The sequence below is a fragment of the Danio rerio genome, chromosome 15 (genome assembly GCF_049306965.1).
Source record: "Danio rerio strain Tuebingen ecotype United States chromosome 15, GRCz12tu, whole genome shotgun sequence".
NCBI classification, from domain to species: Eukaryota; Metazoa; Chordata; class Actinopteri; order Cypriniformes; family Danionidae; genus Danio; species Danio rerio.
The window spans coordinates 38,402,501-38,627,500 of NC_133190.1; the positions used below are offsets into that span (position 1 = coordinate 38,402,501).

General features: G+C 36.4%; 4 protein-coding genes and 4 long non-coding RNA genes across 13 annotated transcripts in view; 3 read left to right on the top strand and 5 right to left on the bottom strand.

Annotated features, from left to right (window-relative positions):
• nyap2a (neuronal tyrosine-phosphorylated phosphoinositide-3-kinase adaptor 2a) overlaps positions 1 to 61,537 on the top strand; it is an 83,164-nt gene extending 21,627 nt beyond the window's left edge. Inside the window, exons 3-7 of the mRNA XM_001340889.8 lie at positions 6,548 to 6,855; positions 29,716 to 30,888; positions 47,563 to 47,721; positions 49,358 to 49,479; positions 56,283 to 61,537. Coding sequence (XP_001340925.3) covers positions 6,548 to 6,855; positions 29,716 to 30,888; positions 47,563 to 47,721; positions 49,358 to 49,479; positions 56,283 to 56,513 — 1,993 coding nt within the window. The 3' untranslated portion in view covers positions 56,514 to 61,537. The remainder of the gene's footprint in view (positions 1 to 6,547; positions 6,856 to 29,715; positions 30,889 to 47,562; positions 47,722 to 49,357; positions 49,480 to 56,282) is intronic.
• Positions 32,955 to 38,968, top strand: LOC141377897 (uncharacterized). The gene is made up of 3 exons (XR_012391005.1): positions 32,955 to 34,940; positions 34,980 to 35,793; positions 36,207 to 38,968. It is a non-coding gene; the product is annotated as an uncharacterized lncRNA (long non-coding RNA).
• Positions 61,538 to 67,850: 6,313 nt separating the features above from the next.
• Positions 67,851 to 156,025, bottom strand: LOC141377891 (uncharacterized). 4 transcript variants are annotated; one of them, XR_012390996.1, is made up of 6 exons: positions 155,689 to 156,025; positions 155,298 to 155,404; positions 153,232 to 153,477; positions 144,289 to 144,380; positions 68,818 to 68,940; positions 67,851 to 68,710 (listed from the first exon to the last, which is right to left on the bottom strand). It is a non-coding gene; the product is annotated as an uncharacterized lncRNA (long non-coding RNA). The 4 variants fall into 4 exon arrangements; XR_012390998.1 differs by lacking the exon at positions 155,298 to 155,404 and having other exon boundaries at positions 155,970 to 156,025; XR_012390995.1 differs by lacking the exon at positions 155,298 to 155,404 and having other exon boundaries at positions 155,580 to 156,025.
• On the bottom strand, positions 105,244 to 118,089 carry LOC101884696 (uncharacterized). Of its 2 annotated transcripts, XR_011006495.1 has the most exons (5): positions 118,040 to 118,089; positions 117,188 to 117,329; positions 114,100 to 114,166; positions 113,089 to 113,239; positions 105,244 to 105,943 (listed from the first exon to the last, which is right to left on the bottom strand). It is a non-coding gene; the product is annotated as an uncharacterized lncRNA (long non-coding RNA). The 2 variants fall into 2 exon arrangements; XR_012390994.1 differs by lacking the exon at positions 114,100 to 114,166.
• A 1,956-nt stretch (positions 156,026 to 157,981) lies between the features above and the next one.
• On the bottom strand, positions 157,982 to 199,541 carry irs1 (insulin receptor substrate 1). The gene is made up of 2 exons (XM_682610.11): positions 195,609 to 199,541; positions 157,982 to 162,360 (listed from the first exon to the last, which is right to left on the bottom strand). The coding sequence occupies exons 1-2, from the start codon at positions 198,901 to 198,903 to the stop codon at positions 162,356 to 162,358; spliced, it is 3,300 nt and encodes a 1,099-aa protein (XP_687702.4). The 5' UTR covers positions 198,904 to 199,541; the 3' UTR covers positions 157,982 to 162,355.
• Positions 199,542 to 202,480: 2,939 nt separating this feature from the next.
• Positions 202,481 to 214,333, top strand: rhbdd1 (rhomboid domain containing 1). Of its 2 annotated transcripts, NM_001017614.1 has the most exon segments (8): positions 202,525 to 202,682; positions 204,823 to 204,975; positions 205,501 to 205,780; positions 207,461 to 207,593; positions 207,701 to 207,789; positions 209,470 to 209,526; positions 210,786 to 210,980; positions 213,758 to 214,333. In NM_001017614.1, coding segments are annotated over 7 exon segments (1,008 nt in total). In that variant the 5' UTR covers positions 202,525 to 202,682; the 3' UTR covers positions 213,859 to 214,333.
• Positions 204,269 to 204,969, bottom strand: LOC141377894 (uncharacterized). Its single transcript, XR_012391001.1, has 3 exons — positions 204,850 to 204,969; positions 204,558 to 204,614; positions 204,269 to 204,355 (listed from the first exon to the last, which is right to left on the bottom strand). It is a non-coding gene; the product is annotated as an uncharacterized lncRNA (long non-coding RNA).
• A 7,761-nt stretch (positions 214,334 to 222,094) lies between the features above and the next one.
• The window catches only part of col4a4 (collagen, type IV, alpha 4), a 103,240-nt gene continuing 100,334 nt past the window's right edge, over positions 222,095 to 225,000 (bottom strand). The window contains exon 48 of the mRNA XM_009291835.5: positions 222,095 to 225,000. This exon is cut by the window's right edge and continues 1,539 nt beyond it. The gene's annotated coding sequence lies outside the window, so the exon portion shown is untranslated.

Sequence of the window (225,000 nt, forward strand, 5' to 3'; positions counted from 1 at the left end):
GCAGTGAGTAGTGCTGTTGCCTCACAGCAAGGCGGTCGTTGGTTCGATGTATAAAATGATTCAATCTTACTACAAAAACATTTTTAAATGGCAGTATTTAAATAAATGACAACAGTTTTATTATTATGAACATTATAATAGTTTCTTAGTGTTCCATTATTATTATTATTATTATTATTATTATTATTATTATTATTATTATATAGTGCCCTAGTGTCCCACCAGTGACCACAATATCGTACTGTTACTCATGTGATATTGGTTTTATTCAACAGTTCGACAGCATAATTGTGTATATAACAACAACAACAACGAAAAAAATCCAACACGGAGAGTCTCAAAAATCCTTTTGTATGAGGAACTACTTTCTTCTGTCATTCATTTACTTTTGCTCTGCTCAGTATGACAGGCTGAATCTCCGAAATTATATTTATTTAAAATAGGCACTATCCTTATAAATAAACTGCATAATTGCAGTCTAAACAGTTACATTCTCCACTAAAAAAAGCCTCAAAAGTACATTATGTTGTCCAACAGCTTCAATATTTGTCAAACTGTACTGAGTCTGTATGTTGTCACTGTATGTGGACTCTTGTTATTACTGCTGTTATTACAGGAATATTGCATGGCTATCAGCTAATTAGATTTGAGAATTTAGTTCACTATATTAATTTTGTTTTTGTGTTTTTAATCAAATAAATGCAGCCTTGCTTAACATAAGAGACCCTTTAAAAAAATTTAATTATTCCAAACTTCAAACCACCAGTGTACAGTGTGTCATATTTCATGTTTGCTAGAACACTAAATCAATAGAACACAAGTACACAGCCAAACACATGCTGATCACTGCTCACTCTTTCCATTAATACCATTAGCTTTCTAAATCCAAGCTGTGTCCTACTAACCGCTATTGTCAAGACCTTTAACCCCGTTATTCTATCTTTCCATGCAAATCCATCTATTGATTTATACCGTCCAGATGATATTTTACATCCTCAAACCAACCCTTAAGCCCTCACACAAACCCTTCAGCGTTTTCATTAAGGCATTATTTATTATGTTTATTAATCTATTGTACAAATGGGGGCCATTAGCTGCTCCCCATAATAAAAATGCTTTCTGGTTTTACTACCTTTTGGGGACAATAGCTACCCACAACGTAAGCAAAACCCACACATACACAGAACTGCACAGTGTAAGCTAGCTTGCATGGACAAACACTGTAGAAGATGATGCTGGTGTAAGCTGGTCTTTCTGGCACGAATAGCAAGCGCTACACTTCTCTGCTAATGTGAACATCCATCAGTGCGGTGATGGAGTCACAATGATGATACAATCACTTCCCAAAATCATGTCACATTATTTTTATGACAATAAGTCAGCGGGGTTGGGACTTAAAAGAAAGAGAGTTTGAATTACAACATACACTGTAAAAATGCTGGGTTCCAAACAATCAACTTGTGCTGGGACAACATGAAGAAATCAAGATACAGTAACTTAATAGTTTTTACAAATTTAAGTAGATTGAACATAAATTAATTAAGTTGTCCCTAAAAAAAAAAAAAACTCAAGAATTGTGTTGTTTCAGCTCATTTTAATTAAGTAGTTTGAACAAACAGCAAACATATTTTTGAGTGTGTTATTATTATTATATTTTAATATTTATTAATATTATTATTATTATTATTATTACTATTATTAGGGGCCAAAGTTATTAAATTCATGTCAACAGGTGAAACATTTTTTATTTACAATTGACCATTGTGTTGCCATGATGCCAAACGGCATTGAGGCTGTATTCAATTCAGCTTTATTTGTATAGTGCTTTTACAATGTAGATTGTGTCAAAGCAGCGTCACATAAATGGTCATAGTAACTGGATCAGGGTAGTTCAGTTTTTAGTGTTTAAGTTCAGTTCAGTTCAGTTTAGCTCAGTTCAGTGTGATTTAAAATCATTACTGAGAGTTCAAACACTGAAGAGCAAATTCATCGATGTGTAGCTCTACCAATCCTGAACCATGCGAGCCAGTGGCAATAGCGGAGAGAGAAAAAAAACTTCACCTGAGAGTGAAGAAAAAAAACTTTGAGAGAACCAGACTCAGTTGGGCACAACCATTTTAATTTCTCCGTTGGCCAAAAGTCATGTGCAGAGCTTCAGTCATGTGCAGAGCTTCAGTCACCGTGGTATCTCTGCAATGTTTATACATACTGACACCAAAATGTAGGGCATTTTGGGCCAACACCACACAGCCAGCGCTGAGAAAACAAACTGTGTTGCTGGCTCGTGTTGGCTTGTGTCTGGTCTTGTCTGGACAAAAAAGGCTGCGTATGAACACACCAAACGGACAGCTGCCGACTAAAAAGGAAGTGCAAGTTCTGAGCCTACACTGTAACAAATTGCTGTAAAATCTATTCTATTACAGGTAAATTTGATTGCCAGTAATACTGTAAAATTTACAAATGGACTTTACCAATTACAGTTGTGCTTTAAAGGGCACCTATGATGAAAATCATCTTTTGTAAGCTGTTTGGACAGAACTGTGTGCAGGTATAGTGTGTTCACAGTCATATGGTGATACAGTGCTATAAACACAATAAGTCTATTTAAAAAAAAAAATCCTGGCGTTAAAATAGGATCCAAATCCCTCCTATTTTGAGGCTGACCGCAATATGATGTAAGAGTTCGGAAATTCCCACCCATCCAATTGATTGACAGTCACGTACTAACATGTCTCTGTAGTAACGCGTATAATCATAACAACAAGACAGGACGTGTGCAAAGCTACCGGGAATAAAAGATCTGTTCAGCGGTCTGTGATCATCAATCATCATCAAATGTGCTCATGTATGAGTTTACGTTTACGTTTTAAACGTTTAAATGTTTTTAAAACAGTGCATGTTGGTAATGAATTACACCGATTTTACCGTCTTCATCACCACAGCCGCATGCCAGTACAATTATAACAGAAGACGCTTTAATCCCACTTTGTGGACGTTAAATCAGGTTTATTTTGTAAATTAACATAACGGATATCTATACAGCAGTGGATATTAACATGTATCCTGTCACATTTAACAAGCAAAAACAGAGCAAAGACAAAGTAAAATGAGAGACCAAATCAACTGACCAAAAGCCATCACTATATAACCAAAATGAAACGAAAACGGTGGTGTGAAGAACGATGCGACTAAAAATGAATGTCCACTCAAGACGGTGTGAAGTGTGACCTGCTGAGAGGGAGGAAAAAGTGCAGACCATACAAGAAAGACAAGACGGATGACAAAACACACACACGGATGAAGGGATGGAGAGGAAGGAGAGATGAGGGCCGCTGGTGCAGTGAGGCTGGCAGACAGACTCTCAATCAGTCTTTATGAACCACAACAGCACCACACCCTTCTGCGCATGTGTGTGTGTGCGTGTGTGTGTGAGTGAATGGTTACTTAAAGCCAACGCGAGTAAATCCTGTCTGCCCTTTAGTATGATTAGTTTTCCTCTGACAGAGAGAGAGAGAGAATTTGAGAGACAGCAATTGAACTGACTGCCCTCTTCTCTCGCTCTCTGTCTCTCCCTCTCTCTGTCTCTCACTAACAGACAGATGAAAGTAACTCAATTTTTATGGAATATTCGGTGCAGAAATCATCTTCAAATCCTGCCAAATTGCTCTGAATTGGATTATGCAGAAATGTCTTTTAGGCTAGATGGATTCATGAAGTTACGAGGGAGCCTATAGTATAGATGGATGATGGGAATTCTCTTTTCCTCTATATAACATTCTTATATTTCAAAAGGGGAATATTTTAGCATATTTATATTGCATATGAAGCAAAATATGAAACATTCCAACCCAAGCTCATTCTGGAAACGTAGCCCCGCGGACGTTTCTGGAGGCCGCGATTTACGTGGCTGGAGGTACGTAAAGGCCGCGTTTGGTTTTTTTCGAGCGAACGCTGCGGGGCAGTGTGGCGCCGCTCCGCTCCTCCTCTTCGCGCTCGCCGGCCGACGGCTCGCCTCCGAGTGGAGGGCTTTCCCGATGCAATCAGTTTGTCTGCTTAGCTCACAGCGTTGCGTCGGCGGAGCGGAGGCCCCGGAGGAGGAGCCGGAGCCGGCCGCAGTGGACGACGACCGGGATCGAGTCCGGGGAACAGCATGTTCCGGAAATCAGGTAAGACAAAAAACGGAATCCGAAATATAAGGGCGAGAACGCGGCGGGATCCGAAAACGTGGTCGAAATCGAAGACGAGGGCTTTTGCTTTTTTTTTTTCGATCCGGCGACTTTTCGCGCGAGAACGGAGCGGGCGCGCTGCGCGCTCCCGAGAGGCGCCCGAAACGCGAAAAAGCGCGCACAGCGGCCTCTCGCGGATCCGCGAAAACAAAAAAACGCTCGAATACGTACCTTCCGGGACGTAAATCGCGGTCCGCAGAAACGTCCGCGGGGCTACGTTTCCACAATGAGCCCGGGTTGAAACATTCACATGAAACTGTAATTATAAAATACCTACACACTGTAAAAATGAATATTTGTATGATGTTGAACTATTATTCTTGAATGGGATTAGTTTAAACGACTTAATATTATGTTAAATTTGCGCATATTTGTGTTAAAAACGTTAACAAAATTATTATCTTGAATGTTGATTGGATGTAATATTGTTTTAAAGCTGAAGAAACATAGAAACTTAGCAGACCTCAAATTAAATTTACAATAAAAAAAGTTTCGACCAATTATCCCCCCTCCACCCCTTTCAGCAGGGTATTTTCACACCTCTAGTTAGAAAAATGTCAGGAAAGTGGGTGAGTGCAGCTGTTGGTTGGAGTGTCGAGTGGTGAAAGAGGGAAGGGTTTGCATGAAAAAGGGAGTTTCAGTACATGCGCTACAGCTGATTTTCACACCAGCAACACAAACACAAATGCAGGGTAGAGAGTAGCTGAGTTTTCATCCAAAGATGCTAATTAAATTCATGCGCAAAACTGGAATATCGCATGTAATGCCGAGTTTAGACTGCATGATTTTCAAAGTAGTCGTGTCACAGATGTTTTCACACTGCATGACTATCTGGGCTAGCGTTTCGTCGCTGCTTTGTTTACACTGCAAGATGGATTGGTGACAGCGACATTCACACTGCATGACTTTACTATAGGAAGAATCGCCGACAACTTCATCCAAACTACGTCTCACAGCCAAAAACACGTAGTATATCTTTTGTTATTAACTACATAATGAGAAAGAAGCCTTTAATGGGGTAGAACATGTACATGTTTGCTCACCTGGGTTTAAAGGGAATTAGTCATTTCTCCTCAACGTTGATAATAAACCAATTTCTTTCTGTATGAAACGTCAAACAGACACGGTTGCTCCTGAGTCCTGTCAAACCTCCACTAGTTTTTCCTCCATTTCGTGGGTCCAAATAAACCGAAAAAGAGTGCTTTTAACTTCTCCCCCAGCCTCCCGCTGGCCTGCAGCAGGTATACACACACGCACACGCAAGTGAAAGCTGCTCTCTCATTGGCTGTAGGTGATGGCTGATGTTATTTTCAGTCAAAACTCAATTCACACGGCATGATTTGAATCGCCGACAGCTCCAGATATTTAGCATGCCAAATATCTCACAGGCATCGGCGACTCATCAGCGATTCTCTCAGATCGCGTCTTTGATCGTTCATACTGTGTGATTGTCACTCACGTGCACGAGCAGCGATTTGCCTGTGATTTCAGGCATTTGTCGGCGATTTCTCAAAACCTGTCGGCGAGCCAAAATCGGGGCTAAAATCACGCAGTCTGAACTAGGCATAAGACATGCGAATAAAGCAGCGTTTCCAGTAGTAAAAGTGAACAAAATTGTCACTTTCTGATTAACTAATGCCACATCAAAAGTAAATATGGATTTTGCTGTGGTAGGAGAGGCTGAGTCAATCTTTTCTTTATTCTGTACTGCTTGATAATGTTTTGTTCAGGATTCCTCTCAGGACCCCACCGAATCAAATATTTCAAACATATTTTCAAGAATACTACAAGGTTATTCACATGCAATTAATTTGAAAGAGGACCTATCAGGTCATAAATCTCCACAAATGTCCTCTGATCTGTCATCAGAATAAAATTCAATTTAGCAAATGAAATAATTCCGCTCTATTCTGGATTGTCGTTTGTTTCTGAAATGCATCCATTATTTATAAGGGGTTAAATGTTTGGTCACACTTTACAATAAGCTTTCATTAGTTAATGTATTTACTGACATGAACTACTAATGAACAACACATATACAGCATTTATTAATCATTGTTCATCACTTACTAATGCATTATTAAAACCCAAATTCATGCTTGTTAACATTAATGACCAGAAGTGAACAGGAACTAACAATCAACAACTGTATTTTGATTAATGTTAATAAACATGAATAAATAGTAAAATAAATGTATTGTTCATTGTTTGGTCATGTTAATAAGTACATTAACAAATACAACCTTATTGTACAGTGTTACCAAAAGTAGGTAAAGTGCAAATATAAAAAGCTGAAGTGAAGTGTGTTCGGATTGTTTCAGGATTGGTGAGGACGTGGCCCGTGTGACAGAGGGAGGAGGATATGCAGGTAAACACTTCCGCATGGGTTTCATGACTATGCCGGCGCCTCAGGACCGCGTTCCTCCTCCCTGCGGCCCGGGCTTCACTGTCCGCTCACAGTCTTTGCACTCAGTGGGAGGAGGAGAAGAGGAGGGCAGTCCCACCTCACGAAAACAACCTCCACCCAAACCCAGACGAGACCCCAACACCAAACTCAGCACCTCCTCAGAGACCGTCAATGCCGGCCTCAGCACCGGCAAAAGTGCCAAGGACAGTGAGAAATTTGACGGTAAGAACTCTTCTAGTTGCAAATATTCATTAGGGGTACCAAAGGGTCCTTATAAAGTATTCAATAAGATTTTTTTTTACATTTAAGGTCATAAAAAGTCTTAAAAGGTCTTATTATTACTTGCGAGAGGTCTTCTCATGAGTAATCACAAGAGGAATTTTTGGTGATGGAATTTTACATGATAGTGTGACTTTGATCTATTATTTTCCTTCGGCTTAGTCCTTTTATTTATCACGGGACACCACAATGGAATGAACCGCCAACTATTACAGCTTATGTTTTATGCAGCGGATGCCCTTCCAGCTGCAACCCAGTACTGGAAAACATCGATACACTCTTGCATTCACACACATATACCATGACCAATTTGGGAAACCCAGTCCAACACAGGGAGAACATGCAAACTCCACACAGAAACGCCAACTGACCCAGCCGGGACCCGAACCAGTGACCTTCTTGCTGTGAGGCAACATGCATTTTTTAATTAGTTTGTTTTACCTGATTCATTTAATGTTGAACTGGTTAGCCTCTTAACTTAGGTAATTAATTTGAGTGTAAAAGATTAATAAAAAAATGTTAATATATATATATATATATATATATATATATATATATATAAATATATATATATATATATATATATATATATATATATATATATATATATATATATATATATATATATATATATATATTTATTTATTTATAATTTTTTATTTGTGGACATTATGTAGAGTATTTTTTTTTTCATCTGGTCTTAAAATAGTCTTAATTTGATTTAATACATTTTTTTATAGTATAATTTGGTTCCATAAAAAAATAAATATGTTTTAACATATATTATATTTATTTATATGTGGGTTTAATTTATGTGAAATATTATAATAATTGAAAATATATTTTATTTTATTTTTGGCAAGGCTATACTTTAAAATAATTTACCATTTCAATAATATTCATGACATTTAATAATGCTAATTTTATTTTGTTTAATTATCATTTTATAGTACAAAACTATTCAGAAATAATTCTAACGTGCTGATTAAATGATAAAGAAACATTTTTATTTTTAATAAACTGTTGTGCTGCTCATTATTTTTGTGGGAACTAGGATACATTTTTATAGAGTTATAATTAATTATAATTAAAAAACTATATTAGCACATCAATTGTGTGTAAAATGACAGCAATGTCTTTAAATAATGAAAACAATTTTAAAATAAGTGCTTTCTAACTTAATATATTTCAGAATTATTGTTTGTGAAGTAGTATTAACATAAATAAACTGTTTTCTTTTAGGGTGGTTCATTCCGCTGTGGCGACCCCTGATAAATAAAAGACTAAGCCGAAGAAAAAGGAAAGAATTAATAACTATTGTCCATTAGAATATATTTTAGAGATGTTTTGTTTCTTGTAATGCCAAGATTAATTTTCAGCTGTCATTACCCCAATCTTTAGTCACATGATCCTTCAGAAATTATATAACATCATATTCTCATTTGTCGCTCAAGCAAAATGTAGTATTTTCCATGTTGAAAAGCATTATGCAGCTTCTATATTTTATAGCATATGCACATCAACCATCAACTCTTATAAAATATGATCGCAACCAGCAAGCATTCCCTCCCTCCACAAACAAATACACACACACGCGCATCACAAGACATCTCTTATTTTTTCCCTCCACTTCACTGTTGTATGCAAATATCCTCTCTTCTGCCATCTCTGTCATGCATGCCTTGTTCTCATGGATCATTACACACACACACACACACACACACACACACACACACACACACACACACACACACACACACACATCAAACACTCTTCTGTGCAATGCACATCACAAAGCAAGAAATTCTATAAACTATAAACATACGCACAAGCACCAAGAAAAGGGAAAAAAACAAATTCAAGCAAACTCCACACACACAAAAAAATTTGTAAAAAGCATTCAGTGGTAAATCAATTAATTGATTATTGCTTTGAACAAGGATCTGAATTTGTGGAAACTGACATCTCTAATACACACCATACATATCCATCAAAAATAGAAAGAAAAATGAAATAAACACCATACAGTGTGAAAAAATCTGTTTTCTATGGTTAAAAAAACAGAATCCCAAGATTGTTGTCAGAATTTTTCAGTTAAAAACACAATAGAAACAGCTAAATAAATGTCAACATTTTACAGTAAACTGACACATTTCATTATTTTATAGTGTTAATACACCAATGCTTTAAAGTACTTACATCTACAGCAGGCGGCATGGTGGCTCAGTAGTTAGCACGTTGTTAACGTTGTTGCCAGCCAGAAGGTTACTAGTTCGAGTCCTGACTGGGCCAGCTGGCATTTCTGTATGCAGTTTGCATGTTTTCCCATGTTCGCGTGGGTTTCCTCCAGGTTTCCCGCACAGTTTAAAGACATTCTTTATTTTGATGGTCCATCTGAGTATCAGTAGACTATCTGCTAAATATCTGCTCTTGATACTGCTCCTTTAACAGACATTATACTGACTATAAGAAACTTTGCAAGTACACTAACCCTAACCCCAACCTAACAGTCTACTTACAATCTAATAAGAATTAGTTGGCATGTAGATGCAATGTTACTTAAATTCAACAAATGGACCATGAAAATAAAGTGTGTTATTAATAAACTAAATTTGCCATAGTGTATGAGTGTGTGTGTGTGTTTGTGTTTGTGTGTGTGTGTGTGTGTGTGTGTGTGTGTGTGTGTGTGTGTGTGTGAATGAGAGTTTATGGGTGTTTCCCGGTATTAGGTTGCAGCTGTTTTATGCGTAAAACATATTCCGGAATAGTTGGCGGTTCATTCCACTGTGGCGACCCCTGATTAATCAGGGACTAAGCCGAAGGAAAATGAATGACTGAACATCTACACATCGTGAAGTTTATTCATAAACTAATTTCGAGAGGATCATGTGCTTAATTGACACAGCTGGCCCCGAGTCAAGCTAATTTACAAACCACCAATCAGACGATTCCTAACTCAGTATAAATAACCAAAGCATCTTACCTTTGGTCATCTTTGTCTTGAAGAATCCCCCTTCCACCCCCTGTCCTCCTCTTTTTCCTCTATAGGGCAGCACGGCGGCCCAGTGGCTAGCAATGTGGCCTCACAGAAACTATGCCTCGGGTTCGTGTCTCTACCCGGCATTTCTGTGTGGAGTTCATGTTCTCCCCGTGTTCGTGTGGGTTTTCCCCGGGTCCTCCTTCTTTGCTGGCACCAGTGCTAACCAATCCGCCAATCCGCACAAATCAATGCTCATGTCAAACTATTTTTCTTACAAACAGAGAAACATGCTAATATCTAGAATATGCTCAGTGTCATTCACACGACTACTAACACACATGGCACTAAACAATGCAATGAGCATTATTTATCAACATCAGATGTAACATAAATGCTAATGTATTTCACTTATTAGGAAAAAAGCTAAAATAACCATAGTAATGTTGACAAAAAACATAAAAAGTGAAATGTGTAACGCAGGGAATTTACGCTTATTTGCCATACAGTGGGCGGCATGTTGCCTCAGTGGTTACCATTGTAGCATTTCTGTGTGGAGTTTGCATGGTTTCCCCATTTGCGTGGGTTTTCTGCAGGTGCTCCGGATTGTCCCACAGTCTAGAGACATGCGCTATAGGTAAATTGAGTACACTAAATTGGTCATAGTGTATGTGAGTGTGTGTATGGCTGTTTCCCAGAAGAAGATAATTTGAAGAATGCTAAAAATCAATAAGTGGTAAACCTGTAACCATTGACTTCCATAGTAGGAAAAACAGATGGTTACAGGTTTTCAGCATTCTTCAAAATATCTGAAAATGTTATTCTTTTTAACTTTTTTAAATATGTATATAAATAATGTTTCTTTCATCTGTCGGATAGTTTTAGGAGATTGTTTGTTTCAAAGAACAGTGTTTATTTAAATTAGATTTCATTTTGTTTGTACTAAAATAAATATTTTTATTCTTAATTCTGACTAGTTTAAAGGGATAGTTTACCCAAAAATGACAATTTACTCACTCACTATTTACTCTAGCCGTGTGTGGTTTCTTTTTTCAGTCGAACATAAAAGAAGATATTTTGAAGAATGCTGAAAACCTGTAGCCATTCACTTTCATAGTAGGAAAAACAAATGAAAGCCAATGGTTACAGGTTTCCATCTTTCGTCAAAACATCTTCTTTTTCTCTTCTTCAGTTTTATGGGATTGTTTGTTTCAAAGAACAGTGTTTAATTGAATTTATTTAAACATTTTGTTCATAATGAAATAAATATTTTTATTCTTAAATCTGACTAGTTTAAGTCAGAGATAACTCACTATTTACTCAGGCCTGTGTGGTTTATTTTTTCTGTGAAGCACAAAATAAATTTTAAAAAATGCTGAAAACTTTCATAGTAGGAAAAACAAATGGTTACAGATTTTCAGCATTCTTCAAAATATCTTCTTTTGCAAAATTTTCATTCTTTTTAACATTTTTCCAATAAGTAATGTTCCTTTAATCTCAAGCATAAAAGAAGATATTTTGAAGAATGCTGAAAACCGATAACCGTTGACTTCCATGGTCAAAAAAACAAATAGTTACAGGTTTTCAACATTCTTCAAAATATCTTCTTTTGCAAAATTTTTATTCTTTTTAACATTTTTTTCACAGTAAGTGATGTTTCTTTCATCTGTCAAGCACAAAATAAGATATTTTAAAGAATGCTAAAAACTGGTAACCACTGACCTCCATAGTAGGAAAAACAGATAGAAGTCAATGGCTACATGCATTCAGCATTCTTTAAAATAGACTGGGTTGCAGCTCGAAGGGCACCCGCTGCATAAAACATATGCTGGAATAGTTGGCGGTTCATTCTGCTGTGACGACCTCTGACAAATGAGAGACTAAGCCAAAGGAAAATAAAAAGGGAAACTTATTTTTAACCAGGTTACAGATTTCTACTTGCGAGTCACTGCAATGGTAAATAGCTTTACAAGCCGGCCATTGATTTGCTTTGAGAAGCACTTGATACACACTTAACTGCGGCGCTGCACACACTTGTACCTTGCAATGAGTCAGTGTGCTCTTTTTACATAACAGACAAGAGGTCAACACACAAACACACACATTCACTTTCATAGACACCTGTAAACACACTCCAGGATCTTTCTAGGAACAAGTGACATCAGCTTGTGTCCTGCTCTGATTGGTCACCTTGAGCCAGGAAAGCGTCCGGATTGGTCGCCTGCTGGCTGCAGTGTCATTATGAACGGGGGCAACCGTTGCTATGGGCAACATTCGGGCCTATAAGTGTTTTACCGGCAGTGACTCTTCAGACTGAATCAAGCAAAACACAAATGATGCCTCTCAGAAACAAGCACACTGCGACAAGGTCAACACACACACACCCACACACCCACATACACAAAGATGATAACTTATTTTACTGCACACATCCTGCAATGTGCTGGTCTGGCAGTTTTATATTATACAACTGTTCTACTTTACTATTCCACACACACACACACACACACTCATTTCCACACACATTAGCCTTGCTTTAACCCTTAACTTGATCTTTTTACTGAGCTGGGCTTATTTCAAGTGCTTTCCTTTTTAATTCAGAGCAGAAGCGCACATTACAGCACACCTAACCCCACTCCAGCACTTGACCCTGTTTTACAATGTTCGCAACCTCATTTAGACTACATTAACCCTCAAAACATCAGACGGCTCTTTGCGGTGAAATTTGAAACGCAGCCAATTTTGCCTGTACTATATAGAGCACATCAACCTGTTAGTAGATTCAACCTCAGACATATTTTGGCAGAAACTGTGATACAGTTTCAGGGGATTGTTTGTTTTATAAAACAGTGTTTATTTATTTCATTTTTCTTCTGAATAAAATAAATGTTTGTATTCTTAATTTGGACTAGTTAAAAGGGATAATTCAACCAAAAAATTTTGTTTGCTCACTCAATATTTACTCAACCCCGTGTGGTTTATTTTTTTCTGTCGAACATACAAGAAGATATTTTAAAGAAAGCTGGAAACCTATAACTATTGACTTCCATAGTAGGCAAAACAAATGAGAGTCAATGGTTACAGGTTTCCAGCTTTCTTCAAAATATCTTCTTTTTATCTTCTTGGTTTATTTTTTTCTGTTGAACACAAAAGAAGATTTTTTTGAAGAATGTTGAAAACCTGTAACCATTGACTTCAATAGTAGGAAAAACAAATGGAAGTCTCGAAGAATGCTGAAAACCTGCAACCATTGACTTCCATAGTGTAAAAAACAAGTGGAAGACAATGGTTACAGGTTTCCAACTTTCTTCAAAGTATCTACTTTTTATCTTCCTGATTTAAATTTGTTTCTGTTGAACACAAAAGATATTTTGAAGAATGCTGAAAACCGGTAATCACTGACTTCCATAGTAGAAAAAAACAAAAGCAAGTTAAAGTCAATGAATTCAGGTTTCCAGCTTTCTTCAAAACATCTTCTTGGTTCCTTTTTTTCTGTTTAACACAAAGGAAGATATTTGGAAAAAAGCTTTTAACTGGTAACCATTGATTTCCATAATAGGACAAACAAACACAAGTCAATGGTTACAGGTTTCCAACTTTCTTCAAAGTATGTTCTTTTTATCTTCTTGGTTTCTTTTTTCTGTTGAACACAAAATCAATTTTGGGAAAAAAATAAACCTGTAACTGCTGACTTCCATAATAAGAAAAACAAATGAAAGTCAATGGTTACAGATTTAGAGCTTTCTTCAAAATATCTTCTTTTTATCTTCTTGGTTTCATTTTCTGTTGAACACACAAAAAAAGATATTTTGAAGAATGATGAAAACCAGGAACCATTGACTTCCATAGTAGGAAAAACAAATTGATATCAATGGCTACAGGTTTCAAGCATTCTTCAAAATATCTTCTTTTGTGTTTGACAGAAGAAACATCACTTATTGCAAAAATTTTAAAAATAATTCAATTTTCGCTAATATTCTGCCATTTGTAAACATTTGTAAGCTATAGAAAATGAAACACTACCACTTCAAAAAAAAATCTTTTTTTCATACATGTGTTTTCTGCTTTTCTAACCAAGAGAATATTTATAATTCAACAATCTGTAGTGCTGTAATGTCTCTTCTATGTCCGAGTAATGATCTGTAGACAGAGACAGAGATATTGGGGGGTTTTGTGTGTTTTACTCACTTTAGCTTCAGGCTCTTTGGCATTTCCACCACACCAAGGATTATTCCTCTAGAGAAGCCTCAAAGAGCTCAACATCTCTCCTCCTTCTTTTCTCCTCTCTTCTTTCTCTCCCTCGAGCTCCATGAGCTCTACACTTCCCCCATCTCCATCCATCCTTCACTGTTAAGCCTTCTTTTCCCACCCTACTTTGGCACCCTATTTGTTTTCCTCATCGCTGTCCTCTTTTATCTCACTCATTTATATATTCTCAAAGACCCGCCCACTTTTCCTTCATCCAAATGTAGACTATAATATGATATAACTTCCAAATACATGAAATAGAAAAGTCTTTCAACATCTGTCTTCCCTTTTTCCTCATTTTGAGGCACAACTGATGTATAACGTTCATCATTTCATTTTCTTTTCGGCTCAGTCCCTTTATTGATCAGGGGTCGCAACAGAGGAATGAACCGCCAACTTATCCAACATATGTTTTGCGTAGCGGCAGTGTTGGGAAGGTTACTTTGGAAATGTAATAGATTACAGATTACAAATTACCCTATTTAAAATGTAATAAGTTACTGTAATTTTCGATTACTTTATAAAAGTAAAGTAACTAATTACATTTGATTACTTTTTGATTACTTTTAATTTTCTAATAAACATTTTTAACTAAATAATTTTCAAGCATTTATACAGAGCAGGAGTGAGCTTACAGTAGCTCTGTTTACTGTTAGAATCTCAAAAGCTTTCATCACTTAAATAAAATTTATTTAATTTATTTAAATTTAAAGTAGAGCCACCACAAAACCAGACCTTATCACAAAAACATGTTTACTGTTGTTTCAAAATCACAATGTTAGTTAGTTGTGCAGGTGATTTATGGGGCATTTGCAATAAAAAAATACATCTAATTTTTGAAATTTTCATTTTTAAATCGAATCCACTTAAATCCAAATCAATCTTAGTGATCAATAAAACTGCCAATGAAACATATGAGGCAGAACTGTTCATTTCAATTATTTACTGTAAATAATATGCTGTACCAAACAGGAATAAATCATAGTACATAACAGCAAAAACAAAACAATCCAATAACACCAGGTGTTACACATTTTAAACAGTATTGATCCGCGATGTGTAAATGTAGCTTGTGTGGTAACTACTGCGCTACTTCACTAATAAAATAGCTTCGCTACTGTGAAAAGCAATTTGATTTTTTAGCGACGCTACCGTCACGCTACTGAGAAATGTAGTTAAGCTAGCTACACTGGTAATGTGATAACATCACTTTGGCCAGAGGAGTCTGCTGGTGCCCTGAAATTCCCAAATCGATAACTTTATAAATCATAATATATCATTAGAAATGAAAGGGTCTGTTTTTATTTCTGTACACTCACGATAACGACAAAAACATTTGCTTTTATAAAACAAAGAAACGCTAGCTTACATACCTGCAGATGCTTCCTCATGCTTTTCAATGGCAAAGAGGATTAGACATGGCTATTAATTTGATTTAACAGTAGGGGGGACAATAAATATAACATTTCTTATGAGCAATTTTTAAAGGATTTTTTTAAGGGGACAGAAATAATACAGCCGAATTGTACTTGTATGTCTCCGCAGTTAAAAATGGTTTTATTGTTCATATTACAGCATGGAGACTACATCATTATGGTTATTTTCAAAGTTTTTCTCAGGTTCAATGACAAAGCAAATTTTTTTTTGAAAACTATTTATTGCATTGTTTGTTGTGTTGTTTACAGTCAACAGACTGACTCCTGAAGCCGAATAAATGCAGGAAAAGACATTTTCCATACTCATAATAACTAACTGGTTTACATTAAACTTGTTAAATTGAGAGATCATATTGTAAATTGGTGAGCCTGTGAGGTTCATCTGCTAAACAGCCACAACTCAGAAAACATAAAAAAAAATGTTCACCCCTAAAAGAATTGTCATTATCCTTTCAATAAAGCACAACACCCTTACCTGACACTGTACATCTGACTGACCCTGCTCTGCCTGTTCCTCAATCAGTTCTTTCTCCTCTGCCTGTGATTGATAATGTGACATTAGTATTTTCATAAGCACTCATTCTGAAAGCCAAATTGCTTAATATGTGAACTTTTTGTACTTGGAGTTTTGCTGCACTGAAAAATTATCTTATGTCCATTTTCCTTTTCTCTGTCATTTTATCATTGAGGTAAAGTTGGTTTTATATTTGCACATTCAGTCTCTCATAATATAACCTCAGAAGAGTATTCATTGGAAATTCTAAATAGTAAAATTATATTAGCAGCCAACAACCATCAAAGTACAGCATTGTTTACAGTTAGTGTTAATATTATATTGGTTTACCTAAAGGTTCTATAAAGACATTGCAACTGATACAAAATACAGCAGCCAGAGTTTTATTGAAATTGAAGACACAAGAACATATCACAGCAGCATTAATAGAATACATTTTAGGATTCTTTTATTAGTTTATAAGGCACTACACAACATGACACCTTTCATACTTTTCTGACTGCTTAACAAAATATAATCCAAACCATTTGCTACGCTCTTCTAGCACTCGACTTTTAGAATTTCACTTTGTAAATCTGATGCGATCTGGCGGCACTTCTTTTAGTCACTATGCTGCAAAATCTTGGAATTATCTCCCAAATTAAGTAATAGAATCCCCCAGAATTTATTTTTTAAAAGCTTGTTAAGAAGCACCTTTTTAAAATTGCGTATGAATATAAGTTTGTGAAGTTTATGCAATTTATCTATATCGTGTAGGTTTATGTACATATGCATGTACGGTGTGTGTGCATGTATGTAAAGAATATTGTGTGTGGTTGTGTAGATGTATGCATATATGCGTGTACATGTATGCTTTTATCTGAGTATATATTTTGCTTTAATTGTCTAATATACATTATTTTGTATTTGGTTTATTTTACAATGCCTGTTTGTTGTTTGTGAAGTGCCTTGAGTTCCATGTATGTAGGAAAAGTGCTATACAAATAAAATGTATTATTATCATTATTATTAATGTTGTTTTGAAGTCAAACTTACATGAGATTTCAGTTCAAATACTCAAAGTACCATGGTAAACAATGTATGGAGCTGTCACTGAATGAATGTGCGAATATAAAACCAACTTTACCTCAATCATTTTATCTAGTCCATGACACTGCAATGCAAGTTTATTCTGTAGCACATTTTATATACAATGCTAATTCAAAGTGCTTTACATAAAGAATGAAAAACTATCATAAAAATCATCACAACAATAAAAACAAGGACATTTTGTATTTTAAATTAATTTAGTCACCTAAGAACAGAACTGAAATTGATTATACAAAAAATAAAGTGGGGCTAGTTTGGACGTACTGTAGCACAGTGCTCATTTAGCAAATCCACAGATAAACAATATGCTAATTGTGGCCGTTAATGTAAAGTTAACATTATGCCAAGTCGTCAAAAATGAAACAATGCACTTTGGCGTATTATTTTGCAGTGCGCCACTAACGTATGCAACAAGCTAAACAAGCATACGTTAACTACATAAGTCATTTTAACCGCTAATAGCCTAATACAGCAGATTCATGGATATCGGTAATCTGCATTTTTGCCGCAAATAATTTATAAATGATTCTGCATTAACTTTGAATAGAATCGATTTATTTAATGTGATTAATACACCATACTTACTCAAATTCAACACTGACCTGTAGCCACACACCTAACTTCTGCGTCTGTCTGTCTGTGACTGTGTTGACAGGCTGCGTGTACGTGAGGAGTAGGTGGATCAAACCACTATGAAGAAGCGGGGGTGAACTCTTTCTAAATGCATTTTAAATAATAAATGCGTTTTTTTTCTACTTAGACAATTATTTTAGGTGTACACACATATATTTTTCAAAATAGAGAGTGCGTTTATATATAAATATATATTTATATATTTTATTTGGTGAGGAGGACAATGAACATGGTCCCCCCTGATTTACGCCCGTGGTTGAGCCGCAAATCAAAAGCATCAGCTTGAATAAATGGCCTTAGCAGAAGCCATCGTGCATATCAAAAACGGGCAAAGCAATAGATTAATATTATTCAACATATCACAAAGATTTATAGAAAAATATTATATGTAACCCCATTTGTAATTTTTAACATTTTCAAAAGTAACTGTAATTTAATTACATATTTTTCTTAGTAACTGTAACTAATTACTGTTACTTTTATTTTGTAATTAAATTACGTAACGGCGTTACATGTAACTAGTTACTCCCCAACACTGCGTAGCGGATGCCCTTCCAGATGCAACCCATCACTGCAAAGCATCCATACACACTCATTTACATACATACACTACAGACAATTTAGCTTACCCAATTTACCTATACCACATGTCTTTGGACTTGAAACCAGAGCACCCGGAGGAAACCCACGCGAACATGGGCAGAACTCTGACTCAGCTGAGTCTCGAACCAGCTATCTTCTTGCTGTGAGGCCATCATGCTACCCACTGCGCCACCGTGATGCCATGTATTACTTTGTATACTTTGATTTTCATAGTACTGAAAGAGAATGATTCTAAGACACTGTACTATTTATTTAACTTTTTGATATTACATGTACATCTTATACCGAATTTTCCATTCATTCATTTTCTTTGCGGCTTTTTATTCATTAGGGGTTGCCACAGCGGAATGAACCGCCAATTTTTCCATTCAATCATTGCCAAAAGCGAAATAATATTATTGTTTTATAGAAAGTGTTCTTTGCATCTTTCTTTGCTTTATGGTACCATGGTACAAGCATATAAGGAAACAATGGTACGTTGATATATTACATGCTGACTGACTGATCTTATTCATTAGTTTTCTTTTTGGCTTAGTTAGTCTCTTTATTAATTTGGGGTCTCCACAGCGGAATAAACCGCCAACTTATCCAGCACATGTTTTACACACCGATGCCCTTACACACCCATACCATACACACATACACTACGGACCATTTTAGCTTACCCAATTCTCCTATACCACATGTCTTTGGACTGTGGGGGAAACCGGAGCACCCGGAGGAAACCCAGGTGAACATGGAGAGAACATGCAAACTCTGCACAGAAACGGCAACTGACCCAGCCGGGGCTTGAACCAGCGAACTTCTTGCTGTTAGGCAACAGCACTACCTACTGCACCACCGCGTCACCCTGACAGATCTCCAGTGTTGGGCAGTAGCGTCGCTACAAGTAGTAACTTACTTAACTACATTTCTCAGTATTTTGGCGGTAGCATCACTACTTTCTAAATCAAATAGCTTTTCTGTAGCGAAGCTATTATTTTAGGCAAGAAGCGCAGTAGCGTCCGCACAATATATATATTTACCGATCGCGGACCAATAAGTGATATATATATATATATATATATATATATAACTATATATATAGTTTAATGTAGTAACGGCTAAAATATACTATGGTAATTACCATAGTATATTAAATATTATTGACTTGGATTTAAGTTGCTTTGATTTAAAAATGAAAATTGCAAAAATAGCTTAGATGTGGCTAAGCTACTTTTGCCAAGTAGCTTTTAGCTTAGCTTGTTACATTTCCAAGAAGGTAGCTTTCAGTGTAGTTAAGCTACATTTTAAGTAGAGCAGCTAATATCTTAGCTCACTACATTTTTCAAGTAGCTTGCCCAACACTGCTGATCTCATATACCATGATATTTACTAGAAAATAGTAGTTCACATACACTATGGAACTTCCACATAAATGTCCAGAAGAACAAACACTCTGGTATGAATCTGATTGTATCCTCTTTTCTTCTATATGAACTCTCCCACAAAAATACTCTACAGTTATGGCTTTAGATCAGGGGTGCCCAAACTTTTTTTTGTATGAAGGGCCAAAAAAACAAATATCATTGAGAGATACATTGAGAACTACAGTGCATCCGGAAAGTATTCATAGCACTTCACTTTTTCCACCTTTATTTTTATGTTACAGCCTTATTCCAAAATGAATTAAATTCATTTATTTCCCTAAAATCCTACACAAGATACCCCAATAATGACAATGTGATTTTTTTTTAATTGTTGCAAATTTATTAAAAATAAAACACCTGAAAAATCACACGTTTATAACCTATCACAAACCAAACCACTTACTTAACGTACAGTCATAGGTATAGAGTATATGACCAGGAAATTATATAAAAAGTGGCTAACAACATTCTGAAGAACAATGTAAAACTCAAATGCAAAACCAAAAAATCCCACACTGAATCTTGGCAAGACACAACTACTCGCTAGAGACACAAGAGCCAATGCCACCTCACAATCAAAGCTGATGTAACGAAATTCCCATGCCCATAGCGCCTGCTTATTGACGTCAAAGTTTTCCCATTGAGAGCAATGGAGTATGCAAATTGAAAAACAAAACTAAAATGTCAAGTACCCTCTATACTGTGTGCGTCAAGGGGTTATGACCAGCCATCAATATGTGACGATTTTGAGTGAGAATGTGTAGCAGTATGTGCAGAGAAACAAATACAACATTAAATAAAATATTAAGCAATAAATTGGTCAAATATGGTTCTCTAATAAATATTACTTTAATCTTTTCTATTAGCTTTCTGTAGTAGCTTTTCTTTTTTTTCTCTAGTAGTTTGTTTCAGCTAGCATGTGTATGTGCAAGTGTGTTATTTGTTGAGCTACTACATGTCTTTAGTGTGTGTTATGTGTGCACCTACTAGCAAGGGAGCATGTTGCATTATATGAGGAGAAATAAATTCTTCCTCAATTGTTTGTCTATTAGCTTTCTAGTAGTTTGGAGCAACAATCCAGTACCATATTAAAAAAACATGGATGTGGTTCTCTACCTAAATTCTTCCTCAAGCTAAGCTTTCTGGTTGTTTGTGTCAGCTAGCATGTGTATGATAGTTTGTGTTATGTGTTGACCTCCTGGAAAGGGAATATGTTGATATGCAGAGAAACTAAGCAGTACCATGCTAAAAAAAAAACTAAAAAAAAAAACATGGTAAAATGTGGTGCTCTACTTAAATTCTTCCTCAATCTTACTTCTGTGAGCTTTTCTGGCTGTTTGTGTTTGCTAGCATGTGTATGTTAGCGTGTGTTATGTGTATGCCTATTAGTAAGGGAACATGTAGCAGTTCGTGCGGAGAAACAAAGCAGTACTATAAAAAAATATGGTAAAATGTGATTCTCTACTTAAATTCTTGCTCCATCTTAAATCTATTGGCTTTCTGGTTGATTGTGTCAGCTAGCATGTGTATATTAGTGTGTGTAATGTGTATACCCATTATCAAGGGAACATGATACATTATATGCAGAGGAACAAAGCAGTACCATATAAAAAAACTTAGTAAAATGTGGTTCTCTACTTAATTCTTTGTCAAGCTAAGCTTTCTGGTTGTTTGTGCCAGCTAGCATGTGTATATTAGTGTGTGTTATGTGTATACCCACTAGCAAGGGAACGTGGTGCATTATATGCAGAGAAACAAAGCAGTACCATATAAAAAACTTGGTAAAGCGTGGTTCTCCAATTAAATTCTTTGTCAAGCTAAGCTTTCTGGTTGTTTGTGTCAGCTAGCTTGTGTATGTTAGTGTGTGTTATGTGTATGCCTACTAGCAAGGGAACATGCAGCAGTTCATGCAGAGAAACAAACCAGTGCCATATAAAAAACATGGTAAAATGTGGTGGTCTACTTAAATTCTTTTCCAAGCTTTGCTTTCTGGTTGTTTGTGTCGTAGCATGTGTATGTTAGTGTGTGTTATGTGTATAACCACTAGCAAGGGAACATGATGCATTATATGCAGAAGAACAAGGCAGTACCATATAAAAACATGGTAAAATGCAGTGCTCTACTTAAATTCTTCCTCAATCTCAAATCTATTAGCATTCTGGTTGTTTGTGTCAGCTAGCATGTGTATGTTAGTGTATGGTATGTGTTGACCTACTAGCAAGGGAACATGCAGCAGTTCATGCAGAGAAACAAAGCAATACCATGTTAAAAAACATGGTAAAATGTGTCTCTCTACTAAAATTATTTGTCAAGTTTAGCTTTCTGGTTGCTTGTGCCAGCTGGCATGTGTATATTAGTGTGTGTTATGTGCATACCCACTAGCAAGGGGACAATTTGCATTATATGCAGAGAAACAAAGCAGTACCATATTTAAAAAACATGGTAAAATGTGGTTCTCTACTTAAATTGTTCCTCAATCTTATATTTATTAGCGTTCAAGTTGTTTGTGTCAGTAAGCATGTGCATGTTAATGTGTGTTATGTGGTGACCTACTATCAAGGGAACATGTTGCATTATATGAAGAGAAACAAAGCATATTTTACAGGCATTTTTACCATATTTAAAAAACATGGTAAAATGTGACGCTCTACTTAAATTCTTCCTCAATTTTATGTCTGTAAAATGACTGGTTGTGTCAGCTAGCATGTGTACGTTAGTGTGTGTTGCCTACTAGCAAGGGAGCATGTACAGTAGCAGTATATGCAGAGATACCATGCAGTACCACATAAAAAGACATGTGGTGCTCTTAAATTCTTTCTCAATCGTATGTCTGTTAGCTTTCTAGCTGTTTATGTCAGCTAGCATGTGTGTGTTACGTGTTGACCGACCGGCAAGGGAACATGTATGTCCTATATATAGCTAGCGACACACATGGAAAACTTGAATAAGTCATGACGAGTGTTCTTTAAACAGAATCGAATTAAACTTAATGACATGTGGCATGTGGCGTCCCCGTAGGGCGTATATCTGTGCCATATATCTCCTCGGCAGAGACGATTTCACTTCTAATTTAGAGAGAAATCAAAATAAATGCATTATCGCACTCGTACAAACACAGATAAGCATCTATATTAAATCAGCAGCGTAATACTAGATAAGAGATCCAGCGTTCGCTGCATCCTCTGATGATGGGAAACAACATCACAAGGCAATTTCTGCTTTAAAGAGAAAGGGAGGGGAGAGAAAGAGAGATGGATGTGCTGTGAGAGGAAGGTACATCATGCACCTGCTGTCCTCTGGAACACAGTGCCCTATATTTCCCAGTGTCACAGTGATCAAAATCACTTACAACACACAACACACACACATGCATCAACACACATCTACAGGCATATGCACACACTATTGCTTCTGCTTCTGGAGCAGGGGGCATCAACACCAACCATAAAACTTCATTTACTAAACAAAAGCAGTACTATTTTTCCAAACATTTTAGGAATTTGAAACTCTGGGCCCTATCATACACCCAGTGCAATAAGGTGCTGGATGTGTTTGGCGCAATTTGTTGCTATTTTCAGACCAGCACAACTGTAATTTTCACATTTTGCGCTATGTTGTTTAAACAGCAAATCCATTTGTGCTACTTTGTGTCCTACTTTGTCCTAGGAGTCCTATATATATATATACAGTTAAAGTCAGAATTATTAGCCTCCCTTTACATTTATTTATTTATTTATTTTTATTCATTTTTAAATATTTCCCAATTGATGTTTAACAGAGCAAGGACATTTTCACAGTATGTCTGATAATATTTTTTCTAGAGGAGAAAGTCTTATTTGTTTTATTTCAGCTAGAATAAAAGCAGTTTTAATTTTTTTAAAAACATTTTAAGGTTAAAATTATTCACCCCTTTAAGCTATATTTTTTTGTTAGTGTACAGATCAAATCATCTTTACACAATAACTTGCCTAATTACCTCAACCTGCCTAGTTTACCTAATTAACCTAGTTTAAGCCTTTAAATGTCACTTTAAGCTGTATTAAAGTGTCTTTAAAATATCTAGTCAAATATTATTTTCTGTCATCATGGCAAAGATAAAATAAATCAGTTATTAGAAATGAGTTATTAAAACTATTATGATTAATAATGTGTTGAAAAAAAATTTGCTCTCTAAAAAAACACAGGGGGGCTAATAATTCTCACTTCAACTGTATGTATATGTTGTTTTGCTTTAATCTTAACAAATTTTTAATATGTTGTTATTTTGACCACATTTTTAGTTTGGCCCAGTGCTTCATAGGGGTAAGAAATGGCATATAAACAAATCAACATTCATGTATTTATTGGTGCAAGAGATGTGACATGTCAATCACATCAGGTTGACCAATAGCAACCCAAAAACAAAATAACAATCCAACCTATTCAAAACTATGAAATGTTTATGTAATTCTTATATGAAGTCAACTACATTTCTTATTCACGAAGCTGTTATGCATTTTTAATGAATAATTTTTAGGCGGCATGGTGGCTCAGTGGTTAGCACTGTCGCCTGACAGCAGGAAGGTAGCTTGTTCAAGTCCCAGCTGGGCCAGTTGGCATCTCTGTGTGGAGTTTACATCGTCTCCCGTGTTGGTGTGGGTTTCCCCCGGGTGCTCCGGTTTCCCCCACAGTCCAAAGACATGCTCTATAGGTGAACTGAATAAACAAAATAGGCCGTAGTGTATGAGTGTGTGTGAATGAATGTGTATGGGTGTTTTCCAGTACTGGGTTGCGGCTGTAAGGGCATCTGCTGAGTAAAACATATGCCAGAATAGTTGACGGTTCATTCCACTGTAGCGACCTCTCATTAATAAGCCGAAGGAAAATGAATGAAGGAATAAGATTTAAATTTAGCGAGTTCTAGATTTGTGCTCCGCTCTTAATAACAGATTTCTGGTGTGAATTTCGACTTACAATGCAGTAATAGCTAAAGGTATAAATAATATAAGTATGAAACATGCTCTCTTAAGGCATACAAGCTTGTGTGTAAATTTGCTGAGGGAACACAAGGCACCCTGTCCTCTATCTGTCACTCAGCTCAGACACTGTGATCTCTGAGTCTTTCACTGAACGAGAAGTGAAATCATTTTGTCATTCCTGCTGACTTTTTCATCTGCGTGTCACAGGGTTCCACCACAATGCTGAAATAAACCCCAGTCATGTCCTTTACATAACATAAAGCCACTCACACACACTCACACACAGGCATCCAGAGTCTCTAGAGAGTGACGTAATTATAGCTTCAGCCAGCTTTACGCAAGATTAAAAATTAGCATACATCCCATGCTGCCCCATTAACTACTACTTGCGCTTGCTGTTGGCAATAGGCACACTAACAGAAATACACACACACACACACACACACACACACACACACACACACACACACGGCCACTGCTGGAAGAAACGGGTCACTCAAGTTACCCTTTGCTGATGTGGGGAGAACTGACAGAAAGATGGAGTATGAGCGAGTGAGTAAACAAGAGGGGGAGGACGGAGGAGAAACTGAAACAGCCGCTATCCACTGAGATGATTAGTCAGGATGAAATTCATTCATGAAGTTAAAATGACCTAGTTTCTGCCTCACTCACTCACTGTGTGTCTGTGTGTGTGTGTGTGTGTGTGTGTGTGTGTGTGTGTGGCTGTTTGATTATTCCATGCACTCCTCTCGTCAGTCACAAAGCAAAGCCTAGTAGCTCTACAGGCTGACATCAACAGTACTGGCAGTAATGTGCTCAGGCTGTGTTTCAGTTGCCCCTAACTGCCCTCCTCAGTGATCTTAATAAGGAATTCAGCAGTGGAAATAAATGTCCATGACCATATAAAAGCTACACAAAGACTTTTCTTTTGGTTTTAACAAAAATGTATTGATTATATTTAAATTATACTGTATGTAAACTAAACAAATAATCATATTACTATAATCACTTGTTCGTTTTTATGTTTTATCCTGTTGTTATAGATGTGTTTGAATAAAATAGGTTTTTGGTTTTATTCTGTAAACTGATGATATCTTCCAAATATGACACAGTCATGAAGACATTTGTTTGCATAAAATAACAAAAAAGTGCCATGTTTCCAGACGTTTATTTATATATTCTAAAATATAGTATATATATACTCACCGGCCACTTTATTAGGTACACCGTACTAGTACTGGGTTGCACTCACTTTCACCCTCAGAGCTGCCTTAATCCTTTGTGGCATGAGATTCAACAAGGTACTGGAAAAATTCCTGAGATTTTGGTCCATATTGACATGATAGCATTCCGCAGTTGCTGCGGATTTGTCAGCTGCACATCCATGATGCGAATCTCCCGTTCCACCACATCCCAAAGGTGCTCTATTGGATTGAGTTCAGGTGACTGTGGAGGCCATTTGAGTACAGTGAACTTATTGTCATGTTCAAGAAACCAGTCTGAGATGATTCTTGCTTTATGACATGGTGTGTTACCCTGTTGGAAGTAGCCATCAGAAGATGGGTACACTGTGGTTATAAAGGTATGGACATGGTCAGCAACAATACTGAGGTAGGCTGTGGCGTTGACACGATGCACAATTGGTACTAATGGGCCCAAAGTGTGCCAAGAAAATATCCCCCACACCATTACACAACCACCACCAGCTTGAACTATTAATACAAGGCAGGATTGATCCATGCTTCCATGTTGTTGACGCCAAATTCAGACCCGACCATCTGAATGTCGCTGTAGAAATCGAGACTCATCACAGCAGGCAACGTTTTTCCAATCTTCTATTGTCATATTTAGGTAAACCTGTGCGAACTGTAGCCTCAGTTTCCGGTTCTTAGCTGACAGGAGTGGTGCTCTCTGGATATTTTCTCTTTTTGGACCATTCTCTATAAACCCTAGACATGGTTGTGCGTGAAAGTCCCAATAGATCAACAGTTTCTGAAATACTCAGACCAGTCCGTCTGGCACCAACAACCATGCCATGCTAAAAGTCACTTATATCACCTTTCTTCATCATTCTGATGCTCGATTTTAACTGCAGCAGATCGTCTTTCCATGTCTACATAATTAGAAATTTGTGTTAACGAGCAGTTAGACAGGTGTTCCTAATAATGTGGCCGGCGAGTGTGTGTATATAAATTACTAATAAAATATCTTTTTAAATCTCTTATAAATCGCATTTATTTTGATTCCTTTATTTACAATACAACTACTATAATACAACTACTACTAACTATAACAATACAAATTTGTATGACATTATTAATAACTGATGTTTTCTGCACCTTTAATTACACATTTATAATATTTGTTTATTTTAAATGTATATATTATATTGTGTATTTATATGTACTACTAATATAAATGTTATTGTTATTTTTATTATTAACAGTAGCAGTAGCAGTGTTAAAATACATTTATCAGTATTTACAAGATGTCATAAAAAGTGAATTCATATACAGATACCCCCTACTCAGTGTACAGGAGGTAGTGAACACTTCATATAAGCCATTTGAATCTTAATACAGCGGCACACATATTGACCATCACCTGCTTCCTTCAGTCCTCAGCACTGGTAGCTCAACTGTATATAATTAATCCTGTCTCAAGCAGAGTGTTAAACTCCATTCTCACTAAAAGTCCTGGGAGAAGTCTATTAACTCACTTCATAACCGCACACATTCAGGATTAGTGACTGTGCCAGCCTAGTGGTGAGATGTGATGCGAGCAAAATGAATAAAATGTGATGCATAAAAGACGATCATATGAACAATAGAGCAGTAATGGCCCTGTGCAGCCCAAAATATTACTTCGTGGCTCAGCACTGACATTATCATTTACACAAGCTGACTTGGCTAACCACTAGTGCTAGAACTTTGTTTAAACACGCCATGACTACAATGACCTTCTTACTAACCTCACAATATGTTCCTTGCAATTTCACAGTGTCACCTAGTGGTCAGAAAATCTCTTGGAAATGGCTAATTTTGATCATAACTTCACAGTTTGGTCAAAAACCACAAGACTGGTCAGTGAAGATTCAGAGCAGCAGTTGAATGACACCCAATTTTCCTGTACATGAACTGTTTCGGATTTTGCCATAAATGTAATATTGTACAATTGCAATAGTGTACTATTGTGAAAATTAATCGTTCTTTAGAATCTTCTATTGAAAGTTCAAGAAAATTATCAAAACATTGCCATCTGGTCGGTGCCAGTAGCCTAGTGGTTAGCGCTTCGCAACACATAGCACCAAGGTGCTCACAGCAACCCGAGTTCCATTCCTGCCGCGAGGTCCTTTACCGATCCTTCCCCTACCTCTGCTCCCCACACTTTCATTTCTGTAAAATCTCCATTAGCCCCTTTCACACATACAGACCTTTCCGGAAAATTACCGGCAATTTTCCGGAAAGGTTGTATGTGTGAACAGGTCCTTTTTGAAAATACCGGTAAATTCGTTCTGGCTATTTTCCGGAAAAGAAGTTGTAACATTACCGGTAATTTGCCGGAATGCTGCGCTGTGTGAATGCAGAAGGAAGATTGGCGGAAAGAGCGCGTCCACGTCTAGAACGTGCTGACGTGAAACACCTGCTTTAGCCAATCAGAACTGTCAGACGCATTCACGTGCGCGCGGTTTATGAGAATAAAAGCCTTTGAATATTTTTCCACACACCTTTAGCTGCTAGATGTTAGTCAGATAACGTTTCTATGTTCCTTCTTAATGCTAACTGTGTAAATAATCATCGATAAAATGTTTAAGATAAGCCGTTGTTTGTTTACCTTCAAGCTTTGCGTGTGCCCGTGAGCGCCCATAGCGCCAGCACACACACATATCATGAACATCTCGACATGCGAAAGTGATCCTCTATATGTTTTCATTTGAGTTGTACTCAATACTGATCCATCCGAAGAGTTTGTAATGTAGTCAAATGTTTATAAACACAAGCGCAGCCGTTTACAGCTCATTTCTGGTTAATGATGTCAGAATTTACCGGCATTTTGCGATGGATGTGTGAATACTCTTTTCCGGAAAAATTCCGTAACGTCTTAGCCTGTGTGAACAGCGCTTTTTTTAATATACCGGTAAAGTCGTTCCGGAAATTTTCCGGATATTTACCGGTATCACTGTGTGAAAGGGGCTATTGTCCTATCCCAATAAAAGGTGATATATATATATATATATATATATATATATATATATATATATATATATATATATATATATATATATATATATATATATATATATAACAGTGCTATCTGAAGCAAAACAGAATCATTTGTTTTGTTTTTGATTTTGCCATAAATGTTAATGTTAATATATGATGATGTAGGCAGGTATTGCCCCCATTTCTTAGGGGTACATTTGAAGCCCTTCCCCTTCACACTTTGTTTCGAGGGCCTAGGGAAATTGGTAGGGGTACAAAAATAGAACTGGAATTGGGCCTTAATTTATTCAAAGTTCTAAACTTAGTGTAATGTGTCTTTAGCCTGGTTTCAAATATAGATTTACGCAGATTTAACTTTGGCTGAACTTTTCCTGCTTCTTTGGAATCTTGAACTGATGTGCAAAAAATATAGAAACAGCGCCACCTGTGTGGAAAAAGTATAATTTGTTTTTGATTAGATTTAGTATCGTCTCATTTCTTTTCTCATTTCATTTCTACTTTATAGAAATACTAAATCGTTAGTCCAGATTTCACCAAATTTGATTCCGATCATCTTTAAACCATGCATTAGTCTGGTTTTAATTACAGATTTACGCAGATTTAATGTTTGCTGAACTTTTTTCCTTCATTCTTTGCTCAACAGACAGTTGTGTTGGTCTCCTAAAATGCTGTGGCTACATTTAACTAAAACATTTTCTTTCTCTCACCCACAGCATCCAAATCCCGCCCCTGCAGTGAGGAGTACCGACGCATGCCTCCACCCAAACCCAAGCGCAACCCCAACACCCAGCTCAGCACATCTTTTGATGAGTCTTACATTCAACACCACAGCAGCAAAGGTAAATCTGCCTCTCTGCCGCGAGTGAGCAAAAAGAAGTCGGCATCTCAGAATCAAAGCCCCGCCCCTGACACTGACGATGAGGTGGAGCCTGTTTATATAGAGATGGTGGGGAACATCCTACGAGACTTCAGTCGGATTGCTGGAGCAAATGGAGACGAAGAGGACGACCAAGGGGAAAGTGTGTATGAGGAGATGAAATACCCTGCCTATGATGACCTACCTTCATCTTTAGACCATGGACAGTCACGATGGGAGCAGTGTCCCACACCTGGGGTGCCAGAAGTAGAACTTACTCGACCTACCACGCCACGTGGTTCACTCTGTGATATTCCAGCCCCGTTCCCAAATCTGCTTTCCCATCGTCCACCTCTACTTGTATTCCCACCTGCGCCAGCCCAATGTTCCCCTAATTCTGACGAATCTCCTCTTACTCCATTGGATGTCACCAAACTGCCCATGTTTGATAACGTGGGAATTGTGAAACCCGGTGCATCCCCAACTGGCACTGAACCACAGCCAGAAGCCCAGCAGCAGGTGTCTGGTAAACACCACCACCACCACCACCATCATCACCATAAGAAGTCAGCCGAGACTAAGGAACAACAAACGATTACAGCATCGGGACGGTCGTCTGCTCCACCTCTAACATCTGCGCTGTATAAAAGCGGTGGGTCTTCCGCAGCGCACGGTTATCCGCGGAGCCACTCTGCTTGTCCGTCACCTGTCAGTATGGGTCGTGCTTTAACGCCACTCACCCTGAAGCGTCCCCCGCCGTACGACGCTCTCATGACCGGGACGATTCCTCGCAGCGCATCTGGAGTTCCTCACGGATCCCGTGAAAGCGGGCGGCTGTCAAATTCTTCAAGTGTGCACGGGGGCTCCATGCAAAATGTCTCCACTGCTTCGGGTTCAAGCTCAGGGTCAGGAGGTCGAGGATGTCGTACGCCAACCAGTCCTTTGGATGAGCTCAGCAACTTGTTCTCTTCGGGACGTAGCATGTTGAAGAAAGGCTCTGGAAGCCGCAAGAGCAAAGAATCAGCAGATGGTGAGTGAAAATTTTAAAATCCTTCTTTTTTGTTTTGTTTTTTTCAAATTGAGTGACAATAATAAATATTGCCCACCCCTAACTACCAATAAAAATAGTGCTAAACGCTTTAATTAGTAACATCCCCACATATCTAAGCCAGTGTCTACAGGAGCAGTCAGGGTTAATGTTGGGCTATCTGGGGGCGATTGGTAGCGTCTCAGTTACAACTTCAAAGCAAGGGATGTTGTCTCATACAGCAAAGCCTGATTGGGTTTAAAGAGCGTGTGTAATTGTCTTGAGAGCTGCAGCTATGGACTCTTTCACACTGTTATTTTTTCCCCTGTGTGGAGGAGAGACGGCTTTTATGTCCTATTTCCACGGTCCACTTCCATCACCCCAGGTGTGTCTGTGTGCAAATTTGTGTGTGTGTTTGAGCTCGCAGATTAAAAATTGAGCGATCAACCTACGCACGGACTGTTCAACATGCTTATAGTGTGCAGAACAGAGAGCGAGAAAATGACCCAGATTCTCCCTCCCCAAACAGAGTCTTTCAGATCAAACTCACTGTTGAATGTGAAGGTTGCCGGATTGTTGAGCTTTTCAAATCACGATTACAGCCGTAATGAATGCATTCTGATAAACACTTCAGATTAAAGATTCAAGGCTATCATTTTTGAACCCTCAACACTTCTGAAAATTATTTTCCATTGAGCGCTGGAGTAGATTTTACAGAACTATTTCAGTCTTTCTACTTTAAAATGTCATGTTTAATTCAACGTTAGTTCTTTGTAATTAATTGTGAGACTTTCAAGCAGTTTTTGTTTGAAAACCAGATTGATTTTGAGGTAGACTAATTTGTACACACATATATTTAATTTATATTGCTATAATTCATTTAAATATTTAAATTAAATATAGATTTAGAACAGTGTTTCTCAACCATGTTCCTGAAGGACCACCAGCACTGCATATTTTGATGTCTCATTTGTCTGTCACACGCATTACAGATCTTTTAGTCACTGTTAATGAGCTGATGATCTGAATCAGGTGTGTTTGGGTAAGGAGAAATGGGCTGTTTCTCAATATGCATTCTTCAGCGATCTTGTTCAGCGATCAAGTGAATTACATGTTAAGTCAATGCAAAGGCAGGAATAGACATCCTGCGGCACGAATGACGCAATTCGCGTGAATGAAGCGGCACAAGTTAAACGTGACTTGATTCTCTTTCAAATAGACTTGACAAAAAGTGATGAACAAGCACCCGCAGTCCTGCTGCTTTCAAGAGTTCCAGATTTGTCGTTTTGTAAGCAGCACCGGTTGCTTTTGCTTTAACCATTCTTTGAACAGATTATTTAAGGATCTAACGTTAACTTATACTACTATTATAAAACTATGAAACCCCAACCCATTTGCTCATGATTATTTAGCAAGCTCATACACGACACACTAAAAGTGAAATGAATGTAAAGGCATGTAGAGATGCTGTAATTTTTACACAATTTTCCAATTAAAACACAAAAAGTCACATGAACATCAAGAAGAACGCAGCATCTCATTTCTCACAAGATGCATTCTCTGTTCTCGCGGTCTCCCGAGTTCGTTCGTCTGGGGTGACCTAGAAAGAACGGTCTCCATGAGAACACAAGTCCGTTCTTGGAATTGACAAACACCCATGGAAAATGTGCAGAGCTGGTGGTCCTCCAGGACATTATTAAGATATACTGATTTATAATATAGAATTAAATATACACACACATATTTTGTTTACATTTTTGAAAATCAATAAATCCTCAACTAACTTCATTACACTAAAAATACATTTGCTGCTTATTCAAACTATTTATTTAAATTAAGCTGAAAATAACATTCAATAATTTTAAAATAACATTCAATTCTTGAGGTTTTTTGAGACAGCTTAATTGTTTTATGTTCAATCCACTTAAATTTGTAAAAACTAATAAGCTAACCCAATTCATGTTCACCTCAACAGAAATCAATTGTGTGGAACTCAACTTAAAATAGTCCACAAAAGTAATAATTTGGTACTGTAAGCAATGTGATGCCTTTTCTGTCTTTTTTCTTTTGTCTAAACCGTGGTCTACTGTCTACTTATTGTATCTCCTATCTTTAAAAACAAACTGCACATTTCTTAGATGCATATTTTAGATGGAGTAAAAGAGAATAGTGCAGATCAAGAGTTGATGAAAAAGATGCTCTTGAGAACAACAAAAGATTCATTTGACAACTCCGACAATAGCAATTGAAATCAACAAAGAAAACAACAGTTATTGTTTGAATTCCCTGATTAAATGCGGAGGAATTTGTAAGATTAGTCTTTGTTTCTTATCAAACATAACAAGACACAAAGCAATACCATGCTGTACAATATCTAGCAACATCTTGTTCATGTCATATTCATTGAATAGAATTGAGCCACACTGAATTAAATTCACGTGTGTCTACTGAAACAGCAAACCCTAAAATATGAATCCTATGGTCTAAGAATACATATTAATTTAATCAAATGAAATTACATACAGTGATCCGAGTCCACCCTTCACAGATCGCTCTTTTAAATGAAAACTTTCTATAAGATGCTTTACAATAATTTATTTGTGCATACATTAGATTAACCTGGAACTAATCTAACAAAACTAATCTGGAAAGATCACAGTCCAGACAAAAGTACACCTAAATTAAAATATTTGGGGGAAAATATTTTTTAAAAATTTAATTAACAGGAAAAATCACGAGAAACAAAAAATCATGTGACATGTATATGTGGTGATATCAATATCGATATGTCATGACTGATTGGCTCACATGAGTTAGACGTTTATACCAGACTGGCTTAGTGATGTCATATAGAAGCTATGCATAGATAAACACTAGATATCGCCTTCAGACCTTAAGTATACATCGATAGCGGTGACACATTTGTACAGTGCTCCCAGGACAAATGTCATTCAGCCGCATTTAGGGTGCTTTCACAACAAGACTTTTGTTTTGGAACCTGGCGCATTTCCCCAGTTAGCACTGTTCGTTTGGCATATGTGAATCCAGCAATCGCACTCGAATCCGTGCCAATACAATCGGTCCAAGATCACCTGAATGAGGTGGTCTCGGCTTGATTGAAACGAACTCTGGAGCAGATTGATTCTAGTGAGAAAGCAATGCGATCCAAGCCAGGCTATTGACCTTATTCTAAAATGCGGAAGTGCGCCTGTTTTCGCGATTGTCTTAGAACTTCCGATTCAGTCGCCTATGAGAGAAATGACTAGGAATAATAAACGGTCAAACTACTTGCTCTACAAACAAATGTTTGCATGACTATACAGACCAAGTAGAATAATATAATAAGAAAATATCAAATTGCAATATCAAGCAGCGTAATGAACAGTTTTTAACGTCAAAAAATGAATGGAAGTGAATGAGACCGGAAGTCTCAAGCCAAAAAGATTCAGATGGCAGCGCCCACTCGTCAACGGAGAATAAGGTGAATATCACAGTTTATTATGGATATGTAATAGGCATATATGGCTATACGAAGAGAGAATTATGAGTAGGGCGGGAGGTCATTCCTACCGATAAATGTGCGTTTCATGTCAAATGCGAAAGTGGGAGCATGCTGAACTATTAACGAGAGCTGTTAATAGTTAGGAAAATTGACCGAACTACAGTCTTGGTTTATCTGCTATTTCTCTCTATAATGTAAAGCTTATAATGCGTAAGCCAACTGCTTTGTGTGAGAAAGTCTTACCTCTGATTTATATTTGGTGACGACGTCTCTGGTGGCACCATACAAAATACAGTACAGCTTTTCGCTTCTAATGTCTTATTGCACATCATCATTAAAATAAGGACGCATGACAGCTGAGCGGGACTCAGACCAATGTGAGGAGAGTTTACTCACACGTGACTTGTTTTTGGTCCGTTTAGAAAATTTGTCGTGTGAAGGCGAACCGCACCAAGAACAAAGAGCAACATTGTAACAATTTTAATCCCTGTTTCAGAAACAAGAGCATCAATCCACAGGTGTGAAAGCACCCTTGGTCAAGACTCAAGCTAATGTGAAGAAGCTGGACTTTTGCGAAAACAAAGTATAAAAGCAGAACATTTCATTGTTAAGATTCCGTTTTTTACGTTTTTGTATGTTATTAACTTTTGTGCTCAACAAGTAACGTTATTGATGATAAAACAGTCTCTTACTGCACTGACCATAAGGAAAAGTAAGCACCAACTCACACTAAATACTAGGCTTTTGCTAGTTTTGTTGAATAAAATAAGCAAACAATGTAAATGAAATAAGACAACAAGATGCTACAGTGCTAGAAACTTGTATTACTGTCTACTAAGTGAACGAGTCGTTCACAACGGAGATTCATTCACAAATGAATCACTCCCTCTGTTCGAATGAGAAGTGAAATCGGGCGAAGGTGTGTTTCAGGACACAAATTAAATCAAATTTAACAGGTAGGGAGGATAATACATTTCCATGCACACAAACACATGCTCTTTATCAGCATTGTCCGTGTGGTCTCTTATCCATTGATATAGAAACGTGATGTAAAATGATCATTTTTGCAATTTGAAAAATTTTTTGCAAACTGACCACTGGGAAGACTCCTAATCATAGATATGTGTGTATATACTGTATCTTGGGAGTCATTCACTGCACCTTGGTTCCACATTCATTTCAAAGGAGCACTACACTGTACTAAAATAACAGCTCTATTGACGCATTCTTGCCAATAAACAACTAAAGTGTAAGTGACTTATTATGTAAATATCTATGGAAGATATGGACAGAATCCATGATGATGTCATAAAATTAATTCAAAGATGTAATAAATAAAGGACCACTGAAACTACCAGAATTCAATTATGTCATTATGGAAACCATAATTTCACATTTTGTAGTTTGTAATATATATATATATATATATATATATATATATATATATATATATATATATATATATATATATATATATATATATATATATATATATATATATATACAGTATATATATATATATATATATATTTTTTTTTTTTTTTTTGCAATAACTGCATTATCTTTCTATTTCTAAAGATGTTAGCTGTTATTTTAATGAATAAAATGGTTTAATTAAACAGTTTTGTTTAAAAAGCACCAACATATATTGTCTGTATTCATTGAAAATGGATGCAAATCTAATTTTCGAAATGAGGTCTACACATTTATGCTGAGCACTGTAAAACTATTCAAGAGTTCACACTTAGCTGATGATTCATAAAAAGCTTGTTTGGCATGCTGTCCCGGGAGAGAGCCCCGAGCTCAAGGGATCCTCGAGCCCGGGGCTTCATCCCGGTGGCAGAGCGAGAGGGGAGCCTGAGCTCGGTGGATCTCAGAACTCCCCGGCTGCGTTAGCTAAGGGAATGAAAGGGGTTAGACAAATGCTTGATTGTTATTAGGGGTGTCAAAATTTATCGTTTCTTCGATGCACCGCGATGCAGACGCGAACAATTCGGTATCGGTTCAGTAATAATCATAACCGGTTATTACTGACGTCATTTACCTCATATGCGCTCTGTCGCGAGGGAGACGATCGCGAGTATTTACAACGCTCTAACTACTTAATACTCATGAACTGTGCACAATTTTACTGTGTGAGTTTGAGAATGAAAGTAGCCTACTCCATTTCTCTCTCTCTCTCTCACACACACACACAGTGGCCCATTTGACCTACTGGCGTGGCTTTTCTTCTCCTCTCGGCTGTTTTACAGCGTTACTTTTGGATACAGAAACGAGCGCGTGTCTGCAGAGTTTTCTCCACCGTGTCTATCATAGATCAGCTGTGAGATCGCCGCTGCCGCCTGCCGCATATCATTCATCTGAAAAGCGCAGCGCGCAAGAGCCAATCGCAACCCAATCAATCCCAATCAAAGGGGTGTAAGAGAACTAGACAAGGATCAGAAATTGAGCTGAATATTTATATTTGTTTATATTATTTGCTTAATGCTCATTTTTTTTTCAAAGTTACAGTTTATATATCTGACTGTTCGTATTAAATGACACAATTGTATTACAAATAATAACCTATATAAATATAAATATATTCATACATTTTAATACAAGAGCTGCTGCTTTGAAAAAAATATAAAAGCATCGTCAATGCACCGTGATGCATCGAAATATCGAATTGAACCGAATCGATGGCATGATAATCGTAACCGAACCGAACCGTGAGACTAGTGTAGGTTCACAGCTCTAATTGTTATGCTTGTAGAATGTCTTTGGATGGTTGGAGGAAACCGGAGAACCTGGGGAAAACCCACACGGACAAGAGGAGAACATACAAACTCCTCACAGAAACGCCTACCGGCCTGGTGGGACCAGGGCCGGCAGTGTTCTTGCTGTGGGGCTCACAGTGCTAACCACCAGGGGAGGAAGTGGGGGGGTTTCTTCCAAACGTAGATAAGATGGACTGAAAACTGTGGTTGTTTATAGTAGCTTAGGGCTCATATGATTGGAAGATAGTGATTAGCAAATACGAGACCGGCCGTGATAAATCATAAGCACGTGATCCTCTCGAAATTAGTTTTTGAATAAACTTCACAAAGTTTCAAGTGCTGCTTCACACATGCAGCGTTTAAAAACACTGCATTTGCTTGAAACGCATGCGCACCGAACTGAAAATCTAATACATGCACCATTACACATGTGCTCAATATGATAAGCCATACACACACCTCACAGCTACACAAAACCACACACACATACAGAGACTGAAGCAGGTCAGTCTGTCCATCACAGTCAATTTTCCGCTACTCAGTCCAGCAGAGACACCCAAACAGCTCCTGTCAGCATGTCTTCCACGGATCTATGACTCGGGCCTCGTGCCTGACAGAGTGTGGAGGTGTGTGAGATTAGCAGGCTGCCGGCATTAGTATGTGGATGTGTGTTTGCCTGACACTGCCAGAGATAGTGAAGAATCTGTCACGCTGATCCAAAACACACCAGTATCTCCAGTAACGTCTGATATACAGATGTGTGTCAGATTATGATCACAGATTCAGTGTTAGAAAGTAAGCGAGTTCAAAACTTTAGCGTCAAACTCATAACTCGCTAGGGCGGAAATGATTACTCAACTAGAAGTTGAATAATTTAATATATAGTGATAATGAACATGCAGAATATTGATATCGTCAGGGCCAGACTTAACCAAAAAGCAAGGTAAGCATCCGCTTAGAGCTCCGGTAATTTAGGGGGCCCCGACCAATGCCTAGGATTGCCTAAATTTATCATAGATTATTTATAAATTTCTTATCATATGTTGTAAAATCAGTATATAACCATTAAAATTTAATGTTACTACTTCTTTCCAAAACCGGGGGCCCTCATGAATAGTGGAACATTCCATACATACTGCACACACAAATATTAAAATCTAATCTAAATATGGCTTATTAACTGTACATATAGTTAGTTTGCGAACTTGTTTTTTTTGTTTGTGAATGTATTGTAAACAGTAAATTGTAAACAGACCTTAAACGTGCCAATTTTGCAATGGTATACAGTTCACCGGAAACGCTTAACCCAGGTTACTGTTGAATTAAAAGTCCTTTAGCATGCTTCCGCATATACCCTATCATGGGGATCTAGGCCAGGTGTGTGAGTGGTGCACGACTGGATCTTGTAGTCCATTTAATGGCGGATTTGTAGTTATTTGCCGTACTGTGTGTTTACCAGAAATCTGCACAAGCTGGATCGCTGGTGAATGGGACAGTTGTCAAGAAATCATCAAAATTATTATGTTTAAAAATGAAAATTTCTTTTTTTTTAAAAGGGGGACTAATCCTTTTGCCTTCAACTGCTTATATCACTTATTATCACCAATACCAATATTGTCTCACTTTTAAAAAATCCCTGTTTCTATGCCAACCTTCAGCAAAAAGTTCAACAGTTTTTTGAAATGACAGAACTTCAGGAATCACAAATCAACCATAATATAAAAGCAGTAGTGTATAACAATGCCCAATACCTATATCAAGGGTGTCATACACCGGATGCGACACTCAGTGCCGCGACACGGCGCACACATGACAGTTGAAAGTATCGCACACCAGATGCGCACATTTGCATGCTATTTAAAATGAAACTAAAGGGCGCCACACACCAGATGTGCCACTCAGTGCCACGGCATGTTGTGCACATGACAGTTTAAAGTATTGCACACCAGACGCGCACATTCGCATGTTATTTAAAATGAAACTATTCAGATGGCGCTCTGTGGCGCGGCAGAAATATGAACAGTATCCTAAGTCGTGGCTGAGCGCTGCGGACAGCTGCCGACTTGCGGTGCCGATGTGTGTACCCTGAAAGAAACCTATGTTTAGAATTCTAAAATGCATGGCGCTGCGTGGTGCTACGCGGCGCTTCTGGTGTGTGACCCCCTTCAGTGAATCAGTGAGTCAAGTCTTCCTCAACCACCATGTTGGTCTGTAAATTGTATTTTCAGAAACACCCATTTAAAGATAAAACAATCATAGACTGAGCTCTTCCTGTTCAGGCCAGTTATCCAGGTCTAAATCCTGTTAGGGAATTCAACTCAGCATGACACCATTCGGCGCCAGAAAGCCACAGAGAGACTGAACATGTGCCAGTGTTAAGTGGCACGCAACGGTGTTCAGGCATTGAACTGTCTCGAGGATCAGTCTAATTTCAATGTGTTTTTATTATGGCCCATAAATAGCTCTAAATAGCCTTAAAATACTGTGTTTTAATGTAATGCAGCTGTATTTAAACACAACAGTGCTTTCCCTGCAGCACAAAATAGCTTAATAGTTTTAAAATGATGCGTCTGAGTAACTTCACATACTTTAAGGTTACATTAGCATATACTAATAATGAACCCACGCATTTACTATATTTCCTCATCGTTATGACTTGGAGCTTGGCATACATTTGCATAATTTTGAAGCACAGAGATGCTTAATTTGCGCCCTGCTGTGACATTGGAGTAACGTGAAACATAATGGCAGATCAGGTTCACTGTCGGCCTGAAAAATAGACAATATGATTCTGACTGAGATTTTCCAAGAATGTGCCATTAAACGGGGACAAACTGGCTCCTGATGCAACAAAATACTGGCTTATATGGAATTACAGCTTCCATTATGACATAATTGAATTCTGTTTATTTCATTTATGACATCATTTTTTGTATTCCATTTATTACATCGTTGGTTCTGTCAGCTCCATAGCTTCTATATGACATCACTAGGCCAGTTTGGTGTAAATATCCAAGTAGCCCAGAGACCTTCAAGTGTGGGGGATTACACCGCAAGCAGGTTGGGTGACCTTTAAGTGGGAGGGACTTACAACACAAGTAGGCTGGGTTTATGCAGGGTAGGTGCAGCAGATATTAATAAAACACATCAGGTTACTATGAGGTTGGGTTTAGGGTTGGGGTAGGTGTAGACGTTAATAAAACACAACAGGCTACTGTAAGGTTGGGTTTAGGGTTGGAGTAGGTGTAGACATTCATAAAGCACAATATTGGACTCTCTGTCATGTACAAGACATAAAATAAATAAAAACTCACAGCCCACTGACTCGTGTAAGCCAATCAGTCATGACATATAGACATATTGGCATATTGGCAATCTTCCTCAAATATATTTGAAAAAAACCTGTAAAATATATATATATATATATATATATATATATATATATATATATATATATATATATATATATATATTAAATTATGTTACTTTATATCATAAATGTACTGAATGTTTGTTACAGCTACAGAATATAAGAATATTTGAAATAAAAATGCATTATTCTAAACTTATTATAACATTATATTATTAAACTTTATCAATGTGTTCAATCTTTTTTCAATCTCAGTGGTCAGCACAGCCGCCTCACAGCAAGAAGGTTGCTGGTTCGAGCCCCAGCTGGGTCAGTTGGCATTTCTGTGTGGAGATTGCAGGTTCTTTCCGTGTTTGCATGGGTTCCTCCGGGTGCTCTAGTTTCCCCCACAGTATAAAGACATACGGTTTAGGTAAATTGAATGAACTACATTCATTCATTTTCTTGCCAGAGCACCCGGTGGAAACCCACGCGAAGGCAGGGAGAACATGCAAACTCCACACAGAAACACCAACTAAGCCGAGGTTCGAACCAGCGACCTTCTTGCTGTGAGGCGACAGCACTACCTACTGCGCCACTGCCTCGCCCCTGAATGAACTACATTTAAAGGAAAATTAATAAATGAAAACTTATAATTGCAAACAATCTTAGTTAACAAAAATATCTTGAAACACATTAACTACAATAAAAATGTAAGAACCTTCAGCTAGTTGTAATATTCACATTGTATCCATGTGAGGTACACTAATAACTAAATGGCATACATGTCATAGACATCCATGAGTAAATGTTGGCCTTTTCACATTCTCTAGATTTTCCTTAATATTCACAATATCCACATCTGGGAAAAACATCACACTCTTACAGCAACATAAACTATTTGCTTAAAGGATGCAAGTTGACACGTTGTATGCTAGTCATATTTAACCACCTGTTTATTTACAGTCCAGTTAAAAATATACTGTTCTTCTCAGTGGGGATACTTGTGTTTTGAGTGTCATTTGCAAATCCAGTCATGTTGGTATATGACTGAAGTAGCACATATCTTTATAAATCTAGACATGTTTTGCAATGTTAAGATTTATGATTATTCAGTTCATTTAAATAACAATAAAAAATTGGAATTTGTAAAGGTTTACACACCTACTCACAACTGCTATTTAACTGTTACTTTAAATCTCCATCAGTGTGACTTTGTCTTATTTTAAATCTGACACATGACACAATGACCTTTTAAGTTTTACTTTTGACTTAAACTTAAGCTTCTACTCCACTGTCTGATTAAAACAATTGCCTTAAAAAGGATGGATGACTTAGAAATGAAAACACTGTTCATTTACAAACCCGTTTAAAAGGTAGGTGATTTTTTTTGTCAAAAGAGCAATCAAGAAACGGTGGTACTAATAATAATGTTGTAATGTTGTTAATAATGTTCAGTTTCTTAGTTCGCTCCATAAGATCTCATTGTATCGCCTTGTATTTGTTTTTTTTTATTCTCAAAAGCATAGTTTGAGTAGCATTTTCCAGTTTAAACCATCCTTTTAAGCATCAAAAAAACATTTACAATACATTACAACATTATAGAAATGCATTTATTATTTTATTTTTGAGGTGGCACAGTGGCTTAGTGGTTAGCACTGAATGTAAGAGTATATGGAGGTTTCCCAGTACTGGGTTATGGCTGGAAGTGCATTCGCTGTGTAAAACATATGCCGGAATATTTGGTGGTTCATTCCGCTGTGGCAACTACTGATAAATAAGAGATTAAGCCCAATGAAAATGAATCAATTTCATTTTATTATAAACTTTTTTTATTTTCTTAATCTTATATTTCTGAATTTTCTTTAACCAGCTGGTTTGATGCAGCTGCACGCCTTTGGATTCTTAAAAAAGGGTCTGACCTTGGAGATAAACTAAAACCTGTCTCTTGTTTGGCTTTCTCATGCTGTTCTTTCTAGCGGTGTTGTTTGTATCCTTTATCACCGAGTGCCAAAAGGTATCTGGCATGGCATTTTACTAACTGGATGAGGAAACATGTTCTTAATGCTAGCTGCTATTAGCTGAGGGGCCTTGTAGCACAATCTGACCCTGTGAACACTGACAAGAACACAAGCCTGCCAAAACAAAACCCTCAAATTCTGTCTGCTAATGGACACACACACTTGTACAGCTATCTTTAAGGCGACTTATTTATTTTTATACAGCACAAACTGCATACTCTATCCATCTACACCAACCCTACGCCTAAATCCAAATCTCAGAAGACAAAATGCATTTACATTTTCTAAATATTTGATATATTTATGAGCCATTTTCCTCATGGGGACCATAAAACGTCCCCACAATTTACTGATATTGCTAATATTTGGCAAGGTGGTATGTACAGTGTGGTCCCCAAACTGTAAGGAATACATGATGTTGCACACACCTCCCACAAACATACAGACATTGTGTGTTTAAGCAGGTTATGTCCAGGCACTGACTGTGTGCATGTTAATAAGTAAATATGATAAATTTGTCACAGTCTTTGCTTTAGCGCCCCACGCTAATGACAGTGGACACTAATTAAATGTAGACTAATGGAGCAGGACACCACAGACTAATGGGATTTCAACAGACGTGGCCAGACAATGTGTGTGTGTGTGTGTGTGTGTGTGTGTGTGTGTGTGTGTGTGTGTGTTTCCAGAGAGATAAAGTATGGCAAATAAGGTTCTCAAGTAGCCAATGTGAGACCAGAATGCTTAATCAGCTAACATTAATAAGCAACCTCAGCAAAGGAAAACATGGTATATCTCTAGATAGATGGATGGATGGATGGAAGGATGGATGGAAGGATGGATGGATGGATGGATGGATGGATGGATGGATGGATGGATGGAAGGACGGACGGACGGACGGACGGACAGACAGACAGACAGATAGATAGATAGATAGATAGATAGATAGATAGATACAACGACAGACAGACAGACAGAGATAGATAGATAGATAGATAGACAGACAGACAGACAGACAGACAGATAGATACAACGACAGACAGACAGACAGACAGACAGACAGACAGACAGACAGACAGACAGACAGACAGACAGACAGACAGACAGACAGACAGATAGATAGATAGATAGATAGATAGATAGATAGATAGATAGATAGATAGATAGATAGATAGATAGATAGATAGATAGATAGATAGATAGATAGATAGATAGATAGATACAACGACAGAAAGACAGACAGACAGAGATAGATAGATAGATAGACAGACAGACAGACAGACAGACAGACAGACAGACAGACAGACAGACAGACAGACAGACAGACAGACAGACAGACAGACAGATAGATAGATAGATAGATAGATAGATAGATAGATAGATAGATAGATAGATAGATAGATAGATAGATAGATAGATAGATAGATACAACGACAGACAGACAGACAGAGATAGACAGACAGACAGACAGACAGACAGACAGACAGACAGACAGACAGACAGAGACAAATTATTATAAAACGTACATAATCTTGTCAAAATAAAGTTACTGAAGTGGTTTAAATCTAATAAGTCGATGAACATTGTTAGCATTCAGTTCCCTTAAAAGACCCAGCTTTTAAGTGTAATCCATTCAGGAGTCGAGCAACTGTATGTTTATGATTCACTAAACTGAAATGGCTCATTAGAGTCATTTGTTCACACACACATTGCAGCATACTGCATGAGATTGACTAGTTAAAAAGAACTGACTCATAAGAATCATTCATTCCTAAACTGGTTTATACTGCTCTACTGAACGAATCATCAGGATCCAGAAATCAGGAGTCAAAGTACACTACATGCACTTCATGATTCAGTTATTAAAAAAAAAAAAGAATCATTTCATAAGAGTCAATTCTTAAAGTGTTGGGTGGCACATTGTGATTTACTAAAAAGAACTAGTTCATAAAAGTCATTTATATTGGGAGTCAACTATTAATTGTGTTCATGATTCATCTATAAAAAGATCACACTGTATGCTATTTGCTGTACTCTAAGCTTATGAGTCACTATAAAGAATCAGCTCATAGGAATCATTTATTCAATTATAGGAATTTTGTTGAAGCTTCTAGTGATCCGTTAAAAATAATCCACATTAAGCTCATAAAAGTCATTCATTTACAATTTGAATTACACTTGATGTGCATTTATAAGATTAACTATAAAGAATAGGATCAAAGTGATCATTCAGTATTCAAACTACATTGCGCAACACAGACTCATTGTGAAAATGTACCCCCATATACATTTTTGGAGAGCGCAAATTATGTAGTCAGAGCAAAGTATGGCTGCATTTCATCTTTAAAATGAACGCTATGGGACAGGATGAGGCTGCTGACGGCTTCTGTTTCTTTTAGCCCTACTAGCTGACAGCTTACCTATATGTGGATCGCTTTTTTGCTGTTACTAGTTTGCCAAGTCCGTTGTGGTAATGTGGTAGGATCTGAAAATGTGGTAAAAATCAGGCGGCAGTGAGGACTTTTCTTTTTCTGGATTGCTTTTAAAACACTATCGCCTGTGTTTAGGGAAGGGAGTGTTCAGGTCAATTGGTGCTTTTGAAAACACCATCGATTGGGTTTAGGGAAGGGGGTGGATGGGGTTATCAGTCAGTTAGTCAGTCAGTTGGCAGCAGCCTCTGGTAAAATTATGCGAACATAAACTGCAAAAAAAACGTACCTCTAGGGATGTATTTCACGATCTCCAGAAATGTATACAGGGGTACGTATCAATAAAAAGCATGGGTTGACATTGCTGTTAATTCATTAAGCATTCATTCTGTAATCACACTACAATAATCATCTGGTTTATTTCATGCCATAGATTGTATAACAGAGAATATATGGGTATATATATTATATATGGAGAGAGAAAGCCATTCCTGGACTGGCTGAAGTTATAAAATGAATCTGAGATGCAATCGATGAAAAGCATTATGATACAATTCTGTATTACATGGAACATTTCACAATCTTAGTTGAAATGCTATATGAACTGAAGTCGCTCATGACTTTTATAATAAGCATATGGCTTCAGTCACCATACACACTCACGGGATATGCTGGCTGATGTCACCTTCAGTTCATAAGTCCATAAGTGTCAGACAATATAGCTAAGCATGCGTCTATACAGACGACACGGACACACATTCAGATACTCTTGCCAGCTGAAATAATTGAAAAGCTTTCATCTGTTAGTAAAGCAATTTCCCTAATGTCTTCAGAGCCAGTGAAAGATGTGATGAATGTGACTGCTAATGGATCCCCTGTGAGGGAGAGAGAGATTAAAAGAGAGATGGAATGGAAAAATACAAAGGAAAAAGGGGTTGATTGTGTGAAAGATGAAAGGAACGCAGGAATAAACATAACTAAGAAATGTCAAGTTTAAGCATATATAGTAGTGGTGGTGTAAGGGATCATACTACGGTTTCTGAGTCATGGATTGTACCACTTTTTGGATCAGCAAAAAAAAGGAGCGAACAAATGTCATTTGCTTTACATTTATTACAAAAACAGTACTACAAGAAACTTTTGGTTTAAACCACTTGCTACTGTTGCTGATAATGCTAAATGTATAAAACTTAAAACATAATCTTGTACATTTATTTTTTAGTCTCGTTTTCAATTAATGGTTCAATAATTCACTCATAAAACATTGTTTTTCGTTACTAGATGTATTATTTTTGAAGAACTATTCAGTGACATTTTTTGATGGTTGTTTGTCGCCATCTATTGGTTAACCAATGTATATGTTACAACTTTTAACATTACGTTGCAACAGGGTTTCTGCAGGTTTAAAGTGAAATTTAGAACTTTTAAAGACCTCTTCAAGACTATCATGAATGAAGTTTTAGACTTAAACACAGCTAAATATTAAGGATGTTTTCTGATGGCCCTTTTTTTGCTTGCCACAACAGCAAAAAAAAATCTAATTTGGTTATTTCTGATCCACATATTCTAATGTGGGCGAGGCAGTGGCGCAGTAGGTAGTGCTGTCGCCTCGCGGCAAGAAAGTCGCAGGGTCGCTGGTTTGAGCCTCGGCTCAGTTGGCATTTCTGTGTGGAGTTTGCATGTTCTCCCTGCGTTCGCGTGGGTTTCCTCCTGGTGCTCCGGTTTCCCCCACAGTCCAAAGACATGCGGTACAGGTGAACTGGGTAGGCTAAATTGCCCATAGTGTATAATTGTAATTTAATAGTTGCAATTAGCTTACAATTTAAACGTTAAGAGATTATTGAACTATGTTTTAAAATAAAATACTACTTAATCTTTCTGTCAACAATTACAAGCTTAATTCAGACTGTTGTTTGTATTAATTTGTGACGTTTTTAACAATATCTGAGTGAAATTTGTTTCTACACCAGTTTTTCAGTTTTGTTATGTATGCATTTTGTCTGGTCAGATTAGATATAAAATTAAATTAAATTAAAATTGCAATTATTTTTGTATTTTCTATTACAATACAATCTTGTATACTGCTCATTTTGGGAAATCTGATTATTAGGTGTGTATAAATAATACAATTAGCAATTAGTAACTAGTAATAATAACATAAGATGTATTATTAATATTCATATATATAATTGTAATTTAATAACTGCAATTTAAATGCTGAAAGATTCTTGGGGTATTTTAAAATAAAATACTAAATCTTTCTACATCAGAATTTCAAGCTTAATTCAGTCTACTGTATGTGTATTTATTTGTGACGTTTTCTAGCAACTTCTAATTGAGATTTGTATCACCACCAGTTTTTTTTTTAGTACTGTTGTGGAAAAAAAATAATTATTTTTGTGTTTTTTTTATAACTTTGCAATCTTGTAAACAGGCTCATTTTGGGGAATCTGAATATGGTTTTGGCTCAGTAGTGACATCTAGCGTTAATATATTTACACAGCAGTATTATTACAGATCAAAGCACTCACGCATGAAACTGCTAAATCGTTCTTATGAAAACAGAGAGCTGAGTCATACTGAATGCTGAAATCTCTACCTCTTTTTTTCTGTTTTGCAGGAGAAAGTAAAGGTAGAAGTGACAGTAGGGACAGAGCCCTTCGCAGCTCTTCTCCGAAATCCCAGGATTGGGAAACGCCCACAGGACAATCATCCACGCCCACAGCCACGCCCAGTCGCTTTGGCCGCTCCTCCATTAGCCCGACCACCATGCTCGGAGGTACATCCAATTATTCGTTCATTCATTCATGCAATTTCCTTCGGTTAAGTCTTTATTTTCAGAAGTCGCCACAGCAGAATGAACCGCCTGCATCTAATTAATGTGAGAAAATCTGAAAACATAAACATTAAACAAAGTCTGTATCACAAAAAATTCCAATTACTATTAAACCGTGAAGTATTTCATCGTCATTTTACAATTATTTGACAATAAAAATAATAATAAACATGGTAGTTATTTAATCAAACTTTTATTAATAAAAATGTATGTGTCACACTATAATAGTAATAAAGAACTTTATGATAATTTAAATGTATATATTAATGAATATTTAATCAAATATAAAATGATAATATATATTTAAGATTTAACAATCTTACTAATTCATACTAAAATGTTAAGTATTTCATTATCATCATAATAATTATTATTTAACCAAATATGTAATAAATTAATACAAATATATGATAAAAATTCTGTTACAGTGTTATAACAATATTAAATGCATAAATAAAATAAATAAATAAATGCATAACTAAATAAATGTGTACATAAATTCACAAAGAAATAAAATGTTAAGTATTTCATAATAATTATTTTAATAATTATTATTTATTATTTAAACAAATATGTAATACATTAATACAAATATATAATAAAAATTATGTTACCATATTATAACAATAACAAATACATAAATAAATAAATGCAAAAATAAATTAATAAAAAATGCATAACGAAATAAATGCATAAATAAAATGTTATTTCATAATCATCATTTAATACTTATTTATTATTAATTAGCCAAACAAGTAATAAATAATACAAATATATAATAAAAATTATGCTACAGTATTAAACAATAATAAATGCATAAATAAATAAATAAATAAACGCAAAAACATTAATTAATAAATAAATACATAACTAAATAAATGCAAACAAATGCACAAATAAATAAAATGTTAAGTATTTCATAATCATAATAATAAAAATTCTGTTAACATATTATAACAATAATAAATGCATAAATAAATAAATGCATAAATAAATGCAAAAATAAATAAATAAATGTATAACTAAATAAATGCACAAATAAATAAAATATTAAGTATTTCATAATCATCATTTTAATAACAAATATTATTATTTAATCAAATATGTAATAAATTAATACAAATATATAATAAAAATTCTGTTACCATATTATAACAATAACAACTGCATAAATAAGAAAATAAATGCATAAATAAATAAACAAATAAATAATAAATAATTGGCAAGTTCTATTTTATACATATATAAGCATCATGAAATTAATCTGTTTCCATCACTTAAGACACTCCAAAACACTTTTATCATAAACTGCTAATGTGAAAACATTCATTCATTCATTTTCTTTTCGGGTCAGTACCTTTATTAACCTGGGGTCGCCACAGCGAATTGAACCGCCAACTTATCCATCATATGTATTATGCAGCGGATGCCTTTCCAGCTGCAACCCAACACTGCGAAATAATGTGAAAAGAGTCCTCACAATTTTACAACCCAGTTAAACAATTTCCCATTCTCAGGCATTGTAAGAATGCAGTGTTTTCAATGTGATTTCATGGCATCTTTTTCTCTACCTTTATAGAACCAAAAGCCGGTTGTAAACTCGGTCGCTCTGCGTCCACATCAGGAGTCCCGTCTCCAGTGGGAACACCCCAAAGACACGCACCAGACGCCTCGGCCCCTCCGTGCGGGACGCCGTTCCAGGTAGAACCCCCTTATTCCTCAGAGTGATGCGAGATGGCATGCGTGTGGAGTTGTGGGCTCCTGTCTCCGTGTCTTTGACCTCTGACCCCCATGGCTGTGTGTAAATTCTCTCCTGTCTGCTGCTCTGCCGCTTCTGCTGCTGTGCGCTTTTTTCGGCGTGGTTCATCATCTGTCAACGTAGATGCGTTTGTGTGTGTTGTTTGTGTTCGGTCCAGATCAAGGCTGTCTTGCGATCATGCTCTGGAGAGGCTCTCACATTTGTGTGCTGTTGAGGATGTTTTCATCCACTCTGGGACTTTGCAATCAAAAAATGTCATTATAATAGAAGTCAATGGGGCAAAAACAGCCACCAACATAATGAAAGGGTAGTCAATTTGAGCAGTACACAAGGGTTAATCTGCCCTCAGTGAGTTTATGCCAAGAGATCTACAATCAGGGTTTTATATATCTGGCAGTTTAAGCACTTGAGAGAAGGTTTGACTGATGTGAATCTGAACGAGAGCCTTTTGAGAGCGACGGCGGGCAGCTTTACTCTCGACCAACAGCATCCTCAGTCTGTTTCGTCTCTATCTCAATGTTTCAGACACTGCTCAGATGTACAGACATCAAACATAGAAGCTGTTTATGGAGACATGAAATTCCGAAATGCAAGATTATGAATCCAAAGCAAAGACATCACGTCGTGTACAAAAACCTGCTGAAATAAACAACCAGTTGACTGATAGTTTCTAAAAAAAATGTTAATTTGGACCGCTAAATACAGTTGATTATATGTCTATACAAAATTGTTAAAGTTTGGGGTCAGCAAGATTTTTATTTATAATTCATTTGAGTGATTGAAGGCCAATAAAGGGCCACATAACCAATATAACAATTGCCACTTCCTTGCTCAGTTTAAAATGTTTTAGTGTCAAGCTAAACGAGGTTAGCATCACCCAGCTACATGACACACATGCTTTTTTATAATATTATAGTGTTAACCAGTTGTGTTAGCAACATTCTAAACTAGTTAACATCATGTTAATGTCACATTTTACTTTAAAATCATGCTAGCATCATGCTAACATGCTAATCACTGTGTTAAAACAAGCTAATTGTGCAAGATCTGATTGAAGGAGCATGCTAATTTGATTGCTACCAACATGCTAAACTTGACATTGTGTTAACATTAAGCAAGCAGCATTATAATTTAGTTAGCATCACGTTATTGTTACATTTTTCTTTAAAAATGTGTTAGCATTATGCTAACATGATAATCATTGCGTTAAAAACAAGCTAATTGTGTGAGAGCTGATCCAAGCATATTGATTTGATTGCTACCAACATGCTACATTCTGTAGCAGCATTATACATTTTTTAGCATATGTTAATAATGTTGCATTTTTCTTGAAAAAATATGCTAGCACTTTGCTAACATGCTAATCATTGTGTTAAAACTAGCTAATTGTGCGATAACTGATCCAAGCAGTATTCTAATTTGATTGCTACCAACATGCTAAACTTGACAAAGTGTTAATGTTAGCTTGCAACATTGTAAATTAGTTAGCATCAAGTTAACAATATGAATTTTTTTTCTTTAAAATCATGCTAGCATTACAATAACATGCTAATCATTGTGCTAATAACAAGCTACTTGTGGGAGCACTGATCCAAGCAGCAATCTAATTTGATTGGTACGTTCTTGACATTGTGTTAACATTAAGTTAGCAGCATTCTAAATTACTTAGCATCACATTAACAATGATAAATTTATCTCCAAATAATATGCTAACATTATGCTAGCATGCTAATCAGTGTGAAGAACAATTTAATTGTGTGAGCACTGATACAAGCTGCATGTTAATCTGATTGCTACCATTGTGCTAAACCTGACATTGCATTAACATTAAGCTAACAGCATGCAAAATTCGTTTGCATCATGTTAATAATGTTACATTTTTCTTAAAAATAGTACAGCATTATGTTAACATGCTAATCGATGTTAAAACAAGCTAATTGTGTGAGCACTGATCCAAGCAGCATGCTAATTGTATTACCACCAACACATTAAACCTAACATTGTTGACATTAAGTTAGCATCATTCTAAATTAGTTAGCATCATATTAATAATAAATTTATCTTAAAAATATGCTACCTTTATGCACACATGCTAATTATTGTGTTAAAAACAAGCTAATTGTGTGAACACTGATCCAAGCAGCATTTCAATTTGACTACTACCAACATGTTAAACCTGACTTTGTGCTAACATTAAGCTAGCAGCATTAAAAATTAGTTAGCATCATGTTAATAATGTTATATTTTTCTTTAAAATTATTCTAGCATTACACTAACAATGCTAATCATTGTGCTAATAACAAGCTGATTGTGTAAGTTAATCCAAGCAGCATGCTGATTTGATTGCTACCAAAATGCTACATTTTGTAGCAGCATTATAAATTAGTTAGCATTATGTTAACATGCTAATCATAGTGTTAAAACAAGCTAATTGTGAGAACTGATTCAAGTAGCATTCCAATTTGATTGCTACCAACATGCTAAACTTGGCATTGTGTAAACAATAGCTAACAGCATTTTAATTTACTTACCATCATGTTAAATTTATCTTAAAAATATGCTAGCATTAAGCAAACATGCTAATCACTGTGCTAAAAAAAGCTAATTGAGCAAGAACTGATCCAAGCAGCGTTCCAATTTTATTGCTACCAACATGCTAAACTTGGCATTGTGTTAACAATAGCTAACAGCATTCTAATTTACTTACCATCATGTTAAATTTATCTAAAAAACATGCTAGCATTAAGCGAACATGCTAATCACTGTGCTAAAAAAAGCTAATTGAGCAAGAACTGATCCAAGCAGCATTCCAATTGGATTGATAACAACAAGCTAAACTTTGTGCTAAAATCTATAAACTAATTCTTAATGAATAGACAACTAAAAAGCCCATAATTTCTTTAAATCATTTTGTCTTTACTGACATTTTAATCAGTTTTATACATCTTTGCATATTAATAATACCAAAAAAAAATTAATTACGCATCAATAAAAGTATTAATTTATTTTAAATAGAAATCTTACAAACCCCAAACCCTTGAACAGCAGTTTACTGTAATTTCATTCATTTCACCTTATGTGTGCTTATTTAATCTTCAAGAGACCGAGCCATAAAGCATCACTTTAAACAAAAGAAAGCGCTCAGCATTTTCTATGGAGTCTGTTTGATGTGTGTATATTTGTATCTAGATGTGGCATTTATATCAGTGTCAGATGTCAACTGCTCTCTCCTGTTTTGTCTGTGTGGCCTTACTTGAACCCGTTTTAGAGCGACTGTATTATGTACAATAATCCTGTACCAATGATTGCTTTTCACATTGACGTCACTTTCACAAGAGGCTGGGGAGTCAGTTACACGATTTAATACACACACTTACCAAAACATGTTCATTATATCACGTCTTACAAAAGCCACACGCCCTCTCTTTATAGGGACACAATCCAATCCAATACAAACCAGATATCTGACACACATTAGACACAGAGCAGCCATGCTATTTCTTTATCTCGGTGTATAATAATAGCATAATAAAAAGCCTTTCGTATGTTATCTGATCCGCTCTCACTCCCCAGTATGTCTTTGATTGTTAGTGACTGTAATTGAACTAACCCAAATAAAACCTTAAACTCGAGGGATAAAACTAACCCCATCAAAACAAAAAGCTAAATAAAACCTTCAAAAGTAATATCTTCTTCTCCACTGTATTTTCTGTGTCTGTCTGCTGCTTTCTTCCTCAAAAGCACAACCGTGTGTGTGTGTGTGTGTGTGTGTGTGTGTGTGTGTGTGTGTGTGTATGTGTGTGTGTCTGTGCATGTCTGAGGTATATGCTCTGTTACAAAACCTAGTCAGCAAATCTCATTTTGTTTAGGCAGCAGTGCATGCATTCGTGTAGAGGACAATCCCACAATGCATTGCTACATGCTGTATGACACAAAAATGTCTGCCTTTGTAGAGTCAGTGGCTGTTTCTCAATATGAGTTCTTCTGCCGTCTTGCGCCCTCTTGTTCTTGTGTAACGTCATCATCAACTGCCAAAGTTCAGTTCCAAAACTTGAGACCGCACAAACGGAGGACGCGAGAAACTTCCCACATGCGTTCTTGATATCGAGGACGCATGGATGCAGACTTGAGCACTGAACTCGATCTAGTAGTCCCAGAAGTCATTGCGACTGGAGGTGGGAAGCGCAGCATTTTGTATAGGTTTATTTTTAAAGTTCAGAGATATAAATTATTTATCGCAGGAGTTTCCCTAAATGAAACGGTGAATGTAAACATTACCATGAAAATCTTAATAAAGGAATAAACACATTAAGGGTGTTTATTTGGTAAAATTTGTATTAAAATGGATTTATTTTTATTTTGCAGCATGTATTTGTAAAGTTCTTATGCATAGTATATATTGTTAAAAGGGAGTTTGTTTTTCCAAGGACACCTGGCAAGAGCGGTCTTCACAAGAATGCAAGTCCGTTCTCTGCGTTCTTGGAATTGAGAAACAGCCAGTGTTTCAAACTACCCATGTGGTTTCGTGACATTTAGAATGCTCTCTTAGGGAATGTTTACACACATTTGTAACTAAAATGTAATTTTAAATTTTTTTGTCATAATTGTACACAATAACATAGTTAAACGCCAACTTTTAAAGACAATGTTTTTGAAAACAATAGCTGTGCGTTCACACCGAAGGCAGTAAGAGTGTCAAAGTTCGTTCTGGCCACAGCGCTGTCTGTCTTTACTGCTCCTCCGGCGAAAGCATCAAAGTTGGCTACATTGTCCTCTTATTTAAAGAGGTCTTTGCAGCATATCAGCAAATCACTTACATTCCCACATAAAAACGTGCTTTCTAGCGTGAAAATGTTGCACACTTTTTATAAAATTCATTTAACAATGAAAGATCAAGTTGTTGCGTGTGGTGTGGCTATTTTATCCAATGTGTCATTATGTTAGAAATATTTCAAAGTAACTCGCCCGTAACTTTTTTTAATGTATGTCCCTGTAAGAGACCAATCACACCGAGTGTGCTTTTTGCGTTGAGAGGTGCCTTTTTTGAATGGTTTACTAACGACCGCGAGCATTTTGCTTGCTGCTTATGCACCCTGCGCTCCTCGCGTTTTAACCGCCTGCTGTGCTTCTCGTTTTTGCCATTGTGCTGTGTGCTCGCAGTTGAAAAAATTCAATTCTGAGCAGAAAAAGCATGTTACGTCAGTCACGTCTTTTTCATTCCACAATCAAATAAAAGCAGAGGTGGGGTTTCTATTGAGCTGCCTGCAGCCTTTGTGTTTAATTTAATTTAAGACTTGTTAAGGCCTAAAATTTTGTTTTTGAACTTTAAGACGTCTTAAGACTTCCTAAGACCTCACGATACCCTGTAAAATGTCAATACAAGTCACTTTGTATACTGCAGTTTTTAACGTCAAAAGTCGGCAGAGCAGATCCAGCAGGCACACAACATTATAAAACGTTAATATTAGGTTAGATTTAGGTTGTGATGTCAGGTGACTAAAATTGTGTACAATTTAATGACCAATAATGATGTCAAATGATGTTAATGTTTGGTTGTTTTAAGATTGCCTTGCTAACTGACCAAATCCAATGTCGAGCCAGTATAGACATTTATTCATCAGGTATGGAAATCAAGATCCAAAGTCTGATAGACGTTATATTGGTAACCTCCACAAAATATCAATATGTAACATCATTAGACGTTAATATTTGGTTGTTTTTAGGTTGCGTTGGAAAGTGACCAAAATTCAATGTCTGTCCGACATCAACCCGATTTTCCTTTCCACCCAAAATGCAATGTCCCACAACGTTGGGGTACAACGTCAATCTGACATCATTGACGTACTGTGCCTACAGGGGAGATCAACATCTGATAATGCAATTCACCATAAATAAACAATCTTAATTACCACGAATATTAATTAGTGTAAGAAACAAAACTTTTTAATTTCATTGTCATGTAAATATACCCTTAGAAGGCAGCTATATACCTATATACAGTATTCAGTTCACTAGGTATTGAAACAGAGCCATAGTGTGTGCTTATAAAATTTTGTGTTGCCTATATAAATGTTTATTCTTTTAATTAGTGTGATGCATGGGCATATATTGTGTGTATGTGTGTGTGTGTGTGTGTGTGTGCGTGTGTGTGTGTGTGTGTGTGTGTGTGTGTGTGTGTGTGTGTGTGTGTGCGAGAGAATTAAACTCAATGCCAGTACCACTCCGACTGTATTAAACTACATAAATAATTGAACACATTCTGTGGTCCCACTTTATATTAAGTGTCCCTAACTACTATGTACTTACATCAAAAAAATAAAACAATGTACTTACTGTGTTTATAATGTATTTGAGAACACCTGTGGTGCTTTTGAGTTGGAATAGAGGTTGGGTTATAGACAGGTTTGGTGGCATGGGTAGGATGAAGGGTAGGTTAAGGTGTAAGGGATGGTCAACAGTGTATTTACAAATGTAATTACAGAAGTTAATTACAGATGTAAATACATACATGTATTTAATCAAGCATAAGTACACAGTAAATACATGTATTTACACAATAAGTACATTGTAACAAACTATTAGTTCCTATGTAAGTACATGTTAGTTAAGGCCACTTAATATAAAGTGGGACCCATTCTGTAATATTAAAGAAGCTGTGAACGCCTTCAAAAATGATATATGAGCTGCAAAACTCAAAAGCCAGCTCTGCATGCATCAATGTTATCTCACCCTTGCCGCCCATTAGATGCCCCCAATGCCCTGGGCATGTGGGGACAGCACCATGATGGAGATGATCGAGAAGAAACGCCACCTGTGCAAGGAGATCAAATCCAGACAGAGGTGTCCAGACAAAGCCCTGTGCAAGCAGGAGAGCATGCCCATCCTGCCCAGCTGGAAAAAGACCAACGGGAGCAAGAAATACGGGCCTCCTCCGTACTCCACCCAAACCACTGTCTTCTGGGACACTGCTATATAAAGAGTGACCAGCAAACTACAGCCATGGAGATACTACACGAACTGAAACGGGGTGGAGGGGGAGTCCAAATACTGATCGACAGCTAGCAGGACTGCACAGTAAAGGGTTGCTGTTTATATTTGATATTTTTATATGGGAGATAACTGTCTTAATATTAAATATGATTAGCGTTTTTTTAAAGAAGAACTCTCTGAATGAGATCTAAGAAAGAAAATAGAACACTTTTACCCATGAGATGATATTTGTCCTCTTTGAAATGGTATTTCTATTTATTTTCTATCCTTTTTTGGGGGGGAGGGGGGTGTTTCTATATTTGGCACTCATCCGTGTGTCTGGGGAAATAATCTATAATAATGTGTGGTGAAATACGTGCAGTAATTCCATTGAGAAAACACCGTTGTTTTTGATGCCTATGCATTTTGGTTAAACGGCATGGATGTCGCTTTTTTTGTTCATTGTCTATTTTTTTTTCATATGGAGAGTTTATTTGGAAATAATATATTTTTTGGTGTCCGTATTTTAAATGTAAGTTGTCAGGCTGTCGTTCCTATGAATTCTGGGTTGGACTTGAAGGCGATCGGCCTGGATTGTGAGATATTAGGTGGGTTTGATTATTGGATCGGGTTATGAGACTGCTGGCTTATTGGAGTAGGGATCAAGAGATGTGTCCTAAATTGCATACTTATGCACTATTCTAGGCCATTTTGTAGTATAAATAGTGTAAGTAGTGTGTTCACACTGAAAACTCTGAAAATAGTAAGTGCACTTTAATTACCCGGATGATGCACTCATTCAGCCGGTAAAATGAAGTGTGGAATGATGGATACTTCACGCACTCAACGACCGCAGGTTTGCCTACGTAGCAGAAGGGGCGGAGCTATCAGATGCACATGTTGGATAACTTTATTTATTTTGGATGGTGAAAGCAAAATTTCTCCTACGAGAGTGATTATATCGCCTCTCGATGGTGAATGCGATAATACTAACGGCAGGTATTATTTGATAATTCGGTTGTTTATTTCACTGATTTGGCGACCGTCAAAGGTCATCAGGGAAACGGTTTGAATTTCCGCTTAGTAAAAAAACATAAGTGTGCCATTTGGGACGACATTACATACATATACCATAGATATATACATTAGATGTCGCCTACCCTGTTGTTGTCTATTGGAAGGAATGCGTCAGTTGAGCCGCCATTTTGGAACAGGGTAGCGCTTCATTGAAATGAATGCGGGACCAAGGTACAGTGGAGGACTGTGGCCATCCAAAGCCAGAGATATACACATATACACATATATCTGTGATCGGGAGTTTTCCTAGATGTTGGTATTCAAAATTTTTTTTAAGTATGAAAATTATAATTTTACAAGACTTTTCTACATTGATGGATCAGTGATTGCACAGGCATTTCTGACAAAAAGCTTGTGTTTGTGTGTACAGAAATATACTATTCACCCTCCCTGTTAAATCTGATCTAATCTGTGGCCTGAAACACACCTCCTCTCCTGCTTTCACTTCTCATACTGACAGAGGGAGCGATTTGTTTGTGAATGAATCTCCATTATGAACGACTCTTTCACTAGTCGACAATAATACCAGTTTCTGACAGTGCAGCATCTTGTTATCATATTTCTTTTGCATTGTTTGCTGATTTTATTCAACAAAACTAGCATAAGCCGAGTATTTAGTGCGAGTTGGAGCTACTTTGCCTCATGGTGAATGCAGTAAGTGACTGTATTATCATCAATAACGTGACCTGTTCAGCACAAAAGTTCAGAACATACAAAAACGTAAAAACTTAATATTACCTATGAAATGTTCTGCCTTTGTGCTTTGTTTTCTTTGTTTGCTCGTTACTACACCCGTACACAGCGCTAAAGTCTAACATCTTCACGTAATAACACTGTGTTGACTAGTGCGGTTGAATGACATTTGTCATGGGAGCACTGTACCAATGTGGCGGCGCTATTGACGCATGCTCAGGGTCCCTATGCGATATCTAGTGTATATATCTATGTACATATACTATCCTGTTGAGTGTGTAAGTGCATAAGTACATAGTGCATGAGTGCATAGTGTATAGTGTGCCATTTTGGACGCAGCTAAGGTGTTTGGTCAGATACTGAGCGTATGGTGAGCAGAACTGTTTTGCGAGGTGCATTCAATCGTGAGCATTGTAAACTCACAAACACACGCTAATATCAGCTGCTTTTTTGGCCTAATATTTGGTGCTGTTCAACTATTTTCTTGAATGTTCATACTTAAAAGCTACATGACAGTCATAGATGCACATGAAATGTGTACAGAAATTAGCATGGGTGGTTGACATGAGTAGTCGGTTTGCACATGATCAGGAACAGCATGATGAAAAATCATAAATCTGTTCCTATACTGTGTCAAATAATAAATCTTGAATACAGACACCATCTTTTATGAAGCACTATGCAGACATACTGTCAGTTTACATGCTCGTGTATCATTTTGACATGAGTCAAGGGCAGGCTAAAGGGAATAGCATGCTGAAAAGACTCGGAAAGAAAAGAGCAGGCCACCATTTACTCTGATCAGATGCTGTGCATCAAGGCTACACTCACAGCTTTACCACGCAATCAAATAGCCTTGCCACTGCAGTCAAGCACACTTGACTTTATGTGAGCTAGTTAACAAAAGTGCTTTCCCACTAGCAAGCCAAGCACACTTTTCAAATGGCAGGATAGTAAATGAATTCCTTTGCATAATGTATGTTTAAATCGATGCTAATATCAGATCTAAATTTGATTATTTCGTGTTTTTTCAAGATGGAATAAGATCTGACCATTTGGGAGCAAAAGAACACTTCTTGGACTCACAGCCCACGCCTAAACATAATCAAATTCTTGAATAAATTGTAAGAAAATGTACAAATCAGAACATTAAATTCATATCAGACAATCTGGGACACTCTCACAGAAAAACTATTTTACAATTTGCAAATTTGTATAAAATGTTATGGTTAAAAAAAAAAAAAAACATTAAGCCCAAAATTCCACCCTTAATCACAACTGCCAATGCGGATGAGCAGAATGTCCCCAAATATATGATTGCGATACTAATAATACAAGGGATTGAAATGTACATAAAAAACTAAATGAATTTTAAACCCAGATCAGACAATTTGGAGTTTTGGGGGGGAAAAATGATAATATCTCATGATAAAACTAATAATTCAGATTCCTGCAATTTAGTGGCTAACTTGTACAATCTAACAATCTCAAATGATATTAGACCATTAAAAAAAAAGGAAAGCATGAAGGCCTGCCTCTAACATAATCATTACTTGACTTGAGCAGAATGAGAATCTGGTTTTGAAACTCTGATAAGACAATTAAGATCAATAAACGAGCCAAGTCTCACAAGAAGATGTAACTATTTTAACTTTTATGAACTGGTGACTAATTGTTAATGAAAATAAGATTGTACAATTCAAATAAAAACACACACTACTATATAAGCATCACTGGGCATACGCATGAAAACATACAGATGAGATTGTATGAATTTAAAGGAATTAGCCGCTAAACATAAATACACAGGAACTCATAGACTGCCACATGATTATATTGAAGGAAATATGTATGAAAATTTACACAAACAGATGCATGGCTAACATTTTGAAAGAGTGTGCTTCCTTAAATTTGTCATTAAGAAGATGACATTAAGAAGTCCTCAAAACCATAAACAACTTCAATTTTTTAAGGATTTGATTAAATGTTTTTAAAAAGGTCCGTGGTTAGCACAAGCTCAATATGTGTTTACATTTAATCTACTGTGTAAATACATCAGTAATACCCCACACTAGGGCTGTGTGATTAATCGAAATCGAATCGCAATCATGATATGAAACGTTCTGATTAGCGAATCGCAAGAGCCTGTGATATGAAATACATATGTATTATATAATTTTCCCTACCCAGAGCAAATGTGTGACTGCAGTATGTGTATGACAGTCTTACTAGACAATTGAGTGAGCACACTTTTGTTCTGTCCAATCAGAATTGCGCAATCATACTATGTGGCAAGCCCACAAACAATAAAGCGTGTACAAGTGGGATGATGGTATCTTTCACTTCAGAAGCATTAAAAGACAGATTCATATCAAAGAAAAACAGTATATCAGTAATAGGGGCATATTTTGGTTTCAAAGTCACAGACAACAAACAAAAACACGTGATTTGTAAGAGCTGTCGCAAAATTGTTGACACAGCACGAGGAAATACTACAACCAGCACCTAAAAAAGCACTACGGGATATATAAGGAGCATCTTGCTAAAAGTAAAAAAAAAAGGATTGCCAGTGACACTCAATAGTAGAGAGCAACAGCAAAGTTAAGAGTTGTTTGCAGCTGTTGCACCATATGACAAAACAAACAGGAAATAACTAACGCCATAACTAGGAATTTGTGCGCGCAGAATTACGCAGATTTTATGCAGATTTTCGCAGATTTCTATCCCATCATTAATTCTGTTTATTTAATTGAGTAAATGTGTTTAAATCTGTATTTATACAGTTTTTACATTAATTACAGTTATATTATTTACTCATGTGAAAATATTCATCTGATTCATGTACAATGCAGTTTGTACAGTATTATTTTCTGTCTTTAAGTAGAAATATTATATGAGATATTTGCTTTGTTTACCAAATAAAGTGAATCTAATTGGATTTGCATTTTAAACATTAAAGTTCAAAAGATATTATTTTTTATTTCACAAATTAAGGTTTTAGTTATAATATTCCCAGAATAAATCAGCAGAAATCCGCAGATTTTTACCAAAATTTTCTGCAGAAATAGCAAAAAATGTCCGCAGATTCCATCTGGCCCTAGCCATAACTCACTACAGTTTGCTCTAGAGAAAATTCATTTAAATTCTGAATATTTATAAACAAAAGTTCAATAAAAGTAGTATCTTTTCAGTTCCTTTTTTAGCAGTTAGAAGCAACGATACAATATTAGGCTGAAGTTAAACTACAAAATGACAAAATTGACAAAAAAATCGAAATCGTAATATCTGTAAAAAAGAAAAGAAAATTTTTTTTAAAATCTCAATTAGGATTTACTCAAATCACACAGCCCTAGCCCACACAAAGTTTTAAAAGCCCTGAAGAAGCTAACAAGTAGCTAAATGAGCTAATCAACAAATCCAAAAATGACTCCCCTTGCGTTTAAACTTTCACTCTTGCAAACTATTTCTAATCAAACTTTCCAACTTGAAGATTTTAAGCAAAGAATGTTGTCACTGAAGTGAACATAATTTGCTTTCAGCTTAGCTTTAAATTGAAAATGAGAACAGTTTATGTTAACAGTGCCCCTTGTGGCACTGCTTAGAATGCAAAGTCTATTGAATTCCAAACCACAACAATGCCAGAAATCAAGTATTATGTACTTGCATAGAAATCAAACTCATATTCAGTCAGTAAAAATAAAATAAAAAATAGTAGAGCTATTCATTTACCACTTCGAAAGATCTAGAAAAAATGCAAATACTGTACTCACAGAGTCCTTTCAAGTGTTCATTTATTACTATATACTAGCAAAATGGACTAGCTAATGAGCAGTGATCAAGTACTGGTGTCATTAAGCAATCGACTGGCTTTGCTGTCACTGATTTTAAGGGACCAATGAAGATGTTTATCCCAGTAACAAACATCAAACTGTTTTACACTCAATGTCATAGTGTTTGTCATAGAGTCATTGTATCCTGTTAGTTCTTTGCACTGATGTGGGTGGGACTATGATGTCATGTTGATGCTCTGATTGATTGATGTGTGCTCAGGTGTGATCAAGCCACACCCCTAAAGATGGGGGTTATATGACTGAAGCCCCTCCCCTCGCAGCCATTCCCATCGCACAAATCACAAAAACACACACTTAAAGAGATGCTACACCCAAAAATTAATGATTTCCTCCCTTTCCACTTGTTCCAGGACCTGCTGAATTTCTTTGTTCTGTTAATCACAAAAGAAGATATTTCGAAGAATGTTGAAAAACGTTTTATTACTATCAATATCAATGGCTACTGTTTTCCAGCTTTCCTCAAAATATATGTGTTCAAATGAAATGCAAACTCAGTAAGGTTTGAAACCACGTGTGTAGGGTGTGTGAACGAAACGAGAAATATGATTTTTTCAATAATATATACAGTATCCCTTTAACATTAAACCAACACAGACGCACCCCCACTCTTAAAATGTACAGATGCACATCAAAAACAGACACTTTAAAAAGCATACCAGCATACACATGTACAAAAGCTGGCATCCAAGTATAAAGAACTGCCTTGGAGACCTGGGTTCACTGTGACTTAAAAAAATAGGGAGGGGCTTAAAGGTCAGGCAAATTAAGTCATAAGGGTTTACAAATGACTGTAAATCCTCCTACCAACTTACACAAAGTCACTACAATGAAAATATAGAACAATGTAGTAGTTAAGAGGTAAAAAACCAAAAACAGACGGGTGCTCAGTTCCACAAATCTCAAAATGCAGTACCATAGCATACCAGATGAGGGCGGTGACAGTGTTCTTCATATCACTGCGTTTACAGTTTTCAGAAACTTCATGAAGAGATTAAAGTATATACGTTTAAATGCATTACATTTACACATTATGCATCACAGTAGCATTAAGCCAAACTCATAACCTATAAATTCATAACTTCGGAGTAAGCAAGTAGCTATCATTCTACAAAACTCAAGGCGTGCAAATGACTAAGGGTCCATGTTAGCATGTAAAACACACATGGGATGTGTATTTTAAAAGTCTGCAGGACAAAATCATCCAGTTAGGGGTTATTTCCAATTGTAAAAGCACAATTTGTATCATGTGTACTATGTAGGGTGCTTAGTATACAAATTAGGATGCAGCCATATTCAAAGCAGGAGTCATGTTATTATAGAGAGCAACTGTAGGGTTTCCGGAAGCTCCATTCAATTTCTCCAGAGGGAAACCGATTTACAAAATTTATTCATTTTTATTTTCGGCTTAATCACTTTATTCATCAGGGGTCGCCACAGCGGAATGAACCGCCAACTTATTCAACAAATGTTTTACACAGCGAATGTCCTTCAAGCTGCAACCCAGTACTGGGAAACACTTATATACTCTTAAATTCACACATACACTACAGCCAATTTAGTTTATTCAATTCACCTACAGCGCATATCTTTGGGCTTGATTTACAACAGTGTCTGATAAAACCTTAAAGTAAGACTATTGTGAGCCCAAAATTTGCATATTTATTTGACATACATTGTTTCTATGGATACAACTAACTACTGTAATTTTAATACTTCAATTATTTTTCAATTACAATGTTCAAAAATTTTTAATTAGGGCTATGCGATAAATCGAAACGCAATCGCAATTTGAAACGTTGCGATTAGTTAATTGCAAGATGCTGCAATATGAAATATAAATGTATTATTTCATTTCCCCCGCCCAGGGCAAATGCATGTCTGAGAGTCTTACTAACCACTTGAGTGAGAACACTTTGGCTTTTCCCAATCAGAATTGCTCAACCGAACAACGCCCACAATAAAAAAAAAGTGGGATTATGACGTCTGCTGCTTCAGAAGCATTAATAGACAAATTAATATCAACGAAAAACAGCATTGGTAATATGAGAATTACAGACACCAAACAAAAACTTTTGTTTTTTCAAAAACATTTTTCAAAAACATTTTTAAGAGCTGTTGCAGAATTGCTGCTACGGCTTACAGATTATTGAGCTGAAGCTTTAATACCAAATTAAATCATAAATCAAATCGCGATATCTGACAAAAATAAATAAATAAAAATTGCAATTAGATATTTTCCCCAAATCGCACAGCACTAAAGTCAATGGTTACCGGTTTCTAATATTCTCCATTCATAGTTATTATTATATCGAAGTTTTTACTGTATACACTTAATAACACAGAAAATAAACATTTTTAATAAAAAAAATTATTAATAGAAAATGTTTAGTTTAGTTTTTTTATGGTAGCTATATCGTTAAACAGCATTTTGTTTTTAGTTTTTTAACATGGGCACGCTCAGTTAAAAGAAAATCTGTTTTTATTTTACAGTAAAAAATCAATGGGTTATAAGCAGCCAGTACTTTTTCTGTTTTCTTTTTATTTAAGAGTGTATCTTTATACATAAGAGTGTATACAGTATATATATAAAGTTTACAACATTGAGATCATCCATGAAGCAGGTTTGGTTCATGACGAATCCCTATGGGAAAATTGAATAGTAAATACTTTCGGAAACCACTGTTGCTAAAGATATGAGCAGATACTAATGCACTCTACAGTGAATCTAACCATTAGTCTTTTATAGTTTCTAAATGCTATGAAGACCAAAAGCCAAAATGGGGATATTCAGGTTTCTGAAAGGAATCTGAAACCATTTTTGTACAGCAAGTTTAGCTACAGATCTCAGTGCCAGGCAGAGATGCCCAAATTAGGCCCATGGTAACCTTTGATTTGGCCCACCATCCCATCTGAAAAGAGAGGGAGAATGATGAGGAGGTGGTTGAGGTGAAATCTTTTGACAGAGATCATCATTTCTAATTTAACGTAACCTTTTTTTGTTTCTGTTTTGTTGCTGATCTGCAAAAAAAGCCAAGTGAAATGAAATGATTCAGTTAAATGATGTAAATGAATCAAACATTTAAAATGTAAATACTGTCACTTGACAGATAGAAGTCAATGCCTAAGTCATCTGCGAGCAAATCAAGGTGAACGCAGGAGCAGCTCGAATAATGTATTCAGCATTAAGCTCCATTGTGTTTTTACAGTTTTTCTTGATTGCTTTGATGCAGCCGTCAACTGAAACTCCACATTTTCAAAACAGTTAACACACAGGCCTAAACAGAAGCGCTCATGTTCAAAATGACACATTTTGCTTGCAAAAGGCACATACCGTGTCAAAACATTTAAAATATGCAACAAAAGCTATTTTTACCCTCAAACAACACAACTTGCAAACAAGTATATGAACTCTTTTTATTAATCATTATACAATGGACAACATAATACAAAATACAGAATTCAGTGCACCATTGCTTGCCATTGTAGCCTATTGCCAGTGCCATTTTTTGTCTTTCTATTTGGGCTGTCAAATTTGCCTTTTTGCAAATAATTGGATCCAGAATAAGAAATGCTTTGATTAAATTTATATTGAATTCATAACATTTTTCAAACTGTGGCTGAAAACTGACAAAAATAAAAATATTGTAAATATTAGAGAAAACACATGGAAACCAATCTATTGGGAGTATAGGACATAACCACTATTGACCTTCTACATCCATGCTGGCACAGAACAACTCAGACCTTCCACCGTTTTTAATGTTTGCAGACTGATTGCTAATTGAAGATTTGTGTGAAGGAGTGTCAACTTCAGTGAATTCATACTGATCTTGGTAGTTTTTAATGGTTAGGAATAGATGGTTTCTGTTTGGTTACCATCACTAAAACAATGGAGTTTGGACTGCTTGAATGACATCCGTGTTAACTGTTTTGAAAAATGGTGGGAAAAATGTGTCAACCCAATGGGTTGCAAGACCTGTCTTCTACTCTGCTGGGATAGTAATAATGAAAATAAAGTGGATCCTAGTTTCTTTAACCAGGTCAAAGCAAACAAGAAAAACTGTAATAGGGTTGTTTATGTTTTAACTGTAATAAGTTCAGTATAAAATGTTTACAGTTTTTTTTGATTGCTTGGATGCAGTTGTCAACTGAAACTCCACATTTTCAAAACAGTTAACACACAGGCCTAAACTGCGGCACTCATGGTCAAAATGACACATTTTGCTTGCAAAAGCACATATCGTGTCAAAACATTTAACATATGCAACAAAAGCTAGTTTTACCTTCAAACAACACAACTTGCAAACAAGTATAAGAGCTCTTTCAATTAATCATTACACAATGGACAACAAAATACAAAATACAGAACTCAAAATGCGCCACCATTGCTTGCCATTGTAGCTTATAGCCAATGGCATTTGTTGTCTCTATTTGGGTTGTCAAATTTGACTTTTTGCAAAGAATTGGATCAAGAATAAGATGTGCTTTGATTGAATATATATTGAATTCATGACATTTTTCAAACTGTGGCTGAAAACTGAAATACTGTATATAAAAAAAACAGACAAAAGTAATAAAATACTGTAAATATTAGAGAAAACACATGTAAACTAATATACAGTCAAATCTATTGGGAGTATAGGACAGCCATATTGACCTCCTCCATCAATGCTGGCACAGAACAACACAGACCTTCCATCGTTTATATAAGGTTTGCAGAATGATGGCTAATTGAAGATTTGTGTGAAGGAGTGTCAAAACGGTGCTTTAGTGATTTCATACTGATGTTGGTAGTTTTTAATAGTTAGGAATAGATGGATTCTGTTTGGTTACCAAAACTAAAACAATGGAGTTTGGACTGCTTGAATGACATCTGTGTTAACTGTTTGGAAAAATGGTAGGGAAAATGTGTCAACCCAATGAGAAAGGGTTAACACATTTGCAAGACCTGTCCTCTGCTCTGCTGGGATAGTGATAATGAAAATGAAGAGGTACCTAGTTTCTTTAAGCAGGTCAAAGCAAACTAGAAAAACTGTAAAATGATAGTAGATTAGTTATTATGATTTAAAGCAACATTTTTAGGAAATTCCCACTGGCAATTTTATTGCAATATGGTTTGGTAGATATTTGGCACAGCCCTCAATCAAGTTTGGTTTATGGCCCTTTACAGGAAAAACTTTGGGCACCCCTGATCTAGAGTCATAGAACATGAAATAAATGGTTCTAGAAGACCTGTGATGCAAATGGAGATTTTTGATGCAATTTGATTGGTGAAATGTTTTCGAATACGGGTTTTCGTGGCATACATTACGAATGCTTCGGGAGATTGTTCTAAAATGAAAAAGCCAGTTATTGTTCCTTCAGAGTCATTTGCAGTAATTTTCCAGTGCACTTATATTTTACCCATACAATGGAATCTTCTGATAAACAAAGCTGTTTGTTTTCTAAATGCTCAAGAGAGAGAAAAAAAAGAATAGTGTATACTTCATAACTCAAAACAATGATATATGTAAGGTAACATTTCAAATAGTGGTTTACACATAAAAGTTCTCATTCACACACACACAGTCTATCTTTGCAGTTTTTCGCAGTGTGTAAATATTCTCGTTTAATCAGTGGACGCGTTTGTTGCACTATGAGAGTGTGACATAAGCACAGTGCTGTCCAAGTGTGTGCGTGTGTGTGTGTGTGTGTATGTCTTTTGCACTCAGAGTGTTGCAGTCTTTACCTTTTATAGTATTTTTATTTAAGAATGTGGACAAAAAAAGAGTACAAATGAAAAGAGTATGCTTACTGTATCACTGTCTTTCTTTTGAAATATTTACAGAGTATGACAGAAATAAATACATATGTTTTTGCATTTCGCTGTTGTTTGTCTATTCATTCAGGTCTTGCTTCTCTATTTATATGATTTAAACATAGTAGAACATATAATGTGTAATATTGTTGCAATTCAAAATAACTTTTTTTATTCACTTCATTCCTATGATGATAAAGACTTTTTATCAGCAATTACACCAACATTAGCTACCATGTCACCCTTCAGAAATGAACTGGTCTACTTTTAAACACAATTTTGTGACATTCTGACACTGAACAATTTCAAATAAATAAAGATAATGGATGTAATATCAATATCAACAACTGTCTTTCATATTAGTATAGACAAGTGTCCCATAACTAGACACAAACATGAGAATTAAAGATGAATCAGGCCTAAACACTATTTTAAAAATAATTTATAGCTATTTTCTGCTTGTATAGGGGTGGCACTGTTGCTCAGTGCTTAGCACTGTCGCCTCACAGCAAGAAGGTCACTGGTTTGAGTCCCGGCTGGGTCAGTTGGCATTTCTGTGTGGAGTTTGCATGTTCTCCCAGTGTTCGTGTGGGTTTCCTCAGGGTGCTCCGGTTTCCCCCACAGTCCAAAAACATGTGCATGAATTGAATAAACTAAATTGGCTGGTGTATGAGTGTGAATCAATGTTATGGGTGTTTCCCAGTACAGGGTTGCAGGAGGAAGGGCATCTGCTGCGTAAAACATATGCTGGAATAGTTGGTGGTTCATTCCGCTGTGGCTTAGTCTCTGATTTATCAAAGGAAAATGAATGAATGAATGAATGAATGAATGAATGAATGAATGAATGAATGAATGAATGACTACTTGTGTATCTGATAAAACTGCTCACTAACCTCGTCTTGGCAAGACTGATACATATTCTCCATCTGCATTCGTAATATAAAGCAGGTGTTGTCCCAAATCCACTTTGATGCTGCTGAATGATTGAACTTTCTGTTGGTACTTTGTTTAAATGCCTGAAGAGACAGATTTCAACAATCAAATGAATATATGATTGTCTGATTCATCAAAATATGTTATACTTCATTATATGAATAGCAATTTTATGCAATGAAATGGAACATTTATCAATACTTTATAAAAGTGGTTAGCAAGCTAGATAAATAGCCTGTTAGCTTAGCATAAGTAACAATAAGTAGTCAAATGATGGAAAATGTAATGGCGTATGCTACTCTCTCAGAAATATAGGTACACGAGCTGTAACTGGGATGGTACCTTTTCAAAAGGTACACATTTGTACTTAAAGGGTCCATATAGGTACCTCAAAACTATATATTAGTACCTACAAAATTTAAGAGGAACACTTTTGTAATATCTAGTACCTTTGATGTATTATTATGGACCTTTTAGGTACAAATTTGTACCTTTTAAAAAAAGTGCCAGTGACAGCGTGACAACTTTGCATACCTTTATTTCTGAAAGTGTAGGTTACTCAGTTTGGGTAATGTATTCCAGCCAGGCATGGGCAGTATTTATGATACATGTATTTTATAATTTGTATTTGGTGAAGTTTATTTATAAGCTAATTTCGAGAGGATCATGTGCTAATGACTGTTCTCAGCTGTTCCCGCATCAGCTCATGAATGATTCTCCAATCAGATGATTCCTAAATCACAATAAATAACCAGTTTTCTTATCTCAATATCTTCATCTTGAAGAAAAAAGTCTTCCAAACCAGTTGACATTTCTGTGTGGAGTTTGCTCGTTCTCCCTGTGCTCACGTGGGTTTTCCGGTTTCCTCCCACAGTCCAAAAAACACGCACCCTAAGTAAATTGAACACACCAAATTGATACCATAGCCAAGCTCTTAGCAAGTACACCTCTTCTCAGCCATCCTATATCTGTCACTAGCCAGAAATGAGCCGAGGGGAGTTCATCGAGATCTATCTGAGCTCAAACTCCCCACTCGCCCTGCAAACAGGAGGGAACCCAGGGCTCGAGGATCTCATAATCTCAGGGCTCTCTCCCGGGACAGCATGCCAAAAAAGCTGTATAATCAACCATCAGCTAAGTGTGAAACTTGAAATAGGGTTTATGGAAATGGGTTAATGGTTTATATCAAAATACTTTAGTTCCTTGCATTTTAGTATTTTTAAAATACTGTAAAATACTTTGTAAAAAGTCTGCATGTTAACATCATAAAATATGACCTTTAATAGTGGTGTTTTCTGTTATTTGCCAAGGCTTGAGATCAAACTGGAAAATTTAATTATATTAAAGAAGTTGATCAATATTTGGAGTGTGGGTGGAAATTATGCACCACATAAAGGAAAGTGCCAGGAAAATGGCAGATGTAGATTCTGGAGCAAGTCAAAATCATTCATTCATTCATTCTCTTTTCAGCTTTAGTCCTTTTATTCATTAGGGATCGTCACAGCGTAATGAACCACCAACGTATCCAGTATATGTTTTATGCAGTGCCCTTCCAGCTGCAACCCATCTCTGGGAAACATCTATACACACTCATTCACACACATACACTACAAACAATTTACCTTACCCAATGCACCTACAGTATATTAGTGCATGTATATGTACTGTAGGGAAACCGAAGCACGAGTAGAGCAGGAAATAAGATAAACAACATAAAAATAGTCCTTCAGTGACGATATCTACAATACTTCATTGCCTATTTCAAATGATCTAAATAATACTGCAGTCTACAGACTGGTCAAAAACTTCCAACTTATGTTTTATGGCAGCAAAAACAGATATCGTGTTTTTTTACAATGTGTTAAAGAATGCAATTGAGAAATTGCTTATGTCACCCTTTTAAACTATAAGATTCTTAAGAGATGGTGGCAATTTCACAACAGACAGAGAGCTATAGTACTACTGTATATTCCTACTCATTATCAGCATAATGTTTTTTTAAAGTGATTAAAGGGATCACCTTCAACACAAGACTTTTTGTTTATAATTTGTACAAAATGTATGCTAAAATCAAAGAGAAACACAAGTTACATTTTTATGAATATATTTGCTCATGTACAGTAGAGGCGAATGGGGTGCAGAGAAAGGATTGAATAGGCCTGTTGATAGGTTTGTGAAGAAAAGTATTTTGTAGTATTTTCAAAATACAAAATGCAGTATTTAATTTTGATAAATTTTGTGGCTGCAGCATTTTGTAGTTTATTTTGCTACACTTAAAACTTTTTTATTTTTATTTTAAAATACATTTCAATGTATTTTTGCCCACCCCTGATTCCAGCTATACATGTCCAACCTTAAATGACTTATTAGTTGACTTGACACTACCTAACGTACCTTAATGTAAGGTATTTATTTTGAAAAGAGCAAACTAATTTATTTGTTCACTTCAGTAAATTGTAGCATTCGACAAAGTGTTGCAAATACTGTAGAGGAGACCGGGTATAGTTGAAACACAGGGTGAGTTGTAACACTGTCAATTCCACGAATCAGGGATAAGATAAGGGGTCATGTAACATTTTCAGTTTACTCAGTTTTCGTTAACAACCACACATTAAGATTTTCCAGTCAGTCTTGCAATCTCTTCAGAGGCTACAGCAGAAAATCGAATTCTGAGGTAAGAAAGTAAAAATAAATAACAAGATAGTATTTTGTTTAGTATCTCTACCGTTGTAGATGTTATTTGAGTTATATCAGGTCAAACTGTAGTTCCTCTAGTAAAGAATGGTGCATCAATTTCCTGCTAATTTCAAAGCACCATGCTAATACAGCTAGCTAAACAATGGGTTACAGTGGCATGGTAGGTTGAAACACGTGTTTTGAAAGTATACAAACACTTACACACATGTACATATGAATGTGCACGTACAGACATGCACACACAAGCGCACATGTGCATGCACAAACACACACTATATGCACATACACTTCCAATATTGACATATATTATATTGCTGCAGTCATTTATTTACAATAAAACTGTTGTTGTGGCTTATTACTTGTAGTACCCTTAGTTTTTGTGCATTTTGTCTATCAGTAGTTGGTTGTAGGACCACTTTGTATTTGTTATCATCTCACAAAGTCTGTGATACAGTTTAAGTAGTTTAAATTGTTGACATTTGTAGTAGACAAATGTCGGTACTTTGCCTTAAAGTTTCAGACATGTAGCTAAAAAAAGGTCTCCCCTAACTAATATATACAGTTTAAGGTACTTTAGTTCTATGTTTCAAAAATAATGACTCCTGTTAACTTAATAAATCATTTACGTGTCGTTCATAGCTAATTTTCTGTAAACTGGTTTAAACACGTAAATATTTCAGGACGGCATTACCAAGTCCGAACACAAGATGGCGGCGCGCTTTACCACTCAGCATCCTCCAACATTAGCTCATACATATATCGTGTATGCTAAAAGTGTAGGTTCGTGCGTTCGGTCCTCTTCAGATATGACCACCAGGTGTAGATTACATGGAAAATCTCCTGTCAGCGATCACATACCAGCATGAACTTTACCAGCACACGCTTTTACTTCCCTCACGGAGCGACTGTTTCCACTGTGAGAGCAGAAAGTACCGCAGGGCAAGAGCCTGTTATTCACTTTATACGGGCATTCCTGCGCTTACACCTCCAGCAGGAAAACCTATTCATACATTCTTCCATATGTTACCTCTTTCTCCCCATTCTCTTCTCCCAGCATGCCTGTCTTCATCCCTTTCTTCTACTAAGCATCTACTCTTTCATTCATCACTCTTTTTTTAATTCAGCGCCCAAACCGCCACCCGAGTCCCCACGTGAGGGAGAGCTCAAGGAAACGTGAGAGACGTGAGAGTTTGTGTTAGTCATTACTTAGTTATAGTAAATAATTTCATAGTTTATTACTATGTAATTGTTTTCATATACAAAATTAATTATTTAATAAAATAGTCCAATATTTTAGTATTAATGAATCATATAATTTATTACTTAATACATTCATTGATTTATTCATTGATCAAATAATTTATTAAAATATTGCAATATACATAAAATATGTTGATATGAATAATTTTAAAATGTAATGAAATTCATATTATATGATAATATTTTATTATTTGAAATGATTAAGAATTATTATTTTAGATGGGTGACACAGTGGCTCAGTGGTTAGTACCATCGCATCACAGCAAGAAGGGTGCTGGTTCGAGTCACGGCTGGGTCAGTTGGCATTTCTGTGTTCAGTTTGCATGTTCTCCCCGTGTTGGCATGGGTTTCCTCCAGGTGCTCCAGTTTCCCCCACAGTCCACAGACATGTAGGTAAATTGAAAAAATTAAATTGGCCATAGTGTATGTGTATGAATGACTGTGTATGGATGTTTCCCAGTATTGGGTTGCAGCTGGAAGGACATCTAAAACATATTCTAGATAAGTTGGTGGTTCATTCTGCTGCAGCGACACCTGATGAATAAAGAGACTAAGGCGAAAACAAATTATGAATATATTTTTAGCATTATTATTTATTTTAATATATATTCATTATTATAATTTACAAAAATCATATATTTAAGTAATTATTTTAAATGTCTATACATCATTACTTACCAAAATTGCTTATTATTATTTATATATAATTAATACATTTGCTTTTCAACCATTTAAGTTGCTTTTACTTCCATTAATGTGTTACGATTATTTTACTGTATTTATTACTATATGTTTCAATGAACGATCTATTATATATTATACATTATTTCATTAAACATGTGCTGGTCTAATATATTTTCAGCACAAAAATGACAATTGGACAATCTAAGGATTTTATGGAAGAGAAATTGGGGTTCATGTTTTCATAAAATACTACAGGCAGACAGAAAAATTATCATTTTTATATAATAAAATGTGTACAAAATCAGTTAGCAAAAACCAAGAGACTTTTGGAAATCTATAGCTCAGTGCAGGAGAAACTTTATATATATATATTTTTTTTTTATATACATTTTTTGTACTTCAGGATTCAAAGCCCCTCCCGAGTCCCTATGAGATGGAGTTCATGGCAACTTGAGCTTTTTGTATTAAAATATATTAAAAGAACATATTTTGATATTTATTTTAAGTTATTTTAAAAAATAGTTTTACGTATTTATTTTGTATATTAATTTATAGCCTAATGATTTTGTGTTTCATTATTAATTTATAACAAATACAATGATTTTATAGTTCATTACTACGTAATTGTTTTCAAATAAAGAAAAGGTAAACAGCTATATAAATGACAATAATTATTTAATAAATGAGTCTAATATTTTTGTATTATTAAATCATTATATCATTTATTACTTAATAAATTCATTGCTTATTGCTTTATTCTTCAGGGGTCGCCACAGTGGAATGAAGCACCAAATTATCCAGTGTATGTTTTACACAGCGGATGCCCTTCCAGCTGCAACCCAGTACTGGGAAACATCCATACACACTCATACACTACGGCCAATTTAGTTTATTCAATTCACCTATAGCGCATGCTCTGGACTGCATGGGGGAAACCAGAGCAAAGGAAGGAAACCCACGCCAACACTGGGAGAACATGCAAACTCCACACAGAAATTCCAACCAGCGACCTTCTTGCTGTGAGGTGACAGTGCTAACCACTGAGTTTCTGTTAATTTAGTGAGGTGTTTTCTGTTGATTCAGTTAGGAATTGCATTAAGGGACATTGATCTCTGCTCTTTCGACTTTTGATGTTGAAAATTAAAGTTCAACTTTGCAGTTTAACAAATTGACTTTTATTGACATCTCAGTAAAAACAAATGTTTGTTTGTAATCAACAGAAGAAATAAACCCATAAAGGTTTAAAACAGTAAAGGGTAAGTAAATGATGACAGAATTTCTAATTTTGGGGTGAACTATCCCTGTGCTTGTGAAAAAAATGTGACTCTTGTAAAGTAAGTTTTTTGTTTTGTCTGGATGTAATTGTATTTACAGTATTATGAACACTGTAAAATTGATAAATTTTCACATTGCAAATTTTCCTTAATCCACAAAGTTTAACTTTTTGTTTCTGTGAAGATTTTTCACTTGCTTGTTTACAATGCTTATGTTTTGGTTACAGTTAAAGATTAATAAACACAAGCACGATTGCGTAGAAATTAGTCTGTACGATCCATTTAAAAGTCTATTGTATTCCATAATTTTAAAAATGTTATGAGGTAGTACAATATTGATATGTTACATTATATAGTGAAGACAGATTTGAAAAAATAAAACCAGTCAACTTTCACATAACCATTTCTATACCATCGAATTGCCATGCTTTATGTAATGTTTTGTATGAATAGTCTACTCCTACCTAAACCTTGCAATATACACAATGGCTTAAATGTAGTTGATTTCGATACAAATGCAAGTTTATTAGTCTCTAGGTTATGCAGATCACGCACACAAAACAATGGTTAGAGAAATAGGAAAAAGTTAAGTTTATGTGAAAATTTAATTTTGATTTATTTTCGAAAAATGAATTAAGTTCTACAAGGTCTAGTATTGTTTCATTTACATGATAAAACCATAAAAATTAATATGTACTTTGAAACTATATGTTTTATAAGATGGTTTTATAAGAAGGTTTAACAAAATGTATGACATCAACTCATTTCCCAGCGAGGGGTTGCAGCTGGAAGGGCATCCGCTGTGTAAAAATATGCTGGATAAGTTGGCGGTTATTCCGCTGTGGCGACCCCTGATTAATAAAGGGACTAAGCCGAAAAGAAAATGAATGAATGATTGACATCAACTCAGACAATATATGACTTCAAACTATTAAAAATGTCCATTAAAAGGTATTAGAGGAAAAATCAAGATCCAAAAATGCAATTCAGAAGCTTAAAAATACAGAAAACTGGTCATTTACAGATATTATTTTATAAAACAAAAACTGACAAGTGCATTAAACATAATGTTTTCTCCTGTAGTGAATTACTGTATTAATTAATAACTGCAGAAATGAATAATAACTCCAGTAGAAAACACTTACTTTGAAACAATGTTTTATAAAAAGGTTTTATAAGAAGGTTTTTCTAAATGTATGACATCAACTCAGACAATATATACTTTCAAACTATTAAAAATATCCATCAAAGTCACTTCTTGAAACTTTTCAACAATAAAAGGTATTAGAGGAAAGTTCAAGATCCAAAAATGCAATTCAAAAGCATGAAAAATACAGAAAACTGGTAATTTACACACATTATTTTGTAAAACCAAAATTGACAAGTGCATAAAAATAGTGTTTTCTCCTTTAGTGAATTACTGTATTAACAATTGCAGAAGTTGATATTCTAATATTAGAAACACTCTAAGAAGGTAAATAAGAAGATTTTATAATAAGTTTTTAATTTTATTTTATTTTTTAAATATGGCATCAACTCAGACAACATATCACTTAAAATATTAAAAATGCACATTGATGCACCTTTTCAACATTAAAGGTTGAGGAAAGGTCAAGATCCAAAAATGCAATTCAAAAGCTTTAAAAAAATACTAAAAACTTACAGATATTATTTTGTTAAATTGCATAAAATAGCATTTTCTCCTGTAGTGCATTACTGTATTAATTCTTCATTGCAGAAATGAATACTAACTCTAATATTGGAAACACTCGTGTATATTTCGGAGGTCCTTTCCTCATCCAAATGTGAGATTTTTTTTTCTTTAAGTGAGCGAGTTCAGAGACAACGTGAGGCGAGAAAGACCGTTTCCCCCCCCCAAACTTCAATTCTACCCCTGAACCCAGTGACCCACCATACCCGCCCCACACACACACACACACACACTCACTAATCCAGGCATTTATCAGCCCAAATAGAGGCACAGATAATCATTCCACCCCCATGAGATCACCTCGCTACCACCCCGGAGTGTGTGTGCATGAGTGTGTGTGTGTGTGTGTGTGGATGCATTTGTGTGTTTGTCTTCCTCTTGAAGCTCAGACCCGCACAAAGGGCACAGGAAAAGACATGACATCTCTGAAAAACAGAGCTCCGGGCCTCCAGATGAGCCTCCGACTGCTGGAGAACAAAGACGCGCGAGAGATGAATTCACTTGCAGAGCACAGAGCAGAGCTGTATGAACACACTCTGTCTATCTGTGTGACCATGACGGCAGATGCTGAATTATTATTATTATTATTATTATTATTATTATTATTATTATTATTATTATTATTATTATTATTATTATTAACAATAATAATAGTAATAAATAAAACTTTATTTAAAAAAAGTTTATTTAAAAAATAATATGATAATAATAACAAAAAGCAAATAAAACAAATAATAATAATAATAATGCTAAAGATAATAAATAAATACAGCAAATATTATTATTATTATTATTGTTGTTGTTGTTGTTGTTATTAATATTAACAATCAATATAAACAACAACAACAATAATAACATCAATAATAATAATAACAAATAAAACAAAAATATTATTATATTGTTATTAATAATAATAATAATAATAAGCAAAAAATAAAACTAATTATATACAACAAAAATAATAATAATAACAAAAACATCAACAACATCAACAATAATAACAAAAACCAAAAAAATTGTTAAAAATAAAATAATAACAATAATAATAATAAAAGTGACTAAGCCGAAAAGAAAATGAATAAATGATTGAATAATAATAATAATGACAATAATAATAATCAACATAAGGGTGACGCGGTGGCGCAGTGGGTAGCACAATCGCCTCACAGCAAGTAGTTTGCTTTTCTGTGCTGTATGGAGTTTGCATGTTCTCCCTGTGTTCGGGTGGGTTTCCTCTGGGTGCTCCGGCTTTCCCCAGTCCAAAAAAAATGTGGTATAGGTAAATTGAGTATGCTAAAAGTGTCTGTAGTGTATGTGTGTGAATGGGTGTGTATGGAAGTCCTAACCTTTAAACATTATACAGTGATGTAAACGTCTTCAAAGTCCTTTAAACTTAACTTGTGCTAAACATGCCCTAAAACTGACCTCAAAATTAAACCATTTGTTGAAATGTAAAATCTATTCAAAACAGAGACACCACTTGATTTCCAAAACTCACAAGTGTCTTGAAAACATTTGATAAGTAATAAACCCCTTTCAGCCCCTCTGTCACTCAGCAGTCGGAAGCCTATAAAACACATCAACTCCAAACAAAAGTCAGGGAGTCGTCAAGAAGAGTCAAACCACTGAAGAGAGAAACACTAAAGATCACGCTCACACAAACAAGACTTCATTAACACTCACACCTCAACACAGACAGAGGAGCCACTGCCTGCCTACACACACACACACACACACACACTTAAACCCACATGCACACAATTACACACTCTCACTCACAACACAACACTATTACACACACACACACACACACACACTCTACCTCTACTCACTTCCCTACACATACACACACAGACAAACACACATACAATTCCCCACACACCCATGCACACACAATTGCCACACACCCACCCACTCTCTTACACACACATTCGTGCACACTCACACAATCACACCCCACCCTCTCTCTCTCTCTCTCTCACACACACACACACACACACACACACTCACTTATACAGCCACACGCACACACACACACACATTCTCACACAAACACACACACACACACACCCTGAATGGTCTGCTCTGCTTTGATCTGCTGGGCTGTCAGTGGCACTTGTCCCGGGTTATGGGTGGAAGTAATGACCACAGAGAGTTCACTGCAGGAAGGGCAGGCACACACAAACACACACACTGCCATCAGAGGGGTCATGCGGGACAATAAGGTCAGGCCTACCACACACACACACATGCACACACTTCCAGGAACATGAAACAGAGTCACTGTAAAAAAGAAAAGTGCTTCCAGATCCAAACACACACGAAACAAACAAACAAACAAACAAACAAACACTCACTCGCTTCCCTCATCATAGACAACTGCTCATTTTTAACATCAGCAAATTTTGACCAACAATGTAAAAAGGGAAAAGTTTAATGAATTAAACTTCTTGCACCTAAATAATGTTCCATTTTCAAAGTTTTCAGTCAAAAATTAACAGTATATATTATTTTAGTTGATGATTTGAAGTTGTTTTAAGCATTGTCATTTAATTTGAATTAATTTTGTTTTGGGCGGCACAGAGGCGCAATGGGTAGCACAATCACCTCACAGCAAGAAGGTCGCTGGTTTGAGCCCCGGCTGGGTCAGTTGGCATTTCTGTGTGGAGTTTGTATGTTCTCCCCGTGTTCGCTCCGGTTTCCCCCAAAAGTCCAAAAACATGTGCTATAGGTGAATTGGGGAGACATAATTGTCCATAGTGTGTACAGTATGTGTGTGAATGAATGTGTACGCATGTTTCTCAGTGATGGGTTGCAGCTGGAAGGGCATTCGCTGCGTAAAACATATATGCTGGATAAGTTGGCAGTTTATTCTGCTGTGGTGACCACAGAATAATAAAGGGACAAAGCCGGAAAAAATCAATGAATTAATGAGTTTTATTTTTTTTAGTGAAGGCAGATTATAAAGATAATTATAAATAAATAAATTGACTCCAGTAATATTGATGGTTTATAATGAAACTAAAATTTTGACCATTACTATGATAAAAAGAATTCCTATGATACACTCACTTTCATTTGTTTGATTTATACAGTAGATAGTCGAGGCCAAATTGATCAGCCCTCCTGTGAATTTTTGTTTTTGTTTGTTTCAAATATTTCATATAGTGATATTTAAGGGAGCAAAACAATTTTCACAGCATTTCCAATAATATTTTTTTCTTCTGGAGAAAGTTTTTGTTTTATTTTGGCTGAAATAAAATCTTTTTTTTTTTTTTAAGCTCAATATTATTAACCCTTCTAAGCAATATACAGTTGCAGTCAGAATTATTAGCCCCACTTTAATTTTTTTAAATATTTCCCAAATTATGTTTAACAGAGCAAGAAAATCCTAGGTCTGATTAATTTTTTTTCTTCTGGAGAAAGTCTTATTTGTTTTATTTTGGCTAGAATAAAAGCAGTTTTTCATTTTTTAAATCATTTTAAGGTCAATATTATTAGCCCCTTTAAGCTAGATTTTTTTTCGATAGACCACAGAACAAACCATTGTTATACAATAACTTGCCTAATTACCCTAACCTGCCTCATTAATTCATTAATTTTCTTTTCGGCTTAATACCTTTAACCTTTCGGCTTAACCTATTAGTGTCTAGAAAAATGTCTAGTAAAATATTATTTACTCTCATCTTGGCAAAGATAAAATAAATCAGTAATTAAAAATGAGTTATTAAAACTATTAATAAACAGGGGGGCTAATAATTCTGACTTCTGAATTCTGAATTTTACTAATGTATCAACTGTATATATACATTACCAGTCAAAAGTTTGGGGTTAGAAAATTATTCTGTTCATCAAGGCAGCATTCCTCAAAGATTTTGGTTTATGACAAGATAGCATCAGGCAGTTGCTGCAGATTTGTCGGCTGCACATCCATGATGTGAAACTCCCGTTCCATCACATCCCAAAGGTGCTCTATTGGACTGAGATCTGGTGACTGTGGAGGCCATTTGAGTACAGTGAACTCATTTTCATGTTAAAGAAGCCAGACTGAGATGATTCACATTTAAAACATGGCAGTTATCCTGCTGGAAGTAGCCATTAAAAGATGGGTACACTGTGGTCATAAAGGAATAGACATGGTCAGCAACAATACTCAGGTAGGCTGTGGCATTGACACAATGCTCAATTGTTACTATTGGACCCAAAGTGTGCCAAAAAATATCCCAAACACCATTACACCACCCCCAGCCTGAACCTGATACAAGGCAGGATGGATCTACATGTTGTTTCGTATTGTTGATGCCAAACTCAAACCCTGCCATCTGAATGTCACAGCTGAAATCGAGATTCATCAGACCAGGCAACGTTTTTCCAATTTTCTATTACCCAATTTTGGTGAGCCAGTGCGAATAATAGCCTCAGTTTCCTGTTCCTAGCTGACAGGAGTAGCACCTAGTGTGGTCTTCTGCTGCTCCCTCAAGGTCTGATGTGTTGTGTGTTCAGAGATGCTCTTCTTCAGACCTCAGTTGTAATGAATGGCTATTTGAGTTGCTGTTGCCTTTCTATCAGCTGGAACCAGTTTGGCCATTCTCCTCTGACCTTTGTCATCAACAAGGCATTTGCACCCGCAACTTCCATTCATTGGAGATTTTTTCACTTTTCAGACCATTCTCTGTAAACCCTAGAGATGGTTGTGCATGAAAACTTTATTAGATCGGCAGTTTCTGAAATACTCAGACCTTAAATCCCCTTTCTTCTCCATTCTGATGCTCGGTTTGAACTACAGCAGATCATCTTGACCATGTCTACATGACTAAATGCATAGAGTTGCTGCTTTGTAATTGGCTGATTAGAAATGTGTGTTAACGAGCAGTTGGACTGGTGTACCTAATAAAGTGGCCGACCAATAATGAGTGCGGTCATGTCCATATGTTGTGCAAGAAGTCAATATATTGGTTAATGTAACCAATATATTTGGTCACACACACACACACACACACACACACACACACACACACACACATATATATATATATATATATATATATATATATATATATATATATATGTGTGTGTGTGTGTGTGTGTGTGTGTGTGTGTGTGTGTGTGTGTGAAACCGACCATCCAAATATGAACTTGTATGTCATATACTGTATGTAATTTGTATACATTTCCAAGTATCAGATGTCTCAATGAGACTAGAGTACAATTTATCCACAGAAAACACTTTCTCTGAGATGAAAATCTATGCATAACACACTGGCAGCTCTTATAAATCACTGCTCTCACAGTGAAACAACTGCAATATTACATTCAGATTCTCACTAGGGTCTCTAGGCCCCAATGCTTTCTTTCTGACCGTTACTGTTAAACACAAAGCATCTATTCTTTCTCCAAACATTCTCTCGTCAGCTCTCAGTTTTTCCCAAATCCCTCTCCAGAAACTAACATTTGTTCTTAAAGGCTGCGTGATTCATGCTCAGAATTACAGATACCAGAAAACACCGGCACACCTTCACAAACACACAAAACCCATGTGTTCTTTAATTTTCCACATGCACATGCACACGATGGATGCTGTACAGTGGTGTCCGTTACGTAAGAGCGTGTGTGTGTGTGTGTGTGTGTATGTAGGTCAGTTGTAGCCCGTCTCCACACGGCGTCAGACTGTGTAATGAGTCCTGCTGTTCTGTCTGTACTGGGCATTACATCATCCCAAGCTCAGTGGCCACACACAAACACACTCGCTCATGTCTCACACAGCCTGTAAACAGGACAGCACTTGTTGGTTTACCAGAAGAAGACTGACTCTTGCTGATTTGCAATACAACAATAACAGTGCTTTTCGTGATTTTCCCATGATGAAACAGGAACAGTTTTGACAAATACTTTACTTTCTTGACATTTAAATATGACACTGGCATACAATTTACAAATACAACACACATACAGTTAAAGTCAGAAGGTAACACTTTATAACTACACACTATAAATCATTTATTAAGCATTAGCAAATAGTGAACTCATTATTTGTTAAGCATTAACTCAACATTAATAAACATTACTAAGCAGTTTATAACTGCAGCTACAAATGCTCAATTCTTGACATAAGCACCTTTATAATGTGCTTAATGATTGTATTTTCATACTTAGTTAATGATTTATTTTTCATTACTAAATTAAACATCAAATTATTTACAAATCGTTTGTATTTAAGAGTAGTTGAGGGTTTTTAGGATCATTCAGAATGAGTTAGTAAATGATTAATAAAATATTAAAATCAACATTTTTAATTCTTATTATTCAGGCATATACTAATAGTTAACTAATATGTTAATAAATGCTTTATTAACTCAACTTCATGCAGTTTTGTGACCTAATCTAAAGTGAGGACTATTCATGCATTATAAATCCCTTATAAATGACAAATAAAGGCTCAGAATCAAATGAACGATAATCTGTGCAATCTTTCTAAAAAGTAAAATTACTGTAAAGTTTAAAAATTGCCAAAAAACAAGAGTGTCAAAATATGACACCCAACTGGATAAAACAACAACAATATAATAATTCCTGATAACGTCCGAGGCTCAGACACACTCTCCCATTTCAAAACTAGATTAAAGACCTATCTGTTTAGTAAAGCATACACTCAATGCATCACCTAGCGGGTTCCACACAGGCTTCTGCATCTTGCTTATATACACTATGAACAGCAGCTACGCTAATTATTCTCTTTATTCTCTATTTTCACCTGGGGATACTCATCCCGAGGTCCTCAGATTATGCGGAGTCACTGATTGGATCCAAGACCAGCGACGAAATGATCCCAAGGTTTCCATATCCGGGACCAGGCCATATCCTGAGCTGCTGCTGCGCTGATGGTCGTGGGGAGTGGAGAACATGTGTCTGATTCCAGCGACGCTCCAGGGACAGACGAGTCTTCGCTGAGGCCATCTTCCAGCCCACCGCGGTGACTGAAGCTCTGCACAAGACTTTTGGCCAGCGGAGAAATTAAATTGGTCGTGCCAAACTGAGTCTAGTTCTCTCAATGTTTTTTTTCTTCACTCCCATCAGGTGAAGTTTTTTTTCACTCTCCGCTGTCGCCACTGCCTCGCATGGTTCAGGATTGGTAGAGCTACGCATCGATGAATTTGCTCTTCAGTGTTTGAACTCTCAGTAATGATTAAATCACACTGAACTGAGCTAAACTGAACTAAACTGAACTTAAACACTAAAAACTGAACTACACTGTTCCAGTTACTATGACCATTTATGTGAAGCTGCTTTGACACAATCTACATGGTAAAAGCGCTATACAAATAAAGCTGAATTGAATTGAATTGAATTAAACAATAAAATAAGATTCAATGTTTAAACTCTATAGTGATTTTATTTTAGATAAGCTTGCAAAGATTTATTTTTCATTTGAAGTACAGTTTTATTTGTGTATCTTTAAATGAATAGGAATGAATAATGTCATTCTTCCTTTTTAAAATTTAACTGAGCCTTTATTTGTCATTTATAAGGGATTTATAAAGCATGAGTAGTCCTCACTTTAGATTAGGTCACAAAACTGCATGAAGTAGAGTTAATAAAGCATTTATTAACATATTTAGTAACCATTACTATATGCCTGAATAATAAGACATATAAACTTTGATTTTAATAGTTTATTAATCATTTACTAACTCATTCTGAATGATCCTAAAAACCCTCAACTACTCTTAAATACAAACGGTTTGTAAATAATGTGATACTTAATTTAGTAATGAAAAATAAATCATTAACTAAGTATGAAAATACAATCATTAAGCACATTATATAGGTGCTTATAAGTCAAGAATAGAGCATTTGTAGCTGCAGTTATAAACTGCTTACTAACGCTTATTAATATAGAGTTAATGCTTAACAGGTGAGTTCACTATTTGCTAATGCTTAATAAATGATTTATAGTGTGTAGTTATTATAAAGTGTTACCAACCCTCAAGCACTTTTATAAAATTGGAACAGATCTGTGTGTGTTGAGCATAGGTGTGGGACGATAACCGTTTTCAAGGTATACCGCGGTTTGGAAAAGTCAAGGTTTTGAAACCGCCAAATTATCTGTAATCCCGTTCCCAAGCCATGTTTAAGATTTTTTATTTATTTATTTATTTTTTTGACATTTTAATGTTTTGACGTAACATTTTGACGTGACATGTCATGGTAATGATTTGGCGCTCATGTTTGTGTTTTCATCCATTAATCTGATAGAGTCCTTTAATTACGGCTGGTTTGGTGAGTTTGCGTATGCATATGTATGTATGTGTGGGTACTTTGAAGAAAAACACATCAACATGAGTGTCAGATTGAGGGTCAGAGTTCAGAGGTCAAAGGTGACAGGCTACGGCAGGTCTTTGATTGCTGTTTCTATTTGAAGCACCATGTGAAAATGCAGAGGAAGCTCACACATCCACACACTCACTTCCAGACACATTCTTTTCCCATGCTCCCACTGAGGAAAAAAAATCACTTAATGCAGTTTCATTTAATTAGCGGCAGTCAAACTCTGTTTTTTTCTGTTTTTATCTTGTTTTTATTGGATATTTTGGATTACTGCGAATATGTTCAATTATGATTATTAAAACTTTGATTCTATATTATTATGATACTGACACTTTATAAATATGAAAAATATTTTTAATTTTTATTATTATTATTATTATTATGTTGTATAAATGATACAACAACAAATATAGGTATCTTGATAATATCTAAAAATAAAATGTAAAATAAGTTAATATAAACAACAATACGATGGCTCAGTGGTTAGCACTGTCGCCTCACAGCAAGGAGGTCGCTGGTTCAGTCGGCATTTCTGTTGGTGGTTCATTCCGCTGTGGCAACTTCTGATGATTAAAGGGACTAAGCCAATGGAAAATGAATAAATGAAGTATATATATATATATATATATATATATATATATATATATATATATATATATATATATATATATATATATATATATATATATATATATATATATATATATATATTATAATTTAGCAATTTTAATAAGTTGAAAAAAAAATTATTTAGTAAAAAATGTAATAGAACTGGCATGACAAAACTGTCCTTAAACAGTAGTTTTGGATGCATCTATTTGTAGAGATTCAACTTAAACTAATGTTGTTTTATTAACAAAGTCACAGAAATTGTGATAGATGGGATACATTGTTTACAATGTTTAATTTACATGTATGGTCACCACAAACTGAGATGTCAAGGCTGTAATACAATTTGTTGCAAAAAGTTACCTGCTGTGCTCTTTTAGTGGTAAAGCCACTTATCAGTGAATGAATACCTTTTTCAATAATAAAAAAAGAAAGAAAAATCAAAAGGTAAGAAAAAATATGTATTTTTATCTATATTTAAAAAGATTTATAAATATTTGTATTCTCAAAATGAATAGTTTTTTTGAATATAAAATGAATATATAAAATGTATACACACACACACACACACATACACACACATACACACACACACACATACACATGTATGTATGTATAAAATGTTTGTATAAATACACACATGCATTCAAATATTTGATTTTTTTTATTTGTATTTAGATATATAATGTATATGTATTCCCTTATTTATCAGGAGTCACCTCAGTGGAATGAACCGCTAACTTAACCAGCATATGTTTTACATTAGCGACCTTTCAAAAAAAGTTTTTTTTTTATGTGTGGGTATCACGTTTACATATTAAAATATAAAATATGGAGGTTCATTCCGCTGTGGCAACCCCAGATGAATAAAGGGACAAGGCCAAAAAAAATAAAAAAATCAAAGAATGAATGAATATATAAAATACACACATCTTGTGTCAAAACAAACTTTTATTTTGGATGTGATTAATCATGATTAATCTTTGCCCAGCACTAATTTATATCTATACTATGAAGTCATATGCTTTTATAATCAAACATAAAAACATCTACTCTAATGTGTACAAACATAAATAAATAAACAAGACTTTGAACCACCATGTCTCCAATCAAAACAGCATTATGAATTTTGTTCAGACCTTCACGGGATAATTATAATTAAATTAGCACATACAGTATTTAAAGAAACAATGCATTGTTTGCATATTAAGAAATTACATTTTAAAGGGGACCTATTATGCAAAAATCACTTTTATAAGGTGTTTAAACAGGTGTGAGGCAACAGTCTGTGAATATAACCAGCCTCTAATGGTGAAAATTAATTAGTTAAATTTTTATAATCACACTTCATTAAAACAGTCTGCAGAAACTTTGTCAACTTTGATTGACATTCTTCCTTTACGTGTCATCAGAGAGCGGAAGCCCCACCCATTAGTGACCGTCTCTTCCTCATTAGCATAGACAGCCATAAATGAGAAGCAGCTGTCAAATATAAAGTTTTGAAGCTGCCATTATGCTGATGCACAGGCATTTATAGCTCCACCTTCTTTTGAAAAGATGGCTAGGAGCACAATCTCAATTGAATTTAAAGCGACAGTCACCAAAATGACCCAATTTGGATCAAAGCCTACCAGGGGGCAGTTTCAAAGAGTTATAAAACATTGCTTATGGAGTTTTTTTGAGCTGAAACTTCACATACATACTCTAGGGACATTAGAGAGTTATTTTACAACTTGTAAAAAGGGGCATAATAGGTCCCCTTTAAAAAAAAGTGCAACAACTCCTTATGCAACCAAGCAACTAATGTTGCCCTTATTCAACTTTTTATAACCCTATTTTTAGCATTGAAATAGATTTTAAACATTAAAAAGGCTGAAAAGATGCAGAAGTATACTCTGCTAATAAGTCATAACACCAAACGACAGTGTTTACTGACAATATTTCTGCTTGAGTAAAGCCACAGTGAAATCACTGTGTTCTAGTCATTTCCCTTGACGGCTTGCAGCAATGCTCCATGTATTAGTTCATTTATTGGAATCTGACAGTCTAGTAGTGTTTGTGTGTTTGTGTACGTGTGTGTATGTGTACGTGCTGGAGGAAGTGTCTCCACCAGGAATGTGTTAAAGGGTTAAAGAGCCGGACTGTGTTGTTGGCAATGGAGGTTGTCTGGGAAACTGGAGAGGAATGTTGAGACCTGCTGTCCCTGCTGGGGCCGCGCTTTAGACCAGCCGTCTGTGTGTGTATGTGTGTGTGTACGTTACTGAAGTGCGCCGGCCAGGGGTAACACATGCCTGGCGGTCGTCCTGGAAATCATCCCACCATCCCGGAGGACACACATCCAGCACACTGATATTGCGTTTACAGTGCATAATACAGTTGGAGAAAGAAAGCAAATTTAGTGTTTCCTTTTCAAGTGGTTTTCAATATACCTTTACTTCCCTATGAAGTAAAACATCTGCAGGATTATGATAAAGAACAGTCTGGAGATTTATATGTGGTTGTCAATGCTCGAGTCTATGATTTCTGCAAAATATATTCATAAATTTGATGGAATCAGTGGAAGCATGTGGAATTTAGTGAGTTGTGTACGATCTACATTGTTAAAATGAGCCATAAATTAGCAGTTTTTCGTATTTTGTGATTCAAGTTTTTATTTTTCCCTATCTATTTATGCTTTTGAATTGCATTATGGGAGCTTGATCTTTCTTCTAACAACTTTTAACCTTTAAAAGTTGGAAAAAGTGACTTTCATTAACATTTTTAAAAGTTTAAAGTGACATATTAGCCCCTTTCACACATAAGAGGTCATGTGTGAACAGGAGCTGCGTCCCAAATGGCACACTATACACTATGCACTTACACACTCAACAACATAGTACATGAATGTAATGTCATCCCAAATAAAACACTAATGTTTTTTTACCAAGCAGAAATTCCAACCATTTCCCTGATGACGTTTGACGGTCGCCAAATTGGTGAACTAAATGATCAAACTACCAAACAATACCTGCCATGAGTATAACTGCATTCCCTTATCGGGAGGCGGCACAATCACTCTCCTAGGAGAATTTTACCGTCACAATCCAAAATAAATAAAGTAATCCAACATGAGCTTCTGAAAAATCACCCCTTCTGTTACCTGAGCAAAGCTGCGGTCGTTGAGTGTATAAAGTGTCCAACATTAAATACTACATATTACCGGTTGAATAAGTGCATCATCCTAGTAACTAATGTGTACTTATAATTTTTGAGGTTTCAGTGTGAAAGCATAACTTAATATAGAACAACGTGACATAGAATAGTGCACAAGTTATTTCTAATACATTAGACTTTCTGACTTTTCCTACAGCAACATAACTTGACATCATTTTAAAAACAAACCAGTTCTCAAAGGCAGGCACGTGCACACATAGGGCTCAACCTGTGCAGTGCACATGCCCTTTTTAGTCTTGGATAGAAAGTGCCCTTCCAAAATGATCAAAAGTTCCCCCGCGACGCGGCACACCTTCGGTCCTGCCCTTCAGTAGGCGCGCGACAACACCGCTCTTGAGTACGCGCGCGATAACACCGCTCTTCAGTACGGGCGCATCCACTCTGCAGATCTGCACCAATCTCTCTATAGGTGTGATTAACTCTTTTATCTCCTCACAAAAACTATCTTCAGTAACAAAGTCGAAACAACAATAGGAAAATGAACTTGAGCTCATTCTCTTATGCCGAGTTCAGACTGCATGATTTTCAAACTAGTCGTGTCACAGATGTTTTCACACTGCATGACTATCTGGGCTAGCGTTTCGTCGCTGCTTTGTTTACACTGCAAGATGGATCGGCGACATGGACATTCACACTGCATGACTTTACTATAGGGAGAATCGCCGACAACTTCGTCCAAACTACGTCTCACAGCCAAAAACACGAAGTATATCTTTTGTTATTAACTACATAATGAGAAAGAAGCCTTTAATGGGGTAGAAAATGTACATATTTGCTCACCTGGGTTTAAAAGGAATTAGCCATTTTTCCTCAACGTTGATAATAAACTAATTTCTTTCTGTATGAAACGTCAAACAGACACAGTTGCTCCTGAGTCCTGTCAAACCTCCACTAGTTTTTCCTCCATTTCGTGGGTCCAAATAAACTGAAAAAGAGCGCTTTTAACTTCTCCACCAGCCTCCCGCTGGCCTGCAGCAGGTATACACACACGCACACGCAAGTGAAAGCTGCTCTCTCATTGGCTGTAGGCGATCGCTGATGTTATTTTCAGTCAAAACTCAATTCACACGGCATGATTTGAATCGCCGACAGCTCCAGATATTTAGCATGCCAAATATCTCACAGGCATCGGCGACTCACCGGCGATTCTCTCAGATCGCGTCTTTGATCGTTCATACTGTGTGATTGTCACTCACGTGCACGAGAAGCGATTTGCCTGTGATTTCAGGCATTTGTCGGCGATTTCTCAAAACCTGTCGGCGAGCCAAAATCGGGGCTAAAATCACACAGTCTGAACTAGGCATTAGAGGATTTGCCAAGACATTATAAATAAGATTCACTCAATTTCAATTTGTTTAAACCTCCCACTTTCGGTTCAAGTTTACCTTAGAATTTTTTTTAAAGATGCATCATAATGGGCGTGGAGCTCCGCGAGCAAAGGGCAGGAGTGGGCGTGACCAGCAGAGCAGAAGAGAAGGAGAGGAGCGAACAACTGTTGTCAGTTAGCTCACAAAATGAGACACAAACTGTGAGCAGACGCATGATTTTATCATTTACAAAGTTAAAATGAAAAGAAATAAACAGTAATTTATTGCCCTGCTACATTTGTAATTTGTATTTCATACACACAACCACAATTTATATAATAATAAAGATAATCATGTTCATATAAACACTATAAATGGGGACTTTTCCCTCAATCCCCGGGTCTGAATGCAGACTCAGTGCAGCAGGCCTCTTGCCCTGTCAATTTTAACCATTAGCCCTGCTGGTAATCAGGAGGATTTAGGTGAACACAGCAGCCCGATGTGTCTAAATGTAACGAACTCCACTGATAAAGGATAAAGTCCGCCATTCTCCACCATACTCGAACTGATCTCCCGACAAAAATGCTTGCTGCACACAAACAGCTTTGCTGTATCGGCCATAACAGGATCGCGGGGAAAAAACATGCAACAAGCCCCGTGGATCATGGAAGCAAACACATTTGACCCTTCATGAGCGGCTAAATACTGTGTACCTTGGGTCCGTGTCTCACAGCTTGGCACTGGTCTGTGTCTTGCCTTCGGGAAGCACGTGCAGTCATGAATATAAAGAATCAGGCTCTTCTCATAAGAAAACTCCGTTATGAATAATAATGAGAAACCGACGCGTAATCTTTGCACTTGCAGTTTTACGCTTCGTCACCCATTTTGATCCCGCCACAAAAATCATTTTAAACCCGGAAGAAGAAATTAGCTGACAAAAGCTCAAAATGATCCAGTTTTTTCCACAATTAAGGCTGACAGGTGCTAACATTGTCTTAAGTGATGCTCAACACACACAAATCTGTTAACATCTTAAAAAGAGTACTCGAGGGTTTCTTGCACCCTTTAAAGTGGTCCATTGCCTTCATTGGACAAAAGCAAAATTAGCAACATTTTCACCAACTATAAATCCCTTATGTTATAGATGTAAAGTAGAGAAAGCTAATCACACACACACGTTTTGGTCATGTATTAAAATTACCAAGTTCTAGCAAATATTATTTAATGTCTTTTTAAATGTTTTGCATGTATCAATTGACCCTTGCCCTGTTATAAGGATATTTGATTTGATTACAGATTCCAGTTTAGACAATATTACCAAAAGTATGATTTCTTTTTCAACATTAATTGCTAGACGACGTCTTATACTGCTTAAATGGAAGGACAAATTTCTTTTAACTTTTAATCATTGGATTAGGGACCTTATGTACCATCTTACAATGGATACGATTCGGAACTCCACCAAAGGTTGCAGTCAAAAATTTGATCTTATTTGGCAGTCAGAGCTAACTTATATAAAAAAATGGATGAAAACTTAATATTTTTAGTCTGACCGTTGTTTATTTGTTTCTCACATTTTTTTCCTTCGATCCATTTTATTTTATTTTATTTTAATTTCTATCTAAATTATTTTGGTTCTTTATTTTACATTTGCCAACCCTATTGTGACTTGTTGTGTGTGTATACATGTACAATAGATGAGTGGACATACAATGGAACTTTTATCTGCTTGTATTGTATGTATGTTTGTATGTATATATCATGACATGATGTAAAACAGATTAAAAATGGCTATAACATGTTGTATAGAAATGGTGCAGTGGGGCAGGGGGCTCTGTTGGAGCAAAAATAATTTGTCTCTGTTTTTCAAATACTTTTGAAATTGATGTTTTATTGACCAAAATGTTAATAAAAAGATCAGAAAAAAAGAATAGTGCACAAGTATGCAATTTGGAAAGAGAAGTTGTAAGATTACCGGTAGTTTGCCAGAATGCTGCTCTGTGCTATCGCAAAAGGAAAATTGCCGGAAGAATAGTGTAAAAACATCTTTGATCTGTTAAACATAATTTGGGAAATATTTAAAAAATAAAAGAAAATTTAATGGGGGGGACTTCAACTTCAACTTCAAACAATGAACTGCACCACTGTTCTTCAGCATTCAAATTTTAAACGGAAATTAATTCGGCACACATCACCACACATCTATATTGTGGCTTCACAGTGCATAAACACTCGTTGGAGTTCACTGTTGGAGAAAAAAAAGAAGTTATAGAGTTTCCTTTTCAAGAAGTTTTAAGTAAAGCTTTTACTTCCCCAGAAAGTTGAAACATCTGCTGTATTCTGTCGAAAGTTTTAAAGATTTATGTTTAGAGTCTATCATTTCTGCCTGAAGACATTCAGGAAAATAGAATGAGATGTGCAAAGATGAATGTCACAGGATTCTGTAAAATGTGGATGCATAAATCAAAAGTTATGGGTTATTGTCTGTGAATTTAAATTGCAAACAGACTTTTTAAATAACAAGTCAACTCTGACAGTATATTAGTATTGTTCTAAAGTACAATAATAACAATAATAATAAAGAAAGTGATAACAAATAATAATAATAATAATAATAATAATAATTAATAGCAGTACTATTATGATAAAGAATAATAATAATAAAGAATGCTAACAAATAATAATAATAAAAATATAATAATAATAATAATAACAATAATACTACATTAATTAACGTATTGATTTAATATATTATAAATGTATTATAATTTTTATTGTAATAATGATAATAGTGATAACAAAAACAACAACAATAAATAATAATTATTATAAAAAGCAGTAGTATTATGATAATAATAAAGATTAATAACAAATAATAATAATAATATAAATATGATAATGACAATAATAATAATTATAATAATAATAATAATAATACATTAATTAACATATTTATTTAATTTATTATAAATATATTATAATAATTATTATAGTAATAATAATAATAATAGTAATAACACCACCAACAACAATAATAATAATAATAATAATAATTATTATTCATATTATTAATAATAATAATATAAATATAATGGCTATGATCTTAATAATAATAACAATACAATATTATTATTAATATTAATAGCAGTAGAATTATGATAAAAATAAAAACAATGATAACAAATAATAACATTAATATTATCCATACAATAATAATAAAAATAATAACACATTAATGTATTGATTTAATTATTATAAATGTATAATAATTATAATTATTGTAGTAACAATAATAATAATAATTATTATTATTATAAATAATAATATAAATTTAATGGCTATGATGATAATAATAATAATAATAATAATAATAATAATACAATATTATTATTAATATTAATAGCAGTAGAATTATGATAAAAATAAAAACAATGATAACAAATAATAATAACATTAATATTATACATACAATAATAATAAAAATAATAACACATTAATGTACTGATTTAATTATTATAAATGTATGATAATTATAATCATTGTAGTAATATTAATAATTATTATTAATAGTATAATTATTATTATTATACATATTTAGTAATATATGTAATATAATATATTATAATAATTATTATTGAATTAATATTGAATTATTATAAATGTAATATAATTATTCTTATAGTAGTAATAATATTAATAATAACAATTATTTGAATTATTAATAATAATTATTATTGTAATGCATATATAGTAATATATGTAATAATAATAATTATTATTATTATTATTGTTGTTGCTGTTGTTGTTGTTGTTGTTATTAAATTTTTAAAATATTTTATATATTTCTCCCTCAATAGAAAATACTAAGAATCAATTACAAGACAAAATAAATTGTGGAAATCCGCAAAATTGCATTTAATATTTTTCAATTGAATTTAGAAAACATTTTATAAATGTGCACAAGAAATCAATTCCAGTTGTAAAACCAATTAATTATGCACTTACGTCAAAAGAAATTCAAATTCAGTTTATGACACAATATGGGGTAAATAATGCAGCTACAGTATATATGTATACACACTGTGTAGTTTTACATTTTACATCTTTGTTTCACATCTTTAACATGCTGTTAATCATTATTTTAATTGATTTTACCTAAAAAAATAAAATAAAAACATTAAATAAAGATTGTAGGATCATGTTTAATACTTTCTTTACTACTTTATTTTACTAGTCTTTCTACTAAAAATAGTTTAATGTTTTAATAGTAAGTACTTTTTTAAAGTTACAAGCAGTTTCAGCAGATATGTTTGTGTGTTATGTATAACAAAATGACACTTAAAGATTTCCGAATACATCAAGGATACTGTGACAGAGACAAAAGAAAAACCCTCAAATATATTTACAAATGGCCATAAATCATTCAGCCTGTTTCAGGTGGAGTGCATTACTCTGGCAACATTGTTGTTTGCTCTATTCTTTGCAGCAGCTCCTCCTTTCCCCGAGGGCTCCATTAAATGTTTCCCTGTTCTTTCTTGTTCTCATGATGCCTTCTTATCTGTCAGGGATTGAATTGTGAATTGCTGTATAGCGATGCACTGCATGAGGGAAATTTCTTGAGATTTAATAGTCTAATGAGCATTAAGCTTGATTACTGCTGAAGTCTTATGTACATGTGAAGACAAACAAGCTATTTATACAGTGGTGAACTTGGAAAGAATGTTTTTTTTTTATGCTCCACTTACAGAAAACTCTCAAAAGAAATCCTCTGAAGAAGAAGGTCATTCGAAGTCCACACAATCTGAACCAATTGTTTTGAAATGAGATGATCTAGCCTACAAAGGACAGATCTCGGCCACGTTTCAGAAGGGAAGTTAAGTGAAAACTCTGAGTATGTTAACCCTGAAATGAGAGAAACTCTGGGTTTTCCGTTTCAAAATGGCAGGTTTGTCAAACTTGAGAAGGCAGGGTAAGTCAAGCCTGTTTCTGAAAGAGAGGTAACTTTAACTCAGTCAGTTATCGTGGTAACTTACTCTGTGAACATAACCTGGTCAGGAGCAGGTTTTATTCTATAAACTCGGGAGTTTCTGTCGGTCTCCTCCTCTTTTTTTAAAGCCGAAGCGGTATTTCTTGCCTTAGCCTGACGCTTCCACCCACCTATTTTTATGTGCATTTTGGATATGCACAAAAAAAGAATTGATAGAAACACCAAGATACGCATAACTTTTGAAAATAGGCATAAAAAACATGTGCATAACCAAGTAGGATTACCTTTTTATTCAATAAGAAAAGATTCTCATAAACTACGATGGAAACACTTTTACCGAACAAATTCCAGTATGTGAATTAAAAAAGGATGAGATCATGTGATGATGAAAATGTGTGTGAACGGACAAACCAGCAGGCTGAGCACATCATAAAACATCTGAAATGTTGCTTTGGTCATTCTAAAATGCCTTACCGTTTTAGTATTTCTGTTATTATATTATTAACTACCTCCACAGCGTCTGGAGCGTGTCAAGAGTGTCTGTGCTCCGTGTCTGACACCTTCAAACGCCACCACATGTTTATTGCGTGTCAGCATTGTCCTCTGAGGTGAAAATCATCTATTAAATAAAAAAGATTGACGCAGCTTCTTCTACCGCAGTCAATTCTGTTTTTACTGTTGTTATTTGGCGCCAGTTGATCAGGAAGTGATGATTTTGTTCTCTTTGAATCGTTGGATGGAAATTCTGCTTTATTCGCATGTCTTTTATGCGATATTCCAGTTTTGCACATACATTTAATTAGCTTTTTTGGATGGAAACATAGCTACTGCCAACATTTCAGTCACACAAAGAACAAAGTCACGTACGAGAATAGCTTGTCTTTTTTTTAATGAATAATTAGCTTAAATTCATTGACCTTCGACAGGGATATGTACTGTAAAGATTAATGAGATTATCACTCATTCTAAAAACTATTTTTTAGTACTGCTTACATTCTAAATGCCATATCAACCTCTATCACTTGACCAACAATAAAGGCAGACACACACAAGTGCACCTTTAAATCTATTAAAACTCAACTTTAGAAATTTTATCTTAAACTGATCGACGTGTGTAAAAGTGAGAACCTTAAATTAAACATTTGCACTGAACATTAAGTTAGGGTATATGCATTCTTGTTTTGTCAGATTTGTTGTAGAAACTAAGCAGTAGCCTATTTTATGTAATTTAATGCAATTACATCTGAAATAAATTCAAAATTATAGCCAATTTCTCGCGTTTTCAAGTGAAAAGTCTACTAACGTCACACAATATTTTACTTGTTTTTTATACTTTAATATTTCAATACTTTAAATCCAAACTTATGCATTCACATTTGATTGGCTATTGTTTCTCACGCTAACTGTCTCTGTTTCAGTGACTACGTTTACATGGACACCAATAATTAGATTTTAATGCGATTAAGACAATATTCGGATTAAGAGTCGACCATGTAAACAGCGATTTTTGATTAATTGAATCAGATTAAGGTCATAATCAAACTAAAGATAAATCAAATTAAGACGTGTGGAGTATGCCGATTTTAGTTGCATTATTAAAGTGCATTACAGGCATGTAAACACCTTGTTCAAATTATTACCGTCAAGTAGGGCTATACGCCGCGTTTTGCAACAGGATAGTCCACACACACGCACGCGTGGCTGTTTGACACTCTTTGCACCTACTGAGTCAGTGCAGACCACAGACACCTGCCTCGTGAAATCCGGAGCTTTTTTTTTTTTCTTCCATTCGGCATGCGGTATGAACTTCCATCAAAATAACTCTTCCAGCAGTTCATAGTTGCATCCAATAACTTGTTCGTCACGGGGGACATACCCGAATGAAAGTGAAAGTGCCAAACCACAGTTAAAGTTGACAAATTAATAATGAAACAGCCGAAATGACGTGAAACTTCGGAGGAAATGTGGATATCGCGGTGACGGAGTGATCTTAATCTAAGTACGTGCTATAACATGTAAAACGCGATCATGAAAGAAACATTCAAAAAGCAACTCATGTAAACGCCTTAATAATATTATTGTCTTAATTAGATTAAGGCAAATAATTTGATTACTAATGTCCATGTAAATGTAGTCAGTGATGCAGTGATGTTGCTTTTTTTAAATTCATGGTCATATTTGCTGTAACTTTGCATTTGCACATTAAGTTCAGCTGGAGAAAAATCTCTTTTTTTTAGCTGTTACCATGGTCATGCGTAATATCTGAGCTCCATTGATAATGCCTTTTTATAGTCGATGTGTGCCCGCTTAACTCTGAGTTGGTCTACTCAAAGTTGATTGACCTAACTCAGATCAGCTATTCTGAAACCGAAAACTCTGAGTTGACTTACAGAGAGATTAAAAACATAAGCGTTCAAGTTTAAACTCAGAGTTGGTTGAACCTCCTTAATGAAACAGGCTCCTCATCATAGCAACCATAACCGCTATCATTAATGAGCGTTAATAAAATTAACGACTTTTAAGTGATCCTAAGGCAAAACAAAGTTTACAAACAGGGCTTGACATTAACAGCCGTCAACCCGCCAAATGCGGGTGGATTTCAGCTTTGGCGGGTTAGAAAGTCACTCCCACTAGCTGCTTTGGCTGGTTGAAAACAATTTTTAAATTGTGGTTTTCTCAAAAGCACTTTTTTTTTGTGTTGACTAAACTTGTTTTACTAAATAGGAAATAAGGAGATGAAAACGAATAGACTATAGATATCAGACTGTCATTATAACGGACCAGAACACAGAGCTAAATGTGTTATGACGTAAATGTACAGAAGAGACCGTTAATAATTATAAACTATTATAATATTTATTATATTAATAATAAATACTGAACTAATAATCAGTGAGGTGGTTTCACTTTTGAAATGCGGTATAAATTCCTCCCATTTTGTTTTTTTTAATTCTTTTGAACACATTCAGGTGCTGATACAACACGGGCACTGCATGTTCCTCCATGTCGCGTCAGTGAGTGGTCGTTCTTGAACGATTCGTTCATTTTGAACAAATCTTTTGTATGACTCATGGAGTAAATCATTCATTTTCGCATGCGCACATTTGTGCAAGTGGTGCTTGTGGGCTACCTTGAAATGGTCTGTTTCGCGCAGAATGCGCACGTGTGGCCTTAAACCATATCGATATGAACAATATTGGATAATCCCGCATCGTGTTGGGGAATTAAATCGATATATCCCCAGAACTCGATATACTGCCCAGCCCTAACTAGAAGAAAGCTTTTTTAACCATATATCGATCGATGATTGGCTCCTGTACTAGAAGGCGGGATTTATTCACCATATAACGATCAATGATTGGCTCCTGAACTAATAGGTAGGGCTTTATTCACCACATATACAGTTACACTTGTGCCCATTCAAAAAGATACGAGTGACATGTCCTGTGTATTCCATAGTCGATATACCAGTGAATGTTATTGTATACATCACAAAACTAATCTATATATTTGTTCCCTGCATTACAACTATATATAGACCAATGATCTCCTGAAGGTAAAGCTATCCAGCGCGCGGAACTAAATCTTGCTCAGGAGTTTTGCAAGGGTGTGATATATAAAAGCAGAGCTTCTGCTGGCCTGGCTTACCCATCAGTGACTCAAATTACCCTCATGCTGTTTGACCACAGCTGTCAATCAAACACACCCACACACAGACACACTCACTCTCACACACATTCATGCTGCTTTTGGTTGATTATGAGGACTCTCCAGAGCTGTAACATGTCCTTATAATACCTTGATTACAGTATATCCATGGCATTATACAAAATGTCCTCATAAATCAAACAAACCAGTGCACACTCTCACACTCTCTCTCTCACACACACACTCTCACACTCTCTCACACACCCTTTGACATGCACACTCTCTCTAACACAGTCAACGACATGCACACACACACATACACATATATTCTCTCTCTCCCGTTCACACACTCACAACCGCACACTCACACCCACCCACTGAGATGAGCATGCACACACTCACATGCACCCTCACACATACTGTCTCTTTCACACACAGACTCTCACACATGCATTCTTACGCACATGCACACATACATACACACACAGTCACACACACACACACACACACACACACACACACACACTCACACAAACACATACTCTCTCTTTCTTTTTCACACACACACACACACACACACACGCATACCCACCTAACAAACCAATGAGGACACATGACTCAACACCCTACCTTTGGGGACTACCCTTTCTGAAGGGTCTAGAGACAAAAGAAAGACATGACTGCACTACTAAAAATGTGCTTATTATGAATATCAGTTGATATTTGCAAAAAAATACTTCTATAAAGACCTGACAAATTACCTTCAAAATGAGGACAGTATTTTATAACTCACCTTTGGGGACATGTACACAAACTCCGGTATAGTCACACTTTGAGGACCGCAGTTATACACAAACTCAGGTTAAAGTATACTTTCAGGACTCGGTTATCTGAATATTTCTAATATAATATTATTAATAATTATAATAATGTTAGTGCAGAGAGACATATGATAAAGTAAATAAGATCACTGAAAATAGACAATTACATTTTTTCCTTCACAAATAACTCAATCTGGTGTCAGAAGGTCATTTGGTGTCAAGTATTGTTCATGAAATGACATATTTCTCTCATAAATAGTATGTGACAGACAGCATGTTAGCAGAATAATACATACAAACTAATTTTAAAAAACAGTAAGGGAGAAGTAAATGGATGACCTTACAGTGAGTTTATGAAGCTCAATGGACACATTAATATCCAATGATATGAGAAGTGATGAAACTCTACTGATAAGTCATATGATGGTTAATATAGTACATCTAAAATCCATTCACACTAAAACCCATACTGTATAAAACAAGGGTTGTGAAGTTCAAATCCATATACACTACCTACTTACATGCGCCATAAGACACGTTTCTCAGTGAAAACAATTACTGGGAAAGTCTTTATACAAATGATCAGTTGAAAGAGGAGTGTCTATAATTAATTTAGTTTAGACTACAGTGGAAATACACACATTTAAGGACTCTGTTGATACACACACACACACTGCTTTAGCTACACTTTGGGGACTCAGTTGATACACACATACCTTTGGGGACTCAGTTGATACACACACACCTTTGGGGACCTTGGTGATACACACACACTGCTTTAGCTACACTTTGAGGACTCTGGTGATACACACACACCTTTGGGGACTCTGTTGATACACACACACCTTTGGGGACCTTGGTGATACACACACACTGCTTTAGCTACACTTTGAGGACTCTGGTGATACACACATACCTTTGGGGACTCTGTTGATACACACACACCTTTGGGGACCTTGGTGATACACACACTGCTTTAGCTACACTTTGAGGACTCTGGTGATACACACATACATTTGGGGACCTTGGTGATACACACACTGCTTTAGCTACACTTTGAGGACTCGGGTAATACACACATACACCTTTGGGGACCTTGGTGATACACACACACTGCTTTAGCTACACTTTGAGGACTCTGGTGATACACACACACACACCTTTGGGGACACTGGTGATACACACACACTGCTTTAGCTACACTTTGAGGACTCGGGTAATACACACACACACCTTTGGGGACACTGGTGATACACACACACTGCTTTAGCTACACTTTGAGGACTCGGGTAATACACACACACACCTTTGGGGACACTGGTGATACACACACACTGCTTTAGCTACACTTTGAGGACTCTGGTGATACACACACACACACCTTTGGGGACACTGGTGACATACACACACACCTTTGGGGACACTGGTGATACACACACACTGCTTTAGCTACACTTTGAGGACTCTGGTGATACACACATACATTTGGGGACCTTGGTGATACACACACTGCTTTAGCTACACTTTGAGGACTCGGGTAATACACACATACACCTTTGGGGACCTTGGTGATACACACACACTGCTTTAGCTACACTTTGAGGACTCTGGTGATACACACACACACACCTTTGGGGACACTGGTGATACACACACACTGCTTTAGCTACACTTTGAGGACTCTGGTGATACACACACACACACCTTTGGGGACACTGGTGATACACACACACTGCTTTAGCTACACTTTGAGGACTCGGGTAATACACACACACACCTTTGGGGACACTGGTGATACACACACACTGCTTTAGCTACACTTTGAGGACTCGGGTAATACACACACACACCTTTGGGGACACTGGTGATACACACACACTGCTTTAGCTACACTTTGAGGACTCTGGTGATACACACACACACACCTTTGGGGACACTGGTGACATACACACACACCTTTGGGGACACTGGTGATACACACACACTGCTTTAGCTACACTTTGAGGACTCTGGTGATACACACACACACCTTTGGGGACACCTACAATGATAAACACATAAGAAACAAAGATGCATTAATGTCCTGTTTAGATGAGAGAAGGACCCCCGCGGATGACTATTTCTCTGTGATAGAGTTTTATTTGTCCATGTTTTGTTCAGTTGAGTGCGGCAGGTCTGATCATAGTCACATAAGTGATAATCAACAAGCTTACATTTGTATTTGCTAAAATCTAACACAATGTTGTGCTTGGAATAATTCTGTTTATTGTTTTCTGAGTTTCATTGTAGATACAGTGTTGCCGACTCGTTGCAGCCATGGCTCTAATTGTATTAGACTTTTGACTAGACCTACAGACAAAACTATTGACTGAGCTCAGTAAAATGTTCTTTGATTATTTATTAATAATCTGTTTAATAACTAAAGCCAAAACAAATGGTAAAATAGTAGTTGTAAATTTATGTAATATGGTTTAAACAATTAAATAAAACATTTTAAATATATAAATATAATATATTTAAAAATAAATAGGTCATGTTTTGAATAACACCCATGTCCATGTTTATCATTCCATCGAATTAAACACAAATAAAACAAACATATTTATTTCAGGTTATATACAGAACTTCTTAAGTTGAATTTAATACCTTTTACTACCTTTTTTAATGCCTTCAAAAAAAATGTAATACCAGCACGACTTAGAGCTGCAACTGTAGTGGCGTAAATTAAATCTTTCTAAATGCAATAACATATTGCAGATAACATATACATTTAAGTAAAGCAGAGGGATTAATCTAGATGTCACAATGGGCCTTTGTTTATAGTTTTTAATCAATGTTATGCATGTCATTAATATCAATAGCCGCTCTTCTAAGAACAGTTCAGTACGGTTATGGTTGTTTCTCCACTGAGCCTGGATCAGTGCGGCACAATTACAAACTGTTCTCAGCACGGTTAGACAATCGTGCTGAATCAATGATGACAATAATACTAACAAAGAATTACATTTGTCATTATCATGCTGCCTTGAATGTGGGTTATCTGCTATATAAAGTCCTACTGTTACTTCATGAAGAATAAATGTATAGTTTACATCAAACAAAAATATGTTTTTTTATATGCGAGTTAATTTAATGAATAATATTTCTACTACAAAACAAACAAAAGATTATAATAAATCATTCAATTCAAGGCTAAAAGCTGCAAACAGTCATCAGTAATTAAATAGAAAAAGAATATACATCTCAAAAAAAAGTCTCACTTCTGCCACTCTTTGCAAGTATTGATTTTGGTTTGTGTCATTGTAAATGCTCACACTAGTTATGAGCTGATTTACATTTTTCTGTGTTTGTGGAATAAAGCAGGCGAGTCAGCCGACCCAATAAATGAGCAGGCAGAGCAGGATTCTTGCGATGACCAACAGCGCAATGTGGTTCTTTGTTATGAGCTGCAGTTTCAGTGTAAACTTAGAAGGCCTGCTTCTTTGGCGATGATGTGTACAGTATTAGATTTTACATTTAGCGGACATTTGTGCTGAACACGCAGTGAATGCAACGCATCCAGATACGGCCACCTTCTCCGAAAACACTCGATCTCGGTTGGTGGATCAACATTCACCACATGATAGTGGTCATCTGTGCCATTATTTGTAACTTTAGGTGGGATTTGCAAACCTGTGTACTTTTCACTCTTCAGGCGTTTGCAATTCCTGCAGTCACAAAAGCTCCCTGTCACCTGACAGCGGAAAGCCTTAAGTGATTGACAGCTAATATGAACCATTTTAATGGCCGGGAAAAGCGATTCAGCACATCTTTAGAAAAAATCTAAGCAGGTCGCACTACAACCATTATATGCAGTCGCACACATGCTCCCAAATATATTATGAGGTTGCATAGCTTAATTTTTGGGCGCATATGCAACCAGAATAGTCACAATTTCGAGCCCTGGTGTGTTGACGTTGCGGCTTTGTTGCCAAGTTACCATACCACCTCACGATATCGCTACGGTCCTACTCTCAACATTTAAATAAATCCACGCAAATTTTAGAATAAAGGCCTGTACTCAACACAAACTGAAAATGTATCTAAAAATCTAAAAATTTATCTTGAGCTCGAAAATGTAATACCTCGTCAGATGACATTAACTACGTTTTAATACTTTTTAATGCCCTTAATTTTGACTAATTTCATTTACTACTTTTCACAACCCCCGCGGACACCCTGTATATTCTGGGTATTTGACAAATCAGTAAATATATGCACTAAAAACAAATTTAAAAAGTCCATAGGCTTCCTTTACCCGTAGGCAAAACTAAAATAGGCTATTAGTAACAAATATAAATAAAAGATGAAAAACTTTTTGTGAAAGCAAGAGATAATCTTGTGAGAGTGCTGTTATAAAAGGAGTCTCAGGTGACCAACAATTGTGCATTACTGCAACACCATTTATTCCAGAACATCTGAGCCACTTTCAGTTCTAAAGTTTTCATTTTTGGTTTTATTTTATTTTTTTAAGTCTATTTAAAGCTGCAGTAGGTGATCATCTTCAGAATCATGTGTTGTTGTGCTGGTCGAAAGTCTCTTCACAGTCCAAAAGTAAAGATTAAAGAAAATGATCTAAATGTGTTTATATGTATTTTTATATTCTGGGTAAGGCATAAAACTAAAACATGTTCATCCAATTAAATATTGTCGGGCTGACAATTCTCATAATTCTTATAAGTAGTTCAAACTGTCAGCAAATGTAGATTTGAACCACTGGGCATCTCTTCATGCAGATTCACCATTTGCATGTGGATGCGTGCATGTGCGCCGCGCGTTTATGTGCAGACGAGCAGTCACAGTTGCAAATCAAATGCTGAATAAAAACCTGTTAAACTCCTGAATCAATATTGGAGTGAGTTTTGCACGCTGGAAGAAGAATAATACCATGACTGAAGTATTTCTGTTAGGCAGGTCATGTTCTGTGTTAAACTCTTTTAGTCACACAGAGCTGATGTAGATTGTGTTGTTATGAATGGGTTATCTGCACAGAAGTGTTGTTCAGCCACTGAAATCTCCCCGTGAAAGATTGATGCGACTATTTTCAGTTTCATAAGGTCCTTTTACAGCATTGATAAAGTAGATTTATATTTAGTTTAACAACAAAACATCAGTAAATAGAGCTATTCAGCCTAGCCTACTTTACTGAGCTGAAGATGCTTTTGTATTTATATTGGGTCATTTCTGAACAATGACAGCCTGTGATGCGCTCTTTATATTGTTCACCACTACTCTGAATATTCATGTGAAATAGCATGCAAGTATGGTTTAGTAATAAGTGTAATTCCTGCACACCACCGGCCAAACACTAGCTACATTTATAAATGGTGAATGACATGATCTAGTGGGTTGTCCAGTGCCATCTTTACGATGAGCATTCGTGTTTTAGGAGGCGTGGCTTTGGATGGCAGGGAAGGGACTGTGTTTCAAAGATATTATGCCAACCGGTTAGTATTTTGGCAGATCACCTACTGCACCTATAACTTGTTTGTTAATTAAATCCTGTTTTGTTATTTAGCCTATTATTTTTAAGTAACAGTGAAGTTGCATATTAACTTGATATGCAAAGAATGGGAAATAAATTCTTTTTGACATGCTGATTTTGGTAAAAATTGTGAATATAGGTAATACTCGCCTTGCAATTTTAAAATCATTGTATTTTTTTTCCTTTGAGCAGGCAATTTTCAATTTAAATGATTGCTGCTGCAGTCTGAAAGTCTCGGTTAGGCAATGCTGACGGACACAGCTAAAGCTGGACAAATTACAGTTAATTGATTATTAATTCTGATAAGAATAACATCAACAACAAGATAATATTAATAATAAGTCTTTTATTTAAAAATGAATTTAACACATGTAATAGGTCTACATAAATGTGAAATGAGCCAAACATCATCTTTAAAATAGTCAGGCCTCAGCTCTCTGTGATATCTCTCCCTATCATCGATACACAACACTAGTGTCAATCGGCACAACCCTATCTTGTAGTAAACATAACTCCAAACTGCAATATGGTCATTTAAATGTCGTTCACGCATCGACGTTCAGGGGTTCGAATCGAGATCGCCATCTTTTTACGATTAACTATGCAGTCCAACTATCACTTGCCAGTAATTAACCAATCTTTTATAGTAAAATCTGTATGTGTACTATTGGTCATACTGTATGAATTAACTCCAGAATATCTGGCATGTGAAAATACATAATTGAGCTATCCTTTCATCTTTAAATAAATTGCTTTAAGACACAATTGTATGATGTTATATAGTTAGAACAAGATTACATTTTAAATAAACCTGCCAAAGGGTCTGTCTTACCTTGTTCTGGTTACTCTGCCCTGTTCACTTAGCAGCAAATATCACTAGATAGGCTACCTGGTGCCTGAATGAAAGGGTTACCGTCTTATTCCCTGATCTTCTTGCTTTGTCTGACTGTTGTGGCTCAGTTTGTTTGTGAGGATCACTCATCTTCACGTTGTCCAAAGCAGGTGAGGAGACGGAACATTATGGGACTGGATGTCAGAAAAAAAACAGAGAATATCGAAATACACAAGAACAAGTATATTCTTCTTTTTCTATATTCAGGGTTTCTGCAGATATCATAATGTCAAATTTAAGACTTATTAAGACCTTTTTAAGACCATTAAGTATTAAATTTAGGATCTATATCGCAATATCAAAAACACGCATACACATAAAGAGATCAGAAGAAGAAGAAACCGACAGTAAAATCTGACAAATAAACAGAGAAGTAAAAAGCTTCTGGAACTAGGTCATATCATTAATATCATTCAGGATAATCGTTTTTAATTATTTTATAATTAATTATAAAGATTTTTATAACCATTCAAGATTTTTTAAATACATTTTTTATCTAAATGATGCATCACATGCTTTTCTTCATATCTCAGACAGTTCTACCCATTAAAGTTAAATATTAATGGCAACAGATCTTGGGTTGCTCTACAATTATATTTTTTATTAAGGCAGAAATAAAAACAGAAAACAAGTACACTCACTAAAAATATTGAGGTTTTTTATTTTTTATTTTGCCCACTCAACAATTCACACATCACTTTCTGGCTAGTTTAGTTATTACCAATAAAGCCTAGAAATTGGGCATCAATATACTGTAAACTGATACATATATTCATACATTCCTTTCCAGTTGAAGTCAGAATTATTAGCCCCCCTGTTTATTTTTCCCCAATTCCCGTTTAATGGAGAGCAGATTTTTTTTTCAACACATTTCAAACATAATAGTTTTAATAACTCATCTCTAATAACAGGTTTATTTTCTGTTTGCCATGATGACAGTAAATAATATTTGACTAGATATTTTTGAAGACACTTCTATACACCTTAAAGTGACATTTAAAAGCCTAATTAGGTTAATTAGGTGAACTTGGCAGGTTAGGGTAATTAGGCAAAATTTTGTTACTTAATTTTAGTTTGTAACTTGTAAATTGTTTTAAATTCGAAATTGTAATATAGGTCTATACATTAGTGTAAAACCTATGCATGATGGAAAAACATTCTGTAATATTAAAACCAACTGGGTCTACACTTTTGCATGGACTCTTTTTTTAAACAAACTTATCCCTCAGGTTTTTCCAAACTTTTACAAAAACTGTCGTCCTTTCCCACTGCTGTTGCAATTTCTAGCCAAAAAGTATTGGTCATCTGGTTCTACTTCTCCCTATGATCACGCATGGACTGATCATAAAGAAGATGTGTGTATAGGGCTGGATGATATGACAAAAATTTATATCACGATATACTTCTTAATTTCGGGCGATATGATATAATTCCGATATCGATATGGACAATATTAAAAAGACATAAAAAAACTGCCAAGAACGCACACAATAGATGTCTGTACCTACAAATATCTGCAAACTGAATTTGCAAAGTCTATAATACCTCCAGGCTCTTATAACTTTTCTTTTAATAAAAAGGTTTAAAAAAATTTTACTTGTTAACTTTTTCAAATGTTCACTCTCTTTTTTGTATTTAGCCTTTACAAACAGACATATATATATATATATTAGGGATGTAACGGTATCAGAATTTCACGGTACGGTAATACCTCGGTATCAATGTACGGTATTTATTGAATCATTTACAGGAAAAACAAAACTTATGAAAATACTTCAAAAAAGTGCCAAAAGTGTCAATGACATACAAATTAGCCATCTATCTGTAAACTTTGAAACAGGAACTTCAATTTTAATAACAAAAAAAATATTAAACCATGTAAAAAAAATAAAGTTTTTAATTTAGTATTGTTGAAAACTCATCACATTCAACATTTAATCACTCACTCACTTAGATAGAGATGGGTTTAAAGGAAAATTATCATATAAATATAATCTGATAAAAGCTGGTATCTCTGGGCATTTACAATGTCCCCTGCAACAGAAAAAAAAAACCCTCTCATTTGGGACTGAGGTTTCTGGGACAAGAGAGATATGACTTATATGACTTATTTCTCGAGCGCCGAAAACGGAGCGTTTCGAAAACGCTGGAGATGCCGTTTTCATTCTAAAACGCTGCTGCTCCGTCTCAGTGTGGATGGGGAAAGACGGAGACATCTGAAAACGGAGGCGGGGCTGCAAACGTTCGCATATCTGATTGGGGCTTTTCCTCAATATTAAGTAGCCCACACACAGTTCAGTCTCGCATCATCTTCTTGTAAGTTAAGACTTCGCAAGTTTGATCAAGGCTGCAGTCTCCCCCTTCTCAGTTTGATATGGAAAACATACCGAGGACACGGGTAAATCTTCAAAGGGAACAGTGTACTTTATAACTTCATTCACATCACCTTGGCTACGTTTCACTTTCTCAACAATAAAATGTAAACATGATTTAAGGAACTGCCTATTTCCTTTTTAATATTAGAAAACTTAACAGACAGCAATGTTGAGGCGTCGTGCTGCATATATGAGCGTCATCTTCACTGTGTGGATATTTATAACAAAACGGAGCCTATAACAACTACCTCCTTTCAATTTCAGTGAAAATACCAAACGCACCCTCTCTTTTGCTGAATATCTGTTTTAATAATCGACAATTATAAAAGTATAACATACAATAAGTTTATACATTGTAGGAAATAAAGGCAAGCGATCAGTCAATGTACCTGGATTAATCATTAACTTATCTTTGCGCTTAACCAAAACATGTTACCCGTGAACAAGTAACTTAATAGATTCCAATGATCAAAGTCAGGGAATTGGCCTATGTCGTTAGATAAAGACAACAACATGAATGAAATATCACGTTTAGCAAATATAGTGAGATTAGATCCAGCGGGAGATGCGTGATGAGCAGTCCGACAAGCAGAGCTCTCATCTGGGTAGAAATGCTGGAGCGCTTGACCGAGAGTGTCTGTGGTCACGTGATGTGCGTTTTCAGCGTTTTGGTGTGGACGGAGAGCAGTTCAGAAACGCTGGGTAAAACGCGAGTGTGGACGCGGATCGTTTTCATTCTACAACGCCGTTTTAAAACTAAAACGCACTAGTGTAAACGGGGCCTTAGAGTTTTACAGCTCTTTTTGATCCCCGCTTCTAGCAGCACACTCCATTTCCGCATTACTGGATCTGTAGCGACAACAGACCGCAAGGGATGATGGGAATTGTAGTTTTCGCTACCTCCCGTTCGCTTCATTCGCCTGAGCAAATTTTCTCAGAAGACCTATAGTTTTACCGAGTCATGCGACTTCGGTAATATCGAAAAAAATTAATATTGCGGTATGACGGTATTTACAATACCGTTACATCCCTAATATATATATATACACACACACACACACACACACACAGGGCTTTACATTAACACCCGGCAACACGCCAAATTCAGGTAGATTTCAGCTTTGTCGTGTTAGACAGTCACTCCCACAAGCCACTTTGCCTGGTTGAAAATAATTTTTTTTCAATTTTGTAGTTTTCCTAAAAGCAGGGTTCGACAATATAAGGATGACCCAATATGCGTGCAAATGTGATCTTAGAATCGAGAAGTAAAATAATTGTGATCACGTGAGCAGAAGAAAGCAAGTGAATACCAAATGAGAGGATGATCATTAGCCACGACAGATAACTGTAAATATTTTTGAAACATGACAATAGTTATTTTTTTAAAAGTCAATTGCTTTTCTTTCTTTTTTAAGAAATGTTTTATTAAATAAAAAGTATAGTATACAGCTATATTTTGCTTGTTTTGACACATTAAACATTTGTGTCTAAGAAATAATTATTGTTTTGTATGGTTATAGAGATAAATTTGGTAAACCGTTAATTTTGAGCTCTAAAAAAAGTCATGCTAGTCGTGCAAACACTATGAAACCATGACTCCTTTGCTCATGCTCATTGAGCAACCTCATACTCGACACACAAAAAGTGAAATGATTGAGAACACATGGACATAACACAAAATTTAAATCAAGTAATTTTAGCATGTCAACGTCAAACTTATGCATATAAAATATATTTTTCCAACAACAAAATTGTGGATAGTGAAAATGCAGAGTGGCTAGTAAAGTTGGAAATCTACTAGCCACAGTGGCTGGTGATCAAAAAAGTTAATGTCAAGCCCTGTGCAAATATATATATATATATATATATATATATATATATATATATATATATATATATATATATATATATATATATATATATATATATATATATATATAGCTTGTTCATTCACATCTGTATTCAGGACACACTTCAGGGCAAACTTTCTGCGACGTAGCTAACCAACTGCTGTGCTAAGCGATGGCAGCGTGTCTGTGATGTCACATGCGTGATGACGTACATCATGCTCTTTCTGATGGCTGAGCACTGACCGTCACTCAGTGACAAATGATGCAATCTAGGGATGTAACGGTATTGTAAATACCGTCATACCGCAATATAAATTTTTTCCGATATTAGCGTAGTCGCATGACTCGATAAAACTATAGGTCTTCTGAGAAAATTTGCTCAGGCGAATGAAGCGAACGGGAGGTAGTGGAAACTACAATTCCCATCAGCCCTGGGGTTGCCAACATTCTTTGCGGTCTGTTGTCGCTACAGATCCAGTAATGCGGAAATGAAGTGTGCTGCTAGAAGCGAGGATGAAAAAGACCTGGAAATGATCGAACATAAAGCGGGTGTTGTCGCCGCGCGCGTACTGAATAGCGGTGTTGTCGCGCGCGTACTGAATAGCGGTGTTGTCGCGCGTGTTCTGATCAGCTGTGTTGTCGCGCGCGTACTGTAAAGCGGGGAGGGGGGGTTGAGCGCGCATACTCAAGAGCGGTGTTGTCGCGCGCCTACTGAAGAGCGGCACGGAGGGTGTGTCGCGTCGCGGGGGCACTTTTGATCATTTTGGAAGGGCACTTTCTATCCAAGACTAAAAAGGGCATGTGCACTGCACAGGTTGAGCCCTATGTGTGCACGTGCCTGCAAGTTTGGGAATACGACTTATAGTATGGGGACTGCATGGGGACTGCAGAACACAGCACACTGTTCAGATTGATGCAGACATTGACTTGTACCGCAAAGAGACCTCTATCTCACTCATGGTTTGTCCTCTCAAGTGGGGGAAAGACAATGCACAACGTTACCCACTGCTGTCAACCTGGGCCAAGTCATATCTCTGTCCCAGAAACCTCAGTCCAAAATGAGAGGGTTTTTTTCTGTTGCAGGGGACATTGTAAATACCCAGAGATACCAGCTTTTACCAGATTATAGTTATAAGATAATTTTCCTTAAAACCCATCTCTATCTAAGTGAGTGAGTGAGTGATTAAATGTTGAATGTGATGAGTTTTCAACAATACTAAATTGAAACTTTATTTTTTTACATGGTTTAATATTTTTTTTGTTATTAAAATTGAAGTTCCTGTTTCAAAGTTTACAGATAGATGGCTAATTTGTATGTCATTGACACTTTTGGCACTTTTTTGGAGTATTTTCATAAGTTTTGTTTTTCCTGTAAATGATTCAATAAATACCGTACCGTGACATTCATACCGAGGTATTACCGTACCGTGAAATTCTGATACCGTTACATCCCTAATGCAATCTATAAGATCTTAAAAATATAATTATTTTATATATATATATATATATATATATATATATATATGCAAATTTATATCGAAATACCAGAAATGAGTTTAAAACTCATATCACGTTACTGAAAACAATTCTATAGCGATATATATTGATATCGAATCATTGTCCAGCCCTAATGGGTGTATCAATGGGTGTATCAATGGGCATGCATCAAGTTTATATATGCGCAAGTTTCATACATGTTTTGAACATAGTATAGGTTTATATGCGAGAAATTTATATGCTCGTGTTGATAAGCAAAGTTTTATTTAGATCCTACACGGTGCCTCATAGCCATCTGTGTCGGGAAAGTGGATGGTGAGGCGACAGGTTGACTTAAACTTAAATGATGCCTCATCTTCTGTCATTGCTTCTGACTCTCAGTATGTTCGATCGGGTGGAACAGATTTGATGTGTTTCCGCTGTTAGTCGGAAGACTCGGCACCACTCTACCGCACATTTTGCAGAGCACCGAAACTAAACGTTTATCGAAACTTAAAAAGCTGAATCACTTCCACACCACTGCATTCGTCTTTCCTCTCTCATCAACTAATTTGTCTGCATTCTTAGTTGTGGAAGCTTGTTCATTCACATCAGTATTCAGGGCACACATTTTGTAGCATTTTGTAGCATTCTGCGACGGAGCAGCTTAACTAACTTCTGAGCGCTGGCAGTGGCAGCGTGTCTGTGATGTACGTCATCACGCAAGTGACATCACGCTCATTCTGAGCACGAAAAGTCATTCAGTGACAAATGATACAAGGTATAAGATCTTATCTATAATAAAACAGACGTATGCAAATGTATATCGAAATACCGGAAATGGGTTTAAAAATCATCACTGTTATTGTAAAAAATCTATCGCGATATATATTGATATCGAATTATTGTCCAGCCCTATATGTGTACAGTCATACCTGTTTCAGACAAAATCTCTTCAAAGTGTTTCATATTCAATTCAAATCTAATTTGAACCGCACGAACTGAAAAAACATTTTGTGAGCTCTGCCAGCCAAAATCATGTCGCGGCTGGCGGACCTCCATAAACACAGTGATGACATCACATTTACCGCGCGCACTGAGTTCAATAACAGAAAGCTGATTGGCAATTGTCGGTATAGGGCATGTCGGTCTTATTTGTAGTTGTAATAACGCAAATTACAATTGGACTAGTGAAATAGTCCTACAACACCCTGAAAACCTAGCAACAACAACAAAAAAAGAATTTAAATGAGTTTTAGATGTAGCGTTACATGGACATCGCAAAAATAAGACCTGTGCAAAAATATTTTAGACTTAGAACAGTGAATTTAGGACTTTTGAAGGCCTTAAATTTCGATTTTTTAATTTTAGAATTTTTAAGACCCCGCGGAAACCCTGTATATTCCTTCTGACCAGACTTTCTACTTATACATGTCAGTCAGTATTGCTATTTTGACTGTCAATATTACAGAATAAAGCATCCGTATAATTATGGTTGAATTTTATGTTTCATAATATAGACAATTGGTAAGTGAACCTACTGATTTCTGTAGACTCATACTACTGACCCCTACTCACCATAACCAGAATCTCCATAATTGTAGGTTATATCTTCTCCTGGAAGTATGTTGCACACAGCAAAGATATGATTTTCATTTTGCAGTTAGGAGCTTTGTGGTCATCATTTACAAGTCTCCCTTAAGACCCATCTTCTTTCGATGCATCCATGCTGTAAAACATAAAACAATCACTAAACATCATAAAATACAAACAATTTTTAAAGTTTATACATTTAAGATGTACTATTTTTTTTCTGTGACCATCTTCAAAGAGGTGTTAACAATAGTATCGAGAATTAATTCTATTTTAAAACTTGCTAATTATTTCTCTAAAAACTACAGATTTGATTAGAAGTGTTAATTTACATTTCACTTCTCAATTCCTGTAAAATATTTTTTATGTCTGTGAGGAACATTTTTCATGAAATTGCAATCAAATATGGGAACTGATTGTAATCAGAATGATCAGAATCAGAAATACTTAAATTTTGAGACGCATAATATATTATCGGCCATATCAATATCAGCCGATAAATGCTTTTTTTTTATGTTATGGTCATCAGTCTGATATCAAAATATGGCCGATATATTTAAGCTGATAGATTACAGAATTGCCTGCCTTGCACATGCGTGGGTCGAACTTGTTCAGAGTTGTGCAGTGCTTGGACATTATTGTTGGGTGATACACAATTTTCATGTCATCCACCTTTGAGATCACCTATCATGATACTATAGCATAGGCCAGGGGTCACCAATCTTATTTCTAGAGGTCCAGTGTCCTGCAGGGTTTAGCTCCAACTTGCCTTAACACACCTGCCTGGGTGTTTCAAGTATACCTAGTAAGACCTTGTTTAGCTTGTTCAGGTGTGTTTGATTAGGGTTAGAGCTAAAATCAGCAGAACACCGGCCCTCCAAGAACAAGTTTGGTGATCCCTGGCATAGGGGCACGGCAGTGTTATGTTTGCTTATTTGCTCATTTATTTAACCACATCTAAACATATTTAATAACCTTTCGGCTAATCATACTCACCACCCAAACTTGTACTCAAGAACAAAATCCCCTCTGAATAAAGCTTCAGTGGTGAAAACCCATCCTCCTAAACAAAAGACGTTCATTAGCTGCAGTTTGTTGAAAATTAATTATCATTGGTTCATAATTGCATTTTTTGAGTTTGCATTAAATTCTACAGACTTTTGTGTTTTTATTTGAACTAATTGTTCTACTTGTCCTGTATGCTTCTCAAGCTTTATGAGAAGTGTCATTCATGTCTTTTCAGGTGCACTCAGAGGGCAATCGCCTGTTATGTCATGTCATTCAGCTTTTAATTGTTAGCATGATGTAGGTCTTTGAAATAATATTTATACAATATAGTTATAATGACATGTACAGATGATTAAACCAGTGTGTTTAAACTAGTTTTAAATTTGTTTGTTTTTGTAGTTTGGGCCAAAACAAATGTTTGTTGCAATTTTAATAGTTTAAGTTCATTTGATTGACTATTTAAAAATCTGTGGATATTATCAATGCATTTATTGGATAAAATAAAATTGCTACCTTTTACTCTAAAAAGTCCCCATCCCCAGAAGTGATTAAGGTTACACAGTCATATATATAAATGTGTAAAAGATGAAGCACTATGAATATATATTTAAAAGAAAATATGTCAAATAAATGACCAGATCTCTGTGTGGAGCACTGGCTGTTGTCAGACTCCTTGTGCAAACAAAAAATTCTCTGAATAATTACAATATATAGCTAAATGTATTTGAAAACATAGACATACTATTGAAAATTAATACTTTAATTCATTAGAGTCATACTTCTGTGGGTATTTTGGTTAAAGTAACCTAAAAGTAATACAAAAGTAGTGTAATGCATTTCTGAGATATTAATATTGTCATGTAACCAATTACAAAAAAAGAAATGGCAGTAACTTTTAAATATATATATATATATATATATATATATATATATATATATATATATATATATATATATATATACTGTAATGCATTTCATTTTGGAAGTAACTTGCCCAACTGTGTTCGCTATTGTTTGTTAGCACAAAGATTAGATATTAACGGGGATTTGGAACAAAATTGTTTATGCACAATGGGCTCTCTGCACAGCTAGAGTTTTAAAGCCAACGATAAACTTCCGGTGATAGCTTAATGTGGATATTTTCAATTTCACAAAGTTGTTTGTACATCATCAATGTTGTAATGGAATTACAATACATTCAGTTAAACAGACTAAAGCATTCATTTAGTTGTTCAAGCGTAAAATTAAATGAACGATGGTATAACCACTAGCGCCGTCAGTATAGCAAAAGGCTAGCGCAGAAATTCCATTGAAAATACTGGGTAAAGTCTAAATCGAATACGTGGCCGGCTGGTATGTGCTATGCACATCCATATAGCAGCATTTTTATGACACTGTATAATAGGCGACGCAGTGGCACAGTAGGTAGTGCTGTCGCCTCACAACAAGAAGGTCGCTAGTTCAAGCCTGGGTCAGTTGGTGTTTCTGTGTGGAGTTTGCATGTTCTCCCTGTATTCGCGTGGGTTTCCTCGGGGTGCTCCGGTTTCCCCCACAGTCCAAAGACATGTGGTACAGGTGAACTGGCTAAGATAAAAATTGTCTGAAGTGTATGAGTGTGAATGAATGTGTGTGGGTTTCTTAGTGATGGGTTGCAGCTGGAAGGGCATCCGCCGTGTAAAACATATGCTGGAATAGTTGGCGGTTCATTCTGCTGTGGCGACCCCAGATTAATAAAAGGACTAAGCTGAAAAGAAAATGAATGAATGAATGTATAACAATAATGAATATTTTTACAGTACTGTGACGGTTGGGTTTAAGGTTGGGGTGAAGGTAGGCTTTAAAAAATAAAATGTATTGGGTATTTTAATAGATAGCAGCATAAATAATACTCAATACAACTACTGTTTTTACGTTACTGTGACAGTTGGATTTAGGGTTGGGGTGGGGATAGACGTTAATAAAATACAACAAATGTGAAATTTAAGAAATAATATAAATAGTTTTCGTTAACTTTCGGCTGCAACCATATCTGATCTAGCAACAACCAAAATACAGGGTAAAAAACTCATTTTTTAAAGACATGGCGGGGGGAAATGGACTTTAATGCAGTGCTTCTTGTCCGATCTGAAACCCACTTCATATCATAAATATAACAGGTAGTGAAGATTACTGAGTTTTAAAGAAATCAGATCTTAAACGTGACAATTTTGAAATGGAAAGATGTCATTGGAAGCCATTGGAGTGCCTGGCTGAAAATTAAAAGTCTGGTGATCTGTAAAATATTTTACAACATTACAGATACATTAAAAACTAATTTAAGTGTGTGTATGGTTTGCATTGGTTACTTTAACAATTATAATAGCAAAAATAATTAATGTTGTGCTTTGTTGTATATACACATGTTCAGAGTTAATAAATGTTTCAACCCAATTTAATTGCAAAAGTATGATAAAGTACAACAGGTAACACTTTAAAAAAAAATTAATGGATTAAAGTCAACGGTGAGAAAAAAAGCCAGATTCATTACAGTTACTGTGCTAATATAGGATAAAATAATACAACTGAATATTATTAGTTATTATCCCCATTTAGTAAAACGACTAACTTTAGTAAAACGATTGTAATCAGATTACTATAATTTTAACACATACATAAGCATTAAGAAATGATCATCACCTAAGATTAACATTAAACTTTACCAATACTTTTAATTAACTAATGTTTACTATTGAAGCCTTCTTGCACAGAGTTAATGTACAGTACAACTGACCTATAAATATTTTAAATTTTAGTAACAGTTTCAGTTAATATTTCAACCTGTAGTAGGCCAGATGAACTTGAAAATATTATTGAAAAACAATTAAGTCTCTTAGAATGTTGCACTGTTAACAATACCACTGCAACACGACATGGATTTTACTAAAAAGAACTGTAAAAGTTTACATAATAAATAATTATTCAATGTATTTTGAGTTCCCATGATGTCAATATTGTACATGTTCATTATCATTCTATATTGAACCACTGCATAGAGAGATATAGACAGAGAGAGAGAGTGTTTGTGAGTATAACTTACCTTTGTAATTGTTGATGAATTGCACTTGCAGGTTTGTCACTTTTACAACAAATGTAATGTTCTGCATCCTCTTGAGGTATTTTACGCTTTCTGTTTTTTCTTACTCCCAGCATGAAGACAAAGGGCATGTTTCCTATAAAGACTTTACGAAAAAATAAATATAATAAATTATATTATGCTAATAAATAACATAATAATAATAGCATAATACATTTTATATATTGTCTATTGTTCTGCTGAACCCAAATGATTTCACATAGATCTAGTAATGTACTTCTATCTAAAAATTTAAATCAGAAATTAAATCATAATGTAATTAAAAACAGAATAGGTAGGATGTAAATCACATCCAAGATTAATTTTCCTATATTCGTTAAACAAAGCTATAAATACATTGTTATTTAGACTGAAAACAGGGCTAGACCCACATGAACCATTTTCATGTTTTTGTAACTTTACACACCTCAAAATTATATATACTTTGATATAATAAAGACGTTATATATATATATATATATATATATATATATATATATATATAATGTTCTGTGCGTTTGGGAAAGCTAATTAACATCATTAAAAGGCTTATTTACTTAAAGTAATTTAAAATAATCACCATATTAAACAAAAAATAAAGATTTTATTTTTGGGGCAACCACACAAGCACACGCAAACACTATTTTGATCAACAGAAATGTAGTGTGTTAAACAGTATACAGCTAACATTGCTATTAAATACATTTCAACAAATATAATCGACAAAGGAATATAAGCACTAAACATACATCTTACAAAGGCAATGTTTTGTCGTGTAAGCAGTAATTATGCATTTAAATACATAAATTGATTTACCTGCTCTCCCTGGAGAGATGAGTTCGCGGGAAAAGGCGTCTCCAATTGATTGCGTCATTAGCACGTGTTTGCAAATGCCGCGCGTTCATGAGTTGAATGAGGCGCTGTGAGGGATGTGTGCTTAACACACACACACATACACACGAACAGAGGGGTGGGGGAGGGAAACTGCAGCAGGTTCAACTTGGAGTTTGCAAAATGTATGCATCCACGTGTTGAAGTGTTCACATATTTGTTTTATATTGAACATGCTCTTTTCATTTGACTTTTTTTTTTTTAGAAAACCTGATTTTCTTTGATTATGGTGCACTTTAATTTAATCTCCAAATAAGTAAATAAATATATATATATATATATATATATATATATATATATATATATATATATATATATAATAAAAAATAATTATAAAATAAAAATATATATATATTTTTAAAGTAAAAAAAAAGTGAGGGGAAACCTGATAGGTGTTGTAGACTAGAATTACGTTAACAAACTAATTTTATATTGTCGTCGTCATCATAGTCATAAGGTGCGTTCGACTTCATGCAGCGCTGCGCAGATCGATCGAAATCTGTCTTAAAGCGGTGCATTCTGGTTAGAAATCTTGTCCGGATTGATGCTGCGCCGACGCCACGTGACTGTCACATGTGGCATCAAAGTACCGCGACAGCGCTCCGAGATCAGACGGCAAACTCAGACCGTGCAGCTTCTGAAGAGCGACTGCAGGAGCTTTGATGACGACACCGATATTACACGATTGGCCAAGTTCACCACATGACAACAAACACGTGTATTTTGGGTTTATAATTGGACAAATTCCGATTCAAAAGTTTCAAAACAAACAATTCACTTTTCACACCCTCTCTATCCTGTACACATCTTGCTTATTAAAAGACTACAAATATTTTACTGCAGTATCATCTTTTGTTAAATAATCTGGTTATAAAGGTTAGCTTGTTTGCACAGGTTTATTTTTTAACTTTTTTTATACAGACTATTTACTGCATTCATCTCCATGAACGATTTAAATGATATATTTTAGTGTACATTTTAGTGAATAACCTAAATATGAACTCAAATAAGTCTTACAGACTTGTAAGTCTTACAGACTTACAGACTTTTGGCCAGCGGAGAAATTAAAATGGTCGTGCCCAACTGAGTCTGGTTCTCTCAAGGCTTTTTTTCTTCACTCCCATCAGGTGAAGTTTTTTTTCCCTCTCCGCTGTCGCCACTGCCTCGCATGGTTCAGGATTGGTAGAGCTACGCATTGATGAATTTGCTCTTCAGTGTTTGAACTCTCAGTAATGATTAAATCACACTGAACTGAGCTAAACTGAACTGAACTGAACTTAAACACTAAAACCTGAACCACACTGTTCCAGTTACTATGACCATTTATGTGAAGCTGCTTTGACACAATCTACATTGTAAAAGCGCTATACAAATAAAGCTGAATTGAATTGAATTGAATTGAAATAAGAAAATCATCATCATTGATCCTGCCCCCCTAAAGCTCTCTTAACAAATTAAAGTAAAGAACTATTTTATTAAATAATCATAAAATGGCTTTATTATTATAATATAAATATATATTTTATTTTCTATCTAGCAGTTTAAAGGCTACCTGCTCTTTCTGGGAAACTTCTACATAGCTCACTTATTTTACCTTTTGTTCTTTTCAACACAATCTTTTTGGATTAAAATGCTTTTTTGAAAATTCATTCATCATCCAAAATAATGTCATTTATTAAGACCTAATCAAAACACCTTGTTTTGCTTTTTACATGGGAAATTTTTATATCTATAAATGTACATATATGTAAACCCTTTTTTAGCAGATTCAAACAAGAAGTATTAGCCTAAAGATTGATGTTTAACTCCTAGAATTTGAAAACGAACCTGTTCGTTTTTATGTTTATATTAACCTCTCATTTCCTCTTATTTCTCTCATGCATTTGTTATATATTTTATTCATAATTCTCTCTTATTGTTTAAAAAGGAACTACAGTTTGAAGAGCCTGTATTCTGTTTTATTTGTAAATGTTTTGTTGTTATAAATAAAAATAACAAAAAAATATGATGACGCCATGTGATCGGTCATCATGACTGCAGCAACTTTGAGTCCCGAAGTGTCCAGCTGTCCGTCTTGACGGCTCCGTTTTCAACTCCGCCCCGCCTGCGCTCGGCTAATCTCGTTGATCACCGGCTGCAGCTGAGCTTCATGTCGAACGCACCTATAGTCTCTACCCCAGGGCAGCTCTCACGAGGCGTCTGTGAGTTGACAGTGGGGGATGGGTGCTCAAGACACGCACACACACATACACGCGAACAGAGGGGTGGGGGAGGGGAATTGCAGCAGGTAACACACTTCAACTTGGAGTTTGCTAAATGTATGCATCCACGTGTTGAAGTTTTCACATATTTGTTTCACATTAAACATGCTCTTTTCATTTGACTTTTTTTTTTAGAAAATCCGATTTCTTTGATGGTGCACTTTAATCTCCAAACAAATAAATAAATTATATATATATATAATTTATTAATTAATAAAAACAATTGATATAAAAACAGAGATTCTTAGCGTTTTAACACAATCTTAAGGCATGTTTTCAACATGCTTCCTGATCCATCAAACATGTTTTTATTACTATATATATATATTTATTTTTTTTTTTTTTTAAGTAAAATAAAAGTGAGGGGAAACCTGATAGGTGTTGTAAACTTGAATTACATTTACAAACTAATTTAATATTATTGTTATAGTCGTAGTCTACCCCAGGGCAGCTCTCTTGAGGCTTCTGTGAGTTGACAGTGGGGGATGGGTGCTCAAGACACACACACACACATACACGCGAACAGAGGGGTGGGGGAGGGGAGCTGCAGCAGGTAACACACTTCAACTTGGAGTTTGCTAAATGTATGCATCCACGTGTTGAAGTTTTCACATATTTGTTTCACATTAAACATGCTCTTTTCATTTGACTTTTTTTTTAGAAAACCCGATTTCTTTGATAACAATGCACTTTAATTTAATCTCCAAACAAATTAATACATTTCTTTATTTATTATCTATTTATTTATTAATAATAAACAACTGATATAAAAACAGGGATTCCTGATCTATCAAGCATGTAGTTTGTATTTCTTTTTTTTTACTATATATATTCATTCATTCATTCATTCATGGGGTCGCCACAGCGGAATGAACTGCCAACTTATATAGTAAAAAAATGAAATACAAACTACATGCTTGATAGATCACATACACATTTTTATTATAGGTTTTTTAAGTAAATAAAAGTGAGGGGACAGCAGACCCTCAATTTAACCTCTAAACACATCTGATCGTACTAATTTGAGCTTCCAGAACTGGTTTGACACAGTATCACCAGTGATAAAATCAATCTCTAGTAACTCACTCACTCACTCACTCACTCACTCACTCATTCACTCACTCACTCAGTATCCTTCAGCATAGTTACTGATTTATCAGGGGTCGCCACAGCAGAATGAACTGCTAACTACTCTGGCATGTTTCCTACAGCAGGCCCATCTGCTACACCACTGCCTAATCCCTACCCCTAAACCTCACTCACTGACTCACTCACTCACTGTCCTTCAGCATAGTTACTAATTTATCAGGGGTCGCCACAGCAGAATGAACCGCTAACTACTATGACATATTTTTCCTACAGCGGGCCCATCCGCTACGCCACTGCCTAATCCCTACCCCTAAACCTCACTCATTCACTCACTCACTATCCTTCAGCATAGTTACTAATTTATCAGGGGTCGCCACAGCGAAATGAACCGCTAACTATTCTGGCACATGTTTCATACAGTTGGCCCTTCCGCTACACCACTGCCTAATCCCTACCCCTAAACCTCACTCACTCACTGTCCTTCAGCATAGCTACTGATTTATCAGGGGTCGCCACAGCGGAATAAACCACTAACTACTCTGACATGTTTTATACAGCGGGCCCATTTGCTACGCCACTGCCTAATCTCTACCCCTAAACCTCACTCACTCACTCACTCACTATCCTTCAGATAAGTTACTGATTTATCAGGGGTCACCACAGCAGAATGAACCGCTAACTACTCTGGCATATGTTTCACACAGCGGGCCCATCCGCTACGTCACTGCCTAATCCCTACCCCTAAACCTCACTCACTCACTTCAGCATAGTTACTGATTTATCAGGGGTCGCCACAGCGGAATGAACCACTAACTACTCTGACATGTTTTATACAGCGGGCCCATTTGCTACGCCACTGCTTAATCCCTACCCCTAAACCTCACTCACTCACTCACTCACTCACTGTCCTTCAGCATAGTTACTGATTTATCAGGGGTCGCCACAGCAGAATAAACCTCTAACTACTCTGGAATGTTTCACACAGCGGGCCCATCCGCTACGCCACTGCCTAATCCCTACCCCTAAACCTAACTCACACACTCACTCACTATCCTTCAGCATAGTTACTTATTCATCAGGGGTCGCCACGGCGGAATGAACCGCTAACTACTCTGGCATGTTTCATACAGCGGGCCCATTTGCTACGCCACTGCATAATCCCTACCCCTAAACCTCACTCACTCACTCACTCACTCACTATCCTTCAGCATAGTTACTGATTTATCAGGGGTCGCCACAGTGGAATGAACTGCTAACTACTCTGACATATGTTTCCTACAGCAGGCCCATCCGCTACGCCACTGCATAATCCCTACCCCTAAACCTCACTCACTCACTCACTCACTCACTCACTCACTCACTCACTGTCCTTCAGCATAGTTACTGATTTATCAGGGGTCGCCACAGTGGAATGAACCGCTAACTACTCTGGCTTGTTTCATACAGCGGGCCCATCCGCTACGCCACTGCTTAATCCCTACCCCTAAACCTCACTCACTCACTCACTCACTCACTCACTCACTCACTCACTCACTCACTCACTCACTGTCCTTCAGCATAGTTACTGATTTATCAGGGGTCGCCACAGCAGAATGAACCTCTAACTACTCTGGCATGTTTTATACAGCGGGCCCATCCGCTACGCCACTGCCTAATCCCTACCCCTAAACCTCACTCACTCACTCATTCACTCACTCACTATCCTTCAGCATAGTTACTGATTTATCAGGGGTCGCCACAGCAGAATGAACCTGTAACTACTCTGGCATATGTTTCATACAGTGGGCCCATCATTTTCACTCACACTAATACACTACTGCTAATGTAGTTGATCAGTACCACTATAGCGCATGGGTTTGGACTGTGGAGGAAACCTACGCCGACACGGGGAGAACATGCAAACTCCACACAGAAATGCCAACTGGCCCAGATGACACTCGAACCAGCGACCTTCTTGCTGTTAGACAATTTCTTGTCGGCATAAACCTAGCCATAACTGTAAATTATTCTCAATATCAGAGAGCATGATTAGTCGTACAACAATGATGTAGAAGCATGTAACCCTCAATGTAAATCAACCTTAACATAAAATGTGAACTTATTCATCAATCTGATTGACTAATAGAAATGTTGTTCCAGGTTCAACAGGTCAAGGGTGTCAAACTCAGTTCCTGGAGAGACACAGCCCTGCACAGTTTAGTTCCCAGCCTGCTTCAACAAACCTTTAGGTTTCAAACCATAGACATTATAATAGAAAGCTAAACGCCTCATGGTCCGCTTCAGTCCGTTGTTCCGATAAGTCAACGAGGTTAATCCGGTTATGACTACGCTATAAACAGAGGCAACTGAACAGAGGAGCTGCTGTTTTGCCTGATATAAAATATAAGAACAGTGTATTTTCTTAACTGATTATAATTTTATGGTGTCAAAAAAAAACAACTTCCTTTCAGGTCTGTTGGAGCTAAATTCAGCAGGATTATGGCCCTCCATAACCAAGTTTGGACACCCCTGGTTTAAAGTGATCTACTGTCTGGGTTGGTGTTGTATATCCAATTTAAACTAGCTTGTAATAAGCTGCCAGTACATTTCCTGTTATTTTACAGACGTATTTCTCTAGATATTATTTCTTATACACTTTATCATTCAAATACTGAAATGTCAATAAAAGTCACTTTGTTAAACTGTAGAGTTGAATTTTCAACATCAAAAAAGTGGACAGAGCAGAGATCAACATCCCATAATTAATTTTGTTATGAGTTTAGTTTTTTGTAATGCATATAGTGTATAAATGGCTCTAAATAGCTGTCCCACAGTAAAAACTCTTCATGGAAAAACGGTATAGTTGTTGTACCAAACAATGAATTAGTTATAATAAAGTTCTACTTTTCAAGTTCATAAAAGTGATATCAAGGCTTGTTAATGGGGCATCTAGCTATCTATTATAATGTCTGTTTCAAACAAGCCTGGAGGACTCAATTAGTTTGATCAGGGGTGTTTCATTGAAGTAAAGCTGAACTGTGACCTGTAGCCTTCCAGGAAGAGTTTCACACATGTGAAATGTTGATCCAAGAACATGTTCCACTAGGTGAAATCACAATATCTGTGTATTCAGCACTCTCATTATGCAAAAAGCACAAGTTTAATAGAAACAGTGAATGCAAAGTAAGGCAACTAAAACTTCTGTCAATGAGAGACTGACTGTCTTCATACAGAGCTCAGTCTGAGGCCTACCCTCTGACCAGGCTGATCAGGCTCTTTCATCCTCCTCATCCTCCTTCTTTTCCTTCCCTCTTTTTAGGTTGTCGCCATTGTTCATATCTAAATTTGTAACACCTGTGTCTATTCTGGCTCATATTTTGCACATGCAGCTGTGAAAAAAATAATACAGAACTGGCACACATTCATACAGCTATCGTATCTTTCCAAGTGTTTTATTTGTTTTTAACTGTCACTCTTTTTGTTTGGTGTTTTGTAACAAGAGCATCACAGTGCAAATCTGTTATAGTGGACACACATCTGTTTAGACTTTTGTGTAAAGAGTGTCTAAAACTGCCTGAACTTAAGTTATTACAGAAAGACCATGGCTTTATTCCATTAAGAATTTGGCTGAAAAATAACAAATGCATGTAGTATTAATACATTATTATTATCAGTGTTGGGTAAACGATTTAAAAAAAGTAATGAATTACTACAACATTAAAGTTGTATTTACAGCTCTTCCAGAATACTTATCAATATTTCTTGAAACTAGTAACTGAACACACAAACAAATATCCACAAATACACTACAGCAATGGACTTGTAGTTTTGTAGAATTGGTGTTAATAAGGTAAGAGTGAAGAGTTTCAGTGAGTCTGTGTCAGTTTTCACGTTTAGTGTCTGAGCATTTAAAAAAGGCTGTAAATTGCTTTTCTACCATATCTAAAATGTAATTAAATTACTCAAGAAGAAATGTAATCACTTCACTCAATACTATCAGAATCTCTATAAATCTCAGTGCATAGGAAATATAAATCAAACACTTTTTATTCTTTAAATATAATTTAAACCTGGCCTTTTAGCTTTCCTAACTTAAACAAATACTTTATCATCAACATGTTATTTAGATAACAAACAGAACTCTGGAAAAAGTTAAACATATAAAAAGTTTCCAAGTGATTTAACTATATATTATACACAGAACTGGCAAATGTCTTAATTCATTGTTTACATTTGAATGAAATAAACAGGCTTGAAGTATTTCTTATTTTATTTTATTTTTTTTACATTTTTTAAGTTTTAGAAAAAATATATATTCACTTTGTGATTTCGTTACAGGTAGTTAACTGATTATTTTGGACTATACTCCCATCACTGATTATATTTATCTTTATCTAAAATGTAATTAAATTACTCAATAAGAAATGTATTCACTCATAATATATGTAAATCTCAGTGCAAAGAAAATATAAATAATACACTTTTCATTCTTTAGAAAAATGATTTAAACCTGGCATTTTAGCTTTCTTAACTTAAACAAATACTTATTAACATGTTATTTAGATAAACAGAACTCTGGAAAAAAGTTAAACATGTATACAAAAAGTTTCCAAGTGATGATACCATTTATTATACACGGATATACATCAAATTATATATTATATTCCGCCTAATTTCCTCCCGGTCGCACTCGGAGCTCCTCTCCTCCTTTCGTTCCCGGGCAGCTGAGCTCTTTGTAGCCGGAGGGAGCGTAGCTGCGGGCGGGGGAGGTGCGCGGTGCGGTCGCTGACAGTGTAGGACAGACAGACAGTTCAAAGAACACACAAATCAGGAAAACATTTGATTCTGTTGCGTGTCGCTCTCGCGGGCCGTTTCGCGCTATTATGCCACAGTATTTCTCGGATCTGCTACTGTACCGCCTAAGTTACATACTGTAACTTACTTCCGTGTTATCCATTCCCTCGGGGATACAACGCGATCTGCGCAGAAACAGTACGATTCAAACCTAGAATAAAGTACCGTGCTTAAGGACACCAAATATAAGGCTTTTTTGACGCAGTTTGGTCATTTTCATTTAAATACTAATTAAAGTGCAATTTTATTTATGCTGTCTCTTTTATTCTGTGAAGTAACCATAGTAACTTGCTGCCGCCATCTTTATTTTTACGCACTTCGCCTCTGATTCGTCAGATCAATAGGGGGCGTGACATCCTCCTTGTATCTTTCTGATTGGCCAGATCCCAAAAGTGTGTATCATTGCGTCATTGCAGTTCTCCTAGAGGGCGCTGTGTTATACACACTTTTGGGGTGGGGGGATACACACTTAGATACACAAATCATGTAAAAGTGCATTTTGAGGACAAGTGAGATTTTAAGCCAGGACACCATTTTGAAGCATGCTGAATACTGCTATATGGTCAGACAAATGAGGACCAAGAAAAAGTCCTCATTTGTCAAGGTGGTCCTCATTTTACTGGTGTGTACTCTGGCGAAAGTCCTCATTTTGGACATAAGCAAGTACACACACACACACACACACACACACACACACACACAAACACATACTCTCTCTTTCTTTCACACACACACACACACACACACACACACACACACACACACACACACACACACACACACATACACATACACATACACATACACATACACATACACACATACACACACACACACATTAATGCATGTATATCAACCCACAGGTGGGCATACGCACTCTTACAGACACTCTTACACACACACACACACACACAGTCATACACACAGTCATACACAAACTCACACACACTCTCAGGCATGCACATGCACTCACACACACGCACTCACATACGCACAATCACGCACACACACACACACACACACACTCACAAGCACGCAATCTCACATGGCTGCACACACACACTCTCTCTCTCATACACACACACACACAAACACACACACACACACACACACACACACACACACAAACACACACACACACACACTGAGGTGTGGAATGTAGCTTGGGATCTGATCAAAGCCTTTAATCTCTCCCTCAACAACACACACTCCAGTACTGTATGTGTGTGTTCATGTGTTTGTCCGCACTTTCTAACATCTTGACCCATTAAACGCAAAGGTCAGTAGAGCAAACCACGCCTCAGAGCTCTTACACAACAACACACACGCAACCTGTTTATTTGGACGCACATGCATATAGTCTATGAAATGTCAAAGGCAGTGTAACATAGTCCAAATGTCACTCTGTGTGTGTGTGTGTGTGTGTGTGTGTGTGTGTGTGTCCATCTGTGAACTCAATGTTAAAGTAATATTTAGCTAATGATATACAGCAGCCATAGTGCCAAGAATAAGAGCATGCTGTGATACACACATCACTCACATACACACGCTGTGATATCACTTACTTACAACGCAAAAAATAATTAATACACAAAACAGAGCAAGATACAAAAAGACACTTAATGAATTAGGGTTGCATTACAACAATTACATCTAGCTAAAATAGCAAAACCCATTGTAGCTTGGAAATGTTAGCTTTTATTATATTATTAGTCCCCCTTTAGATTTTTTTTCCTTTTTTAAATATTTCCCAAATGATGTTTAATAAAGCAAGGAAATTTTCACAGTATGTCTGATAATATTTTTTTCTTTTAGAGAAAGTCTTATTTGTTTAATTTTGGCAAGAACAAAAACAGTTTAAAATTTTTTAAAGAAACATTTTAAGGTCAAAATTATTAGCCCCTTTAAGCTATATTTTTCGACTCTACAGAGATAACCATCATTACACAATAACTTGCTTAATTACCCTAACATGCCTAGTTAACCTAATTAACTTAGTTAAGTCTTTAAATGTCACTTTAATTTGTATAGAAGTGTCTTGATAAATATCTAGTAAAATATTATTTACTGTCATCATGGCAAATATAAAATAAATCAGTGATTAGAGATGAGTTATTAAAACTATTATGTTTAGAAATGTGTTAAAATAATCTTCTCTCTAGAAAAAATAAATAGGGGCTAATAATTCAGGGGGGCTAATAATTCTGACTTCAACTGTGTGTATGTATGTTCGCCCCACCCCCCCCCCAAAAAAAATGTGGCGCTTGTGACTAAAAAGTAGTCACAAGCTTCAAACCCAGAAAAAAGGTGTTCCCTGATTTTGATGACAGCCTTTCCACAGGTTAGTAGTAAACTAATGTAATGGTAATAGCATAATGCAAAACTTGCATTTATGCTAACAAACAAATAATCAAAAGAGATATATTAATGCAATTCAAATAAATGAAATATGAATGATGTTTACTTTAAAATGTATTATAAATATAGATTTATATTGTTCAATTATACTAATATATATATAATTATTTTTTTAATTCTGTGGCTAAAAAGTATCAGTTCAGGCACCGGTACAATTTTAAAAGTATCGATTTATCACCAGTACCGAAAAAACAACCAAACGATACCCAAACATACTTATGGTAAAGTACAGTCCAAATAAAACTAAATACAGTCCCACTTTATATAAAGTGACCTTAACTACTATGTACTTGCATTAATACAATGTACTTATTGTGGTTATTCTATTTTAGATGACACTTTGGATGATGCTCTTAAGGGGGCTACAGATAGGATTAGGGACAGGTTTGGTGGTATGGGTAAAATTAAGGGTGGGTTGAAGTGTAAGTAATGTTCAAAAAAGTAATTAAAGGTTTTTGTACAGAAATAAATTGATTTAATACATGTAATTACATTCTTATGTAATTACATTATTCTGCCATTACAACTTTGTAATAACAAAAATATGAAAATGAAAACGCAGTTAGCAAAATCAAAAATTGTTTTTTGATATATTTACAGTAAGAAATGTACATGGAACATGATTTTTACTTGATATTAGCCCCTTTCACACAGTCATACCGGTAAATATCTGGAAAATTTCCGGAACGACTTTACCGGTATATTCAAAAAAGCGCTGTTCACACAGGCGAGGACGTTACGGAAATTTTCCGGAAAAGAGCATTCACACATCCATTCCAAAATACCGGTAAATTCTGACATCATTCACCACAAATGAGCTTTAAACGGCTGCGCTTGTATTTGTAAACATTTGACTAAATTAAAAACTCTGTGGATGATCAATATTGTGAACAACTTTCGCAGGATCACTTTCGCATGTCGAGATGTTCATAATATTTGCGTGTGCTGACGCTCACAGGCTGTTTTACAGGCACACGCAAAGCTTGAAGGTAAACAAACAACGGCTTATCATAAGCATCTCATCGATGATTATTTACACAGTTTGCATTAAGAAGAACATATAAACGTGATCTAACTAACTTCTAGCAGCTAAATGTGTCTGGAAAAATATTCAAAGGTTTTTATTCTCACAAACCGCACAGACGTAAATGCGTCTGACTGTTGTGATTGGCTAAAGCAGACGTCTCACGTCAGCACGTTCTAGACGTGCACGCGCTTATTACGGTAATCTTCCTTCTGCATTCACACAGCGCAGCATTCCGGCAAATTGCCGGTAATGTTACAACTTCTCTTTCCGGAAAATAGCCAGAACGAATTTAACGGTATTTTCAAAAAGGACCTGTTCACACACACAACCTTTCTGGAAAATTGCCGGCAATTTTCCGGAAAGGTCTGTATGTGTGAAAGGGGCTATTGATATGATTTGTCATTAAAATAAAAATAAACTATATTTTGCCCCATATAATGTACTTTCTGGTAAAAAAAAAAAAAAAACCATACATAACTTTATAAGGTAAAAATGAATGTCTAAATATTTCATTCTTTCCACATCATTTAACGTGTTGTTCCAAAACCCTCTAATAATCTAATCGTATTTGACTGACAGTGTACTGAAAACACATTGCTCAACAAATAAACAAGCATCCTGATGACATCATACGGCACAGGTCAATGACTTATAAAGCGGCTCTACTGCATCACAACAAGAAAGGTGACAACATGCTCACTTGTGGTTTTATAATGAGAAACAGTGACTGTTTGTGTGTTTATTATAATATAAACAAAACTAGCTTACAGTATGATTCAATCTGACGTCATTATCCCGCTTACGTAACTGGCAAATGCATCAAAGAGTTGAGAACACACAGATTGTGTGGCTCTTTTTTCCTTCGCTTTCTGTAAGCGACTGTGTTTTATTGGACTCAAAGTAATTAAAGGAGATTCAGCGGCTTCTGGCTGTGATTAATTGTCAGAGTTCAGGAGCGAATATCTGCACAAAAATATCTGTTGTAGTGCTAGTCGTCTCACAGAAAATCTGTGCCCACAGAAATCCACAGATTATCGAGTTGCTTACGCTTTAAAAAAACGTTGAGTTATTTATTTAACCCAATGGTTGAGTTAAACATATTTGTTGCTTTGTTGAGTTATTTTTAACCTTTATTTGGGTATTTATTTAATAACTCAACCAATTGGGTTCAAAATTTGAATTTCAACAATCAACTGATTTAACTGACACAAAACAGCTGTATTAATGCCTGCGTAATGTTGTTTTTGTGTTATAAAGTTGATTTAAGCTATAACGCAATAATTTATTTTGCTATTTTTTTAACAAATTACCTTCGTGTTGTGGTTTTTATATCCGTTTTACCATCAGGACCATCTTTTAGAAGCGTTTGGATGTGGTTAAACTGTATTTTACATTGTGGACACTGAGTGGAGACGGCTGCAGCTGCTGGACAGCCTCTACAGCACACAGAGCTCCATATTCTGCTCCATCAACACGTGATTTTCTGCTTGCACAGTTTATAACTGTCTGCACTTTGTTCTTCATTGTTTGTAATTCTTGATTTATTTACACAGCCATAATTATAAAATTAACAATAGTACTGGTAATAATAGCAATAGTAATACCAGAATGGAAAAAAATAACATTTAATCCAAATAACCAAATGCATTGGATTAAATTATATAACCCATAGTTGGAAAGTTGCTATAATAACCTATAGTTGGGTTATATGTTGGGGTACTTTATATGATGAGTATTTAAATGTGTGTAAATATATATTTATTAAGTTTTTAAATTCATTTCAGCAAAATTAATCAATCATATATGCATATTTCTATATGATTTATGTTCAATACAGTTCATAAATTAATTTTATTTTGTCTTTTAGTAGATATATTACTATATGAGACTTACTTTGTTTACCAAACAAGTGGTTCTAATTGGATTTGGATTATAAACTGTTTGCAGGGTGAGAGGGGAGTTTGAGCTCAGGTAGGTCTAGAGAACTCCCCTAAATATTTATGATTAATGGCAAATTAGGGATTGCTTAGAGAGATACACTGCTGATTAAGAGCTTATCTATGAAAGTCTTTGGTCCTGTTTACACTCTCAGGTCTTGATGTCCAATTCGATTTGTTGTCTATGTAAATGGAATGATTTTTGGTGACAAATCTTTTTTTGACGCCTATTTGGGGAAAATGCTTTGAAAGTTTTAAAAACGTTACACTCTGGGCAAAATCTACTACCCTGTGTTGGAGGCCGTTTTTGCCCCATTGACGTCCATTATAACAATAATGTTATCATAATGGAATTATAATACATAATAACATTTTTGATTGCAAAGCCATGGCACTATATAATCATGCACTTTTGATTGTTGGTGGTTTTCCATGTTGGGAAGAGGTACCATTTTAATTATTTTTTTTACTGTTGATCATGAGTTGAAGTACAAAAAAAAAAAAAGACCGACATCATCCACACAATCAAATGCACTCGCCTTCTGTTTAATAATTGCTAAAAGGCTTATAACACTGAACTGGAAAAATCCTTCCCCAACCAGTTTTGTATTTTGGATAAATCATCTGACGCATTCTATGCAAATAAAAAAAGATTAGATGTATGATTTGCGGTAATACTGAAAATTTTGACCCTATTTGGTAACCCTTCCTCTTACATTTTAAAAATAAAAATAATAAATAAATTAATATGTGTAGATGTATATGTATGCATGTATATAGCTGAACTATTTTTCCTGCGCCTGGATTAGTTATGAATGGAAAGTGTTTTTATTATTTTTTATTTTTTGATTAAATTATTTTCTACTGCTGTACCCTTTAAATATTACTCTTTAAATATTTCTATTCTGTGCCCTTTAAATATTTGTATTTATATATTTTCTGTATTGTTGCGTGGCCTAATATGCTTTAATATTATCTTTAATGTTATTTTATCTATCTTTTTATTATTTTTTTGTTGTGTATTGTTTTCCTTAGGAATATGTAATTGTATTACTTTATTTAAAGAGAAAGAAAATGTGAGCAAATTGGGTTCTGCTGGTACATTGGAGCAGCTGATGTCTATTGATTCTATGTTTTTGATGCTGTGGCTCTCTGACGATCATCTTTTAATCGTAAACAGAGTTAAAGTAAAAAGCCGTCTATATGGAGAGTGTGTGTGTGTTTGTGTGTGTGTGTGTGTGTGTGTGTGTGTGTGTGAGCAGTAATGCACATGTTCTGAGTACTGTCATTAGAGATTTTTCAAACACTCCTGATATTGTTGTTGTGGATGAAGTATTGAAAAACATTCTGATTATGGAAGTAGGCTGCTGTTTTGATGCATACATGGATTTGTGCTATTCAGAAAAAAATGCTAAAATATCAACCATTAGTAAATGCTCTGAAAGTGTGTGGCTACAATGCAAAGTTAGTGGTTTTAATCTACGGTAGCCTAGGGCACGTTCATAAACTGTGTGTGAGGGGTCTACAAATTGCCGGACTTAGTAAAAAAGACTCTTAACAAATTACAAAATACTGCTCTGTATCTGCTATAATAGGCAGTCTTCATGTGTGGAGAAGACGATGCCATCTCTATCCTTAATCCTTTTACTTACTACTATGCACAGAATGGATTGAGTGTTTTAATATTGTCACGCAAAAGAAACTCAATGGTTGTAGCTACTGCTTGTACTGTGACGCATCATGGGCTCTTTATAATTATTTGGATGCTGTGTTGCTTTAATATCAGGACACAAATCTGTATAATGACATGGGTATGACACAGGTATTACAAAACTGAGGTGAAATATGAGGACATTGGTGATGTTCTCATTTCTCAAAATGCTTATAAATCCTAGAGAATGAGCTTAATCAGAGAGTAAAGCTGCGCACAGTCTCCTGTGATGGTTGGGTTTAGGGGTGGGGGCAATATAATATACGGTTTGGACAGTATAAAATGAATGGAAACCTATGTAATGTCCCCACTTTTGACTAAAACAAATGTGTGTATGTGTGTGTGTGTGTGTGTGTGTGTGTGTGTGTGTGTGTGTGTGTGTGAGAGAGAGAGAGAGAGAGAGACACCTTTGCACACTTATCTTGGTATGTCCATTTACGCACACACTATAATCCTCTATTTTATTCCATAGAAATTCATATAAAAGCCAGAAACTTTTTTGTACAGGCCTATCTAAATGGCTAATAGTGCCAACTGATGATCTATAGTAAAAATTACACATTTTACCTCTTCAAAACAGGGAAACCACCAAAAATTTAGAATGCATTATATGGTGTTATGGCTTTGCAATCAAAAAATGTCATTATAATGGAAGTCAATGGGGCAAAAACAGCCACCAACATAACAAAAGGGTAGTACATTTAAACAGTACACAAGGGTTAAGCATGTATTTGCAGTCACCGGCCATAGAGAGTTTAATGCAGGTTACCCCTATAATTTGCTTAAAGCACCACGGGGCGTTGGAAAATGGTGGATAATTGGATTTTAAGGCATAGCTTTCTGCCACTTGCGTCCAACGTTGATAGGGTGTTACAAAACGATCTCTTTCCTAAAAGCATTTGAAACAGCGTATACCGTTTCCTCATAATCTTAACTGACTATGGTCCAGTAAATGGAGCTGTACCGTCGAGGACTGCGCTGGCATTTCCACTGCAGCACAAACACATTCACACAGATGATTTATTGTGCGCGTGGCCTAAACTGACTCGGCACCCTGTGTGCCCGGTAAATCTCAATAGTTCACAACCGCGGAGGCATCCTTTGACATTACACAGCTCAGAGAGGAAGTCCTGTGAGGACAGAAGGTCCTCGGGTATTAGCAGCATTACAACTGTTCTTTAATGACCCGCAGCCATCTAGGAGATAAACGCAGAACAGACGTATCAGACTAGCTGTACATTTAAAAATAAGTGGCTGATGGAGGACATCTTGGTGAAGAAAAATTATATAAATATCATGTACTGTATATCTGCAGTATTAAATATGCATATTGTACACATGATCAAATTTGCTGCATATGCACAAAATATAAATATAAGGATTATTGTTATTCCATAGCCCACAATGGAGTTTTCTATGTATTTCTATGTAAATACAATACAGTTTGTAGTCATATTTTCAGTTATTATTATTTATTATATGAGAGTTTTATTTTGTTCACCAAACTAGTGGTTCCAATTGGATTTGCCTTGTAAAACTTAAATCCTCTTTCTATGCAAATTCATGTTTGTTTTAATCAATCTTGTTTTGTTTTTTTCTTGTTTTATTTTAATAATTAAAAGTTTGTCATTCATTCATTCATTCATTTTCCTTCTACTTCTCTCTATTTCAGAGGATCCACAGTGGAATGAACCGCCAACTATTCTAGCATACAGTATGTTTTACACAGCGGATGTCCATCCAGTCACAACCCAGTACTGGAAAACACCCAATCACACACACACACACACACACACACAAACACACACACACACACACACACACACACACACACACACACACACACACACACACACACACACACACACACACACACACACACAAACAACGGCCAATTTAGTTTGTTCAAATCACTTACAGCTAGGGCCAGACGGATTTTGCGGACGTTTTTTTTTGCTATTTCTGCAGAGAATTTTGGTATAAGTCAATTTTTGAGTTATTTTGGGAGCATCATATCTAAAACCTTAATATATGAAATAAAAAATAATATCTTTTTAACTTTTATTTAATGTTTAAAATGCAAATCCAATTAGATTTACTCTATTTGGTAAAGCAAGTTTGTCATATAATATATCTACTAAAAGACAGAAAATAATACTGTACAAACTGCATTGTACATAAATCAGACGAACATTTTCATATTAGTCAATAATATTACTGAAATAAAAAAAAACTGAATAAATACAGATTTACACACATTTACTCAAGTAAATAAATAGAAATAATGATAAGCTAAGAATCAGCGGAATTCTGCGCGCACAGATTCCGGGTGGGCCTACTTATAGCCCATGTGTTTGGACTGTGGGGGAAACCTGAGCACCCAGAGGAAACTCTTTCGAACACAGGGAGAACATTGCAAAATCCACACAGAATTGCCAACTGACCCAGCTGGGACTCAAACCATGACCTTGCTGTGAGGTGACAGTACTAACCACTGTGCCACCCTGTATTGTGATTATTCTATACATTTCTATTCTATTCTATTCTAATTATTAAAAACAAAAAATATATATGTTTTTATTGTTATCACTAAAACTTTTGAGTTGTACATTCTACAATAGTAGCTTGTTTCTGTCAAAATATTCAAGATAAACTAAACTTTGAAGATGCTATAAGGTTAAATTATTACATGTTTATGACTGGGCTCCGTCTGCATTTTTAATTAATTACATTTTTTGGCATAGCTGAAATATTCTATGTGGGGAAAAAAAACGTCATATCATCTACATTTTTCAGAATACCAATGATCCTTTCTTTTTTTAACTATTAATGCATCGTGTGATAACTGTGAATGTTAATCATTGCATAAAACACCTGTTTAACAAATTATATTTTTAAAAAGAGCACTTATGCTGAAAATTATCTTTTATAAGCTGTTTGGACAGAACTGTGTGTAGGTATAGTGTGTCCACAGTCATATTGGAATAATATAGAAACAATAAGTCTGTTTTTTTTTTTCTGATGTTAAAATAGCATCCAAAACCCTCCCATTTTGAGGCTGACAGCAACGTGAAGTACGAGTGCAGTTTCCCCACCCACCGAATTGACTGACAGCCACGTATTAACATGTCTCCATAGTAATGCATATAATATCAGGAAGACAGAACGTGCACAAAGCAACCAGGATTAAAAAAATCTGTTCAACAGTCTGTGATCATCAATTATCATCTAATGTGATCAAGAATGAGTTTTACAAGTTTAAAACGTTTTTAAAACAGTGTATGATTGTAATGAATTACAGTGATTTTACCGTCTTTGTCACCATATGCGCATGTCAGTACAATTATAAAAGAAGACACTTCAATCCCGCTTTGTGGACGTTAAATCAGGTTTATTTTGTACATTAACATAATGGATATCCATACAGCAGTGGATATTACCGTGTATCCTGTCACATTTGCCGTGCAAAAACAGTGCAAAATTGAATATACGCACCCTATGCGTGTCCCCTGTGTGTGTATGTGAGTGCGTAACCTTTGCAATGACATTGTGTGCGACTCGCATAAAACGTTGTGATCATTGCAACGCCACAACAAATACATCAAATAATCATTGGGAAAGTTCTTACTGTAGTATTTCTCACAAACTTTGTCAGATCTGCTTCCTTCATGTCTGTCACTGTGCTGTTTATCTGACGCAGCGGAGGCAGAAAACAGCTATATTTTGTCCAGAGCAAAAACAGCTATATTGTGTCCAGAGCAGAAAATTCTAATGTTCAGTAAGGTATAATAAATAATCTGTTTTGAGCTGAAACTTTACAGACACATTCTGGAGACACAAAAGACTCATCTTAAATCTTGAAAAAAATGTAAAATAGGTGCCCATTAAATATGGTTGGAGCTTTCAATTGAACATGCAAACTCTACACAGAAATTTCAACTGGCCCAGCCAGGACTCGAGTCAGCAACCTTCTTGCTGTGAGGCTAGTGTGCCGCCATTTCTTTAAATATTCATTCATTTTCTTTTCGGCTTAGTCCCTTTATTAACCTGGGGTCGCCACTGCCAACTTATCCAGTATATGTTTTACGCAGCGGACGCCCTTCCAGCTGCAACCCATCATTAGGGAAACAACCATACACATTCATTCACAGACATAGACTACGAACAATGTAGCTTACTCAATTTACCTGTACCGCATATCTTTGGACTACCGGAAAACCTGAAGGAAACCCACACGAACATTTGGAGAATATGCAAACTCCACACATAAACACCAACTGACACAGCCGAGGCTCAAACCAGCAACCTTCTTGCTGTGAGGCGAAAGCACTAACTACTGCGCCACCGTGTCCCCTTTCTTTAAACAGTGATGTGAAAATAATTAAAAAAACAGCATCAATACTTACACAATTAAAAGTATAACAACAGTATCAATAAAGCAGAGGTAATGTACATATTTACATTTAATTACTGACTAAAATATGACATTTTTAGCCAAAAGACAATTAATATGCATGTATGATGCACAAACAACATCGCGTTGTAATATCTCTCACTGCATAAATGTACTACATGCATTTCTCTACTATTATTTTTATTATTATTATGAACTGTTTGCGGTGTCCTTTTCACACCTCTTAATACAATAGGCTAAAAGGTAATAAAGGAGGGGAGACGAGTCTTTCCACAGGATGTCTTGGATTAGGCTGGATCTTTCAGTTTTGCTGACCCTCTGAGGTGAAAGAACATCCCGTCTCAACCAAATAAGCGTCTTCCCAAACCCTGTCCTCAATGCGATACATATCACCCCTTCAGACTACGCACTAATCCTGTGTTTACGACTGGAGCTGAATGCCTGCATTCTGTGGAGCATATCCCTTTACCTAATCTGAGTCACACACACTGAAACTGAATTACCCCCGAAACGTCCCGCGTCCTGCTTTCAGATGAGCACCACATGACCGCTGCAATATTTTTGGACAATTTGTAACCAAAACGCGTCTGATTAGGATCCCGACTATATTTAGAGGCAAACACACACAGAAAAGGGAGTCTGAGTCAAAGATCACGTACGGGTTGAAGGAAAACAACACCAAGCGAAAGGAACTTTGCGACCCACCCTCCCCTTTTCCAAAACCACATCTAACATCCATTGAGAGAAAAGCGGCAGCCAAATTATTGGCGTGTGTGCAGCTGTTTCAACTGAATGTATCAAAATGATTTAAAACGCTTGACAGTGCGGATCGCCTTCCAACCAAAATTGTTTTTTGTTCCTGCTATTGAAGTGTGCTTTAAAACTAGCCTTTAAATACGTCTGATTATTCCGAAGTTTCATGTGGCTACAAACCGATTGCTGGATTTTTCTTTTTAAATCTAGCTAGCAAGCAAGCTGTCAGCGCAGAGATCGGGCCGCCAGCTCAAAGCTTAATGACTGTTTATCAGTGGTTTCGGCCTTACTGTTAATGAAAGGGTGGCCTACCACCTCAAGAGCCTTGTCATCTCCTCTTGGCCTCTGATAAAAGCATCCGACTCGCTGGGCTTTGATAATTTTTACCCTTAAAAAGCTAGAACGTAGGACTTGGCAGTCAAAGAAGCTGCACAACAGACTTTGTCGGACCACTTGTCGTGCCTTCATGCTTGAAAAGTGCTTTAAGAGGCCAGATACTTGGCTGAATTAATGGTGCGTATGGTGTCGAGCCTCTGAGGTGACCCACCGACTTACTGGAACTGCATTTCCCCGCCCCTTCACGTTTAATCACCAATTATCACATTGGGAATTGCTTGGAATGTCAATCTGGACGTTTGCAATGTAGTGTCATGTTAAAGGAATAGTTCATCCAGTGGTTCCAAACCAAAATTAGTTTCTTTCTTCTGTTCGACACAATACAGGCCCAGAGCCAGGGGGGTTTGGATGGTTCGAAAGACCCACTGACAAAGGCACAGCATTTGTCTCATACATGAGCTCATTTGTCCTATTATGACTGTTATGCCATTATAAGTTATCAAAATAACCCATCAAAAAAGGCTTCAATCTGATGGCAGTAAAGTCAATTTTCACTGTATTTTATTGTGGAAAAAGGAATTTTTTTTTTTTTATTATTCATGTCTCTTTTACTTTTCATTAAACAATTGAATTTGTTGTGCTTAAAAGTGATACATTAACTGAACTTCTACTGTTGAGTGTGATATGCTTTGCATGCAAATGAAGCATTTTTGCAGAAGTAGAGGAAGCTGATAGAAATGCAAAGGTCTGCTTGTCTGAAATTAACTTGAGCACTGCTGCTAAACTTCCTATCTGCAGAAATGTGTTGAAACCGAACACAGAATATGTGAAGTTGAGAAAGTCTTATGCTTTTAATGTTCTGCAGAGAATTTGTGAAAAAAAAGAGGACATATGTATGCAGGGCTCGAAATTGTGACCATTTTGGTCGCATGTGTGCCCGAAATTTTATCTATGCCAACTCAAAATATATTTCGGAGCATTTGTGGAGTGCATAAAATTGTTGTGTGCGACCAGTTTTTCCTGCAAAATGTTGACCACATGCGCGGATTTGAGAGACGTTGACGCAGAATGCATCTTTGCACTTGAAACGCGAAACGCAGTGCTCAGGTATGGTTTAAAACAGTTGTCATGTCAACTTGCTACAGTAAACAAAGCCAAGTCAGTAATGCTTGCCCCACCTTCGCGCTCTTCTTATTGGCCCTCTGTTCTAAAACTGAATTGGTTAAAATCAGCTGTCAATCACTCAGTCATAGCCTTCTGGTTTGAGATGACCGGGAGAACTACTACCGTGAAAATAAGAGGGGCAGCTATATGTAAAATTTGACCCCAGGTATACCTTCGCAAACAGGCTTGCACTGAGTAAACTAATATCGCTACTCATGAAAAGGCCGGTATTGCTATTAACATGATGTATGCATATAATAATGTACAGTATATGTCAAAAGCATCAGTGCAATATCAGACACTACCCGTGAGAACAGCACAGTTATATCATTAACAGATTCATTCATGTCAAGCAGTGCGTGCAGGGCCGGTGAGCGGTCCGTGTATCTTTTAGTCACTCAGTTATGTTATAAAAATGTATTTTCTTGTGATAACGGGATTTCGTTGAGACATATTTTCTTCACGCAAGCATATATATATATATATATATATATATATATATATATATATATATATATATATATATATATATATATATATATATATATATATATATATATATATATATCAAACTAACAAGCAAAAAAAAAAAATATATATATATATATATATTTTAAAAATGTGTATAAAACGTATGCGCACAACTGAATAGAATAATCTTTATCCGATAAGAAAAAAAGCACATTTGGAAACACATTTACTGATTAAATTCCAGCATGCACGTCATTTTTGACGCATGATGGGAAAGCATTAATAGACAAATAAATGGATTGAAATGTATTGTAAAACATCTTAAATGCTGTTTTGGCCATTTTAAAATGCCGTAGCCAACGTCTGTTGTCAAAGCGATTCAATATCATTACATTCCAGACCTGTCTTGAGCAGCTACGATCCAAAATACGCCTCTAAAAGCCACTGCCCGTTCATTGCATTTCGTCTTCTGAGATGCACATAATTTTTTTATATAAAAAGAAATTTGCTGCCACAAAAAGTAAGTGGCGATATACTTCTCTTTGCAGGGATTCTGCAGGTTCACCAATTCAAATTTAAGATTTTTTAAAGACATTTTTAGGCCTTAAAAATTACATTTCAGACTTACAGGGCTAAAGGCTAAAGATTTTATTAATGGTCCAGCAGAAAAAAATTATTAACTCGCCCCATCAAGAAACAAATTCTAAGGTAAATTTTAAGTCACATGTTTTTATGTCAAATCAAGCAGACCCTAGTTGTATACTTGCATTTTCAACTTAAAAAAACCTTTAACTTTCCAACTTAAAACTTTAATAAACTAAATGTATACACAACACACTGTGATAATATTAGTTATAAATCGAGTTCTGCAAAAAGTTTTATGAAGATGTATTGTTGATGATTGGATGTGTGTTGGATCAATTGGGTAGCTTTGCATTAAGAAAAGTTAAGACCTGTTTAAAATCATTTAAGACCTACAATACAATCTTTCAGTGAATTTAAGACCTTTTAAAGGCCTAAAATTTTGATTTTTAAATTGAAGACAATTTAGAACTTTTTAAGACCCTGCAGACAACCTATCTTTGACTCATCAGATAGAAATGGTGCTTTATTCACAAATGTTTTATGCAATATTCCAGTTTTGCAGAGATTTAATTCACATCATTGAATGGTAACATGGTTACTTTCTACAAAAAATCTTCTTTTATGTTCAACAGAAGAAAGAAAATCAGGTTTGCGACAAGGTGAATAAAAGATGACCAAATTAAAATTTTAAGGTGAACTTTCCCTTTAAGTGTAACTCTGAAACGGTCAGTTGGTCACACACGCATACGAGCAGCTCTTTTGCCGTTCTCCCCTCCGTCTGAGTTCAGCTCTACCCCTCTCAGAGTCAGATAAGGACACATCTGCTGAGTATTATCCCCCAGACTGCCGTGGGGCCCCTTTATACATCAACCCCTCACATACTGAACACACACACACGTACATGTACATATGCACACACCCCCTCGTGGTTTCTTACACACGTCTAACTCTTTGTTTTCTGCCTCCAAATGCATCGCTCAGCCTCAGTCTGATTTTATCTATTTTTTAATCAAATTCAAACCCTATTTTTCATTATTAGGTCTTTTGCTACTTAGCTACTGAGTTTCTAATCAGTTTTTACTCTTTTTCTTCATTTATATGACCTGACTGAGGATAATACTGGACCTCCCAAACATAGGTTCAACTGTAGGTGGACAATACTGGTGGTGCCTTGAAAAACCATGGTCTTGTATTCACTTATTGACCTTTCCTATTTCCTAATTGTGGATATTGTGTCATTAAAGGAATTAAATAGGATTTGGAAATCCTTGTTATTAGCTGGGGTTGTTTGAATTTAACATTTTTTAAACAAATTCCGATTCCTGGTTTCAGTATGAATGAACTTAATTAATAAAACCGTTTCCTAACAACACGAGAAGCCAAAAGATTCTAGAGAAAAGGATTTTTTTTCTTCTACACCAGGCATGATATGACAAATATTTTGGGTGCTTTCACACACCCGCATCCGGGGTTATTTGATGTCAAAGTATGATACGTTTAGCTAGTGTGAACACTGTCTTCTGAACTTGGCTGTGCACCCGTAAACGGTACCCGAGTCCGCCTGAAAGAGGTGGTCTGGGCACGGTTTGTGTAAAATCTGATCCAGTTCACTTCTGATAGGAATGCAACCGTACCAAATAATCGAAGTGAACCACTAACTGTACAACAAACTTCAGTTTACATAACTTAATTTGTGTGTGTATGTCTGGGTATCACCAACCTTGGTGACAAGCGGGTCTGACCCAGAGCAAACAGTGATAATGTCTGCTCGTTTCCACCAAAAACAACTTCTGCAGACATCGTGTGATGTTCTGAACATGTTTAATGTTTTTGAAGCAGGTAGACGCAAGAAGTAAGTGGTAACAAAACCAAATGTTTCAGTAAAGGAAGATCGTAATATGCAGATGTTTCCATTTTGGCGCTTTGCTTTCGTGGCCGTCACCTAGCAACAGCTGTACACACAACAGCAGGTTGATGATGCAAGAGTACCGGGGTTCAGAAGGAAAAAAGACAGTGTGAACACAAACCAGCTGAGAGGAGACAATTGAACTTCGGACCAAGCATTCAAGCCAAGAGTGAAAGCACCCTTAAATACCAGATATATTCAGAAGCATAGAACAGTGAGTGAACTGCACTCAGAAAAAAATGGATAGGATTATAATCTAATTAACAAACATTAATCCTCAATAACATTATTAAAAGTACAAACTGTGACAATTGTTGGTTTGCACTGAATCACAGTTTAATGTTCATGTTCAAACTGTATGTTTACAGTCATTTTAATTTCAAGATCTGAGATACCTTTCTTCTGGCACTCTCAGAATTACAACAAATGTGATGAAAATGGTATTCAAACTATTCAAGTGGTAATTTAAGGAAAAACTTTTCACTTTACCGAAACAGACTTATTTTACAACTCCCCAAGAGTTTAACAGTTGAGTTTTACCATTTCTGAATCCATTCAGCCAATCTTCAGGTCTGGCAGGAACACTTCTAGCTTAGTTTAGCATTATTAATTGAATTGGATTAGACCATTAGCATTTTTCTCAAAAAAAAAAAAAAAAAAAAAAAAACTTGAAAAGATTTTTTTTTTTTTTTGATGCCATACCATGGCTGCCGAAGGTGCAATGATATTACGGGGCACCTAAAAATAGTGCCCAACTAGGTAACTAGATAACAAAGTAATATAATTTCTTCTCCTGCAACCATGGTACAGTTTAACAGAAAGGTTCCATGAATTTTATGCCAGAATATAGTTCATAGCCATATCAGCCTAGAAAATAGCTACTTTTAATTTTAGTTAGTAAAAAATGTAACTAAAGAAATGTAAATCTTTAAATGGGAAAATTATCAAAAGTCCTTTTTTTGAACAAGATGCTAATGGTCTAATCTGATTCAGTGATTTATGCTAAGCTAAGCTAAGTTAATTGTGTCCCCGCCAGATGTGAAGATCACTTGAATGAATGAAAAAATTGTAAAAATTCAACTGTTTAACTCTAGGTCACTTACGGTAAAATACGTCTATTTCCAAAAGAAGTGTAGTGTTCCTTTAATAGACAATAAAACACATAATCAGTACCTGAGGTGATCCCTGTTATGATAGCTTTTGTTCAGCAATAATGCCCCAGAAACAGAAACTTTGAATTAAAAGCAAGAAAAAAAAAAATTAAAATACCTTTGCAGCGATACACTGATGATGAGTATCTAGATGCTGTTCACATAGTTAAGTGATGTTTAGATAAAAATATGTGCTGTGCTCTTTCCTCTCTGTAGCATAAACACAAAAAAATGAAAAAAGTGAGAAAACAGCATTAAAAAAAAAAGTGTCTGATCATACTGGTATGGATATATTTGCATAAGTTATGCATTTTACCAGCATCGTGTCGAAGATTGAAAGGGAAATTAAGCAAAAGTCACTTTTATAAGAGGTTTAAACAGTTGTGTGGCAACAGCCTGAGAATATAACCAGTTTACATGGATAAATATGTATTCATTTTATAATCACACTTGATAAAAACAGTCTGCAGAAACACTTTGATTGGTATTCTTCCTTTGTACGTGTCACCAGAAGGAGAAAGCTCGGCCCATTAGTGATGATCTTTCCCTCATTAGCATTGGACGTTAGTCTTGCTTTTGCATCTGCCACTATGCTGATCCATAGGCATTCATAGCTCCGCCCTCTTTAGAAAAGAGCTCTCATTTAAATTTAAAGTAACAGTCACCAAAAAGGGCATAATTTGGATTAATGCCTAAAAGGGGCAGTTTCAAAGAGTTATAAAACATTATGTGTGTGGTATTTTGAGCTGAAACTTCACATACACACTCATGGGACATCAGAGATTTATTTTACATCTTGTAAAAAGGGGTATCATAGGTCCCCTTTAAATGCTGACTTTTAAATATTGACTACTGTTTTAACTCATTCTACTCAATGCCATCTTGTATCCTTAGCAATAAAATGTGATTATTACATGACAATTCTAAAACCTTGAGGACTTCTACTATTAACAAACAGGTTTAAAGTACTAAAAATTCTTAAACTAAAAGTATAAGCAGTTTCAAAATATTAATAACTACTATAATAGTATACGGATACTAAAATAATATTGATGCACAGGAAAACACACTCCAAGTCTCCCTGTCAGACAGTGTAAACTTACACAGTTGATATCTGATACGAGTGCTTTGTGTTTATCTGTCGGATAGTATTAAGCTAAACAGAAAGATGATTTTGACTGTGTTTGGGTTAACAGCTGGGACCCTCTGCTCTCGGAGTGCTTTAAAACCCGCTGCGTATGTGGATTCTTCCACAAGTCTGCAAGATTGTGATGGAGAGAGGACACTTTATCACATCAAAGCACACAGATCTGATTATACCACCCGACAATAAAGACAACACTGGAAACATATGCTTTAAAAAAGCTATTGTGTGTCAGCATGTTCTGGTATTGGACCTCTGTCATTCTCTCTGCCTAATGAGAGACCATGACTACATCTCTAGCATTCCTGTCAGTCAGCTACCTGGTTACACATAAACACTTTATAAACCAGGTGTGTGTGTGTGTGTGTGTGTGTGTGTGTGTGTGTGTGTGTGTGTGTGTGTGTGTGTGTGTGTGTGTGTGTGTGTGTGTGTGTCTGTGAGGAGGAGGGGGACTTAAAGACTTTAAAAGCTTTCTTTGTTACTGCATGTCGGGTTCATTGTTTCAGTATTGTTCATTGTCCTTTGTCAGTTGAACTTTTAAATCATTTTTTGGGCCATAACCAGCCTTGTGCCATTTATGCCTCAGACTTAATTTGTTTTACCTCAGATTGTGTGGTTTGTTGAGGATAGGTGTGATTTCAACTATAGACCATTTCAATGTGGTCATAGCATTGGCCCATGAACAAAACTATATCTTAACTGTAACAAGAGGCAAGTCAATCATATCTTAATGTTAAAACAGCTATCATGACATCATTTATCAATATGTGGCTCTTTTTGGATTCTCAGAAGCTACACAAGTTGAAAATGTAAAACATGAAATATGTTGGGACCCTTGTTTTTGTTTACATTCTTTAAAATGGTTTATATTGATTAGACCTGTAAATTTTGTGACATGAACTTAAGCCAGACAGGAGCAAAATCTAGAGACCGGAATGAAAACGCTATAGCAAGTCCACTACAAAATGCAACCTACCAAACTGAACACCCTAATAACTGCATAGCAACTCACTAAAAACCAATTTAATCACCCCTGCAACCTACAAAATACCAAACCGACCACCTTAGTAACTGGTTACATATTACAAACTACTCTGGACAAACTAACAACTGCATAGCAACTCACTTAAGGTGTCAAAATTAATTGTTTCTTCGGTGAACCATGGTGCAGACGCGGACAATTCAGTATTGGTTCAGTAATAGATCATAACCAGTTAATAGGTATTGACGTCTTGGGCTGCAACTAACGATTAGTTTAATAATTGATTAATCTGTCGGTTATTTTTTGATAAATTGATGAATCGTCCTGTTTTCAACCCAAATATCTAAAAATAAATCCTAAATTAAGATTCATACTAGACTCATGAAGTAGTATAGGAAAATATGTCTTGTTTTGGACAACCAAATAACTGCATAACTCACTAAAAACCAATTTAATCACCCCTGCAACCTACAAAATACCAAACCGACCACCTTAGTAACTGATAACATATTACAAACTACTCTGGACAAACTTACAACTGCATACAACTCACTAAAAACTAGACGTGTGAAAATAGTTTCTTCGGTGAACCGCGGTATAGACGCGGACAATCCAGTATCGGTTCAGTAATAGATCATAACTGGTTAATACGTATTGATGTCTAGGGCTGCAACTAACGATTATTTTAAATAATTGATTAATCTGTCGATTATTATTGGATTAATTGATGAATCATCCTGTTTTCAGTCCAAATACCTAAAACAATCTTAAATTAAGATTCATACTAGACACATGAAGTAGCATCAGAAATTATGTCTTGTTTTGGACAACCAAATAACTGCATAACAACTCCCTAAAAACCAATTTAATCACCCCTGCAACCTACAAAATACCAAACCGACCACCTTAGTAACTGGTAACATATTACAAACTACTCTGGACAAACTAACAACTGCATACAACTCACTAAAAACTAGAGGTGTGAAAATTATTTGTTTCTTCGGTGAACCGCGATGCAGATGCGGACAATCCAGTATCGGTTCAGTAATAGATCATAACCGGTTAATACGTACTGATGTCTAGGGCTGCAACTAACGATTATTTTAAATAATTGATTTAAATAATTTAAATAATTGATCAATCCAAATATCTAAAAAAAATAAATCACTAAAAACTATGGGTGTCAAAATTAATTGTTTCTTCTGTGAACAGACGTGGACAATCCAGTATCGGTTCAGTAATAGATCATAACTGGTTAAATTAATTGTTTCTTCTGTGAACAGACGTGGAAAATCCAGTATCGGTTCAGTAATAGATTATAACCGATTAAATTAATTGTTTCTTCGGTGAACAGATGCGGCCAATTCAGTATCGGTTCAGTAATAGATCATAACCGCTTAATATGTATTGATGTCTGGGGCTGCAACTAACGATTATTTTACGAATAAATTAATTTGTCGATTATTTATTTGATTAATTAATAAATTGTCCTGTTTTCAATCCAAATATCTAAAAAACTCTAAAAACTAGCAGCGTCAAAATTAATTGTTTCTTCGGTGAACAGCAGTGGAGACGTCATCAATTCATTATCGGTTCAGTAATAGATCATAACCGGTTAATTTGTATTGATGTCTAGGGCTGCAACTATTGATTATTTAAAAAATTGATTAATCTGTCGATTATTTTTTGATTATTTGATTAATCGTCCTGTTTTCAATTCAAAAATCTAAAAAAAAATCTTTAATTAAGATTCATACAAGACACATGAAGTAGCATCAGAAATTGTCTTGTTTTCTGAAAAAACTTCTCGAAATTAAGTGATTGTTTGCTTAAAACAAGCAAAATTATTTGCCAATGGGGTAAGAAAAATAAACTTTAATGAGATATAATCTCAAACAGAAGTTAAGCATCACCTAATTTTCTCATGCCATTTTACGCCTGTCTAGTCTTTAAGATTTTTTAGACGTTTGGACTGGAAACGAGATGAAATTACTAAGTAAGAAAAGCTTTTTTGCAGTGCAGCAATACATACATGACGAAAAATGAATGATCAAAAAAAAAAAGCAGTGAAAAAAAAACAGGTCTTTAGTCTTGCAATGCAAAGTGCAAAGTAACTATACCATTGCTGCTTTACTTCCGGTATTAACCCTTTCACTGGTGAGTTTAAAATAGTCATTTTGTTGGCGATCATTATTTTAGAAGGCTCACCCTTAATTAAGCAGCAAAAAAAGATGCCGTTTTATTTTGTAAAAAAAAAACTGTTTTTGAACTAAATGAATTATTGACTTCTGCTGTCTTCATTAAGCCTGAAACATTTATTGATCCAAAATATTTAAAATGTTTCTCAAAATTAAACATATTGTGTTCAAAGGGGAAAAGTTTTTGTTTTTTTACCCAGACATTTTAAAAGAATACATTTTAGAGCATTAATCACAATACCGTGAAAACCTTAAAACCATGATATTTTTATCCAAGCTTATCATGCCGTCAGAATCCTATATCGGCCCATGCCTAACCCTGATGCACCGAGATATCCAATTGAACCGCCTCGATGGCATGATAATCGTAACTGAACCTTATCAACTTCTTTAAACCTCTACTAAAAACCAATCTAATCACCCCGCAACCTATAAAATACCAAACGAACACCCTAGTAATTGGAAATGTATTACAAACTACCCTGAACAACCTTAAAGCTGCATACCAGCTTACTAAAAATACACTACACACCCTAGCAACTGCATAGTATATTAACAACTACTCTAGACACCCTAGCAACTGCTTGGCAACTCACTAAACACCATTATAAGCACCCAAACAACTTCAAAACAATTTGTTAAAAAAAAAAAAAACATGCCGATCACCCTAGCAACTGGATAAACAACCACTGTAAATGCCAAAGCAACTGAATATCAACTTGTTAAAAAATTTTTACTCATGCCCCCAACTTACTAAATACCAACCCGACCACCTTAGTAACTGGTAACATATTACAATCTACTCTGGACAACCTAACAACAGCATAGCAACTCAATTAAAAAGACACTAAGTACGCTAGCAACTGTGTAGCATATTCATAACTACTCCAGACAACTGATTGGCAACTCACTAAACCTTTATTAACACTAAAGGAACTGCAAAGCAACTTGCTAAAAAAAACACGCTCGCTCTAGCAACTGGATAAACAACTACTGTAAATTCCATATTTATTGAAAAGAAACTCACCAAAAACAAAACAATGCAACTGCATAGTAACTGATAAACAACCACGGTAAAAGCCATAGCAACTGAATATCAACTTGTTAAAAAATCTAAAATAAACACGTGGTACAGTTCGTTCTGTCAAACGCACATCACATGACCCCAACTAGTCAAACTCTCACCAAAGAGCTTAGAATGACCAAGAGGCGACACGCTAGTGTAATTTGGGAAACAGCCACTAGGATACGCGGCGGCCATTTTGGAATGAAAACTCCATTAGAACAACAGCATATTATAAGTCTGTAAAATAAACTATTAAAAGTGCTGATGATTGTGATAATAAGTGTTGTATTGTCATCTTTCAGGTTGTATCTCAGCTTTAATACACTTTATAAATAGATATATAACAAACAAAGCAGCTGCTTGCCATCGCAAAAGTAATGAGATTCAATGGACGGCCGATCACTTTCACTCCAAAAATGGCAGAATCCAGGGCTGTTGCTGGGTGCTGCTGTTGCAATGGAACGTTCCATTGAGTGTCGCCTCTTGGTTATTCTAAGCTCTTTGCTCTCACAAATGTGTAAATAAAGAGTCGCTGTCATTTCTAGAGGAGATTCATCATCAAAAAGTTGTGAATTACTTCAGAAGAGCAGCGCATTCAGACGAAGCATTATCTGGAGGATGATAATGTGTAACATGGCCATAAATAAGGTTGGTGTCGTGATCTCGTTCCTTTCAAGTGCGTATGCACATTAGCTCGGGCAACCTAAAAAAAATGCAGATTTTGTTTGATTCAAACATTTAGAAAGTAAACTTATGAGAGAGATGTTTAACTTTATTGGTGATTCCAAATGTGTAATGTTGAATGTAAAAATATGTAAAAGTTTGGCAAACAGTTTTGGTGATTTAATGTTTCCCCATTCAGACAGAACGCCCAAGCATACTCCCACAGAGGCATTTCAAAGATGGCCGTTGAGTGAAATGACTTGCCTTAAAGAAACTTTGGTATTAGTATTTATTTATTTATTTATTTATTGCTTGTACTGAAACAGAATTAGGTGAATGAAAGGTGAAGAATTTGTTTTTATTTGATTATCCTCACATAAACCAGATCATTGTGATTTCAAATCAGCGATCAATCCGTCTAAAGTGTATCAGATCCGCTTTTATTCACGGTTGATTTAATAGATTTGAACCTTTGCAGCACTAATCTGAAACAGATAATGGCAGAGAAGAATGGTTTACTGAAGCTAATTGAATTAAAGAGGGGTATCTGAGGACACCGTCCCCAATGAGAGCACTCGCAATCTGGGATGGAGAAAGTAAGGACACTGCCATCTCAAGCAAGACCTTTTGCCAGGCAGCATGTTCCAATCTCACTAATACTAAATACAATCAAAGCCAAAATCGCCACAGGATTTTGGATACTGTATGTAGAAACTTGTATATCACGGAATTAACTAAATATTCTATAAATTTTAATTATTACGTGCACTTAATGTACACTAAATTACATCAAATTCTTTTATGTAGAATTGAAAGGAATAATCAGTTTTTCTTCCATGTTTTAATTTTAAACAATTAGCATATGAGCACATCCCCTTAATTTTTTTCCATATACATTTCTAAGAGAATATATATAATATATTTTAGAGCATTTAATAAACAGTCATACTCATTAAAATAAGAGTGTGGTCACCTACTATATTTAGAAAGGTTCAAATTAAGTATTGCAAAAAAAAAAACACACAAAAAAAAAACACAATTTTAATTAAATTCTATATTTTTTATAATTCTTTTTGTTTCCTTATTATACATTTGTTATTTCACATTTTTCCTTAACATATTAGACTGGCTTTACAAGTTTATGCATCATGATGTTGTTATTTTGTTAATTAGTTGCACTTTTGACTTTGGTACTGTCCAATTTAATGTGTATACACAAATACTTTCAAATTGTATTGCATACTATAGGTTTGCATATATTAATATCAAAAATAAAAATTTATTTAAAAGACAGATCTGAGAGGGGTGTACCTATTTATACTGGACAATATATATATATATATATATATATATATATATATATATATATATATATATATATATATATATATATATATATATATATATATATATATATATATATATATATATGTATATATATATATATATATTTATATATATATATATATATATATATATATATATATATATATATATATATATATATATATATATATATATATATATATATATATATATAGTGTATATTTTTATCTCAGCATGAATAATCCAAACCATCCAAACTGATCTCTTTATTTTTTGTTTTCTATTGGATTCAAGTCAGGTGATTGGCTGGGCCATTTTACAGCTTGATTTTCTTTCCCTGAAAGCATTAGCAAGTTTCCTTGGCTGTGTTTTGGATGATGGTCTTGCTTAAATGTCCACTCTGGTTTCATCTTCCTCATCCTAGTGATGTAGATGTTGGACTGGAGCAGCTAATATTTGTTTACAATAACAAGGGACAGAGAGCTACAGAAGAACTACTAAGAAATTTCAGCTGCTGTTTGGGCTTTCCCTGCCTTTCTACTTCTCCCTTTCTTCATGTGTTCAATAGTTTTTCCCAGCACCATTTCAATTTATTACACATAACTTCATTTGTAAGCTAATTAGATTTGTTTTCTTTTCATATATGGATTTCTTTAGCTGTTACCAACATCTGGGGTAAATTGCAAGTCAACAGCACCTTTAGTTTTCTGAGAAAAATGGTGATGTGTTGGATACTTATTTCCCCCACTATGTGTGTGTGTGTTGTAAAAATGTATGAATGTAAAATGTATTTATAAATTATTAAATTGTATGAATTTTTACAATTGCAATTAATGAAATGAAATTAAAGTCTTTTGGAGCGCAACATTTTAACCAATAAAAAATAAGTACAGTAAAAGATGATACTGACAGGGCTTGAAATGTAACATTTCGATGGAGAAATAAAACTGGTTTTGTATATTATGTGATATACATTGTACAATTCCTTTCATAAAACCATATTGTCATATAAATTTAATAAGCACAGAACTCAAGTGACTCGATGGTAACCCTTCAAAATAACACTTTGGTTTAACCTAAAGGTTAGACAGATTAAACGAAATTAATTAAAAATATTACTGTACTGTAGAATAAGGCAGCACGGTGGCTCAGTGGTTAGCACTGTTGCCTCACAGCAAGAAGATCGCTGGTTCGAGTCTCAGCTGAACCAGTTGGCATTTTTGTGCAGAGTTTGCATGTTCTCCCTGTGTTCGCGTAGGTTTCCTCCGGGTCCCCAACAGTCCAAAGACATGCAATATAGGTGAATTCAATAAATTTAATTGGTCGTAGTGTATGTGTGTGTGTGAATAAGTATGTATGGGTGTTTCTAAGTACTGGTTTGCCACTGGAAGGGTATCCGCTACATAAAACATATGCTGGAATAGTTGTCGGTTCATTCCGCTGTGGCGACCCCTGATAAATGAGGGATTAAGCCGAAGGAAAATGAATGAATAAATGAATGAGTGAATGAATGTACTTTAGAATGTACTTCTTAAAGTAATAAAGCAACAGAGTGCTTCAAATGCAATTGTGTTAGTTGTAAAACTGTAAAAAGTAATTGTACTGTAATGAATAAAATTGAAAACAAAACGATGTAACAGAGAATCTGGGAGAAACAGAAAATCTAACAAATTTGAATCTACCTGGGTTGTCTCACATCCCACGCCATTGACCCCGTACACACACACAGACAGGGTAAGGGGATCTTTTGTTTGCTGCTGGTCGTCTCTGAGCTCCCGCTGAAGGAATGTCTGTGTGAACTCCATTGATGAGGTACAACTCATGTCATTCTTTCCCTCTCCACATTCTGAAAGACTTTCCATATGTCGAGGCCTCTAGAGTCCAGTCTACATGCTGTAATTCCAGACTCTCCTGTTTAGTACCTGACTCTATGGAAATAAAAGGCAGGACAATAAAGCACAACAAGAGGACAGACATACAGGTAAAAAAAAAAAAAACATAGCACTAAAAACAGATGCTAATGACTCAATTCAACCGTCCAGCCACACTAGAACACACACAATGCTAATTCAGAGATAGATCTGTCCATTATAATACTCAGACAAATTAAACATGCGCCATTGTTTACAAGTTTATGGTTAGTTTCACCCTTCACTTGTTTAAAAAAAGAAGATATTTTTATAAATATATGATAAATAAATGTTTGAAACAAGTGAAGGGTGAGTAAATTTTTTTTTTGGGTGAACTATCCCAACATTTTAGATTCTGTTCAACATTTTAGATTTTTAGAGTAAACATTCGGCCACTAGAAATAATAAGGTTTGTAACTTTATCTGTACCTGAATATTCATTCTTTTTTTTTTTCTTTTCGGCTTAGTACCTTTATTAATCATGAGTCCCACAGCGTGATGAACCGCCAACTTATCCAGCACGTTTTTACGCAGCGGATGCCCTTCCAGCTGCAACCCATCACTGGGAAACATCCATTCACACTCATACACTGTGGACAATTTATCTTACCCAATCCACATACAGCGCATGTCTTTGAGCTTGTGGGGGAAAACCCAAACGAAAGCGGGGAGAACATGCAAACTCCACACAGAAATGCCACCTGACCCACCCGAGGCTTGAACCAGCGATCTTCTTGCTGTGAGACGAAAGCACTACCTACTGCGCCACCGCGTCATGCTGTACCTGAATACTGTTCAGAAAATCTATCATTCATGTTTATCTTTGCTATACTGGACTTATCCATGCCGGATATTTTGTAATATATTTATTCATTTTCCTTCGGCTCAGTCCCTTTATTCATCAGGGGTCGCCACAGGGTAATGAACCACCAACTTATCCAGCATGCACAGCGGATAGCCTCGCAGATGCAACCCAGTACTGGGAAAGGTTTGGAACACCTTGAGGATAAATAATGAGTAGGTTACATAATCATTTTAGGTGAACTATCCCTTTATTTTTATTGAATTATCTCTATATATTGTGACACTGTCACTTTATCATAATTATCATGTTTACAAGCCTTTTTGCAATATACACTGTTTTATATCTGCACAACTCTGGTTTGCACTCATTGCCATATGCCCTTACTGTACATTGTATTGTTTACAAATTTTTATTCTTTATGTATATTTCTAGACTACATTTTATGTATATTTTAGATTACATTTTATGTATAATTGTATTTATTGTAAATTATTTCTAAAAACTCTTTAATTTTATAGGCACCTACAGGGTCTGAGAGTAACTTAGTTTTGATTCTGTCCTGTACATGTGATTGAATTGACAATAAAGCTGACTTTGACTTTCATAATGACTAGAATTATTTTACAGAAGGATTACTATCAAACACTCGACTTTAGTTGCGAAGTGAATTGATTAAATGCACAGTTTATAAGTGACATTTCGACGTTTAGTTAGCATTTACTACACATAGCCGTGATTCCGTAATTAAGAAGCTAATTTAAGCAAACTGGATTGAAATTAAGCTGGTTTTATATTTGCACATTCAGACTTAATAATACAATTTCACAAAAGTATTTTTTTTTTGCAAATTCCAAATAGTGAAATCATATGATCAAAGTACAACTATATTCATAGTCAAATAAATAGTGCTAACGTTAAATAAGTCATAACGTTACTTCCATGTGATTTAAGGTTAAATATTTCCAGTATCATGGCTCCCTGCATGTTTCAAGTTGTCAATGAACGAACCTGCGAATATAAAACCAACTTTAACTCAGTGTAAACTGGCTGCTGTATTCACAGAAGTAACCTCACACAGAACTTGACGCCATTATCGTCCGAATAAACAAATTTTGGCTGCGTGTAGTAATGTTAAATAGCCTAACACCAAGTCCTCCATTTGAAAGCACACGCTGGAGATAAGTTAACCGTTACAATGGCAGCCCTAATAACTTACAACACAATCTAATATACAATACTTTTGCTCGTATAATTATATCTCCACAAACTTTTACATCTTAATCTCGAAGTATTATAAAACAATTATGTAACATACCTGAATCATACCTGAATATTCATCGAAAATGACCCTTATCGTGATAAAATATGCATATCTGAATCGCAGGGAGGCGCGATAAATAAAATGTTATACATAAATAATGTGCCAAGTATTCTCCAAGTTGTGCATACGTTAGATTGGTTTAACATTCACCTTACTCGATTGGTTACCCAAAATTGCTCAATCAAATGTGGCCTTACTATCTTTATACCCGCCTCCCAAGTAGGTGCTCTTCTGCTACTGGCTAAAGCAGCCCTGGCTAAAAGTGTACCTACCTAAAGCTAAACCATAAATACCAATGCTGGATATTAGAAAATGTCTGATGAGGTGTTCAGTCATTCAAATGGTTTTAAAATCAAAATGTTTGCATTTGTGAGATCTATTCACCTTACTTCGCGTATGAGCGGCCGCAGCCATTTCAATCTTTTTGGCTCGAGACTTCCGGTCTCATTCACTTCCATTCATTTTTTACACGGTGAAACAGCTCGTTTTGCTGCTTGTTGTTGCAAACTGATATTTTATTATTATATTATTTTTTTCTTGTTTGTCATGCAATCACTTGTTTGTAGAGCAAGTAGTTTGACCGTTTTCTGCAGTTTCATTTCTCTCATAAGCATAAGCAACTGAATCGGAAGTTCTAAAACAACCACAAAAACGAGCGACTTCCGCATTGAAGGTCAATAGTATCAATTAATTTGATATGACCATAAAATAGCATTTCTCTAGGAAAATATTACATATATATATATATATATATATATATATATATATATATATATATATATATATATATATATATATATATATATATATATATATATATGGAATATATATATATTCGTTACTTTTGAAGTAGTGCATTACAATATTGAGTCCCCCACCCCCAATTAATACTGTATTTAAAAAAACACATAAAAAATAATATTTTAGGATAATATCTGGGAAGCAACCGCCTCGCAGCAAGGTTGCTAGTTCGAGGCTCGGCTGACTCAGTTGGCATTTCAGTGTGGAGATTGCATGTTCTCCCTGGGTTTCCGCCAGGTCCTCCGGTTTCCCCCACAGTCCGAAGACATGCGCTATAGGTGAATTGGATTAGCTAAATTGTCTGTAGTGCATATGTGTAAATGTGTGTGTATGGATGTTTACCAGTGATGGGTTGCAGCTGGAAAAGCATCCAATGCTTAAAACATATGCTGGAAGTTGGTGGTTCATTCTTCTGTGGCGACCGCTGATTAATGAAGAGACTAATAAGCCAAAAATAAAATGAATGAATTATCTAAGAACTTCCTGACCCCAGAACTATACATGCCGTATATACAAATTATTTAAGTTTAAAGCAATGTGTTTGCTAGATTTGTACTATTTGTCTTGAGCATAGACCGTAAAATTGTCTTGAGTAAAACCCCTGTTTGTTGAGACAATCCCCTTTTTCTCTTCTTCAATGTGTTCAAAATAACTAGCACATTCTCTCATTGACTGCATGATTCATTGTGACTACTTTAATTTTAATTCAGCAATTTATTTTTCTAAAGCTAATTAATTATTTAAAAAAAAAAGTCTAATATTACTTATTTTTTATGGTGATGTTACTTTACTCGTTACTTAGAAAAGTAATGTCATTACTTAACTCGCATTACTTGTAATGTATTACCCCCAACACCGATCACCAGTAATATCATTACTGTAATACTCAACAGTTTTATTACAAATACCATGTTTAAACTGCACTGTAAAGCTCAACAGTCAACTTTATCAAATGAAATGAGTGTAGTCAACTCAAAATCTACTGAAAGCTAATTCTACTCATTTGAAAAGAGTTTTGAACTCAGTGTTGAAGGTAATGAGTTAATTAAATACCTCATTACTTGAACGGGGCAAGTTGACAGTACTTATATAGATTATTTTTTTAACTCACAGGGTTTGTAGCAATCGGTTTCCTCAAACAGTTTGAGTTGCCTTAACTTATTGGCTTTTACAGTACTCAGTTATTTTGAGTTCTCTTCATTTTTTGGGTTTTAAAGTGCTCAAAATGCTTTGTTTACTCAAATGGATTAAGTTCACAGTACTCATTAGTTTTTGAACTTAAACCATTTGAGGAAACCGATTTCAACAAACTATTTGAGTTACCTTAACTATTGGGTTTTACAGTGTGTGGTTAGATTTGCAAAACCATAGTTCATTTGTGGTTACCAGTGGCAAGGGAACCACATATTAACCATGGCATTTCTAGTAGAACTGTAGTTGCATAAGGGATATGCCAATTAGGACCCCTAATTCTAATTCTACATACTTTTCTACCACTTTCTCTTGTCTGTTCATGTGACATTCAGCTAAGTCTAGTCTCTTGTGTTGTTGTGAGCGTTAAACAAAGCTAATAAAAGAACACAGGAAACGAGAAGTTCAGAAAAGATAAGCGCTTCTACTTTATTACACGTCAAGGATCCAGAAGACACCATTCTTCTAAAATAGGGGTGGCGAGGAAGCCCTCTCCTTACTGCTGCTCATTTCATTCATTCATTAAAACAGACATATTTGTTTACATGTGCATACATCCACTCATCTGTACATACACTCATATTGTTTACACGTTTCCATTCATTCATTCGTTCGAGACAACCAGTCAGTCTGCTTGCATTGAGCACCACGCAGTCCAATATCCACCAATCACGGGTTTTCTTTTGTACAATACATTATTTACAAATGAGGTGTTGCAGGAGTGATGCCCCACACCCTGTATCACTGCAGGGTGCTAAATCCACAACTGCGACCTATCATATGACAGAGCAGCCTATCAGGTTACTGGAGCACCGCTGTGTCAGCCAATCAGAGCTCGGAGAAACTGTAACAGCTTCCCAAAAGCGATTCCATTTGAGAGGGGACGTCCCTGATGTGCAGGTTTTCATTAATAAGCATTTTTGTATCTAAAAATAATTAAGGAAACGTACCATTCTCTCCGAAATATTGGATTATACATCGATTTTCTGCTATAAAGGAAAATACTCCCCACAAAAACTTTAAAAAGAGTTGACACATTTCAAAAATACGTGTCGATAATCTAAAGGCAAAACAAAAAGGATAATGAAACACCAACCGTGAAATGTTAAATACTCTTAAAAGAGAACCAAGAACAACATTTCTATATATTCAATAATTTACAGATTGTTCATTGTTTGTTTCATTTCAGCAGCAAACATGACAGACATTGTACACCTGTTGCTGGGACCGTACCATCATCGCCACAGCAAGAGTTCTTTTAAGCAAAAAATAAACCGTATGAAATCAAAGTAACATCCGTGAGGAAATTAAACAGCCTAAATAAAGGTTGAGAACACCTTTGACTGGCTTCCAAGGCTTAACAGCAGAAAAAAACGAACTGCTGCCTGCGAAAATCCGCTTGCTTTCAGATGTTCTTTTATCATATGTAACTATGCAAGCTTTTGTTCGGTTTGACCAACTATTGGTGATACACTGTGATCAAAAAAAGTAGTTCAGTTATGGGAATTCCTAACGCAATCTCAAGGCAATTTGTAACTTTTTGATTTAGTGGCTAATTCGTATGAATTCATATGATCTAATTCGTACAACTTAGTATGATTTGCTCATCACCCAGTGACAGCTGGGTTTAGGGGCAGGGTTGGGCGCCACGCCTTTTTTTTTAAATCGTACATTTTCGTACATCTCAACTCGTACGAATTAGCCATTAAACTGACAAAATGTAAAATAATTACATTTCCTCGTGAGATCAGGTTGGAATTACACATCAATAATTGTAGTTGCTTGAGCTTTATTTTTAGCCCAACCAGAGCTATAAGGCCTCTTATGCGCTTGAAAAGTTAGCACAATAATAATAATCGTTCAAAAAAAATAGTCCTCCTCTCATCCACAAAATCTCAACTCTGTTGATAGTTGCCAAGTTGGATTATGATGAACAATTCAATCTGTTGTAAGCACGACTGTGAGAAATGGTTGTGTTAATTTTAGATGGAGTTCAATGATGAAGCCGACATATATATTATATGTATACACTTAATCTACATATTAGGCATGGGACGATAACCGGTTTCAAGATCAAGTCAAGGTTTTAAAATCACTAAAAAATTTTTATACCGTTCCTAAGGTGATGTAAGGGTTTTTTATTTGTGTTGTAAAGAATTCTGTGTTGATGAAACTAATGAAGACAGCAGAAGTCTATGATCTATTTAAATTTAGTAATTAAATACCTCATTACTTCAGCTTCAATGGAGTAAGTTGACAGAACTCATATAGATTAGTTTTTCAACTCAAATGGTTTGTAGCAATCCTCAAACTCAAAATCCTCAAACGGTTTGAGTTGCCTTAACTTACTGGGTATTACAGTACTCATTTGGTTTAAGTTCTCTTCATTTATTGGGTTTTACTGTGCTCAAATTGCAAAAAATTAAGTTTTTGAACTTAAATAGTTTGAGTTAATTTTAATATATTTTTTTATTTTAACACTTAATATACATGTTAGGCATGGGACGATAACCGGTTTCAAGGTCAAGTCAAGGTTTTAAAATCACTAAAATTTTGTTATACCATTTTTAAGATAAATGTAAGGGTTTTTTTTTTATTTGTGTTGTAGAGAAATCTGTGTTATTGAATCTAATTAAGACAGCAGAAGTCTATGATTTATTTAAACTATTTGGCCTGACATGTTAACTCTTCCAAAATATTATAAAGATTTCCTAAAATAAAAATACAACATGTTTAATGGGAGAAAACATGGTTGTTTATACCCAGACATTTAAAAAGACCATATTTTAAAGCAGTAATCACAATACTGTGAAACCATGACACTTTTATCCAAGGTGATTATACTGTCAGAAACTTATACAGGCCCATCCCTAGGTTTTTATGGAAATTCAAATCAATTAGAGATTTATGGAAAATATCTAATTGCGGTTTTCTTAAAAGATATTGCGATTTAATTTTGTAGTTAAGCTTCAGCTCAATATTTTATATCGTAGCTTCTTACTGCTAAACTGCAGTGGGTGTTAGTTAAAAAAGGAACTGGAAATATATTAACCTACTCCAACTTTTATTCAAATTTGTTTATAAATATTGAGAAATTAAACACTCAGTTTTCTCTAGAGCTAACAGTTGAGTTTTGGCGTTAGTTATCTCCTTTGTGATGTTTTTTCACATGGTATAACAGCTGCAAACAACTCTAAAATTGTACTTTGCTGTTGATAGCTACTAGCTTGACTGTCATTAGCAATACTTTTAGTTGACATTTTAGCAGGACGCTCATATAGCCGCCCGTGGTGTTTTTTTTTTTTTTCCAGTGTTGGTTGTTGTACTTCCTCATGCTGTAGCAACCATTCTATGACAGCTCTTACAAATGACCTGTTTTTGTTCGGTGTCTGTGACTTTGAAACCAAAATATGCCCATATTATTATCGGCATGTTGTTTTTCTTTTGATATGAATTTGTCTATTAATGCCGATTAGCTAATCGCAATGTTTCATACTGCGATGGTGATTCGAATTCGATTAAATCACACAGCCCTACCCCACGCCTAATACATATATACTAATTCTTGTAATTTAGTAAGCTTAAATGAAAATTTCAGGGGGAAAAAAAGTGGAAATGTTTGGTTTGGAAGTCAGTATACACTCTTTTAGAGATCTATTACAATTATATGGCAGATTTTGCATTAAAATATAAACGTTTAATAATAGAATAAAGAAAATTCTTTACAAATGATTAAATTAATTATTAAAAGTCAATTTAAATGTGTAGTACCAAAATGTGGATCTCTAATTATGAAAAACATAATTAAAATAAAATTAGAAAATTAAAAAGCGAAAGTTAAAAATAAAAAAAATAAAAATGTAATAGTACCAAAATGTTGTGTTCATGAACTGATACTTAAATAAAAACATTTAAATAAAACAATAATATTAGCTAAAAAAAAAATAAAAATGGTCTGAGGCCCTCTGAGAGTCCGTATAAACTCCACTCCTGCTTATTATTACAATTTAGCGGGATGTAACATGACCAAGCATAAAAAAAAATAATAGTTTGACAGACATCACAGTGTGTGTTTGGCAGCATGAGGTCAGTAACGGCTCACAGTGCTGAAACACAGTGTGTATGTTTGTATGTATGTATGTATGTATGTATGTGTGTGTGTGTGTGTGTGTGTGTGTGTGTGTGCGTGTGTGTATATGTGTGTAAACTCTTTCATAAAGTCCTGAGGTCAAGTCTAGGTGTTTGAGGTCATTCGTACTGGGTGCAGAAACTGAGTTGTAAGTGTAATCTGGCAGTACTGAAAAAAACCGTTACAATCGACAAAAACCCGACACAATATGGCTGCTTCATTGAGCATCCCTGTACCAAAAACATCTGTCGTACGTTGGGTACTTAAAGGAAAAAAAAAGTACCATCATATACATAAATATTAATGCACCATTGTTTGAAAGACTATTGCCATCATACTGCCCTGTACCTGTGCATTTTACCATAGTAGAAATGGATTTGTACCGAGTCTGTAACAGTAATATCTGAGTAGGTGAAGAACACAGTGAAAGTCCAGCTGAGGGAGATTTATGGTTGGTGAAATCCAGCATTTTGTGAGGTCCGGATATGTGATGTTTTGAGGTCTGTTTTGTCCATATGGTTTTGGTAGCGTCCTGCAAAAATGAGGTTAGTGAGTTTATCGAGGTCCAGTTTTCTGAGGTCCGGCTTGCAGTGAATTGGGGAGGAGATTTTGAGCGTTGATTCTTGAAGCAGCGGCGGATTTTTACTCTTCATTCTGGTGGAAAATAAAGGAGAAAGTTGGGTTAGTTGAGTCATGGTCATGTCAAATCAAACGATTTAAAATTTGCACAGTTTACACACAAACATACACTTAATTACTTAACATTCTTCGTTAACATTTTAATTGGCACATAATATATCTGTACATACAATACTACATGTATATACATGTACATACATTTTGTCAATTTGTATATTTTTATTCTCAATTTTCTTTTTTTTGTCCTGCCACTGTCATTCTGTTGCACTGTGGGAAATTCTGTTGCGAAAACAATTTTGCCATATTTGTAAACATGCCTGTTAAAGCTCTTTCTGATACTTGTATTATAAGGTATCAAATAGTATATCATATCACGTATTGTATAATATCATATAGCATGTATTGTATCATATCATATCATGTATAGTACTTTATATCATATGTATCATCGTATCACATCATATATCAAATACGATATAGTATCGTATTATGTATTGTATCACAAATTGTGATAAATTAAATTAAATTGAAACTCTGTTAGTCCAGTCTTCAGAGTTGAAGTTCAGTTTGGTTAAGTGTGGTTTAAATTTCACAGCTGAAAGTCTAAACACTGCAGAGCAAATTCATCAATGCACAGCTCCACATGTCCCAAACCAAGCAAGCCAGTGGAGACATACCGTATCGTATAGTATCATATCGTATCATATATCAAATCATATCATGTATAGTCTCATATCATATAATATATCATATCTCATATCGTATCATATATTTCAAATCATAAATCATAACATATCATGTATCTCAGGGATCACCAAACTCGTTTCTGGAGTCCTGCAGATACTGGCTCTAACCCTAATCAAACACACCTGAACAAGCTAATCAAGGTCTTTCTAGGTATACTTGAAACAATCAGGCAGGTGTGCTGAGGAAAGATGAAGCTAAACCCTGCAGGGACACCCGGCCCTCCAGGACCGAGATTGGTGATCCCTGATGAATCTTATCATACATCATATGTATTGTATCATATCATATACACCAAATCTTATCATATATCATATCTCATATCGTATTGTATCATATATCAACTTATATTTCGTATCATACATTATATGTATTGAATCATATTGTATCATATCTCATTGTATCGTATCAAAACATATCATATGTATCTTATCATATGCATCTTATATTATATTGTATCAAATATCAAATCATATAGTATTATATCATGATATATCGTATCATATCATACATCATATGTATTGTATTATATTGTATCGTATAATATACATCGTATCATATCATATATTATATCCTATCATAAATCAAATCATATACCATTTCATTTATCAGACTGTAGCATATTGTATTGCATTGTATCATATTGGAACATTTTTATTTAATGCAATGTCAGCAACAAGGGTTATTTTCATGAATTCAGAACAAAAAAATACAATAAAAACCACAAACAAATAAACAAGCTAAATTAGACGCTTTTTACCATTAATATATGATATGAAATGTAAAAAACCTTAGCTCAACATCTCTTTACAAGAGTTTAGTTCATAAAAAAAAAACTGCAGTCATTAAAAGCAGGACAGTCTAATAAAATCTGTTTTACAGTAAGAGGAAAACTGCTGTACAAACACTAAATAGAGTCTTCACCTTTAAGCAAAAATCATGAGTCAGTCTTAAATGTCCAATATGTCAGGAACAGACATTTATTATGCCAAAAACAATGTTACAAATAAACACAATAAAAACCAGAAACAAACACAAGCTAAATTAGGCAACATTTTTACCATTCACACATGATACAAACATGAAAAAAAAAAGTTTCTGAATATCTCTTTAAGATTTGTTTAAAAAAAATGTAGTCATTAAAAGTAAGACAGTCCAATAAAATCTGTTTTACAGTAAATGAATGGGGAAAAAAGGGGGGGAAAAGGTCAAATTTTTGCGTTAATTTATTTAAAAAATAATTTGAAGTTTCAGGGTGTATTTTATATAATTTATAATACGTTCATATATTCCACTGATCTCACCAATTATTTAATATGTAATACAATGTAAAGGACTGAACTCTGAAGGAGGAATTTACCAGCCACAGACAAGACAAAACCTAAAGCACTATTTGGAGTAGAAACACGTTGTTAATCTGCTTTTTTTTTTTTTTTTTTTTTTTTTTTAGGAACACATTCGCTGCCTTGTACACGAAAACAAACAAATCCTCCCCTTTCTTCCTTGATTTGAAAACACCACTCTTTCTTGCATCATTCCTTCGGCCTGAGGAGTAACTGACCTTGCCAACGGTTGATAAACAAGCATCACCGTTTCCCTGGAAATGCTCAACACAGATTTGAACAGCCAGAGAGGAGCCAAAAGCTTTATGACATCATCGCTCGGCAGAGAGAGAGAGAGGGAGAGACGTGGTGCACACAATCTATTCTCTATCCGTTTCTCTCCTTTTACAACCATATGTGAGCCACATCCATTTTTTTGTATGGTTAATATATTGTTTTTTTTTTTTTTCTTGATCTTTTTAATAATCCTAATAGTCTAATAAATTTAAGCCTTGTGTACCGTTCAAATGTACTACCCGTTTGTTATGTTGTTGGCTGTTTTTGCCCCATTGACTTCCATTATAAATGACATTTTTTTAATTGCAAAGACATGACACCATATAATCATCCATTCTTAATTATTGGTGGTTTTCCCTGTTGGAAAGAGGTACAACTTTCCGACTTTTATATGGAGTTCTTTGGAGTAAAACAACAAATTGTAGTGTGTGCACAAATATCCTTACTATGCTGACTATGATCTGAGAATTGAGCTCTTTATTCTTTATTTTGTGAAACAACAATTTAAGTGTGCACAGGTCTCTCTCACACACTCATTTATGGTGTCTACACACACACACACACTCCATATGATCTTATAATTTTAAGCCAGAAGCTTTTTTTTGCACTGCAAGTGATGATCGAAAGTACAAATTGCAAGATGTTTCCCTTCCATAAATGCATTGAATATATTCAACAATACACTCCGGGCAACTTTACTACCCTTTCGTTGTGTTGGAGGCTGTTTTGCCCCTTTGACTTTCATTATAATGATATTTCTTGACAGGACATAATCATGGATTCATGATTGTTGGTGGTTTACATATGCACTATTTAAGCACTATTCTATTTCATTCATTGGTTTACATAAACTGCAATGCTACGGCAGTACTTGACAAGTCATGCCAATAAAGCTCATTTGAATTAGAAAGCTCGAAAGGTGGTACACACACAGTTCGTTCTTTTTCTTGTTCTCTCTTTTATCCGTTTATCCACAAGCGTATGTGAGCCTCATCCGAAAGTGGTGTTCCTGACTCCTGCCCTGCTCAATCACACACCTAATCCACTCAGACGCACACAAACAACTACAAGCTGTTTCTATTATATAACACTCTCACTGGCTGTGATTAAAAGATCAGAAGGCAGGCAGACAGCATTAGAGCGCACACCTGTGTTTACCAGCACTTCTGAAAAAATTGAAGACGCATTAAGATGTCATTTATTTAATAAAGCTCAAACGAATTGCAGTGAAGTCATTTCGAGCAAAATCTGATGAAAACAAAGTGTGTTTTGGGAGATACTGAGGTATTTTTCATGTTTAATACAGTAAATCTGCAAGCTTTTACATCACTAATGCTGTACTAATGTTCTAAATAAATAAAGAATAAAAAACTTTCTTAACTAGGATCAGATGGCGAGTTTTGTTGTTTGCTTTGTCATTGAAAGAATATGCAACATAACTTTATAATTACTTACAGATAATGAGAAAACTACTTTAGATTTTTCGAGATCACAAGAAAATTAAGTTGTTAAAATGAAAAAACAACTTTTGATATGTTGAGATAACGAGAAAATTAAGTCAAGATAAAGAGAAAACTACTTTTGATGTGTCGAGATTACGGGAAAATCAAATTGTGACGACAAATGACAAGAAAACTACTTTTTATAAGAAAATTAAGTTGATAACGAGAAAAATATTCTGTTGAGATTTAGAAAATAAGGTCGTTATAACGAGAAAGATTACGAAAAAAACTAAGTTGTGATAACAAGAAAACAACTTTGTGTTTGAAATATTGAAATATGTTGAAATTACAGGAAAATTAAGTTGTTGTAATAAAAAAAAACTTTTGATATGTTATGATCCAGAAAATTAGGTTGTGATTACAAGAAAACAACTTTTGATATTTCGAGAATGAGAAAATTAAGTTGCGATAACAAGAAAACTTTTGTTGAGATCACGAGAAAATTAAGTTCTGATAACAAGTAAACTTTTGTTGAGATCATGAAAAAATTAAGGTCTGATAAAGAGAAAACTTTTGTTGAGATCACAAGAAAATTTTATTGAGATAACGAGAACAACTTTTGATATGTCGAGATCAAGAAAATTAAGTTGTGATAACAAGAACTACTTTTGACATGTCGAAATCATGAGAAAATTGTGATAACCAGAAAACAACTATTGACATGTTAAAATTATAGGAAAATTAAGTTGTTATAACAAGAAATTTTTTGATATGTTATGATCGAGAAAATTAAGTTGTGATAACAAGAAAACAACTTGTGATATTTCGAGATCGAGAAAATTAAGTTGTGATAATGAGTAAACTTTTGTTGAGATCACAAGAAAATTTAATTGTAATAACGAGAAAAGAACTTTTGATTTGTCAAGATTACAAGAAATAAAAATTTTGATAATGAGAAAACAACTTTTGATATGTCAAGATCAAGAAAATTAAGTTCTAATAACCAGAAAACTTATTTTGAGATTACGAAAAAATTAAGTTGTGATGACAAGAAAACTTTTCATATGTTGAAATAACAGGAAAATTAAGTCGTTATAACAAAAAACCTTTGTTATGTTGAGATCGAGAAAATTAAGTTGTGATAACAGGAAAACTACTTTTGCTATGTCTAGATCATGAGAACATTAAGTCGTGAGAACGAAAAAAATACTTTTGCTATGTTAAGATCACAAGAAAATTAAGTTGTGACAACAAGAACTACTTTTGATTTGTCGAGATCATGAGAAAATTGTGACAACACACACACACACGCGCTAACAACAACATGAAGGCTTGACTACATGATGACAGAATTTTCTCATCTTTCCACAAAGTAAATAAGGTCAATTCTGACGCTTGTGCATGTTCATGTACATAACCACTGCCCTCTTTCCATCACCCCTGACATTATTGTAGTACAGCTCTGCCCTGGAATACAAAACCTCGCCTTGATCAGAGTGAGCTTATTTGTTTATTTAGACTGGTCTGATTTTGTTCCCAGACCTTTTACCTGAAGCTGTCGTAGCAGTCTTGATGTCATTCATGAAAGGGCACTGGCCATTAGAACATGAAACAACTGATTCGCTGTTTACACCGAAATAAACACGGATTCAATTCATCACTCGAGCTCTAAAATCAATCCTGCAATGTTTTTTCCATTACTTATAAAGTGCTTAGTGTTCACTTAGAAAGGCAAAACACTGCAGGTGATTTTTTGTTTCTTGGTGAAAACATTCTTTGTTTGAAAACCTTTGTAAAAGGCTTTGCTAAAAGGTCCCATGAAATTAAAATAAAGTTTTTGACATGTTAGCATTACTATTGTTGATTTTTAAGATATCTAAAAGCTAGTGTGCCCCAAAACAGTGACAAATCTCCTGTTTTTAAGATGTAAAACTGATATAAACATGTAAAGCTTGTAGTTTGTCACTTCCGCCTAAATTGATTAACGCTTTATTCACATCAACCCATACCAGTTTCTTATCACAGCATAACCAATCAAATGCTCTTTAGTATCTTACAAGCTTGCCTTACCTATACTAAACAATCTACAAGCATAGATATATTCAATAAAGAAAATAATGCTAATTAAATAAACAGTCAAAATGTATTCGGGCATACAGTAATTGAATAATCGAATGTAAAATAATACTGCATAGTCTTTGTTTTATAAACAATTGCATAAAATTATTCGTAATTAAATTAATTTACATAATGAATTAAAGTTACAATTGGTACATTGGTACAACCCGCACACATTCACAGGCCTCAAAAAACACTTCAATCAATCAATTGTATTTCAGACTTAACATTGCATATACTAGCGATATGACTATTGCAAATGAATGATCATATTGCAATATCGATGCTGAAATGACATATTGTGCAGCCCTAATTCAAAACATACAGACCCAAATTTTAAAAGTGCCACAAGAAACTGTATTTTGAATGCTTCCTTTGCATTCAATTTGGAAAAGAAATCTGTTTAAAAAAACAAAAAAAGCCCAAAACCTCAAAAATTGGCAGCTGTGTCTCCTCAACCGTATAGATGACACATGAGTTGAGGAGAAGTAGGCCTCAGTTGAGTATGGAGCTCATGGTTAAGATCAGGGCCCCAGATGAATTCTACGGGAAGGAGCAGGCCTGGGTTCAGAGCTGAAGAGGCAGCGGCTGAGACAAACCTCAGCTATAAATACAGCGCTGTGCAGCAGTGGAGCAGAGAGCCGCGGGTCTAATAGCGCAGCGCTGAGAACATGAAAGCCCCCTCACATCTCACCAGCAACCCCGACGTCAAGCGCTTTTATAGTGCGGCCATTTTTAGGGCCTCTTTCCTCTTTACTTAGAAAACCAGAGAGATGGAGAAAATTGCAGAGGTTGAAATTATAAGCTGCCGGACTGTGCAAACGCGTACCGTGGGAAAAAAAAAAAAAAGTAGAGGGAGTGCCACTTAAAAAAAAAAAAATGCCACTCCCGGAAGTCACTGCATCCCGGAATGAGGGGGAGGAGCTGCTGGTGGCATTCTGCAATCCCTGAATTCAGCTGTTTGAGGATTTATGAAAGCAGCACAATATATCGTTTCAGCATTGAAACGGCAGTGTTTGAGTCTGCAATAGTTGCGCCGTAGCCTCAGCCATGTCAAATTGGGATTTTAACTAACCTGAAACCACAATTCCGAACACATTATTTGTTGAGTCATTGAACAGTCTCTAACTCTAATACAATAGTTTGAAAGACGTTTATTTGAATGTTTTTTAAAGGCCTATTAAAGATTTTTTTAGCTAATTTAGACCATTTGTTCACAAGAAAAGTTTGCGACTTAAAGATTGTTTTATGTTTTAATAATTTATAGAATGAATACACTACCTGACAAAAACCTTGTCGTCTATCCACGTTTTAGAAACAACAAGTAATAACTTGACTTTTGGTTGATCCTTTGATATCAAAAGTGGCTTATTTGAAAGGCAAAGTCTTCTAGATTACACTTATTTGGTTAAAATAAAATGATCATGCCTTGATTTTTATTGATTTAAAAATTAGAGTTATTAATTAATAGAGTAAGGTGACTTTGCTTAGACAAAAGTCTTGTCACTTAACAGAAATAATGTACAGTATAGAATATAGAGTCATTGTGCAGTGGAAAAAGAATTAATATTAAGTTCTTGCAGGACTCCCAGGGTTCATCAAGATTCTTTGGATTCATCTTCAAAGTCTCTTCCTTCATCTTACCCCAGACATGCTCAATAATGTTCATTCATGTCTGATGACTGGGCTGGTCAATCTTGGAGCAGCTTGACCTACTTTGCTTGCAGGAACTTTGATGTGGAGGCTGAAGTATGAGAAAGAGCGCTATCCTGCTGAAGAATTTGCCCTCTCCTGTGGTTTGTAAAGTAATGGGCAGCACAAATGTCTTGATGCCTCAGGCTGTTGATGTTGACATCCACTCTGCAGATCTCTGGCACACCCCCATACTAAATGTAACCCCAAATCATAACTTTTTCCTCACCAAACTTGACTGATTTCTCTGAGAATCTTGGGTCCGTGCGGGTTCCAATAGGTCTTTAGTAGTTGTGATAATTGAGATGCAGTTCAACAGATGATTCATTGGAAAAGATCGACTATTGTGCAGCCCTACATAATGAGTAAAACACATCCTTAGCTTTGTTCAGACTGCCAGCACAAGTCATCTGCATATCTGATTGAAATCTGACATGTATATGAGCAACAAATGATACATTATAGCATTTTACTGTGGTTTTTGTTTTGAATTGACACCAAATGTATTGCTCAGGTCCGAACCAGTTAAAATGAACCAAAATGTAGTCATGTGACAGCATGACATCCCTTAAGCCTGGTTTGTACTTCTGCGTTGAGTGATTGGCGTGACCCACAGTGCAGGTGTTGCGCAGCAATAACACTTTAGAAACGCTAACTATCAGTGAGGTTTATTTGTTCCTCTGTTTCGAGTTTCTTCGCTGGTGTTTTGTTTTTTCTGAACTCTAACTTAATGTACAAGTGGTTCAAACTTGCTCATTTTGAGGCAGGAACCATCAGACGTGCAATACGTTTAATCATAAGGTAAAGACAAAACAAAAGTTTCCACCTGGAGCTCATTAAGCCTAGTTCACACTACAGGATTTTAAACATCAGCAGATCGCTGTGCTGTTCACACATGACTTGACTTTGTGTCTTTTAATCTCTGAGGTGTTCACACTACGCAACACTCTGTGAATGATCCACAAGAGGGGGGTCACACACTACATGATCTGACAACAACTCATTCCCCATCAGCTCATTCAAGCTACCAAACCACAGCTAATGAAATTTTGAGGGAGGTGTCGTCAGAAAAAGCTGAACACTATTGGCTGCTTGTGTGCTGATTACATCACTGACAGCGTTTCAAGCTTTGGAGAAAGCATTTAAAAACATCGTCAAATAAGCTGATTTATCAGCGGATTAATCACTCATCTGCAAGGTTCCAGTGGATAGAGATACAGAGAGTTTTTAATTTTTGTAATTTTATAACTCTTTGAAATAAAACTAACATATTTATAACACCCTGCCGTTTTCTAACTATCAGTGTATTTCTTTCTGAAATTGTTATTTTTTTATTACAAAACAGTAAAGAACTGAGCATTTCTGCCTTAAATTACCATATTGGTTAAAATGACTGCATGCATGTCTGATACTTTACACTGTGACTTTAAATATGTCTGCATTTTCTTGCCTAGAAATTTCCTGCTAACATAAACAAAACTTTCTGATGGCAAAAACATCAATTTACTTCAGATATCTTTCAAAACAGCATATTCTGTGCCGCGAAATAGCTCCTGTTTGAAAGTGAAAATGAAAGCCAAGACCTTTAAGTGTTTTAGAATCTTAACTACATATTTATAGGCTGTATTACCAAAAAAAGATTATATTTTTAGGGCAATGGTGTCATTAAATATGATGCCAGACATTCAAAGCTTAATTTTAATATCTCACTAATAGCTTTGAATGTAAATATGTTGTGACAATATGGCGTTTTATATGAGAACGGTCAGAATGAGCAGTATGGTAATTCTAATAGTTACAGAATTCTAGTTCCACTGTTAATATAGCCTACTTTCATGTCTGTGTTAACACAGATCGAAGCAAGTGCGTTGATGCCCATTCTGACCAATCACAGATGTTTCTGCTGAGCTCCTGAACACACAGGCATTCAGCTCATGCTGATCTGCTCTCTCATTGGCTGCAGCTCGTCACTACATCTGACCACACGTGGGGTTGAGTCGGCCGACTGCTCTGGAATATTCAGCATGCTAAATGTTGGATTTCCGTCTGTGAGGTGTTGGCGATGCGTCAGCGAGCCTCGTTGATGCATTGTTCAGTAGTTCACACATAAAGAGTGGCGAGCGCCGAGCACCCGCAGATTTCTTCCCGATCACAGCCCGATCTGTCGGCGAGCTCGTTAACTTCCAAATCGGGCTCAAATCAGGCTTAAAATCCTCTAGTGTGAACTAGACATTAATGGGACTCCTCACTTGTAAACACTCGTATAGCAGGTCTCGGTTCCGCCCCCACATTAGTCAACGCTTCCAAGCTGACCAATCACAGAGCTTGCTCTACGCGTCGTTGTGACATGTAGTAAAATTTTTTGAGAGGTGCGCGTCAGCCACCGCAAAGGCTATGCGACCATGCGCAGGTTGCGTCAGAGCATATGCACTTGATGCAGAAGTATAAATCAGCCTTTACTGGCTAGATGTTTCATTAAACGCATTTCCTAAACTGCTTTTAGATTGGTTCAGAAATGATGTGTGCAAATATTTCAATGAAAGTCCCGAAAGTATGGAAGTCCTTAGAGGCTATGCGTTATATTATAATAACTGTATAATAGCTCCATCACGGGACTCAATACCTGTAAACTCATCTGGCTCATGGCTCTTAGCACTGCCCACACTTGTTACAGCCACCGAGCCAACCAATCACAGAGCTTTCAAAATGCAACATTACGACATGTGGTCACAATTTTTCAGAGGTGCGCATTAGCGTCAACTATGGCGAGGGTTAAGCGAAGGTTTATAAACTGGTAAATCTACACCAAATCTCACATCATCCAGCCAAACTGGCCAACTAAAACACATCTCACCCTCATCATCTAATTATAACTCAAGCTTTTTCATGACTGTGGGAATATAACCTGTGGGAATACACAGGCTCAATGACAGACTACGTAAATAGTTCTCAAATAAATAAACGAATAAACACTGATTGTAATACCAACAGCATGACTTCCCTACATGCCTCTTTAACTCTTCTCCATGCACAAACACATGACATGCATCACATGTGTGTTAAAATAAGCACACGTAACATTATCCAGCATTACGGGTGTACGGTAACGTCACACTCCATACAGTACAGTTATCTGCACACTCATACAGCGTCTGCAGAGGTGGGATTTGGAGCTTTACTCTGCAGAGAGCCTTATATGGTTGCGAGTGAGGGGTGGTGCTCAATCTACCATCAGCTCAATGAACTAACGTCATTCAGCCATATAACTCACACATACACACACACAGGCATGCTGTGCCAGGACCTGGGAGAGTGGGGACATTTTTAGCCCACTCAAACTTCCACACACACACACACACATCCACGCGCTGTGAGGGATATTGGTTACAGACGTGTGCGCTGTGATTTGGCATGACTGACGTCAGCACACAGGTCGTGTTCGCTGAGAGAGAACATTCAGCATTGATTGCCAACACACAAACACAGCTCTTGATGAATTCAATCCCAGACTTCTGAAGTGAGGCGCTCTCTTACTTAACACAATTACAGCACACTGACAAATTTACACTTATACAAGACACACAAGTTTACATAGGTCCACTAGGTGAGACAGATGTTGCAGGTGGATATTGGAAATGTAAGCTGTTGCACACTTTTGTTTGCTTTATATTTTTACATTTCTTATTGGTTTTCGAGTTGTTTATAATAGACTATTGGGTTTGTTTTTACTGTACAACATCTTTAATTAACTAACATGCAAATTTATAAAAAACTAAAATAAAAAATTTATCTAATCAAATATCTATTGCCCTTCAAAGCTCTTCTGTGTCAGGTCAGATAGACGTTTATCAAAGGTAATATGACGTTACATTGACTAGTAAAAGTGTGTACCATCATCAAACTCAAAAACTGCATTGATTTGATTGTTTTTTTCTTTGTGGTGTGCAAACGTGTTTGGTGCTTGATTACTATTGAACCTCTAAAGGTTTTGACAGTTTTTGTTACCTACGTCTTTGTATTATTGTGGTCTATGGAGGATGAGAGAGCTCCTGGATTACAACTAAAATATCTTAATTTGTGTTGGAACGACGCGCTAATAGGTAACAGAATTTTATAACGGGTGACATTGTAACATACAGGAATCAGAGATTGAAATTCAAGACCTTTTTAAGACTCTTTCCCTACAGTTTGGCTGTTTCGCAATTCCAAGAATGCAGAGAACGAACCTGCGTTCCCGTAGAGAGCACTCTTGCCAGGTTAACCCGAAAGATCGAGCTCAGGAGACCGTGAGAACACATACAACAGTTTATTGCTTTCAACTTATTATTATAAATATAAAATGCACAAAATCCTTACAAATATAATTTGCACAATACACAAAAAAATGGATTTTAGCAAATAAACAACCTTAATTTGTTTATGCCTCTATAAAGATTTTCTTGGGAATGTTTATTTGCACCCTCTCAATTAGAGAACCTCCTGAGATAAGTTATATCTCCAAAATTTTATAATAAACAGGTATAGAGAATTCTGCACTTCTAGCAAGTTTTACGCTCAAGTCTGCATCCACGCATCCTCAATATCAAGAACACATCCAGGAACTTCACATGTCCTCTGTTCTTGCGTTCTTGAGTTTCAGAACTGAACTTTGGCAGTTGATGATGACGTTACACGCGAACACAAGAATGCTGAGGAACGCATATTGCGAAACTGCCTTTAAGACCTCATCGTCAATTAAAGTTTCAAAAGTAACATTTGAACTTTGAAGGTTTTCGACATTTGAAAATGAAGTATATTTAATAAATATTCATTGTAAGAAACTAATCCTAAACTAAGGCTGTTTCTCAAGTTCAAAAACGCAGAGAATGGACTTGTGAAGGCCGTTCTTGACAGGTTACCTCAGAAAAAAAGAACTCGGGAGACCATGCGAACAGAGCAAGAAAGTTCCTCTGAGAAATGAGATGCATGCGCTCTTCCTATTGGTCACATGACCGTCATGAATTTTTAACAGGAATTTTTTTTTTTTTTTTTTTCCTCTTTTAAAAACATATAAAATGCATAAAAACCTTACAAACACATTCGGACCTTTCATGCTTTCTTGTGGTCTTGAGTTTTGTAACTGAACTTTGGCAGTTGATGATGACGTTACACAAGAACAAGAGGACACAAGATTGCTGAAGAACGCATATTGAGAAACAGCCTTCAAGACCTTGTCGCCACTTAAAGTTCCAACCGGTAACATTACTGACATTTTAACTTGCAGTATATTAACTAAATACTCATTGTAAAAAAAACTAATCCTAAACTAAAACATTGTTCATATACTGAATAAAAATGCTAATCCAGCAGGTGGCGCTTATAAATCAGCATGAATAACGTTGTTGACTTGGTTACTACATTAAACAAACAGGTGTGATGTCAAATCGACCAGGATTTTATGGATTTCCTAAACTACATAGCAACCCAATATTCAAGGGAATAAATTAAGGCAAACTTTAGCCTACTGACATAACAATAAATAGCTTGTGAAATAGCATTTAAGGGCCTTGAATCTCTCTAAATTGATTTATCAACTTTTAAGACCTCGTGGACCCCCTGTATAAATAAATAAATGTATTTTAAACTATTTATCTGTGCACATTTCAGTTCTGTATTTGTGTATGTAATAGAAATAAGCCCCTCCCTCTTCAACAGTGACATCTCTGGTCTTCAATGACATCATGATCTTTATTTTTTTAATTTTTTTTAAAGACTTGGTTGGTTACAAAGTCTCCATTTAAAGGTTAATAAAATTAGTCACGGCCCACATCTCTACACAAAACCATGACTAGGAACTTCCAGACTACCTCACAATTGAAGAACTTCACGCAGCCACATCAGAGGTTTCCACAAAACACATCGAACTAACACACCAACGCAGAATTCAGCTGCCGGTTGACTATTGGAGGAAAAAAAAAATCATTAAAATGAGGGAATAAGAGTTGAAAACATCCCGAAACAGAACAAGGGTTACATGTTGGTGTTTGTGACAAGCAAACACAATGGTGCGACCCGTTTTGGGGGCCAGAGAAAAACAAAGCGGCTGTATCAGCTCTGTGTGTGTGATGTGGAAGAGACAGCGTGTGCCAAATACCATTCCCTTTAGCAAAGGAAAAACTTCCATCTCCCACACACACACCAGATGTTTTGCCTACTTCAGCAAGTTGAGACACACTCACACACATTCGGGTTCCCCTCCCCTTGCTGCTGCACTCATCCTAGAAGCTGTAAACTGCGAGACTCAAAGCAGATTTTCCCTTGGCCCAAGATGGCCGTCGGCCACTGGGCACTTTTGATCCGACGCGATGTGAAAAGTGTCGCTGCTGTTTGTCGTCTCCTCACATCTCCAGGACGTGAGAAACAGCGGATCTTCAAAGAACTTATCAGAGGACGCTTTATTGAGATCCACTTCACACCACTCACAAAGGCTCTCCTATGTTCGGTCACACTTTCAACATTGTTACATTGACAACGTCTTTTAAAAGATATGACTTATGACCTTCACAGAAATATAAAGTTTTTTTGGGGGGCATGCTGGTCAAGATAACAATCATAAAAAAAAAAATTAAAAAAAACATTGTATTGATATGATGTCATGTCCACAAAAAAAGGAAAATACTTTAGTGCTTGCTTCTCGGAGCATCATATGAAGAGGACTAGCTGAATATAGGGATGGGACGATAACCATTCTCGAGTAACAGCCATTTGGAAAAGTCAAAATTTTGAAACCGCCAAAAATGAATGTAATACTGCTCCAAAGATATATGTAAGATTTTTTAGGACAACAAAGGATTTCCAAAGATGCCAATAGAATAAAGATGCTGAACAGCAGAATTCATCAGATTCATTTCAATTATTAAGCCTGACATGTTTACAACTACAAAATATTTAAAATCTTTCAAAAAATAAAATCCACTGTTTTCAAAGGGGGAAAAACTTTGTTTTTTACCTAGACATTTAAAAAGAATATATTTTAGAGCAGTAATCACAATACGGTGAAACCGTGATAATTTTATCCAAGGTTATCATACAGTCAGAACCTTATACCGGCCCATCAAAGTTGAATATAGTAATTATATTTATTTAGTTGTTAGGTTAATTTGTACATCTGAGTGAAATACCATTACCATCGCTTTAGCAGACGAGGCAATGGCGCAGTGGGTAGCACGATCGTCTTACAGCAAGAAGGTTGCTGATTCGAGCCTCAGCTGGGTCAGTTGGCATTTCTGTATGGAGTTTGCATGTTCTCCCCGTGTTTGCATGGGTTTCCTCCGGGTGCTCCGGTTTGTCGCACAAGTTCAAAGACATGCGGTACAGGTGAATTATGTATGCTAAAACTGACTGTAGTGTGTGTGTGAATGATTGTGTATGGATGTTTCCCAGTGATGAGTTGCAGCTGAAAGGGCATCCGCTGCGCAAAACATATGCTGGATAAGTTAGCGGTTCATTCCGATGTCGACCCGAGATTAATAAAGGGACCAAGCCAAAAAGAAAAGGAATAAATAAATGATTTTTTTTAAAAGGAAGAAAACATTGATTATTAAGGTGATTATTATTACCATTATATATGGGTTATACATAATTGTTGTTATTTTACGGTTATAATAGCATTATATATCATTACTAGATGTAAATATCAAATTAGTAGTGTGTATATAGTTACACAACGGTCAACAACCACTGTTAAAACCTGTCTAAAAACCAACAAAACGTAATATAGTTACGTTTCCTCATGAGATCAGGCTGGTAAAACCATAATCAGCCCCTACAGGTTTATAAGAGTCTGTTAGTTCTTGAGATCAAAAAAAAAAAGGTTGTGTATGTATGTTTTTTTTTTTACAAAAGCTGTAACTAAACCATTCATTTTATGCAAAAAAATATACCTGCTAAATCTTGAAGGGCCTGCACAATCGGTGATACTGTAGTATTCACTAATGGCCCGTTTCCACCGAGTGGTACAGTATGGTACGCTTTTATGACCATTTCCCCTGTCAGAAGGGTAGAAGAACAAAATTGTTGTTTTATAAGCCCGTCTAAAAGTGCAAGCGGTTTCACTTTTTCCGGAGAGCTCGCTGCGTGCCTATATTTTAAATAATGAACTACTTGAACTCATGATAACAATAAAGAGCTCATGATCATTAAATCGCTTCAGATATCTTATCCTTTCTGAAAGGGACAAACACGAGAGTCAAACAAGAAAAAACAAAGGAGAAGACAGAAAAAACAAGGTTTGCATTGACTTTGGGCTATATTTGATGTTGTTTTTGAATACAAATAAGGACTAAATGTATGTTGTGTGTATTTCTGTAATTGATATCATATCAGAGACTGTAACTGTGCGTTCACATCGAAAGCGGTGAGAGCGTCCAAGGTCGCTATGGCCACCCTGGCGTCAATGCTATCTGCCTTCAGCTTTGGCATCGAGTGTCAAAATTCGCTACATTGATCTCTTAATTCTTGCATTAAACATGCTTTCTGAAAATGTTGCGCACTTCTTAACAAATTAATTTAACAATGGAAGATCATTGCATGTGATGTGGCTTTGCTCCACTTAATTATCCAATGTGTCTATATGTCTGACATATCCTGAAGCAACAATACAATTTTGTACTGTCGCATGAGATTACTGCTTTTTTTTAAGATAAACATATCATTAATGCACATCAGTAACTCGCCAGCAACTTATTTAATGTATGTTCCTGTGAGTAAACATTGCAAATATTTAAAAATCTGGCGACTGCAATAATCAAACTCTTGGGAGCAACTGTGGTCGAAACCAAAGATCACAGGTCTGTGTTCTCTGAACTCCTCTCAAGCAGTGGACTTCTTCATTCTGATTGCACGCAGCCGATCCACATCATAGCTAATTACTATAAAGTTGACTTGATTTTAACTCTCCTCGACGCCTACACCGGTGAAGACGCGCCATGCTGCTCCTCGCTGCCGGCTCTCATTGAAAATGAATGACTTCCGACTACTTTGACGCTCTCGCCGCTTTTGGTGTGAACATAGAGTAAGGGTCTGTATGTGTTTATATATGTTGCATTTATTTATTTATTTATTTATTTATTTATTTATTTATTTATTTATTTATTTATTTATTTATTTAACATAATTGCAGATGCTACAATAGGCTATTAGCACTTACTATTTTCACATCATTGATCTGCAGCTATAATCAAATCATGTAAATAGAAAGGTTGGCAATTAAGACTTATGCAAAGTATTTATGCAAGTATACAAAAAGCATCTGTTTTGTGAGAAGTGCTTCTCATCTGATATGTGAACAACCTGTACGGCTTTACTGTGACATTTCTTTAAGGTAAAAAATACGTTGTCTGACACTTTGTCGTAAACCACGCCCACCAAAATGGTACCCTTTTGGCAGTGGAAACACAAGCCTGAGCAAAAAAACTCAGAGCAACTCGGATAATTTGAAAAATAAAAAGATAAAAAAAAAATTAATAATGCTAGTGAGAAAGAATGCATTAAATTAATTAAAACTCTAAAAATTCATTCATTCATTCATTCAATTTATTTTCCCTGGCTTAGTCTCCATTTCAGAGGTCACCACAACAAAATAAACCACCAACTATTCCAACAGTTTTACACAGCAGATGCCCTTCCAGCCACAACCTAGTACCTGGAAACTGCCATACACTCATTCACACACAGGAAGCCCACACGAACACGGGCAGAGCATGCAAATTCCACACAGTGACCTTCTTGCAGTGAGGCAACAGAGCAAACCACTGAGCCACCATGCCACCTCTCTAAAAATTGTAAAAAAAAAAAAATAAATTCACAATATATTACAAATCTTAATATATTCATAATTAAATGCAGCCTTGGTGACTTCTTTCAGAAACCAATTTCACACAATTTGTTAATGTATATGCAAAAAAGTAACATAAATGTATAACACCAAACTGAAATACAAGGAATACCATGGTATTTTTAGAAAGTATCATAACAAACAAAATATAAGACCTCCAGTCCTAGCCACTGACAACAGACTATCATCTTATTTTGTCAATTTTGGGAGGAGGAACATACATAACCATCTCATGGCATACTAAAAAACAATGAGGGAGAGCGAAAAAAGGGAGCAAGTTGGAATAAAAGCAAGAACTCCACCTGACAAGAGTCGACACTCAATCCATGACCTTTCATTTGAAAACTCGGTGTCCCTGATAAGCAAGAGCAGCATGACTCACTTACACGCTTGCACGTGATGTGCCCTTAAACAAAAGGCGTCTGAAAACAATGAGCTGGAGCACACAATGCTAAAACTGTGTTACACAGAAAAAAGGGGTGAAAAAAAAGCGAAAGAAGAAAATAAAAGGCGGCCCGCTTGAGGCGCAGGCATGCCTGAGCAGACTCACTTGAGAAACTTTCCACTGACGCTCTGACCTCAGTGACAAGGGCACACACAGACACACAAACAGACAGAAAGACTTCACAACAAACCCAAATCCATCAGTACGCACTTCTCTCTCAAACACAGTGCGCATCTCTTGTGAAACACGTCCCAGAAACGACCTCCGGCTTCACGCCAGAGTCGTATTTACCGCCAGAAACGCAAACACAAACAAAAACAAATGTCAGTCAGTGAGTTCGCCGCAGCTTCATTTGGATGGCGTCAACCGTGTTGTTGTGGGGAGAGAACTGAGAGGAGAAAAGATTTACCGCCTTCCTCTAAAAGCAAATATAACATCGTAAAGAAGGATTTTGGAGTCGTAAATATCGCACATCACCTAAAACAAGCGCCTACAAACACTGACATCTTTTCCTGTCATATCTTTATGAACTCTCTGTTCTTGCATTGGCCTTGCCCCAACCCTGACCAGAGAGAAAGAGAGGGAGAGAAAAATAAAGAGAGGGAAAGAAGGAGTGTGTGGCTGGGGTGAAGTGAGGACATGAAGCTGACAGATCCAACTGGGCCATGAGGAACTCGTCCAGACCAACGGAGCTAGGCGGAGTGGAAGAACAGAACTCTCAAACACACACACACACACACACGACTAAAAGATGGAATCAACGTACAAACAAGCACTCAGCAGTTTTGCTCAACAGAACCAAACATTAATATGAAAGCAACAGAATGACGTTATGATGCCAAAGTGGTAGTCGTCAATACAACTGCGAAAACAGAAAATACTAGATACAACATTAAAGAAACATTTGTGAATATTAATAATAAATCGATATTAAACCAAATGAAAATTCATGGCTGAAACCGAAAAAGCGAGATCAAAAACCGAAAGAAATTTAGCACCATTACATTTATGGCTTTGATGGAGTACTAACCCTACTTTAATCAAGGCATTGGCTTAAGTTCACAGTACTCATTAAGATTAGTTTATCAACTTTGTTTGTTGAAATCGGTTTCCTCAAATAGTTTGAGTTGCCTTATTGGGTTTAGCAGTATAACATTTTTAAGGGTCAACTTAAGGAATTGAAGCCTGCCATTAAATGTAAATTATCACCTTAAATTAATAAATTTCACCTTAATGATCTAAGTGTTCCCTAAAAGGTGCTGTATGTAGGTTTTTAATGATTCTGAAGCATAAAAATACCATAAAAATGTTTGCAGATATTTAGGAAACATGCTAAGTGAACAATCTTGTTTATCTAAAAAAACAAGGCTGAAATCAGATATTCTGCTTTGAAAATGTGTGTTATGCGCCAGAACGGCTGTCTTTGTTTTGGTCCATTAACCTGCACAATGCCAGTTTAGCCAATTATATTTCAGCTCCCTAGGTTGCCTTGGTGGAAAATAGCGCATTTCATTAATTTAGAAGGCTCTCAAACTACATGTGAGCTAAATGTGAAACCCAGTGGACAGTAGCAGCCTCTGAAATGAGGCGCAGATTCAGAGTTCCACATGAGGTTTTTTTTTAATTAGCAAATCATATAAATATTACATATGAAAACTTTAGGTGAGCAGGTTACATTGTAACCCCGTGTCATAACAACACACTATGTGAAGAGATTTACAGTGATAAGCAATTTGGCGGTTTGCACCAAACAAAACACAACATGAATTTTAATTCAGCCATTCAGAAGCACAGAATAGTGCACTTACTGCACTCCAATGAAACGGTAAGGTTTATAATCTGATTAATACATATTAAATATCTTTAACATTTTTAAATGTACATGCTGAATCACTGATATTTGTTGGCTTGCACTGAGTCACAGTTCTAAAGTTCAATTTTACACAGTTTATTTTATTTTCAAGGTCTGGGGTGAATCGACAGCTGCTTTCAGTAGCATGACAATAATTGTCATGTAAAATGGCATTCAATCGCACATAATCAGCATCACTGAATAAAGCACATATACCTGAAGTGATCAGTGTCAGTTTTCTGTTGTTCAGCTGCAAGAACTAGAATGCATTTCTAAAGTATACATCTCAGGTGTTGTTAGAACAAAAAAATCCTTTTAATATGGAAAAATAATCCCTCTATCATGTGTGGTTGCTTTTATTTAGAACACGACTTAAATCAGCCTTTAGGCTTGACAGTCAGGCATGCTCCTATTGTCAATCTGGCAACCTGCATGTGTTTTGAAACAAGAGTGCAATACCTAGTTCAACCACTGGGTGTCAAACTTAAACACTACACCTTTAACTGTTTCTACAAAGTGCTTAGCAACCATTTCCCCTTAACCAATTTAAGGACCAAACAGCTTCCTTTAAATGGCCACATGACACTCAAAATGCAAGCATTCATACCCTAAACAAATGTGTTTTAGATAAAAGACTCACAGAATTGTAAACAAAAAAACAAACAAACATAGATAAATAATTTAATAAAACCATTTAATGAACAAACTAATACCCACAGCATGTTGATTGCACGTTTTGGGAAACTTTTTGCTTCGCATGTTGTTAGGACACAGTGTTATACTTTTAAATTTCAGCAATAAAATCTACACTTGACATCCTATCAACACATCATCGCAGTATTTGAAAAGCAGGCACATCTAGTGCTGTCAAGGAACAAAGTCTGCTGTATTAAATCTATTGATAGAAAGGTTCAACTATCACCTCGCCACTCCATCCAGACATTGTGATCTCTTTAAAAAAAAAACAGGCCTCTATGACCTGTCCAAGAGACCATGCCATTCCAGATTGTGGCCGCACCTTAACGGTGCCTGACAATTCAAAACACTCTGCTTTCATTCATTCATCAGTCTGGCTGTACAGTCGGTTCAAACGCCTGTCAAGTGGTGGTAAAATAGCGCACGGACCATTCCCTCAAAACCCCATGGCTCACGTCCACCCTCTGATGCCAAGTCTCATGGTGGGAGCTGGAACACTCTGATACCTGGCCAAGCTCACCACATCCTTCCGATCCGACCCTCACCCTAAATAGTCAGCAACATATTAGCAGCGCTAGTACTCTGTGTGAAATTTAGGACACACTTAGAATGACTTTGAAGAACAAAAGGGGGTGTGGGAGTTCATGCGGTTCTATCTTTGGCGGATGAAGCTGAAATCAGAGCTCTGATGTGGAAATGATACAATAAGCACATAAGATTTGATATTAATGATATAAAGGAGGTGAGTGATAACAGTCACGTAGGGCTCATATTTGAGCTTATAACACTAGACATGTTGTTGCTTGCATATCAGTTGACATTTGTTCTCCATTTACATCAGGGCTACTCATTTAAATGAGTAGTTCAGTAATAAATAGCACTGTCATTGTTTTCCATTACAAAAAAAACCCTGTTCAACTTCCTTTTGATGACTGTTGGATAAACTGTAAACACTGTCTATTAAGAACTTTTATTCAGGATTAGTCAATAGGGGTGAGAGAATAGATACTGTCCAACTCCAAAAAAACAACAACAATTAAAGCAATGCAAGTATCATATTATTATCCCAATGAATGATAATGTGGTGGCATGGGGGCTCAGTGGTCATCATTTTTGCCTCACAGCAAGGAGGTCGCTGGTTTGAGTAGCTGGGCTAGCTGGCATTTCTGTGTGTTTGCATGTTCTCCATAATGTAAATTGCTTATTATGCACATCTGGTAGATTTGAAATGTCTATTCTCCAATGAATGAAAGTGTGAGGAAAAAAAAAAGAAGAGCTGTGCTGGCGCTGAACAAGTTTCTGACGATGCAGTAGCTGTGACTGGTGTTTTTCCAAAATACAAATACTGAATTTGGGAATACTACTTGGCTCACGTACTATTTGGGATGCTCACATACTATATATGAGGGAAGTTGGAGATTTCAGACCCATTGAGAATTGTTTTTTTCTAATACATTCCAATTGTGATCAATGATCACTGTTGCAGCAATTTCAGATCAGTGTTAGGTGTAAATAGTTACAAAGTAGTTCCTGTAATTAGATTACTTTTTGGCAGAAAAAGTAAAGGATTACTATTCATTTTCAGGTAATTTAATTAATTACTTATAATTAGGCCCACACGGAATCCGCGCGCGCAGATTTCCGCAGATTTTCCGCAGAATTCCGCAGATTTCTGCAGTTTTTTAGCCCATTATAAATTTGGTTTATTTACTTGAGTAAATGTGTAAATCGGAATTTATTCAGTTTTTATTCAGTAATTTATTACTTTTTATTTAATATATTAAAGTGTAAGTTATAATACTCCGCTGGATACTCCCAAAATAATTCTCCGCAGAAATGGCAAAAAACATCCGCAGATGTCAGGGTTGGTGATGGGAAATGGGGAAAAAGGAGTGAGGACTCAAGTGCAGGAAAAATGGGAATTTATTAAATAATAAAAATAAAATAAAATGCAAAATAAACTACCCCGAGGGGGAAAACTTTAACAAAACAAATACATACACAAACAAACTTCACTGGGCTGGCTGGTAAGGAACAGGACTGGAAACATGACAAGACAAGGGTTCAAACAACAACATGTGATGACGAACTGGCACAGGACAGCAAAAGTGAGGGGTATATAAACTGTAGAAAATTAACACACAAACAGGTGAACACAATTAACTAATAATGGGTTAACAAGGAGGGTGGGACAAGACAATAGAGTGCATGACACAGAGAGACACACAAGCCATGCGCTCACTTAACAGGACAAGAACATGCAGCCAATGAGAGAACTCATTAACCGCATGTTCATGACAACACACACAACACTGAAGCACACGACAAAAGCACGTGACCACAATGTAAACACCGAGCCACGTGCTTTGACAATAGACGCAAGACACGAGCACACGATAGATAAACACCTTACCGTGCGCTCACACATAAGCAACGTGCATGCTTCATCTCAGCGCCAACCAAAACTGAAACCAACTAGACGGAGGCGCCGAGAATAAAGCAGCGCGCTGCTGACAGAACAAACACAAACACCAGTACAAGAGCGCGCGCGTCTGAGGGACGCAGAGCGTGCGCGGCCACATCAAGTGGCAGTGCACACACTCTGCGTACACCCACGACGGCGCGTGCGCGCACACAGAGACAGAAACAGGACCAGACATGAGTAGTGTCAGAGCTCTGCCACCAAAACAAGAATTTACAAGACCAGAGAGGCAGAACCCTGACAGCAGATTCCGTCTGGCCCTACTTATAATCTACTTGCTTAAATACTGTATATAAATTAAACAGGATCAATCAATAAGGGAGAAGGAGAGTAACTCTTTTATCAAGTAGATTGAACTTGCTTGAGAAACAATAAACAGAAAGAGTCGGAAGTTATGTGTTATTGCTTTGAAATGCGCTGTTGTTTTGATACATACATTTGATACATTTTTTAATGAAAGCAAAAATGTCCTGTTTGGCTCCTATTTAAGTCGTCGTTGAGTTCAATTTCTGTTGTCTATGTAATGTTAAGATTAATATCTAGTTTAAGTTGTGTTGAGTGAAGGATGTTAATAATTTGTTCAGCAACTGAGTTACTTTTCAGACCGTAATTAAACATGTATTTTAAATACAATTTTAATGATGAAATGAGTAATTAATAAGGGTGTCACGATTTAGATTTTTATTCGAAATCGATCGAAATTTATGCTCAACTTCGATTATCGAATCAAAAAATAGAATCGTCGATGCTGCCACGCCCCCATGTCACGTTAGCTTGGCTTGCTAAGCGGGAAAAAAACATGCTTGTTGAAGTGCTTGTTAAACTGCAGACGCAGGAGACCCGTCGACAGAGCTTAAATCCTCTCCTCTTTCAATGAAGTCGCCGGTGTGGAAGTATTTTGGATTTCCAGTTAGTTATGTTGACAACGTTCGTGTTGTCGACAAAAAAAAAACAGTTTGCAAGCTCTGTTATGTACGTATTACGGTTGGGATGATAGACGATGAGCGCATCGCGATCCTCTGCCCCGCACCCGTTGCAAATCCGCTCGCGAAAAATACACACTTAGGCCCTGTTTACACTAATATGTCTTTGTTTTTAAATGGCATTTTAGAACGACAACGATCCACATCCACACTGGTGTGTAGCATTTCTGAGCAGCCCTCCTTCCTCACTACCGCTGAAAACGCACATCACGTGACCACAGACACTCATTTACACACAGACGCACACACATTGTCATGCGCTCAGGACAGCGGGTCAAGGCAGTCAGCGGGTCAGTAGACTGCTTCCATCTTTTACTTTCACACAAGTACTTAGTCATTTTAGCGAACACCTCAGATACTGTTGGCTGGTTCCTGTTGGTTGTGGACCTTTTTTTACTTACGCCATTATAAAGACAACGATCACTGCCTATTCACGAGTCCCGCAGAAAAAAGTGATTGATAGGTGGTAATTATGTGTGTAACTTGCCTTTATTCATTTACTGTATGGTTTGTTTATAGGTAAAACAAAGACCATGCAAGTCAGGTAGTTTAAACGGTAGGCTACAAATAATTAATTCGGTATTAATTAATTAATTATTCATAATCGAAAATGGAATCGAACCGTGACTTTAGAATCGAAAATGTAATCGAATCGAGGATTTGGAGGATCGTGACAGAATAATTAAATAACTAACTTTAGTAATTAGTAATTAATTAACTTTTTGAAGTAACTTACTCAACACTGCTTCAGAAACAGAACTGCAACATTTACATTTGCAGTTGCTACGTAATAGCTACAACTGTTGAGGCTTTGACACAAAATTCCATAAATCTAATTTACCACTGCCGCCCTCAAAACTTTCAATTGGGCTTTTATAATAAGGTGTTTAAAAATTCATAAATAAAATAAGCGGAGTTAAAAGTAACTGAGATATTCTCTAAAAAGAGTGAATTACACATAGCCATACTGAAAATGTGAATTATGAAGCAGTTATGTTTATTTCGATGATCTGATTGACGTAAACTCCTGGGTATGTAGTAAAAAACATCAAAGGATCGTCAAGTTATGTTTACATAACTATTCACAGAACATCTTCAAAAACCTCCAGCAAATCAGTCTTCTAGGTTTTTTTTAAATGCCTGACTGCAATACTCCATTACGAAAGATATAACTGGATCAAAATATTTCAAACACTACAGAGGAATCTGCGCGTTTCACATGGCATGGATTTTTGCTGTTGCTGTATGCATGTTCAAAGCATTTGCTAAATTTTGACCTTGGTGCAATAAAAGCAAAATATGTATTAATACACATGAAAGCACTTACTCTAAAAAGTTCTTACAGGGCCAAAAGGAATACAGTCGATCCCTATTAAACAAACATTTTACTTGCTGTCCTCAAACACTTCAAAGAAAAGCAAATCCTATGTGCTGTATGGATATAGACGCCAGGGTTGTTCTACATGAGACACTGATTGGAGAATTTCTGGTTCCCCTTAAACACGGTCTTGATCGTTTAATCTCCTAAACCCTCCTTATTTCGCTCTCTTCCTCCTGCTGTGTGCCCCTTCCTACCTCTCTTTACTTCCTCTCCATCCCTCCATATCTCTGCCTGTGTCTACTTTAACAAGCGGCTCTGTAAAACAGGCACAAAAGCTGCTGTTACATTCCAACCCTGAAGCTACTCACACACACACACACACACACACACACACACACACACACCTCTCATTTCCCCGTTCACACGCATTCCAAGGATCTCATCAAAGAGCAGAGCACTAGACCTGCCAACCTCATCCCACTACTGACGACCTTGACAGTGATCTCTAGTTTAGCCATTTTTATGAACCTGCTTCCTGCCTGATCCATCTTTGCTCTCGAAGCAACTGTAGACTTTGTTTCAAGAATGTTTAATATTCTCTGGAATTTATATTAATTGCACTTTTAACAAAATGAAGCACTACAAATGCGTATACTTTGGGGTTAAGGCTGGGTGACACAGCAAAAAAAAATCATCACAATATCAGGTTTCATATCATTCAGTATTAATAATTATTGAATATTTATTAACAATACATTTAGGAATATTATGATTTTAATTAACCCCTTTGTTTTAATTGACCAACATTATTACGGCAAATAGTTTTAATAGCCAAAAACAAAAATATTTAAACAAAAATATGTCATATATATTTCATAATGAAATAAACTTAAGTGCTGAAGAGACTCTTAACTTGATAAATAAAATGTTACAAAGTGTGTACAATGGTAAAGTGTAAATGCTGAACAATCAAAGCAAACTTTAAGGTGTGAATAAAAATGATACAGTCAACCTCAAACTCTGTCAATAAAACAAATTATGATAATCAAATCTGAGCTTTCAAGTAAAGGAACCAACCATCATTATTCAAATACATATTGCAACATTACAAATTGTGAAGTTGGATGACTACATTACTCCCTATGCTAAAAAAATATTTTATATGAGGACGCTAGTGGCTAGGATGCACAAGAAAAGAAACCAAAAAGGTAGCATCCTTACATCTTTTTTTATTTACAATCTCCTCACCGCTGCTATAACGCACTCATTTTCAGATGTGTTGTTATTTTGACCTGAAGTTGCAATAACCTAACTCAAAACTCACACATGAAAATCGCGAGCACGTGAATTTCTTTACTAAATTTTTAATGCAGTTTGCATTCGCGCTCTCCTGCAGTCTTCTGTAACTAGGTGACCATCAACTGTTTTCTTAGGAGACGACAAATTCTTCAGCTCCGATACAAGGAGAAAACGAAAAAGCAATGCAGTGTTTTAGTGCATAGTGCATTTAGTGCACTCTTAATAGTTCAGATGTTTTCAACTAGGTGCGCCTGGAAAATGTAAACACATTACATTACTTTGACATGTTTATATTGTTAATATAATATATGTAACATTTGTACTAAAAACTCAAAACATAAATTCACAGAGAAAGTATATATTAACATTATTTCGATAGAAATAGGTTCATATTTTCCAAAACAACTAACCACAAAGTTATGGGATCAGAAAAATACCAATCGGTTTTTTATCATTTAAACGAGGAAAAAAAATGCGTTATGGATGTGACGAAAAAAAATTATGCAAGTTTATAGTATACAACATACTTTGTAGGAATTCTCTGAATTAAACTGCACAACGGCAAATAAATAATGCTAATTAAAAGGCTAAGGGTTGGCTCTCTATAGAACAAAAATTATTGATTTTCTTTTGTATAATAAAAAAATTGTATTGTATTTTGGATGGGACGTCTATCCATTTTGGATGAGACGGATGTGAAATTGGCACTTTTGTGACTTTGGTAAATCAAGTATAATTGTTTGAGAATATTGACATTTTTGAGTATTGTTACACTCCTGTAAAATACAAGCCTACACAAATAACTTAAAAAGGGTTTCGCAATTTTTTTTTTACAATTTAATATTTAACAATATAATTAATGTGTGTACAAACTATACTATAAATTTAATTGTAATCATAAATCATTACAATAGGTAAATTAAACATTCAAATATATTAAAACAGAAAACAGTTTAAAGTAATAAGTCGTTTGCTACAATCACTGCATTAATTAGTGCAATAGCGCATTAATTAACTTACAATGAACAAGGTACTTTGATAATATTAAATAAGGTTAGTCAATACAAATGTTTATGTTAGTTCACAGCAAATTAACTAATGTTAATATTTGGTCTTAAAATGGAGAGATTCATGCAAAGATGAATAAATGCTGTAAAATTGTCATGATTAATGCTGCTGTTAACTAATGTCAACAAAGTAAACCTTAATAAACAGCGTCACCCTAAATTTTATTGTAATAGTTACTTCACTATTTAATTGATTAAATAATCAGGCTTTAGCACAATGTTAACAACTTCCTTTAGAATCTACAGTAACTTACTAGCAGCAGTTCACCAGTAACTTACTGTAAATCAATTACAGCAAAATCACTGTATTTACAGCACCACTTATCTTGCTGTATATGTATTTACAGAACTATATGAATACCTTTACTGTGAAATATACAGTAATTTTCACAATGCAACTTTAAAATACAGTGACATACTGCATGACTGTCCTACAGTAAACTACAGTTCAAATTACAATTAAAAACTGCCCATTATCCATAAGATGTTTATAATTCATCCACTCATTTTATTTTAAAATGGAAACATGAGTTTAGTATCAATGCAAAAAACTATATGATTAATCAAGCTTATTTGATTCCAAGGCAAATTAAAAATAAATCACCAGCTCGTGAACTTCTAGAAAAAAAATGCCATCAGCACTCCTAATTTCATCTCATATCAAACTCTCTGACCTCATCCTGAGCAGATGCTTCAGCTCTACCCTAAATACCCATGATTCCCCTCTGATCTGCTCCCAGAGCTCCTCCCCTAACCAATCGCGCTGCACCACAACACTTGGCACTTCAAATTTCTTAAAGGATGCAAGAAAGTGAGGGAAAGACAACAAAAAGGAAAATGTGGTTGGAACGGAGCGAGAGGGAAAAGGGGACAAGAAGCCACTCTGCAGGGTGACCCCATCACGGTGGCCTGAGGTGGGTAGGGCTTCCCATCGTCTCACTCTGACCAAACCCACCGAAGAACTCAGTCAACCCGCCCCACCCCAGCGCTACCCAATCGCCATGCGGCTTTCGGAAGCCCCCGGCGTCTCAGCCTGTGGCCCCTTAATCCAGTGTGACAAGGAGAAAAAAGCTGCAGCAACAGCGTTACCATAGCAATGGGTGGCATTGGCGTAAAGCCACACAGGAGCATGGCATGGCCAGAACATGTGCCAGAGATGGCATATGAAATAAGGAACTGGAACTCTAGACAGACATCCAGGCAAAACTCTGTAATAAATGCACCCAAAATAAACCTGCGCACCAAAAACGGCATCACAAAGTGCATGAATTGACGTAAATATAATTAGACTGAGTGTTTTCTGCAGATGAGGCATTTGTTGTAGTCCCGTTTAAATGATCAGAGCTTGCATCTGTAGAGGAACACAGGGAGGGTTTACTAAGGCGCACACATACACACAAACAGACACACACAGGGCTTCCCAGAGTCAAAAAAACATTGGTTATGCAACACTGAAGCCCCTGTGCTCTCTCTCACCCTCTAAATAGCTCAAGCCAAGCTAAAAAAAAAATTAAAAAAAACTAAATAAACACACGCACACACACACAAACACACACACGCATGCACGCACACACGCACGCACACACGCACACACGCACGCACGCACAAAGTGACCAGTTCAAGTAAAGTAAGGTTTTTGCCCCAACAAAACGACTTGAAAATTCACTCAAAAATAAATACATAAAATGACAGAAATTAATCTATCAACACTTGATCGTCATGGTTGTTTAAAACCAGTTTGCCTTTTTCACAAAGCCCAAAAGAAGATACTCTGGAAAAGAAATTGTCCCCAACATGGGTTTGACCAATACAAACAAAAAGATTTGGACGTTTGGAATGACTCAGTTTTTATTTTTGTGTGAACCAAATTTCTCCTGTTGGCTTGATTTGCTCTTTGTCTTTGTTGTTTTATTATGACAGTAAATCATTAGCAAACTTCGAGAGCTTGCAAATCTAAATGTGAGAACTTGTGATAATAATATTTGTATTTGTACAGTTGAAGTCAGAATTATTAGCCCCTCATTTTTTCCCCAAAAACCATTTATCATTTCTAATAACTGATTTATTTTATGATTATTATGATGACAGTAAATAATATTTTAATAGATATTTTTCAATACACTTCTATACAGCTTAAAGTGACATTTAAAAGGCTTAACTATGTTAATTAGGTTAACTAGGCAGGTCAGGGTAATTAGGCAAGTTATTGTATAACGATGGTTTGGTCTGTAGACTATCAAAAAAAAATTATAGCTTAAAGGGGCTAATAATTTTAACCTTAAAATGGTGTTTAAAAAATTCAAACAATCTAGTCGAAATAAAACGAATAAGACTTTCTCCAGAAGAAAAAAATATTCTCAGACATACTGTGAAAATGTCCTTGCTCTGCTAAACATCATTAGAGAAATCTAAAAAAATTATAATAATTTAAAGGGGAGCTAATAAATCTGACTTCAACTGTAGGTTGAAATTCTGACATAAAAAGCTGAATGTCTTGATTTGCACACACAGACAATCATCAAAACGCCTGCATTTTAAATTTGAAGTTGCAGATTATTATTTATGTATTTGTAAAATGCCATTCACAAATAAAAAATGGTACACGTGTGTTCTCAGCAAATTTACCTCAGCACTTTATTGCAGTTTTGCTGTACAACTACAAGTCAGCACAATTCTCCCGCTATCATATTTGGTACACATTTCGCCAGATTGCTCTAACAGAACTCAACTTGTACTTGTAATGAGGAGTGCGAGGAAAGGGTAAAGCTGTTTTACTGGCGGATGCCTGACCAATGAACAATGCCAGCAGCCAACGTGGGTGCAAAAGAATCATTTGTATGATTAATTGATTATATCACTTTGTTTTTTTGATCTATGTTAAAAAAAGATTTTTGTTAAATATCAATAATTCTACAGAAATGTATTTACCAGTAAAAGAGCAGCAAAGTTGGTTTATTGGCTAGAGTCAGCAATCCAAGAGTAAGTTTTTAGTAATTATCTATACGTTCAAAACTACTGATTTACATTCATACTTTAACACCTTTTTAATGAAAGTAACATTAATAATAATGTTGATGCAATAATTCAATGCATACAAATAGTTAACCATTGTGCATAACTCGTGTTCAGAGTGTTTTATATGTAGATGAGAAATTATTTATGGAATTTATTAGTTTTAAAGTCACACTGCTCAAGAACTAAATATTCATCCTATTTTTTTTTTTTTTGATCAATGACCTATCAAAAACTGTAATGATAATTTTTTTAACATGTTTAATCTCCAGAATATAAAACGTTACAGATTTGTAGTTATATTACACACACACACACACACACACACACACACACACACACACACACACACACACACACACACACACACACACACACACACACACACACACACACACACACACACACACACACACACACAAAAAAAACACAGGTGCAGTAGTTGATTGTCTTCTGACACATTTTTTTGTTGTGCTGATTGAAAGTCTCTTTACATTTCAATAGTAATGTATTTAAATGTATTTTTATGTATTTAATGTATTGATATGTATTTTTATATTCTGGTATAAAAAAATGTTCATCCAATTTAAATTTGTTGGCCCGATAATTCTAATAGTTCTGATAAGTAGCCCAAACTGTCGGTCAACAAATGTAGATTTGTACATCTGCGCATCTGTTTACGCAGATCCACCATTAGAGTGTGCACCCACGTTTACATGCACACAAGGGTGACACACTAAAATCAAATGCTGAACTAAGACTTGAAAACCTGAATCAATATTGGAGTTACTTTTACACGCTGGAGCAAGGATGGCACCAGGGCTGAACAATTTTTTTTAGACAGGTCATATTTTAAAACTATTTTAGTCACGCAAAGCTTATGTAGATTGTGTCATCGATAGCGCAACAAGTTAATCAATAACCCTTGTGTATGATTAAAATGTACTACCCTTTCATTATGTTGGTGACTGTTTTTGCCCCATTGACTTCCATTATAATGACATTTTTAATTGCAAAGACCTAACAGCATATAATCATACATAATTGTTGGTGGTTTTTTTCTGTTGGGAAGAGGTAAAATGTGTAATCTTTACTGTTGTGTTCATCATCAGTTCACCATTAACCCTTTAGATAGGCCTGTGCAAAAAAAGTTTATGTCTTTTAAATGGAGTTCTACGCAGTAAAACAGCGATTACATAGTATGTGTGTGTGTGTAAATACACTTGTATGTTCATTATTATGGAAGTCAATGGGACAAAAATAGCCACGAACATAACGGAACATAACGAAGGGGTAGTAAATCTACCAAGAGTGTATAGCTGAATTTGAAAATTGTCAGCATTTTCTTAAAATAGGTGTCAAAATAAGATTGATCACCTACAACCCTTCCATTTTCTCAAACAGAGAGAATGTTAAGACTTAAAATCACCCCAGAGCGGATGAAAACCTCCCCAACAGCACACAAGGCTCAAGTACATCATAGAAAACACACACTGTTCTGCAAAAGCTTGATATCCAATCATCTAAAGGGAAAAAAATAACAAATCTGAGGGGGGGGGGGGGGGGGAATGTAAAGGAAGGCCAAAAGGGTGGAAAACCCAACACTCGCTGAAGGGCAAGTAAATAAACTCAAACAACGATGATACAGAGTCAGCCAGGCATGACACACAAACCCTTGGGCGAAGTGGAGAATGCACAGTAGTGGCAGCTCTCACAGCGCTTGATTAATATCAAAGACATCTCTGAAGAGTTGAATCACACACTAAGTAAACTTCCATTCAGGAAACAAGACAACCTATAATCTGCTTAGTGACTCACAAATGCATATATGTGCTGTTTTTCCCCCTTTTGTCGCATCAGGAACAAGTGTGGACATGCTAAACCCTTTCTGCCTCCATTCACAAATATGTCCATTTATCAGCCTGAAGAGGCCCAGTCATCAGTGGGAGGGAATCTAAACCCTCTTCAGCTCTCTAAGATTTCAGAAAGGGATTTTCCACCAAAGACTCAAGCTACACAGAGAAATGGGGGATGTTTTATAAATAACAACACGATATGCATATTACCTGCTAGATGTGATATGCTAATCTCTGATGTCTAAGATGCACACCTCAACCTCAGCACCAACAAAAAAACCCCTTCTTCAATCCCAGTTATGTTAATTTATTGAAATTATTTTAAATATTCCATCACCTCTCCACCTTTTACTCCAATCCAATTGTATTTCTTATTTTTTTTTACCTTAATACATCCTTTTCAAACTCAAAAACAAATGATTTAGGGATGTACATTTCATACTACAATAGCAATTACACACAAATACCTCTCATAATTTCATGTACATCTCAAATTGGTCTTTTGTTTTTTAATGTTTACTGTTAGACCTGCTGAATCTATGCTGAACTAGTTTATGTTGTACAGCTTCTTTTTATTATTTAGTGTTTTTTCCTACATCTCCTACATTGTCTTCATTAAAAAGCAAACAAAATGTACTAGACAGGCATGGTAACACAAACACACTAAGAAATTTATGGCTTGCATATGGCAATACTCAAGAACACGGTATTCTCAGATGCTGCTTTGATAACCATGGTTCAAAACAAGTGCATGTTCTTACCTTCTCTGTGTGTGAGATTCCCTCTGGTCTCATCTGATTTCTGGAAGTTTATACTGGCATAGGCACTGAGCTCTTCTATACCTTCAACAGCTCCCAGCTCCACCGGCCGAGACTGGAAAGCATTCCAATCAGGAACATGTTGCTCTCCATTCTGCATTAGATCCAGATCAATGTAGTTCAGGCCGTTCTGGTCATGGTTTGTTAATGTGGGAATTTGGCCTGAAGCGGTTTCCCTTCGTCCGTTGGTTACTGTCGATGCAGATGGAGCGGTAGAAGCAGCAGAGGCCTGATCAGGTCTCAACCACACATTCTCGAAGGAGGCGGAGCTGTGGCGCTTTACATCCCCTGATTGACAGGTGCTCGATGTGTCGACTGACCCTCTGGTCGCTGTGGATGCAAAAGTCTCTGAACTGTGCCGCCGTCGACCCTGTGGGTCAGCACGTATTACTTTAGCGCCCTGGTTTCGTCCGGAAGTGGAGTTAACCCGTGTGAATGCACTCAGACCTGATAAAGGGCTAATCAGAGCTGGTCTTCCAGGAGCGCCGCTTAATGTCGTCACGTCATGATTGGGTGATACAGAACAAGGAGGGGCATCTGCATCTGGCAGGGCCTCGGTCATTAGCATCAATTGTGTGTCAGGAAAGCCAGTGCAGGATGCTAACTGCATGCTGATGTAGTCACGTTCACATATGCTCTCACATGGCAGTGGAGGCGAGGATACAGAGTTTGACGGTGTGATTATGGCATAATCTGAACTGGAAGAGGAAGTCTGCAATTCGGAGCACAGCCGTCTGGCCTGGGATCCCAGCTGCATGTTCATGTACTCAGATGATGAAAGATCCGACGGGGCCTCAGCATCACTTACTGAATAAACAGGTGGGAACAGCGATGCTAAGCTCGCTGAAAATGCCTTGTCGTTGAACTCAATGTTGACATACTCCCCAGGACTTTTAGGCTCAGGAGGGAAGGGGCTCTCACGTGTGCGTGGAAGAGTACTTGCTTTGCTGGCGTCCAGTGACAGCCGTGTTGGACGTGTCAGCCTACCGTTGCCCTCTGACCTTTTGGGTTTGACAGCAGACTGCTGGGAATTGCTTTGACCACCCAAGCTGTCACTGCTTGCTGAAGATGAAGAGGAGTCAGCGTATGCTAATCGACTCGAGCCCAGTGACACTCGAAGCGGGCTCTGATCCTGCTTCCTGTTAGCATGTTTGAATGAGCGGGGCAAAGAGTAGTAAGCATACATAGGCCTGGGAGGATCTTCCACAGGGTTGAAAAAGCAGTCTGGAGGCGTACTTGTTGTTGAGCAACTAGCTGGAGACATGTTTATGTAATCTCCACATGACGACACTTTACCTTCCATACTCTCTACGGAGAGCTTAGGGTTGATGCCATTCGTCCAGATCTTGCCATAGTTTGTTGTGCCATCTGGAGAGCAGCTGCCACTTGGTGACATCATCATGTAACCATTGGAGTCGACATGCGAGTGTTGCCTGGGGTTGATAATTTGCTGTGGTGCAGACACACTTTTTGGACTCATGGGCATGTAGTCACTGCTTTTGGTTGTAGGGGTTGCAGGCGCAACGCCTGGCAGCATGGGCATATAGCCGTCATCTTTGTGATCTGGCCCCCTTTCATCTTTTGCTTGTGATGCATCTGTACCTTCCTCTGGGTATGAATGTGTTGGCATGAATGAGTGCCTATATGTTGATGATGACGATGATGCAGAGCGGCTTCGTGGGTATGTAGGCATCATCACAGTGTATTCCTCTAAAGATGCAGCAGGCGATTGTGAGGGAGTTTTCTGATGGCATGGAGTTGGCGGCGAAGCACCAGAAGAATGAGTTCTTTTCCGAAAACATTTTTCCAACTCAGGCTCCTCTAGTCTTGACGGTGTTCCTCTAGATTGGCTTCGTGACTGGCTCCCGGCACCAGGAAGTGAACCGGGCTTTGCCATGCAGATGTAGTTGTTTATCTCTTCCTCCCTGGCAGGTGGTGTGTGGCCAAGCGAGTCTGGAGTCACGCTACGAAACGAGCTTCGAAAGTCACAGGGGCTGGATCCATATTCATCTGAGGAGATGAATCCGCCATCGCTGGGTGATCCAGATATCGAGGCACTAGAGCGACGTGGAAAGAGGCAGTCAGATGTGGAGCCATGCCCGCTCGTGCTGCTGGAGGACAGGCTGATGGGGCTGATGGCTGAGGGGGAGCACCGTGAGGTGGGCGTGGGTATTGATCTGCTGTGATTGAGTGGCGGGTGAAGTCTGGATCCCCCTCTGTGCCGTTGCGATTGAGGTCGGGCATTGCTCGGGCTGCTTGGACTCCCGTCCACAGATGCCGGCCTGGACATGGTGCCCTCTCCATCACTAGATGCTCTCACTCTAAACGAATGGCTGTGTTTGCCAGGCCTAACAGGAGAAGTGGCCGTCACACTCTCCGCCCGAGAGCGCCTGCCTAAGCCAACTTGACTAGGGGGAGGATTATTGTGATGATGCCGCCTGACAGGCACTGAGATGGGGTTTGAGCAGTTAGAAGATGACTGGCTTTTGCTGCGGGGTCTGAACTCCTCACTCATGGCTTTCATGGCTTCTAATATAGTTTCATGCATGTTCTGAGCCACAACAGAGTCATCCACTTGCATCCAAAACTCCCCGGGGCCTGTCACAGCAGATCGGCCGACTTCAATAAAAAAGAAATTTTCAGAGTGACCACATCTCCTAATGTTCATCAACTGCAAAACCACAGCTGCTGCATCCGAATTCAGTTTCACAAAGCTGATAGTCTTATTGGTGAGGCATAATCTGTAAACTCCAATCAAGTTCTTTGTGTGACCCAGACCCTTTGGTTTCAATATAACTTGCCAAACCTCTTTAAAGGCAGGTCCCGGCGTGGCTTCCCCGTAATTATCCTCGCCAACTCCACGGCCCGGGGCAGTTTCGTGGACCTTACCTCTGTTATGGAGATCAACCAGGGCTTCATACCATGACTCTTGCTCGATCTCGCTGTCAGCAGCGATAGCAAAGTACTCATCCTTGGTATAAAGCGCGACGAGATGTTTGTTTTTTGAATCCGCTCTTTTGTTGATGTTAAAGCAGCTCTCCAGCGGAATGGATCTTTTCGGCGCTCCAGACTTGTGTCTCCACTTCTTCTCGTTTTCATAGTACTCCAGTCGGGACGGTCCGGAGGCGCTCGCCGCCCTCAGTACAAAAAACCTTTTGTGCATGCTTTTGGGTTTCCTTAAATAACCCACCTTTTTCACGTCTGAAAAACATCCTTGCTCCGTAGTCGGGCTTGCCATGGTATATATATAAAAATATTTACAGAAAAATTGCAGGATCGGAAGTCAAAGCGTTACGTGTGCAATCTTCACCAAACGTGAACGCCGACACAAAAACGTTTCCATTTAGTAAAAATTGAGGAAAAATAACACTAAAACAAGTCACTTTTGTGCACTCCGACACGAGCTTCAGTTATAACAGTTCATTGATACCGTAGCACACTTGGATTATCGTCAGCAGCATTACATTGTTAAAACTAACTTTAAATAATCCATCGGACATCTTCAAAGAATATTGCAAGTACCGGAAAGCACCAAGTTTGTGATGTATAAAAATACAAAACAGTGATATTTACAAAACAGCGTCCTTTTCAGTCCAGAGATCCGAATGCATTATCAAAACAAGCGCAGTCAGCAGCGCACGACCCCGTTTACCCCGGAGATCAAAGCGCTGTCTGCAAAAATCCCAAAAGTGCAATTAAACAAAGCACGAGCGCGGAGTTTGCATCTCAGCGTTATTTAACAACGGAGATGTACCGAGTCCGTTTAAACCGCTGCATAAGTTCCTCCGAAAGTCGCTGAGTTTTCTTATTTTGCGAAGCCGTACCAGACCAAAACAAGCCACCGCTCGTGTGTGTTTGTATGGAGGAGTTGAGACTGGGGGGGTTGCAGCCTAGCTTGTTACGATGCAACCAATAATCCCGCCTATCGAGAAGCTGAACTCGCTGATTGGCCGGATCAAATGTCCATCATCCTGAGAGACATCTGATTCAAAAGTAACAGTGGGGATTTTGACTCATTCCAGTGACTCGAATCTTTTTGAACTAGTTGCTCTAAAAAGATTTATTTGCACTGATTGATTCAATAAAAGCGAATCCTTTGGGATAGACACGTAAGAGAACGAGTCGACTCATTCGCCAGCTAAATGAAGTTTTATTTAGAGGCGGTGTTGAAAAGACACCATGTAACTATGCGCTGCAGATATTTATAACCACACAATTGTAAAATGGGAAGTCATACTTTATAGCGGTCATGTTACTGTCTATTTACATGCATAAATATAGTGGCAAATGAACAATATGTACTTGTGTGTGTAATTGCATTGCTGAGGTGTTTTGAAGTGGACGTTTTAAGAGTACTGTGAGGATTAATTATGGCTGGATAATGTGTGTAGCATGTACAGTGTTGCACTATTAGAAGTCTATAGCTTGTTTTCAGCTGTCTGAGAATAGCATTTTCTATCTGGATTATGTAAGACAGAACTTAAATGAACAGCTATCTATCTATCTATCTATCTATCTATCTATCTATCTATCTATCTATCTATCTATCTGTCTGTCTGTCTGTCTGTCTGTCTGTCTGTCTGTCTGTCTGTCTGTCTGTCTGTCTGTCTGTCTATATGCAAATTTAATGATAACTGAAAAACCGAATCTCTATAGTCTGGCATTTAACACAATAAGAGTTGTTATCCTATTTTATTTAATTTTATTATTTAACTTTATTATGATATGCTATCTCAAAATATTTCTAAATGACTTTACTTTTATTATTAACTTTTATGATTACCTATTTACAGTTTTTCTCAGTCTCTTTTTTTTTTGCATTTCTCACAACATTATTTACATTTGCACAACAGTCAATGCATTTCTCAGAACAATTAGTACAAACTGCAAAACCTAGTTGATAACCTGCAAAAGCATGCCACATGCTCACAATGGATAGTTCATTCCTCAAAAGCAAGTATTGATGCCAATGAAAGTCTTAGTGTCATCAAGATGAAAAGTCCTGACATCATTGTTTATGAACAAGATAGTCAAATGGCTTTGTCATGTTTCATTATGACCGTTTACTCTGGACATTTTTTTCTAATGCAAAAACAATTTGGTGACACTTCCTGAAAATGCTCAAGACAGCACTTTCTACCATTTGCACAACCATTTGAAAACTACAGTAAAACTACACATCGTCACTGCATTAAGTGAGGTATCTGAGTACAAGACACTGAATATGTATGTTTCACATTTTTACTGCATTTGCTCTTTGCAATTATCATTTATTCACAGTATTGTGCAAAAGAATAAATACACCCTTATTTACAACAAACATAAGCCTCCTTTGGGTAGAGCTGTGCACAGCAAAACAATATTGCAGTAAATACTAAAACTAAACCTACAAACATGTACAGGTCTTTAAATCATTCATCAAATTGTTCAATTAAAATGTTTCAAAAAATTTACATTTGACAGATTTTGACAACTAGTTCAACATTTTTGTATGTAATGACTCAAGTAATGAAATGAGGACTATACGTTTTATATGGAATGACTGTTCAGCAATCAGAAGTTTAGTTTGCTTTGACTGACATGACATAAGCAAATGATAATGTTATAAATAGTGTTGTGAGAAATGCACCAAAGCCACTGAGAAAAACTGTAAATGAACATCTCTCTCTCTCTCTCTCTCTCTGTCTGTCTCTCTGTCTACTTAATTGCAGGATCTCAGTGTAAATGTAATGAAAACTGAAAAACTCTACAGTAGGGTGTTTAACAAGAGCTGTTGTCCTATATAATTCAATATTATTATTTAATTTATAATTATTTTTTATTTTATGCTATCTCAAAATATTTCAAATTGTTTATTTTTTTAATTATTCTCATGATTTTTTTAAGCTCATGCCTTTAAAGCACTTTGATTAACACTTGTTTATAAAAAAAGTGCTTTATAAATACATTCATTAATTTAATTCATTAAACTGGAGCAAACCCACACGAACGCAGGGAGAACATGCAAACTCCAAAAAGAAACCCACAAACGCCAACTGACCCAGCCGAGGCTCAAACCTGAGACCCAGCGATCTTCTTGCTGTGAGGCGACAGCACTACCTACTGTGCCACTGCGTCGTCTAAATACATTTTGATTTGATTTAAAACAGATTAGGACCATTTGGAGTTTATAAATCATGATTTACATTCAGCAAACAAAACTTAGATTCCTTAAACCAAACCTTAAACTTTAAACTTAAATTAGTGCATTTTTATAACCAGATAGCCTATTAGACTGTAGTTGCCTGTAGGAGTTAGAATATTTATTTATTCTTTAATAATTTCCAAGGGAGTATTGAGTACATTATATTATACACAGGGGACGGGGGTGGGGCTATAGTGATGTTTTTCTGTAGATTGAGCTACTGTACCAATTTCTGCATTCACTGAGAAATGCTGCCACCTCCTGTAAGCCATTGGAATTGACAATTGAACTCACACACATACAAATAAATCCTTGCAAAAGCCATGATTTAGAACTGTTTTGCTGCTCCATTGATTGCAGTTTGCTATCATCCTCAACAGAAAATAAATTAAGACATCCTAAGAAGTATATTGCTGGGCTGAATTTAACTTTTGAAAAGAGGACCAAAACTGTCAATAATAATGAAAAAAAAATTGTGTAATTAAACCAAACCGTAGTGCCGTGAACTGAACATGAGATAAAGCTTTTAACAGATTTCACACGCTTTAGTTTTAGCGCATCACATTACAGGTCAATCGGTTCGAGTCACTTCTAGAAAAAACTACAAACCTTCGGAGCGATGAGATCACGCGACCAGAAGTCCTCGTTGCATCACTTCCGTGTTTACAGCCTGACGAAATATGGTTGAAACGAAAGTGGAATCTGACGTGTCCTACTGTTGATCGCTAATATTAGGGGCTCAGGGATCGTTCACGATACATTTATACCGCAACGCAAGAAAGTTTAACAACTCCTTTAGCCTTTGAAACAGAATCCGACATTCAGACAGTACGGTGAGTTATGCACAGTAGTTTTGTCTTTGTAGCCTTGTACATTTACACTACTTTTATGGTCCAATGTATGTAGATTAAATGTTTGATATTAGCCAGAATATTGTCTGGGAAATAGTTTAGTAAAGTTAACCCACATTAAAACAAGTTGATTATCTGTTAATATTATAATTCAACGTGATAATTCATAGTTTCTGAAGTAATATAACAAATACTCTTAAGTTTTCTACAACTAACGTTACTGGATAACGTTATTCTACACCAGTTTACTGTGGTAAAACCAAAGTGTACTACTGTATTAGTTCCCTATACTTAATAATACAAAATGCTGTACATTTTTTTCTATAATGTATACAGTATTACAGTTTATTATGTATAATTAAAAAAACTATAGTATTGACTATAAATTACTATAGTGTTTTTCATGCAGGATGAAGAGATTTAATCAAAGATTGTCAAAGGAGAAAAAAGATATAATAATAATCTTTAAATAATTTAAGAAAGAGATGATACTTAAATTTAAATAATATTTTATAAATGTCTGTGCGCTACTTACTATGACTACATGATGATTGTAAGTGAAACATAATAGATCAAATGTTTTAATAACCTGAAATGGCCAAACTCTGATTATTTTGAATGTAGGCAAAATACATAACATTAAAGCTTAAGTTAAAGCAAAAGATTTGTATTGTGACTTTGCTTCGAGGCACAGTCGAAATCAGAATTATTAGCCCCTGTTTATTTTTTTCCACAATTTCTGTTTAACATAGAGAAGATTCTTTCAGCACATTTCTAAGCATAATAGTTTTAATAACTCATTTTTTAATAACTGATTTATTTTACCTTTGCCATGATGACGGTGAATAATATTTGACTAGATATTTTTCAAGACACTTCTTTACAGCTTAAAGGGACATTTAAAGGCTTAACTAGGTTAATTAAGTTAACTAGGCAGGTTAGGGTAATAAGGCAAGTTATTGTATAACAATGGTTTGTTCTGAAGACTATCAAGAATAAATATAGCTTAAAGGGGCGAATAATTTTGACCTCAAAATGTGTAATTAAAAAATTAAAAACTTCTTTTATTCTAGCCGAAATAAAACACATAAGACTTTCTCCAAAAGAAAAAATAGTATCGGACTTACTGTGAAAATTTCCTTGCTCTGTTAAACATCATTTGGGAAATATTTAAAAAAGAAAAAAAAAATTAAAGGGGGGTTAATAATTCTGACTTCAACTATTTTTATGGAATTATATTCCAAAAAGTGTTTCAATAAAATTGACCTATAAATCAAATTCACCTATACCAGATATCTTCGTTGATGTAAAGTTGGTTTTGTATTCACACATTTGGACTATCTCCTTAGTATAATAAATGGCGATAGCACGATCGCCTCAAAGAAAGAAGTTTGCTGGTTTGAGCCCCGGCTGAGTCAGTTGGCATTTTTGTGAGTTTCATGTTCTCCCGGAGGGTTTCCCTCAGGTGCTCTGGTTTCCCCCACAGGTTATCTGAATAAACTAAATTGGCCGTAGTGTATGTGTGTGAAAAAGTATGTATGGGTATTTCCCAGTACTAGGTTGCACCTGGAAAGGCATCCACTGTGTAAAACATATGCTGGATAAGTTGGCGGTTCATTCTGCTGTGGTGACCCCTGACTAATAAAGGGACTGAGCTGAAAAGAAAATGAATGAATGATATTAGCAGCCAATGACTCAAAAGTACATTGTGTTTAGTGAAATAAATAGTGCTGATGTTGATTTGAAGTCAGACTTGCATGTAATTTCATCGAATATTCAAAGTTGCACAGTAAACAATATAGTAAGCATGTGACAAGTTGTCACTAAACAAATGTGCGAATAGAAAAACAACTTTACCTCAATGAAATCTTCTAAGATGCTTTTATCCAATCAGTCAGACCCAATCAGGGGCATCTAGAATGGAAATATTACACAAAATCGTCTTGTTGTTGTCACATCAATAATGTCTCATATGATTTATAGAATGATGTGCATATAATTAAATTTATTCCTAATATGGTTAAAATAACAATAATGAACATTCTTTCAATATACAGTGCTCCAGTGCTGAGTGTATGAAGATGCATTTGTGTGTGCTAATACTCCACTGTATGCCTTTTAGATGCGTAACAGACAAAGAGGAACCAACCTCGGCCTTCTCCTTCTGGCCTCTCAAGTTTTCCAGCTGGGAATAGACAACATTCCACCTGTCACTCTTGCAACGCTGGGCCTCAATGTCTATTTGTTCCTGTTTCCTTTCAAACCCCTCCTAGAGGTACATGTTATTAAAGAGTGCTTTCATGACAGGTCATCAGTCGGCCATATTGGACTCACAGAACGTAAACAATGCCACTGAACTGACCTAAACGTGCATATTTTGCTTATTATTCCTTCTAAAAATGATCGATTTGGATCATGTTTAGGATTTTACTAATTAGCCAGAGCGGATTAGTAAACATTGAGATTACTACAGAGTGCAAAATGTCAAAACAGAGAAGAAAACTGAGGAACAAAGTGTATTTGTGGTTGGCTAAACTGAATCAGGATTTCCAGAGAAAGAATCTTGACCAAAAAATCATGTTTGTTCTTATCATTCACAATCAAATAACTGAAATATTAGGCTAATATCTTAATTAACACTTTATCTTTCAACGTCTATTAGTTAAATTCAGCATCTGCTGTGTAAAACATATGCCAAAATAGTTGGCGGTTCATTCCGCTGTGGTAGCCCCTAATAAATAAGGAACTAAGCCAAAGGAAAATGAATAAATAAAATAATATGTCTTGTGTGTGTGCGCAGACGTGTTTGAGTGTTCGAGAGGCGTACTGGTACCGAGACTGGAGTCGTCTGCTGCTGTCACCGTTTCACCATGTTGACGACATGCACCTTTACTTCAACATGGCTTCGCTGCTATGGAAAGGCATCAGGTTGGAGAAGAAACTGGGAGGCCCGTGGTTTGCGTATCTGCTGTCTGTCTTTTCTCTGCTCACCGGATTTGTGTACCTGCTGCTGGAAACAGGACTAACACATATGACAGAAGACTCCTCGTATAGTCTACAGTGCGCTGTGGGCTTCTCAGGTGTGCACATCACTTATGCTGTGTTTTTTTTTTTTTTTACTGCATTTCTGATAAATAATCTCCTCCCACATTAGGGCTGAACAATATATCATTTGAGCATCGATATATCACAATGTATCTGCCATAGTCATATCGCAGGATTAGATTATTTATTAAAAGAAAAAATACTAAAAAGATTAAATTATAAAGACATTATTAAATATATATTTCTGTTTAAAATATTATTTATACTATATTTACCATGTTATTTTACACTTCATTTGATTGTTAAATTTTTGTACTTAAATACTGTTAACCAAAAAACATAAAGCACTATTTATTTATTTTTGCTTGTATTTATTATAATTTATGCAGATGCACTGCAGAGAAAAAGACTCAATCTAAATGTATGAAATCTTTCCAAATAGAGCTATTCAAATCATCTGGTGTAATTATATTCAAAACACAATATACACTCACTGGCCACTTTATTAGGTACACCTTACTACTACCGGGTTGGACCACATTTACCTTTAGAACTGCCTTAATCCTTTGCGGCATTGATTTAACAAAGTACTGGAAATATTCCTCAGAGATTTTGATTGATATTGACATGTTAGTGATAGCATCACTAACAGCAGCCTGAACCATTGATATAAGGCAGGATTGATCCATGCTTTCATGTTGTTGACATTAAATTCTGAACCTACCATCAGAATGTTGCAGCGGAAATCGGGACTCATCAGACCAGGCAACGTTTTTACAAACTTCTATCGTCAAATTTTGATGAACCTGTGTGAATTGTAGCCTCAGTGGCACCCAGTGTGGTCTTCTGCTGCTGTAGCCCACCTCAAGGTTTGATGTGTTGTGCATTCAGAGATGCACTTCTGCAGACCTCGATTGTAATGAGTGGTTATTTGGATTGCTGTTGTCTTTCTATCAGCTGGAACCAGTCTGGCCATTCTCTTCTGACCTCTGGCATTAACAAGGCATTTACGCCCACAGAACTGCCGCTCACTGGATATTTTCTCTTTTTCGGACCATTCTCTGTAAACCCTAGAGATGGTTGTGCGTGAAAAGTGAAGATCAGCAGCTTCTGAAATACTCAGACCAGCCCGTCTGGCACCAACAACCATGCAACATTCAAAGTCACTTAAATCACCTTTCTTCCTCATTCTGATGCTCGGTTTGAACTGCAGCAGATGGTCTTAATGATGTCTATATGCCTAAATGCATTGAGATGCTGCCATGTGATTGGCTGATTAGAAATTTGCATTAACAAGCAGTTGGACAGGTGTACCTATTAAAGTGGCCGGTGAGTATACATAAACAAAATCTTGCAATGTCAGATTTTTCCAATATTGTGCAGCCCTAATCCATGGTATATACCCTTTGTTTTAATTGTTAATTGAAGGATTTCATATAATAGTATGGTTATTATAGTATAGTTTAGTTATTATAGTATAGTTATTTACAGAATGTACAGTTAAAAGTCAAAATAATTGTTGTGTTTATTGAAAAATACATGTTTTGTTACATTAATTCAATGTGTTCTTGCTGATTTACATTTATTCTAAAAACAATACAGATTCTTACTTCCCAAGATGTATCTTTTAATGTTATGTTATGTAATTGGTATAAAGAATAAATAATGGAGCATTTTTTTTAGATGTCACTGAAGTTGTTTGTGTGCATTTCCAGGTGTTCTGTTTGGACTGAAGGTGGTGAATAATCATTATCATCCAGGCGGAGCCACAAATATCATGGGTTTGCCTATAGCCAATCGCTACGCCTGCTGGGTGGAGCTCGTTCTCATTCATATCATGAACCCTGGGTAGGCATGATGCTTAGAGACTAGAGGAAAGCAGGAATACTGTTGTGATACGGACTTCATTGTAAGCCTAGGATTTGAATCACATATTTACCCTTTCACTTTTGCAGGACATCATTTGTTGGCCATTTGTCTGGAATCCTAGTCGGACTGCTCTACACGACTGGACCACTAAAGAGACTCATGGAAATCTGTGCAGGTACACTCAATATTTAGATGTTTTAAAGGGATAGTTCACGCAAAAATGTACATTTTCTCACTGCTTTCTTCTGTTGAACACAAAACAAGATATTCTGAAGAATGGTTGAAAAAAACAGCCATCTACATTTACAGTAGGAATAAAAATATTCTACTGCAAAACATACTATGGCAGTAAATGGCTGTTTTTTCCCCTCAACATTCTTCAGAATATCTTCCTTTTTTGTTCAACAGAAGAAAGAAACACTTTCATTTTTGGGTGGACTATCACTTTAATATACAGTACTTATATTAACACTGATATTGCGATATGTGTCTTAAGGATCAATCATCCTCATATTAGAATTATTCCGGAAGCATCATGTGATACTAAAAGCTTGAGTAATGATGCTTTAAAATATATTTAAAATCTAAACCTGCTATTTTAAATTCTTGGATTATTCATTCATTCATTCATTTTCTTTTCGGCTTAGTCCCTTTATTAATCTGGGGTCTCCACAGCGTAATGAACCGCCAACCAATCCAGTATATCTTTTACGCAGCTGATGCCCTTTAAGTGCAACAATGGGAAACATACACTTCAGCCAATTTAGCTTATTCAATTCACCTATACCGCATGTCTTTGGGCTGTGGTGGAAACTGGAGCACCCGGAGGAAACCCACAGGAACACGTGGAGAACATGCAAACTCAACACAGAAATGCCAACTGACCCAGCCGAGGCTTAAACCAGTGACCTTCTTGGTGTGAGGTAATCGTGCTACCCACTGCGCCATCGTGAATCCCTTCTAGTATTATGCTTAACAATATTATCAATAAGAGAAACCTCCAAGCCAGAGGCCATGGTGCTCCACTGGAAAAAGGTGGCTTGGCATCTCCAGGTAGGAGGAAGTCCTTTCCCCAGGGGGAGGAGTTCAAGTATCTTGGGGTTTTGTTTACGAGTGAGGGAAGGATGAAGCGTGAGATTGTCAGGCGTATCGATGCAGCAGTAATGTGGTTGATATATCGGTCCACTGTGGTAAAGAAGGAGCTGAGCTGAAAGGCAAAGCTCTCGATTTACCGGTCAATCTATGTTGCTACTCTTACCTATGGTCTTGAGCTTTAGGTCATGACTGAAAGGATAAGATCTTGGATACAAGTGGCTGAAATGAGTTTCCTTCGCAGGGTGGCAGGGCACACCCTTTTAGATGTGGTGAGGAGCTCTGTCAACCAGCAGGAGCTCAGAGTAGAGCCCCTGCTCCTCCACATTGAGAGACGTCAGCTGAGGTGGCTTGGGCATCTGTTTCGGATGCCTCCTGCATGCCTACCTAGGGAGGTGTTCCAGGCATGTCACACCGAGAGAAGACTTTTGGGAAAACTCAGGACACATCTCTCGGCTGGCCTAGGAACGCCTCGGGATCCCCGCGGAAGAGCTGGAAGAAGTGTCTGGGTAGAGGGAAGTCTGCGGCTTTCTCCTGAGGTGATGACCCAGTCCCTGAAAAGTGGAAGGAAATGAATGAATGAATGAATGAATGAATTAGTTAATATTATCGATTTTTCTGTATTTTTAAGCAAATATATGCAGCTTTTGGTGAGCATAAGAGACTTATAAGTACCAAACTTTTTAATGGTAGTGTATAAAGCCACTTAATGTAGGAATAAATACATCCAGCCACCTAAACAACCATGACTGTTTTGTTTCAGGCTTTGTCACATCTAATGGGCATTATGGAGGGCAGCAGACATACTACAATTCATCAGGTAAATGCTTACAGATCATGAATCACATCAAATCATTATTTTGCACTTGTTGTTTTATAGGTACAGTTTAAAACAGAATAATTAGCTCTCCTGAAAAATTTTAATTGTGTTTAAAATATTTCCCTTCATTTTTAGTTGTATCGTTCCTTTAAAGGTGCAGTAGGATTGACATGTATATGGAGGACTAAACCTGCAAAAACAATAAATAAATAAATAAATAGGCAAATAAATAAATTAAAAAATCCAAATATTCCTGCATAAATAAAACAATAAACAAATACATTTATAGCCCACGTAAATCCACAAACAGCTGCTTAAAAATACAAATAATTACTAGTGCAGGCAGATAAATAAATACATTACACAAATGTTGGGAGAATAAGAAAATGAGAAACTTAAAGTTGATCTGCTTGCACTATTAACTGTTTATATATCAATTCATGTAGGAATTTGTGAGTATATATATATATATATATATATATATATATATATATATATATATATATATATATAGTTTTATTTATGCAGGAATTTATGGATTTATTTATTTATTTATACGTGCATTTATTTATTTATTGTTTTTGCAGGTTTCATCCTCCATACAGCTAGTGGTTAAAATAGAAATTGAATCCAAATTCACAATACAGAGGTCCTACGCTATAAGGTTCACCTTTCGCTGCCGCGCAGTTTCGCAGATTTTTTGTGTGTGCAATTTGACATGTTTTTATTTATTTTTTTGACAGCACATTTTGTTCTGCGCCCTGATTGGCTGCAGACCATTGTCAATCAACCACCTCGTGTCTCATGTACAGAACAAAATGTGTTCAGCTTGCCAAATTAACATAAACTTTCGATCGCTAGCAGTGTGAGTTCAAAGGATGCAAAAAGGGTTGTAACAGTCCGCAGTAAGACCATCGTAAAGAGAGCCACACACTGTATGCGCAACGCAATGCCATGCAAACATAGGTTTATATCAGGGTACGGACACTGGCGCTGCAAGAGCACCATCTGAATAATTTCATTTTAAATAATATGCGAATGTGCACGTCTGGTGTGTGTTATTTTTCTAACTGTCATGTGCGTAGCACATCCGGTGTCCGGAGTCTGCTATCGCTTTGTGGATCAGTGACTGCAGGAAAAAGAACATTACACTGGATGCTAACATTATCCACACGAAAGCTAAAAAGCTTAATGAACCTTTTGCTGACAGCCATGAATGTTTGAATCATCATCCAGCATTTTTATGTGTGTGTTTTCAGGATACAGTGGATATGGCATGCCGTATGCTCCAAACACAAATTATGAACAGCATTATTATGGCGCCCCCTACAGACAGCAGTACAACACAAACTCAGCGCACACGCCCACTGCACCACCCCAGCATCCTTACACAGCAGGAATGTCAGAAGAACAGCAGTATGAAGCTGCTCTCAGAGCCAGCCTGAACGACAGAGGTGCTGTAAAAAATGTTTTAGACTGTCCTACAATAGATTTAAAATGCATCCCAGTAAAAAAAATAACTTTTTCTTGATGTTTACATTCCTTGGTATATACATTCGAGTGTCGGCTTACCCTGTCTGAGATGGTTAATTCAAGCATCCAACATATCTAAACCCCTTCTTTTCTAAAAGCTTGCTCTGCTCTGATTGGTCTGATGGCTCAGTCTGTTGTGATTGGTCAACCAGTGTTCAAAACCAAATGCTGATAACCATACATGAATTTTAGTTCCTCATTACTTTAATGATAGGAAGTTCAGATCATTTTACAAAATGATAACTCATGAAAGAAGTTACGTTCAACACCAAGCACATCATTGTTTTTCTTGTGAAATTCCCAATAAGTTTATTAAGGTGTATCCACATAAATGGCCCACCCTGTATCTCTGTGTGTGTGTGTGTGTGTGTGTGTGTGTGTGTGTGTATGTATATATATATATATATATATATATATATATATATATATATATATATATATATATATATATATTTATATATTAGAGGTGTGAACCTACACTAGTCTCACGGTTCGGTTCGGTTCGGTTATGATTATCATGCCATCGATTCGGTTCAATTCGATATCTCGGTGCATCACGGTGCATTGACGGTGCTTTTCATACACCGTTTTATATTTTCTTCACAGCAGCAGTTCTTGTATTAAAATATATGAATATATTTATATTTATATACTGTTTGTTATACAATTTTGTAATTTAATACAAACAGTCAGATATATAAACTGTACCTTTAAACAACACGAGCATTTAGCAAATAATATAAACAAATATAAATATCCAGCTCACTTTCTGATTCTTGTCTAGTTCTCTTACACCTCTTTGATTGGTCACACCCTCAACAAAACGGTTGTGATTGGCTCTTGCGCGCTGCACTCTTCAGATGAGTGACACTGATAGGAAACAGCGGTGATCGCAGCAAAGTCAAAGCAAACGCGCGAATAGACATCTTGCGGCGCGATACGTGCGAATGGCGTGGCGCGAATTGAGCGTTTTGCGTGTTTGATGCTCTTAATGCGCATTTCGCGTGAATCACTCGAGTTCGAAAATCTGATCTTCAGCGGACATTCGCGCTGCGTTAACCAATCAGGAGCTTGCTCTTGTGGAGGCGTGATTGTGACGTATTGCCTGTTGTCGGTGTCCCAGGGGAAATCCCCCAGCAGACACCGACAAGAAGTTCATCAAACTGGGCTGGGCCACCTCCATCAGCCAGGTTCAGTTTCTGGAGGAGTCTATGAGCTTAAAGAGCTGGATGCACTTCTGAAAGGATGTAGTGGACTCAGACACGGCCCTAAACGTATAAACGCTGTTTATCATCCTTCATAAAGCACATAAACACTGTTATTTTCTTCATAAAATCCATGTTAGCCCTTTTGCTATGAAGCTAGAGTCACGGGGCAGACAGAAGCCCTGCCCATCATGCGAATCCGCGTCTGTTCTGAAGTGAATTTGACACGCGAATGAAACGGGTTTTGACGCGCGAATGAAGCGAGTAACCTCAAATGTTCACGCGGCTACTTACGCGTGAATAGCGTGATTTATCCGCGTGTTCCGCATCTGGTGTGAACACAGCATAAAGAGCGTTGTAAATACTCGCACTCGCCTCCCTCGCAACAGAGTGCATATGAGGTAAATGACGTCAGTAATAACCCGTGATGATTATTACTGAACCGATACCGAATTGTCCGTGTCTGCATCGCGGTGCACTGAAGAAACGATTAATTTTGACACCCCTAATATATATACATATATATATATATATATATATATATATATATATATATATATATATATACATACATACATACATACAGTTAAAATATGTTGTATTTATTTCATTTAAAGCATGTGCTTTACACTATTAAGAATACTGAGCTGAAGATTGATTTCACAAAGTAAAATCGCAATATCAGGTAGAAAAATAGTGAATAGCACAGCGCTTTTAGGCTTTTATAAAGCAGCTTTATGCAATATTATGAAAAACTATGCAAATATGGATTCATGTAAAGTAGTATTACAAGGGGAGGCTTAAAAACCCAGCAAGCATTTTTCTGTCTAATACACGTCTAAACATAGTCATCTTGGCTAAAACAAGGCTACATTTTGGCTGTCAGTAAAAATCGAATAGACCTTTAAGAATAGGCCAAAACAGGACAAGTCATCAAATAAACAGAAATGAATGACTAAACATATGACGTCTGTCTAATCTGTGTGTTTGACAAATAGTCTAGCTTTTGGCTGTTCTTAGATGTCTATTAGATTTTCATTAACAGCCCCAGTTTAGCCTCGTTTTAGCCAAGCTGTCCATATTTAGATGTCTGTTAGATGTTTTTTAAACACAAAATAGTTTGCTGGGAAACAATACCTTATATTACTTAATGACTTATAAAAGCACACACACAAACAATGTACATGGAACAATGCAAACATAAGTTACATTAAAAATGCAAGGATACATGTTTGTCACAAAATTGCATGAAGCTGCCAATTTTAATTGTCGTTTGTTAATTTTCACATCCCAAACATCGTGGAACAAGTGTGTGTGACATTGTTTTGAACATTTACAGATCACTTTAACAATAATAATGATAACTGTGATCATTTTGGTCACTAATATTCATGATATGAAATATTCGTACTATTACATGCCTATTTTTATATACTTATTTATTGTAGTTTCAACAGTTGAGAGGTGTAAGATTGAGTTTTTATGTGTTTTAGGTGGTCATACACAAGCTAGATCATCACATGGCCCTTATGTCCCTTCTAACCCGTCGCCTGAAGAGATCCGCTGGAGACGAATCCAGAGATTTGACAGCTGAATGCTTGAAGAACATCACAACTAGACTGTTTACATGAAATACAGCAATAACCAACCACAGCTATGAAGAGGATTGTTCCACTGCTGATTGGATGTGACATGAAGAGGTTTAATGACATCATCAGTGTATCCGCTCTTATGAGTGGGAGTTTTTTTTTTTCTTCTATTTTTTATTGTTTTTTTGCACATATTAGGTAAAAGGTAAAATCTGCACATTAACAAAGTGTTCATCTATTACATAGTTTTAAGAAAATGGCTATTGTGCAGAATGTCGAATGTACAGTATAATGACTGTGTGACTTGCGTTTTACTATAATTCTTTTTAAAAAATAATTTCTAGCTTGCAAAAAATTCTAGCTTTCTTATTTGCAAACAACACGTCGTACTATGTAACTTATGCTTTGTTTCATTGTAAATAGGTTTATATTTTTATAACGAATAAATAAAAACATCAACTATTTTGTTTCTGACAAGTAGAAGGTTTTCAAGTGTGCTGCAACCTTTTAGGATCTTTTGTTTCAAATCAGTGGATCAAATTGCCAAGGTCGTGTGATTTCAGAAAATGGAGCTTTGTTGCGTCAATTTAGTGTGATTTGAGTAATACCATAGTCCACATGAATCATGCGGCTTCATTCAAAACACCCTGAACACTGAACGGGTTTCATCATTTTTGCCAGATTCGGATAATTTTTACAAGTTTGTAGACATTTTCATGACATATTTGTAAAATGATAGGGATAATTATTAAAAATAGTTAATAGTCTATTGTTGGCCAGTTTAACAGAGAAAATAATTACTTTAGAACAGGGTTGGAACTAAACTATGTAAAGCTCCAGGTACTGGTTTGACACTAGTGATTTTCTGTTTAAAAAGCTCAAAACTGCGTAAATGCAACAAAATGTCAGGCAAAACAAGTACTGTAATTGCCTTTTTCGAAAATATAGTGAGTTAGAACATATAAATGCACTTAGATTATCATCTAAAGCAGGGGTGCTCAATCCTGTTCCTGGAGATCTACCTTCCTGCAGATTTCAGTTGCTACCCATATCAAACACACCTGCCTGTAATTATCACGTGGTGTTCAGGTCCTAATTAATTGGTTCAGGTGTGTTTGATATGGGGAGCAACTGAAATCTGCAGAAAGGTAGATCTCCATTTTGTTGCATTTACACAGTTTTGAGCTTTTTAAACAGTAATTCACTAGCATCAAAGCCAGTACCTGAAGCTTTACACAGTTTAGTTCCAACCCTGCTTCTAGACACTTACCTGTTGGTTTCAAACAAGCCTGAAGACTGAATTAGTTTGATCAGGTGTGTTGAATTAGGGTTGGAACTAAACTGTGCAGAGCTGCGGCCCTCCAGAAACTGACTTTGACACCTGTGGAGTAAATGATATTGTGAAGCAAATGTTTTTGGCAATGTCCTTACTGCAGCTGGCAGCTCGATGACGTACTGGACCAGGTCCAATACATAGTGGACGTGCGCGCGAGGGGGTGTTGCTAGAAGCAATCATTCATTTTTCTTCAGTAAAGTCCCTTATTTATGAGGGGTGGCCACAGCAGAATGAACCACCAGCCCCTCCAGCCACTACCCAGTACTGGGAACACCCATACACTCTCACATTCATACACTACGACCAATTTAGTTAATCCAATTCAACTACAGTGCCTAGTTCTTTGGACTGTGGGGGAAACCGGAGCACCTGGAGGAAACCCACCCCAACACAGGAAGAACATGCAAACTCCACACAGAAATGCCAACTGTTCCAGCCAGTACTCTTAGCGACTGAGCCACCGTGCTGCCTTGCTAAATTGTTAAATTGTGTGTTATTAACATGTTCTCCTACCCTAACCGTCAGTTATTAACGTCTGCACCTCCCACAACACTAAACACAACCGTCACAGTGGCAAGGGCATTACCTTAGTGGGAGTTACAATCTGGTTAGAATGTCCCCTACGTATTAGACCCGGTCCAGTACGTGGTTGTGCTAGAGACTGCAGCGAGGACATTTTGCAATTTTCGTTACTCCCATCATCACTCCTGAAATGTGAAGAAAAAAACATTTTGATGGTGGCAGGCTGCATTGCAGGTCATAAAACCCACCATTTCCATGTATACTACACTGCTTGCATTCAGAAGGGCTCATCCCTGTGCCCTAATCCCTTTGAAGGGTTTATTCTGGAGTGACAGAATAGAACAGATTTTGAAGGGAGTAGTGCATATAGATGAGCCCTACTAATTGGAACACAGTGTCTGACACTGATCAACTTCCCTGCACAAATTGTGGAGCTGAAAATATCCATCAGTTGTATCCATACCGAAGGGGCCTTAGATGTGGCCAGTTTTGAGCATTTCAGTTTGGAACGACACCATGATTGTTTCCACTCTGAAGTGCCCTTCAGAGTTTGGAAATCATCGCTTGTCAACCATATTATTAACTTAAAAACAAATAAAATTACACAATGTTTTTTCCCCTTAATGTAGTTTACACCATATTAGATCAGGTGGGATTTTGATTTATTTTCACCAAAACAATAATAATAATAATATTAATAAACAAACAGTGGCATTTTTAGCTTAGCATTGACCATTGAATCAGATTAGACCATTAGCATCTCGCTCAGAAAAAAATCAAAAAGAGGATAATCTTTCTATTTAAAGCTTGACTTTGTTGTTACATTGTGTACTATGACCGACAGAAAATAAAAAGTAACTATACTATCATTCTGGCGTACTAATCAAGGGACTTTACTGTCGTATCATGGTGCAACATGATACATGTCGTATGCAGGCGCAATATTACACAGCGCTGTACCTAGTGTTAGGAAACGGACGGACAAACAGGGTGAGTAGAAAATGTAAACTTTTATTTTCACAGCAGAGCAATATAAGGATATGCAAGGTTCCGTTCGTTGAGATGAAGGGGATGTAACTATCCGTCTTCCTTGCAGTATGGATGATGATATAGATGCTGACCGAATACACACACCAGATGAGTAGGGGATGGGACAGAACGATGGAGCACCCACCAGATGAGTTACGGAGACGACAACGAGGAAACACACACCTCCAACTGGAACACGGGGCAGACTGGACAAACTGGAGACAAAACAGAGATTAGGTAAGTTTCTGGAGGATCGCTCACTGCTACTGAATACGTGGAGAGTATTCGTTATCAGTCCGCTTCGTATGAACGAGCCCGGACAAAGAGTGGTGTGAGGTGTGTGTTTTTATAGTCTCATGGTGATGAGATGCAGCTGTGCATGATTAAAATTCAGGTGATGATGGGCATTGTGTTAAATTGGTGGAAGAGCCTGGCCAATCTGTGACATTACCCCCCTCCCCAGGGCCCGCTCCTGAGGGCCTAATAATCCGACGCCGTGGTGGTCTACCTCGTCCACGAGGTGCCGGGCACTCAGGGTGATTGGAGTGGAAATCTTCCATCAGTGAGGGATCTAAGATGTCTGATCTGGAGACCCACGATCTTTCCTCTGGTCCATATCCCTCCCAGTCAACGAGGTATTCTAACTGACCACCACGACGCCGGGACTGTAGAATCTCCTTGACAGAGTAAATGGAGTCTTCTGGCATCAGTGGTGGAGGGGTTTCCTCTTCGTGGCCAGGCTCTGTGGAGGGAATCAGAGGTTCGTGATAGGGTTTAAGGAGTGACACGTGAAATGTGGGATGGATCCTGTACTGTGGTGGTAGTTGTAATTTGTAGGTGACAGGGTTGACTTGTTCCAGGATGGTGAAGGGACCAATGAATCTGGGACTAAGTTTTTTGGAGGGCAGTCGCAGGCGTATGTCTCTGGTGGACAGCCAGACCTTCTGTCCAGGATTGTAGACGTGACCTTCAATCCTTCTCCTGTCTGACACCTCCTTGGTTCTTCGGACTGCCCTCTGGAGATGGTGATGGGCCTCGTCCCAGACCCTCTCGCTCTCCCGAAACCAGTGATCCACTGCGGGTACATCAGACGGTTCGTCATTCCAGGGGAAAAGTGGAGGTTGAAATCCCAGAATACACTGGAATGGCGTGAGTCCTGTGGTGGGTTGCCGCAGTGAATTTTGGGCGTATTCCGCCCAGCCCAGAAACTGGTTCCAGGAATTTTGGCGACCGTGACAGAAAGTCCTGAGAAATCGTCCCACTTCTTGAATCTTCCTCTCCGTCTGGCCGTTGGTTTGTGGATGATAGCCAGACGAGAGGCTGACGGTCACACCTAGGAGTCGGAAGAAGGCTTTCCATAGTCTGGAGATGAACTGAGGACCTCGATCCGAGACTATATCTTCTGGTAAACCAAAACATCGAAAGACATGGTTAAAGAGACTTTCAGCTGTCTCTAGGGCTGTGGGAAGACCTTTCAATGGAATCAAACGACAGAATTTTGAGAATCGATCCACAATAACCAGAATGCAGGTATTACCGTCAGATGAGGGAAGATCCGTCATGAAGTCTACCCCTAGGTGTGACCAGGGACGATTCGGGATGGGCAGAGGGTGGAGCTTGCCTGCAGGTAGATGGCGTGGACTTTTTGACATGGCACATTCTTTACAACCTAGCACATACCTTCTTACATCTCTTGCCATGCTCGGCCACCAGAAGCGTTGGGATAGCAGCGAGAGGGTATTGTTGACCCCAGGATGCCCAGTGCCCAGAGAGGTATGAGTGGAGTGGATGAGATCTACCCGTTGATTATTAGGGACAAACTGTCGATTTGGGGGGCAGCCCGGCGGAGCTCTGATTTCAGGAGTGGCGACGGCTGGAGGAGCAGACCATCTGATGGGACAGACATCTATATGATCTGGAAGAATCTTGGCCGGGGTTTCGATGGTTTCTTGATGATCATGCATTCTGGATAGTGCGTCCGCTCGGATATTTTTTGAGCCAGGTCGATAGGTTATGGAGAAATGGAATCTGGAGAAGAACAATGACCAGCGGGCCTGGCGGGGACAGAGTCGTTTAGCATCTTTAAGATATTGCAAATTTTTATGATCTGTGATTACCTGGAAAGGATGTTTAGCACCCTCCAACCAATGTCGCCACTCCTCCAGGGCGAGCTTGATGGCTAGTAGTTCTCGATTCCCGATGTCATAATTCTTCTCCGCCGGACTAAGTTTCCTGGAGAAATAGGCACATGGATGGAGTAACTTGGGAGTACCGTGGAACTGAGATAAGATGGCTCCCACTCCAGTGGTGGAGGCATCTACTTCTACTATAAAAGGCAAATCTGGGTCAGGGTGAGTCAGGAGTGGGGCTCGAGTAAAGGCTTCTTTGAGATTTCGGAAGGCTGCGGCGGCTTCAGAAGGCCAGGATAATTTCTTGGGTTTATTTTTGAGAAGGTTGGTGAGTGGGGCGGTGACGAGACTGTAGTTATGAATAAATCGTCGATAGAAGTTTGCAAAGCCGAGGAATCGTTGGAGTTCTTTGACGGTTGTGGGTTCTGGCCAGGAGACAACGGCAGTGACCTTCCCCTCGTCCATACGAACCCCTCTTTTATCTATGACGTATCCCAGAAACTGAACAGATGGTAGATGAAATGAACATTTCTCAGCTTTGAGGTACAGTTGGTGTTTCCTGAGGGTTTGCAGTACCTTCTCTACGTGGTGGCGATGTTCGACCTCATTTCTGGAGTAAATCAAGATATCATCTATGTACACAATGACGAAGAGATGAAGGAACTCTCGGAGGACTTCATGGATGAAGTTTTGGAATACGGAAGGGGCGTTGACCAGACCGTACGGCATTACCCGATATTCGTAGTGGCCAGTAGGGGTCACAAACGCGGTTTTCCATTCATCACCCCTCCTTATCCTCACCAAGTTATATGCGCTGCGGAGGTCCAACTTTGTGAAGATCTTGGCAGATCGAAGTTGCTCTAGGGCCGCAGGAACGAGAGGAAGGGGATATCGGAACTTGACTGTACCTTGGTTGAGAATTCTATAATCAATGCACGGCCGCAGCCCTCCATCTTTCTTAGTCACAAAGAAGAAACTGGATGCTGCGGGTGATGTGGAAGGACGGATATACCCCTGATGCAGAGCCTCCTGAATATACTCTTCCATGGCCTTGGTTTCCGGAAGCGACAGTGGATAGATTCTACCTTTGGGCATTGGGGCATCTGGAACCAGATCTATGGCACAGTCCCATGACCGATGTGGAGGTAGCTGGGAAGCTTTTTTCGGGCAAAACACGTCCTTGTAAGGAGTGTAAATCGCAGGAATGTGGACGGATCGTGACTCGATGGGGCTTTCAACTGACGTGACATAGATAGATAGGGGTTTTCGTATATGTACAGGAAGATCGGGGAAACAGACTGGTGTACATCCTTCACCCCATTTCCTTATCTCTCCTGTGCCCCAAGAGAGGATGGGATCATGCTTCACCAGCCACGGTCGCCCTAGGATGATATCCATGGTGGCTCCCTCCAAAACCAGAAATTGTATGTCTTCTTTATGCAACCACCCAATTTGGAGACTAACGGGTTCACATTTACGGTGAATACGTGCCTGTGACTTGATATTGTTGGTTATGGGTTGAATTTGGTAGATGTGCGTCGAGGCTTCAGTGCGGAGGTGGAGCTGGCGACAGAGGGAGTGTGAGATGAAATTCCCAGCTGACCCGGAGTCGATAAGGGCGGTGGCTGAAACAGAAGAAGAGTGGGTAGTTAACAGTACCTTGGTAGTGAGAGGATTCATCTTCTCAATATCAAAACTGAACACACTCACCGAGGGGCGCATGGGACGGAGAGGACAGTCCAATTTAACATGTCCTCCGGCACCACAGTACAGACACAGACCCCGGGTCAGCCTCCTCTGTCGCTCAGCGGCCGTGAGTCTACCAGCTTCAATTATCATGGGTTCTGGTTCTGGAGGGATTGTGGACTCAGATGGACGGAGGAGTGCTTGAGGTAAGTGCTCTGGGTTATGTTGATAAGAGTTTATGCGATCAGAACATTGAAGGGACAGTTGGATAAATTTTTCCAAACCCATATTATCATCTTGGGCTGCTAGCTGAAGACGAAGTTTGTGCTCTAAACCGAGCCGGTAAGTGGTGAGAAGAGATCGCTCATTCCATCCGCTGGCAGCAGCTAGAGTACGGAACCGAAGGGCATAGTCCTGTGTGGACATAGTTCCTTGTTTCAGATGGTAAAGTTGTTCTCCAGCTGCTACTTCTCCATCAGAGCGACCAAAAACCTCTTTGAAATATGTGGTGAAGGCTTGAATAGAATTAGTTACCGGCCCAGCTTGATTCCAGATGGTCTCAGCCCACCGGAGAGCAGATCCAGAGAGAAGTGAAATGATGAAAGCAATTTTAGATCGATCTGTGGGATATAACTCAGGTTGCATTGTAAATACAAGGGAACATTGTAATAGGAATCCGTTGCACTCCTCCTCCCCGCCAGAGTAGGGCGCTGGTCGAGCCATGGGACTGGATGCGCTGGGGGAAGCCGAAGAAGTGCGCGGTGCTGGTGGTGGATCAGGAAGTGGTGCAGCTGGCGATAAAACTCTCTTCATCGCGTCTACCAGCTCCTGAATTGGATCGGGATTGCTCATGCTGTTAACTTTAAAGGTCCGGGCTTCTGTTAGGAAACGGACGGACAAACAGGGTGAGTAGAAAATGTAAACTTTTATTTTCACAGCAGAGCAATATAAGGATATGCAAGGTTCCGTTCGTTGAGATGAAGGGGATGTAACTATCCGTCTTCCTTGCAGTATGGATGATGATATAGATGCTGACCGAATACACACACCAGATGAGTAGGGGATGGGACAGAACGATGGAGCACCCACCAGATGAGTTACGGAGACGACAACGAGGAAACACACACCTCCAACTGGAACACGGGGCAGACTGGACAAACTGGAGACAAAACAGAGATTAGGTAAGTTTCTGGAGGATCGCTCACTGCTACTGAATACGTGGAGAGTATTCGTTATCAGTCCGCTTCGTATGAACGAGCCCGGACAAAGAGTGGTGTGAGGTGTGTGTTTTTATAGTCTCATGGTGATGAGATGCAGCTGTGCATGATTAAAATTCAGGTGATGATGGGCATTGTGTTAAATTGGTGGAAGAGCCTGGCCAATCTGTGACACCTAGTTACCTGAATAGGGACTATTTTCTAGTTCTGCAAAATGTTGTGCCTGCTGAAGCCATGGTACTGCAGCAAAGTTCCTTGGTAATTTCTCATGAATAGCATCTACAAGCATATATGATAAGACATATGTGTGTTTCAGTGGGGTGAGTTTGTATTGCATGTTATTACAAATTTCAAAATTTATTACACATTTAATAAAACATTTAAAAGGTGATGAACCTGCTGTTAAATGTAAAAAAAAAAATCCATGTGACACTGCACAAGACACTGAACGCCTTGGAAAAGGTTTTAACAATTTGCGTCGTCTTAATGTGTACGTCCATGCAGCAGTACAGTACTTAAGATATGAACATGTCCCCAAGCACAGCCAATAGTATTTCTATTAGCAATATGACAGCGACATCAAAACCAGACAAAAAGCATGATTTTTAAAAAGGGTACAGATTTTTTTTGTCCATTCACTAGCACCAAAATATCTATCTAAATAAATACTCTTGACATAAAGATAGAAAGCAAAGTTGCAATCATATACATACAGAGGAGTTATCATGCTCAGAACAACAACAAATAAAATGTAAAAAAATATCGCTTAGGACCCCTTATGTGGACAGTACAATACTGAGGGTGTTAGTTTCAATTTAATGGCTTGAGTTAGTTTAGACAGAAAAGGCAAATATCACAAAGTTAAAAAGGGTACAATTTTCAAGTCTACGATAATGATGACCTTTGCAGTCAATTCAATTGCAACAAAACAGCAAAATACACAGAAATCAAAGGACTATTTGTTTAGTTTAACTATATGAAACAGTACCGTTGAAGTGTTTTAAATACATAGGTTGTTTAACTACTGACTATCCTCCAAACATTCACAACTACTGGACTGATAATGCTAGCCTCATCTCAAATTTCTTTGGAGACAATGCTTTAAGAATTATAAATATTTGTAGGTTCATTATAATCTTTGGAGATTTCCTAAACTGTCTAATAAATTTTGCTAATTCATGTAGCTCAACCTTTAGATTAGCTAAGCTAATGCACAAACGCATGGCATACGACTTAAAATCTTCTTGAACACTTTACAAACTAACAGCTAATGTCTCGGTTTCCTGCCGTTTCTAAATTAACTTAAGTTAAAAACATACCCTGCTAAAGGTGTTGTCATGTTAGCAAAATGCTAACGACAGCTTTTTCAAAGTATGTCTGTTCAAAAATGTTGGTCAAAATGGCGTCGTCATAATTTAAAATCATATTTAAAGCTTTTGTGTAACATTTATGGAAAGTCTTTTTACCTTCATGCTAATTTCCCAATTTTGTGGATTCTTAACACAGTGACAGCATTTTACGCGGAAAATGGCCGTACCTTAAAGGGATAGTTTACCCCAAAACAAAAATTTACTCGCACGCTGGTTCTAAACTTTTATGAATTACTCTCCTCTGTTGAACACCAAATGAACTATTCTAAAGGGAATATTGGGGGGAAACAGCTATTAAAAATAGTAACAAAAATCCTATAGAAGTCAATGGCTGTTTTCCTCCAACATTCTTCAGTATTGTGTAGAAAGAAATGAGTAAATGATGACAGAATGTTCATTTTTAGGTGAAGTTACTGCTTAAAATACTTGATTTCAACTAAAGAATTAAAATCTATGCACTTGAAATGAAGAAAACTTTACTCCCAGATGTATTTTTCCCATTACTTTTCTTCATAAAATCTTTCATCTATGTGAATGTGAAAACCAACCAATGAGGAGAATCACAACATTACAAACTTTAATTTGTCTGTTAAAATCAGACAAAAGGAAAAAAAATAAGAAATGCTTTATGGGAAAGAATTACAATCCTATGAAATATTGCAAAAAAAAAAATAAAAATTGTTGGTAGTATCTACATAACATATTTTAAGATCATTGCAAGAATGCATATGACTCTTTGATTAATTAGATGCCTCTTTAAAGCATCATGGGAAATGTAGTTTTCTGCATTAATTCTTACATTAAATAATAAGTCTCAAAATAAGTTAAAGGGGTTGTTCACCTAAAAAAGTAATTGTATCATAGTTTACCTACCCCTCACTTGTTCAAAACCAGTTTGAGTTTCTATCTTCTGTTGAACACAAAGGAAGATATTTTGAAGAATGCTGGTTGCTAAGACACATTGACTTCCATATTCAGCTTATTCTTCACGTACGAGCGGGAGCAGCCATTTTAATCTTTTTCGCTCGAGACTTCCGGTATAATCAACTTCCATTATTTTTTAGACATAAAAACAGCTCGTTCTTCTGCTTGATGTTGCAAACTGAAATTTTCTTATTATATTATTCTGCTTTGTCTGTATAGTCATGAACACACTTGTTTGTTGAGCAAGTAGTGTGATCATTTTCTACCATTTTTTATTCCTAGTCATTTCTCCTATAGGCGACTGAAGCGGAAGTTCTAAAACAGTCGCAAAAAAGAGCGCACTTCCGCATTGAAGAATAGGTTCAATAGGGTTGGGTCGATAGACGATGCCATCATCCATCGCTGATGGCCGATAGACATCACGATGCTGAGCTGGCATCGCGATGCTCCGTCCCGCCCCTGTCACAAACCCGCTCATGAAAAATACACACTCAGGTGCCGTTTACACTCAAACGCCGTAATTTTAAAATGCCATTTTAGAATGAAAATGATCCACGTCCACACTGGCGTTTCATCTAGCATTTCTAAAAAGCCCTACCTCTACACTATCCGCTTGTTAAGTGATGACGTGTTGGTGACGTATGTAATACTTTTTCCGTGTCCAAGCTGCCACTCATTTGAGTTGAGAAATTATTTGTTTATGATCTTTCAATTCATATCACACATTAAAGTTAATTTTATATAAAGTCATAGTGTACGCAACAATCTGCGATCGTGATTTTCGAAAGTATTAAATCGCTTTGTAAACGTTTATAAATACCATTTCATGAGTCTCCCCATACAGTTGAAAAAAGAGCGTTTGGAACCGGAAACCGCTTTGCGTGACGTCACATTTAACAAGCGGATACCGCTGAAAACCCACATCACATGACCA

What these genes read in the sequence shown, in the direction of transcription:
- irs1 (XM_682610.11), bottom strand. Translation starts at nt 198,903, where the DNA reads ATGGCAAGCCCGACTACGGAGCAAGGATGTTTTTCAGACGTGAAAAAG.
- rhbdd1 (XM_021481406.3), top strand. Translation starts at nt 204,823, where the DNA reads ATGCGTAACAGACAAAGAGGAACCAACCTCGGCCTTCTCCTTCTGGCC. An exon ending in CTTTCAAACCCCTCCTAGAG is followed by an intron (nt 204,976 to 205,500) that starts GTACATGTTATT and finishes GTGTGTGCGCAG; the next exon opens with ACGTGTTTGAGTGTTCGAGA. An exon ending in GACATACTACAATTCATCAG is followed by an intron (nt 209,527 to 213,757) that starts GTAAATGCTTAC and finishes TATGTGTTTTAG; the next exon opens with GTGGTCATACACAAGCTAGA.